The sequence below is a fragment of the Gymnogyps californianus genome, chromosome 9 (assembly GCF_018139145.2).
Source record: "Gymnogyps californianus isolate 813 chromosome 9, ASM1813914v2, whole genome shotgun sequence".
NCBI lineage: Eukaryota > Metazoa > Chordata > Aves > Accipitriformes > Cathartidae > Gymnogyps > Gymnogyps californianus.
The window spans coordinates 4340485-4628842 of NC_059479.1; the positions used below are offsets into that span (position 1 = coordinate 4340485).

The 288358-nt window shown below is 36.0% G+C and overlaps 1 long non-coding RNA gene across 2 annotated transcripts; it reads right to left on the reverse strand.

Annotated features, from left to right (window-relative positions):
* Nucleotides 1-11206: 11206 nt before the first annotated feature.
* On the reverse strand, nucleotides 11207-197141 carry LOC127019732 (uncharacterized). 2 transcript variants are annotated; one of them, XR_007766965.1, is made up of 5 exons: nucleotides 197102-197141; nucleotides 194232-194366; nucleotides 69843-69902; nucleotides 11852-12008; nucleotides 11207-11253 (listed from the first exon to the last, which is right to left on the reverse strand). It is a non-coding gene; the product is annotated as an uncharacterized LOC127019732 (long non-coding RNA). The 2 variants fall into 2 exon arrangements; XR_007766966.1 differs by lacking the exons at nucleotides 11207-11253; nucleotides 11852-12008 and adding an exon at nucleotides 61588-62205.
* Nucleotides 197142-288358: the final 91217 nt, after the last annotated feature.

The window sequence follows — 288358 nt, forward strand, 5'->3', positions numbered from 1 at the left end:
GGATTTGTGATGGATATATTTTAGTTCTTGCTCCAGAGAATATTAAATCTAAACATAAACACAGAGAGCAACATATTTTAAAAGGTCAGAGCAAAAGATTCCAATTCTAATATCAAGAACAACAACAACAACAACAAAAAAATCAGGATTTTTATAAAGGCTCTTCGTAATTCTAAAGTATTGAAATAAAATTGAAAGACATATTTTTAGTGGGATAGAAATACACATGATCCTTCCAGAAAGAAAGCTTTTAGTATTCTGTTGGCATTCTTCTCCAGGAAGCTGCAGAACTCATGCATTTTCATTTAGATACTTCCATCTTAACCTTTCTTCATGTCATTGCACCCTTAAGCAAAAGTGTATAATGTATATTATTTTATCCATTAATCTCCCATTTCTAATGTTACTATACCTCAAAATGATTCACTGTGGATAATTCTGAAATATTTTGTCCAGCATAATACCACGCTCAACAAGCAATTCAAAGCAATCAAACAAAAAATTAAAAAGCCTAAACCCCAGAAATATCTAAGGTTTATCATCCCACTATTTTCTAAATATACGACTAATTAAAAAAAAAAACAACCAAACCCACACATTTTTTAATTCTACAAACCCTATCCACATTCTGGAATTAATATACATTTCTGAAAGCAAGATAAAAACACACACATTGCTGTTTATAAACTAATTTACAAGACTAGTTTAGGAAAGATAAACTAACCTGAATTAAAAGGAAGAGACATTGAACTACTGATGCTGAGAAATTTAGAGTTCCCAACAATGGGTGAAAAGGACAGTAAAATTGCTTGGAGATGATACCAAAAGCAATAACAGGCCTCAAAATATAACAGATGCAACTGCAAATTCTTGTAGCACATCTGGATTCTAAGTGCTGAGGACAGAGTGATTCCTGTAGTCATTTTGCTGGAAGTAATTAATTGGTAAAGGAATCAGAGTGAAAGAAGGCAACAGGTAGGATTTCTAACATGGCTGAAGAGTGAGAGAATAAAAATGCATTGTTTCTTTTTTTATACTACTTTCAGAATGTAACACTTGAGATAATTTTACCTAAAATTGTAGTTTCACTACAATTTTATGAAACGCGGTGTTTAGGACAGTTAATGCTTAATTGCAAACCTGCCGTATTTCACTTGTGGCACTGTGAACACAATAGCTTAGTAAGCATTGAAGGGTAACCATTACCGATGTCAATCATCACATTAAAATGATATATTTCTATTTTTTACGTTCACAAAAAGGGAAGAGATTAGCTGATTAAGCAAATAATGAAGAAAGTAGAAGAGACGTTTACAAAAATGCAGTTGTATCCAGTAGGAATGTGCTGAATCAATGCTATCCGCACACAGATTTAACGTTACCGAAGATAGCTTGCTCCCTAAACTATTTATATTATAAAACCTTATGCAACTGACAGTGGGATGAGTGGAAAATCACATTTAACTCCTCTAATTCAGAAGTTTTCCTTCAGAAAAAACTAAACTCAACTCTGCACAGATTAATGCTCCTAAACTGATTTATATTCAAGTCCCTTAGCAAAGCATCTGTTAACTTTCTCCATATCATATGCGTGTTAGGCAGAGAGCCTTAGGGTTTTTAACTATAACAAATCCAAAGTTGATTTTCCAAACCTATTGCTACTTAGGCAGTTTTCCATTTCACAACAACTTCCTCTTAGATTTATGTCCTTTAAAATGTATTTGCCCTCTACTAATCAAGGATGTTTGGAAATCTCTCTGATTGCTTTTCCCATGATCATCATCTCTACTATCCCCTCAGATAACACTGTTTATTTCAACTGTCTCAGATATCTATAATGTTGCAGAAAAAAATACGGCCCAGTTTTGCCAGAAAAATTTAGCGCAATCCTAATTTCACTTTCACAGCTTTAAATAAGTGATAGTTTTCGAGTTAGTATCACTTTTGTTTGACCAAAGGAAAGGACAGTGAGACTGAGAACTAAGCCTCTTTCCAGGTCGCTGTTTGAACTAGCTTAATTTATTTCTTGCTGCTCAGGATTATCCACTGAATTATTTCCGTAGCTTGATATTTTAGTCTGTATTTTATTTGTTAAAAGTTAACTAGAATGAATATTTTACAACACAACAGGACCTTGCACTGTGTATGTCAACAAACAGTGGCCAAACTACATGGCATTTGTTTTCATTTGTGAAGAAACAGATCTCTTGCATAGTAACTGTAAAAGCTCCTTCATTAAGGCGTCTCTCTTAGGAGCTGATTTAAGGCAGTGTAATGAACTCATGAGGAACTTCAGATCATATAAAATCAAACCCAACCTACAAATGTAAAACACATTTCTTTGGGAACTGTACTCCAAGATCAACACAAAATTCTCCTGTTGAAAAGAACAAAATTTAAATTTTAAAATTTAAAATTTCACCTCTTAAAAGTTTATACATAAACTGCATGCAACCATCAGTCCATTGGATCTCTTATCACATCTTCCTCTAAGCAGTGCTTTCTCATAAACAACTTGGAAACCTGCCATACATCCATGGTATTTTTTATATAATTACAGGAGCACAGTTTCAGTCATAATCTAGAAACATATGGAAAGTAAGAATTTACAAAGGGAAAGAATAGCAGCATCAGTCCTGCAGGTCTTACTTAAATTTACAGGCTTCAGCAAATGTTTAGGCTGCAACCTTTCAGAGATATATAGTTAGTGTCTTATGAAAGAATTATTCTGTGATCAAGCAAAGACTTCTTGAGACATGAATACGAGAAGAGCTATCACTATCACAAAAATCTACAAATCTACAAAATACTTACCATGAAGTGCTGTCATTATTACAATGGATCCTTCTTTGTTACTATTATTACTGATTATTCCATTTTGAAGTGAAGGGACAGACATTCTGCATTGTCTGAGTATTCCACTTGCAAGAGGATGCAGACACTTTGTGAAAACATGTCTGTGTCTTATTTAAATCATGCAGGGGATGGATAAAGACTACATTAATAGCAAGCAAAAAGTTTAGACTAACATCATCAGAATAACTGGTTAAAAAAAGGTAAATGACTTGGCAGGAATTTACATTTCATTTTGCTGGCAAGGCATCATATGAAATTAAGATGAAAACTCAGGCTTCAGAATGAATATTGTTAGAATCTGCTTATAATGGGTTAAATTCTAAGGTTAAATTTCTGTGATTCTAAAGAAAATTCAGCTCTGACTCTAAGCTGCAGCCAATATGCGTAGCACTATTAAGGGCCCATAAAATGAATCACAAAATTTATTTTCTTTATTAAAAGAATGTAAAATGAAATGTTAACTTTCAGCCTTTTTCATATTAACTCAGTGTATGGAAGAATAACCAAAAAGCATGTAAGAACTGGAACTTCCTTGCCATATTTTGCTTTTAAGAAAGGAGAAATAATAATAAAGGGGAAAATGTTAAAAAACAAATACTACTTTAATAGTCTGAAGATGAATAGTTTAATAGATTTCCCTGTTTTTCCAAGTGTGGTTTAGCATTTAGAGGAGAGTAACAATTTTTTTATAACTCAGGCTGAAAGTTTTGTACCCTATGAATGCAGTCAATAATATAAATTAATAACCTGAAATACAAGCCAAACATTTTGAAAATCCAGTCATGTCTGAGCTGCATATGAATTCACAAGACTAACTTTTGGGTTCCATTTTTAAGTATTCCCAGATTTCAATGAACAAAAAAAGAGCACATCCCCTGTAGCACGTTTTTCAAAGGCTGTATTTATAAATATGGTGGGGTTTTCATACACTATTCTACAGAAAGGTTACAGTTCTGTATGTTTTGGCACTACAGTTATTTGATGTAATGTGTTCTTTTATGTTGGTGTTATAATATAGCAGGTTCACATCCTCCTTTAGCTGTATAAAAATGTTGATTTGAACAGTGTTCGCTGTACAGATTAATCATATTTCATCACTGCAGGACCATAAACTTCTATTACATCTTGACTTTTGACATCTTCGTACTTGGCAAGACAATAGAGCAAAACCTGTAAAGACAGTCAGCTACCTCTCCCCTCATTCAGTATGTAATCTAAACCTGAATGCAGCGTAAAGCTCTTTTAAATTGTTGCCACTGATGACTACTCTGCAGTAGGAGGTGAACTGTAATCATATTTATGTAGTCTAATCAGAAGTCACCAACCAATTGCAGCAACCTCTAAGACACACTGCGATGGACAATGCACAGAGGCTGCATGAAGGACTGTGCTCCATCTCCAGGAATTAGCGCTTCTTGTCTCATTCTTAGTAACACAGAGTTTAATATGGTAAAGCTACACAGAAAAGCAGAATGATACTTGACAGATACAAAGAAAACAAGGAAGAATGCTAGAAGTTAAAGCAAACTTCTAAATGTGACCTCTTCTGCCCTTTCTGTGGATGGGACGTTCTGATCACTTACACGCCACTACCTAAAAATGTAAAAGCTATATTGGGATGAGGCTAGAAGGGTGAAATATTAGCTGAGAAAATGACAATGTTCTTTGTTGGTGATTTATTCTAGCTTCAGTTAATGTGTTTTCTTAAGCTTTTGGATAGTGTCATCTTCATTCTAAATTGTTAAGTTTCAGACATGCAGCTATATTATTAAAAATTCCTTTTGATAGAATTAGACTATCATTACCAGGTAATGAGAAGAACATTACTGACTTTGTGAGGAATTATGTCTTCCAGGATTTTCATCTAAATTAAACTTTGGTCTGACTTAAAAGAATGAATTGTCTCTGAAGTCTACCGTTTCCTTGGTGATATTTTTTATTCTTGTGTCATAATGCAAGTGGAAGAAACATTTGAAACTTTTGTAAGATTACTTTCCAATACTGCAAAATACGAAGATCACACAAAAATTGAATGATGCCAAAAGAATGGAGTAGAGAGCATGCAATTATGACTAAAGTGGGATTAAATAAGTAAAGGTTAAGTGCAAGCATGACATGATAGAGCAGGGAAAAAAGAAAAGGAAAAATTTCACTGTGCTTCTTTTCATAACTCATACATACAAGTTCTGTAAGTCATAGATAATTTATATAGATCATATATAAGCGTTGTGCAACACAGAGTGCTATGAAGTTGCACAGAGAATAAATTGACTGTGTTTTAAATGACAGAAATTACTAATAAATAAACACACATGGAAGAAAGGTAGAAATATTTTTTAAAATTAGATGTTGAAGTTATTTCTGCTTGAGAAAATACCACGCTAGCTTCCTTGGAGTCCATATACTTTCTCAGACATTCGTATTCTCTTTCTCTCTCTTTCCATACTATGTATAATATTTTTAAACATATATATGTATACACACACAAGTGGAAGGGCAAATGGGAATACTATAGTACAAGTTTGGGGAGTCCAACTCAGATATGTACTAATTTGACTTTTTTCTTCAAAGACAACTACTTTCATTATCTGGAATTTGTAATAAATAAAACAACTACAGAGTCACTACCTTGTAGAAAAGCCATACACCAAAGGACTACACGAAGAACAGAATAAATTACTTGACAGTAAGAAATCCAGTCCAAAGAACTTCTTTATATACCTCGTGCCTGTTCCATTTTCCAGAGAAACGAGGGGAAAAAGAAATCAAGCATTTTGTCCAGGATACATTTTGTTATGTAAAAAACCTGACGTGAGTGGAGCAGTGGGGAGCTTTCAGAGCAGTTCGATCTGAAAAACACCAATATCTTTAAAGAAAGACCTCATTTCAATATTCATGCTGACTAATGTCAATGACAACAGAATCTCTTTGAAGAGAAGCTCCTGGGTTTACCTTTGAGAACGCTCACCACTGCGCGTGCTTGCCTCCTTTATATCTTGAGAAATTTCCAGAAGCAGAACTCTTGAAAGCACGTATTTATTCTAGGGCAGTGTATTGCTGTTTTTTCAAGACAGTTTGTCAGGTTAGTGTCACCCTTCTGTAACTGAAGAGTCATTATGATCAGAGTCAGCTAACTCTTTAAGGATCCATATGTAGAATCACTCTTCATGGCGCAGATGATTCTCTATCACATTGACATTATTTTATGATGATGTGTTACAATTTCAATCAGAAAAGGTCAGAGCTGGCACTAAAAGAACAATGATATATTATTCAGAGGAAGATTGCATTGCAACCCATAAAGCATTCAGTACCACCATTAAGACAAAAACTACAGTCAGAACAGTAGCAATACTACAGTCCAAGGGTATTTAACTGCTGCCCCAGCAGGAAGTATAAGAATAATCCCATTTATTTAGCAATTTAAAAACTACAGTTCTGTGCCTTTTTATTCTCTCCTAATTAAAGTCATAAATAATAATTTGATTAACAATGGCCAAAGCCACTGTCCAATCTTGATTTTTTTCCCCTATAGCCCAGTACTCTTTCAAATATTAATGAAATATTAATTAAAGTTTTTTTGTTAGAACAGGACAGAGAGATAGAAAATTAGCTAAACATGTGACTATTATACTGCAAACATGATCAAGTACATCCTGTTTTTGAAATTTTATGTGGACATCTTAAGAAATCTGAGAAGATAGAGAGGCCTTGATAAACCAATCTTTTACAGAAGAATAGCTCAATCAATATTCTAAGAAAAGTATTCACTTGTCTGGAAACATGTACACTTAATTAGCAGTCTAATTTTGGATCAAATCCTGTGAAACTGTGTGGACATCCACAGTAGTAGAATAGCCAACAACCAAGGTGTAGGTACAGTGACTATAATTGCAGTAGGAGATGATGTACCTCATCGCTCTCTGTTAACGAGGGAAGTGCATTTGGAGACAGTTGGCTGTTGGCTTGTGTGAGGACTCAAGATCATTATCTAGACAAAACATTAACTTCTTTTGGAAGAATTCTTACATTATGAGTTGAAATGAGAAAAAGTACACACTCTTAATTGTTAGGATCTATGCCTAATTTGTCCACAGTTGAACGTTTACTTGGACTTTGCATTCATCACAGCAGGGAAAATGGCTGCAGCTGGACTAAAATGTGTGCATTACCTTGTTTCTTGAATGGATCTACAGAACATTCTTTTCAAATATAGCTTGAAGAACAATAGGAAATAGTAGTGAAAAAGAGTACTGCTAATATAGATGGAAGTTCTTCTATTGTCTTTACCTCATCACCCCAAAGCACCTCCCAAAATATCAGTGACTACTTACTGATTTTCAGCTTATTTTGCCAATGTAATGAATACTTCATTTAAATGACTGATTTTGCTGAATACTTTGCTGAGTTCTAACCCGTGGTTTCCCACTCAAAAAGTGTACCTTAATAATACCTTTTATTCCTGTGTATAAACTGCTTTTAAAACCTTTTACAGTAGAAATAGAATTTTCCTTCTAATCTCTTGAAACTCTTCAATTAATGTAACCTATTATTTCATAGCGTGCATTAAAATATTAACTTTTAATTCCTATCAGCATCATTAGGGCATTTCTTAAATTCACATGTCCATCTTCAGTAACAGTATTATCATAAGAGGCTAGCAGAAATACCTTTAAAAAAAGAAGCCGATCCTAAATGAGAAAATCAAGCATGAGAATATTTAAATTTCTTCAAAATTCCATTTCGGGTCCAAAAAGCCAGAGTTATGTTATTTTATTTTATTTATTCTTGAGGAGTGGGAAAGCAAACAAGCAAGGCAAGATTTCTCTGCAGTTATCTGGAGCCTGGAAAACTTGAGACCATGGAGGAAGTCAAGATAAGGTCTCGGGCTTTAAAAGACTAAAAGACTTCTGCGGAGCACAGAGGTCTGAATATAGATGAGACAGCTTGAAGTAAACCAAGCCTCTATGGAGTTAAGACATTGTTACAAGGTTTCAGCATCAGAAACTAATTTAATCATCATTTCCACTGTGGAAAACTGAGTTACAGGTGCCCCTTCTACTTCAGATTTTTTTTTTAAAAAAAGCTAAACAATAGCTTCCAAATAGTTTGGACCATATTAATCATGTGGAAAATCATCACAGGTTAAGGCACAACACGATAATAAGTATTGCCTGAATATGCTAATAAGCATCTTTGTCAAGTAAGGTCAGAAAGTGCATCTGTGCCAGAATCAGGAATGGAATAGTTACACGCCAATCTAAATTGCCTTCTTTTCTCTTGCTGGAGACTTTTTTTTTATTTAACCAAATTACAGTTTCTGCAATCAATCACTGTTTTTTTCTGTCTTTAAATGGAAATTTTGAAGTTTCTTTGAAAGGAATAAAGGCTTTTGGTGAGCTCTGAACTCTGAGGTGAAGTAGCCAAGTTCAGGATGACGTAGAGCAAGAAGGGCTCTGTTTTGTTGAACACAGTTTGCAAGCAGAAGCTATACTATTTAGGAACTTGATGGCAGTGGAAGAAAATGCATGAATGTAATAAATTTGAGTGCTTTAAATAATGTGTGACCTAATACACTGCTTTAAAATATTAAAATTTCAAATTATGAAAGATTCCTCTTATACCTGATATACGAGGATGCTTCAGCAATTTTCATTATATCTATAATGATAGCTGTTTCAGGATTGCTGATCCTGACAACTTTACTGAATTGATTGTAAATCTGGAGAAAATGTACCCCAAAAACCAGCTGGCTACATAAGGGAAAATCCACAAAATTGTTGAAAGATACTAAAATAGATGCTAAAAGCTTACTTTTACGATTAAGATATGTATGCCAAAATATATATTACTCATTACATGTTGTAAAGACAAGGTAAGTAGGTTATGAATTCACATCTTACATTACAATACAGTATTTATGGTTAAGCTGCCTTATTTCTAGCATGGTAACTTCAAAATCCATCAAGCTATATACTTATGCCCAAAGCAGAGAGATCAGAGAAAAAAAAAATAAACCTGTGTTCCCTATTTAAGAAATAAGACCCTCTAAAAGCAATACTTGTCAAATTATGTGTATTGAAATAAAAAAAATATTTATAAGTGTTAGAGTGGTAAAGACAACACATTCATCTAATCATCAGAATGTATGAAGCACATCACAAATCTCTTCAACAGCTGTCCTTTTACTGTAAAAATAATCTGTAAAAATCTCTGAATTTGTTTTGACTGCTTTGACTACCTAGGAGTTTATTTTTGTGACTGTTACAGCTATACATTTATGGGAGAGTAGAAAGACAGACTTAACAGGCTGTTCTGAGGCCAAAAAGGCATGGATCGCTCAAACCTGCTATTAACCTGCCCGTCCTTGGATAACCTCATTATTCTCATTGAAATTAGGCTCAAAACATAACTGATTTGGGGGATGTATTTGGAATATCTTATTTATGAATACGTATGTCTGCTTCATCAAACTAAGTACTAATTTCTTTTCTTGTGCTTTTTATGGCTAATATCCACTAGCTATCATGTCCTTTGTAAGGCATAATTTGGCCTGATTTGGGGCCACCACTATTATCCCTATACCATTCTACCTTCAAGAAAGAGCTCTCTCTGATAATTTGTTTTTTAAACAAATACTGAAGAGACGTTTCCACTTTCTGTAAATTGCTGCTTCCTTGTTTGTATTGCAGTTCAAATAGATTTTGAAGCCTTGACTTCAGATTCCAAAGCTCCTTCACATTAAGTCCCTTGGCACTTCAATCTTGTTGACTTCACTAATTAGTTTCTGTAATTTCTCAGTCTGCTCTTTTGGAATTAGAAACCTTAGTAACCAACCTGTTTTTGTTTATCCTTCTATTTAATTGAAAATGTATCAATTCATGCTCATTTACTCCAAGGTTATTCTCTTTGACCAGCTAATAGTATACCCTCCTGTTGGTTCACTGACTATCCAGAGTGAAGGAATCTAATGACTAATGCATCCGACAGTACAAAGTTTCTATCATTATTGGCAGCACTTGCTCCAGTCGATATGTGCAAATGTAATGTCTACCATAATGACACAGATCTTGGTAGAATTCCTCTCTCCATAACATTAACAATCTCTGCATCTATTTAAATCTGTCCATGGAAACTGGAGCAGAACAAATCACTGACTGAGAGAATGTTTTTTCACAATCTTTCCCAAAGTGATTTTCTGATTCTTACCCCTATTGTTCCGTGTTTCTTCTAAAACATGCTACACCAGTGTGCCATTGCCTCTTTTTCTTTGTTTCGAACTCAACTTTTTGAAAAGCAAGCACTCTTCAATTTCTCTGTTCTAGTCATGATGGCTCTTAAACAACATTTCTATTAATTCCCAAATGATTTTTTTTAAACCAAGATGACCTGACATAAAAAAAAAGCCAAAAAACCCAAGCCTGTTTGAGTCAGCTATTTCTGCACAGGAATACGAACACATATTCTGGAACTTCATTCAGTGAAACTTGAGCTCTGGCTGTATCTATAACATTTAGTATAGCATTCATACCGTGTTGTTGCATGAGTGTTTGTAATATTAGTAAAAATATTGCCAAAAAATGTTTAAATTGGAACCCACATTCAAAGGACTTGTACAAGTGTCCTGTCATGATACAAACAGGGCAAATGCTTTATGGAGTAGGGGATGTCTCTGCACATCATACCACATCATCTTCAGATGCTCCATAGATACATTTGAGGTACTTTCTATATATATGTACATATATGAGAAACTTGGAAAAGTATAATTTAAATGCATTTATCTCTGTTTTGTACTGTTCCTTAACAAAAAGGAAAACCAATCCTCCAAACTGCCAAACCACTGTGTTTTTTAAAGCTTCCTTTTAACTGTAATATTAATTATCTGTGTTTCAAAACTCCATCTTCTACTCCATCTATTTTATTTTTTTAAAGTTTCTGCTTTGAAAAGTGAAAACCAACTTCTTTATTCAATCTGGTGTTCTGCTTTAATATATAACAAAGAGAGTAAGTTTTTGTTATTTCTCACATCATTTTCTTTGCATTTGTATTCAACATACATTTGTGCTATTTTTCTACTCTTTTATTTGCTTGAACAACAAATTAATTCTTCCTTCTAATTAAAATCTCATATTTAATTTTATACATAGATGGCCTATAAGAAAGTTGTTTTGATGGTGTTATTTAAAGCACGTTAATGGGGTAATACATATTACCATAATCTATGTTACATTTGTTTCCTGTTGGAGTTTTGAATCTAGATAGCAACTGACAAAATATTGAAAAAACATTTTGCAAAGAATTACTTACTGGCATTCTGTTTTAGTTCTGTACCAAGACTTTTATATCTTGGACCTCAATGCTGGCTCCAGGATAGGTTACTGTACATGAGAGAAACTGTTTCCATCAAGAGATTTTAGTATGCATATCACAGTTTAAAACATATAAGTTGCAGCCTATTTTATCCTTTTGCATGTACTTACTTCATGTAATTGATCTATAAATATCTTAGAATGAAACAGGCAATTCAACTAGAATCAATTTAAGATTTTCTTTTTAACAAATTTTAAAAAAACCCCACCCTACACAACCTCTTTAACCTATAAATCTTTCCTATATTCTTAATTTGAGTAGCTGCTTCTTTTTTTTTTTAATCAGAAATCAAGCCTTTTGCAAATCCACAGTTTGGTAGCAGAACCTGATAGTGAAACTGCCTTCATTAATTCCAGTATACAACTACGTAGATTCTGAAACAGGGTAAAGGACTGTGTGCAGAACATCAAGGGGGCATTCCTGAGAAGCTGAAGCAAACCATAAAGATATAAAGAATTAACTCTTCAGGGTGACCATTATGGCAAGATAGGAGTTGTTGTTGAGAACAATTAGAACCAAATATAATGTAAGAATTTTTGTCGCAGCCTTGGAAGAAGACAGAGTGGGAAACCATCAAAAAAGTTATCGTAATGAGCTTTGGTCAAAATGGGTAAGCACTTACTTGGGATTATTACTGCACAAAGAAAGACACTGGGGAGCTGGACTTGACATTGATTGTTCAGTTTCTTTTCAACTTGAAATGAATTCTCAAACGCTCGCTGAGATTCCGTTCCCATCCAATGGCAAGCATGTCATTGCAATTAATTTCATTTTAACGGCTGTTTCAAACAAACAAACAAACAAACAAAATCACTTTTTCAAAAACAAACACAGCCCTTTTAAGCAATACTCCAGAAGATCAGCCGGTTATTAATTTACTGTATCAGAAGATCTATTCAACCCTTCACAAAACTGAAAACATATCTTCCACTATCAAAGCCATTCCATTTTCAGTCCTCAACTTCAAGGACATGTCATCCCACATGACAGCACCAGCAATTTTCATGAAACTCTCCATGTTTTGAATTGTGGATTTTACTTAATTACAGTCTATAGCACATAACAAATAAGTAAATTAATGTTTAAAACATGCCATGAGCAGCAGAAGTAGTCAGAGATAGAATTTAATAACTCACAGTGCAGTTATCTTCTGCTAAGTTAACTTTTTATCTTCAGCTAAGTTAACTTTAGCAGCTTTATCACAAAATCTGTTATGCAGTCCAGTGAATCATATGTTTGAACTTAATAAGCAAGCAGTAAACATATAAATTTCACTATACCTGGGTAAATTCATGGCAGTACACGTCCAAAATCTGCCTTTTTTTATGCTGAAAACATACATATTTGCACAATGACAATGAAAATTTTTGGAAGCCAAGTATTGTTCACTATGACAGAACTGTGTTCAAATCCTAAAGATATCAGATGGTTTACAGAGAATCTTTTTAGACTTTTTTTTTTTTAAGTATGAAAAATGGCACAGAATGGATGAGGAACAAGGTTATTAAACTTTTTCTAGTTTACTTCCGCAAGTTGCTTGATTTTTAGATTGGCAGAATAATCACCCATAGCTACCTTCAATCTCAAAAATACTTACAGGAGTACAGATCTTACCTGAAAAGCTGATGAAACCAATAATTTCAAAGTAGAATGTTTTTTTGCCCTTAAGTTATGCAACAGCATTGTGTTCTCTATTACTACTTTTATTTAAATCTTCCAGAATTTCAGCACCTTAAGACCAGAGCTTTGCAGAAGACTGCTGTCTCCACCTCTTTTCACCCCAAAATAGCACTGTCCAAAAACAAAGCATCATCCGTCCCCACAGTCATTCCAAATATCGTATGTAAAAATGAAGCCCGTTCCATACATCTGATAAACTATCTGTATGCTGGGACTGCCCTTCCTGTTTTCAATCATGTTCTCCAGCTTCCAGTCTGCTACTTCTGCCTTCTATTTCCTCTTTTTCCCCCTTTTAACTTAACAACTTTAGCAGGGTTTCAACTAAGTTGTTCACACTAATTCAATCCCAACCTGATATTATTAAAAAAAAAATTAAATTTATATGTGACAGGAAAAAGAGCGATGAAAGAGTTGCAGAGAATTTGAGAAAAGTACATCATTGATACATTTGATTTTACAAGCTTAAAAGCCTCCAGCATTCTGTAACATGCTTGTACACAGCCTCTATGAAAACAGAAAATGAAAATAGTATGGATATTTTCATAGAACATTTATAACAGAAAACAAGTCTGAAGACACAAGCCTTTGCTAGAAGCAAAAAAGCTGATGTGGATTACCTTTGACTTCTTTCGCTTCATTGGCAATACATGATAACATACGGGTTTGACAGGAAAATAAAAGGAAATAACAAAACGGTAACTGAAGACATGTTCCAACTTTAGATCCCAATTATAGCCCACATTGCTTAAAGCTAGGAAATGTGCAAACATCTAACACAAATGAAGAAGAGAAATCTAATGAAAAAGACAACATGACATGAGAAAACCGAAGCAGAAGCAGCTAATTAAGCCTATACAACTGTAATGCAGAGGAATTATTGAGAGGCAGAAGTTGGTGATAAACTTGTAGCTCTCTCATGCTGAAAGAAGATTTAAAATTAAACAACCTGCAAAACACAAGATATATGTAGGGTTAGGGGTTTTAAGTAGCTAGCATTGCATTTTTTCCCTCAGCTGTAACCTACTATGCCATCCAATCTACATACCAAAAATTGCACTGGACAGGTTTGCCTCTTTGCTGCAGGGTTTTCATAAAAAGCTGTGTAGTGTACATTGTGAAATACTTTTTTCTTTGGAAGATAAACCTCCATTCACCATCATTATCAACAACAACCAAGCATACATATATTTAAAAGGCAACGTTGGTTTCACTAATTATGAAGGCTCATTCTGTAATTAAAATAGTACGCCAAACTTCCTACTTGACAGTAAGGTATCTACTACTGATCTACAACCTAGCTATAGAATAAAGCAGCCTGTACAGCAGAATGAACTGGACGCCAGGAAATTAGGGACCTGGCGTGGATCATTAATACTGTTAATTTTTGGCATGTCGAGTGCAACCACCATGAAGTAACATGGCAATAAGACTCACTCAACTTCCACAGGTAACATGCACTAGAAAAGGGCAACAAAAGGGCCGTGCTCAGGTCCCTCTGAATGGGAGGATCCACATCTTCGTGCAGGATGGGATCACAGGGTCTGGATCTGGCACAGAGACCTGTGCAGGACAAAAGGAGGAGCCCTCACCTCTGCACACTCTACTGGACAATGTTACTGTAATTCAGGAACGGAAATCTGTGGAGGGAGACTGAGTTAACACGTCGCCACATCACCCCAGATGCTCTAGGAGTCCTATCTTTTCATGAGCGATTCTCTGTCATGTACATCTAACTTGCTCCCTCTCCATATTTTTGCAAACCTATATGGAACTGAAAATCTTCTAGATTCACGATGTTTGAGGTGTTTTTACAGACTTTATGTTAACTTTTTGAAAATTTGCTGTAAAGTGGAAGAAAAACAATAAAAAGTTGCACTAGTAGTTTATTGCTTGGAAGGACATTCTTTATATGGAAGATTTTCTGCAAGTTGCTAAGGTTTTTAAAATAGTCTGTAACATGCTCTCCTTTCGGCATTTCCACAACCGTTACTTAAACAAGCTGATAATGTAATCATGTTAGTGATTACACAACTCCACTGAAATCAGACCTAATCAGAACAGCTTTATGTATTCAACACAAATAATAAACCCCTATAATCTAAGCCTTTGTGTATACTCTGTACCTGCTCTCCCACTGTTACAGGCAAATATTTTTATGTGAGGAAATCTCTTTGTAATAAACTGTTTTTTAGCTGGAGTTAAAATCCATACTTGACTTCCAGGATTCACTGACTAGGCAGATATGACCTTCTCCCTTTCTTCCTTCCAAAGTAAGTATTTCTCTATCTGGTGAAACAAAACATTGAGCAGAATAGGAAAATAGTCTCCTCTGTAATTCATTGTGGTGCAACTCACTGAACTTTAAAAACCAACATGGATGAAACTCCCCCCCAAGATGACAACATGTCTGTATTTACAATGTAGATTTAACTCCTAAAATATCATTAAGTCTTCTGTAAATCTTCTTTTCTTCAAACGCTGATTTCCTGCAAGACAGATTTAGAGTTTGCACTGTGAAGTGCTATGAGAAGTCTTGGAATATCTCAAAACTTTTTTTTTTTATATCTATAATACAATCATCTACAGTGTATAGGTATTTTAAAGGACAATTTTGGCAAAATCCTGTATCTCAGCATAACTAATATATAGTAAATCTTTCAGAGCTATTTTCTTGTGGGCCATTTAAACACATCACCAGGTTCTTTGGTTTTGAAGAACAGAACATTTCTTAATATCAGACCCTACAACTGGCAAATCATCTATCTTACACAGTTATTACCCTTCTGAAATAAAGTAAATCCCAGGTCTCATTTCACTATATGAAACAGAAGAACTCATTTTAAGAGCGCACCAATCACAATATCTGTGTTTGCACAACAGGTTGTTAATATACAGAACAATACAGAATTTCATAGTTTAAAAAAGTCTCACAATTGGACATCTGTAAAAACAACTGAAACTAACAGTAATTTTTCAAATTACTTATTAATATTTAAGCAGTCAACTTCCACTGGAAAAAAAAAAGAACAGATTTTGAATTAATAATTTAGAAATTTTAAGACACTGCTTAGGAAATGTAAGTGTAAAGACTTAAATTTCATGCCTTTTTCTGTAAACTCTTTCACGTTTTTTTGACAATTTATTGTCATCAACAGTCTTGTTTTTAAAACGTCCTATAGCGAAAGCTTTACTAATGAAAAACAAGGAACTACTTTTTTCCCCAATATCAATGAGTTTCTCACAACAAAACTGAATAAGTTGTTCCTCATCTGAATTGTTATACACTATTTTTGTAAGAACAGATGCTTCAGTTGTTTCCAGTGATCACTTTCTCTGACCTAAACTACTTCGTTCTTTGCTACTGATCATGGTTACTAGAGAATTTGTCAAGTATTTTTCATTTAAGTCTCTGAAAATGTTAAAATAGTCCTTAAAGCATTCCCCATATCCTTGAAATAGTCACATGTATAAGAGATTATCTCAGGTTTTTTATCGTAGGTTTCTTCCTATGCTAACTTTGCACCGGACTTGGTTTGCCCAGTACCCCTGAGCATCTGCATGCTCTAAACACAAAAGTCCATTTCCAAAACTGATAGAGCAGGAATGAAACTGTCAAATATCCGTGAAGTGCATTTTTACAGCAGAAAACAATTTGGTTTTATATTACCAGTGTATTTTAACGGAAATTTACAAGTAGCACTTTTAAAAGTACAAAGTGCTAATTTAAGAGACTGTATATGGACCCACAATAGTTTCCAGCAGTATATATAGATTAGTATTCCATGTATTAGTGTAGCAAAAGTCTTCCTAAAAATAGAAATGGATTGCAGTCTTTTGCTCCATCCTGTTTTATGTGTCCTGCAGTAAATCAATTAAATGCAACCATCCTTTTGTTTTCCCATTCTCTTATACAACAGCAAGATTGGTAATGTCATTAATACAACCTCTTCCTGATGAAGGAATGTGTTTGGACAATGTGTTTATCACAGCTTCTTTCATCCGAAGTATTTTCATGTCAGCTGAGACAGAAAATTTCCTATCAAGCCAACTGTGTCATGAATCCCTTACTTCTAGTACTTTTCCTGTACACCTCAAGAATTTATATGAAAATACACAAGTTAAAATCCTATCAGTCCTAAAAATAGTGCTATTCTATTTTTATTGATGATTTAAAAAGAAAGTGATAAAATAAGTACAACATTTTCCAAAGTTCATAGGCAGCCAACTGAAATCCAATACTCAAGGGCCACATAGAAAATTAAGTGGGCCAAAATCATAATTTCCCTGGAGAGACATGGTCAAAATGTTCAGACCAAGGTGCTTAAGACACACAGATTGACACACATGACAAAATGCTGCCTTACTTATAGGAGCTGTATGTGCAATAACTCCTTATATTACTTCACAGCAATGCTCAGTATGTTTCCCTTTGTTTAAAACATGCTACCAAAGATAGGAAAATGTAATAATAGGTATCTTTCAAGTAACATAATCCTATCAAGCAATCTGACATGGTCGACTTACCCACCTTTAAAAAAATAAGAATAAAATACAAATAAAACTACTCCCTAGTTTTGTTTGCAGAAGATAAAATTGTAAAATGTTTTTTGTACACTAAGAAAATCATAGTTATTAACAATGTGGTCCAGCATAATTTCCAATGAATGACAAACACCCATTTTAACTATACAGCCATTTCTCACTTCAGCTTGTGAAGCAATGGTTTTTATTTCCTGGATTTCAAGGGTTATACAATACATTTTCCTTCTCTAACACGTTAACTTGCAGAATGTAATGAAATGTGGGATTACAAATACCAATGCTTTCTCACACATGGGAAGAAGAGAATCAAGTCCTATAAAATTGATTTCATATTTTCTGAGTTTTATTTACCAAATACCTCAAAAACTTTGATGTGTAAAGAAAACATAACAGAGAAGCATTTTTAAGTAGGTTGGTTCTTAAATTTACTAGGAAAGAAAGTTTTCCTTTTTAGTGGCATGTTTTATTCTAAATTGGAAAGCTATAAATAATGTAACAAAATCAAAATAAAGCAGATCAGGCATATCTCTTTGTATTGGGTCTGGCTGAGATGGAGTTAATTTTCCCCATAGCAGCCCTCATAGTGCTGTGCTCTGGACTGGTAGCTAGAAGGGTGTTGGTAAGACACCAGTGTTTTGGCTACTGCTGAGCAGTGCTCGCCCAGCATCAAGGCTGTCTCTCCAGCATTGCCCCCCCTCACCAGTAGGCTGGGGGTGGGCAAGATCTTGGGAAGGGACATAGCCAGGACAGCTGACCCAAACCGACCAAAGGGGTATTCCATACCATATGACGTCTGCTCAGCAATAAAAGCTAGGAGGAGGAGGAAGGGGGGGCATTCGTTTATTTACGCCTGTCTTTTGGAGCAACTATCCTCTGCTACCAAAACCTTGCCACGCAAACCCAATACACTCTTATTCTTGGTGGATGGTCTAGCTGGATTGCTACATGAATTTTCTGATCCTTGCACCACATATTGCCTAGGAACTACTCAGAAAATGAAACTACATTAAAGTTTTTGTTAAATTTTAAGTAACTAAATTTAAAGACAAAACCAGAAGCTGAAATATTAGATATGAGCTGAAATCAGTTATCACCCTCAGTAAAAACAGGGCTCTTGTGATTTCCTGATCAATATGAAATTTCCGGAATGGACTCATTAGTATTAGAGAAATGGAATATACCAAAGTCTTTCATAAATGCAAGTTAATTTTGTCATTTATTAATTCTATTTAAAAAAAACCAAACATCCCCGATAGATGAAGTAAGATTCTCTTATTTCCATACTTCAGTATGGACGATATAGAATTATTATCAAAACAGCTTGGCAAAAATTCTAAAAATATAAAGATCCTCTCTCTGGGTTTGCTTCTCTGATAGAGTCTTATTAGACCTTACTGAATGCATATTGCTGAATAAGTAGTAGAGTTTCAAAAATTATAGTGCATGGCAGTGACACAGTTAGCTTACCAGAATAGCAGTGCACCTAACCAGAGCACAGGGTCCTCTGTTCGTTTTGATGGACCACCTCTACATTACACTGCTTTCCAAATACAAGTTATCCCTACCTGCCATTCAGACGTGGTAGTTACTTTAAAATCTTCTACCAGACAGTTAAGCACTGTGTGTTTATGCTTGAAAAACAATTCAACTCAAGGATTTACCAGAAAATGGTCTACTAATATCTTCGGCAAGTATCAAAAAGTATCAAAACTCCTGTTTGTTCAAGGAATTAATATTAATACTGATGGCCTATGAATCTGAAGACTGCAGTTCACTATTCAAACTAGCTTTTCAAGATAATTTAGAAGAAACAAGCATCTTAGGATGGGTTTTTTGGTATAAACAATGCCGAGGTATTACAGAAATATATCAAACATTCAGCAACATCTGCAGTTTGTTTGTGTCTTTTTAGATAATAGTCTCAGACCTTTTACATATCAGATAGGTTTGGAAATAAAAGTAAACATTCAGATAAGACAAAGAATAACACGGACAACCAAAACAGCCTGAATCAAACACGAGACTGATATTCTTGACTTGAGCAGAGAAGGGTACAGCACAGAAAGAGACAGGCACTTTATTTTTCTTTTATCCATTGCTTTTAACAGTTGATTCCTTTGTCTGACTTTGTAACTCTGTATGGTGGCACCTGTAAATGAGAAAAATCATAGAGCTCGAAGGGACTTTCAAAGGTCATCTTGTCCCTTCCCTGTAGATCAACTCTAACCATGTTACAGACGTTTGTCTAACCTTTTCCTAAAAGTTGCCAGAAATTGTCAGCAAACTATACCAATATTTCAGCATCTTTACCACTAACAAACTTTTCTTCATATCAAATCTAAACCTCTCTTACTGCAATTAAGCCCCATTATTATTTATCTATGCAGAATAAACATGGGAAATAACTTATTTCTCTTCTCTTAGAAAAAAAGATCCAACTTTACTTTTTCCATTTGAAGACTTTTACCACATTCCTGCTTCATCTTATCCCCTTTAGCCTGAATAATCACAGCTCCTTTAATCTTTCCTTCTGTTGTGCCTCCTACCATTCTTCTTATTTTCTTTTGACTCTCCCAAATGACTCTTGGAGTGTCAAATCTGGACAAAGACCTCCAGCTGAGCCCCTATGACAGCTGAGTGCAGGAAAAAGGTTGATTCACGAATCCAGCAAAACACAAATCCATACTCTTATGTGCCACAGTACAGGTTGCCTTGCTGTATGCCAAACATAATTGATTGTGTTTAGCTTGCAAGTCATAAGCAGTCCTCAGACTCTCCCACCCAAAGAACTGCTATCTAGACAATTATTCTTGTCCCAGTGGAAGACCTACCCCTTTTAACAGATTGCAGAAAGTTCATTTTGAATTACAACCCTGACTTACTTGTAGTTTCTTCCAGCATTATGTCATGCGCAAAATGAGTATGTATACTCCCTTCTCTATCTTCCAGTCATCTATGATGATATCGAATAACAGGGCTTAAGGTAGTCCCATTTAATTTACACTTCCATTTTGACAGCTGGTAATTGGCAACTCCTCTCTAAATGGAGTTTCCTCTTCAGTTTAAACTTTATTATTTACAAGACTTTGATTAATCTCACAGAATCACTTTTCAGCCAATGCTGTTAAGTGTGGAAAATGTCATTTAGCATTATAAAGTAGAAAAAATCAGTACCTTTAAACTGTATTATTATAGCTCTGGAAAAAAAAAAGATGAGCATTGGCTAACATATTAGTCTCTACTGGAGTGCTGCATGCAGTTCTGGGGTCCCCACTAAAAGAGAGACATGGACATACTGGAGAGAGTCCAGCATAGGGACATGAAGCGATTAAGGGACTGGAGCACCTCTCATATAAGGAGAGGTTAAGAGAGCTGGAACTGTTCAGCCTCAAGGAGCCAGGGCTCAGGGGGGATTGTATGAACGTGTATAAACACCTGATGAGGGTAGTAAAGACAATGGAGCCAGACCCTTCCCAGTGGTATCCAGTGACAGGACAAGAGGCAATGGGCACGAACTGAAACATAGGAAATTGCACATAAGAAAAAGCTTTTGGTTTTTTTTTTTTTTTTTTTTATTGTGAGAGTGGTCAAACATGGCAACGGGTTGCCCAGAGAGCTTGTGGAGTCGCCATCCTTGAAGATCTACAAAACTCGACTGGACACAGCCCTGAACAACCTGCTCTAGGTGACTGCTTTTTGAGCAGGGGTGTTGGACTAGATGATCTCCAGAGGTCCTCTAGTATTCAACTACTCTGTATTACTTTTTCTGAGTTCTTAGCTGGTTGATCATTTTTATTAGCCTCTAAAATTGTGCCTCTCTTTTCAGTAAAGAATGCATTATGAGTATTTTTATTAATAATAAAATTTTTATCAGGACCAATTTTATTTAACGTGAGTATAGTCAAAGATATTGCAATGAGAGATAACTGCAAAATTGTCACTTGTTTGATTATCAGTAATATTTATAATTAATGTTCTATTCAGATATTAGGTATGACCGAGATACAAAACCAAAACCAAACCAAAAAAACCCTTGTAACTAGCTGAGCAGTATGAAATTAACTTTCATTATTAAGCAGCTTCTTCTAAATTTTGCTGAATTTAAAAAAAAAGCAAAACATTTTATATTCCTCTACATCCATCAAGTCTTATTGCCAATTGGAGTTGTTGCAATTTATTATTTAATAAGATATACTTAGTTACCTTTTTAATGTGTTTGAATAAAGACTGAAGAAAAACTCTCAGTACCTGAAACATAAACAATTAACTGTTACAATGACCACACTTCACTGAAGTTTGAGCAACAACCTTTAGATTAATGAAAAGGTATAAACTAAGTTAATATTTGAGAATACTGACAGGCACTACCACACTCTAGCTGGCAAGTCGGGGGAAGCAAATGTTGCCCGATATTCAGCATGTCCTGTTCTGGGCCCCCAGTACAAAACAGATGACCCAAACTGAAGAGTCCAGCAAAGTGCCATGGAAGGGGTTCAGCTCAGGGACCTACGGTGAGGTGAGATGGAGAGCATTCATTGCGTTCGTTTGTTCCAGGCTGAGAATGCTAAGGCAGGGGGATCCACCAGCAATCAGCCACCTAATGGAGAGGCTGAGAGAAGGCAGAAATGGACACTGGCCAGAGACACACAATGAAAACCAAGAGGTGACTGTCACAGGTCTCTACAATGGACAGTTGGGCTGGATACAAGGGAAAAGGTAACCATCAGACCACTGGCCTTGGGAGTCTGTGTACATTATCAGTTCTTGCACTTTTTCAAAACTTGCCTGGAGAAGGCCACGAGCAACCCGAATTTACTTTTAAAATTTTATTAATATAAATTGAATGGCCATACCTTTACTTAAATTAATCTTAGTATTTAGCCCTGGTTTGAGAATGAGGCTGAAATAAGGGACCTCTACAGGTCATCCCAACCTAATTTTTTCTCCAATTCCAGCTACATGATGCTATATAATTAGATATTTGTGAAATATTTAAGTCTGTGCTGTATTTGAGATTCCTCTTTGAATCTTAGTGATTTTATCGTTCACTTCCTATTTTGAAGCATTTGCATTGAAATTAATATATACCTTACATTCTTTTTAAGATACATTCTTCCGTACCACATCTCACCAGGGCCATTATACTTAAATATAGCATACTATTTTTGTTTCAAAACTTTTTTAAAAAAAACTATGCATACTTCTTTAAGATTTCTCCTCCTCTATTGATTTATTCTTGATGAAATGAGCAAGAATCATAATTTCAGGTCTTTTTATTTTACTTTTCAAGGTATAATGCATCATTTAAAAAGGAAATATAGCTCTAAACGTTGCTGTTAAGGACGATAAAGCAGAGAAATAATATGTAGTTCCTTTGCAAGGTTTTTATCTTAACAGCATTACTAACTGTGACATTTATCCTGCTTAACCTCACCAAATGTACCCTAGGGAAATGTCAACAGAGTCTTATGGTTTTAATACAAATGAATTATCAAAGAGTTTGAATAATGTAATCATCTTAATGTATTCAGTTTTTATAATGAACATCTGTTATGGGGATAGAGAAGCAAAGTGACTGGTTAATGTAACAATTAAATAAACAATTAAATGTAAAAATTAATAAAACTGATCTTACAATTTTAACTATTTAGAGTAACAACCTGAAGTAACTGTCATTGAAACATTCCTTATATGCCTTATTTCTGTTGGATACAGTTTTTCTTTGATGGAATTCATATACGCTTTCTAGATGCTTATTATGGGTATAATCCTGTTTACAAAGCCAGCTTGTTCCCTGGATAGAAATCTTCTCCCTTGAGTGATGCATATTTGTGTTCTTAAAGTTCCTGCCAAATCTCTTACTTTACATGCCTTTGCCAATAATCCTTTTGCAGTGTATTTTCTGTCAACTCCATTTATTAAGAGGGTTGTTTTCAAACATCCTGCTAGCATACATTACAGTAATTCTACTCGCATGGGAATACATTCTCTAATCATCGAGATGGTCTAACAAATGCCTCTAATATTTACTGCTATCATATTTTATTCTGGCATTATACTTTATGACCTGAATATAAATTTCAGAAAATTTACATGAATGATACATAATTTTGCATTCTATACTCTTTTGAACTACATTTTATGAGTAATTCCAAGAAATCATGAATATTTTTTTAAGGAAATCACGGCGTCATTTACGATTCAGAAAATAAATATCCTCAGTTTTATCCGAGTGCCTGAATGACATTTCACTCAATCTCCATGCTGTGAACCTTGTTCATACACTGTAACCAGTTTGTTCTTTTGCTCCGGAAATGCAGAAATTTGAATATACTTTAGGCACATTTGTCAGCTTGTCATCACACATCCATACAGACAGGACACTTTAGGTCCAGAGTATGCAAATCTGGTATATTGAAATTATACTCTCAGACATCTCTTGCCAGGTTGGTTCAAGGCTTGATTCATCTGCTTTTGTCTGATGCCGTTTACTTGACAGCTACTATTTGCTATTCACAATTCGTTAGGTAGTGATAACGCAAGCTGCATTCAGAGTAATATTACAATGAAAGTGAAAGTTATCATATGATTAAAGGTCTTAACTACTCTTAGATTAACCACAGCATCACAGTGACAGAGAGAAGTCTTGACTTTGACCACAACCACAACTTAACTGGAGTTTAACATAGGGTATTTTTTACTGCTATTAGAACACTTAGCTTTTAGATTTCCAACTGAGATCTACAACCTCAATGTAAATGACTGTTTTGTACGTCATGTCTAGAGGGGTTATATACCTCAGAATGGTATTCACAGCTTCTGGTGTATTGACCAGGAAAAACCCAAAATGTTTATATCAGAATTTTGAAGGAAAACAGGTCTATACTCTTGAGGCTTACATGCTAAGCTCAGGTCTTCAGGGAGTTCTCTGCATCCTGTCAGGATTCAGAATTTATAACCAGCACTAGAGTAACTGCCCACCTCTTTATTTAGAAAGAATGAGTATGGTAATATACCTTAAAAATCTAGATATGATAGTGGTTATTTTCTCTTTCTATATAGAAGTGTTGTAGTCAAAACACATTAGATACAGTAGGCAGGTTCAAATCTGAGTTAAATGTACATTTCTAGCTGTTCTAGAGAGTACTTTATACAATCCTAAAAATCTTCCTATTGAAAGCATGACACAAGACTTCAGATATCACAATTAGGCAGATTATGATAATTATTTCTGAAAATCAGTGGAGAAGGCCCTTGGAAGTGAGGAATCCTGGCTCTACTGGTTGCTCACCCTTCAATAGCCAAGGGAATAACGGTGTCTCATACATGACAACTCTGAAACCCGGGCACATAGGCAAGTTTTCTCACAGGGAAAATCAGTCATTTCACTCAAGAGCTAATGTAGAAGTTGCTGCTGTCAAAATCACAAGAACATATGCATAATTTCCATTCTTGTATTCACATTCATCATTCCTAAGAAGCATGTAGAGCAACCAAAACTGATGCCTGTGACTCTGAACATAACTTATTCTGTTTACTGTCTGTTCGGTTTGATTACTTAGTTGAGGATGCCCTCACCTGTCTGGCTGATTATGGGCTTCCTTTCACTTCACTGCCTGGTTACCACAATCATCCCTGAATTTTACTGTATTCCATGCCCCTCTACTTATCCCACTATTCGGTCCCAATCCTTTTGAAACTACTGAATCATCTAAACCCTTTCAGCCTGAGCAGTTTCCCTAGGGGAAAATAACGACATGCTTTTCTCACGATCTTCTATGCAGTTTTCTTTTGCGTATAATCTTTTTTTAACCTGTACCCAGATTATGTTGAATTCTTTTAGGGATGGTGACATTATGGTCATCCAGAGATCTGTATCTATTTCATGTGATGCAGGGGACAAGGACTCTGGGTATCAGGTATGATCTGAGCATAGCTGGTCTTTCCTTTTGGGTAGTAGGGACCTGGAATAACTAGGCAGAAGATCTCACCTAGGGCAAGATGTGAAATAGAAGCTAAGCTTTGACACAGTAGTAGCAATCTTGTGTATGAAAAGAGACCAGAATTTAGATAAATCTTCCTGGAGCACTTAGAAGCACTAGCTGATTGTTGTCTCTTCACATTCAGGCAGAAATTGGAAGGATTACACTTCTTGACATAAAATGCCTATATTCTGCCCCAGTTGTACTTTAAATGCCTTTTGTGAACTAAGCTTTGGTCTTTTAAAATTAATTATCTTTAATTACCAGGTTCTCTCTTCTGTCCTTTGAAAATTGTCACTTCATTTGCTTTGTTCTAATATTTGCTTACTTTCCCAGTTAAACATGACTTTTCATAAAGAAATTCTCAGTTGTACAGCAGGGTATTTCTAGCTAATTTCCTTAATACCCAAAGGATGCACATAATCTGGACTTTGAGAAATGAGTATTAATTTTTTTTCTGTATATTCCCTCCTTTGATCTTAAGTTATTTTACAAGGTCAGTTCTAAGCATAACTTCATAAATTTTCAGATACCTCCTCCAATTTCATTTTCTGTGTCCTTCAGCATTAGCAGTCAGAGGTAAATGATAACACAGCTTTTTTTCCATGCATTATTTTCCACTTCCCGAAGATTTCACTGCTGCATTCCCTGGAGTTTCATCTTGCATGCCAGAAACCAAGATTCCTTTGACATAAAACTACCTCTCCAAATCTCTCCTTTGCATGGCTCCTTGAGTTACTCATTTTCATTTTCATTAATATTCCATCTACATGAATCAGCACATTAGATTTCAGTAATGCATAGAAAATCACAATTGGTGTCACGCACTTTGTTTCTGCAGTCTACCGTTTGTTTGTTTCTTCGCTTTCCATACATCCATTTTAATACATTAACGTAGTCTCCATTTTTCTTCTAATCTGATTTCTGTCTCAGATAATACATTTCTGAGTAAACTGAAATCACCTGGCATGTTTTACCTCAGGTGCCACTTGAGCTCTGCTCCCCTTCATCATCCCCTCTCCCCCAAAACAGGTCTTGAAGGCATTATGGTTCATGCAGCCCATGAAACAGACTGCTATTCAGAAAGGATTCGTTGCTGAAAGTGGTAACTATTTGTCCAGGTAAGTTTTGTGTGCCTTTGTGCTTTGCTTTTCAGTGAGTGCTTTAAAGGCAGAGGGGAAAGGATCTCCAAGATTTTGACAAAGACAAGTATATCCATTAAAGATGAATTAAATTATTTTAATGTTTGAAAACTAAAAAGAATCCAATATTTTAGGTTATATTAAAAATAATAACTTGGTGGTAATACTCAGTGTAATGGATTATAAGATATATATTGAATAATGGCAGAAAATCCAAGAAGTCTATCTGTGATAATGAGTCTGTAATTTTAATTGACATTCAAATCTTGTTTAAAAATTGGCCTATTGAACTGTAAGTCTCTCTATTTAATTGAGTTTAATGCTAAAACAGAAAAGATATTTTAATTTTAGATGTGGCCACTAAAAAAAACTACATTAAAGTGATAAGATCTGAAATCTCAGGGAATTAGAACCAAGTTTTTCTTAACTCAGTAAAACTGATTTTACAGGACCTAGTCTTTTGGAGGACCTGATTACCTATACATGATTTTCACTATTGTATTTTGCATATTTGTACATTTTTTACTATTTTTTTTTCTCTTTCCTTCCTTGAAAGCAGAGTTGAATTTACTTTCCAAAATCATGTAAGAGGTTGACATGATTTCTCAAAAATGTTACAAAGCAAGTAATTTGTTTCAGTGCTGCCAAGGCTAAGAAAGGAGGGAAAGTTTGAGCACAGACTTTTCACTCGTCTTCCAAAGTAGAGCTAATAACGAAGATTTGGCAGGAGAAACAACTTTATCTTTACAAAAAGTTTCCCTTACAAATATATATTTTTTTACTTATGGAGTCATCCAAAGTTCATCCCTTAATATTTTTAAGAAGTCTTTCCTATAAAAATATTCAACTTTCTCCAAATTATTCAGTTTAATACAAAGACACTTATACTCTTGGATTCTATACACACTCTCCCTCACAAATAAGGTGTCTTAGAAAAGCAGACATATACATACTCTGTAAACACACAGAGCATCAGAGAATGTATGAACCACTATCCAATAAATTGTTTGGAAAATGTTCTTTGAAATATTGTACAACTTTTGTTACAGTGTTAGGTAAAACAAGATAAAACATTTAACAGTAGCCTATTCTATGAAATTGTGAATAAAGGTGTTTCATTTTCATATTAGAAAATTAATCAGTCACTAAGGGTTCTATGGACATTTAAATTATTTTGACCAATACAACTTTTAAGAATGCATGTATTCTACTCTGTCTTCCACAGAAAGTTGGACTTAATTCCAAGTCCTTCTCTTTCTTTTATCTCAGTATTTCCTAATATACATGTGAAACATTATAGAAATTTGTCTTACAGCTGAAATTGCTCTGTCCCCCACTTATATTTTATTCCATACCCTTCCTTGGTATACCTCACGATCCTGTTAGGCACAGCAGCAGATTTGGATGCAGAACGACGGGCTCTGCTTGGTCTAGCAAGTTGTTTGGGTTTTTTAAATTTTTCTCCACAGACATTTGTTTTAAAAAAATTGTAGAGCACATTTGTTCACAGGTGGGTAATTCTACTCAGTCATTCTGCTCACCAAAGCCACTGTGCGTCAGTTTGTGTCCTGACTTCTCATACACTCGTCTTATAACTGGAAAGGTTAAAACAGAGATTAGCTTTTGGGTTCTGTTTTTTCTTTTAAAATGGGAATCTGTCAGAAAGAACTGATATGATTTTCGGATTTGGCACTTCAGATATTTGTAACTGACCTGTATGAAATTCAGTCACTTAACTCTTTAATGACTCATTTTTAGTGGGAAAATTTACTAAAAACTGGGGGATAGAGCACTCCAACTCTCCAATAAAACTGGAAAATATTGCAAAGGAATATTGTATTTTTGTGCACACAGTGCCTATCACACACCAAAAAAAAAACCCCAACCCAACAAAAAAACCACACCTCTTGAATTCAGCAACGCTGTGACTGTAAGTAGCCCATCAGAAGGGTCAAGTAAAACCCTTCATACTAACACCAAGAGTCTTGGCTTGCTAAAAAAAGAATGTCATAGCTTCTATCAAGAAATTGATTTATGATACAGAAACAAACACATAAAACTTCCATCCATTTCGGAGCCTACTTTTTAAGAGGAAAATTGAACACTGTGAACAGCAGTCTCAAAACAAACTATTTTCTGACCATTATTAAAATAAGGCAAAATTAAATGTTCATATATATTCGATTAGAGACCATATAACTAATACAGTCCATTCTCTATACCAGATGTTCTTTTCTTTCAAAAGCCTAAAATTTGTGACTAAAGAGAAAAAAATTTCTTCTCAATCGCTGACAAACAGATAATTAGAAGCAAACTAGGCTTGAAATTAGATTATATACTTTTACAAGAGGCTGTATACCTAAAGAATTATAAACTAATTGCAGGGAAAAAAAGGTAGGCTTTAATTTGTTGAAGCACAGGATGAGGCAAACTTTCAGAGACTAAGCTTGAAATGAGAGCCTTTTGTAGTACAAAAACATGATGAGACAGCCTTTCATACCATTTCAAGCTTTTCCATAATATATTGTCATTGTAGCCAAAGAACCCGTCATATATGATAATTTTCACACAGTCTTGAATAAGAACTTCAAACGGATCAAAACAAACTTTCAACTTGCTTTGTGCTTTGTAAATATATTTAGAAATGACTTTGTATCATAAACAATAGCTCTCTAAGCGCTTCAAAAAGAAAGCTGTTAGTTATGTTACCTAATGAAAGTAATGTTATTTACTGAGAATAGTTTACAACACTTACAGTGGATAGAAACATTTATGTAAACAGCAAAATACTGGAATGACTTTGTAAAGCATACTTGTACAACCACCACCACACTGATTAAAGTTACTGCTGAATTTTCCATTTCATTGCTTTTAGTTCTCTTAATATAGTGAAAAAAATGATTGAATTATCTCATCCCAGGGAACATGTAACTTATTAAATATTTGAGAATATATAAGTATTAGACGGCACAAACCTAATAATTTCCTCTGATGAATAAACTAGGGAAAAAACCCCCAAATTTTCCTGATGCTGTCACTCATTATCCTCAGAATAGTCACCATTTAAAACCTGCACATTGCAGTTAAATGTATGGGCAAATGTTGGCAGTGAAATGTATCACTAAAGCATGTTGTATACAGAACATCAAATGAACAGCTTATTGCAGGAACCGCATCTAAGGAAGACAAAGCCAAGGCTGACACCAAGGGAGGTAGTGCCAAATAAAAATGTTACATATTCCCAAGAAAATTCAGATTAAGAAAGTCATTTAAGATATGTATCTACCTGATCAGTAAAGAATACTGAATTTTCCATTGATTATTCCATTTTCCATACTGTCTAGTCGTGGCTTTAACACACCACTGCTTGGCCAGTTTGTTCTCATGGCTCTTAGTTAACAGGAGACTAGTCTCCAAAGATGCTACAACCCCAAAATTGTCACTAATTGGTAGAGTAATTTAGGAGCTAGATCGAAAAAGCTGGGCTTTTTATATAATGACATTTGGAAAATGAAAATGAGAAGTATTTTTTTCAGTAAAATATTTTCATTTTCTTAGGACAAACGTGAGCATGTCATGTTGACAGAAACATACAACGGTAACTCATTTAGGGTATGTGCAAGAGCGCGAAGCGCTTTTCATTATTAAAAATTTTATAGAAGCTGATTTTTTTCCATTATGACCAGATCCAAATCCTTGTTTCCTTTCATGACAAATGTTGGAGGAATTTGCACTCTTAGATTCCCCTAAATGCTGTATGTTGAAAGATACTGTGCTAGCCATATAATCTTTATCACTGCTATACAGGGAGATTTTATTCATTTTAAATCATACAGATCCCAAAACAATAATCCAAAAGGCAGACTTGACTGAGTTCCCTTGGAAGCACACCACTCAGATTATTTTCTCTAAATCTCTAAGGCCATTAGCAGAAACCTGATAAATGAGAAATAGTACTGAATAAAAAGAATGTTACTGCAAGGCTGTAATTTCATTTTATAGAATTTTTCTAATATTTTAAGTTTTAATAGCACCAAGATTAACTGAGTCATACTTCATTATATTACTTTGCTTCAAATATTTGACCTCTTTTGATTTCATTAATGGAAATTATTCTTCTCTTCTGTGAACACTATTATCATTGTTATTTTATAATACTTTTCCTAGCTTTTACTGTTCAACAATGTATACATAAACTGTCCAAATAATTACCAGGTTTACTTTTGTCATTTTGGATACTGGCGGATGCTGCTGGATATTCCAAAAATCACATTTACAAAGCAATAACTACATTTATAGTACAGGTATACATTCATCAAAGAAAAATCACATATTCTCAATTATTCTTTGTTCAGCAGTTCTGTGTGTATGCACACAGACAATAAATATGTCAAACTAATGAAAAACAAATCTAAACAAACACCTCCTTTCAACTTCTTGCATAATCCTTCCTATGCAAAACAAATATCTACCAGGAGCAGCTCCAAAATTCTCCCATTAATTTCCTTTATCACCATAATTCCATTTTGAATATTAATTTGTAAGGCATGCTTCTCTTTGTAAGCAATACTCCCTATTCCTAGTGGATATCAACTACATAACAGGGTTCCTGCTATAATCTAGTAATTCTTGTCCTTTACCAGGTGGCACTGGGACAACTCTTTTCTCTGATTTTCTCTCCCACCTCAGAGAAAAAATGGTGGCAGATAACTATGTCCGTAGGCTTGCAAGGATGGAGGTGGCTGCTGAACCTGGCCTGTGTTCAGCTCATGTAAATCAGACAGTTTACACAAACAAGCCAATTAATGACTGAAGAAAAATTTCCAGTGTTTTCAATGGAGGGCACGATGTGCCCAAAGGTTTCAGATTTTTGCTCTCTACTCAACATTGCTTCCTCTACTCAACATATTTAACTCAGTCTCATTTAATTTGATTTCACCTTTGAAAGAGAGATTTCCATCCTTATCTATTTGAAGAGCTTTTTATTAGAAAAATACATAATTTTCCCATCTTATATATTAATAGATTTATTTTTCCTAAAGTTTGCTCTGTTTTTAAGGTCTTTCTAATAATAAAAACAAAAACATAAACATGTTTTATCTTAAAAATGAAATTGCTTGGTCAACTATGGATTTACACAATACTTGTACATTGCTTTTCTACCACAGCCCTAGTAATTAAGAGTTGGACAGCATTTAACTAGCTTGTCAAGTCTAACTACAAGCTCTTACATATATTTTTTTTTCTTCAAAAGAACTGTATCAAAATTTTATAATCTGTCTCTTCACAGACTGAACCCTCCTACTGAAAACAAATTATTTTATTCCTTCTGGAAATGTGAATCATGTCCTAAATCCCATGCCATATAAATAATACCTCCTGGACACAGACAGATCAAACATAAAAAGTCTAAGCCTTAATCCTCATCCCCAGACAATGCAAGCAACTTCAGAAAGCAAATACATTGTGTCTGAAAAAGGCTAGTTCTGCTCCAAAGTCAGCAATACACAAACATCATTGAATACTATTGTTGCTTCCATACCAGTTTACCCTTCATTTTATAAAAGGGTACTTGTGGTGTCCAACAATGACGCATTTTTAACAGTACTACAAGTTATTTATAAAGATAATTACCTTTAAGCTGCTGAACTAAACTGAGAAAATGCTTTATTACTTGAGGATGCACACAAACGCATGCATATACACACACTTTTCACATGATCTACCACCTTTTTTGAAGTAAAACGTGCTGCACGTTTTGCGCAGCAAAGAGCTGAACTTTCAGGTAATTTTAGCAGTTTAAAAGCTTTATTAAAACTTCATTAAGAAAAATAGCAACAATTCCTGACTAACACCATACTGCAAATGAAGAATATTACTGTTCAGAGGTGAATTAATCATGTGCAGGGTCTTTAGAAATGCTTAATGCAGTTGTTTTTTGCTTGAGAATCATTCTTGGCATGCCAGTGCTCCATTCCATATCACATTCTTCAGTGAGACAATGAATAATCCTTACCTAAAGAGCAATTACAGATCCCTAATTCCAACTCTTTCTTTTCCCTTAATTAGAGAAAGTACCAAGGGCAGAAAATATAGGCAGGCCCCAACTGCCAGTAACAGTAAATGAGATTTGTGTAAGTAACTTATTTGAAACTTAAATCTCTCCACCTGTACTGCATATGTCTGCTATATAATTAGTTTGTAAGTTTTTATAGATGACACATATACTCCTCTTTCTCCATAGGTGAAATGTCTTTCCCTCTTTCGGGACCATAAACAAAGTTGACAAACACCCATCAAGCAGTTCCTGTGTTTCTACGTTCCTAAGAAGAGAAGCTGATCCAAACATCATGTTTTGAAAGCTGCTGTCCAGATTGCAGGACCCATTGCACACTGTGTCCAGCTCCGTCCCTACATATGCACCCTGATTTTCTCCCAGAAGAAATGCACACATAGGCATGCTCTGAAACAACGTCAGAAAATGTAGGACGTACTCCCAGGTCCTCAGTTCAGCCACGTTTTTTGTAAATGATACAATCACTTTTTACCTTGCTAGCAAGTTTGATTTTGCTTAGAAAGAATTTTTATATGCTAATTTTATACATAATAGTTTTCAGAATACAATATGACATATGGGAACAGCAGCTTAACAAATTTCATAAATGTAAATGCTTATCACAAACAATGTCACACAGCTTTGAATCTTATAACTTTGTCTTCTCTATTGTTAGCTGGTAACATGCCTGTGAATGCATAAATTCTAAATTGTAAAGTTTAAATTTTTACATTTTCCTTATTAAAGATTATTAACAGTATGTGACCCCATGTGGTAATGTAACATGATCTAGCACTTTCTTTAAAGTGATTTGTTGGATAAAGAAAATCTAGTTATTAGCAAAAAATTGTCTTTTTTTTTCCAGATCTTTTAAAAGGCTTTGTAATTTTCAGAGAAAATCTGCAGTCCTACTCTTAAGTTTTAACTTTTCTTATTGTAAAACATGAAAGGATGGGAAGATAAACTTTCAAAAGATTTTTCTTGTGGTAATTTCTTACCATACACTGTGGGTGGTAATTCAGAGTGTCTAGACTAAAAATGAGATGTTATCTCAGGGACTCTAATAAAAACTATCTGTACAGGCTTGTCTGTGCTTCAAAATATTTTTTAAAAGATAGAAATTAATTCTTCTTAATATGCTGTCATCTTTAACTCTCTTACATTTCTTCGGGGCAATTATGGACACAGTTTCTCCAGCAGAAAGAACTGCTGCCTGTCTGCCACCTACCTCCTCTCCATTTAAGAAAATTATAAAAAGACTGGGTATTAAAAAGTCAAATTCTGCCACTGGGCAAAAGACTTGTAAAATATGAATTCACTAATCATGCCTAGAATTCACAGATACGAAAAGTACAAATTTTTCACGTGACCTTAAAAAGATGAATCCTTCTCATGGAGTCAGACGATAACCTTTTGAGTTGTTTATTCTCCTCTTCATTATCTGTATGTCTTAATATGTAAAAGTGAAATGATCTCTGGATGCTCTCAAGATATCCTTTTGCAGGTGAATTTGTCGTCTGTTTGAACTGTGTATGTTATTTGTCCATTTTTTACATACATCTTTGCCCTGACATCTTAAGCATTAAAGCAGGCTACATATCAGAACAGGTGATCACCATCTTAGATCAAACACAGATGTGAGCTAGTAGAACACAACATGAGTACTGGGGTTTTTTGGGGGGGAAACTGAAACATATGAACCCTGCAAATTGTCAGCAATTTATTTCAGTGAGTATGTAAAGATCCAGCTAGAAGATAAAGGGTAAAAGACTAAAGGCAAACAAAAATATTGGCCAGTCATCTGCTACAAAAATCTTCCTACACTTACTTTTATAAAATTTAATATAAAGAAAAGCTTGTAACAACGTAAAACAGTGCCTTGGATTTTTTCATAGCCTGTTTTTTAGCACTGTTTTTCTGGTATCTAATTTCTCTACCTGTAATGTTATAAATCTGTCAGTCATGCTAGAGGGAAAAATGAACAAACAAACAAAAAAACCCTGATAATATCATAACATAATTGCTAACTCAGAAAATAACATCTGATTTTGGTGGAAGCTCTGAATACCAAGCTGCTCTGAGAGCTCTAACTTTGGACTACTGTAACAACCAGCAATGCAAACTGCAAAAATGAAATAAATTCATCAGCACAGCTTCTCATGGGCTACACCTATTTTACTGCAGTGGGTTAAATTACAGCTACTGCCATTTCATAAAAATCAAATTTGAAATTTCTATCAAAATATGTCAGTTTTACCAAAAAAATTTGCTACCTCCTTCAGATGTTGTTTTCACTCTCCTTTTATATAGAAAAATAGTAATGCCACTGACTTCTTACAAGCACGTGTCTCTAAAAACATATAATAATATTTACAAGATCAGCAATTTTTAATACAGTTTGGTAGATATTGTTTTGTATTTCCTAAGGTCTCATTTTGTGTTACGATAGGCAATTAAACAGCTGGCATATTTCAAACAAAGTCATGGTTGATGAGGTTTCTGTGTAATGTTGTCACAATATTAAACTATGCAAACAAGCACACAGCAATGGCAACAATCTTTTTCTAAATTTAGCTCTCTGATAGATTTATAATGTATTTCACAGAACTTCATTTCCTTAAGATTCACTACCATATTTGGATTTCTTATCTGTACTAAACAGTTGCCTGTTGTCTTAAAGAGACTATCAAGGATGTATTACATACATCCTTTCCCATACACTTAGAATTTCCTCCTCAAAACAATACCTAACTGATAGGTAGCAGGGATAAATTTGAAAAACAAGTTTAAGCAGCAATTGAAAACACCAGCTCAACCTACACGTATAAAATATTTGTATCGCACAACTTTTCCTAACAGATATAAAAAAATATACTTTTTAATTAAATGGCCCTGTCAAGCTGAAAAATAAATCCACATCATACCTACTGTACTATTGTTTCTGTGCACTTAAACATAAAGGAGATCCCCTCCATTGGTCTTGACTGTTAAGTAGCAAAAAACCTAAAACCTGAATATTTCTTTCACTACAAAGTTCAAAGTCAATAAGCTTCTGTAAAATACTCTTCATGTACATTATATACATGTACATTGTTTGTATAGATATTTTTATTTTTAATGCAACTTTTTAATGTATATTATTTGAGAAAATATATTCTTAGAACAAGTAGGATATTAGATATCATCTTGCATGCAAGAAATAAAGAAAATGTTACGTTTACTCTACATAAGCATCAGTCACATTGCTGTACACAAATACTCAAGCAGCAGCTTTCACAGACAGCTCAGGGGAATATACAGCTCCTTTGTTTTCTGTGGTTACAAACAACACATTTCCTGAGACACCCTTATGAATCTGTGCTTGTGATCTCACTTAATTTAAGAGCTGGCTATTTACTCCAGCCTTCTTCTAGCCAGTTACTTATCTATGGCAGGACATTCTCTTGTATTTCATTGGGGTTTTTTGGTTTCCTTAAAGACTTTTGCAACAGATTTTATCAAAATCCTTTTGGAAATGGTAGCAATTTAGAGAAAACAGATCACCTTTATCTGCGTGCTTGCTGACACCTTCAAAGAACTCCAAGCAGCTGCCAAGGCAGGACCTCATTTTATAAAAGCCATGTCACTCTTCCCAAGTAAACTGTACTTGTTCAGGTATGGAGTGATTCCATCCTTTATGATATTCTCTAAATATATGCTTACATAGTTGTAGTTGTCTAGACTCTTCCTCTGCTTCTTTGCAAAGGTCGGTTGTTTCAAATTTTTTCTTTTTTTTATTCCCCCTCCCGCCCCCCCGAAATGTGCAACCCTCCAGACTTTCAGGTGCTAAGGAAGTAGAGGCTTACACACATCTCCCCAGTCACTTTTACAGTGAACACCAACACAAATAATTCATTTACCTGCTCTGCAGTTTTAACTTACAGGTCTTATAAGATAAATTTCTAAATAAAAATTCCCATTCACTACTCTGATTTTTTCAATACTTAGGTGGTACAGTCTGAAATAAAGAAAAATTAAGTCAATTTAATTTAATCCATTCTAATAGATTTACATCTGTATGGATGGTAGAATGATCAGGTTTTAGTCATGTACTACTTGCCTTCTCTTTATTCACCAATGTGCAGAATTTGTTTCATATGAAAACAGTATTTATTGTCGCTCAGCTTATTATATCAGTAAAAGCAGCACTACTGATATGTTCCAAGTTAATTTTTTAAGAGAAAGGTTACATTCAAACAGACAGTTAGATAACCACTCAAAATACAATTCTGCTAAGCCACTTGAATTCAAGATATTCTATTATATTAATTTCTCTCCATTGTTGCTCACAGGATGATTTACAAGAACTAAAAAACAAAGCCTCTGAACTATATCATAAAAAATGCCTGTAACTTTGATCTCATACCACGCTGACAGTCTTAAAAGTTAGCTCTTAAGAAAGCCAGGCAAACTTCTGTCAAAAAAAAGATATCAGGATGGAGAAATTTCTCTAAGGTTTGGGGTTTTTTTAATTTACAATTTATAACAGTTCAGTTTCTAATCATATGGAGAAGAGGAAATTGTGAGCTTGAGTTCTTAGTATAGTTTGAAAAGGTATGAAAATCAATTTCTGCTTCCAAAAAATCAAGGTCAATCATGTGCAGAACTGTTCTTCCTACTTTGATGCTTCCTATGTCTCCTTCTCCATTAAAAAAGCATTACTAGAGGGAGTCTCATCACTACTGTTCATATCTACCTGTCTAATCCTCTCATTAAAGGGTTACTAAGTTTTACACTATATGGAATAAATTTTCAAACCTACTTCAGTTAAAGAATGAAGAGGTTCCATGGGAAAATAGATCAGCGTTTCTGCTCTTTAGATCCCCAACCCTGAGATGTAGCTAATTTTGAAGCTTCTTCATCTCTCCTGAAGCAAAATTATGCAGCAGGATTACACTGGTAGGCTTGGTGTACAGTTCAGCATATGATAGATAATATTCTTTTTGTGATTACAATATTCTCATGAAGCACAGGAGTCACATATTACCTAGTGATCTGCTTTGGTTTTCTGTGGTAATATTTTATAACTGAAGCAGCATTTAATTTCAAGGTAACTAGTCAACAGAATGTGAGACAACCCTTTTATCTTTCAAACTTTTACAGCTATGCCATCAGTCTCCAAAACCTTTTCAGCTACTATAACAAATATGATCAGAAAAACTTTTTTGTCCAAATCAAATCAATTTATTTTATGATTATTTGCATAGTTAAAGTTCCCAAGAGAGTTTCAGTAATTAATTAGCAGGAAACATGCTGAAAAGGGTAATAAATATGGGATATTCATCCTTTTTCTTCTAAGATACCTGTTCAATTTTATTTGTTATTAAAAATGAGAAAAAGGTGCTTTGGTTTTTTTCTCCCCTGGTGTCAGATAAAGTGTTAATTGCATGTCTGGTCTCAGTCCATTTCTTTCCTGGCCATTAATACAGAAATTGTTTTAAATGCCTTTCTAAAAGAAAGTACCAAACAAACAAACAAACAAAAAACATTTCAGACACATACTCAGCATGTATTCTGCAAAATATACAGGGCAGTATACATCCTGGAGACTCTGTGGAATTAGTTACTTGAAACTGATGTTAATCTCAGAAAACACCTCTGTTGGCCTGTGCTAACAAGAATTAAGGCACTGAAAGAAGATGACCTGTACCATATTCTCTGAATATGAGCAAGTGTTTTACACCAATTTGTATCAGAAGTAAACCAACCAGAAAAAACGCTGAGTGAAATTATTGAACAGGTAAAAGGCCCACTAAAGATAAAGCTCTCCAGAATGTGAACAAGAAGCTGAGAGTGAGTTAAGAATTTTTAAAAGTGCTTACTCTACAAAATGTCAGCACCAGCAAAAAACTAGTTGAAGTTTTGAGAGCAGTTACTTCAAAGGGACATGATGCTTTGACGGTTATGAATATAGAATAAATATCTGGAAAAAAAAAGGAATGCAAAGATATTCAATAAACATAACATATATTTTGATTAGAGAATTGTAAGAAACAGAAGATGTTAATCATAAAATTACTAAGCTTGAATTATAAGGTAGCCTCTGGAGGAGTATTTGCAGAAGGTGAACATTTGGTGTTATGCACACAGATAGATGCTTAGTCAAGAGATTTCTCAGTAGTACCTCCGCAAGGCCAATTGTGCCAAGACAGCAGATGTGCACAAATTGAGTGGCAGGACTCACCAGCGTGAGTCAGTAACCCAAGTTGGTTTTGAATGAAATCTGATTCAAATCCTAACCACCTTCAGCATAGATCAAGTTATACTATCACCTTTTCTGATGTCCTGTAAACTTTCCAAAGATGATTTCACAGAGAGCAAAGAGAAACCAAGTTGTCGATAGCTCTGATGTCATGGCAGCGACCCACCTGTCCATGTTTCAGAACAAGGCATTTTAGCAAGCATGTAGGTCTGTATCCCTCCAGGGGACAGGCACCCTCCAGGAGCAGGTCAGTGAGGCTCCGTCTACGTAGATCAGTTTTGCAAAAGGCTATGTTACACAAGGCTGAAATCATTTTGAAATCAAAGACTGACTGAAACAGATTTTCTGTCAGATTTCTGTCTCAGAACAAGTGCATCATGAAAGCTTCCCTCACTTTTCACAGATTAAAATGAGAATGAGCCCATGGACTAAGATCACAAACCAGCTGTCATTCCTACTCTTAACTGCAAGATGTAGCTATGCTTTCATACGTGTAGTAATGCGCTCGCTGCAGTCATGGCAGTACAGGCGGCAAACTGATACACTGCTCAGGAAACAGGTATAATTCGTATACAGAGAAATCAAAGTAAAAAAATAGCGTCCTTTTTAAGGTGGTATAGGAAGTCGAATACAGTGTCATTGCACTGGGACAGTAATTACAAGGCATGGTGATTCTGTAGTATATTCAGTTTTGTCTTTGTATTTTCATGTCCCCTTTGCATGCCTCTCCTTTTTGAATTTTCTGTTTCCCTGACCAGCTATCTTGCTATAATTGCTCTTGCTTTTCTCTCCTCAGAGTATGTACTATCATTTACTTATTAATCTTTAGTTTCCTGAAGGTGAACCTGAATAAATGTGAAATTAATGCAAAGCAAAACCAGAGGTGAGTAAGTAATGAAATACGTTATCTTTTATTTCTCTTAACGTCTCTCAATTCGGCCACTACCTCCTCTGTTTTAATGTCACTGCTTTTGAGATCTCTTTAAAACCACAAGCAGACCCAGAGAAGAAATACACAATGTAGAAAACAGAAACATGACTCCCTCAGGCAGAATATTAAATATTTCTTTTCCTTTTTTAAGAAATATCATTTATTCATAGACAAAGCCACTTAAATAGATATTTCTTAACAGAAGCTTTTATTTCCCTTCCTTGAGAATGAAAGCCAGGCACTCTGCTTGCAAAGCTGTCATATACTGTTTCAGTAAAGCCAAAGGAACTTTGGGTATTTAAGAGCTCTTTCAGGCAGGGAGTATAATGCGCTAAGACTGCGAGTTACTAAGTGGCTCCTGTTTGGGTGACAAGCTTCTCATGACAAACTGCCCTGGAGGACAACTTGGAGATTCAAAGAGAATTCGCAGAATCCCTCTGACAAAATGCTGCTGAGTGGAGGGGTGAAGGACCAGGTAAACCTTCCTTCTGCTCCCCAACAGGGAAGAATTCCTCAGATGGGTAAAGCTTCTAGCACAGTGGTTTGACTACTGGTTTTGGCCAGATTAACAGTACAAAGCACCGCATATATTAATAAAGAAAGCATTACACTTATTTTTGGTGTAGGCAAACCTAACAAGATTAGAAACCACGAAGTGAAGCCAGTCTTGGTGGAACGTATAGGAAGGATCCAGATGTTGACCTTTCTTCTACACGTCCCATGGAAGTTGACTGGCCCTCCTGTAATAATGTATTTGGGGATTACCTGTGCAGCTGAGCGTTCTGGCACTGGCACAGGGGACAAAAAGTCATTTTAACATCAACTATTGAACATGAAATAGTAGGCAGTATGGGGAGGCTGGGAGAAAGCCAGACCGAATAGGGGAGTCTGGCCTCTGAAACATTCAGAATGGAGTCATCAGACACTAACTAATAAGAAGTCAAGCCTTTAGGAAGACAGAAGCAAGAAAGAGAAGCATTCAGGAAGACAGAGGAAAAAAAAAAAAATGCAGAACTATTGTGACTTTTGGTTTCATCATCTTACATTGCAAAACATTCAGAAACATTCTAAAGCAAAGAATTCATAAATTAAAGTGCCCGTGTCTTCTTTAACAGAAATAAATGGTGGGTGATTATTTAAATTTGGCAAATAAAAGCTGAGTGCCTAATTATCAACTCATTTCAAAATGTGTGCTTTTGCAATAAAAGTTGGGCAGGGATCAGATTGCATCCCTTGAAGAACTGCCTTGAATCAGTAGTCTGAGATGTGAATAAACCATTATTCTGCCAACTTTCAGACCTTCAACACATCTAAGAGAAAGACAGTGCAGAGTTTGGGAGGCTTCCCAGGTGGTTTCTGAAATTAACTATCAATGCTGTTAAATGTAGTAAAATTTGAATTAAAAAGAAACTGAAGTTTTGCAGATTCAACAGAAGAGGCTGCTCCAAATGTGCACATTTACATGTAATCAAATTGGTCCACTTTCCTAAAAGATGAGAGTGAGAGGTCTATGTTTAGTAGGAAAAGAGTGAGATTCTTATAAATAGAAACCAAATAAGTTTGTGTATCCCTTTTCAGTTGACATACTGAAATTACATGAAGAAAACTGACCTTTATCTTCCTGTGAATTTATCCCACAAGATCCCCAAATCTTGTAAGGAAACAAGATTTGGCAGACCAGAAGGGAAGATTATAATAATTGCAAGATTTTCTATCGGAATCAGTAGAAAATGGTATGCCCTGATTAAAAAAAGTAAGAAACAACATATCAGCAAACATTGCCATTTACACGAGCACATGGTCTCTTCCATAATCTGAAGCCAAAGTAATTTACTGCCTTCAAGGAATTTCACAGTATCATTCAGTAACTACTTACACTTTTCTAAGGATTTCAGTGATTCTAAATCTGCTTTGTAAGAAGTATCATTTTAGATGCCTATTACTTTTTAATATATATTTTCGTATCAACACTACTCATTGCAGCTTGGAATTAATTTTAAATGTAAACTTCACTGAATTTCCAAGAATCATATTGTTTGGTCACAGAGTAGTTATAAACCTCAACTCTTGCATTAGGTTTGTTTTTTAACCTGTAATTAAGTTTTGTTGTTGCTGTTTTAGAACTTTTCATGTATTGATTCCTTTAAGTTACACTATGCTTTCTTTTTAATAATATGAATTTTATAACTAAACCTAGAATAGGACATGATACTGTAGTGAAATTGAAAGTTAGAGAAAATAAATTCACATTTTAAAAAGATTAACTATGAAAGTTATATAAAGTTAATATGCATAACTAAGTTTGTAAAGTAAAAGGAGCACATTACTATTAGCACAGTAACTCCTGGTTTTCTGTGAGTTTGGTAGCCCTAGTCAGCAACCTGGACTGAAATGAATGCAAGATAGATATATTCTTTTTGAAAATGCAAGGACTAAAGAAGAGTCTCTGATTCCTAAGATTTTTACTCAATCCTTTTGTCTGACAGGCTTCCTTAAAGGAACAGGCCATTCTTATTATCAAAGTTAATCAATTTCTGCTCACTATTGTACAGTTCTTTTTAAGTATTGTATCTGTCATCTTTATGACAGGGTCAGGATCAAGAAAACTGAAACATCAGTGAGTATTCCTGTATTAGGACCTCCTGAGACCTCAAGATAATAAAGACAAGTTTTGCAGTTTTACTTTTCTGTGAAATTCAGACTAGTCTACTAGAAAACTTCAAGAAATAGTAGAATGCCGTTTTAAGGGTTTACTGTGTCCCTGTGAGATAAAGATGTTTCTGAAAGAATTAAGAAGCATGAACTGCACACTTAAAAAAAAGTTTATAAAATAAAAAAAACAAACCTCTCCAGTCAAAGAGTAGGTATTTACTAAAATCCTAAGTAACACAGATAAGTGAAATAGAGCGTTCTTTGTTTTATGATGAATACATGGAATTTGGAAACTGCTTAGAACGTAATGACTTCTGGTGTTAAAGCCTGCTAAAGTAACCTCTGAGCTGAGGTTGTACAGGGTTTCTGATATACATTTATCTTTGACAGATATAATCTCCAGGTCTTACCATCATCTTAGAGTTCCTTAAAGTTCTTGAAAAAAAAGTCAGAAAGGTAAGCTTTCATGAAGGGACTAAATCCATTTGGGGAGTTTCTTGACTCTGAATCTGCTAAGATCAAAGTTTCTTCCATTCAGTTTTCATTTCTAGTCAGCTACAATGCTTAGACTGAAGGATGACACGCCATTGAATTAATACGTCCCTTCATGAGCATAACGGAAATAATGTAATTTAAACTTTTAAAGTATATTAAATAGGGAGATAACCTAAGATTATTATGTAATGCACAACAGATTTGACATAAAAGGTTTCTATTCTACTACCCTGAAAATCTATATGCAACAAAAGAGCTAATTTCATCTTATTTGTAGCTCAAGATTCTGTATTGGGGTTTTGGTTTTGCCCACCCCACCCGGAACATCCACAGCCCTGGCAGGATCACAAAAACCCAAAAGCATAAGACTGCATGCTTTCATACAGTGTCCTGCTGATGTGCAGACTTCTCAAAAGTCAGAATAACTGCCTCTAGCTTTCCAACCTCAAAACCCAGACAGAGCTGTATTAACGATCCATCCCATTTTTAAAACATTTAACATAGCATTCAGGTTCTTACAACCTTAATTCATAATAATGTTTTTACATAATATGATCTTTGCTTCATCTCAAGAAAACAACATTAATTAAGAGATTAAAAAAAAAAGGTACTGTTATTTTGTCTATTAAAGTAAAATGAAATTAAGTATACTGCCAGGTTTTGTATGATATGACAGAGACTAAAGGAAACCTTTAACCAGGAACAGAAATGAAGCCCTAAGGCTTCCTGACGCAAATAATTACATTCACTATTTTTATTGGAAATAGTAGTGAATGGGTAAACTAGGTGCTTGAAAGCCTCTGTTAAGACTTGTTCATTAAATATATATTTAAGTTGTATTCTGTTTGTTTCTGCATCACTCAATGTCCACTCTTCCACATTCTAATATTCATATTACAAGAATATCAGGATAGGAATATCTTGTAGCATAAGGTCGTTTGTAAAGCACGCATGTCTCTGTTGCATATACACATACCACAAGACCACAGGAAGCAAACTGTTTTGTGTTATCTGCTTGCTTGCATAAAAACTGTAAAATTAAGGTAGCGGTAGGTATCCGATAACCCACCCAGATAAGAACCACCAGGTGACACTCCACTGGCCCAGCCAAGACAGCCTGGCGCCCAGGAGGTTAACACCTCCCTGAACAAGCCACAGAAGACTAGTCCTGACGTATGCAAAGAGGAAGTGTAATCCTTTGGTCCAGAGTGGTCTTGATCCACAGAAAAAATTTATATATAAACACCAATGATGCACAGCGAAGCTTGGGAAAGAGAGAAGACACCACTTCAGTTGTGGCTTCCATGTAGAAGAGCTCTCAAGCCTGGTCTCTGCCACCTCCACCTCCAAGATGAAGAACCACCAATGAGTATAGCCAACAAGACAGCATCATACTTGTGTGGTACTATAAATCTAATGCTCAATTACTATGTTTGATTAATGCTTGAACCTTAATTGTTAACAGATAGATTGCCTGAAATTTGAGCATAAAGGGTCCTTTGAAGCTTTGAGGTTTGCCTGATGTCTCAGTCTCTCAAAATATTTCCATCATAGTGGTACCAACTCTCCTGTAAACCAGTGTTTGCCCTGGCCTACAATTTCTTTTCCTTTTTTTTTTTCTTTTTATGAAAGTACTACCTTGTTCATTCAATAGCAGCATTACGTACTGTGGGGTTTTAGACACATATTGCAGGAGTTAAACCTACCATTCAATCCATTAAAGAGAAAAATATCGATTTGATAAGATAGAAGACTTGAGTCCAAAAGAAGGCATTTAGGTTTTAATCCTCTGTTGCATCCTGAGTAGATACTATATACTGTACAGTGCAACAGTTCCTTTCAAAGGATTATTTCCGATGCTGCAGTAGCACCCAAGTTCAGGTCAAGATTAGTGTCGCATCACATTAGAAGATATGCAGACATATAATCAGATACTATTTATGACCTAATCTGAAAAAAAATTACAATTTAATTCCTAGAAAGTTAATTTGACCTCAACATATTCTGAAATCATAATTGTATTTTGTTTATTAATAATAAGCTATGCAATTTTATTAAATCTTTGTAGAAAGACAACAGCTTTTAACCAGATTCTATAAGGAAACTGAATTTTCCTCTTTTCACTAACTATTAATATTTAATCAATTTTGTTAAGGACAGAGAGCAAGCGTTCCTTCCAACCATTCCTGTTGTCAAGTGTGGCTAAGAGTTGGAACAGTTTATGCACTGTTGGCATGTTCACATCTCTCCCGAGATGCACAGTAAAGCAACATTACTGCATTTGTTTCACTGATGAGAACACATCTTCCTCTTTATCTTTGCCATCTACTGCATTACTCCTAAGTGAAATAAGCAATAGAAGAGATCTGTCAAAAGTTAGATACCTCAATTTTTGAATGAGTTTGAATTTACACGTGTAAAAGGACATCAGTAATTTTCTCATATTTTCCTAATCTTCCCTGATGGATTCAGGCCATGCTTTTCATTTACTCCAGATGCGATAACCAAACTGTCAGCTATGTTTCAGCTTTTCCTTTAATCTTTCCCTGGAGCCAATAATAAAAGATTAGTAATTGACAGTGGTTGCTAGGCTAAGGGTAATGCTTATTTTAAACACAGGAAGCAAGAGCTGTATTCTTTGAAGGGATAATTTGTGAGAGGCCAGAAAATTGGATTACTTTGTTATCTGTTGTGTAAATGACAAAGATATTCAGTGTCCTTAAAATGTCAAGGCAAGTTTAATTAAAAATTTACTACCTAATTTGAAGGTGGGAGAAGAGAAGGAAAGAGAGGAAATGGAGTAATGTTTACAGGTAATTTAGAAACTTGACCAGGAAGCATATAATGTTAATGAAAGTTACAAAAAAGATGAAAAAGATACTGCTGCTCTGATGTATAAACATACGGTCCATTTTTGAACCATACAGACTTTTTGAAAAGGAAAAAGTATCCATTGTCATCAGAAGCCAAACATATGCAACACATCATCAACTAGACATTAATGACATTATTATGCATATTTTAAAAGTCCAGACCTGGGAATGACAGAAGGTCTCAAGAAAACATTTAGAAAAATGAGCTTCCTTAGAAAGAAATTCTCCAACCACATCCATACTTCACTAAAGTTGTCTGCACAGAGATGAATTTCACTTTAACTGTGAAGTCACTGAATTACACAGCATATTACTGCACCAAGTAACATAGCGCTTTTCCTAGATTATATGCAGAGCACATTTTTGTTTCCCGTGTAAAGTGAGGGAAATTGCATGGAGAACATTAATACTTTGGGACAGATTCTGTTTCAGGCAGCATGGCTGAGCTCAACTCCACTACTGCATGTATATATTCATTAACTAATCAAATTGGATATAGGAAATTTCAATTGAAATACTAGTGCAAAACTTCATTGGTGTGGCTCTTACTAAGAAAAGCTGTGGCTGAAATGTTGTCATTGACAGCAGACAACGTAATGCAGATTTTGCTGAAATAAGGTACGCAGTTTGAGTAAGCTCAACAAATTTCTGGAAGTAAAAGTACATTATAATTTTAGTTTTTAAACAAATGTTGACATGCCTCACTAAATAAATTATCTATCTTTAAGCTGCTATTAATACTTCTCAACTTTTTTTTCTGTTTATTAATCTAGCTTCTTTCAGTTATGTAGCTCTTTCCTACAAATCAGATATATGTATAGACAACTGTGTAGATATCTAAGGCACAAGCTACCCTTACAGCTGATGTTCATGCTTACTGACAGCAGGAACAGAAATAACGCTGTCATCTTCATACGCACCACAGGTGGGTGCAACATCAGGGTGGCATACGTGTAATACCACGTGTTGCCACCTGGGAGCATACCAGCAATCTGGGCGCTTTCCTTGTCACCACCCTTTTGAGAAAAATTTGGATCTGTAAATAGTTTATCTCCTAATAGTAGCGTCTAGCACCTTATCTTGGTCACATACTGTTTTTCTTATAACTAAGGAAATTTTTACTGCAAAATACATTAAGAAAGTAGAATACAATCTAATACTGAGACCTTTCATAGGTAGGATAGATGACAAGCACCATGGTAAAAATCAAAATTAACAAGAAAACTGGAAAATCAAAAAAGATAAAGATGGCTTTGAATTTTCCAACCCATTTAATTCACAAATATTATAGCTTTCATGGAAATGTGCTGCAGTGCCATTGAGCTGATTCAGTACCAACGAACTTTATCTAAATCATCACAGTTTGGCTTATGACTTTTCTATAAATGTAAAAAGACTTACAGGGTTTACAAATTAGCTTCAAACACACTTTGTTCGTGAAATATTATACTGCTATTGGCTTATAACATATTGTGCTATGTGACTGATGAAGCCACGCACATAAGGGAGATGACTGAGTATGTTACAGAAAAACATCTCCGGCTATTTTAGTTTATTCTTTCAAGCTTTACAATCATTTCTGATTTCATTCTCAAGAACTGAAAGCCCAGTTCTCCACACAATAAATCACTGGTCAATGAGGAATTTGAGTACCATTTGAAATAGTTTCAATACGGAAGTAGTATCTGTAGAAACATGTATTTGAGTTAGATGGATAAGTGTGTTCCGTGACCTCTTTCATAGAGGCCACTTTCACTATTAATAGACAGAACTGTGGTTTCACTAAAAATGTGTGAAGGGAAATGGACTGTTAGAATTTAGGAGAAAGATGGAAAACATTATGTTCAGCATATGTCTATCTTTAAGCACACTCTCACTTTCAAAAGTGTATTTGGCATTTGAATTATAAAAAGCTCCTTTAGTTTTGTACCTAATTTAGAATAACATTTTCTACAATCAAATGTCCAGACAAAAGGATAGAAAATGGGATGGTATCTTCCTATGAATATTTTATTTATGCAGTTAAGTACAGATTCTTGCTGAAAATTTACATTGTTAAATCAATAACGGCACCAGGTTCAATCAACATTAAGACTGGAGTTCAAGAATACATACAAACTGATGAGCTAGATTTGACTAAAAGTCTGAATTAAATAACTACTTGCTTCACGATTTGTGAAAGAATCTAAAGGTCACATAACTCAATATCGGGATAAATTTTCCCAGGGCAGGTAAGTGAAACAATAAAATGCTTTTTATGGTTACGAATTAGGAGATAATTTGAATATTTGAACCTTTAAGAGTGGATAAAGTGGCACAGCAGGATGATTTATAAGATGGATTTTTAAAAATAGAGAAGGAAACACAAGAACATTTTCATAGTGACTCAGAGTCTATAAATCGATGAATTCGATTCATAATCAATATTGTACATCATGAAAATAAAGAGCTAGAATCCTTGTAACCAGATATATTAATCCCTAAATTGAATGGAAAATATTGACAATATAAGTCTCTAAAGAATTGAATTTTCCCATTGGAGTTTAGCTATTTGTTTATACAACTTTTTATTAAGTATTATCTCAAGAATCTGGGATATTTTCTGACTTTATCAATGATTGAGGAGAGGAAAAATATGTTAGAATAGAATGATTTAAAAAACATCTATTGAAAAAGTGAAGTGGGGTTTTTTGCCTCTATTTTTTTCTTTTTGTATATAGAGATATTACTAATATTTCACAAAAATTATTCTTAGTTTCCTAAAAAAGGTATCTGGACTTAAGCTAGAGATGATCAATCTTTTATGATGCTTTTTCCAAAAAGAAGAGCATACAGAGAGTGCTTGAATCACAGGTGCCTCCATAATGTAGGAATATATAGGTATTAATACATCTTAGATGGGATACACTTGTGTGAAAGGAGTTGATCACAGTGAGAGGTTGCATAAAATTTTTCTTTTATGATGACTTCTGAAGAAGTGGCACCTAAAACACTTTACTTTTATACAGTGAAATGACAGAAGATGCAGAAGACATAAAAAAGGGGTCCTCAATAGGGTACACTTGGGAAAGGCTATTCTGTATTTGAGGTTGACTTGAAAACGTTACCTTGCTAACATGAGAGAAGGGCTGCAGCCTATTTTTACTGCACAGAGTTGGCAATAAGATAAAGCTTTTAAGGCAAAATATTGCTTTCTCTGTTATGACAAAATATGACAGTTGGGATTTCTTTATGAGATAAATGTCATTTAGGAGCATTGAAAGGGGATTCCCAAACTCATTTTCCTTGTCCATAACTTCATATATCTTTTGCTACTTATATGAGACTCTGGGTCTGGACAGCCCTCGAAGTGCTGCTGCTGCAGCTTGCCCGCCCCCAGCCTCTCCACTGCTCCCATGGGCATGAGCAGCAAAGCTGGGAAAGAGTTTGAGTGTAACAGGCCAAAATATTTTAAGGAGCAGAGGATGATACTGGTCACAGATATGGGTTTCAGTGAGTGACTTTGTGATTGACAAAGAATTCATGTGTCTCACAGCAAAATCTCAGACTTGGCAAGGCCAAGGGACACTAAGGTTTCTCTGCAGCATGAAACCACCTGAAAAAGAAGAGGATGCTTCCAAGGCAAGCAGAGACACACAGAAGACAGTGAGAGACCCTCTTTCTCTTGTAAGCTCCTGGCCCAATCCCTTTTCACTGAAAGAACTAAAAAGTGAAACATCAGCAGCCCTGACAAACTCATGGGCCAACAGAATGGACAAAGCAGAGCTCATTTACTTTATACTTCAGGGGAAAGAAAAGAAAAAAAAGGCAACACCCAAATTAAATGTTACAAAGAAAAAGTAATGAGAATATTATGTTTTCATTGAGATTTATAACTAGAAGTTATTTCTAAATACTCAGTAGAAGTCTGTTAAAACCCCATTCATACTTCAGTTGGCTAAAATTCACATATCTAATGAAAGCAACTGTAAATCTGGACTGCAGAAAGTACAATTCCACTTAGGCATGACAAGGAGAAAAGCAGTCTATGTGCTAAGATCTGTTAAATACCAGAGTAATTTTAACTGTCCAGCAAATGACTCACTGAAAAAGGCAGTAAATGATAAAATTAAGTCCTGGCGCACTGAATTAATTCACATCCTTTTCCTTTCCAAAATACCTATGTAAAACATTATTTTCCTTCTCTAAAAAAATAAAGAACTGCAACAGTTATCAACAGCTAAAATAGTGCATAGAATAGCTTTTGACAGATTTGGGGTTTTTTTAAGGGTAAATTCTACTTCAGAAAATTTACTGTTCAGACACTAACCTGAAGAAATGCCAAAAAAAGAAAAAAAACTTTAGCAATATAGTTCATAATTACATAAGTACACTTACAAAATTGTTCGGCTCTTACTTTTCTGGGTTCCCTTTTATACAAGAAACATGGTATCAGTTGAAAACACTCCAATCAATACAGGAATCTTCACCAAAACCATCTTGTACTTTGTCATAAAAAAGGTTAGCAACAGAAAGCAGAATTTTTGCAATGAGATATGAAAGAACAATTTAAGTATAAGAGCACTTAGAAGTAAATGACAGCAGTATTGTACAAAGAAGATATATGCATGTTTACTTTAACAAATTCTTCGTGATGGAGAGACCTTTTGAATTGCTCTCTGATGTCATTCCATAGACCAGTAAAATCTATTAAAATGCATTCAGCAACTTTTTTGCAAGAGAAAGTATCTATTACCATGCCACACTCAGACAGGATTTTACTGATTTCATTGCAGTATAATAAACTTGGAAGGTAAGTTTTGCTCTCAAACGCAGTTTATCAGTTATGAGGCTGAGTTCAACTCATGGTGTTGAACTGAAAATTTAAAATCAACCTAGAGGGGACTAGTTGGAGAGTAATTTTCTTGAAGATTAACTTGGCAAAGCATACATAGATACTGGTTCTTCTTAATGTTCCATCCATAATTTTAGCCTATAAAGTTGGTGAGTAAGGAATTCCCTGTCATTCAAAACTTAGACATTAAAACAAAAAACATGGTGCAGACAGAACAATTTATCTCAACAAAATATGCATGTATATTGGTTAACAAAAATTATGGTGATACTACAAAGATTGTTTCCTTATGAAGCGGCAGAAATTGTCATATCTTTATAATGTTGTTGATGGGTCTTTTCTATAGTAAACTGCTAAGCAATATGGAATAGGAAGCGCTTGCCAGCTAGCAAACAATCTTCACATGGTTTCCATTCCCCCCCGGATATAAAACTTTTCACATAGCTCTAGTATTGCACGACATCTTTGAGCTAAAAAATCTCATGTTTTTGCATGTCACCCCATTCACACCTGAAAGCAGCTCACCTTCCATGGGAGCTCCACGTGCAAATAAACTAATGGTGCGTCGTGGTTTAAACCCAGCCGGCAACAAAGCACCACGCAGCCGCCCGCTCACTCCTCCCCCCCGCGGGACGGGCAGGAGAAAATACAGCAAAAAAGCTCCTGGGTCGAGACAAGGACAGGGAGGGACCACTCACCAATTATGGTCACAGGCACAACAGACTCGATTTTGCGGAAAAATAAACCCATTTAATTTGTTAACAACCAAACCAGAGTAGAATGATGAGAAATAGAACCATATCTTAAAAACACACCTTCCCCCCGCCCCTCCTTTCTTCCCGGGCTCAGCTCTGCTCCCGCCACCTCTACCTCCTCCCCCCAGCGGCGCAGGGGGCGGGAATGGGGCTGCGGTCAGTTGATCCCACATTGTCTCTGCCGCTCCTTCTTCCTCAGGGGGAGGACTCCTCACACTCTTCCCCCGCTCCAGCACGGGGTCCCTCTCACGGGGGTCAGCCCCCATGATTTTCTCCAACTCAAGTCCTTCCCACGCACTGCAGTCCTCCGCAAACTGCTCCAGCCTGGGCTTTCCCACAGAGTCGTGGCCTTTTCTGGGCCCAGCCACCTGCTCTGGCGTGGGGTCCTCCACGGGCTGCAGGGGAATCTCTGCTCCGCCATTAACCTCCATGGGCTGCAGGGGAATCTCTGCTCCGCCGTTAACCTCCACGGGCTGCAGGGGAATCTCTGCTCCCCCGTTAACCTCCATGGGCTGCAGGGGGACAGCCTGCCCTCTCACCACGGGCTGCAGGGGAATCTCTGCTCCAGAGCACCCCCTCCCTCTCCTCCATCTTCACTGACCTCGGTGTGTGCGTGGTTGTTTCTCTCACATCCCACTCCTCTCCTCACTGGAGCTCCTCTTTTTCTGCCATCTTCTTCTTCCTCTCCTGCTCTCTTTACTGTAGTGGCGGCAGCTGCTGCTGCTCCTCCTCCTCCTTCATCCTCCATCTTACTCTCACAGCCCACACTCAGGAGGTTTTTTTTCCCCCTTCTTAAATATACTATGACAGAGGCGCAACCACCGTTGCTGATGGGCTCGGCCTTGGCCTGAGGTGGGTCTGGGTTGGAGCCAGGGAAGCTTCTAGTAGCTTCTCACAGGAGCACCCCTGTAGCCCCTGCCCTGCTACACGAACCCAGCACATGGTGAAGCCATATAGACGGTATATGCCGATCCTTATAGGTCTATGCTTGTGTTCATGTTGTTCAAGAATGCTAGGGCTGAAGTTGTTAAATTGTTGACTTCTCTATTCTCTCAAAAAATTGACATTTCCTTGATTTTGTGAGGGTAGGAAAGAAGGTTAAAGATGCACTTCTGGTATTGAGGAGAGGCTGCTGCAATTGCAATTTGTTCTAGCAAGCACATGGAACAAAGCACAGTATTTTGTAAATTATACTGAAAATATCGTTAGAGTTCAGATTTTGATTGACATATGCTGAGCATTCATGCATGAAACAATCCAAATAAATAATGAGGAGCATCTAAGTGAGTTAGTTGTACAGTTATTTTTTTTAATTTATAGGTAAAAAAATTGAGCTGATCAATTCTGTTAGAATTGATGATTACATTGACAGGCAAAAATTTGGTAGTAATCTAGAGCATTGAGCCTTCTAAACAACTGAAGAAAATATGATATAGTTATTTCCTTCAAGTTATACAAATAGTGAGATCCAAAGATTATCCCTTCTTCCCAATAAATGTTGCTGTATGCTTGTAAGCACAAGAGGCAGAGAAGAGGAATGGAAAAAACAGAAAAATATTTATGCTGAGGTAAGAAATGCTTCACAGCTCATATACTGGATTTCATGTGCTTTGTAGGCATTGGTATATTGGTATAATAAATGTAACAGTAAGTGATTCTTGAAAAATCTTGGTTGATCAGGTTTTGCATAATAATAGTAACCCAGTAACGCTTAATTTCATTGGTCCCCTAATGAATCAAGTTTCCAGACTTGCGAAATATCCTAGATAATCTATCTTACAGGCATATTAACCTAGACAAAGGCATCAGATTAAGTTTTATTAAATATGTTTCTACATGTACTAATGTGTCTGTAAATTTATGTGAGGGAAAATTAAGAATACAGAGTTTTGTGTTTTTCAGCTACCACAAACAAGGAACATGTGCATGCGCTTATATCCATTACGCCTGTTGTTGTAATGTATATCCATTACGCCTGCCAAACAATTCTGATTTAGGTGAAACGGAGAAAATGGTGAATCATAGATTTTCCTCTGAGATACTAAACACTGGCTCTTCTGATAAAGTTCATCTTACTGCAGTATCAGTTAACGTATTTCTTCAGTAGAACTGAATTGTGCCCAAACAGTCATAGCACTGTATAATATTGCATCTATTGTAAAATAATGTATTATTACAGGCTATAATTTTTAAACAAAGAAAGATACATTTGAAGAATGTCAATGGTTTGATATGAAGCAATTGAGTTTTGAAATCTGCACTTTTAGTGTCTTTTCCCTCCCCCCTTCAAGTCTAAATATCACATATACAGGAGCATAAAGAACTGTTTGATTTTCATGCTAGCTCAGGGGTAGCTCTTTAGGCAAGCAGTAAAAGGCTAAATTATAAGGAATGGTTAGTTTGAATCAAATGCAAATATTGAACAAAGAAAATTATTTTTAAGGACCAAGATCAGTGAGACATTCAATAGTTTAAAAGACTGCATGACACACTGCATAACTACAGAAGGCATAGTTCTTCAAGTCATATCTAAATGTTTTGTGCCATATGCCAAACTGTGTTACTGTAATTTATTCAATTCCATGCATATAAAGATCACTGGTAATAGCAATGTATACTATCAGTACATATGCCACTGCATTTGTTTTTGCTTCACCATCTATGAATAGTATTTACAAGTACGGAACTAATATTCAAAGCAGTAATATTCAATACAAAGATTTGTATTAATACTAATCCACCTGCTAGGTCTAACTGCTTCTGCTGCATCTCACCTTTCAAATTCCTTTTGTAAAAAATGATCCAGGATCCCATTCTTTAAAAACATCAGCTTAAAGCTGATGACTACTTTACTTATGTTATTACTTAAAGTAATGACTACTTTAAATTGGTACTGTTCATCAGAAGGTGCTTTTATTTACAGCAGCAATTCACTTGGCATGTAGCAAGGGCCGATGAGACAGACTAAAAGGAATGGACTACATCGTAGAACTTTCCAACTGAAGAATTTACATAGTAGTATTGACCTTTTCCACTTCCATCCACTGCTCCCTAAGGACATACTGAATTTGGGGGTGCTCGTAAGGGATCTTTCAAAAGCATTTTTTGAGGTTACATCATAAAACAAGCTAATAATACAGGACTTAAGAATATGAACTGAAAGTAGGAGAAATTATTACTTTAGAGACTACTCAATGAGTATTCAGTTTCTCTTGATGGGGGACAAGGAAGTGTTTGTGTTTTGTATTTCAGAATATACAGATGAAAGTATCCGCAGTCCCAGTTTGATTACAAACGCATAAAAACATGTTGCTTCTTTCTTGAAAAGATTCTCACTGTGAGAGTTTATACTGAATTTGCATCTTGACTGTAATTAAGATGAGCATAAAAAAGATGTCTTTCGAGAGGACATGACGACAAGACAGTCAAGAGGATAATGACAACAAATTTTGGCATCTTTCACTTTGATAGAAGGCATATTATTTCTGTTCAAAGACAGTACCTTCATAGTCATGATGATAAAATGCAGGTAAAAGCTATAGATAAACTTAACAATGGCCAAACATTTCAAGAAACCAGCTTTGGGAGATTAAGAAATAAATAGATGGTAACTGTATTTATGCCATTGACCCTATCGATATTCCCCAGTGAAGTTTTTATTATTATTATTGTCTGTTACTGTATTTAGTTCATCTTGAAGTTTTTCTTTTGCCGAAGTAATCTTATCTTGAATCAATTATGTGTTTTCACTGCTGTCTTATCAAACTTGTGCAATAACTTTAAACATGAATATGCATGTGTGTTATTTATCCACATCAAATGTTTTAACATGCTTTCATCAGAAATTCTTGCAAGTTTTTCAAGGTTCTTTGTCAGAATGCTAACTCTTTTATATAGCAAACTCTTTACAAAGTTAATGTCTTTAGAGTAATGAAGTTTTGAGGATGAAAGATTAAATCCCTGAAGGTTTACAGTCTTGAAAGTATTTTTCACAGAAATATTCCTCTTTTCTTCATTGCAATTATTAGGACTACGTACCAGTTAAGAAAAACACTCTGCTAAACTTTCTAACCAGACATAATATTCATCTGGTTTCACAATATATTCCTATTCTGCTATTACTGAAGAAATAGTTTTGTTTTCTTCTGTGGACTAAAAGGTAAGTTGAAATCACTTCACTTATGTTGCACCCAAGTGTGCATTTAACCTTGAATGAATTACTGTATGGCCTATAAATCACTTATGAGATGCAAAGTTGATATCTAAAAGGTACAAACTAGAAAGAAAAAGAGAGTTCCTTGTTAAACCAAGGATATTTAACTCAGTTGAGTGAGATATGAGTAAACTATATATTGATTAACATTACTAATTTATGGAAACTTCAATGTGTGACCCGGGGGGAGAAGAAGGAATGCTCTAAAACGCATTCGTAGAACCAAAACTCACTGGTGTGCTGGGATTTGACTATGATTACAAAGTTATAAGAGGACAAAACAAACACCTCTTTCCCCATCCATGTCGAAATTTATATGAAGGGACTGCAGGGGCCAAATGGAAACCCTTCCCAAGATAGGACTCTTAAATCAACACAATTTTATATGGAAATTTGGTGGGTCCATTTTTACCATTTTGCCTTTGGGTCCTTTCTATCATGCTTATTGTTAATGCATGCTATGTAAAGCAAGATGAGCTTCAGCTGATTTCACTGTTACAAACTATCTGTGTTTTCCAGTGGTAACTTTTCCACTACATCCTAGGGAATTTCCTGAATCTCACAAACACAATCGTAAGAATTATCCCAGTGAGACAGGAAAATACTAATCCCCTTTTGACAAAAGACTGGTCAGACCTTATGATTATGGCCACTAATCACCAAAATAAAGTGATTTTTAATCCCAGCAGATAATTGCATATTTTTTTTATCTTAGATGAAATTTTTAAGAAAGTGCATCTTCCCTAAATAAAGGCTGGAAACTGAATACATTGACTTTTCTTTTAGATTAACTTCAACTAAATAAAAAGACTCGTGCAAAAACTGGCTGTTTGTTAATGGAAATTGGGAAAGAGTTCCAAGCAGTAAGGATTTTAAGAACGTTAACAGCTTCATAACGCAAGTAGCAGTGGTAAAAACAACAGCCAAAAACTTGAAAACGAGCACGATTTATGAATGTATTTCTATGATCTAGTTGCCTCCAGTTGCAGGGAACTGAGCTCTATGACCCAGCAACTCCCATTGCACCCTCTGTCCTTTATTAACTTGTATTTATTCGGATATACCCTTTTAAAAGAAGCTGAGCATCAACAAACAAAGTGGAGTAGTACAAAAGGCTCAAAGGAAGGTTAAAAAAAAAGTAATGAAAATCTGTGTAGTTTATGGGTGTCTAGAGAAATCACAGCTTTAGCTCTCTATAAGTTAAAAATACAACAATTTCATTTTAAATAGCTTTTATGCAATTCCAGACAGCTTCAGGTGGTACAAAAAAGCAAATTTTAAATTTTTCTATTATTTGGCCTCACAAATTATGCCTCCTGATGCAATATGGATAGGATAATTATATAGAACATACATGTGCAAAAGGTAGTTCTGATTAATAACTAATAAGTAGCTAATTTTTCCAGAGGAATTAGGAAACTAAGTCTGCACTGGATCCTTACAGAAATGGCTACAGATAAACCTAAAGGAGCATATATGTAACACATTGATGTGCAGGCTGGTTTTATATGTTGATGAAATCTACACCATGATGAGTTTAGGGTCTCTACATAAATTTCTCATGTGTTTCAATCCAATCAACTCCTCTCACACTCCTGAGAAAAGCCTAAAGTACTGTCCTGGGACAGTATTTTACTGTAGAATCTCAGCACACAACTCTATCTTTCCCCTTTATGTAGCAGCACATTAAAGCTGTCGTGATTCTGCTATATGTTTTAGCAACAGCCAACTACGATCCAACCTTGCTAGCCTATATACTGATTACTAGGCGAGTATATGTATAAAGATATGTATATATACACACACATATAGTAGGCTAGTATACTAATCTGTAGTACAGATTAGGGATTGCTAACTGTACCCTCGCTCAGCCACCACAAACTTTGACAGTATGTCGTGGGCATCAAGCTTGTGGTCATAGGCATTGTACAGGTATTAACCTAGATCCCTTTTCTGCTTCTTGCTCGTCCAGGCAATACCGTATAAACCCACCTTCCCAAAATCTCTGTTGTCGTTTGCATTGACCCATTCAGCATTTATCTCAAGAAATAAGTGAACAACATAGAAGTTATAGAAAGAATGTGAACAGATTAATGGTAACAGAAACAGTTAATGAACCATATCATCATTTTGAGCTTGAAAAAGTCCTCAAAACCCCCACTAAACAAAACCGATCTCCTCCATTCCCTCAGATGCTTTGCAGTCCCTTGAGGTTGTTTGAGCAATAAACAGGTCCGGGGTGGGAGAAGCAATAGTGACTAACAATGAATTTTAATGCAGTTGTCAGAATTGTCACTGAATAGATTCACTTGTATTTTAGTTTATTTAGCTTGGTATTACAGAATTCCTACTCTACTGTATTTTCATTGTGGTTTACTTTAAAATCTTAAAACCAGTATCAGGAAGTTATCCTTCCTGTAACAGTCAGCCTATTATTCTTGAGATACTTATTTGTTAAATAAATATTTTTTGGATTAATGAAAAAATTACTTGTTTTATTCACAGCAGATTTTAAATTGAAATTCCATAGCTACAGAATATCCAAAGTCCCACAAGCCACAGAGACTTTAACTAAACTGATTACAATTGGAAAAAGGAAAAAAAAAAAGTAGATAAAACCTTTGACCTAAAACAAAGCTCTGCAGGAGCAAATCACATGCAGGAGACAAGTGTACCTAAGATGGTGTCACAAGTTCACAATCATTCCCTCAACAATATTACCTGGTATAATATAGCAGCTTACAACATGCTTTTCATGGAGATGGGAACTGACAGACTTGACCTGAAGGACCCAACGTTTTTCTGTGCCCTGTGAAACATAATGTATCCGCTCAGCAGATGTTCCCTTCACCCACGCACGCTCTTTTCCCAGTCCTAAAGCCATTAATATCTTTTGCAAAGCCATTCTCTTTTTTTTTTTTTAAACACCACACTCGAAGGCACCAGTGAACACCGTACAGTATTTCATAAGCATAAGAAATGGAGAAACAGGAATAAGATTTTGACCAGCTGACAGCTAACACAGGAGAAAGAGGTGGTGACAGCTCCAGCTGTTCATATCTTAAGTGCCACTTATTTCTTAAATGATTGTCAATTCACAATGAAAAAACGTGGATGTGAAGTCATTCTACAGCTATAGCATTAACGAAAATTATGACTTTGGTAATTTACATTACTGGATTTATCCTAATGGAGAAAGTAAAGAATTAATTACATTGTTTCAGCTTTTGGTTAATGCTTTTATTTTTTCACTATAACTTTATTTTCCCTCCTCCCTTTAATTTTCCTGTCCTGTAGACAGTGAATTTCATAATAACAACTAAATAACCTTTTCTGTAGAAAGAAATATTTTAAATAAGGAAAAGTACAATCTCAATATTTAAAGTTCCTTCGTATGTGACAAAAATTCAGAAGGCCCTGGATTTTCAAGCTTCTCTCTTCGGGCTTTAAAGGAGTATCCAAAAACTAACTCAAGTGCCTCTCTTCTGCACACTATTAAGAAGACCCATCAGTGGTCATTTTTCTTAATTTAGATGTTCTGTTGCAATCTCTTTCCTACAGTTTCCAGCCCATGCATCCCTTTCACTGGGCTGCCTCACAAGTTAGCTCGGAAGTTAACCCACATCTCCACCTTATTCCAAGGTACATAGTGACTTTCTCTTAATTGGATCCAAATATTTAATGTGTTGAGACTGTACTTCCAGAAAATAGTCTGTCACCAAATCCGTCTTAAAGACAGAAGAATTCATATTTACAGACTTTACAAACTAAGAAGCTAACTAGTCTTGAATAACACTGTTTTCTATATTCTTTGCCTTTTGAAACTACAGTCTGGACGCCTGCCCAAGTGGTCAAAAATTTTGCTCCTCTAAATTGCTCATATTGTGTATTTTTCAGTGAACTATACCTAAATGAGTTATATCAGGAAAGTGTTATCTTTTATTTCATATTCATTCTTAATTTTATGCTGAGAATCTGATGAGATATACATCTGTATTCAGAATTTCTACAATATGACCTTTCATGAATTTGATTTACTAAAGCCTCAGATGTGATAGTTCCCATTTGCACGCTTTGTTTTATATGGATGACATTTTCCCTCAAACATTAACCTGCCATTTTATTGTCTCCCAGCTACCTTCAATATGTTTCATAGACAGAACAATTTTGACTTGTCAAAAAATCAAAACTGGCCCACAAAAATTTAGCTTTCGTAAAGCAAACGCATTTTTGTTCTTTTTTGCCCTTCTGAGAGCAGAATTTTACGTTAAGCCTCCTGTCATTTTTTTCATAGAACACATAGATTGCTTTTCTCCTAGGCCATGTATTTTACATGAGTCTAAAGGGCCTTTCATGTGGTACTGCATGTCATCTGTAGCCATTAAGGTATTATTTATGAAACTATATCTAAAAAAAACCCATGAAAATTCTTTTACGCTATTCCATTGACTAAAAACCATAAACTAGTTAAGAAACTGAGCTCTATGAAATCACTGACGTGTTTTCCTTTGTAGTTGTCTAATATGGTTATTGTCATATACTTTGGATGTTTATCTGATCTACATGAGCCACACAAAGAATTAAGGATTTACTAAGACAAAACATGAAAATATTGTAGGGAGGGGGAATTTTTTCATATTCCTTCTTATAGCATAAAGTTTTTACTTGTCCGGGATAATCACTGCAAAACCAAAGGCTATACCAGAGACGATAATTCCTTTTGTATCATCATTAACAAGAACGCTGAGCCATTGCAGAACAAAAATGATGGCTAGCAGGTCATCCAACAGTTCTTAGTGCAGTTCTCATGTCTCAGAAGACAAAACGCTGCAAACTCGTACCCAGGCACTGTCTGCCGTCAGTGCACAGGACACATAAGATCAATGGGCAACTCTCTGGTGTTAGAACTAAGGCATTTATCAGTGGGAATAAGCTGGTTTTTTATCACCATGAACTTCTGATTTCTAGACTTTTGATTCTATTCATATAGCTAAGATAGGTGCAAATCTCTTCTTCAGTATTTGATTCCTTCAGTGAATCAGTAATATCTGCTGTGGATTGTGCTGCTTCATCATTCCACAAAATGTAGACACAAATATACAATTATTTTTCTCCAAAAATAAAAATAATCTGAATGTTATTGAGACAACTGTGTTAGTAACGCCAATTAAGAAACACAAGTTATTGTTTTGGTTTAATAGTCATCTTATTTAAAATAAAGGTGCACGATGTTACAAAAACATGTAAAAAATTACTTGAAATTCATGAGAGAACACCTTTCTCAGTATAATTAAAACATTTTTGTAAAATATATAGTATGAATTTTTAATAAGCTATTGTTAGTGCACTACCAACCTTGAAAACTAAAATACTGATCATCTTAAGACATCTTGACTCCTGTGCTCTGAAAACCAGTACAGAACATGCACTTCCCTGCACACTGAGTACCTAGCTGAATGACTACCTACAGCTCAGCATTCTTTCTGTTAACTCAGTTGCCAAACTTCTATAAAAAGTTATTATGAAAAGGCCAGAGGAAAAAAGTCCCAAACTATGGCTTATCCATATCCCATACTAGCACATATTATGGTAAATAATTATGATTAATAGACATAATTCTTATTCTAATAATATTGGAGTTACAGAGAAAGCAACAGGTTAATACGAAGATATACCATCCTTACAATAAAAGAGAATTAATTCCTTAAAAAGTAAGACAAATCATATATATATTGTCTAAAGAATCCAGATCTTGCAATCCAGACCCTTATTTTCCATGAAAATAGTGAAGCATAGATGAGAAAAAGCAGTTTTAAAGTTCTCCTGAAATATCTCCAGATTACTACTTTGGAGAGATGGGACAGAAAAAAAATTTCATTTGGAGGCAGAGGGAGGGATCTTCTCCAGCATGTTCTGGTCTCAGATTAGCGTACTGCCCAGATGAACTGCAAGTTGTCCTGAGCCTTTCCCTATGAGTCTGAAGTTCTCACTGCTGATTCACCAACAACACACTTCTCAGAGAAGTTGTTTTGTCATATTTATTAAAAACATTAATGCCAGCAGTGAACTATGTCATCTCAGAAAGCTCTGTAATGCAACGTTTTACTTCTTAAGGACTCTGAGGCAGTTGATATTCTGCATAATAATGACATACATGAGGAAATATTTTTATGCATTGAAAATACAAGGCTTCACTACAATAATATTTTTTTTTTAAAGATCAGTTTTAAAGCCCTAGAAGTACAATATATTAAAATAAGAAAAGGCAGTCTTACCAATCCACTTGCACGGAGAAAAAAATTTTGGCACAGGAAGCCCCTTCCCCTCCCTGAGCCTGCTATTCATTGACCACAAAAAAACTCTAACAACAAAAAAGGGATATAATGGAGACATGCACAGTTGAATTTATTGCCTAAACAGCAGAGGATTCTATACTTTTTTTGTTGTTGTATTTAAAAAGTTCGTCCTTTCATGTGGGTGACAATCTCCTTTTCTGCTGAACGTATATCTTGGTGTCCTCATGTGTTGATCATAGGTTTTCAAAAGCACGTGCTAAATTTTCATCCATGTGAAACACCTAGCTGTTGTACAAAGATAATTGCTTTTCAGATCCACAGGGAAACAGCTTCTGAGCTCAAGATCATAAAGGTAGGAAACAAAAGGACTATAAACAGATAAATAACAAATGAGATAAACCCCTCTACTTTCCTGCCCAAAATAATACAATACCAATGCTGGTAACCGCTTAACAGAAAAATATTTACGCTACACTATTCTCCCTAAACATTCATCATGCCACCAGCCACGATGATGAGGAGGTGGTGCCAGGCCTATCAGCACTACTGCTTGCCACCACCATCTGCCAGAAGAGAACTAGATTTTAGATATATATTTGCTTAGCATTGATGCTGATAGTATACACAAATTTGCATTCAGCTCCACAGAAATGTCAGCCTAGGGAAGAGGGTGGACACTTAGGAGTGTCAAGGTATCTATCAAAACAAGGCACTGTGACAGCTGTGTTGGAAAAACACAGCTATGTAAAAACCAAAACAAACAAAAAACAATTGCAATATTCACAGTAAAAATGACAGGATTAAATAGGAAAAGAGTGTGTTCAAATCAGTTGGCTTAAACAGAGAGATACTGGAAAGAGTAAGAAGGAAATAACTTAGAAAATTGAAAGAATTCTGGCTGGTTCTCAAGAAGTGAATGTCAGATGTTTTATACCTGGAAAATATATATTTATAAGGTTGGAAAAGGCCATATATACATAAAGATGAAAATGGAACACTGCAAAACGTGTAAAATGACCGATACTGACATCTGCAGTTACATCAGCATTCCTCTAGACATTATGGTTCAAAAATGTGGCTTTCTTTTTTCTGGGTTTTTTTGGAGGGAGGGGAGTTAGGTTTGGGGTTTTGTTTGGGTTTTTCTAGGGGAGTGTTTTGTTGAGTTTTTTTAAAAATGTATGCTTTATAGAACTTTCTTCCTGACAAAGACGGATCTAGTTCACAATGAGTTGTAACATTACCCAGGAAAGGTTCAGGTAGAGCTGAGAAGCACTGCATGATTTAGAGTATTTCATCCACCTAATAAAGAGTTTCCTGTGAGTAGCAGCAAACTTTACAGGGAAATATCCACCTAACATCAGCCTCGGTGAAGTTCAGCACTATATGCACTCCTGACCGTGAACCAAATGTGGCCTGGGGACAAGCCACCTCAGTGTCATCCCCTTACAGCCAGCCAGCTGCAGCCAGTGCTCAGCTGCTCCTCAGCACCCACTCCTCCACCCCAGTGCACAGGGACCTCTGACAACAGAGTATCCGGTCGTGTTTCTGGACTCTTCAGTTTAAATAAATCCCTCTTTTCAATACCAATCCCTATAAAGCCACCCTTTCATGTCTTAGGGAATATGAAAGGCACATGGGACTGCGAGTAGAAATCTTTGCCATCAGGGCTGTTTTCAAACCAGAAGTGTATGATTTTTCCCATTTCCCTCTTTGCTTTTTGCGCCAGCGCCTTTGATCAGGGTGACCAGTTGCTGCAGGCACACTTGCTGTTTTGTGGGTCTTTTTTATTTCCCAGATGGCAGAGTATTGCTCATGTAGCTTTGCAGAATTACAGTATACATTTTTTTGCTCCCCTGAAGCTCCAGAAACAGAATTGTAAAAAACAAAGTTCAGATTTTCTGAGGGTGAATTTTCACTACTTGAACTCCTTTCACTCTTCACACACGCTATCCATGAGCCCTTCCCTGTGATAGCCCCTGATCCCTCATCCTTCCCCACACTTTCCTACCTTTTATGGTCCTCAGGACCAGCAGCAATACCACTGCTGCCCTCTGTGATCATGAAATAGTTTCAGACTGTCCACTAGTGTTTAGTGTTGAAACATGACAGAAAAAGTGCCGGTTGTTCAAAAGGTTATGCAAGTAATGTAAAGACATTTGGAAGATTTCATATTGGGGGCGGGGAGCAGGAGCACTGTTAGAATTGCTTGATCAGCGACACTTTAATTTCCCTACAATAGCTGATACAGCTGAATTAGGGAAATTATCCTTATTCAGAGATCATTCTAGCAACTTACAAAGTGATTAAACCACTGTTTGCTCATTTATTATTTCTGTATTTCCGTTTATTTTTACTGAAATCCTAAAAAAAAATTACTGCCAAAAATATAGCTGTTTTATTTCTCATAATAATCGAGATTGATTTTACCACCGTAATATTTAAACACATTTTATTTCCTAAGGCATTAAACGTAGTTTACAGTTAGCTGCAATAGAGTGCCTAGCATCAAAAATGTTGGGCATTTAGCTGAGACAAAAGGACTGTGGCTTTTTTGTATAATTATTCATTTTATATTTGCCTCCCTTCCCACTCTAATTCAGCTTATATATACATAGGAAATGCAATGATAACCAAAAGGATATAATTTTAATCTATTGAATTTTATGCATTTATGGCTAGAATTCAGTAAAAATGTAATGATACTGATCAACTGCCATAGAAACTTGGATTTAGAATAGGCCAGTTCATTAAGTCTCCCCTGGAGAAGTTGTATCAGCCAACTGAGTTATTCGGGTTTTCTACAGTCTGCCACAGTGATACAGGAACTCTACAACTGCTTAGAAACGTGATTTTGGAAAGATGAATACACATACACACACTATTACAACCTAAACTGTAACAGGCAGAGACTTTTATTAAGGTAAAAGCCATGTAGAGAGACAATAGCTGGGCAACTTGCCATAAAGTCACACCAACATCTCAAAGACATGCTGGGTCAGGATTGTGCTAAGAAGTAGTGCAACATATCATACTTGCATGTCTGATGGCATACGTAGGGTCTAAGTAGCTAAAATGCTGAACTGGGATTCAGGAGGCTTCTGCTTATTTAGGTAATTTGGAACTATGTTCTCCATGGTGGCACTTTGCATTCACAACAGGTACAAAAGAGAATGAGATTTATTGTTGTGAATTCTGAAACCAAAATCCAAAGAATTATTCTCAAAATTTATTTCAAGTTCTGAACATGAATGCTGCTCAGTTTACAGGAAGAGACATGTTCGTTTTGTTGAAGGACTCCCCACCTGATACAGAAAACTAATGAGAGACACTTCCATGTTATTTCCTAATAATTACACAATAGCTAGGTTCCTTATAGCCAGACAAACTGTTCACATGAGCTTTTGGACTTCATTTCTACAGTAACAAAGATGTCAATCTAATAACTATTACATTGGGCTTATATACACAGAGCTTTTAACATGACCTGTGCTCTGAAACACCTTGTAGAGGTGCCATAGCTCCTTAAAAGGAATGAAATCAGCAGACTAGTAGTATTCTTTTGCTTTGAAAAAGAATTTCCAGAATTTTTATTAAGAACTCTCTAAATAATTATTGTACTTTAAAGATGTGTAAGTGTCCAGGGGACACTGTCACCTGGATTTAATAAGCTTTTTTTCTCCTCTTTTATTAATTTCTTTCTAATGGACTATGAAGTGTCCGACAAACATTTTATTACATTTACAATACAACGTGGAAGGTCAGGGATTTAAACATAGTCCTTTACAATGGATTATTTAAAACTTTTTTTGAAGTCTACATAAGCATAAGGGTAATATTAATTAGGAAGTTTAACCCATATTATATTAAAATCAATGACAATCAGATTTAACTTTGTAGAAAAGCCAGAAGAAGGTAGGCCATCAGAAAAGAAGAGAAAAAATATATTTTTGTCTTACCCGTAACTGCTTAGAAAAATGAACAAAATTTCTTTTCACACAGATGCTTATAAAGCATTTTTAAAGGCCTTCAAAAGCCAGACTGCTATTCCTCCTTCAATTATATTGATAGGGCAGTATTAATACTAAGTTTGTTATGCCAATGTACAATCAGATTTATCTCAGGGATCAAAGATATTCTTGTAGTTTTAGCTGAAGTAGTATCCATCTGTCATGCAAGGTCTTCAAGATTTTAGCATTCTACTGATAGACATTAACAATCCTTTTGTCACTCCTGCAATCTTCTGCTCTTAGAACAAAAAAAAAGTCAGCTATTTTAAATATTTTTGTTCAGTTTTAGCAATTCTTATCTTTTTCATGAAACCTTTAAACAAACTATATCTCTAGAATAAAAACTGAAGAAATCCTAACTAGTCTGTAATCACAAAAATACTAAATGATTTTTAAGATTTTTTTACAAACACCGGAGGTAGATATTGTTCTTTAAATGACCTACTAAAGTTTGTAAAGCTAAATCATTTATAAACTAATACAGCTAAATTCAACTTATATTCATCTTTGAAGTTTGCTTCTTTTATTCAAGATCTGAAGGAAGACTTCACCTGAAAACTTGTTCTATTTTTTACCTAAAAGCCTTTGTTCTCTTTTCTAAATAAAATTGTTTATAAGGAAAGATTAACCAAAGAAAAGACAGAATACCCTCTGCCCAGAAATCTTATCTTGAAATGGAAAGAAGATTTTAGGCTCTGAAAGATTTTTCTGTTAATGTAACAGCCATGAAATTATAATCTATGGAATCCAGTGTAAGAACATAGGAATAGCCTTCCTGGACCAGACCAAGGCTGTGTGTCATTCTGTCTCTAACAGGCAGCCATAGATGGGCATTTAGGAAAGACGAAGAACATACCAAAGGCATATGACCTTTCCTTGGATTGAATGGATTTGACTATTGAGTACCCTCCAGTGGATCTTTTTTTAAAGAACTTGTCCAGTAGCTGCCATCTTGCACATTATTTGACCAAATTTAATATCTGACCTGCCCCTCTCAACCCCTCTACCCCAAAAAGCAGCAGACAGGAAGCTGTCATTAAAATAGGTATAAGAGCTGTATGTATTACTCATAGTCTGTCAGAATAAAGAGCCATGGAGAAGACAAGTGAGGGCCTTGTCAGAAGTACTAACTTCATTCCTGCATTCTATGTCAAACAGAGGCCAGGGTTTAAAAATGACTCTTCATATAGTGTCCAGCCTTTAACTTCTGTATGCTGAAGAGTCAATGAATTTCACTTGTAAAAGCTTTAGCTATAGAAGGACATAAGGAGTAAAGTCATAGGAAATACATTATGGAGTATTAATGGCTAGTCTGCATTTCAAAATCTAGGGAGTGTAAAGGTGACCCTAAACACATACTCATTTTTCTGTCCCTGTTGTTTCTTCTCATTCTCTCCTTATTACAAAGCAATTTTTTCATGGCTATTTGTTTCAGATGCCAAAACCATTAAACTGCAGTTTTTCCAAATGCCGATACTGAGCTAATTTGCTTATGAATTTTGGCAGAATTGGCTGTTGTACAGAACATTTCCAGGAGTGGTAAACACTTGAGGAATAGACATAAATAAAAACTAGCTCAATGGGGAGAGCAGTTATGTGCTCGTACTATGGGTTAGCAACTATTTGCCTAATAAGAGCGATTTCTCGACTATAGGTATTTACATCTCAGGGGAGGAAAAATGAAAAGCGTAGAATGAAAAAGTCAACAGAAGACGAACAGCAAGAGCCTCTGAATACTGCAAGTTGATGTGGATTGCTCCATAATTACAAGTTTGGTAATTGCATTTTTTTTCCACAGAAAATAGCAATGTTTTCTTAGTTATGACAGATTATGGACACTGATTATAACATCAGCTTATGTAAGTTCCTATGAACTATATATATTAAGAGGGGGAATAATGAATATTCCAGGTGTTCACAGAATACCTGCAACTGTGCTAACAGTCTTTGATAACAAAATTTTAAGTACTGCTGTTAATACTACTGGTAAATAGTAGGCATTCATTATATAAAACACAATGTTCCGGAAGACATTTTACCGAAGAGTTATTTAATCTGTACAAAAAATAAACTGTGGGAAATCCTTTTCAATTACCACACCTAGTAATACTTCCTATTGCTTTTCAAAAGATAACAACATGTTCCCCATTTTTGGGCTGCCACATCACCAGCATAAGTTGTTATTACTCCATTTAAGTGAAAGGTGAATTAGTAAAGGGAAATGACACATCTACAGACTGCAGTTGTGAGCTTTGACTTACTCCTACTCATTCTATTCAGTCCGTTTTGGCTGATACTGCTAGTACACTTTCAAATAGATACATTTGCAAAACCAAAACAGGTATGGATTCAAATCTTTACCAAGTGCATAGTTTGAATATCAGGTTTAAAATGCGGAAATAAATTCTTGTCTCTTATAACCAATATCTTAATCTAAACAAGATCATAATCTTATATCACCGTAATATCTGAGCACTCTCCTAGAGACCATTCATCAAAAAATTAACCAAAACCAGACCTGCAAAATTATCCAGATCAACTGAGAACTGGAGAAAGCACTAGGAGGGAAATTTCCTGGACATATTTCCTGGTTTCAGCTGGGACAGAGTTAACTCTGTTCTTAGTAGCTGGTACAGTGCTGGGTTTTGGATGTAGTGTGAGAATGATGTTGATAACACGCTGATGGTTTAGTTGTTGCTAAGTAGTGCTTATCTTAAGCCAAGGATTTTCAGTTTCCCATGCTGTGCCAGCAAGCAGGTGTGCAAGGAGCTGGGAGGGAGCAGAGCCGGGGCAGCTGACCCCAACTAGCCAAAGGGATATTCCATACCATGGAACATCATGCTCAGTATATAAACTGGGGGGAGTTGGCCGGGAGGCGCGGCTCAGGCATCAGTCAGCAGGTGGTGAGCAATTGCATTGTGCATCACTGGGGGTTTTTTCTTTTTTTTTTTCTTTCCCCCTCTCCTTTTCTTTTGTTATATTCCTTTTCATTACTACTATTATTATTATTGTATTTCATTATTATTATTGTTAGTATTATATTTTACTTTAGTTATTAAACTGTTCTTATCTCAACCCACAAGTTCTACCTTCTTTCCCGATTCTCCTCCCCATTCCACTGGGAGCGGGGAGGGGGGAGTGAGGGAGCGGCTGCATGGTGCTTGGCTGCTGACTGGGGTTAAACCACGACAACATAAAAGAGAAGGAAAAAGCTTCTCTGGAAGAAAGGGCCAAGTGTAGTAAAAGAAACTTCTTTCTGTGCTTTGCTGAGGTTTTATGATAAAATTTTTGTACCTGTGGACATTTGGTTCTGTTGATTTGTGAAAAGGCAGTTTGTTGAATACTAATAATGGTGCTAGAAAGCTGTGCATTATTGGAGGAGAGAGGAGAAAAAGTAGGCAAAGTTTAAGATCACAGTAGCTACAGCAGAGTAATTTGTGGAACTCCAGTGCATGTTTTGCCTGTTATCCACTACCTGCCTTAAACTTCTGTTTCCTTGCTTATGAGGATTTCAATGGCAATAGTTGCCTGTACAGTAGAAAACTATGTGTGGTAATCCTTACAGTTTCTTAAAATGGGAATGCACTTTCTCGCATGGAAGAGAAAGAAACAACCTAGAGGAAGCAGCAGAAACTATTATCTTGCCAGCCAAGAACGTTTCATTCATTTCTCCAGTAGCTTTTTTCCTAGGGATTATCTCTCAGAAAGCTCTCTTAGCACAGTGACACAACAGTCATTCTTTGTATGAGTTTCGCCATACACAGTGCCTTCTGACAAATTGGAAGTGTGCTCTTAAGAAACCAACCCTCAGATGGAGTTTCACATGATCTGAACTCTGCCCTTCAACTTTTGCTGTTTGCTACCAGGGGTCAGTTACAGAAAGCAGTAACACCAGTCAGGGGAAAGCAAACCTACCACATCTGCCTCTCCTGCCCTGCCGTTTGGAGGCCACCACACCAACCAGCTGGCATCTTCCTACACAGAAGGAAAAAAAAAAAAAGTGAAGAATAAGTAATTTCTCCTTTGCATTTCTAAAGATGCTCTGTTTGTTCAGACTTCAGAACTTATTTTCCCTGTGTTTCCTTTGTCCTCTTGTTTTTGGCTGAAAAAGTCAGTTTGTTAATTGGGTACAGAAAATGAACGTTCATACATGTTTCCTTAAAAATCTGTACATGTTGCTGTAAGCAATTCTTAAGTTGCTTGAAAGAAGGCCAGCTAGCATCTAGACAGAAAAGAAAGTGCATTCTCCATTGCCATACATATCTCACAATTCATCAGAATGACCTGTCTGGGTATTTTTCACCATTATTTCCATATGACTGTGCTGGTGGATGCTGCAAAAGTGTTCAAAAATGTGACGTATTCCTGAACCTCATTCATAGAAAATTACAGTACAATACTGTAACAGATCATAATCGATAAATTCAATCAAAGAACTGTTTAACTTTTTTTTCAGTGTGAACGCTGAAGAACTTGTCTGGAAGAAAGTCAGGGAATTTTGACTGCCGGAGGGGTACCTTGTGTTCTTTTTGTTGTTGTTGTTCTGAGAGTATTTATTGTATTTATTTTTTTTCCCTCTGAAAATTGACATAATATTGACCAGTGTTCTACTGAGTAGTAGTTAAATCATAGTTCATTCACAGTGTTTAATATATTTTTATCCAAGTTATAAATATATTTTTTCCCTGAATCCAGCCATTTCACTTTTTGCAGTCACTATATCAACTTATAACTACCCTGTAATGGTATAACTACGAGGGATAAGAGTTAGTTGCATATCAAAGCCAATGTGTGTGGGCGGGGGCATTTCATAGATAATCTAAACAACTTTGCACAGACAGGGAATGGAGCAAAAAGACTTTAAATGTTGAATTATTCTGGTTTTGATGGTTTAAATACAACTTTCAGTGATACCTTAGGTATCTAGTATTGTAATTCAATATTCTGAATGGTGGTAAAGTTTCCTTCTCATTTATTCAGAACATGTACAAAAATATTCAGTTTAACTGGATTTTAGGGGTGTAGGAGGGTTTCACTCTCACCTAACAAACAATCAGGAGTCTTCCGCCACAGAGTACCTGACATGTCCTGCAATATATCACCACATACACCCTTTTTTTTTTCCCTGCAGTGAACCAGGTTATGTTTTGTACTCTGCAGAAGGGAGGAAATACTTTCAGCCTAGTGAAGAGTATTTGACTACTACTTCCTAAGCATCTTCAACAGAAATATTTCTTGTGATATAAAAGTTGAAGCATCAACCAGACTGAGCCTGTCTGTGACTTTCCTTATCCTTTTTGGTTACTCATTAATTGCTGCAGTGAAAGGCTCCCCGAGACCTATGAGGTTCCAAGAACAAGTCATGGCCTGAACATGCAATAATTACAGAAAGGAATTCTGTACTTGAAATAGGTGTTTTAAGCATTCCTACTGATTCAGTCCCCTTCATTGCAACAGTTATTTTGTTGCCTCAAAACATATGCTTTGCCTGAAAAAGCTGAAACCTTTCAAAGAGTTATTTCCTCTACTAGTTAGCTAACACACTTCCATATTAACACTGTGAATGATCGTAGTCCATTTTAATGTAAAACAGAATATGTAACATAAGCCACTACTGAAGGTAATTTAACCTGTTACAGTTTAAGAGGAAGCAGAAACACTCACATAAAACCCGTATGTCTAGAAAAGTAACACACATTAGTTGAACTGTTACAGTTACACACTTGTTATACAAGCTGGTTTGCCTCATCCCTAATTTGCAAGAAAAGTTACTATCTAATTCAGAGTTCTATAATTCTTACAATAACATCTTTAGCAAGAGAATACCCACAATGACCCAAAGACAAACTTCTAGAATACTGAACCTGTGAGAAAAAGAATCCAGATTCCTGTGCAGTCTGTGTTCATAATCCAAAACAACTTGTACACTCTTATTGAACACGAACTCTTAATGACACCTCCTCTACAGGAAAGTAAATAAACAAAGTCATCTCAAAGAGGTCTTGATCCCCCTGGTATTATCTTTTATAGGTAGAATGGTACTGCTCAGCAAATATGTCCTGTAAGACATGCTGTCTCTATAAAATCTGTATAATCTTTCTAGGCTGAATTGCCCCTGGCGAAGAAGTGTTGGAAAATGACCTCAAGCAACTGTGCCACTGGGATCTGTCATCATTTGACTACAACCTAATAAAATTTCTGTCTAAGGCAAATTTTCATTAATTTTATGGCTCCTAGAAGACTAATATAATACATATAACTTTTAAGTTTATACCTATGCTTGCTGAGCTAAATCTTTAATTGTAGCCCAAATCAGCCAAGCACTTAAACAGATGCTTTATTTTTGAGCACTTATTTCTACTGACTTTGATAGGTCTATGTAAGTGCTTAACATCAGGTGTCTGCTTTGTTGTTTTGCAGGGTTTACCTTGAGAGTGCTTAGTGCTTTGAAGATCCATCCTTTCCTAGGGATGGTTTTTTGTGGGGGTTTTTGGGGATTTTTTTTGTTTGTTTGCTTTTTGTTTTTTTTAATAAGGAAAATAAAGTAAAGCAAAAATATCATAAATGTAAGACTAAACTAAAAATAATAACAGCTTTGTTACCTTTCTAAAATTACAATTGATGTTGTGAAGTTGCTGGGTGCTTTCTCCTTGTACTTTCCAGTTGATGCAACCTAGTCTTTTACTTGTAAAGTAATCAGCTTTTAATTAAGCCCATGAGTTTTTCGTATTACCCTAATGCCTGTAATAATTGTTATGATTCTATTACTTTCTTTGTTAAACACGTTTGTAGTTTTAAATGACAGGAAGTCAAGCTAGCAATTTGTAAAGATGTGTGAATAAGGAAATTGCTCTATTCATATGTTCATAATGAACAGAGAGATAACATAATAATGCTTTGTATTCTCTCACCCTCCAACAAGAGGAAAGAAAAGCAAAGGAGGTGGCCTGGATAATTTCCTGCAACCCTCCCTTTGTTCTTAAGCCTTTTTAGCAGTATTTATTGAGGAATGCAAAGGAAGAAAAATCATCCAAACCAAGCTTTGAACATGCCGCTTTAGTGACACAGCTTCCAAGAACAAGAAAAAGCTCATTCATTAGAACAAAATGCTGGAAAAAAGCCAACGCACAACTGCACACATTACTGCAGTCGTTCTGTATCACATCATACCACTACTACTCCATTTAATGTACTATTGCTAAAATATCTGCGAACCTAAGTTGTTCCAGCCTTAAATTACACCTTATGTCAATCTCTTCAGCTATGTCAACAATGTAAATAAAAACTATGTAAGACGCTTTACTGTTCAAGAAACTCACTGTCTGGTTAAACAGTGGGGAAGCAAAGGGCACAGGTACTACTTTGATTTTAAAGACTTCATAGACACACCTGACCGAGGACATGAGGGAGGGAAAAGAGAGCCTTAGTGACATTGGCACCGTCGTCTTTCCTTTCCCAGGTTTCAGAGCAAGTTGCGTACCCCTAATCACAGAAAGGGTTCAGCTACTCCACTACCCTTGCACTGTCTCTCCCCACCTAATGAGCTATATCTGCCCTTTCTGCCTTATTTTTCACAGATCCTTGAAACACCGCTAAACATAGATATTTAAAGGAGGGGGAAAATCACTTTTTAGCAGACAGTTTGTCAAATAAATGATGCTTACTTAATTATTTAAAGAGATTGTATAACTGCACATTGCTATTCAATCAAGTTCCTTGATTTTTTCCCCACTGTTTATAGATAAACCGTAATGCTCAAACATTGCTACTAATTATGTATAAAATTCTGAACAGCAGATACATGAACAAACGTTCATGCCAATTTGCTCACTTTAAGTGTTGTTCATCTTCCAAGTTCTGTCAAAATTTCTATTTGAACCTGAAGAAATTTTCAAAGATAATCCTACATTAAATGGATAAGATTAAAAGTCAGGACATAAACAAAACAAAAAAGAGCAACACATCAGAAGTGAAACTCCTTACTGCACCCAGATTTCCTGGAACTGAATGTGTCTCAACGATCTACTCTTTATAAGGTTATGTCTCCCAGCTTTCCTACCTGCTACCTCCCCTTACCCCAAGTTATTTATTCTAACTATTTAAGTTTGCTTTGGCAAGACAGGTAATTTGTTAGAGGGGTTTGGAAATTTGACCCTATATCACATTAAGAATTTCCTAGGCCCAGTATAACTTTTCTTTCTGGCATTTCTTTCCGATAATAGTGTCTGGTTTTCAGAATTGTCAGGTACCTTCAATTACCATTCAAAATGGAAATTTGTATTTTATGTTTGGGGTTATTCTATAATGATATGCTTTGTGAGCACTTTATTACAGTGGATTAAATACTAAAATGAAATTGTCACTTCACAATTTTATGGAAATGAAAACGGTAACAGTAGGCTTTATGTCAGTTTACCAGCTAAGGGAGGCAGCATAAACTTTCTATTACATCACAAATTTTGAAATTTTTTTCTTTGTTTTCTTTGGCATCTTTTAACTCACCTTAAAATACATTTACAGAGCACAAAGCAAACTCAATCCCCCACCTTTAAAATGTAAAATTTAATACTGAAAATATTTCTCATGTCATTTCAGTAACATGATTCATCATACGATATGAACGGACGTGACACATCTTAATGAGGCATATCACTAAACAATACAATGCCCAGAGCCGGTTTGAAATTTCAAAGAATCTTGGGTGTAAAATTGGTTTAAATACAAAATATTGTTTGTGGTAAAACACTATCAAAATCTTGATGATTAAGATTTTATTTCTCTTTAGGAAATTATACAGGGAACAGGCTGACAAAACTATGATAGTATAAATATATTCCAAATGGAGTATGTTGGGTTTTTTGTATGTTTGAGAACTTGTTAAATTTTGCAGTACTTTTGGATATCTTAATTGTTTATGTTGCCAGGAGATTCAAGCAGTTTGGTTTTCATTTGTTTGCTGATCTTTGTATTTTGTTTCATTTCTGACTTGGTATCCTTAAATTAACTCTTTGGGGTTTTTTTGAAACCTTAAAACATAGCAGTTTGACTGTAACCTTCCTTTTGGTTGTAAACCTATTTTACATCCCTTCTTAAATCTGTAATTCAAAACCTCTTTAACCTGTCTATACCAATACCAGGCTTTTAAATGGCAAACCATTTCCAATACACTTCAAGCAAAATTTTCAATGTTCTGTGTATGGCCTTCAAAGGCCATTTCAAAATTTTAAAGATATGATTTAGATGTATTTGAAATTGGGATGTTAATATATGGTGCTAATGTTAATACATGGAGGTAAGAAACACTTTTCAGAAAAGCGTTCATCTAAATGCTTTTATTTGAAGGGACGAAGTTGGCATATTCATCACAAAACTTCTGTGATGTATGTAGCTCTTCTATAGCTTAACATGTGTTGTGCGCAGGAGCACTGAATTAAATCTGCTTGATATATTTTCACCAACAGAGAGTATGCACAAGCACTCATGGGGGAAAGGAGAGTGTAGAAAGGCAGGTGTCATTGTGACTCATGATTTTGGTATGAAATGATGTATTTCACACTAACAGGTCTAAAATTAAGATTAAATTACAAGTCAATTGCCTGAGTCTCCTAATCAAAGGAAAATATACACATTTGCTCTGCTTTTAAAGCATAATTTCCACATTCATATGTACATCTATATGCAATAGTTGTATGAAATTCCAGTTTATACATAGAATATATGTCTTTGTTTCTCACCATCCTAACTGGCAATAAATTAATTTTCCCCAAGTTGAGTCTGTTTTGCCTGTGACAGTGACTGGCAAGTCGTCTCTCTATTTCTACCCATGAGCTTTTTTCTCATCTTATTTTCTCCTCCTGTCCTATTGAGGAGGGGGAATGAGCAAGCAGGCTGGTGGGTGTCTGGCAGCCAGCCAAGGTTAACACACCACAAGTAGACATCAGCTTTATTTAACCTGTAGTTCATTTGATGCCCCCAAAATATCAAGCCAAAGGAAAAAGAAAAATCTTATACAGAAGAAAACAACAAGTTATCCCCATGGATTTGGTTCATTAACATTTTCTCTCGCCTGAGAACTAAGATTTGTATCCAGACTTTCTATTGGAAAGATAAAAGTTCAGTTTGTTTTCAGTGATGTATCTTCTCAAATAAAATCTGTGACAATTTTAACCAGTACTGTCATATTTACGCAGCTGGAATACTAAATGAGCAATGTAAACATACAAAATATTTAAATGTCTTTAAAACATACGTAAGATTCAAAGGAATAGGTAATTAATGTTTCTTATAAACTACTACAGCTTTGTATGTACAGCTGTGAACAGAGAACACTCTTCTCTGCAACTCTACAGTATTTGCACCCATGTTCTATTTTGGCCTTAGTAGTACTTTGTGCTCTAAAATGATAAAACCTGTTTTCATATGTTAACACTTCTTTGGTTTTTAATAAATACTTTGCCTCAGTATAAAGCAGCCATTGGTGCAAAGATCACTTAAACTTTAAAATTAAGAAAAGGATGGTTTTACTGTGGTTTTACTAATGCCTTGTGCACAGGTTGATTTCCTTTTATTTGGCTTGAACCTGATGCTTGTGGGTTTCATTTAATGTCCCTAACTCTTTTCACCTTTTTCTAGACACCCATAATTTTACAAATTTCAGTTTTATACCCACACTCACCTCCTTGTTCTAGGATGAGAACTACTTGTTGCACCTCAAACAACCAATCCAAGAAGTTCAAGCAGGATTTAACCATGAGTTTAACTAGTAGCATGAAGAAAAGAAAGTATGGTTTGGTTTGGTTTGGCTTTGTTTTTCCCTCTCCTGCGTATTTTTCCTATATTTCTTTATCTGTTCTACAGTAAGAAGTTCAAGGAAATTTACTGCTGATATTGGGATAGCTAACCCTTCATATTTTCTTAGAATAAAATAAACAAGCTTTTCTTATTTGCAAATATTTTAGCTTTAAGTTTTACCCATGCAAGCAATTTTTCTGCTTTGCATGGTAAATATACAGTGATGTGTTTGACCTTAGCAAAAATAACCAAAAATAGCAATAAAAAATACACTACATCTGGTAAAGTCCCAGAGATGTTAAACCTCAATATGGTTATTAAAACTATTGTGTTTTTCATTACTCAGAAATATTAGCCTCTTCTTACTCTCACCAGTATATTTGGGGGTGCACATTCTCTGGCAGACTATTAGCACTGCTTTGGCAAGTGCTGCATGTTTTCTGTGGTTATGTCCTGAAACATCCTTGAGTGTTCATAGTATGATGTAGCCACAGGCGTAAATTGTACTGATACATTTTATTTACTTCCCTTAGAGGTCTTGGAAAAGACAACCATGTCCCAATAGACACTTGAAGACAGCATAATCATTCAAAATACTGGTGATTTACTTTGATTAAACATTTCATTCCTGAATTCAATTCCTGAATCCAAAAAGTCACCACTATGAGCCTCATCGACAAGTAAACAGCTGGTTGGGATGTTCTCTTTCTATCAGTTGTAGTGCCAGAACAATGTCTTGTTTTTAGCGGCAATTCTAAGTGCCACTATAACATTATCAACCAGTTTAATCCACTGAATTCATAGCTGAGCAGTTTTAGCATCCACTCCTTAAATTACTTCTAATGGTCTTTTACAGATCTATTCCACCAAGACAGTGATTTTCCTGAGGTGTCTGGGAAAGAGAAATAGTAGTGCTACCGAGGTACATTTCATCACTGGATAGTCCTCATAAGCGTGACTTTTTAAAGATTAAGAAATAGCAAATCACTTACAGGTATGCTTAAGTTAAACATTTGAGTAACTTCACTGACCAATATTGGGATTACTTTTATGCTTCCTGTTATATTGTTCACGTGCTTTGCCAAATTTGGGTCATTGCCTTCACAAGTGTGTAGATTTTGTTTATTTAAGTATTTATATAGTTGTCCTTACTGCAATATCTGAATATCTTCACATTATGTAATATTTCCCCATCACTACCTTATCAACTAAGACAGACAGATCTTAAGAGTATTTATACTGTGCATTATTCACATTGACTAGACTTAATATCTTCTCACAGTATTGTGCAAAACCTTGCAGAAACACTGAGCTGGCTTCTGCAGTAGAGCCGCCTTCTTTTTAAATGAGAGCTGTCCCGAAAGGAAGCCTTGGAGAGGCTGAGGCCATGTTGGATCCGACCATCCCACATTCCCCAGTGATGATACAGCAACAGGCTGAGCTGCAGGCTAAATCCCATACACAGCCATTTTGCAAATTGCATACAGAAATGAAACTGTGGTCACGAAACTGTGGTCAAAACCACAAATGTAAACAGCTTAGACATGTTTGAAGCTATATACGGAAATACACTCTAAATTTATAGCACATTTATCTAATGTCTATCATTTTAAAACACAAGCTGGTACTTGGCTTCAGTTAAGGTAGCAGTGTTATTAGATGCTGCCCACCCGGCAAGGACAGGAGAGTTTCCCAGCAGCGGCAATCCGTGGGATCCCTGGCTGCCACCTGAAAATGGAAGGGTTTAACTGAGAGCTCAGGGTGTACAGAGTCACTGTGCGTGACAGCAGGAGAAAGGTAAAACCTCTTCTGCCTGCCTGAGTTGCCTCTGCAGACGCAGAAAATCTGAGGTTTTATCTCTTTGTCATTATTGCTGCGTTGTAAAATAAATTGAAATATTTACATCACATTAAGACAGAATCATTTCCGATAGCTGATCTGAATGCAGAATAGGCATATCAAGGCTGAAGAGAGTTTATAAAAATCTTGTTTTGAGTGAAATGTCACTGTCCACCGATAGATATTCAAGAGTAAGTCCTGCAGGAAATAAGAGCTGAAATTTTTGTCATTATACTCAGAGAATGAAAGTGAAATGTTCAGACTGAGTTTAGTATTCTCTATACTCCCTTACCGGAGAGCAGAGAATAGAATTAAAAGGGATTAAGTCCCAGCAGCAAGCTAAGAAACATTTGCCTATTTATTACTTCTATGATGGAAGCCCTCTTGCCTGCTCTGGACATAATTAAATTTCTGGTATCCTAGAGTTAACAATATAAATATCTTTTCCTATTGTTGAGTTCATTGACTGGTGATCCACACACACTATGCTGTATCTCATTCATCTTCATGTTTCAATTCGGTAATTTCCCACTGAGCAATTGTTGAGTACATACCTAAACCTATAAGCAATCTACTTGTTATTTCATCCCTTTTATGTCAGGACACCTTTCAATTTTTTAACTTACAGCTTTACAAAAGCCAGAGTTAGATTTCCATGCTAATAAACAAGGATGGTTCTATCAATCCCGTTACATTCCTCTGTAGCAACCTTTTTTGGCAACTGTACATGCAAAAACTGATCACAACTATTTACCCTAATATACTTGCCAATTATGGTATTTTCTCCTTCATAATCAATAGTGAAGGGATTTGTCCTCATCTGTATCTATTCAGTCAGCCTTTTAATTGCTGTGGAACATCTTTCATTGAATGGGAAGTTTGTAACAGCTATATGGAATAGTATTTTTCCCAAGAGTAACATACATTCCAGTTCTCATTTGTCTTTTTTTTTTTTTTAATACTTTTCCCTAAGAACTTCTGAGCAAACGGTAAAACCCCAGTAAAAGCAGTAATTCCACAAATTCATATGTCCAGAATACCAGTAGACTATAAGTAGTAGTCCATAAGCTGGCCCACTATAAACACTGAAACTCAGAAATTCATTTGTCCAGTCCCATAATACAGCTGATAAGCAAGTAACTTCAAAGTTTAATGAAGGTTTGTTGGTCTAGAACTAGAATTCAGGTTCTGAAGCATCTGTAGGCACAACTTCAACAGTGTAGAGTTTACTACATTTCTGAAACTTTGTAAGCATTTTATAGACAAATGAAATATGACCTTATATGTTTTCAAATGTCATATTTTTTCTTCTTGCTACTATTCTACTACTCTAGCTACAATCAAAGCAGCATTATTTTAATTTACCTTATTGGTAATTTAGCTAGTTCATATCTCAGCTTTGTCATATCTAAATTTACATCCAGTGTCCTACTTCAGCAAGTAAGTTAAATAACAGAAGGTAAATGTATTATATATCTGCATATATGTTTAAGGTGCATTTGTACTGTCAGTAGCATATACGCACAAGAAACATCATCACCAAGTTTAGTCATCATTGCACATACTCTGCTCATTATCTCTCCTGCGTTACAGGAATCCAACACCACCAAAGAAGTATCTCCGTCTCTTGACGGATTTCTAGTATCCCAAGAGACCTTTCCATTTCAACCTCTCATTACTAGAACACAGACTATATTTCCTACGTTCCAAACACAAACATGGCATCAATTTCACTGGGATACATCTTAGTAACATTATATGGGTCACAAATAAAAGTCCTGAGACCACAGCTAAAGGGGGAAGGGATAATTAACATGGAAAACCATGTAGGAGGTAACATTTCCGTAAGGAACTTTTTCTTTGGCTATAGGAGAAAAAAAACAGAATATTTTTGAAATTTCTGCAACAGACTTCACAGCTTGAATAGTGCCTCCAACCTTGGATACGATTTCCAACATCCTGTAGATTTTAGCAACCACATTTTATTTTGTATTTTTATAGCTTACATGTAGAAAGACTATCAGTTACTATGGTGTGAGAATGCTCAATGGAATGGGCAATAACAAGTGTCTCTGTCAGGCACTGTCCTGCAAATTATCCACAAGAGGAAAGAAAAGTACTACACTATTCAAAGCACTGATTTCCCCTCCTTCAAGCTATTTAAGCTCACTAAGGGATTGCTGGAAACCACTTTCATAGGATTAACAACTGAGCACTAAAACAAGAAGACATTTTTTGATTTTCTACTTTTGTTTTGATATTACACTAGCTTTAACACTCGTCTCCCTTTTTAGTACATTAAATTATAGTGGATTAATATGTAGTACAATAAAATTTGGGCAAGAAGGACCAGCACTTCTAGATAACAAGAGGTACAGTTCTACGAGTGAATACTCTTCTACTGTGGTATTTTCACTATTCATACTGATTTTATTAGCTAACAGCATCTGGAGAACTGTTAAAAGCAGCAAATTATAAATAGCATCAAATTAATGTGCAAAGCAGTTGTCAGCAGGCACTGGAATATTCCGAAAAGACCTCGGTTTCCCGTCTTCCTACCTACATAAGTAGAGACCAGAGAATGTTTCACACCTTTCATTCCTTGATGTCTGTTTCTGTTCTGACTCCGTACTTTGTCTCCTCCTCACTATCTGAGTGGGTAATATCAACACCATTACTCTTGATTCATAAGGACAGTATATAACAAGAGTGCAATAAATCACTGCTCATTTAACGCATAGGAAGAAACATTTTTTAAAAAATGTTACTTTTGTGTGCGTGTGTATATATAGGCTGTGAAAATCTACTATGTTGTGAGCAATTCAGGCTAAGTTAGCAACAATTAGCAAATATAACTTTTATCTGCTAATAGCACTACTTTTCCCTTCCAGCTTGTCATCAGCTGTATCAATCTCTACCTTGGTCTGTGATTTCCAAGGATGAAGCCACAGCATTAAGTGGAAAGTATTTTCTCTTTTGTTAAGATAACAACGGCAACAACATCAATTTTTCATTAATGGCATGACACAATTTCACAACAAAATTATACTTAAGTCCAACTAAGCTGATTGTGAATTGACCATTTAAAAAACATTTATTGGAATACCAAACACACCATCGAAAAGTCAGTCATTTTCAAGGTAATTGTTCATTAAATCATAGATATGAAAAGACAACATTTCAGTACTGAGCAAACAAGTTGTGAAGAATTTTCATTCCTTCACAAAAAAAGAATTTCATCATTGTAAGCACCTGTCCTTTACCACTTCTCTCATACTTGCTTGTAATTCAGTGCTGGCAGCTACACCTGCCAAAACACTTTTGTTAGTCTGGAAGGGAGTACTTGATTTAAAATTGAGGTTGCATCAGCTTTTAAGTAATGCTGAAAACTGGGACAGATGTACTTACTACAGTACTAGTCAGAGAAGCACTGTTATTGCAGTAATAGTCACTGAACAAACGTTTTTATAACTAAATTTCAATCAAGCCATAAGTATTACACTTCCTATGGATGTCCACAGGTTAATGAATCAACATCCTGGAAATGACATATGATAATATATGTACTTGTCAGCCTATATACTGAATCACAGAGTCATCTTTAACCAGCTCCATTTTATGGCAATCACCATAATAACCTATTACTTTAGTGACTTCTCCCAGTGTTAGCCTATGACAATGTACATTTTTCATGCCTGATGATTCATTACAGAAATGTCACAGAATATGCGGAAAGACTATGTTTACAAAAAGCCATACTGACTGGATTGTGAATCATAACTTTTGTTGGAAGTACTGCAGCAGAAAACATGGTGTTAGGTTTAAAGATGGATTTAAACAATTTGTTTGATTATTTTCTGCAGTAACTGTTTTCTCATAAGCTTAGTTAGATATACGGTTAAGATGAAAACAATGCAACTTGACAAGCAATAGCAAAAATATAATAAAAACAGATTCTCTGTCTCCTGGGAAAGCATTCTGATTTTTGAAATGTGAAGCATCTCTGAAGGTAGGTAGTGAAATAGTCTTCGCCAATGTCAGAATTTTATTTTGAGGTTTGTTCTGAAAAGGTTTTCTTCTAAAACAAGGTGTTTCTAATAACTGAAATGCCTCAAAATGCACTTTCATGATGCACTATATTTCCATGTCCATTACATCATAGTCAACAGAAATCCTTACTAGAACTATATCTGAATTGCAGAACTGCTAAGAGATTCAAATTCCCAAATTTGTAATGCCGAGACAAAGTAACAAATGAATTTATTTCATCACTTCTCTTGCTTTCATTCTCATAATTTTCAGTGTCTGATACAGTGTCTACAGGAGAGTTGAACTAAATGCACAAGCACATTTCTATTAAGGATATCCTCTTGCTAAAGGGCAGTTATAAGCTGTAAAGCTATTATTTCTCCTATGAAAACAAAAGTAGCTCTCGCTCTCTAAATGAAAAAAAATTTTAAGCCCAGATCCTTAGAACTCAGTGCTAATGCTATGAATGAAAGCAGTATGTCTATACCCAGAGAAGCTACAATTTATAATACAAATCTGCTCAATTCTTTGGCAGAGTTTTGCAGATCTGTACTGCTTTGCAATGGACAGGTTTGTCAAGAAGACACAACGGATAATGGGTAAATTCATCATCTGACAAAGAGATGAGTGTCCTTACACATGTTAAAGTCCAGCTGTATCCTTTAATTCCTCCATATTACATTTGTAAGAGTTGAGAAGCAGGATTTTTGCTTTATTTAACCTAATTAAAAGAATGCATCAAATATATCGGACACTTCTGCTAAAATATCCTACGTGCTTTTCCTACATACAGTGTCAACATTAAGTATATGCTTACTTCTTCAAGTGTACTTGCGAGCATTTTTTTTTTTTTAAACAGAAGATCTAATGTAGTGTCTATCAGACAGAACAAAGATTGCTCAGAAGCACTGTGGACACTGTAGAGAAAAACTGAGCTTGGAATAAGCAGAAGAGGGCAGCATCTTACCATGTTTTAAAGTCTATAGGCTCAGCTTCCTAAAGTTGAGACATTATAAGAGGCATATTTTGTTGAATGCTAATTTTGTTCAAAGATGACCTACATTCGTTAAAAATTTCCCTTTCATTAACGCACAATATATCACCTTGCTAGTTCGGCATTTTAAAAAAATCTTCTCTAAGCCAATTGCTAGTAACAGTTGACAACATTTGCAAAAGCTAAGTAACTTACCTTTGTGCATCCAACCCCAGCTTCCATTTTACTTTAGTAAAAATGAAATTTCTAAATGGAAGCAGGAGGAGTAATACTTGAGCTCAAAAACAGAGCCCAAACAAAGAACCAGATCTGAATGCTCCAAAGTTCTATCACACAGCTGCTTCTAATATTTAAGCAATTGTTTAAAAACATAAATGGAGAACAAGTTAAGACCATACGTGACAAGTATCACTATAATAGTCAAACATTTCTGTGCAGTGCAACCTATATGACGCTTCTGTGCTCCTAATAAACATATAATTATGTGTTCATAAATATCATATAGGGAATGTATATCTGTGAATGTTTATATTTGTTACATATTGCATGAAATGTACAGCTGGTTAAACAAACTTTGTTAGCCATCGAGATTAGTAAGTAAAATGAGATTTTTGTCAATTAGCAACAGAATCTCAAATAATAGATTAGAGACATGATAATATCTGAAGTATTTTTCTAAAGAAAAACATTGACTAATCTTTGTAACATTTTTAAGACTGCATCCACTTTTCTGTGCTATATGACCATATTCCTCACAAACTCTAAATTGCCTATAAACTCATTCTCTTAGAATTTTAACTTCAGATGCAAACACTTGTGCTCCCTTGTAAGAACATTCATTACACTTTTTTGCAAAACTCTCTCTAATTTTATTTACTCAATCCACATGCCCATAGCTGTCTTACTACAGGAAGCCAATTAGCAAATGAATATTTTCAAAAGCAGTAGTAGTAAATGAACTACATTTTAAGGAAATAAGAAGAATAATTTTATGCTTATGAATATTTCTAAAAACAAGCAGTACATTAATGCCTTATATGCAGATGAATTTGTTTACTTGGTAAGTTTATAAAAGTGCTTTTTTTTAAAAACAATCTATGACAAAACTTATGAATCTGCACAAATGACCTCCCATATGTCACATGAAATAACTTCCACATAATCTGTGATAGGTTGTGCAGTGAGGTTTTACACTGAAATTTCTAGAACTGCATTTGAGACAGCTTCTTGCAGGGATTGTTTAAAACAACTGAATTAACGCTGAACAACTCAAACATTCTTAGAACCATAGGCACATATATATGTTAATTTAATTAAAAAATTTTGTTTAATGAAAACAACATCACAATGTCACAGAATGCTACAGAGTACTTCAACATCGTTGTAGAAATCAGTTTAACACAGATGAGTATTTTAACAGATTAAAATAGGTTATCACTTGAAATAGGAGGGTTGCCTTTGGAAGCTGTTCACATAGACTTTTGGCCATCGCACTCCATTTTGCCCCGCAGAAAGCAATAGGAAAAAATAAATGGTGAACTGATACTGTGCCTTGTTATTCTGGAGTAAGGCTGGCCATGTGATACCACTGAAAGTCTTAGCCCCAGTCACTATTCTTCTTAGCATCTGATAGTTATTGCAACATGTCAGTCAAGAGAAAGTCAGAAATTAAAAACTGGGCTGTCCTTTAGCAAGAAAATTAACTTCACTGTTAGTATTCAGTTTAATACAAATTAAACAAAATAAATAACGCACTTCAAATATAGCTTATACAAATGCAAACTATTGTTATATCATAGAAACATAGAATGGTTTGGGTTGGAAGGGATCTTAGAGATCATCTAGTTCCAACCCGCCTGCCATGGGTTGCTCAAAGCCCCATCCAGCCTGGCCTTGAACACTGCCAGGGATGGGGCATCCACCACCTCTCTGGGCATGAAAATGCTGTCTCCTCCTCTTCTTCCAACCATTCAGCTGAGGAAAGGCTCAGAGGCAAGGTGGGAGGAAAACAGTTTTTGTTATTGTGTATCACATATTCAAGCAGTCCAAAATAAATTTCTGATTTGATATTTGAAGCCTTTCCATGTGTGTCTGTGCCAACAATGTATTGCTACCTCCTGTTTTTCAGGAAGAATATTGTGTATTTTTACCTTACCCCTTGGTTAGGGCAAAATACTGCAAACTGTTTGTGCGGAGAAAGTCAAATACAACTATGAAGGGGAAAAACGTTCTGTATCTTTGCCATTCAAATCTGTAGCTTCGTCTTAAGTAAGAATCATATCACTATCAAACAGCTTCACATCATATTAATGAACAGAGTGCAAGACAAGAACTAACATTATGTCTATGGGGAACTTTTCCCCTTCATGTTAATATTATATTTACTTATTCTCCACACCTATGTCATTTTTTTCTCTGCTTGATCATTGGCTTTGGTTTTCTTTAAATTCATTGCATTAAAAAATGCTTAATTGATTTTTTTTTGTCCACAGAAATTATTTGATTTTTATATACAACAGCAACATAAAACCATTATAAAGACATATCTTCAGACTGTTTGTATGACACTAATGCTTTGACAGCTGTCTGTCATAACACTTAAGTACATTCCACTCCTTATTGGCATGAGATGAGAAAAGCTATACGTCAGCCCATGATGTATTTCATATGCCATCTGCAAAGCACTGCATAATGCAGCATGTCCTAACTCGTATTCTCCCAAGCTGGTGAGTCAGGCAGCTTCGAGTCACACTGTGTAGTCTCATGGTCCAGTCAGCTCCTGAAGTGGTAGAGGAGTGATAGCAAGCAACTGAGGTAATGATCCCAGTCTGATGGGTGCCCGCAGCACTTCCCAGGCCCCTTGAGAGCTAACTTGGGCAGAACTGGCCTTGGCCCTCTGTCCCCACAGGGAAAACATGCTGAGAACTGAAGATTCTTTGGGTCCGTACTTTACCATGAAAGTCAGGCACCAACGTCTGGTTAGCTTTTTTCTGTTTGTGCTTCCCCCACCCAAGCAAGTGATTTTTCCTCTACTTTTTCCAGCATATTCTCAGTTTCGTTATATTTCTCTTTCAAAGTTAAAAACAGAGCCTGCAGTCTCTTCTGCCCTTCCATACCTAAACAGTTCCCATTTATGTTCATTGTGGCCATACAAAAAGTACTTGGAATCAAAAGAAATTTCGTAGTGTCTGCTGAGAAAATCTCCAGATAGATGGACCAGGCAGAGACACCTACAGGGAGAGGGTAGGAGTCGCACAAAAGAAAATCCACCCGTGGCAACAGAGGCAAAGCTCTGTTACGCACTTTCAGCCGCGAACAGCATGGCCCTGCTGACCACCCTGTAATAGCTTGCCTTGGGCTCTTTTTGCAGACTTCATATTTATGCTATTTTAAGGTAATTGCAATGCATTATTTATCTTGTTTGAAACTTTTCTAAAATTTACTTAACCAAGTCATCCAGTACGAATCACTTTTCCTTCTTCCAACATTCATCTTTAATGTACTTCTCCCCTAATTAAATAATCAGTAAGGACACAAATCTTTCAAGTAGAATAACTTCATTTGTTTGAATAACAAATTAAAACAAATACAATTGGAATATGAGGTAATATTTATAGAAAATAAATTATAAACCTTTATTTCCCTACACAAAAAAAATTGAAGACTAAATTCTTGATGGAACAAACCTGTTTAGTATAGAATTTCTTAGCATTTAAGCCATGCATTTACACTCACTAAGGGATAATTGATTAATTGCCTGAAGAAGCAAAAATTTAAAAGTAATGAAGTTGTGACATCCTTTTTACTATTTTTTTCTGAGTTCTGAGTGATTCTTATTGAGAAACAACCACCAGATATTTCAATTAAAGTAAAATATGATATTAACAACTACTTTGTAATTGGAAAACATTGATCTCTACAGAAAGGTGGTCTCAGAAGATATGAATTTATCTTAAAATTCCATATTTGAGATCAAGCAAGGTAGAAACAGGTAGTTTCCATAATGAACTACCTTATTATCTATTATTCATTTATTCTATGCCAAAATGCTTACATCTATCACTTGCTTAGTTTGTGGTATCCTTGTACATTCTAAATTTCTTCTAACAATACAATTTTCTCCTATTTCATTTAGGAAGAAAGCTGTGTGCTGCTTTTTGTGTGTAAAACAGATGTGCATAATACAAGCAAAACACTAGACCAGTTCATCTTATGACTCTACTTAAATATGTCCCAGAGCTTTAAGGAATTTCAAATAGTCTGGGTTGTCAATATACTAAGAGAGTTTGATAATTCCTTTCCATTCATTTCCAGTCACTGAACCAATTTAAACACTCAACAGCCAGAGGACTCGTTATCACAGTACTTAATAGCCTTACTAATGCTATGTGATGACTAGGTATTGACCTTTCCAGTGCCATCTGAGGGACATTCCCAGATGAAGGACTCTGTAAATGGTTCAGTTGGGATGAATTAGGAAATTACTGTTTCCTTTGGAGCCACGGGCAAGGCTGAAACTGGAAACTAAAGGATCAGAGAGGGCTGTACCTAGAGTTTCCCAGGACCTGCATAGCTAATAACCATCACAAGATTCTGTATTGAAAATTTGCTGGGTTTTGTTTTCCCCCTGGCATTCAAAATTCAGTATATGGTAAAAGCCTATTTATTGCTGTTAGCAGAAACATTTTTTTGCCTGTTTTTTTGTTGCTGTTGTTTTAAATTTCTTTTATATTTTAGTTTAGTTCCAAGTTGATTGCATAATGTTCATAAATTTGTCAAGGCTTAATGACTGCAATTATAATAGGGGCATTTTAGTTTTTAATACCCTTCTTGCTAGAGGCAGCATATGTACTTTTTTCCCCATATTTTATTTCTTTCTTTTGTGTCTGGTAGCTATTATGGTTAGAATTTAAAAATAAAATATTAAGCAGGGACTGAGGATAAATAGTGGCTTAATTAAAAATAAAGGAAAGAAAACAGTATCTTAAGATGATTATAAATTCCAGCTGCTTTATAAATTATGATACAACTGGTAATTACATCTGCTATAAGCTCTGGGTTAGAGTTAAAAGTCTGTTGAACGTGGCCCTCTGGCTCTACAATGGAGTACAATGCACAGTCACCCCAGAGAAATCTAAAAGCACATAATTTACAAGTTTAGTTTTGGTTTTGGTTTTTTGTTGGTTTGGTTTTTTTTTTAATCACTTGTTTTGTCAAAGAATGAGATAAGTCTGGAACACAAGAATTACCACAAAACTTGGAGCATAAGTAACAGATTTAAACAGATAACAAACACTTTATATTGCCTCATTCCACTGTTAAAAGGACTCCTCAAAAAGCACAAGAGTCTGAGAAAATCATGCAACTTTAACATATGGTAGAAAAGGAGTCAAACAGTTAATGAGATCTCATCTCATGTGAAAAATATTCGTGACCATACATGTTGTTCTAATTTCCTGTTTACAAAGCCACAGTATTCATCAGGGCTTGAATCTTGCCATTTTCAAGGACTTTTCCCAAACACCACAAAAACACCAAATTTGCATTGCAGGATGTGCAAGAACTATGTCAAGTAGACTATACGCTGTCTTTGTTTGGATGAGTTTTATTTCAGGTAGTTAACAAGGGATTCTGAAATCAGTATGGCAAAAAATGTTCTTTTCCCACCAATTTTGCATGGTAGGAAATTGTAGTCAGATGGCTTTTTACTGTGGTATCAGTTTTTAAATCTTTAATGAAATTACCCTTACAAGCATCCTGTAAAACTGTGAAGTGTTATCTATTCCATTTGAGTAACTGAGGTACTAAAACCTAAATGACTCAGAGAAAAACTGGTGAAAAAAGGCTTAAGCTGAAATTTCTTAAGCCCTAGTCTAGTGGCTTATTCACCATGCTTTCTCTGGGAAATGTGATTAAATAAAAAAATCAATAAAGATTTAGGTTTGCCAGATAAAACACAAAAGCTTGAAAGTCCACTGACAAGAATTCAGGGCATGAGGCCAAGTTTTTTCTGACTACTTTGAGTGGATCAGTTAATAGCATGAAAACAACATAATAAGGAGAGAATTAGACATCTGCTTCAGGTGTAGCCATGAGGTATGTCCTCAAGGACTTCACTTTTACTTCTCCCAATGCTAAGTGCACATGATGAATTCCTGACCCTATTAACATGAATGGTGAAACTCCCTTTACTTCAGACTGGCTACAGGTTCACCCACACTCAGGCAGAGGTAGTGCAGAACACTTAAAATCAAATTCACATCTCACTCTCTAGGAGACTGTCTCAGCCACTAATTTTAAATGCTGCAAAGAGACACAGGTTTGAATACTAAAAATCTGGGATCCACAGAAGCCCCTAATGCAACATTCAAAAAAACAGGGAGTGGCACCATTGTGATCAAATAGTAAATTAACTACATGTACAGTTTTAGGAATAATCATCTTTGCAAAATTAAGTCAATTTTGCTCAAAACATTTATTTTATATATATATACACTTATATATATAATTATAAGCCTCTACAGGTTTTGTTCACAAGTTTAATTTTCATTTCAAACCACACTGACCTCAAGAAATAACTTACATTTAAAGTGGTTTAAAAAAATAAGGTCTTGAAAATTAGACACAAACTGTTGTGTTTCAAATAAATATTTCATGTTACTGCAAAATATTTTTTCTGGTTTGTGTTTCATTGTTAGTCTTCTTCAGCTCATCAAGCCAAAAAGATCAATTATCTGACAAGCTTTATACAAAAAGATCAAACAAGACATAACATACATAGTTTGTGAATCTAGAAAATCAGCAGCAGCAGTCATGATCAGTAGCTTCTGTCATGTTAGATAGGAAACAAGGTCAACAAACTTTCAGAACTGAGCTGAAGAAAATAGGTGCTTTCTCACTGGGGGAAGACGCATCAGACCTACTGCTGTCTGGAGAGAAAGTAGAATATTGTCCTTAAATGACAGTGGAAGAAAATGTAGTCTAGCTAATTTAACTTTCTTCTCTTTTTACATGCAAGCACATAGATCAGGGGATTAGCTATGTTGTTTATGAGAAAATGTACAGACCTTTAACACTACTTGCTGACTATTTATTTGGTGAAAAAGTCCTGTAACTACAGTTCTATTATTGAGAAATGTATTTTGCTCCTTTCTAGCTCTTACAATGATCCTCTTTTCTCTTTTTGATTGAAACATCTGGTGTCTTCTAGGCCAGCATAATAACCTAATAATGCTTCAGAATTAGTAACTACAGTCTATGAAGACCTCTGTCTAAATGTCTGTAGACTATTTATATTTTACTTATCAGTGGTAAATAAAAATTTCATAATCATCACTGGGTTTTTGTGACTGTATAGTTTTTTGTGTCTGTTTTTGTTTTTAAACAGACAGGGCATGGTGAAGTACTGTAATTCTGCATAAAGAACACTCAATTTGTGATTAGTTTAAATGTAATTAATCATAATTTATAGCCGGGCGTACATTTTTCCCCTTCAGCCTAGTAATTATGGATCATTTTGCAAGAACTAATTGTTTATTTTTTTAATGTACCTTTCCCATATATATGTACATTACAAAGCAGTGTAATGGTAAGGAAAGATCAAGTCAATTGGAGACATTTCTGTTAGAAAAAAGATGACAGTTACCCATGCATGGAATTCCTTGCAGTATAAAAAGAGTATTAGGAATAGCTTAATGCAAGAGCTATGTAATGATTAAAGATAAGATCTGAAAGAGCATCAGAATTTGCTATCCTATAACCCTCTCTAGTGATTCCTATATCCATGTAATATTACAAATTACTTGCAGAGAATGAGCCAGGATTGACTGCTCATCATGTCTTCAGATAGAAGAATAAGGTGTCGGCAAAGATGTTACTAGATGGCAAATTCTCAACAGACAAAATTCACACGATGTATAGTTCAGCTGTGGACTGCCTTGTCACAAAACGCGGTGGACGCGAAACATTAACCTCTCTGGTCTCTAGCTTGAAGCCTGTGAATGGGAGGGAAATCCACTGAGGGTTACTGTATAAACCAAAACTACCTCTGGCTCAGGAAGTCTTTGCTCCACAAATTCTTACATGTCCCTTGACATCCACTTTGGCCACTGTCAGAAGCAAGAGAATTAAATGGGCCTTTAGACTGATCTAATGCTGTCACTTTTTTGCCTTTATTAGGCTCAGGCAACACTTTTATACTGGGGAACCAAAAATGTATATGAACTCACTTATGGCGACCCTGTGAAAGGGTATCTCTCCTTAAATTATTTGCAAGCTTTGCTTCAGGAAGACAATAATTGCCAGATAAGGTAAAAAAATGAACAATCTTTATATGATCAAAAAAGGTACCTGAACAGCTGTATTAAAGACAACTATATAACAATAGTGTATATGGAAATACAAGTATAGCCCCTATATTTTGAAAACAAAAATTCATCAAATATAAGTTCCTAGGAAGAGAGAGACAGGAAAAACCCAAGGTTTCTAGCAATAGCAGTAATTACTGAAAGTATGCTGCTGTTTTATTTCTTCAGTTAGATATATCATCTACTATATTACTGATTTAGCCTAAGCACAGTTTAATCAAAAAAGGTGCCCTAATCTGAAATAAGGCTCTGTGTGGCAGCCTGATGCATTGCAGCTATATGTCTGTGCTTGCTTGGTTATTAGTAGTGCCACCAGCAGAACAGCACTATGTTTAGATTTTTAATACCCTGTTGCTATGGCTTACTTTAAAAAAGCATGATATATCAGCCAAGGCACATTTTAACCTTCTGTAACAGCCAACTATTTTAGACCAAGCCAAACAATGAACTGCAGCCTTTTGGCCTTGGTTTGGATTTTGGCCAAGGACAGGTTAATTTAAATCACTGTGCAGTTGTCCAACTAAAACAATGGTTTACACACCACTTTGATTTATGTACTCCCTGAGTTTTTCAGTGGTGCTGACACCTCTGAAATTTTCATATACTTGGAATGCTAAATTGCATTTATTAACTTACTTTTTCTTAATCACCTTTAGAGGACTTTTAGAAGTAGTCTACTGACTGCAAAGTTGAAAAACATCACAGTATAAGACCGTGTGTGGGATCAGGCTATGCCCCATGCATTTTTCCAAAATGCAGATTCACTACAGAAAAGTTTCTAGGGAGAGAGATACAGGTATGAAGGAATCCAGATGCATATAGCATTATTTAAGCATTTTGATGCTATGTTCAGTTAGATGTATTAGCAATTACTGGAAGTAATAGGCATAATTGGCATGCCAATCACAATGCCATTCTAATGGCATTAGAATAAGAAGTATTTCAAAGGTTAAAAAAAAAAAAAAGACTTAAGATGACAAATATACTCAACGGTTAGTTTAACAAACCTGTGAACTACTGCCACATATTTCTGTGGCAGACACAGTAGCAGCATGTGTTTGTCCTTGCTTTACCTACACCAGGATGATGCTTCTTACAAGAAGTTAACCAACCTTGGAGTAAAGGTGCAGATATACTGTTTTGTTGTGTCTGCTGCTGCTTATTAACAGGCAGAGCTCTGACATCCACTTAGCCCTGACATCCACTTACACCACAATTATAACCATAGGACTAACTTGATTTTCTGCCTCATATCACATTTACAACTTAAATTCCGTAGCTCTTGCCACATTTGAAAACGTTGACATTCCGCCTGCCTCAAAGTGGCAACGCGCAAGTATATATCCAGTTTTCTATTTTAAAGAAAAACAATATGACATTTGGTCAGACTTCTATGATAAGCACAAGCTTATGAATAATTACTCTGTATGCTACGTTTCATTCAGGTGCTGTATCTATAGGAAAATATTAGGACAAATACAACTATAAACCTACTGGCATAGAATTCATGTTTTTAAGCTATTTATTAAAAAAGGGTAAACATTTGATTTCCCATTCATCATGAAGACCTAAGAACATTTTACTTAAAATGCTGAAGCAGACCTCTACAAAACCTTGATTTAGAATTAACCTTGAAGACAAAAAAAGCACCGCTTTATAAAACTGCCGTGTTCTTTTTCTGACCAAAGCAATCCTGTGTTCTAGCTAAATAAAGTCAACTTCAACATCATAGATGTGTGTGACCAGCATGACTTTTTTAATAATAAATAAAAGAAAGATTTATGAATGGCCAGCCATTGTTGACAATTCACTTTTCTTTATTGATTTTGCTTTCAAGCAAAGTTGCCCAAACAAGATCTTTCTTGTTATTTTTAATATATTATTTTTATACAGTTACACTGAAAACTGTGTCTAACCCATAGAATAGCTTTACGGTTGAGTAAAGTTACTTTTAAAAGTAAATTGGCAAATTAGATACCCCATTTCAGGGGATTCAGCTTTTCACTGATACAATACTAAGTTTTGCGTTTGCTTTACTCAAACCTCCACTTTTTTTCCAAGAGATTTACAGTATTTCTCTATAAACTGTGTTAGCCCGGAAGATAGCTTCAACTTTTCAGTGGAATGTAAATTATAACTTTCCATAGTAGTTTTCCTTTATGCAGGAAAAGATTCTTTTTAAAATCTGGCCAGGCCTTCAAACCAATGACTTACTCATGAATGATTTTATATCACCAAGCACACAAATTCCACTGAAGAATATACTAAGCAATTCTCATAACTTTTCTCTACCTTCATTTAGAGGAAAGGCACTATCAAGAAAGTTATTTGTAAACTATAGCTTTGTATATTTTATTTTTTTGTTTTGCTTCAGGTTAAGGTTTTCTTGGCATTTTGAGAAAAAACATGAAAGACAGAGAAAAAAGAGTTCCTACGTCTTAAATATCTAAATAACTTACACGACGATACCTGCAATATATAGGACATACGAAGTCTGAAATTTTTCTCTGTGTGTATATGTATTTACAACTTGGAGGGCAAGAATGCATTAGTGTAAAATAAATCCTGGGCAGACATTCAGAAGTACTGAGTGCACATGACATCAACAATTAAGAAATATTACCTCTGAGTCCAGTCTAAAAAATACTGAAAACTTTCAACATGCAATGAAATTTCCTAGCTATTTCAAAGATGCTTTATAAGGGAAACAAAATCTTAATGTAAAGATATTAACTTGGTAACTGATGCATTATTTTCCTGTACATAAAAAAAAAAAAAATAAAACCAATAACATCCTGTTTTGTTTTTCCAATCTGTGTCTGGACAGTGCTTTCTAATATTATAGTAAACCATAGCTTCAGAGCTGAGACAAAGAGTTGAAATGTTAGAAACACTTTTTTTTTCCCAAGCAGTCCATAAAGATTGCACTTTAAAATTTTAAATGCAAATTTTTCATAGATGTTTACTGATTGTCCCTAGGTTTAAGCATCATGATTTAATGGCTTTGCAACAGTGCTGTAAATGTAAATTTATCACAGTTATTTTATTGCCTATCTCAGTTAAGTTTAACAGCTTATTTTATGAGGTTTTGGATGAAAGTGGAAAAATTACATATTAGAATGCATGGCATACAATGTAATTATACAAACTGTTATTTTAATATTTCTTGAACATTGTATGCCATAATTTACAGTTGCATTACAAGCACTATCTGGTTAGATATCTCTAGAAATTGAATTTCAAATGTTTGTTCCTCTCAAATGATTTAGGGTGGAAAGGGGGCGGAGGGGAAGGGACTACTGAATATAAATGTTATATAATCATCTACGGTCATCTAAAAGCTCTTTATAGAATGTATGTATTTTATCATCATTTTATGTGTTTCTGGACCAACAAAGTTCTTTTGAATGTGCTCAAATTTCACTAAAGGGTACATTTGAATAAAGTGAAAACTACTTAACACACATAAATAAGGAATACTGTATGCTCACACTTGACGAATCTTTATAGTTTAACTAAATGTACGAGATAAGGTAGCTCTTAACAGTTTAAGCGCTGCTTAACTGTGCATTTTAAAGTATGAAAAAATGTAGATATCTGAGGAACTGACAAATGTAGCCACCCAAAATTCATACCTTGCCTAAACTAAGTCAAAACTAGAGAAGGTCAAATAACCATTTTCACCATGTTTTTTCAACTTTGCACGTTTCTGTGGTAAAGCTTGTTCAGCAATTCATAGATATGAACTCAAGTTAAAATTTGAATTTTGTTTGGCTTTGCTATTCTCTTAACTGCTCATTAATTAATTTTCAGAAGAAAAAGAATAAAAGACTGAAAACCAAAAAAAACATACTAGATATTTCTTTTTATGAAAAAACAGCAATAGGCCCAAACTGAATATCTGTATTTGTGGTCTTAAAATGAAATGGCATAAACTTTCAGACGCTTCACAGTTCTTTATGAGGTAGGCCAATCTCAGAGAGACAGAAAACAGAAACAAATAGCCCAATTCTAATAAATTTGCTAACTCCTTTGACTCAAGCAGAATAAAGAACGTTCCTCCCTTTACCCTCACACATACATACAGGATAATTAGCCTCGTATAAATACCCAACCTTTTGCATGTTGTCTCACTCTAATGATAATATAAACTACAAATTACATTATCAGCTGACTTTCTGAATTGAATGTGCGACATTCTGAATTTAATGTGTAATTCTAGTCACTGATATACAGATTAACACATTAATATTAAACAGATCTGCAGTAATTAGTACCAATTAATGTAAAGGATAAGTTAATTTACAAAGCATATCATTCAATATACAAGCCAACGTGTGCCAAACAGTATTATGCTAATTCGATAGCCCTTATTTTAGAAGTCTTATTAACTGTGGTTGGGTAATTTGACTGTTCAGGGGCTAAGATCACTTGAAATATTATGTTTTTCAAAGCCAGACAGGTGCAACTACAATTCAGTTATAGATCTAATTTCATTTTTACTGTATTAGCAAATCAGAAGCTTTATATAGAAGACAAAAGACTATGAAGATAAATATTTCTTGAAAGTTTCTTTTCGAGTTTAAAACTTTTTCTATTATAGGCTTCAAGCCTGTAGAAATTTTCAAACTGAGATTTGTTTACAAAAGTAAATATTTTTGCTCCAGTAGTCTTTGATCTTATGTTATTTCAGTAAGAATTACTACAGAGCCCCAAGTGCTTTGAGCTGACTCAGAATACACTCAAAAGTAGTTGCTGCAAGTCTTTGCATAGCAGGTTTTGTTCTTGTTGCAATATAAATACTACCAAATACACTTATTTTCCCCACATCTTATTAATATCAGCCAAATATTTGTAAGGTTACATATAAATGATTTATGTGATTCCTTAAATCACTAATTATGAGTGCAGTTTATTTGTAAACTAGAATATAACCAGAATATAACCATATAACTAGAATAGTGATTAAAAACTAAGAATAATGTTCCAAAGTTGAAGGCTTGCTGTAATATCAAAGGAGGATTGTATCCAACTGTAGAGAACACACACAGAAAATAATAGTAGTGGGTGATGTGAATTATTACTCATCTAGGATGTAACTGTTCTTGATTGTCAATATTTGTTTGGACATTAAACATGGCAAAAGTAGAAAGAGAACTTACTGAAATTGAACAGACATGACTTACACAGAATAACTGCATTTGTGCACTAAGAAGATTTGTTCTGACACAGTGTCCTGGTTTCGGCTGGGACAGAGTTAACTCTCTTCTTAGTAGCTGGTACAGTGCTGGGTTTTGGATTTAGTGTGAGAATGATGTTGATAACACGCTGATGGTTTAGTTGTTGCTAAGTAGCGCTTATCTTAAGCCAAGGATTTTCAGTTTCCCATGCTCTGCCAGCAAGCAGGTGTGCAAGGAGCTGGGAGGGAGCAGAGCCGGGGCAGCTGACCCGAACTAGCCAAAGGGATATTCCATACCATGGAACGTCATGCCCAGTATATAAATGGGGGGGAGTTGGTCGGGAGGGGCGGATCGCAGCTCGGGAACTAACTGGGCATCAGTCAGCGGGTGGTGAGCAATTGCATTGTGCATCACTGGTTTTTTTTCTTCCCCCCCCTTCCTTTTTTTTGTTATATTCCTTTTCATTACTATTATTATTATCATGTATCATTATTACTATTGTTATTATTATATTTTACTTTAGTTATTAAACTGTTCTTATCTCAACCCACGAGTTTTATTTTTTTTTTTTCCTTTCCTCCTCCCCACCCCACTAGGAGAGGGGAGGGGGAAGCAGCTGCGTGGTGCTTAGTTGCTGACTGGGGTTAAACCACGACACACAGTGACCTTCCAAAATTGTCAATAGAGAGTTAAGATTGTATTCTTATAAAAGTGTCAACAAAACTTTTCTTGTTTTCCTCCCCACCAAGGTATTAGTCATTGTGGTTCAGGTTTTAAGACACTTAGCAGTATGGTAATTTCAGGTGAACTTATAATTCCCTTATCAAGAAAGTACTGAATACCCAATATTTCCTTTTCTGTAGTGTGAACAGGAGGCTTCCTATGATTGCCAAGCACCAGACATCTATTCTGAAAACGGACATTTCTGGGTCTGTTAGCATCTTATGACACCGCTGCATTTCTCTGTGTCATCTTTAGTCATGCAAAATACTATGCAGAATCACATCACCTCTTCAAGCAAGACTGCAGACTGGCAGTGTACTTGATGGAAAAGTGTGACTCGGGTCAACTTTGCTGCTTGTATCTTGGCTGTTTGTTGAACACAAAAGAGAACTGCTGGACAAAGAAAAGCAGATATGGATGTTTACATACATATTAAGACGGGGTTAAAATCCTCAAGAAAACATTCCTTCAAAAAAGTGTGGCAGTTGTTACTATTGCTTGAACTGGAGGAATGTCAATTTTGTGATTTTTCTCAGCCAATTGCTACTTGGTGCAGTACTTTACTACTCTTGCCTGGACCATTTACATGTTTTTTGCACACATGAACGATGCTTATGTGAAATCTGAAATGGCTGCCAGGAGACAAAGCCATGGAGAGGAAAAATATAGTGCTTTTTTTATTTTTTTCATTCCTGAGTATGAGAAATATAGCTGATCACTTTGAGCTTGAAAATAAATAGCAGGGACTATTATACTTGGAATAACTGTTGGACAATTCCCTGCCTTACTTATATCTTTGCGATGCACAAAAGTGTTCCTTGGAGTGAATTAAACTGTCCATTGTATTGTCCCCATGAACACAATTAGGATTATTCACACTAATAACATCACGTTATATTGCATGATATCAGAGACTGTATTACATGCCTAAGAACTTCAAACTCAAGTATTAAAAGAAAATATTATGATTCACTTATTTTCAAACAGGTGGATCTCAGTTTCTGGAGTATCTTATCTCAGTATTTTTCATCTATGCTTGAAATATTTGCTATATACTGGAAAAAAGATGAGGTAGTCCTTATAATGACATAAACCAGTGTGAAATAGCAGATGGATGATATATGGGGAAAAAAGCAATACCATACCACCTGAAAGGTTTGTCTTAAATAACAAAGGGGAAGCAAGGGTAGTACAGGTTATTTGAAATTATCTAATTATTTCTTTTCCTTCCCTATCTTTTACTTAGTTGATTCTGGTTTTATATTTACTTCTTGCCTGCCATTTGAGTTTGGTCTTGAGGCTAGAACAAGTCTTTTCTACTTCCATACATTATAAAATACTTCTTTATTATCATTCTATCTAATGTTACTGCTCTATCTTACCATGAACTAAAAAATACTAATCCTTCCTTCTGATCCTCCACTTGCTGATTTTGATCCCATTCAGTATTCAGATTCAATATTGGAAGTCTTTTAGGTCTGAAATTGTCAGCATTATGGAGGCATTCTCAAAAGTAAGCAAAACCAGGGAAAACGTTTGGAAATGAACCATTGTGTTTTATAAAGAAACTTCAAGAATAATTTGACAGAAAAGGTAAACAGAACACAGCTAATTTTCAAAATCTGTATGAGTCAGACAGAAGATAAGAAGAAGAAGGAAGACTGGAAAAAATACCATGAGAGACTGGCTGCTTGAGCTAAATACAAGCTATTTTATTTTCCTAAAGGGGAATTTTATTTGTTAAAATTTGAAAGCTAAGCTTGCTATGGTGCAATGCTGTATTGTGTGGCCCTGAGCAACTGCTGGGTTTACTGTATTGGTTGCAGAGCCCTTGTAATTATATACCTGCATGTTATCATTAACACACCACACTGCCACATTTAGAACTAAGTTTACCCAGTAAAAACCAAAAGAAAGCTCATTGCCACCGGGCTTGAGGGGGCGGGAGGTGAGAAATACTCTGAGAACACATTCCTGAAGGCAAGGTCTTATCAGTCCAGAACTGTTATCTTTCTCCAAGTGAGACTGAGAAGGTCATAAGGAATAGGAATTAAATGATCACAACCTGCCCTGCTCAACAATACACAATCACTTCTCTGCAATCTGTTCAGAAGCTTCAGCTCAGAAAGAGAAAGACTGAGAGTGGCAGGAGATAAAAGAAAGTCTACTTGGTGCTATTAGACTTCTAGCACACACACACAAATCCTTAATATTTTTATAAGAGCAATAATAATAAAAAGAACAACTAGCTTTAGCTGCATTCATTCAGGTGGAAGCATCTGTAATATGTACAAACTCATAAAAGATACATGCTTAGATGAAAGTCACAAAATGCTGACAGTATCTTAGAAATATATCAGTATTATAGATGATAAAATGTTTTATTTGTTTGTTCATAATTTACTGGGTGAGTGCTATATACTTTGTTAGAACGGAGATGTCCAGGTTGCATACAGCTTTATCTTAGTAGCTGCATTAAGTCTGAAACACTTTGCATTAAAAGCAACAGAGTACATCCAACAAGCTGAAGCTTCTGGAGTAAAGGGTACTGCAAGAAGACGGAGAGCAAGTGCAAGTGAACCTGTACAGAACCTATGGGGTTGTGCGTATATATGTGTGCATATACGTCTGTATGGGGTAAGAACCCAGGCTATCTCCTGGGAGGAGCTCCTAAGCTACTGAGTAAAAACAAAGCAATGACAAAGTCATAGAAATAAAACATGTTAGTTAAACCTGAAACTTTACCCTTATATCAATACAGCTCCAGACAGTAGCACATATTAGTGATTCTTATCTTTGTAGCCTGTATTTGGCTGTATGTAAAATACTGGCCAGTACTACCTCCATATTTAATTTGAGTCACTAGGGAATTAAATAGATGTGAGTCTGAAGATAGCGCTAAATTTAATTAAAATTACCTTTATAATTACCATTTCTACATTTCATACTGTATCATATTGATAAATAATTCCATGAAAAAAAGTATTTTCTCTCTCTTTTAAATAATCATCTTTGCAACTTTCAGGTCCTTCAAAAAGTTATATCCATGAGGCTGTTTCTTAAAACAAACAAACAAACAAACAAACAAACAAAAAACAACAAAAAACCTTAAGATACAATACAGTTTTAGACCAAAATTGTGCTTAAAGATTCCTACTTGCAACCATAGTATCTGACAAATTCTGTGGTTAAAAGCTGAAATCAGTTTCCTGGAGTTACAAATCTCTGTGTGTAGTCTCATAACTCCTTGCTTTAAGCAGGAGAAAAGAATTTGCCCATTGACTTAAAAAATGAGAATCTGTTTACTCCTACAAGTTTGAGCCTGCAGCAAAAACAGCATTAAAAAGCACGCCAGTTAAATACTGTCTCCGAAAACTTTGCTCTTGGAGCCACCACAGTATCCATAAAAGCTTTTTTTTTTTGCTTTTTTTTCCCCCACACTTAAAAAGGCTAACTGATCCCATTTTCCCAGTTTCCAGTATTTTAAAGGCACATTAAAGCTGACTCAAAAATTCAATTTTTGCCTCATAGCCATTTATGCATTTAATCCGGTACCATTATGCATACCAAAATAAAAATTTGTCTCTTACATGACAAATTCCCTCACTAATATTTCCCAGTTAAGAGGCCTATTTATACACTAAGCTTATGAGAAATTCCACCTTTCCCTTCTGTTCATTCCACCCCTACCAAACGCAGGTTATGAGAGGACCTATGCACTACCTTAAAGAAAGCAGAGTATTTTCTGCGTGAATCAAAGAATGTTTCTGAAATGGGTATCTTAATTTCTTTATAAATGTTCTATGCAATATTCAAGGTTTTCTGACATACAATTCTCAATCCAATCAATTGTAAGCTATTAAATTTCGTAATCTCTTTGTTGCAGTGATGGCCATTAGAAAGGAAAAATTACGGGAGAAAAGACATAAAACGTGGAAGTACGTATTTGGAGGTTGGCCTGGCTGACCTTTAAAGGTCCCTTCCAACCCAAACTATTCTATGATAGTGTTTTGGTTTTTTCCTTTGCCACAATACAAAACTGGGGAGTGGGCTTGATAGCTCACGCTGATGTGGTGCCATTCAGAGGGACCTTGGCAGGCTGGAAAACGGGCTAACAGGAACCTCATGAAGTTCAACAGAGGGGAGTGCAAAGCGAGGAGGAATAACCCCACGCACCAACACAGGCTAGGGCTGCCTGCTGGAAAGTGACTTTGCAGAGAAGGACCTGGGAGTTGCGGTGGACACCGAGTTGACTGTGAGCCAGCAATGTGCCCTTGCAGCCAAGGCAGCCAACAGCACCATGGGCTGTGGTAGGCAGAGCATTGCTAGCAGGTGGAGGGAGGTGGTCCTACCCCTCTGCTCAGCACCGGTGAGACACACCTGAAATGCTATGTCCAATGCCAGGATCCCCAGTAAGAGAGACATGGGCATACTGGAGCAAGTCCAGCAAAGTGATACAAAGGTGATTAAGGAGTGGGTGGGTCTTATCACTATGTATAAATACATGATGGGTGAAGTAAATAAGACAGAGCCAGACTCAGTGGTGCGCAGTGACAGGACAGGAGGCAATGGGCACAAACTGCAGCACAGGAAATTCAATCCAAATGTAAGATAAAACTTTTTTTTTTTTTTTTTTTTTTTTACTGTGAGGGCAGTCAAACACTGAAAGAGGTTGCCCAGAGAGGTTGTGGAGTCTCTGTCCTCCAAAATATTTAAAACCTGACGGGACTCAGCTCTGGGCAACCTGCTCCAGCTGACCCTGCTTGAGCAGGTGGTTGCACTACGCAATCCCCAGAGGTCCCTGCCAACCTCAGCCATTCTGTGCAAAGATTCAAATCGGTGTAAGGGCATTTCAAGATGAGACAAAGGATCTGTAGGCACTGAAGGGGACATCAGCGCATGTGGTACTGTGGCTAGACAGCTTCCTTTCTCAATCTAATTTACTTAAAGCTCTCTTATATTAAGACTTGCCATATGGTTTCCAGTGGGCACAGAAGCCTTCACTGAAGGTCTGAGCTAAGACACTACAACAAAGGGATTCAACTGTTGTGGGATCACTCACAACCTAACCTGGCAAGAATTCAGAGAACAGAAAAAGCCAATGTTCAACCTCTTCTGAAAATCCAGAACTACATGTTGTTCTGTACCATGAGGCCATTACTAATCAAATTCATCTAAAAGACACCTTTGATGCTTTTTGAGTACATGGAAGAATCAGTGAAAATCTTAAGCTGCAGGGAACATCACAATTTGTCTTCAAAAATCATGCTAATGTTTCTGATTTGAACAAAAATCACTGGTATCTTGGATACAACTTTTGTTCAGAATGTTTATAATCTAGGTTGTTTGTAGTTTTAATTCTCTAACTATTTGAAAGTTTTTATATTCCTGTTAGAATCAGAGAATCAGTTAAATTTATAATTAGGAGTCTTATGATTTTAGAGTAAACAAGAAATTTAAATTTCTTTTGATTAGATTTGTTTACTTTCCTCTGCAGAAGTCTGATTAATGAGTTCAACTGCCTGTCACAACTGAGTGGTAATTTCTTCAGTATAATTTACTTTCATTATCTGTAATTAATTAAACAGAACAAATAATATAAGGAGATTTGGGCGGGGCAATTATGAGGCTTTATTTTTTGCTGAGCTGAACCTCATTTTGAGCGTAGGGCTTTAACATTGAACAATGCTCACACTGTTGGAAGTTTTCATAAATAAGAAAAATTATATCAAATTATCAATAAAATTTGTAAGCATTCCAAGAGGAATGCTGGAGACTAAACAGGTGCATAGAACAAAGGGCTACACAATACATTATAAACATTCTGAACTTGTTTTTAGACTAAAATTTCTAAGAAAAAGAGATACAGGTCTAGAAAGGAATGCAAAAGGTAATTTGTCCATCTTCTCATTATTATACCTAATCTGTTCTTAAAACCACACTGACAGCAAACCCACAACTTCTTTAAGTAACTTATTCTAACACTCATCTTCTCTGAGGTGTAAGGACTTTCATAATCACTATTTTAAAAGTTTGTAAAGATAAATTAATCCTACTCTTGAACATGATGAAGCGTACTTGATTTTCCCTCTTTATTAAAATACTTAAATATTCTGGAAGACTTATCAGCCTACTTCTGTCTTCTGTTTTCTACACTAAATAAACCCGTTATTCAAACCTCTGCTTACAGTGCTCTGGACTAATGTCTCTTAAAGATACAGCTGAACACAATATTCATTCTTGACATGGTCAGTTTATGACTCACTGACTCCTAGATCCTTCCATACACTTACCATTGCCTACTCAATACTCCCTCATGTTGTATTTGTGCTTTTCATTTCTCCTTGCCAAATGTGGTACTTCACACTTCTATTTACTGAACGTTATCTATGTGATTCGTATCATTTCTCCAATTTATGAAGGTTAATTTAAATTGTAACCTTGTCCTCCAAATTGTTTGCAGGCCCTTCCAGGTCATTGTCATCCACAGATTTGGTAAGTTTACTTTTTCCTTCCATCATTCAAGGTTAAAAGTATGAAAGAACTGAATCCAGAGTAACTCCCTCAGGCTCTACATAGGAGTAAATGCGGAAATTTAGAGAAAAGTCATTCCAAATGAATGATTTTGTTTTATCGTATAACATGCAAGCATGTAGTGCTAAAAATACCAACTAAAATAGCAAAAGGTTTCATTTCAGAAGTATTTCAACAATGTTGATATTCCAATTTTTTCCTTACAAATTAAACTTTAAAAAAAAAAAATCAGTGTCATTGTACATAGTATTTTAACTTTGAAAGTAAAACTTCCCAATTAAAGAGGGGATTCTAGCAACTTTACAGTATTGTACTTATTAGACAGCTAATTCACTAACTTAACCTCAAAATAAGTTGTAAGAAAAGATGCACACTAGGATGCACTTGAAACTTTTTCTGTATTTTTCTCATTTTACACTGTAACCTTGCTGGGGTTCTGCTTTTGTTTTGTAAGCAGAAAGCAGAAACATCTATTTAGTTACAGTATATTGATTTTTGGAAATCAAATTGTAGAGGGTATACATAATAGGCATGAAAGGGTCTCAAACTGGTAATATAGGAATCAATAAATATTCAAGAGAACTGAGTATAAAGCAAATCAGGGAAAATGACAGGTATACGCAGTATTCATTTCACTGTTCAGAAAAGATCCTTTCTTATTGGAAACTATAAAGCTAAATGAGAAACTGCTGAGCACTGATGTTACTGGGCAAACTTCCCAGAACTCCTTATTCCACTCCCCTCAAGCCTTTCCTTTACATAGGTTCATGGACTCTCTAGACAGCAATGAGAAAGATTTTAGGCCATAAGTAGGGAAGAACAAGCGAAAATTAAATCTAATTGCTTGGGAGTAAAGGTTTTTTTCAGTTGCAAACAATGAAGGACACGCTGTTACCAGTGGATGACTGCTTCTGGATTGCTGAACTGATGAATAATTAGTACCAATGATTTAAAGCATTTCTAGAGCATGATGCAAGCAGAAAACATATACTAGAGAATCTAGTATGTATACATTGTGGCACTGTTATGAATCAGATTATTGACATGTATTTTGCAGACAGTTTATTAGATACTAGAAGTAACATTGTCTCCAGCCTTTTTCTTAGAGCTTCTCTATGTCATTGTATTTCCTTAAATAAGTTTTTCATCCTCCTGACTAGCCACACTAACTAAGATTCATCATGCTACCAAAGAAGGATTGAAGTTTCTTCTGAGGAATTTTAAAAAGTATCATTTCCACATAAGAAAAGATTTTTCAAAAAATTATTTTAGAGACTATCTCTTATAGAAGGACTGTTAGTTATCTTATGTCATCTTTTATGCCAAGGAACACTATTTCCAATCCTTAACAGAAGTTGATATGCAAAGCACATTGAAAAAAAACAAAAGGAAAATATTAGGGGGTGGAAGCAGTAGATTAGATAAATTATTTTTAAAATCATCTAACTTGCTGATTTGGAGGTGCTGGTTTGTAGCAGATTTCCCCCAGCACATACACTTTTGAAATGTGGAACACAACTCCCTTGATACTCCAGCTCATCTTCAGTGGTCGGGTTTGGTTATAAAAAGGTGTAAATGTGTTTAGAGGAGTTATCTGTGGCCTTCTGAGTACAGAAGAGTTCCTTTCTTTCAAATGGAGCTTTCAGAATTGGATTTTTTTTCATTCACTGCAAATCTTTATAATCCTGTGTAGATTTTTCCCTTAATCTTGTTCTCTATTTTCTTTGCTTTGTAATGAGCTTTCTCACCATACTGAGAAAGTTCTTTCCATTAGTGTCAGTATTGTTCTTTAGTTACCTCAGTTTAGAGTGAAAAAGCATAGGTATTGAGCATGCTGCCCTCGTTATACTGCCGTTTTCTTATTGTAGCTTGTAACACTAATCAAACTTTGTTTGCTTTCTTAGAAATGCAATGCAAAAGCAGTAACCTCTAATGCTACTCTTTTTGTTCAAAAACAAGAAAACAAAACAAAAATTTCCTGTATGTTCATGCACAGGTAACCTTTGAAGTTGATGAAATTCTGCTGCTACTGGAAATGGGACCACACAAAATGAAGCATTAGAGCCTAATAGCAAGCCATAAGAAGGAGAAGGAAAGAGGAACATTTTACCAAAATCACAGTACAGAGACTTGACTTTGCTGTATGTCATTCATCTGGGATTTTATTTATTTCACAACAATTTTTTGGTATTTTTCCCTATAACACCTGAGAAGACACCCACAAATGTATATCATATATACACTTAGTTTAATAACACTAGTTAGTAACAAAAATGAAAGGATGTTTAAACAAACTTTGCTATGTCCAAATTCACCTTTCCTACTAAAAGGTACAGAAGTGATTAAAGTGCAATTTGGAAAAGTATTTTACTTCCCCACCCCCGCCAAGTGTCACTCAGTAGCCCACATCAACAAGAGTGATGCTTTATTACATAAAGTTCGACTCCAGTAATTTTTATTTATTTTTACTGTTATGAATTCTACCCACCTGTCCTGGTTTTGGCTGGGACAGAGTTAACTCTCTTCTTAGTAGCTGGTACAGTGCTGGGTTTTGGATTTAGTGTGAGAATGATGTTGATAACACGCTGATATGTTTTAGTTGTTGCTAAGTAGCGCTTATCTTAAGCCAAGGACTTTTCAGTTTCCCATGCTCTGCCAGCAAGCAGGTGTGCAAGGAGCTGGGAGGGAGCACAGCCGGGGCAGCTGACCCCAACTAGCCAAAGGGGTATTCCATACCATGGAATGTCATGCCCAGTATATAAATGGGGGAGTTGGCCGGGAGGGGCGGATCGCTGCTCGGACATCGGTCAGCGGGTGGTGAGCAATTGCATTGTGCATCACCTGTCTTTTCTTGGGGTTTATTTCTCTTTTTTTGTTATATTCCCTTTCATTACAATTATTATATTATTATTCTTATTCTTAGTTAGTAGTGTATTTTATTTTACTGTAGTTATTAAACCATTTTTATCTCAACCCATGAGTTTTACTTTTTTTTCCTCCTCCCCACCCCACTAGGAGAGGGGAGGGGGAAGCGGCTGCGTGGTGCTTAGTTGCTGGCTGGGGTTAAACCACGACACCAGGCCATTCAAATAAAAACAAAGTACACGTGCAGTTCTTCAAGGAAGTACGATAGCATTGACTTTTCAGAATGATTTATGTTGATTCTGATATTACTATGTTGAAATAGAAATAAATAAAGGGAGGCATTTTTCATTACATTTACTTGGTAAAATGTTAGAACTGGAGGATTAAGGGCATGATAATCCAAAAGTTGGACAGTATTAATCAATCCTATCTGTGACATAAAGCAAAATATGTAAAAGTGAAGAGTGCACACCAGTCAGAACAGAAAACAAATTACTTGAAAGAACTCCATTAAACTCGTTAGAGCTTAAGGTGCTAAAATTTGGGAGTTCCATTGATGAATGAAACATTGTTATGCAAAGACATATATTTACATTAATACCACACTGATTCATCACTAATAACATTATTTTGGAGAAAATAAAGATTTAAAATGAGATTATTTGAGCGATCAACATTATCAAATCTCCTATTGCTCCTGCTGCAACTGACAATGGCTTTAAACAGAACAGTGTTGAGCCCTGAAACTTAAACATCCTCTAATTAACCTCTCTAATACCTGAAACAAATCCTGAGGACATGCTCAAATGCTCTTATGATCCCAATACTTGGCATAATGTAAAACTCTTTATCCTGGTCAACAGACAGGCTAAGACAGTTTCAAATAGTTTGCATTAATGCAGGAATAATGCAAGTTCCTACAATCCTTCCCCAATGGTCACAATCTTTCTTTTATCTCATAATTGTGTAAGCTGAGTAACATCCAAAGACCAAATATTCCATCTTTCATTAACTACAGTTTACAGATAACCAATCAGTTTAACTCTTGATGCCCAATCAGTCTTTTTATCTTGCAGCAACCTCTTGACTGCAAGTTGCATTTTGTGTGTTCATGCACATCTCTGGAGCATACATAACTATAGCAGATATTTCTACTTAAATATATTGCTTAAACTTAATTACATTGCTTTTGAGGAATTTTAACACATTCCTCAAAATTATTAATTTCTACAAAAGTTTGTTTCCACATGAAGTACAGTTTCATTATTTGCCTGCTGCTAACATAGTCAAGATTTGCAAATGCTGTTCATTCTCAGCAAGATCAAATAACTGATGATACATTTTGAGTTATATTAGTACTTCAGTAATACTTCTACCTACATCTGACAAATCTGAATAGCTAGAATGCATCTGTAAATAACTCCAATATGTAAAGATTTGGCAAGATATTTTTTTCCAAATGTTTTAGTAAAAACTAAAGTATAAATGAATAAATTATTTAAATTCAGAGTGAAAGATTTGAGATCGACTTGGTTTGCCTTTTGCTCTCAAGCAAAACCGTATCTAACTGATCATCAGCATGCTATAACAACATGTAATGGAAAGGCAAAATCATCTGTTTATTCAAAAATAGTACTGACTTGGACTCAGTACATTAAAAACTTTCAAGACTGTTTTTGAAATCTGGTTCATTAGCAAAACAGGTATCTGTCATGGTTTAACCCCAGCCGGCAGCTAAGCACCACGCAGCCGCTCGCTCACTGCCCCCCCACCCCTGGAATGGGGGAGAGAATCAGGAAAAAAAAAAACCTCATGAGTTGAGATAAAGACAGTTTAATAGGACAGAAAGGAATGAAAAACAATGATAATGATAATAATAATAATATGACAATAGCAATACTAAAAGAATTAAACTATACAAAGCAAGTGGTGCACAATGCAATTGCTCACCACTCGTTGACCGATGCCCAGTTAGTTCCCGAGCCGCGATCCCCCCTCCCAGTTAACTCCCCCCAGTTTATATACTGGGCATGATGTCATATGGTATGGAATAGCTCTTTGGCCAGTTTGGGTCAGCTGTCCTGATGGTGTCCCCTCCCAGCTTCTTGTGCCCCTCCAGCCTTCTTGCTGGCTGGGCACGAGAAGCTGAAAAATCCTTGACTTAGTATAAACACTACTTAGCAACAACTAAAAACATCAGTGTGTTATCAACATTCTTTTCCTACTAAATCCAAAACACAGCACTGTACCAGCTACTAGGAAGAAAATTAACTCTGTCCTAGCCGAAACCAGGACAGTATCCTTTACAGGCTTAAAGGATGTCCAAACCATCAGCTGTCAACCTTGTGAAACTCATGACAAGACTGCATACATGAAGATAGCAATTTCTTAGAACATTTCTGATAGTTAACCAAGCTACATGCAACAGGAGAGATGATCATCATTGTTCAAATACTCCCTATACCCCAGGAAAGAGTAGTATACATAACACTGATGCTCAGTTTTAGAAACTGGCATGATTAACTGCCTGGGTTGTATACCAGTTAGTTTCTGATGCCCTCAGAAAGAAGTCACATTCAGGAGTCTTTATGGCAAAGCAGCCAAGAAAGCCATAATAACTGTAGCAAGTTCCTCATCTAAAAAAACCTGTGGCAACCATCTTGAAATATCAAGGAAGTAGAGGCTTTTTGTGGAAAAAAAGAAAAAAAAACACCAAAAAAACCAAACCAGCGAAACCACCCCAACCAACCAACAACAACAAAAGAACAGAATGAAAAACAAACCAACAAAATACACAACAATGCCACGGGCTGCAAAAACCTGAACGACAAGGAAATATTCCAAATAAAGAGTGAACAAGGAGAAATCAGAGAAGCTTCCCTTCATATATTCAATTTCATTGCTTCAGTCAGCTTTTCAGTTTTCATTATTTGTTCTTACAGTCAGAATGAGAATTACAGAGACATTAGAAGACTATAACAGATATATTGGAAAGAGGGTAAAATAGTAAGTTGGACAAGGATTTAAGCAAAAATGTTTTATTCCACTAGGCTTTAGGAACACAGTTCCTTTGAACTGTATATTTCTGGTTTAATACAACTTGGAATTTATAAGTATGTACCAAGCCCCCACTCATGAGAATTAGAGAGTGGCAACTGGGAGCACGTGTTGGACAAACACCACCACTTGGGAGCTGAGCAGGAAGGATTACCCAGAGCAGTGACTAGGTATCAAGGATTAACTATGCTACCTAATTTGAAAACGAGAACTTTCTCCTCTCAGGGTCAGTCCTTTCGCCCTGTGCCTGCTCTGACTGGTAGTGGAAAGGCTACCTATGTTTCTTTTCCATGGGTAAAAATAGTTTGTATATTCCCTTTCTGTCCTTCAAGTATATTTATTTTTCCTGAGGGATAGGAAAGTGAAGATACACATTTTCAAACCTGGTTTGAGAAATGAACCCCTTAAGATGGTGTGGTTCTACAAGTGCTTTTCAACACAGTGAAAAAGATGATAGACTTTTATTACCTCTTTTCACATTAAATCCACGTTAAAATTCCAAATGGAGACAAATCATTCTGCCTTCATATATCCTGCAAGCTATACTTGTAGCAAACTGAGGCCAGTTTTAACCTGTTACATACTCGAGGCTATGCATTCTGTTGATGTTTCCCTTGTGTTATTATGATCAATTAATCATATCTCCTAATGCAAAATAGTCAAAATGTTTACTCAAACATATGTGCCACTGAAGTGATTAAAATAAAAAATAAGAACAACACTTGTTAAATAGATCTCAAATATAATACAACTGTCTGAGCAACTGGTATTGTCCAGTCCCCAGTTACTACAGGATGGCAAACAATATGTGCATCTGTTTCTAATGCACCAACTGAACATATGTCTGCCAGAGAAAGATGGAAATACAATGAGGCTAGGATAATTTAAATAAACAGCTGTCACTTTATGCAAGATTGCCTTTGGTGAGCTTTGATTTGTGTGCGTACAAAAAAGGAAAAGCAGAATTATAAAACTAAACAGAATTACAAAACTAAAACTTTATAAGTAGGAAGGTCAGCATATTTGTCTCCCATTTTTCTGTAATCCACAAACAACTCCAAGCCACAACCGAAGAAAAACTTATTCATCTCTTATTTGCTCCTTCATTATACTATTCGCTGTCAAAGATGTCACTATACTGCCCTAGGCCTATTAAGATTCATACAGAATGCATCTGTGAGCTGTGTTTGTGATTTCAAGAGAGGAAAGAAGGCTGAAAATCATCCTCTTTTTTTAAGGTGAAACATACTTAAAGCCAATGAGTTTTACATTGCTTACATGGACATTTCTTGGGACAACACAGTTGCATTTATGTATTTTGCATTTTAGAATGTATATATGGTTGTATAACAGATATGAATTAAATTCACTTTCATTTTTTGTTCTTATTGAATGAGTCCACTGAAGAATGGGGCTCAAAAACCCATTAAGACAGAAAATTTCCATGCCAATAACATGTACTCCTTGAAGATCAATTTGCCAGAATGAATAAGTAAAGGTAAAAACCAAGATTTCAAACTCTTTAAGATCTGAAAGCACAGGAGAGATTCTTTTGTTTTAAGTGTATATGTAAGCCCTGATGTGAACGTAAATGTCAGATCCTGAAAAAAAATTTTTACATTATCATTAATGTAAAAACAAAGCAAGAGACAACCCCATAGGGAAGTACTATGTAGGGATTTTTTCCACTTTGGAATGGAGATGAGAAAATGTGCAAGATTCCAAACTACCTGACTTTGAAATTTTTTCCTGGATCTAAACCCTCAGAGCAACATCTTCCTTTGGAGTTATGTATAGTTGAGGCAGAAACTGGTCTTTAGAAGACACTGGTATACATGATTTTTCATTCCATTTTTTTCCTTCCCTAACACTGAAGAACGACGTGTTGAAGTGTCATAAAACTTCTGGAAATCTTCATAAAATTCAGGGTCTTTTAAGCCAAACAGAAAGAATAACAGCATAGGAACACATGGTTAAGGAACAATTTGAATCAGAAATAAGGCCACTGAAAAGTGTCAGGCACATTATTTATCACCACGAAAAGATGGACTAAAGAGAAGAGAAAATGGAAGAAAAGGTTTATCAATTATGAACTTTTAATGACAGCTTTAGTTATCAATACTTACACAAATTTCAGGAAAAAACCACTATTTTTAGATCTGTGATGTCCAAAAATTCCTACTCCCCCTACTTTTAAACACCATGCTTTGTCTCCATTTTCATCACCTCTTTTTCTGTACAGCCAGATGAAGCCTGCTGGGAACATACTATATGGTTCCAAGGCCTACTTCATCTATATTCTTGATGAAGCAGAACACCAATGCTGTGTCTATGTGTTATGTCTTAAAGCCACTGAAAGGGTTTTAAGCAGCAACAACTTCAGAAGAATAATTTGAATAACATCTAAACAGCAACTAACATTGCCCTACATCATTTGCCTCAGTACTGGGGGAAATAGGAGACTAGATCTCAGTAATATCCTGTTTATCACCACTCAGTTTCAGTACAGAAAGGCGTTCCAGGAGATTTTATCTGTGAAAGTAAAGCAGACTCAGATACATGAATATTGTTTATATTAGTAAATAGAACCAGTAACTTCTTTGCTGCAAGGACATAGTGGCACTGAAGTAATATGAAGGATAACGTAGACAGCGCTTTTCATTTCCATTCCAATGGGCTTCAGAGACATACTGAAACAAATTACAAACAAAGCCATTCCGCTTCACATTTCCCCAAGATTTCTTCCAAAATGGGAATGTTTTACCTTAGTTATAAATGTTGACAGCATTATGACTTTTCAACTTGGATAATGTTGAAATCAAGACAACAGAACTTACAGCAATACTGCTTGCAAACTAGTGAAATACAACCTACTGCTGATAAAACTGACTTCCGTAAGGCAAGTCTTAACTTCAGATTCTGCAAGGATTTTTGTTGTGAACCACGGAAAAGTATCAAAATCTATTTGTTCGCATTATTGGATATAGAGTGATATACTTCATTAAGGAAGTTCTGCAAAAAGAGCTGTAAATAGGTAACAAAATACCATGTCTGTGTATCAAACCATACCTAGCAAAACCAGTAACATTATACAGTATGAAGAAGAGTATTAATTCAGTAGAGAAAAAAATTACTTACTATAAGCTTCAGCTAAATTTGTATCATACTAAAGGAGGAGAAACTGTTTCACATAATCAGATTAAAGAAGCAATTAAAACTCTGGTAGAATGAAAACAGAATTAAAAGTTCAGATAGATAATGAAGTGTGCAAAAGGGTGTGATGCTCCTCTAGAAAAACTATTATTTCCAGAATATTTTCTGGAAGAAAAAATGAGAATAAAAGCGGATTTCTGTCAGCATCATACGATAATTTTAGGGTTATGAACAACATTGGAGTTAATCCATTTGCATGAGAACTCCAACTTCTTGGCGCTGCACCTTTTGCTCGCAATAAAAACAAAAAACCTCCAGATGTCACAGACTACATTGGGATTTGATCGTGAAAGGCAAAGCAGGTATAATAAATCAGAGTAGTAGTGCGAGTTAACTCAATAGGTAGGGTGTTTGATAGCAAACAAGTAGTTTTAGGTTTTTTGGATTAAAGCTCATGTCTATACTAGACCTGAAGCAGTCAATCAACAAAATGACATTTTCCCTAAGAAGCGGTAGTACATAGACATGTCCTGGCCTCCTATTGTGGTTTAACCCCAGCCAGCAACCAAGCACCACGCAGCCACTCACCCCTCTCCTCTCCCAGTGGGATGGGGAGGAGAATCAGGGAAAAAAGGTAAAACTCGTGGGTTGAGATAAGAACAGTTTAATACCTAAAGTAAAATAAAATACAATACTAACAACAACAATAATAAAAAATAATAATAACAATAATAGTAATGAAAAGGAATATAACAAAAAAAAAAAAAAAAGAGAGAGAAATAAAACCGAAGAAAAGACAAGTGATGCACAATGCAATTGCTCACCACCCGCTGACCAATGCCCGAGCAGCGATCCGCCCCTCCCGGCCAACTCCCCCCTGTTTATATACTGGGCATGATGTTCCACGGTATGGAATACCCCTTTGGCTAGTTCAGTCAGCTGCCCCGGCTGTGCTCCCTCCCAGCTCCTTGCACACCTGCTTGCTGGCAGAGCATGGGAAACTGAAAATCCTTGACTTAAGATAAACACTACTTAGCAACAACTAAAACATCAGCGTGTTATCAACATTATTCTCACACTAAATCCAAAACCCAGCACTGTACCAGCTACTAAGAAGAAAACTCACTCCATGAATTCTTTGCACAGAAGTCTTAATAAGTCTACACTATTAATGCATCACACTTCATGAAAGCTTACTTGAACTCAGAAATAGAACCTGCTATTGCAAAATGCGATGCTGCTTTTCTACATCTGTGCTTTATGGGGCAGTCACCTTCAATAATTAGCAGCCTTAATGATCTGGAAAACTGATATTCAGAGAGCCTTTTAGAATTCAGTTTATTTCTGTTTATTTTGTGATTATCAGCAGACCAGATAACAGCAAAATGGATTTGATAACTTCACAAACTTCTACAGTTATGTTTACTGCATGAGCAGTCAGTGATATACACTTTAACCCTTATGATTACTCTGGTATCATCAATACACTTGAGCTATGTTGAGAGGAACATGAACTGATCATATCAAACAGAAAATTAGGGCAGAGATTCCATCATTTGAGCCAAAGCAACTACATAAAACCAACACGTAGAATTCTTAATCAAGACAGTCGGGAGATACTGAGCTCTATCTTTCCAAATAATGACAGATATTGAGGTTATAGAACTGGCTTATAAATTTTAAGTTTGTTCTTCTGAAAAACAACACGGGTTAAAAATATTACTGTTTGAAAGTGAAGTCCAACTTTCCTGTAGACACAGGAATTTCCCCATCAAAATTAAAGGAAGATTATAAATGAAAAAATAAATAATTGAAGTTGGTTGCTTGATGACAGGTAATAGTCTGATTGCAGATGAAGTTTAAACTGCTGGTGGGGGAATAAAAATTGATATAAAGAGCTTCTATAAAGTTCTATAAAAATAGAATTGCTGTATTCTTTGAGCCCATAGTTAGATTTTTAATCCACTACCCAGATGCTTTAGATTGTATTTAATTTGATTACCAGATAAACAAACAGATACTCGGTGTGATTTTATATTAAAGAGTTTGATTTCTAAATTTTTAATCAAAGTGATTTATATGGAAGATTACTGTTAGCTATAAAACAACAACAAAAAAACCCCCTACAAGCTTGTTAATAAGCACATTAAAATTTCTATGATTCAGTTAAGGCTTGGTAGAAAAGTAGGAAAGTAGAATGGTACACAATATTAAGACTAAAACAGTATCCTTGACTTTGTTAGATGTCTACTATTAATATCTATGTCCAAGGTAACTCCTTGAATCTGAGAATTATGTTTTCATCATTCAAATTTGAGCACACAAGAAAGTGCTTACATATGGACCAAGACAAGCAGGGAATAAGATTTATGAAAATAGTCTGAAAGTTATCTGGGTCAATTAAATATCCTCCATCTTGCCCAGAAACACAGTCCGATAGATTCCCAGCAGCTTAACATCAGAATGCATGAGAGGGCACTCTGAAATTTAGGTCTGCCTGAAAGCTTGGAGTGAAATTGTCAGCTTGCAGAGAAATACAGCCTTGATATTTGCAACCAAGCCCATCTGTGTGGTATCCTTTAAAAAGAAGAGAATAGGTTGGCATTGCTCTGGAGCAAAAGCAAAAGAAAAATTCATTAAGATATGTTTAAGCATGTATTCTGAGTCAAGCTGAATGTAGTCCAGTCTCATGCACTAGGTTTAAACTGCAGAAGCGAGGAGTACTTTCCAGTAAGGTACATCTCAGACATGCTCCGCTCTACGAGATGAGCAATGGAAGCACACACTTTTAAGCCACCCTTACAGCTTCAAAAAGAAGGTACCTATGCTATATGAGGCTAAGTATGAGCTGGACAGTCCATCTGACTGTTGTATCCCACAAAGGTCTTAGGAACTTTTGACCAAAGGTGTTTATGTCTATTGCATCTATATAAACAGAATATGGACACCAGCCTGTATGGTTTGTTTGTTTGGGTTTTTTTTTCCTTTTTTTCCCCACAGACCTTTTTTTTCCCCAGTAAACAACAATCTGTGCAAATAATCAGTGTGCAAATAAGCTTTCTCTGGAAAACCCTTTTGATCTCCAAAATTCTTTTTCCTCAGAATCAACATTCCTGATGGACAACATGTACATCATCCTAGTATCTTTACATTACTTTCTCTAAGTATGGGCCTCTAAACCTGCACATATCCTCACCTATGATGGTGAAGGATTTTTACCATGTTTCTCTAATAGGCAATAAGGATGTTTCTGTAACATCCTTAAAAGAATACACGTTTCCCAATATTATAAAACAGCTAGCTTCCTTCTAACTCAATGGCATGCAGTGAGGCAGAAAATAGCCACGTTCTTATAGATTACTAATGAACTTCAGCCAACTGAGAGTGCATACCTTACCTAAATGCTTTCTTTTTGGTTTGTACAAGGACAGCTGTATATTCACAAGCTCATGTGGACATCACCAAAAGCATTGCTTTTTCCTACAAAGTCTTACTGGTGAATCTACAGCTGAAGTTGTAAAGAACAAAAGTTAATTATAGTTTTCTTAATATTTAATAGTACTTCACAGTTGTATATTGTTTTTCTATAAAAGGGAATTAAAAGGCAGTTTAAATTTATAAGCATTCAACTATACTGTAAATTAATCTATTACCCTTTTTTCACATTTTCTTATAAAACTGGTATTTACAGCATTTGGAGGTCTCATTCATCTTCAAGATTTTCTTTATTTTCAGGCTATCTCGTACATCTTTACAGAAGTATTGTACAGTTTATTGTCCAAGACAGGAGGTTGCTCCTCTTTGCGCTGCCTGTGGCAGGTTACACGCACAGCCAGTCTCAAAGCAGCTCCTCTTTACATACCATGGCAACCTTTCACTGTAAGCAGAGAAATGGCCTCGCATGTACTGTGTCAGAGACCTGCTTTAACGGTCCACCAGCAAGAACTAGCTAGGAGGTGCAGCCTTCACTCACCAACAGTTTAGGAGAAGGTTGTGACAAGGGTATTACAGTATGTAAAACCACGGCCTGCCTTCCACTTAAGAATCTCCTTGTTGAAAAAGCAAAACAGCACATTGTATTAAAGGTTAAGGATAACCGCTGAAAACACAGGAGTAGAAAGAAAAATTAAAATAACATTTGTGACTAGACTTCAAAGCCTCAGTGAAAAGCAGTGAATAACTGAGGTATATTCTTATGTAAACATATAGATCCCAAGGAGCTTCAGGGATATTTTGTCTTGATGCTAACAGGTTGATTCACTGTAGCAGACTCCTTGCACGCTGCACTTTGTGTAGTCCACTTACAGCACCACAAAGAAGGTTGGGGTTTTTTTAAATAAAAAGTTTCATTTCATAATGGTAGGAAGCAGCAGTTCTCACCTCCATAGTTTTGATGTTTCATAGTATTAATTCCTCTCCCTCATGCAAGAACCCTGCACAATCTGCCCAGCCTCGGACCAGAGCGCTCCCCTGCCACGTTGCTTTGGGAAACAGCTGGCAGCCGCAGACGGATCAACAGCCCCCGTCCCCCTTCTGTGAATTCCTTCACTCAGGGGCAGCTCACCAGCAGTCAAGCTACAGCTTCTATTGAAATAGAATTGTAAATATACCCTGCTTGGACATATGACCTACAAAAATACGTCCTCCGTGCCTGTTTTTTTAAATCCTACTCCTACAATCTATTTAGCAAAAGACCTATTATTTATGATTTCACGAAGTGAGAGAATTCTTCAATTCCCTTATGATCTATTTAATTCACCTGCATGAATATATCCTATAGAACATGAATGAGCAGTGATTTATTGTACTTACTGGAAGTTACCTCAAAAAGCCTAAAGATGTTTATTTTGTTATTTTCCTTTCAATTTCATTATTCATAACCAATGTTGCTAAAGTAGCCGTAAAATAAGCATAAAAAAGACATAAAGAAATAAAACAAATAGAAGCAAATTGTTAATGCCTGACCCTAATTACCAACAATTTAATCAGTTTACCAACAAAAATTACCTTGTTGATGCAAAAAGAAAGCAAAAGATTTCCTTAGCAGACTCACACTGCTAAATAAACATTACATTCCCATAAAGTAAACCTCAATATTCTTCTGATATAAAGCCCTAACTTTTAAAGCACCTGTGTGTTGGAAAATTTTGGCAAACTTCTTACAAGGAAAATACATTAATTTTTTTTCCAGACATGAAATAGACAATTTTGCTACTTTAATAAAAGAAGTAAACCTATGCATTAAAGTTTTAAATTTTCAGTAATATGACCTTTTTGAATTCTCTCTCATTTTAACAAGGTTTATACCTTTCTGTAAAACAATTCAGTATTTCTCTACAGGTGAATTTAGTTTTTAAACTGTTAAAATTTTAATGGCTTCCTCTCTTCAGAGAAACAAAAGGTGCTGTGTTTAGGTTTTTCTGATAATAAATTTACTATATAGATGAAAGCAAAATATAAAAGCATTTAAACTCAGTTTTCAAATTAAATTGAGAAAAAAATTCTTTTAACAGCTTCATGAAAGAAGGACATAGGTTGCATTTAAATATACATAGGAGTACAGCAGCTAATGTAGGATTTTAATATAGGGCAGGTGGATGTGCAGCTTTACTATTAAAAATAGCTTAAAAACAGAATTTACAATTCCATTTCAATATAAGCTGTACTTAATTGTACAAGATTTATCATAATATGGAGCATATAAAGAAAAAGCAAAGTTTTCATCCCAGTTATCTTTCGATCACAGATTTTGATTTCAAAAGGAGTTCTGCTGTAAGCAAACAAATCTGCACATACAGGAACTTCATGCAGAATATTGGAAACGTAATTCACTTACACATTGGGAGTGGGTAAGCCTCACTTATTTCTGTATATTGATATGATATGGAATATGCCTGTAAACAGAAGCACCCTTGTGCAGAAGGTATGGTACACTAGAGCTGTAAAATCATGACCTTGCTGGTGATCATGCCTGTAAAATTTTCAATCTGGGCTATATAGAGGTGTTCAGATCTACTGATCTTTGCCTGTCTCATGCAAGCAATAATTCCTGTGTTGTCCTTGCTCCCTCCTTATACTCAAATAAAGCAAACCGTCTGAAGCTCTGTTTCTTGTGCACCTTAATGGAAACTATTCTTCCTCACCACTGTCAATATACCAAAAAATAGATTCACATGTAAAGGAATTTTTAAACTGAATGTGTATTTTTTTGATAGCTAACCTTGTTATTTGATATGATTAGTCACATTTAATAGAAATCACATATTACTTATCAATATTTGGGAGTAGCATATATGAATTCCTTCCTTGTCTCCCACGGAAGGAAAGACAACAAACAACATAATTATTACTACTTTTAGATTGCTAGACAGCTATCCGTTGACACTGTGCACCTGGAAGCAGAGAGATGGCCATTTACTAGAAATCCAGACCTTTATGCTTGCCTTGGACAGATAAATGAATGCTAGTGGTACATTTTGTATGTGATTAAATAATCCTTGTTATAGCAGCAGTCCTCCCACCTTAGATTTAGGCTGAAATTTTAAAGTAACTTGAGCTTGTTTGTATGCCAGCATTGTGATTTTAAATTCATTTTGAATCAAGTCTATAACTAACTATCAATCAAATACAACATAAAAGGAGATTGCCCAAGAGTAGATGCTATGACAGCCCAGATGTATAATTACTAATGTATTTAGCAACACCCTGCAAATCTGTAATAAAGATCAATGGCTTACAGAATAATTTGGCATCTAAAGCACAGAACTCTGATTGTATTGTGTTTGTAAACATGTTTTAAGCTGTTGATAAGATAAGGTCTGTCAAGCAGAGGAAATTGAAGTCACTGTGGCAAAGATCCCTGAGATAGTTAGCATCAGAAGAGAAAATGATATGCCAGCTTCTCAGAGCATTCCTGCCATTCGTGACATATGCAGCTGTACAAAACTGGCTTATGGGAGATCCCTGAACTAGTCAGGGTAGACAGTGCCATTCAAAACAAAAATCCCAGAAGTGAGGTTGCTGGTAGCAGCAGGATAATTCTAGATGTAGGAAAAATACATATTACTAAAAGCAATAGTTACTGTCTTGTCATGAGGCCACTGCAATAGTAAATTAGACATTTAGTTTACAGCTATGACCACAAGTCATTCATTTCAATTTACTAGCAGTAGTTTGATTATTACATAGTACTGAAGACCTGGAGAAATCCCCATGTGAAGTACATTCGAAATTACTTATCAGTGTGGATTCCTCCACTGCTATCGCCTCTTGATGGCAAATTATCAGCATCGGACATATTTGGAAGTCTTTCAGCAATGGGGAACATTTTCATCTGGCCCCAAGCCACAGCTATAGAGGATATTGTGACTGATCAATCCTAGGTAACAACTACGGAAAGTTGCCATCATTTACAGACAGCTTTTGCATGGAAGATAATTTTCCAGAAAAGCCAGAAGATGCTGGGTATTTCTCCTAGCAAAATGAAGATAACCAAATGATGCAGTAACACTGCAAAGCTAATTTCAAAAGGTCCAAATTCCACCTATTTTGTGTTTCATTTTGTAAATACAACAGAAAGTGATGCTTTTTCTAATACTGTCGTTGCCATTCACAGAGTAAATTTACAAATGGATTTCTAGATAAACAGAAAATAAAGCTTACAGAACAATATCATAATAAAGGGAAAATAGGGTAACAGGTGTTTGAAAATTGGGAAAATGCTCATTCTTCTGAGGAGTGCTAATTATAAGTAAAATATTTATTTCCATCAATGGTTTACAGAAGGAGTCACAGATACTATGCATTTCTCTTGCAAATCTATTGAAGCAACTAATCTACATTTTCTCTGATCAGATTATCATTAGATTTGTATATGCTGCAGGTTTGAACCATATGAACACACAAACAAGATCTTTAATATCTGTTAGAATAGAATAGTAACACTTTCATGGCAACAGTGAAAATTAACTCTATCCCAGCCGCAACCAGGACATCCACCTAGCTAAGTCACAGGGATTTAGAGAATAAAGAATTTTTTTGTATGATAAGAGCATATTTATTCACACTACTTGTTATACAGGAAATTCAAGTAAAGGAGCAAATAGCCAGTCAGCAATGGAGCCTGGAAGAGATGTGTCCACATTCACAGTGTTAGTAAGTCTTATTAATTCTCCGAGTTCAAAACTTTAATATCATTAATCAACAATAATTGATTTCTTTGTCTGTGTCATAACTTTTTTTTTTAAATATTTTTTAAAATTAAGGGAAGCCAAACATGCTCCTTTTGAGGATGGAGTTTTGATACAATCCTGGGGTCATGCTGACAAAAAAAACCTCCAAACATTCTTTGCCCAGATGTTGCCAGAAAAAAAAAAAGACCCTTATTTAGCCAAAAAACTTCTGCAAGCCTTCAACAAATTATCATTTTTTTCACAGAGTAAGGAAAGGAAATACAGTCAGACACTGTATGCTCTCCTACACTGTGGGAGAGTCCAGAGAGCCCTACAGGTCAAGGTTATTTTGGTTGTACAGGTGATTCCCTGACAAAACCATATTTTCTACCAGTGCGGGTCTGGCAGCAATACAAGCCTGGCAGCAAGACAAGTTAACCCTGCATTCCCATGCAGCAGTAGCTATAAGGTCCCCCAAGATGTCATAGCAACTTTGGTGAGGTTATTTTTTAGAGTAGCAAGAATAAGTAGACAAACAGCAGCTGGTGCTGAGAACACTAGATACTAGACTTTTTGGGAAGCCATGAGAAATTAAATGTAACATTGCTTGTGCTAGTTCACCTGGCCTAGGGACAACCTAGCCACAGGGCAGATTTGCTGAGACAGAATCTTTTCTGTAAGGAGCATGTAGGTTAGCTACAAGTCTTATCCATTTAATTACGTGTTTCTATAGCCTTCATCGCAATACTATTTGAACACCTATGAAGCCTGCCAGTGGTGGAACATGCCTCTGGTGGAGCTGTCAGGATCAGAAAAACATGCTAAATTAACTTGGTTTTAAAACTGATAGGAGGAGAAAGGTACCTGAAGGTCTGTTGCTTTTCACTAATTCCCCTAGATCTTAAGAAACTCATTCTTTAGCATAATTCTATTTCTGTGACAGTAACTGACCCTGCAGCTACTCCACCTTTTGAATTCATCAATCAATCAGATTCCTTTGCTTCTCAGTGGTTGCTAATCCTATCTCATCCTTCAGTTCCTGTACTGTGCAAACCCCCCTGAATTTAAAAGCTTACGGATAGGTCATAAACCATCAGGTTCTGTAAGAGGTTGCCTCAGTCTTTGCATATTAAAAGCCTTCAACCAGCATGGGGAAATGTTCCTCTTTCAATGCAAGGAAAGAGATAGGAAAAAAAAAAACCCAAAACCTCTTAGAGTGCAAACTAAGATAGCTGTTAACAACTATTCAGTATAGACACATCAGGTTCTGGGTTCTATGGCTAGAAATTACAAGTTTGCCATGTAACCACTGATCCTAATCTGGAACCAAATTTTTAAGTATTTGTATTTTAATAACACATAACACTTCTATATCACACTTCTACAACTCTATCAGCTTTGAGTAACAGCTGATTCTGTTCTGTGGGCTATTTAGTTTTGTTGTTCACAGGCCATGAATATTTAACTTGCAAGAGACTAACACAATAGCCTGTATGTCTTGTAACAAGTTAGGTGCTACCAGAACACAAACCTGGTAGATCAAATTTAACTCTAAACATCAGGTCTTCACACAAGTGAATGTAGAAAAGGAAAACTAGAAGTCTGTCCTCTTGTTGACACTTGAAAGAAATTCCATGGTACAGATAACCAGTCTGAGTACTATGGAGAGCAGACAAGGATGAATATATCCTTCTACATCCTAATCCAATGACCGTGAATGCTGGAGGGCAGGAGAGATCTGGACCACAGGGAGTGGCGAGGCTCACATGCTCTCCCCTAAATAGCATCTCATTCTGCCACTGTTAAGAGCAGCATACTGGTGTACACAAACCATTAATCTCATCAAGTAGAGCATTTCTTGCTGTCGTGGTTTCGGCTGGGATAGAGTTAATTTTCTTCTTAGTAGCTGGTACAGTGCTGGGTTTTGGATTTAGTGTGAGAATAATGTTGATAACATGCTGATGGTTTAGTTGTTGCTAAGTAGCGCTTATCTTAAGCCAAGGGCTTTTCAGTTTCCCATGCTCTGCCAGCAAGCAGGTGTGCAAGGAGCTGGGAGGGAGCACAGCCGGGGCAGCTGACCCAAACTAGCCATAGGGGTATTCCATACCGTGGAACATCATGCCCAGTATATAAATGGGGGGAGTTGGCTGGGAGGGGCGGATTGCTGCTCGGGCATCGGTCAGTGGGTGGTGAGCAATTGCATTGTGCATCACTGGTTTTTTTCCCTTAAGTTTTATTTCTTTTATTTTTCCCTTTTTTTTTCTTTTTTTCCCCCTTTTTTGTTATATTCCTTTTCATTACATTTATTATTATTATATTTCATTATTATTATTGTTAGTATTATATTTTACTTTAGGTATTAAACTGTTCTTATCTCAACCCATGAGTTTTACCTTTTTCCCCGATTCTCCTCCCTGTCCCACTGGGAGGAGGGAGGAGGGAGGAAGCGGCTGCGTGGTGCTTAGTTCCTGGCTGTGGTTAAACCACGACACTTGTTTCTTCCAATAAATTGGTACAATTATTTATGCCACTGTCCCATAATGAAACAGTAAACATTGCACAAGAACAGTCACTATAGCTAAACATTGTTATTAAAGAACTGCCGTAAATTGACAAATTACTTGGTACAGAACAATTCAAGAACTAGTACAACTTTGTCAACTCATTAACTAGAAAATGCCTTTCAAAAGCATCTTCTAGTTTTGCATCTTCAATTTCATGATCTTCCATAAATGACAGGGCTAAACATCAGGGTTCTGAGATTAGTTTGCATCTATAAATACTTTTCTATTTATTAGTATTTTCGTCTGTGCTACCAAAGGTTAGATCTCCTACTGATGAAATCAGCTTTTTTTACTGTGTTCAAATAAAAGCAAATTTGGACATAGAGAATAAAACCATTCATCAAAATAAAATCCAGTTTTTCTCGCTAGCAAGTAATTTATGTTCTTCTATTGAGTCATTACAGTATTCTGCAGCTCTTCTTCTCCGGTTATGGGCAAAGAAATAGACATGTCTGACAATGCAAAGCTTCTTTACTGTCTGTGCTATAAGCTTTACCTCTCCCTTTGGTAACATGGAAGACTCCACTTTCCCTAAGTGTTTTCCCTAAGGTCTTTATATTTGATTGTTTCTTCTGTTCCTTTCCACTGTTTTAAATTCCCTGTCTGATCTTAATTGACAACACGGGTTATGGCAGTGGGAGAAGAGAGAAACATGTAATTATATTAAGGAAGGAAAGAAGAACATAACTTAGGGAAATAAAAACAGATATAATTTCTTGTTAATCCTGGCCAAATGGAGGTATCTTAGGAGAGGTAAACGCAACTGCAGTACAAAATTATATCCATGATATCACTTGTAACAGAGCAAATAAAGCAAATGACCTGGGATTCAAATTAACACTTCTATGCAATTTATCTATCCGACTAGTCTATTTAAGCATACAGATAGTTTATCCAGTTTTCAGTGTGTGGAATATGAAAAACTGAATAAATAGAAGGTTTCTTTCAGTAAAATTTTTTCTTTTTTTCTAATTTTAAACTGATTAGTCAATCAGCAATCAAGTTTTTAGATTGTTTTAGGAAGACGCAGCTGATTAGCATTTTCCAGAAAATCTGCAGTCATTTCCCTTACAACACCTTTCTTTTATACCACCGACAAATTACTTTTGTTGTTGTTACTAATGATATGTGTGGTAAATCACTTTAAGACAATATACCTTTGTATCATTGTATTCCAAAGAAGACTAAAGTAATAAATCATCTTGAAAGAAACGCTATCATCATCATAGGTTTTAATTCAATATGACCACAAAAGACACTAGTATTACCACCTCATAAGGCAAATTAAGAAAGGGGGGCGGGGGAAAAAAAAAAAAAAAGATTCTGCAGCCACATCTACATCAGTAAGTAGTGCAGTCCAACAGGAGATTTGTAGAACAAAACAGTGCTGAGGACATTGTCCCGTAGACAAAGAAACCAAAATGATATAGGTATGTTCATAACAAAGTTTTGAACTTTGAATTATGACTAATAAAATCTCTCCCATGGATTCACTGTCCTTTTGTAGCTGGGATGCACTAAGTCCATTTCTGGATCACATCTCTCGTTTTAGTTGCATCCAAAAAACCCACAGTTCATGCACTCAGACTGCTTCACAACTTGATGAAAAGCCCAGTGTGGGGAGAATCAGGAGAATCACTTCAATAGGACACTCTCAATCCCATTGACAAGTTACCTTAGATGCAGCTACTTAGTCCATGAGACCAGACTAGATTTAACAGAAAATGCAGAAAAGCTCAGCTATCGTTTCCTTAACACTGTCACTCCTGGGATCCAATCCTCCTACACAGCATCCTAAGGTGCACAGACTGCTGGATGCAAATGTTCTCTAATAAGTGAACTTACTCTACTCTTTGCAGAAGGTGCAGAAAACCAGCATCAGTTAGCATCTCAGTTGAAACACTAACAGCTCCGGTAGTACACAGTGAAAGGGAACTATTGATTTCCTGAATGAATGTGCTTTTTATTTAAGCACAAATTTGCACATTGCAAGTGTTATTGTAATGCTAACTGTGCTACAGACTTCTCATGAATCCTCTCTTTACATCTCAGTTTCCCTATACACCAGGGTGCTAAAAAGATTATTCTGGTCAAGAGCTCTGAGGTGATGTAAAGTATTATTTTTATTGCAAATGATAAACGCTGAATTCATATTTTGAATCTATGCACATGAAGAGTAGGGAAAGAATATAAAAATGCGGAGGAGTATCTGGTGGCATGCCAAAGTGCAGCTTCACAGGCAAACTACTGTCTTTCAGAGAAGAACTGTCAGATACACGTATAATAAACCACAATTGTGTTCAAAGCTAATGCTAATATGGCTCAGTGGGAGACTAGTTTTAAATGTCATATTTTCAAGCCCTTCTCTAAACTATCTTTCCTAGAGAATACTTCAAGGGAACTGGCATTATAATGAATTCCTTAGGCCTGATTTTCAGAGCTATTAAGTGCACCTATGATCACAAGTGCAATAGGAGATACAGACAGATATCCAGGCTTATCCTATCTAGATAGACAGGTTGTATAAATACTCTATTTAAAGTATTCCCACCCAAGTGGAAAGGAAGTAAGACAAATCAGCTTGAATTAGGATGAAGATGGCAGGATGACAATACAACTCCTTATCTACCTGAAGCAAGCTAGTTCAAAATTATACAAAAAAACCCCTGCTTATTCTTAAGATACGTACACCTTTTGGATCCAGCTACTATAAACATATATTACCAATAGACAATAAGAATAACAAATAAAATAATGAGTTTTGGTTATAACGAAAGGACAAATTATACAATTTATATTACATATATGCAATTGCACATACTTTTGAAATGCCCTGATTTTTGCTGGAACATAAATTCTCTAATGGAACTCAGAGAACCCGTCTACTGCTGTACTAGAACAAACAGGTAATTTAGAATAATTTGTTCATTTTTGACATATCCATCATGGTATTGCCTAGACAACATGCATACAAATTTAAAATCTTATTGACATAAAAGAGCTTCACCTGTATCTCTCACTATAATGTATTACATTGTTTTCTCTTGCAGGTTACTCCTCCTTTCTCTCCTGTTGCCATTTGGTAGCTGCAACAGAGGAAAGGTTTGTACAAAGAAAAATATCTGGCGCTTTGCGCTGGGTAAGAAGACAATGCATCAGACTGAGATAGAAAAAGAGGGAGTTTCACAGCTGAGAAGCAGTAACTGAGAGCCCCCGGCCCCAAGTGCTCTGATTTTCCTTTAAGTGGAGTTTGATGAAACAGAAATCCTGCTCAGAGCTGTTCATCGCAGCTGGAGTAAACAATTGAACATGAGCCTCCTAGATGTTTAGTCAACAGGGAGCTGTCTGGCTAACATGTGCTTTAGCTGAAAAATATGAGATCTCAGAGACCTAAATACGTATCTATTCAGGATGTGGGACATCAGGACAATTTGACATTTGATGAAGACAGAATCCATAAAAGCTCATTATTTAAATGAAGACCTGTAAGTGTAAAGGCAATAATTAACATATTTGGAGGCCTAAACGTTTTCTAAATATGAAAGATACAGGTGTCCTGCCCTGCCCTCTCCGCCCCCCCCCCCCCCCCCAGGTTTCTGCTAATGAAAAACAAGAAGAGCTAAAGAACACTTAAAGAACAGGGAGACAGTGACAATTAGCCTCCTAATTAAAGGATAAGGATAAGCAAAAGGACAGGCTGCAAAGCAAGTTATTCCAAGTAGGATATTCCCCGTTGTTCCTCAGTATAAATAAGACTGTTTTCTCCTCAAATGTCACAGCATATTAAGTGCCAGGAGAGAATTATTTCAGCATATGATGAACAAAACAACACGACCCCAAGGAACTAAGTCACTATGTGACAAAGTTGTCCATGAAGTGAACTGCAGTTCAAATTCCAGATAATTCAGACTCAAGACTCCTACAGTATGAATACTACTGCAGCAGCAAAAAACCTATGACATTTAATACCTTTCTCATTTGTTTTGATACACACGAACCATTGGTAAATGAAGGTCACAATAACTTTTTCAAGTATCCCACGAAATGTAAGAGAACTGGGTGTCTCCAAATCTTCTCAATCCAGGTTTGTAGTATAGAATTTTCTTTCTGAGCAGAGTCCCGTAAATATAGGCAAAAGGAAAGCCAACACTGCTAGTACTGCCCATTCTTGTGTTTCTCTTGTCAGGACACTATCATGAAATAAAACTATTCCCATGTCTTACTCTGACAATACTGCAGCTAATTATCTCCATAGCCTCCCATTTCTTGATACTGTGCTTCAAGATCCAATGTTCACGTCAACAAAAGTCACAGACCTCCTCTACTGACAAACTTTGTTAAACTGTACACATACCAGGATTTCACAGACTACAGCTTATAAAGTTATCCACAAGTTTTGCAGAGGGATGGCATAAGATTCATTCCTGAATGGCTTGAAACTATCTTTAGCATTCTAATGCTCAATCTTCATATTATTGTTGCACAGAACCTTATGAAAACTATTAGTTATAATATTTAACTTCTGTGTAAGAAGAAATTAAAATTGCTTTTTGAAGGAATGAAAAGGCCATATAACTACTAAATGCCCAACTATAATGCGTTCTATATGCTTATTGACCTAGAAACAACAAACTAAAATTCACTTGACATACCATGCTTTATTTGTTTAAGAACACAGTTGTGTCATGTTATTGAAAACACAAAATATTTCCAAAATGTATTTTCAGACTTACTAATCTCTTCCATGAACATGATTAATTATGAGATGGCGAAGTCCTCAAGTAGTCCAAGCAACAAATAAAAGTATACTTTTGATGACAAATTATGAATAAATGTCCTCTCTGTAATGTACCAAAATAGACCACAAGCACAGTTGTTTCTCTCACTGATCATTAATTCAGACCAAATTTAAGTATGAATGCTAATTAAAAATCTGTTGGTTTTCACTGCTTTATGACAAAAAAAACCAGAGCCAATGGTTGCACTGAACTAATTTTAATGACAAATGCTTGGCATCACAGTCTGCTGAAACTTCAGATTTAGTGAAAACCTAACAGTATTTTGATCAATTCTGAAATATGCCCAAACACTTAATTTTGTAAAGCATCTGTTACACACTGACTCTTCAAATGCTGAATATTTCAATGCATGTTGTTCTTCTGTTGAGAAAGTTCAATTTGGAATATTCAAAATCTTGCATGACATCCTGAGAAATATGGAAGACAGATGCGAAATTTATTCTGCTAGATTATCTTTAAAGCTAAGCTTCTCTTGAAAATGAAAAAGCTTAGTTACCTTTTAATACAGTTTTACTTATCTGTGGTGAGAAAGTGGAAATTATTGGATATTCCATTATTTATAATTATTTATATACTAATAGTAAGTTACAAAGCTAATTGCATACTCATTTCACTGTTTCAGATCTCCACTGTCAACTCCCAAGCAGAATTCCTGTGAAGCCTGTATTATGGTATTTGCACAGAAAAGTGACAGATGTGTTTTTACCTGCAGGCCTACGTAAAGATGAAGAGGCTTATAGATCGCAAATGGCAAGCACAGAGGCTAGTGGAAGTGGACATAATTCTTGCAGTTTAAGTGTGCTATTACAGTATGAGTTTACACAGACACTGTAGCAAATTTCATCGCTACACAGAAGAATTCTTAACAGAAGGCTAGGCTTTTACTTGTAAGTGAAGCTATAGCAACTTTTGAAGTTCTAAGGATAGCACCAATCCATGCCTTTCATATCACTTTAAACGTGCTTTGTTGAAGATAACAGAAGAAAGTCTCCTGAGACTATGTAGTCTCATGTGTGATTATTATTCAGCAGCATATACTTGCCTAGATCCTACAGTGCACTGTATTACAAATCAGTATTAGTATTCTGCTATCCGACACCTCCTGAAAACTGTGACCAGATTTCAGGGGACAGTCTTTGCTGTAAATGATTTATTCCAAGTTACACTGCTTGCTTTTCTGTTCTCAGAAAGAGCTAGAATGGCTAGACCCTTTTGACACATTGCTTGACTGGATTTAGATTATTTCAATCTCTTTGCTTTATACCTATTATCTTTGTCAATACTCAAAAGGTATTTTTAAAAAAAAAAGAAAAGATGCTTAAATATAGTTTTAAAAAAGTATTTTCCTTACATATTAATAACACCTTTGTAAAATTATCTTTTTAGATGCCAAAGTTTCACCTAACAAGAATATACATCTTTTAAAGAGATTTAAAAAAATTATTTAGCTAATTCCTTAATTATTTTTCCATTCCTGGTTATATTGATTATATCCCAGTGTACTGCCATCTGTGATGAACTAACTTAGAAGTAATAAAAAAAGTTTAGTTCTGATCTTACTAAACTTATAAACAATTATACATCTCCTCTGGACCAACCCATATAAAAATTATTTTTATTTGTTGGCTTGGCTTCTGGTTTTCTGTTCTTATTTTTCAATTAAGTTTGAGAGACACCAAGAACTTCTGATAGAAACAGTTAAGTGGAGAACTGACGTCACCACTGAGCCTTTGACCAATGTCATTGCCATGTTAGCCTGGTTCTCAGCTTGGTGTTTGATCCTAACCTCTCTGGCAGTAACACTACCTACAAGATGGCTCAGTATCCCTGGAAGAAGCAGGGAAAATTCCCACATAGGAATCCTTTAGTCTTAGTCCCCTATTTTCTGCTACTTTTTAGCCAGCTTCGGATTGGAGGGGAGAAGAAATAGTGCTCACATTGCCAGGCATCAGTCTGCACTGGGAAAAGGCAACTACCATCACAGCTGCCTACCAGCTGGAGGCAGGACCACTGCTGTATGCGCATTGGGACATGGTTTAGTGGTGGACTTGGCAGTGCTAGGTTAACAGTTGAACTCAATGATCTTAAAGGTCTTTTCCAACCTAAATGATTCTATGATTGCTCCTCCAACCCATTTCACTACAGGATTCTGCTAACTGCTTCCACTTTCTGCTGGATGGGTGGAAGAGAAGAGATGTTTAAATGCAAAGTTTAATAACTTAGTTTGTTTCCAACTTAGTTTGTTTCTTGCTAGGAAAGAGCAGGCAGTAAGGCGCTCTCATGTGGTAGCTTAGTTAGGAAGTGCATTTGGTGCCTGCTCCTTAACATGACTAGTTGTGTCCCAGACTGAATAGGCAGGTCTGTGGGCTTAAGTGAAAAGAAATTCAGTCTTGGGTCAGGCCAAGTCCTGAGACGCATTTGCATTGTAGGACATAGTCTTAGAGCTTGCTCACCCACCAGCACTGCCCCACCAATGATTGCCATCAACGTACTGAAGTTCCATGAGTTCAGGCCCTATAGACAGCATAGACATAGTCATTACATTTGATACCATTAAACTTCCATCAAGCTAGAAGAAAAATCTAAAATAACTGTCTCTACAACACGCATTTTGAAAAGCTGGCACAGTAGTCCATAAACGTGTTTCATATTAGTAAAACAAATTCGTTTTTGCAGCCAAACGTGGCATTGCATATTGTTGTGAGATAGCCTTTACAAAGACAATAATAAATCACAAATACCCTTAATAGGATAATACTACCATGAATGTGAAAAGAAATAAGCATCTGTAACCCACAGATTAAAAGAGGCAGCATATTTAATATGAAACAATGTAATGTAATGCCAACATGAGACGAGAAGATTACAAATTTCTTCAATTAGTGATACAGCCAAACCATGAATACAAATATTCAGTATCAGCTCTCTGATATATAAAGCATATCAGAAAATAGGTCAAAATAAAGTGTATCAGGACTGCTCAAACAAATGATAGTAATGTGAAGATAATGTTTTTTCTCTTTTTTTCTGTACTATCAAGATGTTGAATTCTGGCTGTAGTTATCAAATAACTTCACTATTTGTTACATTCCTTTTATTATTATGCTGTTATGAGACTAATTCTTCCAAGACATCTAAAAGGCTACCCCCTATTCCTCTTTTTGTTTGGGGGTGGGGAAAGAATGGGATATATCCTCTCATAAACCAGCTAGCATTGCAAGATAGAAAGGACCTTCAGGAGACTAATATTTTCCTTTAATTATTAAACTCTGATTGGCCAGTACCAAAAAAGATAGCACAGTCTGAGCCTCATCTTATATAAGAAAACACTCTCTTTACACATTATAATCCATTTCTTCAGGTCCTTTGTGTTTCTCTCATGGCCATTATTATGCAATGGCCAAGTGTAGGAAGTTCCAAGGGTAAATATGTTTGATTTAGTAAATACGCTGGTTGTCTCCAGCTTTTTGTGTTATCTGATTGACTTTCAGCTGTGTGTTATGGCTGTACACCTTACTTGTAGGAATCACAAATTTCCTGTACTTCAAGATGCATACACAAGCACAATTTTGTGAATCAAAAATTGTCAAACATTCTTACAAAAATTGTTCACTTGCATAAACAAAGAGGAAAAAAAAAAAAAAAAAATCAAAGTCCACAGCATCAGAGCCCAAAGTACCATACCATGAAAGCAAACTCAATGAGTTTCTGTCAATTAATGCATTGGATACCATCTTTCAGTTTGTCCTGCTCTTGTATTGAGGAGCTCAGAACCAATATTCTCATTGCAAAGTATATGCAAGTGAGTGATTCTAATTGTAAAGAATACCACTTGAAAAGAAACTTCAGCCCATGCCATCTAAACTCTATTAAACAATAAATCATCAATAATTTTAAAAAATATTCTGGCACCAGCAGTTTGAACTCCAGCTGGTACTTATACTGACAATTGATTATTATAAACCTTTGCCTTTCAATCATAATGACTTGAAGGTCTTTCCTGTACCAACAGAGCCAGCACCTGCCTGCTCACTCAGTAGCCGTATTGGCACTCGCGAAACAAAGAATTCTGTAATTTTTCACTCTCATTCTTCTCAGCAGTTGCTGCTAATGAAAATTATAATCAAGAGAGCTATGTTAAGTTACAATGGGGAACCAAGATAATAGTAGAAATTTCAATATTCAAGCTGTATAAAATAGTTTTGAATTAATTCATTTGCAGATTATTATGCATTTTAGGGGGGGGGGGGGGGGGGGGGGGGGGGGGGGGGGGGGAAGCCTATAGCTTAAAATTCACAGTGTCCCAAAAGATTCAGCAGTGATCTTATTATGTAAGTATGGAACTGGGGACTTCACATTTAGTGTTGTTAAATTTTATCCCAATACTACTTACATATATCCTAGACTGTCTTTGTACTTATGTTTCACAACATCATGTTTTTAGAAAACTTCTTTTGTACATTTTCATTTGACCCAATCCAAGGTAATAAAGAAAACATTACATACAACAGATCTGAAAAAAGTAACTTTCTTTCAGTCCAAGGCACTGCCTTTTAATGCAAGCCATTGTTGTCTACCATTCAATCAATCCTAATTTATATAAGCTTTGCCGTCTTCAGTTTAACAAATCATTTTCCACCCAAACTCCTGAGAGATGCATTTCTGAAGATCAGATAGATTAGATCTATTCCACTGTATTTGCTTAAAAGTATACTTTTCTTATCAAACAAAAATAACATCAACTGGACGCATTAACTTTTTGCAAACCCATCAATTTTATCCTGTTTCTCATTTATACATTTGCATTATGTAATTCCATCTTTCAGTTGTTTCTATTCAAATTTGATATTAGCTTCGTCATTTCATAGGTCAAATCTCTTTGGATTTGGGAGATACTTAGAATTTTGGGAGATAAATTTTCCAAGTCCCCTGACTTCAGCGTATGAAGTCCCTGAGCAATGCTTTTGCATTACAGGTATTAGTATCTGTTTCTGTGTCATACCAACTAGCCATTTTGTCTGTCTTAGTATTCAAAATCACTATCCTTACTGAAAACTGAAATTTTTCCTATGTAATCTTTTTACGTGTAGTACTGTTTTCTCCAAATATCTCTAAGACAGCCTGATGATTAGCATACATCAAAGGCATTGCTGGCTATTACCAATAACAGGGCTCCTTTCAACATGCTGAAAGCAACATTTGCTGACAGAAATTAAGCAGCTGTTTGAATCTCTGTGATATCTTCCATATTTCAAGAGCTACAGCATGGTGGAGTTTTCAGTTGCCCTTTTCCAATCTTCCCCCCTCCCCCCATTTATGCCTGATTATAGGAGATGTTTCATACTCAGTCCTGATCAAAAGCCTTTGAAAGAAATTCCCTTAATTTAATATATTTTTTTCTAACTAGTTTGAAATATCATAACACATGATTTAGCAATGTCTGAGAAGAAAAACTATTTATAGATGTTATTCCTAATAACACTCTGAAGTGCTGCTTTTCGTCTTTAATTCTTGTAGTTCTCCAGCTGTGAAACAAATTTCTTTTTCTAAAATATTATAGAGCCTCAGAACTACAAGTACAGAATAAAAGGCAGGTGCTACTCTCAATTCCCAGGCACCTTGCCCTGGAATGCTGTAGTTACAAGATTCACATATAACATGATTCAGTGTGTGTGTTCCAGGAAGAAAATGGAAGTGACTTGAGATAGATCAGAATTACTGATTCTTTAAAAGATTTTCTCTACCCTCTCCTTTGAGAAAAGGTTTGTTTTAGTAAAGACTGACGCCCACTTGCAAGAATAAAAGCAGCTTTTTCCCTGAAAGGAACTCATCCCCCAGCTAAACAGTAATACAAATTCATCCTGACTGCTATGAATTGCTGCTCAGCATTGATTCACTGGCTGCTGACCATTTTATAAATTGGTCAGCTTCAATTCTGCAGACCAAGTTGTGAGGAAAAGTATTCTTAACTGAAGATTAATACTGACATGTATTTTTGCGATAGTAAGAAAAACGGGAACACACTTAGTTTGTTATAAATTATCTGTAGATTATCCAAATTTACATCTTCTGATATTTCATCAGAAAACTTTGTACAATGGACTCAGTGTTTCTGAAGAACAGTATTTGTTCTTTTATTGAGATGTTGCCATCAGAAAGCATAGTTTGTTCCCATCCATAATTCAGAGTTCCCTTCAGAAAAGGCAGAAGCTGACTGTTCAAATATATTGAAACTATCATAGCCTGCAGCACCTGCTGCAATGCATTATTGATATTCAGTAGTGGCACTGACGCATTTCTATGAGCATATGCTTTCCTCTATATTGGAGAACTCTAAATGGAAAGACATTTCCTGTGGACTTTCTTTTACTGATACTTTCCCAAGATGGATACTTGAAAAGAATGACCTCTGGACAATTGTAAGTTGAGGCTAGAGTATCTTGAGGAAGCCTCCACTTTATTACTACTACTTTATATTTTTTAAATTTATTTGTTTTTTCACAACCCATCTTTTCTTTTGCTCCACAAGGGAAAGGAGCCAAGTCAGAGGGAGTCACAGCAAGGCTGGCAGAGCTGTGCCCTCAGTTGGTGCACTCGGCCCTGGCAAAGCTCCTGTAATTCCACAACTAGTAGGTACTTATGGGATAGTTTCTATAAACCCTCTCCAGCCTCTCTGAGGTCTGGCCTAGCAGCTCCCATTTTTGATGTGGTTGGTCAATTAAATGTTTTCTTTTGGGACTAAAAGGAATTTTCCTTCTTGCTAAATTAGAAGAAGGCAGGGGTTTCCTCTCAAGATAAAGCTCAGTTCATTGCTGACTGAGAACTACCTAGCCTGTTCAAAAAGCAGTTCAGGTTCCTGACAAAATATGAAGTGCTCTGTAACAACTGAGGTTGGGTCTCATTAAGACTTCATTCAAAGACAGTCTGCTGGCAACCCTTAGTCCCTTAGATTACATCACTCATGACATCAACATTACAGCAGCAAAAGGCACAAAGTAGAAATGGAGAGGAATGAATCTACAATATGTAATTTATTGCTGCAATTATTAGATCCCAAGTGAGTTAATTTTAAAAAGCTGTTGGGTAATTATTTTTTGTTTTGTTTTTTTTTTCTTCTTGACTGGAACAATGAATCATTAAATAAGTAAGAGCTTGAAGACACCATGCTGAGGAGAATTGTCTAGCATCAGTAAGCAGAGAAAAATCTGATTCTGATAGCAGCCTCATCAGTTACTACATAATTTAAATGGAAGTTGGATAATCCTAAAGGGTTTTAGAATCTCATCTAAACAGCACCATTACTCATTCTCAAAACATTTTATTGCAATTGAAGACCGTTTTTATGTTTTCAGATAAATTTAACAGGATCCCTGTAATTTTATTTTTATGTAAATATGTATGCCCCATATATAATAAAATGGTTCATTGCTAGGAGTTGAAAGAGGGTAGACTTCTACAGTTCTTTTTGCGTAGCACGTGAGCCCTCAAATAAATCCTAGACCAATGGACTACTTTTAATTTGAACAGATCCATTCCTCTCTCTCCCGCTTCCTAATCAATCAGTAATTACCATTTGCAAAATTCATACTTGGAGTTTAAAAAGCATTTTAAAAAATATATTTTAAGTAGTTTCTGTTTTAACCTTCTATACTGGGAGACAATGAAATTTCTAGAGTATGACCCTTGTCTTCCTAACCACATGCCCACATCTCCTATATCCACTGTTTGCTCTCACTAGGCTTCCTCTTCACTGAAACCCTAATGACTAATTTCATGCTTGAAGTGAAAAGCAAACTCCCTGGGTGAATGGCAGCAAGCACATCAGCTTTGAAAAGCTTACAGTACTCACTTTGAAACCCAGGGAAATAACTATTTTGGTTGAAGCAATAAGCTATACATTACTGCCAAAACAAAGCTAGTGCCGGCTTAAGTACACTGTCATTTATTCAGAAAACGAGAATTTTAATAAGTCAATTGGAAAGTGTTCTGATTTAGCCTTGATTGTTACAGAATTCAAGACAGTAACATCACAGATAATTAAAATGCTTGTACGTTCAAAATCTAATGCACTGTCAGGCATCTCATGATATCTGTTTACGTTCTTAGCATGTAAAAAAGAAACAGTAAAGACAAGTCTAATTCCTTAAAAATATTCCAAATCCACCAAAAAATGGACACAGAACAGTGAATGATTATGAAATACAAAAGCCTAATGACAGATAAAAATATGCAGGGTTATAAAGGTTGAAAGCCTGATCACGCTCACTCTGCAACACTTACGAGCTTTGTGAATGGAAAGGAGGTACTGTTTTACTACTTGAGAAGGATGACATAACCTCAAACTGAATTTGGTTTATAGTACATGCATTCAGTCTTTCAAGAAATACATGCATCCTGTTCTTTTTTTACTTCTGTGAAAAATTTCTGTTTTGAAGTCACTACTATTTTTGAGTTACAGAGACTTGCAAGAGAAGAGAAATATAGTACAGTGATATACATCTTTGACTGTTGCATCTGTTGCAGAAAATAAGTGACAGATGATATTCGTATAGGGCAGATCAGATGCAACTAATCTAGTGCTAAATGTTTTAACGCTGTTACTACTTACTCTGCCATGTTACAACTACAAAAAACTTACAGCATTTTCATGGTTGGGAAATTTCCCCACATTTGTGTGCAAAAATGCCATGTGTGGTCCTTATGAAAAGTTGAACCAAAAGATGGTCAGAAGTGTTACATCACGGAAACATATTTTGATACAATGCCCAAATTAAAATCTACAACTAAAATGTGTATTACACAAAAAAATGCTGGGTAAGCATTGTTAAACATCAGCATCGGATTTTCTGTTCTCCACAACTCAAAAAGAAAATCTGAACCAAATGGAAGTGCATTTGTGGGTTGTCCAATATCTCAGGAAAATCCTAAGCAACAGCTAAAGTAAAGAATTGATAAAATCTTTTTTAAGACTATGTCTTGTAGAAGTGGATTATGAGACTCATCTACTACAAAGACCTTCATAGCAATTTGAGGTAGCTGAACCACAAATGCATCACTATCATAAAACAATTTTCAAAATGACAGTCTGTGCAGTTATTGCATTCATAAGAAGGCTTCTTAGTCAGGAAACATGAAGTACCGGAACAAATCCAGCACGGCTAACAGCATTGCCTGTAAGGTGGGCGTTTATTTGTGCAAGTATGTCAGCCTGCTGAGATACAGTGTTTTGGGTAGAAGAGGGCTTCATGGGCTGCACTAACTCTCTCCTCTCACTGGTGCAATCTTCCTACCAATGGCTACATTCACAAATCAGGAAGCATGCACAAGCACCAGGAAAAACTCCTGAAACATCTCAAATGTACACAGGCGTTGAAGGCTTTTTTTTTTTTTTTTTTTACATGAAAAGTTCTGTTGAAATGAATAGCTCTTATGATCTATGGTGTTGTCAAGTTTAAACACTTGTCTTGAACCAGTTCAAGATCTGCTAGGTTAAGGATAAAGGGATTCAGTTCTTGTAATCATCTCCTGTCTCTTCTCTCATTCCCCTGAAGTCTCATTTGTTTACATGTGAGAGGTTACAAAGAGTAAGAAGCCAGCAGCATCTATGAAGAACTAACAGATTAACTAGAGAGATTTCTAGTTAGAGTTTTGCCAGTAAACATAAAGATTACTTCACATTGTTTTGCCTTTCAAATCACTTCTGTGTCAAACTCAGTCCTGAAAATAGTGAGAAAAGATAGCCTAATTTTTTTTTTAATAGGGAAGAAACTCCTTAAAAGAGCTTTAATTTAAAGTTAATTTAATTTAAACTAAAATTAAGAATTTTAATTTGTAGTTGACAAAGTTGGGTTTTTTCCACAGCTCAGTTTTACCATACTAAGCGCCCATCGCTTACAAAGCTTTACTTCGCAGCATAGTTTTATTCAATGATTTTTCCATAGATGACCCTATCCAAAACTGTCAAAACTAAAGCATAAAAATGTGAGTCTGTTTTCATAAGTAGGTAAAGTTAACAGTTAATTTCAGTAGAGACATGAATTGGAAATGATGAGATTAAATACATAGTCTTTCCTGGTGATTCAAAATACTTTTTCTTAAATGCTTTAGTTTGAACTGCTAAACAGAGCTGTAACAAACCAGTTGTAATGGCTTCCAAAGGGAAGTTCAAGGTTCAGCCATATACAAGAAGTTGCTGATTCTGAATTTAGACTTTTTTTCCCATGTAGCTCAGGCATAGATTACAGAATGAAGGAAGGACATAGACACTTGGTCTCTGTTAACACTGGCTAGCACAGGGAATGATCCCTGCTGTTTTTAACTACTTCCTGAGAAGACTCAGATATAAATTCAAAGGACAAAATTAGAGAAACTTTAGTGTTGTTCTAAGCCCCTCACCGCTGGAAGCATTCTTCTGGGAGCTACGATATTAAATGAGAGTTTAGGATGAAATTAAATGTAGGATATCTTCTGAAATAAGGACTATATCTACCCCAGAGCACTCATATATAGAATATACACTATGCGCTATAAATAAGTGGCAAGAAAGGCAAAACTCAACATGAAACTATCACTTACTCATCATTTATTACAAAAAAAATTTACTGCAGTCAATCCACAGCTCACATTCTTCACATCTTTAGATGTGCCACATCAAAGAGAACATTCAAAAATGGTATACCTGCTTGTGGATAGATCCCCTCCTCTGCTTTCATTTCCCTCACTCTTACTTCCTCTCACCCATGCCAAAGTTACACTGATTGTGGGACTATTCACAACAACATGTTAAAACACAAGTCTATTCATAGCCCTGGGCTGTAAGTGAGCTTTCTCATAATGAAGAAGGAATAAGTTCATCTCTTGTGAGCAGACTACATAAAATGTCATATCTATTATTCTAGTTTCCTCATGGATTTAAGAGAAATGAGTTATAGTTTTGAGTAGATGGAATTACAGGTGACTGTAGTGATTATAGATTTATTACTATTCCACCTATCAGCTTTCTGATTAGGATTCATCAGATCACTGGACTAAGAAATCTAATTATATATTATTCTTCTAAGCAGTTCATTTTTACAGAAAGGCTTGGTGTCTCAACCAGATGAAATCAAATAAGTGCAAAAAGGATTCTGCCTGGCAGAGTTCTGTTTCATTTTTCATTATGTAGCACAAAAAAGTGTGCAATAAGCAGTTATGCTACAGTATTATCTGGCATTAAGATGTCAGTGGCACACAGTCGAAATCCAACAGACACTAAGGTAGGTTCAGGGTAAAGATCTGTTCAAGGTAACACCATAAGGGAGTGTTCTAAACAAAGGTGAAAAGAGTTGTATACCAGTTCCTGACATAATCAGGGGATTCTCAAACGGTTATTTAATCCATTTAGTTCCTGCCATCACAGCGATGCCAAGCAAACTTCTTGGTGGCAGCAATCTGGTCAATGACTACAAATCAGATGCTTAGAATAAATCAGCAAAACAAAACATCTGTATAAAGCAGTCCTTCCAGAAACAGGTTAAGACAAAATAAAATTAATTTTGTAAAATTTCTCCATTTATATTTTCTAGACCCATTCTTGTTCAGAAATATCCACAGAATCACCTTCATATCTACTTATTATTATGTATGCATTTCCTGCTTATTTCCATAAAACTGCTCATTATTTTTCATTAACAAATAGAACCGGAAACAAAGCACATTTAAAGGAGAGAGTTCATTTGTCTTATAAAAGTTGGCAATACAAAATGAAGCAACCTCTCTATGTACGTTAATCATTTAGCTCAGGGCATTATGCCACATGTTAGGAAAATATGCTTAATATGGTGGTGCTTTAGCTACTGCAAGTGTATCTCAATCCACAGTAGAATAATTAGGGAAACAGATTAAGTACTCAAATTACCTTTTCTTCCCTCCATGAGTCCACCTCCCCCCCCCCCCCTTTTTTTTTTAAATACAGTTAGAATTGTATATGGGGTATAATTTTGATCTGGTATTCAGATGTATTTATGAAGTGTCAGATTTTATTTATTTGTTTTTATGATTTAGGTAATTATTTCAGCAGCCTGTTTTCTTTCAGTTTTCCAGTCAAACACCAGCTTTTGTAAGACTCAGAATTCTAACTGGAAAAAAATCGGTACAATATATAACTGATCTCAGATGGACAGAAAGAGAATATGGAGATTTATATCACAAGAGCAAGGAATATTTTTATTTGCCTTTTTCAACCACAGATTTTCGAATGAGCGAGCTTCATTCAACTGCCTACCGTGAAACTCCCCAGCCATTTTCTCTAATGCCCTGTAATCCACTTTGTGCATAACATTTGGAATACCAGAATGGCAAACACAGAACCTTGCAAGGATAAAAAAACCTGAGAGATCAAAGTATTTTTCATCCAGATCCTCCCATGAAACATGGATAGCATCAAAACAGCAACACATGCATTTTAGGAGTACGCAACAGACCTAAAGCAACAAGAACCGTTGTTTGAAAGATGGGAGTTTAAAAGTAATGTTGACACTCTCATATATGAAACCATTTATGAAATACAGTATTTCATCAACTGCTGAAGTAATAATGACAAGACTGAATATTAGAGTATGATTGGAGAAGTATGCTTTCTTAAGCACGATGTAAGTACAACTTCTAAATCAATCTAATTCTAACTCTCCACCTGTACGTCCTTTTAAACTTATGGAAATGCCAGACAGAAAAAGAATGTTCTGATAGCTAAAAAAACAACTCACAAATACTACTGGAATGCAAAAGGACACATCCATATAGTCCACTACTAGTTTTGTTTGTTTGATAAAAATAAATATGCAGATTGGGAGTATGAAGCTACAAGTTTTTCACCACAGGACACAAATTCCTGTCAATTTCAATGAGGGGGAAAAAAAAAAAAAAGTGAGACTAATTGCTTCTAAGAGTTACTAACCTCATTCTGCCTTTTACCAGGACTTAAAAAGTCAAAGTTACATAAAAACTGAATTCTGAAATAGAAAGAGCATAAAAACTTTGAAAATAGAAATGGTATTCTGAACACCAAAAGTATACATTCAGAAGACAACAGGTAAAAATTAGTTTTGCAGAATGCATACCTGCTGCACGTACACTCACACAACAGAAGAGATACCAGCCATAGCTACTTTCACAGGATTAAAGAATTCTACCTACATCTCACAAGTATTTCTGTTTGTATTCATTCTGTCTCTAATGCTAGCAAGCCAAAGCATATTCCATTTCCTCTCTTTTATTTATGGGGAGGAGAGAAACTGAATATGAAACATTCTCCTCTTATGAGATGGGAGCTGCTGGAGTGCCATTCTAGAACCAACGCTACAATTGAAGCATGAAGTGCCCAAGAAAAGGGGCAAGGGGGTAGGAAGGGGCTGTGCTTATTTAGAGTCAGCGTAACCACTGAAAACTGGCTGTGAAGCTAGAAGCATAAACTGCCATATTTTAAGGATCTTCCATCTTGAGTATCTAATATGAATTGCTTTCGCTGTGAATTTACCCCTCTCCAAATAGGACTATATCTGTTTCTTAATCTCACCAATCTCAGCTTCACATATTCTCCAATATTTACTCAAGCTACGCAAAAATCCCAAAATTGTAGGGTTTTAAATGAAGTAATTAAAGCGTTTAGAGTAGCCAAAAGAATAGTAGTAACTTGTCCAATGATGTCAGTGAAAAAACTTAAAAGAATTAATTGTTAACTCTTCCCTGAATGGTTGCAAAGGTGAACTAATACTTTCAGTTGTCCCTCTTACTGACTATCCTCTGGTTATCAGTAAGGAGTCCATCAACCTAGCAGCTAATGCGGTCAACACGCTGGAAGGAAGGGATGCCATCCAGAGGGACCTTGACAGGCTTGAGGGGTGGGCCTGTGCGAACCTCATGAAATTCAAGAAGGCCAAGTGCAAGGTCCTGCCCATGGGTCGGGGCAATCCCAAGCACAAATACAGGCTGGGCAATGAGCGGATTGAGAGCAGCCCTGCGGAGAAGGACTTGGGGGCGTTGGTTGACAAGAAGCTCAACATGACCTGGCAATGTGCACTTGCAGCCCAGAAAGCCAATCGCATCCTGGGCTGCATCAAAAGAAGTGTGGCTAGCAGGTCAAAGGAGGTGATTCTCCCCCTCTGCTCTGCTCTCATGAGACCCCACCCGGAGTACTGTGTTCAGCTCTGGGGCCCCTGGTGTAAGAAAGACATGGACCTGCTCGAGCAAGTCCAGAGGAAGGCCACGAAGATGATCAGGGGGCTGGAACACCTCTCCTATGAGGACAGGCTGAGAGAGTTGAGGTTGTTTAGCCTGGAAAAGAGAAGGCTCTGGGGAGACCTTATAGCAGCCTTCCAGTACTTAAAGGGGGCCTACAGGAAAGATGGGGAGGGACTCTTTTATCAGGGAGTGTAGTGATAGGACAAGGGGTAAGAGTTTTAAACTGAAAGAGGGTAGATTTAGATTGGATATTAGGAAGAAATTCTTTACTGTGAGGGTGGTGAGACACTGGAACAGGTTGCCCAGAGAGGTTGTAGATGTCCCATCCCTGGAAGTGTTCAAGGCCAGGTTGGACGGGGCTTTGAGCAACCTGGTCTAGTGGAAGGTGTCCCTGCCCATGGCAGGGGGGGTTCGAACTAGATGATCTGTAAGGCCCCTTCCAACTCTAACCATTCTATGATTCTATGATATTTTGATAATTTTTATTACATATTTATACATATTACTAATCACCTGTAGGGTTATTTTTAACTTTTTTTTCAGGATTATTTTAAAACTCATTAGTTCAGTGGCCAAATTCCAGCCCCATAAGTTCTAAATGACATTAAGAATGAACTGTGAAAACTTTGAGAAGGGAAAGGGGTATCCAAGGGCCTTTTTAACTGGCTCTGGATCCAAGAAAGAACAGAAAAAGAAACAGCATTCCAGCACTGAACTGAAACTCTACAGTGTTTTACATGATCAGGAGTTATTCTGGGTTTGTCATTGATGGCTTTTTTAATTGTACATATCATAGGAGTCATGCATACTTGGTTATCAGTGAATTTAAAATGGGAATTATTAAATCTGAAATTGATATCTAATCTTCCTTCAATTACAGTCCTTCCACTCTCTCATTCCTCTAGTTTCAGTTAACTAGTATTGTTTCCTCAGCTCTTTTTCAAAACTATTTTGCAGATGTGTTGGCTATAATGTGAGGAGCTATACTACACTACAAAATGAAGCATGTATTTAGAAGAGTTTCTATGCAAGTTCATAAAACCTAGAAAAATCCCAAATATTTTCTGTGATAAAGACATCTGTGCCAGAGCAATCTGCACATACAAACTAAGCACTGTCCTGCAGACCTCTACCACCTCTGCTATCTCCATTGTCCAAAAGTAATGCTAGCAACACAGAAGAGCAATATCTGTGTTTCATTTCAGATTCCTGCTTCAGCAGTAGGCTACATAGTCAACAGGTAGTCCCCAGGTTTCTATTTATGCTTTTCTTAAAAACTGACAATCATTAATAATTCATTTCATAAATCATATTTGGATGCCATCATGAATGATGTCACCTTCAGAAGGAAAAACGATGAGTGATTTCCATTACATACTTGGTAAGTCCTCATTCTGTCTCAGTTTACACTTATCATGAGCTGTCAAACCTAATTTCCTGCCAGCTCCTTGTCAGAGCTCTGCTTGATGTCAGATATCAAACAACGCCCTTGAAGCTCACATAGCTGCCTTTTACTTCTCTGAGACAGCGCTCCCTCCACCTTCTGGAGGATGCAAGAAAAAGGGTGACATTTGTGGTTTTGCATCAAACAAAGAAAGCTAATCCACCAACTCATTTGTAAACAGTTTGTTTAAAAAGCAATCCCAAATGATTAAGTACTAAATAAATAAATAAATATGCAAACGGCAGAAATTTCTGCTCTTTCTGTCCTTGAACTACTTTCCACAAACTTGGTAATCATCAGCAGCTTTGTTCTGATTATAAGTTATTGAATGTGATCGTTTTGCATATAAATTCATCTCTACTTTTAAATTCAAATATACTTTAAATGGTATATTCAGTGAAGCAGACTGAAACATTTGCCATCAGTATTGCTGATAAAAAAATGTCTTTTAGAATAGCAGTCTCTGACAGTTATTTTCTAGAAAGTGAATGTATACTTTAGAAAAAGCATACTTTTCCATGAAGTATAGAAACTCCCTTATAATATTCCAATTAATTCTAACCTCTCTTAAGTATGACCAAAATATACCATTAAAAAAAAAGTCCCAGCAGCACTATCTTATATTAAAGATGTCCAAGGGTAGATATTAATGTTACAAACAAAAATACCCCGTATCTATAAAATACAATTTTCATTCCTGTAACATGCTTGTAAGGCACATACACAGATCTGACTATGGAAGGCAAGGTCCCATACCAAACTGGGATATACACAATTTACCTATGTTCTGCAAAGCACTGTGTCCCCTGTTTCACAAACCAATGAGCTCTGTCTGTCTTTACAGGTCAGATTTCTTTTGGTCCAACTTCCAGGATATAATTTGTAACAGCTTTATCTCTGCATTTACTTAAGCTTTGCATGGCAATGAGAATTTTATTCACTTGAACCTAGTTACACAAAATAAAAATAGTTCATATGTGGCCATTACAGTATGCGTTCATTTTCACTTCATGGTCACTTCTCCTGAGTATTTTATCTTTTCTCAAATCTGTCTGTCTGAGGTATTCTTATGCTCTTCACTAACATCAAATCTATGTTCTTTTGAAATAGAAGCATTTTTATAATGAAAATAATTTATAAGAATCTAAGAAAAAATACAGATTTCAAGTAAAAGAAAACACTAAAACAGACTATTTTGTGCACTCTCCCATTAATGCTACTTTTAATGAAGAGTGAGATTAGCTATAGAAGTTGGATTACATTAATTCTAAGTGTATTTAGTGATTTTTTTGATCAAAATAATGAACCAGTTTCTACTACCATTGATTTACAAAAAAATTGCAAGTAAAAAGATTTTCAAATTCACAGAATTAATTGAAAGCAGACACCAGCTTCATAGAGGTGAGTGAATACCTCTTCAGAAAAGTTCTTAGGAATGAAATAAGAGTAGAGGTATAGCTCCCCAAAATCTACTGCAATTCTTAAATTCACAATTATTAAAACTTTATATGTTGTAGATTTGATCACTTTGGCTCCCCCTGCTCCATGGATCTCCTGGTAACCAAAGAAAGGCAGTATACTCCTGTGTAATTGTAGCAACCCCAAGGTCATGCTATACTTCAATCTATAGCAGCTTGTAACAGTTCCCAAAGAACCACCCCAATACTGGCAAGAAAGAGAGGACAATTGTTTGGAACAGTGGACCAAGAACAACAATGTGAGCGCACATCTTCCTGCAATGTGCAGCAGGAAAGCTCTGTAAGAGATGGGCTGCAAATAGGCTGTGATAGGAACTTTGTTCTGTCCCCAAGACTCTAGTTCTCCTTTTATTTGCATCTACATAAAAGTGAAGTGACTTTCATGACTATGAAAAAGTTATGAGAGAGTAAGACTGCGTTAAATAAGGAGGGGAGGAATTGAGCTTTTTGTGTTGGGACAGTCAGTCCTGACCCTAAGGCTCCTTTGTGCAGGGTTGATCCCTCAAGACATGGTAGAACAGCCACTGATTAAAAAAAAAAGAAAAGAAAAGAAAGTGCAAAAAGAAGGAAAGAACTAGGAATCAATGAATTTAGGTGAGTATCTTTCTTGATTCGGCTGGCTGGAACAAAGGAGGCATCATAAGAAACTTCATTCACAGAGGACCTCTTTATAACATATTGCAGCAGTGGAACCGCCCAAATATCTTGACAGTATTGTACTATAACAGATTTGACAGCAAAGCGTAGACGTCCAGCTTTACTTCCAGTGAAGCTATACCAGTTCATATGGCTGAGAATCTAGCCCATTTTTATAAGACTTTCAATGAATCACTGCTAATACAGTGCAGATGTAGCAGATGTATCTCTGCAGAATTTCAGACCAGACTTTGGGTATAGAGAATTAGTTACATCTCATAATGACATTATTTCCAGATGTCTGAAAGAGATCAGAAGAAAACTAACATGTGGTGAGGGACCAAAAATACTGGGTTACTTTTAAATATGCAGCAAGAAATACATCAAGTTTCAGAAAATGGAACATTTCCTAGGAAAGCTATAGTAATAAAATACACAAGAATTTCAAGAGAATATTTCTAGTATCAGGTTGTTTTACACATTCCCCCACTTGAGAGGTGAGCGTATAGTCTCCTCCTTCACAAATTAGGTTATAGAATGATATCACATATGGATCAAAATCCTAACAAAGAACCAGCATTCTCTGGTTTTAAAACACACAGGGGAATTGGTACCAAATCATAATTTAAAAGTCACCAACGCTTTACTCATTAAGCTGAATAGAGATAAATTATTAAAAATTGCTATCTGTTTTCCAAAAGCCAATATTTAGCATGCCACAGTGTTATGTTTCTCCCCACCATTTGCAAGACAGCGATCTTGCTATTGCAATCCTGATTCTCATAGTTTCAGTTCTGAATCACAGAAATGCACTAGTGTTGTGCTGCAGCTGCCAGTCATGTAAGCGACATCTCATAAGGTCTTAAGTTATATCCTAGTCTTGCTTATGTTACAAGCCCTGGGCTCCTGAACTAAGTTATTTTCATTTCAAAGAAACCTATATAACTGCCAATGAAGATGATTTTGACATATATCCTGAAGGATCCAGGATATGTCCTTATTTGTACACTACCACTGGCATTTTATAATACAAAAGAAACATGCACCTATATAAGATTACTTCCTGAAACATATGGAATAAGACTAGACTATAACAGGATAAGGACAGAAAAAAAGACCTTCTACTTCCATGAGAGGAAATTACAGGCAAAACCAAGACAACTACCTCCTGACCCAAATAACCAAGCAACATAATAGAGAGAATTTTGCGCTTCTCCATTGCACTGCTAGGATCACGTTCAGATAGTCGATCATTCCACTTGTCTGAGACAACTGGCCTTCAAAATACATTTTGAAACTGAATAGGAAAACATAAAAAAACAGAGAAGTCTAATTAGAAGGTAACAAGTACAATTCTCCTGGAATTCATTTACAGATAGATCCAAAGTACTAAAAAATAGGCTAAGGCAGGTTTTCCTATGTAATAGAATCCTATTAAATTAATGATTAAGGAGTCTTTGCTTCTTCTATGCCTACATTGTGCTAATAAGAATTGGTTCCATGTACTAACTCCAAAGGGAGCCACATGCTGACAAGAGGTAAAAGCTTCATAAATACCAGTTGTAACACTTCCCAGTTGTATTGTTTGATCAGGAATGGCTTAGAAGTGGAGGAAAACCACGATGGACATGCACTTGGAAAGCCTATGGATAAGATTAGGAGAACTTTTTCCACTGAGTGGGACTAATCAGGAGTCAAATATAATATCATATGCAGCTTCTATATTGTGGATAGCTTTATTGTGAATTATCTAAACAAAACCTAAGCAAACTTTGTCCTTTTATTAATCTTATTTCTAGATGATGCCCCTGAGCTGCTTCTGTGTGGCTTTTGCCAGAGAGATTTTGAGGTTTGAAAAGTTCTCCTAGGTTCTCCCAATATAAGTTTTAAGCAAATAACCAGCTGACACATTTTAAGAGGTGACCTAATTTAAGATCCCTTGTGAACCATTAATTAATTCATCATGTTGATTTATTCCATCCATTGCCTGCTTTGTCTATTCCCATTACTTCCTAAGAAAATTAAAAATTCTTTTAATTATTAAATACTAAAGAAGACTTATGAGGTCTTTAATTTATTAAACTATTTTTCATGGATTACAAATACATCATACACAAGTGACTTCTCTATATTAGTTCCAATAGTAAGATAATTCATGCCCCCAGTGCTCTAGAATAATCCACTCAAAGACTGACAGAGCATATCCTCTATTACTAATTCACACCACTGTTCACGAGATATCAGTTGTAGCTTGTTCCTCTGACTACAGTTGAGAAAAGGAAGCTTATTCAATAGACCTGTGATGTTTTCAACAAGGTTCAGCATATTGTAGAACAAAATACGTATTTCTGACTGTCCACTAACCATAACACACTACTAACACTTCAAGGAAACAACTTTATAAGCAAGCTATATTTTTAAAACACAGCTAGCATCTGTTGCTTATGTTTCAAAACTCAGCACGTTCCAAATTTCATTCATTTGGACAGCAAGTGCAGTTGGAAGGGTCTCTCAATGGAAGTGTAACTGGGTCTAGTATTTCTCCGAGCTGCTCGGGAAAAGCTCCCGTAAGTGAAAAATTTAATTCTTCTGTTATGTTAGCTACTTCCCTAAAGGCAAGAGAAAAGCAGAAAACCAGGGCTGAAACTAAAGAGGTCTTTTCCTACAACCATTAGTCTATATTATAGATACTATTCCACCTGTATGACAGAGAGATGCTATGGATAGCTTTATATTTACATTAAGAGGTAAAAAAGTATATTAGTTATGTGAATTAATTGCAATTCTCAGTTTATGCTTTCCTTCAAACTGTTCAATGTGTCTCACCCCTTTTCTCTCCCCCCCAGATATCTAGCTCTTACTGTTGTTGAAAAAAGTTTAATTTGGGAAATGAGTGAATTCTAAAGGCTCAGAATCAGAGAGGAAAATTAAAGAAAATACTGTTTCCTGTTTTTAAATCTCATCCTTTGTGTCACATATTTTTTTTCTTGTGGCTTAACTTGATGATTTCACAAAGATTATGTTTAATAGGAATAGTTACAGAGTGTTGCAATGTAGAGCAGCATGAGAGAAGCAGAAATCAAGAGATCTGATATACCCTGCATAATCCCATGAAACGGAAGTGTCTCAAAACTTCTACTGCACAGAGGCTGTAAAATAACCCAACATGTATACTTTCATGAAGTTGAGAAATTTAAATTTAGAAACTTCTGTGTACAAAGGACAGTGAGAAAAGTTAAGGAGTTAAATATGCTATAATATTCAAGTACACTAAAGCCTTTGGAGAATGCCCCCATTAAACAGCCTCAATATGCTAACATGTTTGACCTCTAAATTACCCAGGTTACATTCTCCCTTGTGCTGTCCTGAGTGGGAGTATCCACACTAAAGTAATGCAGTTCATTATATTTTTCTGAATGTCTCTATGCAGATAAGCAATGCAAAAAAGACATAGGCTGAATTTTTTCACTTTATTTCTGTACCCAGTTATGAGAGTTCAAAACCCAAGATTCATGAAATTTAACATTGATATAGTAGTTAGTTATAGTATACAACCACCATTTTTCATGAAATTACTTTTTTGCTTGTTCAACATAATTTCTTGCCATATAGCATATATAACAACATCTGAGATAAATTTCAGAACAAGGGTGATGTCATCCCTTTTTTTTTTTTTTCCAAACCAAAATGCTCAATAGATTATATGATGGTCACCATATATGGTGACTCAACTTTCACTACTCAACTTTCCTCTGCTGCTTCAAATTTGGATTCAGATACTTTTATTATGGAAGCCATAGCAGATCAATGGAAAGCTCAGACTGAAGAAATTAGGCAGAGTTTCTAGCAAACTGGTTTGGGTTTTCAGAAGAGACTATGCAATTACCTAATATTTATGAAAGAGTTTATTTTAATACAAAACAAAGTTCACATAAGTGATTTAAGTCATCTACCAAGACCTCGTTCCAATTTCTGTAGTTCTCCCTAGAAACCATTACTTTTTTGTGTGTGTGTGTGTGTAAACCATTGCTCTTTGTTCCTACAGTTCTCGTGGCACTAAAATGCTGAAAGTTTATGAAACATTTGTAGACTTAAAATGTTTAATGAGTAGTGGATTTAACTAAAGTGTACTAGATACTATTTCCGATTTTTGATGGTTTACAGTTCTTTAAAGATGAAGAGAAAATAAAAGTATTTAACCTCACTGAGCAGGTTACTCCAGCAATAAGATTTTTATAAAAACACTCCCTGGAAATGCTGGGGCAGGGGTGGAGAGTGGTGGTTTTTTGGGTTTTAGCGGGGGTTTTTTTCGGTTTGTTTTGGTTTTTTTCTACTTTGGTGGGTTTGGTTGTTTGCATTTTCATCTTCACTGCCTGAAATGACAAACACAAACTCTTCCTTCTTTTATATATAACCTGACATCTCTCCCTTCTCTTACATATCTATATCTGCTCTGAGACCAAGGGTATAGTGCAGGCTTAAACAATTAGGTATCAGCAGTGCTGAAACAGATTGAGCAACAATATGCCACAGCCAAAACAGTCCTTGCTTACTGTTACCGACAGTTGGAGTCAATGAGAAAGACATAAGAGACACAAAGGATACTGTCTTTCATGTTTCAGCTTTCCACACCAAAATACAACTTAAACATCATTGAAAGATGTAGTCTGTGCAGGTTTCTGAAGAGTAGCTCAAAGTCTGCTCTTTGCCATTTAAAATTAGAGACGAGAAACATAAAAGGACACTTACAGTTTCATTCTAGTATTTCCTTAAAACAAAACTGCTAATTCAGTTCAGTTTTATACTTCATTACTTGCCAGATGCTGGGTTGGAAGAAAAGCAAAGTCCTAAAGATATCCAGTGCCATTTCCAGAGTTCCTATTTGACAATACTCATGTCTGATTTCTGAAGAAATGAAAATGCAGAGGTTTTGTGCATCAGTCCCTTCTTTCCTCCATAAACAGAGGATTTCAAAGATCCAAACTTTCAACAGCTTTCAACAAGTTTTAAGGTTGTGTGTATATACATATATTTGTGTACAATTTTTTTTTCCAAAATTAAGGGGGAGAATCTCTGTGGTTTGAAAATAAATTTTGATTTCAAAATAACATTAATTTCTACATATAACCTCTCTTATTTTAAATAATGTGTCTTGCTTAATGTTGGCATGTTGAACTATTCTCCCGCTTTTTGCGAAAACTGACAGCTGCTAACAACAAATAAGGTATTTTCACAACATACAGAACCAGGCGGATTGCTTATATACAGCTGACTTTGGTTTTGGTTTCATATAGTTCTTGGCCATCTCCTGGATTTCTGGTAATATTGTGCAAGGGACATATGGTAGAATAAACACTTATGTGACCCAGAGCAGATCCAAGTTTCTAGATTATCAATTTGCAACCATGTTCACTTCAGAGCAAATCTAATGATTTCCAATGCTACAGATGTGTTTTTTCATTGTCGTACACTGACACTCATTTTAATAACTTCAAAATTATACCCTTGTTTCTTAGGGAAAAGGAATAATGCTCCCTAGCCTTATTCAGTTATTGTTTAAATTAGAGCTGAAGTAAATCTTTGTAGCATGTAAAAGTATCTCTGTATTTTTATTTTATTATGCATATTAAAAATGAAAATATCATGTTCTGTTCCAAGATTTTATCTGGAACATCTTCAACATTCTGTTCTTTGGTGGAATTAGTCCTAAAGCTTTCCAATGACTTTAAGTTTGTTTTTCCCCTGCGTGCCATGTTGGCATGCTGCCATCCTTTTCAGTGTGGGTTTTTTCAGCTTTGCTTTTTCTAGCAAAATGGAGAGATGTGAATGTGAAAAAGCAAACAAACCCTTTTTATCCAAAACTGCATTTTGAAGTACCCAAAAGAAATTTTAAAAAATCATATCCCTAAACATAAATCAGTAACCATAGTAATACATATTAGTAGAGCTTAGCTTCATTTGCTTCAAAACCATTCTCCAAGTAGTTGCAGGCTGCCACTTACCACCCTTGGCCTTTTCTCTGCCAGAATGAGAGAAGTCAACCTCTCCCCAGAGACCATGTGCCCATGAGTAACATCTATACAGCCCTCCACAGGATCCACTCCAATTTTTCAACATTTCTCTTGAATTGGATTCTGAGGGCCTCACCAGCACTCAGTGAATGAGTACAGTAAGTTCCCTTGGTCTTATTTTTCTTTGGTTTACCATTATTTTGTGTATATTTGCTTTGCCACTTGTAATACAAGCTATACTAAAACCAAGCAAGTACAAGAGTTCTTCACAGGCAGTGTATTTTTTAGTCACAAATGTTTGTAATAACTTAACTATCCAATGACACAGAAAAGTGGCAAAATTTCAGTCCCAGTGGTGAATATTTTCCAGTTCAGCTAGAGTCTGGCAGCAGCTGAGGGACAAAAAGATACATTTAGACTGAGAATACCTCAATATGTACTTCTACAGCATAAACAAAAAGAATTAAAAGCCATTTCTTCTTCATTTTGCACAACACTATATAGTATTAACCAGGAAAAGCTGTATCTGTAAATGTGAAAACCAGAAGGCAGTACAAATATAAAGCTATGCTGAATATACTTAAGCTCTTTGAACTTGTAGAGATCTCATGTTGTATTTGATTATGTCCAAGCTTCCAGGGAAATGCTCAGCCATAGGCTGAAAAAAGTCTGAAACAGATTATACTTTTGTATAAGATCTAATAACAAAGTCTTTTAAGATACCTCCTGTCACATTCCAAACTGTAAAAGCAAACTAAATAAATATAGTATATTTTCATGAGATATTTAAAAATAAATGTTAATTTCTTCTAAAATTGTTTTGCTTTAAAAAAAAAAAATCACAGTAAGCTATCATTTTGCATACAGCTATAAACATAGCTGTTGAGTCCTTAAATGTTATAGCAAACAAAACATATCTGGCAAGATACTGGCACTCCATTGTTCTACGTAAAACTTAAGGAACACACTAACAGCTAAACTATGTTGAAATCAAGCACTTTTTTGTTTACTGCCACCTTTAAAATGCTTCCCTGATTTACTTAAGATTTATTTATTTATTTAAGAGCGACCTAGAATGAGACAAATCAGCAGACAACAACGGCAGGTGATTACAAAAGCTTCACCTATTGCAGTTTATAAAAAAATTCTGTTATTCACTGCATCTTTCTCAAAATTAAACACTAGATGACTTTTTATTGCTATATCATCATCATTGTAATTCCTCTCAATTAGAATTCAGAGAGTCATGCTGAAAGGAGTAAAGGGCTTATACTGAACCACTCCCATGGTAAGGATCATATCTAGGTGAGAACAATGGTGTTTTGAGGTGGGGAGATTCCCTTTATTTTAGGATTGTGTCCAGCACTGGTTTTATTTTGCAAAAGTAGCTCTTATTTGTCAGTAACTTGTATGCCTCCCATATACGCTGTTAAGTTCATGCAAAGATTTGGGGACTGTTTCTATGATCACAGGAGGAGGTATCTAGTTCCTTCCTAGATGTGAAAATATTTGCTCAAATACTTTCCCCTTCACAGGGATAACTTTGAACAGTCTGGCAGCATGAAATATCCACTGTCACAATTGGAAGCTGAATAGGTCATGGACACAATACATTGATTTCCACATACTAATTTTTGTTGAGATTCTGCATTTATTTGTAAACTCCTCAAAGTCTAGATCAATTGATTGTTGGAAAATATGACCAATCTGAAGAGTTTCTTGAAACCTAGGTACCTCAGGAACTCACTGCAGGTTGAAATCATGTTAAGATCTTACTAAATATTTCCATTGTGCCTTTTTTTTTTTTTCCCCCAAATCTTCAAAATCAAAGCAATGTTGTCATTTAAGACAATGTTAGCAGTTAAGAAATGTCTGTTGTTTTTTCCTTTTTAAAAAAACAATAAGTATTCTTAGCAGATCATGACATACATTCAATTACTAATCTCAATTTTTTCATAGGTGAGACTAAAAGTCATACTTTTGCAGAATTTAGGCAACAATTCTGAATGCCTACTAATGCTATTTACTTTTCATGTAAAAAACCATCAACTTCAAGTGCAACAATGCAACAAAAATCTTCACTATTTTACAGTATCTGGGAGAAAGAGACCGATTCTTTGCAATTTGTTCAAAACACTTGAAACTGCTAAAAAATGACTAACATAATTATGGAAAAAGCAAGATTTGCAGGCTTAGAATCAAGCTTTTCACTGACTGAAAACTATTGCCTTTTATTTATTCTAAAAGCAACCTCCTGCTAGCTTCAGTGAATGCACCCCAATTCTAGCATTCAGTTCCATGCCCACCTTCCACAAATCAGAGCCCTGACTTTTTTAAGTCTCTCCTTGGAAAGCAGCTGCTGCATCTCCTTAATCGTTTTAATTGCTTTCATCCATACCTTTTTCTAATTACATTATACATTCTTGAGATGTAGCAAACAGAACTGCACACAGTACTATAAACTTGGGAGTGCCAAGATTTTATACAGTGGTAAAGCAATGCTTTTTAGGCTTGAAGAGTCATATGCCATGTTGTAGGGGAATACACAATGGATCAGTACAAAAAGGAAGGGGTAAACAGTTTTATTCATTAAAATTAACCCACTATAGCCATGCACTTGATGCCCTTTTGTAAATAATTGCCACATCACAAGTACTGTGCAAAAACTATGTAGATTTTTTGTAGAGGTTACTACATAATGAACAAATAATAATGAATAAAGCTGAACAATGCCTTTTAGAGAACTCAGGTAAAACTAAAAAGAGTCACCGCTAACTCCTGCCTTCTCACAGAGACCAGACAGGAAAGAAACCTTGTCAAAATCTGTCAAGAATTCTTCCTCATCTTTTAAGAGTGCAGCACATCTTATACGAGTGTTTCCTCCAGGCAGCACCTACAAATTCTTAGGTCTAGCTACTTCAAACCCTTTGATCCCATGCGACTTCAAACACTACATTAACCTTCCTTCGCTTTCAACAGGGATCGCATCTTCAGAAAGCAGACAAACAATGCATGGGCAGCAGCGAAGTCATGCAACTAATTTATAAAACATGGAAGTATGATCATGCAATTTGTCCTCAGCATATTAAAAAGGGGAGCAAGGTGCACAGAAATCTTCAGGGTTGGCTTTTGCTCTGTACCTCTGCAAATTACACATGCTCCTTTTAAGATTGTGCTCATAAATTATGATTGACTGTAGCAGAGGTAAACATTTCCATAAAGAAATTGAAGTTATTTAGGTAATATTTAATTTCAAATTAAAAAATCCAAGTAAATAACTCTGTCTCTCAGTCAATACCAATTTCTATATATAACGATACGCTTTTGCTAAACAAAAGGTAAGATGCTGATACGTTCAAAACTTGGGCACTCTGTCTGGAAGACTGATGTATGGAGAAAATAGGACTATGTTGTTCACGTTGAAAAGCAGGGCTGGGGGAGAGCGTGTATGGATGGGGGTTTTAAACTTGCTCTGCTTCCCGTGTGTCCTTCTGCAGCTAATCGCAATGGATACTGCTTCACATACACATGTACAGCCATAATCTGAGACTGCCAGTACACAAAACTCCAACGAAACCCAGGGAGAACTGAAAAGGTTCTGCATCTCTAAGGTTTTTCACCTTCTACCGCATCATGGGAGAATGTTGCTGACTCTTTGAAGAACTAACTGCAATTTAACAAGTAATTTTACAGTGTAATAATGTAACACTGGTGCTGTATCATAATGAAAAATCTCTATCCATCTTGCTGCTCCAAACAATTCAAAGATCTAAAGCAGTATTTCCTTTGTCTGGATGTCATTGGTGTGAAGGCCAAAACTCCTTTTACTTTAGTGGGCTCAGAATGAGTAAAATAAGGAGAGAGATGTTCCTTCATATTTTCTGCTTCATTATTAGGAAGTTAAACCAAATGTTTGAGAAGATATTGCACAAGCTTCTGTAGGAATCCCACATATATTTCAGTAGTTTTAGCTGTACATTCTGTAAACAAGTTCATTGGTAGAATAAGGTTGAATTGTTTGATGTGCCTTGTGATAAAAATATTTTTGTAAATAGCAGAAATATTTCTCTTCATGTCTCTTTAGGCTTATGAACTTGTGTACAAGCACAAGCTTCTATGTGACTGCAGAAATGCTTTTGAAGAGCAGAAAAGAAGCTCCGGCTACACCAACCAGAAGTAATTAGCATAGCAACTATGGACCTCAACCTAAAGATTAGAACAGGCAATTCTAAAAATGAGGGTACATATCTTGACTTTTGCTGGAATACTACTCACATGCATAATTGCATGCACAAGATTCCTCAGCTATGTTAAAACCACACCAACTTGTCCTTATCAATATGAACTGGAATCTGCAGTAGCAGAGAATCTTCCACTTCTCTTGATTTCTATTCAAGCTAAAGTATCAGCACCTCCAAAAACAACCATTTCCTTTTTCCCAGCAGATGTCATTAGATCTACAGTTTTTCAAGAATAAAAGCATATAGCTTTATTTCATCTTTCAATCTACCCTGACTGTAATGTAAAAGACAAGCAGATTGAGACTACTTTGCAGAATCACTTTAAATGAGCTGTATTCTTCTGCTAAGCAAATATTTATGAAAGTTGAAGACTCAAAGTTTATGGTCAACTCTACAGAGCTGGTAACTTATACAAGTTCAGTTACTCTGCAATGACAGAAATAATAAAATATAAAATATTTGTTCATCATAGTAATTTTACATTTTATAGTTAATGTTTTTCCAGCACAGCAATTCATTTTGCCGATTAAAAAAATTCTTATTGGTCTGGCAAAAGTTAAATAAAATACAGGATTAAGTATTTAAAATATGAGTTCCTAAGACCTTAATTTGTATTAATGCCCCCTTCTTAAAGTTTTTGACAGAATTCCATTCATAATGAAATGTTCAGAGGTAATTATTTCTCTTTCTTCTCTGTGAATTATGAGAATTATTTATATACTCAATCTTAATATCATAGCTTCATTGCCTAATAGGAAAAATCCACAGGATATGAATCATTCTGAGAAAGAATTAAAATCTTTTCTTCTGTTTTAAATAAAAAAAGAAAGATGAAAAGACTTCTAATGACATAAAATTCACACTGCTGCAGGCTCTGCTTGCAAATCAGAGCTCTTGCTACGTAAGTCAAAGCTACTGGTTCATACTTCCAGTCTCCTTGCCTGTAAAGCTATAAACTGCAATGCTATAATGATTAGTTAATGAAATAGTGGAGTGATAATGAGGCTATAAGAAATGTAAGTTAAATTATTAATTAAAAAAGGTAAAGAATAAGGAATGAAAGTAGCAAGTTACATGGCCCTTTTTGTAAAAGTATGGTCAAAAGATATAAACCTAGCAGCAGTTTAGCACCTAGCCTTCAGCCTGAGGTCATGTTGTAATGAAACTCCTGACATTACAAATACATTCATTTGACAGTTGTTCTCACTCATAAAATAATGGGCCATGCACAAAGCTTATTACAAATTGCAGATAAGCTGTAAAAGCCATAAAAATTTCTACTGACATTTATTGCCAACGAGTAGCTTGAGGATGTTGATACATATTGATAACAGTCTGCTTTGTGACATTTTGAAAGTTTACTCCTAATTCACTTGCAGAATATGCAAAGATTTTTTTTTCTACCATACCTTCAAGTCATTAAGTCATTGCAATATCCACCTGTATTTTTAATAGATTTTTTTATCTATTTCATAGACATTCTTCCATATGTGCTGTATATGCTTATCCCCCAAAAGACAGTTTTTTTAACAAGAAAAATGGTAGATTCTCATGAACATTCAAGTTAATTATAACTGCAACAAGAATTTCTTTACAGATAGCTTATATCATCAGCAATAAATAGTAGTGTTACTACATAAAATCCCTTGAGAGATGAGAGGATTGTATGTTTGCCACTACATATGTCTATATGTATATATACACACATACATATGCCAGACAACTTCACATGGAAGCAATTCTCCCTGCACCGCCCCCCGTTTTATTTCTTGTTTGGAGGCACCAAAGAAAGGTTGTGTTTCATACAAGTGACTTTACTAAAGACCTGATCCTATTCCCCCTGAAGTAAGCTGTACTTTTGCTATTGTCTTTGTTAGCATAGGAGAACTCAATGATAATCTAGTATACACATGTGCTTCAACTGTGCTGAAGGTAGAGGCTGTAAACAGTCCTTCTGTTCCTTTGAACCAGAGCTGGTAACTTTTTTTTTTTTAACATTTAGAACATTAAAGTGTTATAACATTTTTAATTACTGCAGCTGAGACTCAGCAGTGCTTCACCTTGCCCCATTCCACTGCCCAGGACATTCTGTTTTAAGTCTGTTTTTCTGAATTTGGGAACACTGAAAATCTCTGGACACTGCACTTCTGTTCTTCTCCAAGCCTTGTAAAATTTTGGGTACTAATCTTGTTTTAATAGCTCTGCAGAAAACATTTAAAAACTAGGCCTGTTTACCACAGAAATTATCCTGTCGTAAGATCAACACATTGGCATTTGTGATTTTTTTTTAAACACTATCATGATAAGTTCTGAACACACTTGGCAAAGTATTACGGCTAGAAACGTGTTTTATTGCTTCTGAACTTTCAAACAAGTGGTCTGAACAAAAGTGTGTTTCTTTTAAATAGTATTAAAAATACCGAGGGCAAGGTTTTATCTGTCACACATGAAAATGCTACATTTACAATGGGTCTCATTGTACTAATCCAGTCATTGGTTTATTATCCACAATTCCTTTAGGAAATGTCACAAACCCATAGGATGTCCCTGAGCTTTAAGTTTTGCATTTAGATCTTTGATTTAACAGATAAAAGGCATAAACTTACATTTACCCAGAGAATTCCCAAGTGACTATACATCTGTTAAAGCCCAGAAATAGTTATTCTAGTCAGCATATTGTATAAATTATGATCAATAATTTTGATTTCAAAGGGGCTTTTTTTAGGCATAAAGACAAGAATATTTGGTCTCAGAATAATCACTGGGGTTCCACATTTCTTCATTTCAGAAACCCACAACACATGCTCGGAATATGTGTCATCTCTTTATTTTTAAACACAAACATAATGCCCCCAAAAATGCATCTTTTGAGCGGCAACTGCAGCAGTAGAGCTCTATAAGATGTAGACACTGGCTAAACAGCAAATATATATTTAAAACAAATACTCCTGAGGTAATAATGATTTGAAATTAGAGACAACGAAAACCAAAGCGTTACAATATGAAAAATAATATATCTCTAAGATTGTTTGCAACAGCTGTTTATTAAAACAGTGATTTCCTATCTGTTATTTACATGCCACGTAATACTGGCATGTAACAAAACTGAGGGAGAAGAGTTTGGTCCCATAAAGCTAGAAAGGCAAAATAGCTAGCCCCATTACCTGCATCCTAGCCTTTCCAGAAAATCAGTTGTGTACCACAGATCAGACTTGACCAAATATATTTGTACAATGTACCTTCTTGCAATAAATGTATTAGCAACACTATAAAAAGCTTCCTCTGGGATGAAGGACAGCTAAAAGCTGAATACCGACTAGATTCAAAGGGAAGATATCCTTTCTGCGCACAAGTCACTCAGCTCCATCAAATGTGCATTAATTAGGACCTTTTAGTACTTAGCTCCACTGGGAGCCATCAAAAGCATTTGCTACTTAGAATCCAAAAGAAAAATCCAGTAAAACAGAGCATAGGTATAAAGAAATGGAAACGAAAACAGAGCAGTCTGCCCCAAATGAATTAGCCCTAGATTCAAAAAACCAAGTTGCAATTTAGGATAACACTGAGAAGAAAAGCATTGCTTTGAACTCTAAATCTCCAGTTCTAATAGCTGTAACAGGTCTTAGGAATTGTAAATAGGCCAGACTAAAATAACTTAGAAAGTTAAATATAGATAAGAATTATGTATTTGTTTTACTTTTTATTTCAATCTTGTCATAGAAATCCTGACACTGAATATTGCCCAGCAATGCCGTTCCTTTGTGATAAAGCCAGCCTGGAGTTGGGGACTAGGACAAACAGGTTAAACAACAAAAATAACCCCCCACAATGTATTGTTCCAATAGAAAAAGTGGAAGAAAAGAAAGCAAGAAATACAAATTGCTGTGATAGAGGTAAACTTTTGTTGCAGTAAATTGCTAGGGCTTTCAAAGCAGCAATTTTCAGGTTACGGAAGTCATGTTCTTTCAGATACAAGTGTTGGAGAAAAAGGCCTTTCTTCCAGAGTAGAGAAATGCTTTGTTTGAGAGGCAGGGGAGTCATCCCCACACCTCGGCCACAACCGAACGCTGCTCTGGGGAGATTGCCTACTCTTAATGTAATTGTACACTCACAGCTAGAGCCATTCCTGTTCCTTAATTAGTTGCTCCCTCTTCTTCCAAACACAGAAAAGGCAATCACTGAGAATCAAGTCAGAAGTATTTACATGCAGAAGATGCAATTCTAAACAAAGAATTACTTTCAAGAAAACTTCCCCTTTAGTTCAGAATTTCTTTTCAAAATATTACATCTTAAGTTTTCTCCTTCTTCTATCCATAACCGATTCTACTTTATTTACACAAGTAAAAAATCTGATACAAATACCACTGTAGCTATTTGAATATTATGAGGAGAAGCTACTCTCCCAATCTCCAGTTTAGCAAAGCATTTAGTCATTCTTGAGGTCTGACTAAAGCTATTAAAAATGCAAGTGTTCTAGATTATTCCTACTTACTAGAATACATACCTTTACACGCAGGAGTAACCAACTCTTGCATACTTTCAATAAACCACATAATACCCCAAAACTAATCTTCTTTTTCAGTATAGCTGCAATGAATTTTGGATGGGTTGAACTCAAACATGACTTTATTTGTTTTAAAGGAACTTCCCCAGGTTTTCTGGCACCAGTAGAAAAAACATACAAGATTTTAAACCCACTGGATGCTATCTGTGGTGTAATCTCTAAAACTCCTGTATAATTCTGAGTGCTCTCTGATCTTTCTTTGCTGTGAAGAAACTGAGTGTTCAGAAAGAAAGAAGGTAGAGGAGTCCAACAAAGAGTTATTTTTTCATGAAGGGATTCTCTCCCCTCACTTCCCATACCTCACAGATGGAATAAGTTATCTCTTGCTAAATGACAGGTTCCTCTCTATGATAGGGAGGGGAACAACAATCATAACCTAAGTTACTTCACTGAGCTGGTTAACCATAGAGGTATTCACTGCAAAAATAGCTAGGCCATTTTAACACGATGCAATCTTTCAGCTCCTAGTTACTATCCTGCTATTGCAGTTATAACCATGAGGAGAAAAAAAAAAAAAAAAACCTCAGAGAATGAAACACATTTTAATGATACTTTCTTCTTGTGTTACACCTAACTGTGCTAGTTTCTGCATTCAAAAAGCAGATGAACACTGAAATGATCCATTCTGTTAACTTTGTGTGCATTATAATGGATGGTCATGGACATATGGGTGAGATCTGGATCTAGATCCCATTGCCCAAATATTGTCCTCTCCCACTCTTAGCTCTAACATTTTAGGTTTTATAGGCTCTACATTTTTTTCCGCAACAGCAGAAGGAAAAAAAAAAAAAAAAAAAGAGACACCAGCTCTCTGGATCCATTGAGCCTTTCAGTCACAGGAGCAAGTAACATGGTCATCATTATTCCAATCAATTGGGTGCAGATTAAAGAACTTTAATCTGAAGTGTCCTGTAAAATTTTCACCAGTTAATTTTTAGGATGTAAAAGCTTATACATAACTCCTACAAATAAGGGTGAAGTAGATGTAAAATTAATGTCATGGCAAGCTACACCACTAAAAGTTTAAGAGTAACAGCTTATTGTCAATAGAGTCACATCCTTAGATACTTAGTTATATAATATTTCATCATACTTTTTTGTCTTAATCATTTTAAAGAGACTTCAGAATAACTACAAACATTTTTATTAAGATGCAAGAATCTTGTCTTGTTCTGGCACAAATATATGCATTGTTCCATATGCAACTCAAAAGGTCCAAACTAATAAGAATTCTGCAACACCCTACATTTTGTGTTAGGCTAGACCTCCAGTTGTCTTGTGGAGAAGATAAATCTAAAAAGCATTTCCAGCACAAAACTCATTACACTTCTGTATCAACACCAGTTTTACTTCCAAGACAGAATGTTTTGGGGGACATCTATAGCTCAACATTCTTCTTGCATTATTCATTGCTCATTTGCCCCATGGGAGCTAGCTGAAGGCATCATGCCAAGAGATCAACTTAGAGCTGCTGTTGGAGCCCATCAGCCAGCCAAGTTCCACCAAGCAGGATGTGTGACCCAATCATTATCAGGCTCAGTTTCCTGTTTTGCAGCTGAGTTCTCAGTTCTGCTTCAAGAAGCTCCATTTCACCAGCTGGATCTGGTAGCTGAGTTTATTTACCATTGATTTATATGAGTGGCAAGGTTTTCCCTTCCATTTGATAACCAAGGTACTGACAACACTGGAAACAGAGAAAGACTGAGAAAGGGAATTCTGACAGCCATAATTTTACTCAAAACTTCACCCACTCTAGGAAATTTTGATATCTCTCTTCACCTAGTTCCCAAACATTTGAACTCCACTAACTTAATATTGAGACTCATTAAATCAAAGACAGCCTGAAGTGGATCACGTATCTATGCCTCCCACTTCTTTGCCCACTTACGTTTCTCACTCCTGTTCTTAAATTCATACAAATTACAGCAAATAAATGCTTTGTTTTTAACTAAGAGATACTCAAGATTAAGTAAATGCACACAGAAAATTTCTACATCATATTTTGCATAATTTTTTCACACTACAGTTTTTGAAATATGCAGTGAAGAGACAAAGTTTACATTATTTCAATAAAAATCTGTTTTAAACTAATAAGTTTAATAAAGCTACTTACTAATTTGAAATGTCAAACTTTTATACTGCAGGCCTTCCATAGCTCTTAGATCAGAGAAAAGCGATTGTCACATACTCTCTTAATTTTAAAGATTATTTTATTTTTTAAGTAAAAGACTTACAGAGTAGACGTCTTTATTGTATAGTTCCTGATACCTTGAAATTACTATCTTATTTCAAGTAACTACACAACACATTTTTATTTTATTGGAGGTGGATTTTTGAAGGTTACTGCTGTCACAAGAAAAAAAAGCCTTCTTTCCACAGGCCAAATAGGAACTTATGCAATATCCTATATAATAGCCTACCACTTGTTTCAGTTTGAAGTTTGGAAGGATTAGAGGTAGTTCATTCTTTGCTCCAGCACGCTCTTGGGACGCTTCTGCACAGTTTGCCAAAGCCATATAAAATTGTTTGCGGCAATTTTATAATATTTACTACTGCCACTAAAGAGTAAGCTGAACCACCTAAGTAATTTTATTTATGAGTACAGAAACCATTTAAAGTGGGAGACCAGCACCAATTCTTTGATTACAGAATTGTCTGTTTCAGAAAGTTTTCAGTCTAAGGTCATTTGAAAAAAGTATACCACACATGACAACCACCCCATAACAGATAAAAGAAGATGGGACAAAACTGCCAATATTTGCAAACAGCCATAGACAGTACTGGCAGTCATACTGCCTTGCTGTCAGGCCTCATAAATTAAGCAGTGCTATGCGTGGCAAATAGCTGGATGGTATTCCTCTAAGGAATACGGTTTTTACAAGTGGTAGTAATGAAGATTAAGTAGCTCTTCTCTTTTCACTGACTCACTACTGAATCAATGCCCGAGCATTGGTAACAAGGTAACTGGGGGACACTATACTGATCATCAAGCACTAAAACAGAAGTGCTAGGGTTTAAATATGTAAGATAATTAAGCACACTTCAGTTTGGTTCTCGCTTGTTTTTTCTTTAAAATATAATCATTGCAATCTAGAACTAAAAAGTGCTACACAGATGTGGAATTTGGTAACTGCTTGTTGACCATCTGAATCCTTGTGCTGGTTCCAGTGGCCAACTGCCACCCACCCTGCAAACCACTGTAGGATTCGGGGTATCCTGTAGTTCTTTCTCTCAGGAACATTTTATCTTGTACTCCATACACTCTACAGATTAAAAGTCCAAAGCAGCTGGCTCATACACTCAACATATAGTTAGGGATTCTGTTTCAGGAATTGAAATAATTAGAGCTGGAAAATTTTGTCTCTATACTTGTCTCAGTTGACAAATATTGAATTCCTCATTTGCCTAGTTTTAACTTCAGATCCATGTGAAATATATGAAGCAATAAAGCTTTCTGTAATTTAAACATTAAGTTGATCGTGGAAGGTGCATTGGTCACACTGTAGTATTAATTAAAAAATTACTTAGTAGTTTAGTGTAAGCCCATCACAAGATAGTGGGTTGAAAAAAAAAAAAATCAAGGAAGTTTAGGCCACCTTGTAGTGAAAATGCATAGGGAAGTCCTTACCCTATTGCTTAAGTGAGTGTCAAGTGCGGTGAAAACATGGGCCAAGCACTCACTCATTCTTCTTTAGTTCAAATGTATCAATAGAAAAAAAATGGCCATTTTCAATGGGTCTGGCTCAATGTAATTGAGGCATATCCACCCTTTTTTCACTTCGCATTTATTATCAAATGTAGAACTGACATATTTGCCTTTTCTCATTTTAGAATCATGTGTTATTCTGCTATTTTTTTAACATTAACTCTGATATTTGATCATATTATAAGCCTCTTCTTTCCATTTATACTGATACAAAGATCGCAAAACCAGAATTATGTAACGCTCTAATGAGAATTGGTTTTCCTTCGCAGTACACCACTTCATTGCAAAGACTAACCTTTAAAGTGGAATCAGTGTATTTTGGGTTCTGATCGGGACTCTGAATCAAAGCTTAAAATAAATCCAACAAAAAAGAGGAGTTTAGATTTAAAGAAAAATCAAAACCCAACACAACACGCTCATCGACAAATTTGTAAAACCTGTATTGTTGCCTATGGTCTAGCAAAACTAGAGAAAGTAGTGGCAACTTATGTTTGTTCTTACTGATCTAATGTGATATATAATCTTCCAAATTATTTTTGTTTTCAGCTGACAGCTGAAGAGCCAAGAGCAGCAGTCCTGGGCAAGTACCAGTACACTACAGTGTTTGGGGCGGGGTGGGTTGTTTTTTTTAAACTAAACTCAGAATCCACAAATTGCACTGGTTCTGTATAATTTTTTAAGCTATTTTATTAAGACACTTTAAGCTTTCTGCACCTAATCAGGTGAATTTAAAAGAAATACAGACAAAGTTAGTAGAAGTAGTAAGAGTGCTACTACTTATGAAGTGTAGCAGTGAACAAGACTTTGTGAAGGTTTAGTCTTATTTTTATTCTGTGCAGAATATACAAAAGGTCAAAATAAATTGCCTAGAGGCATATCAGTAGCACAAATTGTATGCCTCCTGTTGCCTAGACATCGCAGTGGTTTCTAAGTTAGTCTATTTAAGAATTGAACACCATCTCTGACTTTAACAGACCACACAATGGGATTGTCCTCCCATCAGTCAGAGGATAAGACTAAATTACAACTTTTCCCTCCACATTATACTGCTCTGTAACGGTGGTCTTGAGGATTTGTAAACTCTCCAAAGATGTGAACCAGTTCAATGCAAAAGGTTCGAAGATGTTTTTCTTAGTTTTTCAGCGTTCTATACAATATATATGTTACAACACTTGGATTTCAGAATTGCCATATCTAACACTATTACTTTGACAATACAGAGACAGACTATTTTTAAAGCACTACTGCATTCACTATTTGGAATTAAATTTATTTAGAGAGGACATTGACCAGAGGAAATTAGAATGGCTGGTTATAGAGCCACTACACAATACTTTCAACATCTCATCCTCATTGAAGAAAAGATGTAGTCATGTGGAATTAATGTATGGCATTAATAACAATGTGGATTTGTAAGAGGAAAGATGCAGTAGAAAGGATCTCCATTCATTTCCTTTTATAATGTCTTCAGTTTGGAAGTGTGGTATTTTTTATTTCAGTGATAAATCTAGAAACACTTAAGCTATTACAAAGAATTACATCCTATTGATGAAATGCTGCAGAGATGTTCTATTGCAGGTTAATGGGAAAAAGACACAGTGAATAATAAGAAATCATATGAAGACAAACATCTTAATTAGCTAGATTCTACTATAATTCTATTGTAAATTTTGTAGCACTATTACAAACTATTTCATTTAACACAGGATTTCAAAATACAGTCATCCAGTAAATATCTATTACAATATTTTACAGTGTAGGAGCCTAATCCTATTGCCATTAAATGCTCATTGACTATAGAAAGAAACCTAGTATGCAAAGTCAGCTATAATTCCAAAATTATTCTTTTTACATTTTCTTTTGGGAGGCGATGAGTATCTGGGAATCTGCCATACATGACTAAAGTTAACTACCATTCATCTCATTTCCCTACTTCATTTTGCCCCATCCCTCCTTAACAATCGTCAAGAAAAAGCTGTGGAAGATGGGAATGTTTTAAGCACTAAATTTTTGAGATTTTCTGGAGCTGTTCTTACAGGACCTATTTGAGCAGTCAGTATTTCTGCAGGCATATCAGCCAATGTTACTTTTACAGACTTGTTTTCATGCCTGTATTTTGTGAAAATTTTCAGTATACAGAAATGTCCATAATACTGAGCAGCTGGAAGGGGAGGAATAAATAGTCCCTGCTATACAAAGGAATTATAAAGGACATGGGAAGTTTCCTTGTCCCCAACTTAAAGAGACAAGTGCTGCACTTCACCCGATTTCTAATTCTTTTTCAATTACAGGCAAACAAGTCAGCTTGGTATAAAAATGGTGAAATTTTTTTTTTTGTGAAGGATCTTCAGGATTCTTTTATATCTTTACAGTGAGATTTTTAATTTTTCTTCCTCTGCTTTCTTTTATTACCATTCCAGCACTCCACATTTTAGTAATTTTAGGATACTTCCTTAGAACTGTCTATATGTGAATTTGGTTTCAGTTTCCTTGATCAAATCCAGAAAAAATTATAGAGGACTTCAAATATGTATGTGTGTGATTTATTACTTGCTTTTTAAGTATCAGCTATCAGTTTTCCTGTCCTGGAAGTGTTCCCTATACTGAAGTTTCTCAAGTCTTAGATGTCTTAGTTGTCTGTCTTTCTAGCAGGTCTAACACATCTAAGACATGGTATTCTACACAAACAACTTTTAACTTGATTTTAATTCTAAGCTCATAAAAGGACTTAGGGACGTAAATGAGCTTTAAAGGCCTTAAATAATTGTGACATTCAAACCTCTCACAAGTGCCCCAAAGTTCTGAAAATCTTAATTCTGAATAGATGACTTTGTTGAATAGTTTGCAGTGCTAAATCCCAAGGTGCCTAGAATTCTGCAGTGGAGCATACTCAGAAGCAACTTAGTTTTATTAAAAAAAAAGTTGTGGGTTTTTTTTTTTTTTTTTTTAACAACTCTAGATGTAATCGCACTTTTTCATTTTGTCAGAATCCACAGATTCACAGATAAGCCTTACTGCGATCCGTCTAGATAGAAATTTCTCATTCCCTGCCATCAGGGCCACAATTCAATACATATTCTCAATGCCCACGTATCACATGCATAACTGAAAACACTCTTCAGAAAACTGCAATGTCCTTCAATGGATGACTGACAAGCTGAGGGTTTTGGTGGGGTTTTTGGTGGTGGTGGTTTTGGCTCTTTTGCTTTTTATTTAAAGCTTCAATATTAAGTGTCTTCCAGATCAAAGCAACTTACCTAGATACTGTGCTAAAGGTGCACTCTGTTTTCCTCATCTTTAAGGACGGTCCAACAGGCAAGGCCTGTTTACGTGTATTGCATTGGTTATGATTAGGACTGGATTACTTTCTCCATGCTCTTACCAACTGTTACAGGTACCAGATACCGAATGGTTAGGAATCATTACTGTCCCTTTTCAGCTCCAAAACTACAGTAAACATTGATTTTTAACTTTATCCTTCTATCACCTGTACACTTGCATCTCAGTTCCATTCTTTCAAGCCTTATTTTGTACTTCTGTTTATGCCCCTATATTCTTTCCATACTGAACCCTTTCCATCAGCTAAATTCCCTGAAACAAATCAGCTGGCAGAAATACCATCTGACATTTGCCTTTTTTTTTTTTTTTTTAACCCTACATTCAATATCATACAAGCAACAGAAAGGATAATCTCCACATAAGACTGTGTTTTACAGCTAAGCCAGTTCAATAGTTTGTTGACAAGTCTTTAATATAAGCTGACTGATCTGCTAAGGAAAAGACTGAATAGTAAAACTATCACTGAGTCTGTGTCCCCCTTTTCCTCAGCCTGAACAGTGCTAATCCACATGTTATTTCAATTAAAATATTTGCAGATATCTGGGAATCTGACTTAAATCCACTGATTATTTTTTAATTCATGCTAAGGCTAAGGTAGAGAAAAATACTTCTGCTTTTGGATCTGGTGCTACCATCTGTGATCCTAAGGGGACCAGAGACTGTTTCCAAATCTAAGACAAATTTGATTTCACTTTTTTGTGTGTATACACCCCTCAAAGATTTCTTTGATTCCTTAAAAATACTAATTTTTAATCTCAGAAATGAAGACCCTGTCAGAATAAAGTTAAAGAAAAACAACATTTATTTTCACACAGAAGCACTTTGGAGTGTTTCAATACCTGAGCAAGCTTTATGGGTTTGACTCCCCACAGACTTTCACCTTGTAGTCATTTCTGTGTGTGCAGGCTGAACACAAAACACTGAACTCCAACAGAGCACCCAGACTACTCAGGTATATGGATGTTAGATTTAATCCCTTTCCCATCCAGAACTCTGCCTCTGCCTTAAGAAGAAATGGTCTATCTTTAAGGCTTACTATTTATTCTTTGGAATAAAGATACTGCCACATTAAACATGACGATAATCCTCCTGTCAATTATCTGTCTCTTTTCTACTTAATTTGTGTAGTATCTGCTAGCAAGATACTATTGACCTTTTCTTTGAATAGCCTAAGTTTAGAGAGAAATTTTAATTTCAGAAATAAAAACTATTATCTGTAGCTCACAACCCAGTTTCAAGCATAAAGAGTGTGTGCATGTGAGAGAAAACACAAATGCTCTTTTCAGGTCTGTCTCCTATTTCCATTTACACTAGTTACCATTTCAGGGAGAGGTCTGCTCCTCTGAAGCATACTCTCCAGAAATCCTTATTTGCTCAGCATCAAGTTGCAGAGGGGCTAATTTTCAATATTGAACTCCATTAACTAAGGATATTAATTTTACCAACAGTCTGTGGTGGAGGCACACAAAAAAGTGTAAGTGTACTTTTTTTTTTTTTGCTCTTTGACAGATCAGAACAGTCTGATAACATGCAAATACTACCCTAGTACAGGTAACATTTTAGTGAAAATAAAGATTTGAAGGGTCATTTATGTATAAGGAGAATTGAGAGTTAACAAATGGTTGCGCTAGACTTCTCTTTGGAAGAAAATGTCTTGTTACACACTTAAGTATTGCAACTCTAAATAGCACCAGTAACAGTGGGTTTCATATATACTCATGAAAAACCATGGCATGAGATAGGTAGAAAATACCTTTCATTGGCATCCTAACTCACATCAGAACTTCCTGTGAGAAAACCCTCAGGCTTTGTACCCCCAAGAGCATTTGATGAGTTTTGACACCACACCTCTTAGTATCCAATTATTTCTTAAAGAACTAAGTTGCCACTAAATTGTGTATCTAGTTTCTGGTTCAGCCACGCTGAACTGTAATGCTTTGAGAGAAACTCTGCATTAAAGGACAGGTGATAACTGCTTAATTATTTTCCACAACACAACACCACACCACACCACACACCCCCCAAACTACAACTAGAGGGGATTTGGGCAGAAGTATTGAGGTAATTACCATCAGGACAGCAATGAAATAATTTTCATGCGTTCAGTCACTACTACAATGGACAAAAAACCAAACAGGCTGACCAGAGCCTGTGACCCATCATTCATAGAGCAAGCACATGCAGATAGCAAGGTAGTGGCAGCATTTCCTTGTTTCCATTTTGTCACTTTGTTCCTTCTCTTCTGAATTTTAAAATACAGAATAGAATTCTAATATTCAACAAAATATTTTAGCATCTCACAGTTCTTCCAGTTCTTGGATCAGCAGTAAATTTGGCTACAGTTGAATTTATGCCAAAGCAATACTAAACAAAGAGTGAGTCTTCTCAAAAGGTGATTGCTCTTTTGAGCAAACCAGACATGCACAGCCACAGCAGGCATTCTGGCAAGAGTACAAGGGAATTCTGATTGAAGAAAGATGCATGGAGAGTAAAATTCTTATGTCCTTTTGTCACCTCTCATGAAGTACTTCGAAGGCCACAATACCAGATTATATGTTGTTTTAATCTCCACCATAGAAACTATAATATTTAATAATGTTTAGCTTCAGTAATATATTAATTCTTACTAAATGTATCATATGCATATATATATAACTTTGCAGTTGCATTTTGGAGCCATGACCCAGTAGCAGGGAAGCTATTCATTTGCATACACAATCTGTGGCCCAGTACCTACCCCTGGTTAACATATCAGAACTGTGGACCTAAATTACACTGACAAGTTTCTTTTGGTCTAAGACAAGGAAGGAGTCTGTAACAAAAGTACTCCTGAGGCTGCCACTTACAGATTCATGCTGCATCACTTGTATGAATATTTAATAGATTCAGCACCTAGGGATTTGGTAAAGAATTCTGTTACTCATGTATGGAGAAATAATGACCCTTATTGCTATTTGGTTAAAAACAGTTCATATAACTATTAGTTACGCATGGTACAGTGATGCATCAAAGTTGAATTATTCACTTTATACTACTGGTCAGTATATAAAACGTTCACAGCTGTCAGAGGAGAGCTTCCAGTAAATCCTGTGATCTTTGAGTGACCTCAAGCAAGAAAGAAAAAAGATGGAAGAAATTAAAATTAGTCTGCAACACCATGGTACCATCAAGCTTACACTGATGAAGGCAGCTTTGATCTCTTACAACTGCAGGTCTGTCACCAAATTTGCAACTATGAAGGCAATCATGTGTCAACATGTACTCTGACAAACATGTACAGTGTAGGGATGTCTGAAGGAACACATTGCTATAAAAACTTCAACAGCTGTAATATCTGAATGGCAATAAATTCCAGGAAAAAAAACTCTGGAGAAGAAAAGCACACATTAGAAATGAGACACAGAAGACAAAATGGTACTTCTTTATGATGGCAAGGGTAAAATCTTAAGAGAGAAAAATGGAGAAACAGTATGTGGCTGATAAGACACACCTAAACTGAACAGAGAATTCACTGCTGGAATAAAGACTGGATTAGAAAGAAGGAGGAGTGAGCACCTGGTACAGACAGTATCTATTTTTATTCTCTTAAAATATTAAAAGACTGTCATGGAAAATAGATTTTTTTTTTCCCCCCTGTGATTAACACAAAAATAAAATCAGAAATGTATGCATTTCAGCAATTTCATTTTCAGCTACTAAAAAAGACGGGGAAACACTGAGAGGTCCAAAAGATAGTAGTAACATTTACTTCTTGTGGTGTTTTAATTGTGTGGTTTCTTTTAAGTAAACAGGATTACATGCTGTTAAAGAAAGATTTTGGCTTGTTAGGTTGGGGGTTTTTTTGGCTAACCAGTGGTAAAGTGAAATACAAAACACTACAGAAAATATCTTTTTCCTGACTTCTTCTCATTTTCAATATGGAATACTGAATATGCTGGAAAACCCAGAGCATAGATCAAACCAGATTTTAACCTTTCTTTTCAATGACATGATTGGGGGGGGCGGGCATGGACAACAGACGGACACACAGGGGTGCAGGAGGAAGGAGTCATTTTAACATTTGTGGAGACATCAAATACTGTTTTGATACTTTTGTTAGGGTTGTTTTATTCTATTATTATCCAGGCAGTGATGTACAGAAATCAATAACACAAAGTGGAAGTGTTAAACAGAAAATTGCTAGATCAAACAGAATATTTCATTACACTTCCCAGATGCATGGGTTTTTTTGTTTTTAATCTGCTCCACTAATGACCAAAAATATCAGAATCACAGTCTGTGGCTTGAATCTTAACATACAGTTTTCAGAGTGCTTTCTTGAATATCACTATTTTCCTGTACTTTCCAGGAATTTGCAGCCTCTCACATCTGTGCATTAAGTATTTCCTAATATGCAAGCTGAATCAGAGAAATACTACTAAGGAAAAAAAATTAAAGCCGAATTTTCTTTTTCTTTAAGAGGACTTTGACATCCTCCATCCATTTCTGCAGTAGTCTTTCTGCCTTCAGAAGTCACGAGAAACTGCACTCAGAAACATTTTAAAATTTACCTGTAAACACGACCATGAGGAAAGTAAATATCTATGATTTCTCTGCCCCAAAAATGAAAGTCCAAAGCAAAGTAAAACTAATGACCTCTGGAAGCATGTGGTGGTGACAGGCAATGGAAACCAAACCTCCAGTGACAATAGTTTAAAAATCACAACCCTATTTAACCACAGCTATAGTTTTGTGAACTGATATATTTTCACACTCAGAAATATACTGTAATACATGTACAATGAAGGGAAGATGCATTCAGACACTTTATCTGTAGTTAGTTTTCACTATCTTAAATGCAAACACTAAAGACAGAGCTTTCAGGCAAAAATTTGGGGCGGGGGGGAAGAAAAAAAAGACACTGGGCCTTCTAGATTATTTTTATTCTCTAGCTAACTAAAAGTCAGTCTCAATGAAATTTTCTCCCTTAGAAAGTACCAATTACAATATAGAAACCACAGTTACTTTCAAATCACAGTAGTATAGTACTCGACTCCTGCATAGTAACATTTCTTAGAAATTCTCTTGCATGTTTTAGACATTTAAAATCCCTGAAAAGTTAAGTTAGATTAGCAATCTTACATTATTCATATAAATTGTCCTCCTCTCTGTACTGACTGGAAAGGAAATTTAAATGAATTACACATCAGTGATTTATCTAGAGACCATGGTCTGAATATCCAACCATTTATCTATTTAAGTTCTACTTTGGTTCATAAAGATATGAGAATGTCTGTCTTAGTTTGTTAGGCCATGTAGAACTACATCCTAATGAAATTCTGCCTTTACTTTTCACAACAAAATCTGATTAAAAACTCAGTGAATGTATGTATAATGCCGACCTTATTTGACTGCTCCAATTCTCAAATATTTACTTACAAAGCAGAATATCCACATATCCTCAAGTTAGTAGGACACACAAAGAAAATAACTGGGCATAAATTCAACATACAGGTCATCATATACATTGTCTTTATGAAAGGAAGTAAAAAGGAGAGCAATCCAGAACTACCTAGAATCACCAGTACTAAAGGTGATAGAAAGCAAAGCAATGTCATTGGGATGCTTGCCACGCAGTTGGCATATGACTATGCTATTCATCATGGAGGTAGTTATGATGTCCAACAGCATGTTATTTCAAAGAAGCATCAGAGAAGTGCCAGACAGAGCATCAGAGCAGGAACTGACAGATCTCTGCAACACAGGCCTGTAGTTCAAGATACCAAGCAGATGTACTTGTGATGTGTCATCAGATTCTCTTTTGCATTTACTTATTGTAGATCAAAGCATTGACACAGGGGATGAAAAATTGCTGGCTCTGTTCTATCACAAGGATTCTTTGATCAGAGGCTACATTTAAAAGAAAAAAAAAAATCAATTTCTTTATTATGCCTCAGTGCACTTATTGGAGCCAAAAATCTCTAGATGCATGCTTCGTCAACTCCCATAAGCAGTGTTGAATTCTTATTTGCGCCTTGATTGGATTTTCTCTGGACATTGTCATGGACTCACTGGCTATGAAAATAGTCTTCTTGTCGTAATCTAAATTTACAAAGGTGGTAAATCTGGTGTCTGTAAAATTATAATATAGTATCACGAGATAAGAATTCCTCAATATGCTTGAGTAGATCTGTGCAAATTCAAGAGTTAATATTCTTCTCACCTCCTACCCTATAATAGTCAAAGATAGAATTTTAGCAGAATATATTGCAAGGCAAGTTTTCCAGTGCTTAACACAGCTGATGCCTAAAAATGTACCACACATTCTTCTAGAAATTCTAAGTTATTAGAAGTTTCTGTTATGTTAACACACATGGCTTAAAGTAGCCAAGCCAAGCCAACAGGTGGAAATGCTGCCTGGCCTTCAAGAAACACTAATTCCTGCCTTGCGCTTCAGCCAAGGTGATACAATGTTAGTGGTAAAATATTGATAATGGCCAGCTTCCTTTTACATGAGTTTAGTGAAGCTGTCCGGAATTCTATAACTTTTTAAACAGGAACACACATTTTCATACTTGTACCTCCTTGGATGCATCAAAACTTGACTGGACACAACCCCAAGCAACCCAGTCTACATTGGCTCTGTTCTGAGCAGAGGGTTGGACCAGGCATCATCCAGAAGTCCCTTCCAGCATTGGCCTATGAGTCCATACCTCAGAGTTCTTGTCGATTCATCCTTAAATTTATACTGCTTATTGTTATAGTATTTGCAAAAAATTCCAAACTTAAAATTTAAATTTTAATTCTGTTCCAAAACCTACTTATTTGTACAACATCAGCAAAAATTGGGATACAACATTTCAATTCCTCTTTTTAATTTTAATCACTATTAGCAGCTTCCCCCTCCCACTCCCCTACTCATAGCATTAGGATGTAGCGAGAGATGTAATATTATTGGAGAAGTTTGATCTTTTTTAACTTGAGCAAAACACAATCTGTGATTCTTGATACTGTCCTTACGCTGGTTTTATTTTCAGTAACAATGCCACCTGCTGTGCTAAATATAAAAGATGTTTGAACAGTGCAGCGCATAGTCTCCTCAATATTGGCATTTGAGCAAGGCTACTGAGCAAAATTTTTATCCACAATATGGAAGAATGTCAAACTAAGGCAATATTCTCCTAGTTTCTCTTTCATATTCAAACTTATCACAATTTTTCTATTATAACTACAATTGATCGAGAGTGCTATACTAGTTTCAAAACACAAGATGTGTGCTGGGGCACCAAGAAGCAGCCATGGCCTGTAGGCAAGCTGGGAACTGGAAGCCCACAATCAATAGCACTCAGGACTCAGAGCAAAATTTCAACATTCATCTGCCGCAAAAGAAAACATTTACTCTGCAAGTAAAGAGAATCATGACTGAAACAGTTACAGCAGTATAGGTCAGAAAAGCAGCTTCTGGCTAGCTACATTCACACTACTTGGAAGCCTTTTACACCATGATAGGCTGCTGGCATATGGGCACAAACTAAGTAGTTTAGCTTTCACTTTGAGTGTTAAGCATATGGATGAAGCTGTGTAAAGAAATTTTTATCACTCCCCCACCCCACCACCCACAGATATCCAAAGGATCCATTCTCCCAGATTATCAGTTTAGTTCCTGCATAAGTACCAAGCTCACATAAATTATTTTAAGATCAGAGATATGTACATGGGGTCAAGGAAGGAGTTCAGAGAAACACTTATATTAGAATTTATGTATTTCATTTTTTACATCATTGTACTAACATTATGTCCAAAGCACAGCCCAGAAGAAAGTCAACATTTTTCCTTAAACAACACTCCCCCCTTGATTTTTCCCTGCCCTCAAACACACTGAATCACAGGCTTTTGGTATCCATGTACTCTTACTTGTAGGAGGTGCAACCAGTTCTATCTGTATCCTTGGTCCCTCACCCTTTTAATCTTTTTTTCCAGATCTCCGAGATGTGGATTTCTCAGAACAGTCATTTTATTAAGTAGTGCTTAGATGTAGGCGGCTTAGTGCTTAACAAGTAAAGAAATTCATGATGGTAGTGCGGTCTGTATGACTGATCAATAAAAGAACAAGCAAATCTTTATTAATAAACCCTAGTATGTCTCTGAAAGTACTTCAAAACAGGATCAAACTATATCATATTGATAACACCAGCACTATCCCACTCTGTCAGACATTCAACTGAATTCAAAAGTGAAGCAACTTCAATGTCACGTGTTCCATCAAGATTACAGCATTAATATCCTAATTTCGAGTGGCTTCAAACTTCCATTGCATTGTTATTGCATGGGACAGATTAATATACATAAATGTGAGAATAGCTTTAAGTATATTATACTTATGTTAATAACTATCCAATATTTTAAACTGATTACTAGTGGACACTTAAAGGGAAGGTTCGTCCTGATTCTCACTCTCTTCCCATCTTAATAACAATTTCATCACTGTTACTGTGCTTTTGTGTCATGCTAACCGAATGTGAAGCCTTTTTGACTACAAGTATATACAACACTACTTGTTCAAATAATGCATTCACAACTTCCCCCCCTTTGGCTTCTATACTCCTACTGCCCTCCAACTCTTCTTTACACTCATGATCATGATGGTAATATCTAAGAGACAATAAAGGCAGGAATCCTACTGTATTCAACTCTATACCACACAGAAATAATTGTTGTCCTGACAAGCTTGTAATATAAAAGCAGCAAACTAGATACAGGGTACAAAGAGTATGTCATACAGGCAGAGGTGACAAGCCACTGCAGCCAGTACATTATAATTTAGAAAATATTTTCCTTTTTTAGAACACTGAGTCTGTTTGAAGGACAGGAAAAATAAAAATTCAGGAACTTCATCAAGATCAAGTTTCTGAGGATCTGTATCTCTGTTTCTAGAATTCCTGAAAAACACCACAAAGTTCCTAGAAAGCATGTAGGGATTCCTAGACTGAAAAAGGGAAATTCATGGAAAGCATTAGAGAAAAATATATAGGGAAATACCTAAAAAGCAGGTATGAAATTTCTAAAACCCCTTTAAGGTATTCCGAAAAAGCAGACAAAAGAATCATAGAAGGTGCTTGGGGAATTCCTAGAAAGTATCAGGAAATAGCCTTAGAAACCATATGTGGCATACATAGAACACAGGCAAAAAAATGTTTATAGAAAGCTCTTGAGAAATTCATACAAAGCAGGTGGAAAATCCCATATGGGGCATCCCCAGAGTGTACATGGGGGGATTTCACACAAAGCTCTTCAGAACTTCTGAAAAAGAAGGAAGAAATCTTCCTTTCCAAGAAGATTTGGTTTTGTGATGGTATTTCTCTTCTCAGATTGAGAAGATATGTTTTATTCCAGAGGCAAGAAAGTTCTTCATCTTATAAGCATTTCTCCTATTGCCCTCATTCCCTATGGGTCAATAGACAAGTATCTTCTGCTGACTTGCTGGACAGAGGAATATGACAAACCTTTTGGCTCCTAAAGACAGAGAATTCATAAGACCCTCTCTACCAAATAGATTCCATGACACTCCACAGAAATATTAAACTCAAGGAAATACTAAGCTTTCACATCACAGATTGAACAAAAGCCCAGTTTAAAGAAGAGACTAATGGAAATTGATATCTCCAGATGAAAAGTGTCTCCTTTTCCTCAATATTGAGTGGAGTCCAAATTCTAAAGTGACATACATTTATAAAGACAGCAGACAGAAGGCCAAACTCACTCCACTTGCAACAGGCAAATAAAGTTAATGTGATCATCTGAATATAACATTTACCAGAATTGGTAGCATTAATAGGTCATGTAATATGATGTTTAGAAAATGTAAGAGGATTTGAGACTACATCCAGATATTTAATATCAATTTTAATCCAGATGGCAAGCAACACAGAAAATGATAAAAATAAACTTAAACTGATGGTAAGGGTACAGGCATCCTTAGATGAGTGCCAGCTGTTCAGCTATTGCAGTTTTATGCTTCTTTGAAACACTCGTGCCTATGAAGCACACGGACCACATGCTTTTTATTGCTGACTAGGTGCCGCAAAATTCTATGAATATGTTTAACATGTCATAATTTAAAAAAAATACAGCCATAAATACATAGAACACGTGCATTTCAAGTCCAAGAGCAGTGAAGTGACAAAAATAATTACTGATTTCATTCATTATGTTTTCTGTTGTTTTTTGTTGCTAGTTCCATGTGTATTAAACCCAGCTGTGAATCAGACCTGTGTACATTAGCAACACAAAAGGCTGAACTTCCTAAATAGGCTAAGAAGTCCTCTGTTCCTTTGTCACGGCTAAAAAAGTATTTAATCATTTATGAGAAACAAAGCAACTCTAACAGGGGAAGCTATTAGGATGAATCACTGTTCATCCTAAAATAAGTAATAATCAAGTGTTTGTGAAACCCACCTGGGAAATACCCAAGTTCAAGTCCCTAACCTGAAGTAGGCAAGTCAGAGACTTACACATGAGGTACTTGAGTGGAATGCAAGAATATTCACCATAAATAGCAATAAATTAAAGATACCTATCGTCCTAACTGTCTTCAACTACTGTTTAAAAAGTATTTATCTTTGACACTATCAGTGACTTTCAAAAGCAACACATTGTATTATTAGATTTAGCAAAAAAAAGATGCAACTCAGTATATGCAATATAAATTAGATAGCAGTAATGAAAGGATTCTCTCTTCTAATTATTTATACTATACCATTGTTCAGGCTTGCACAGAGCACCAGAAAATCTCCCTTTACTTACATACTGTCCAATCCTTCATGACATTTTAAGTATTCTTAAGATTATACTCAGTATTCTTAAGTACTCTCGAGATGACATTTAGTTTTTAACACTTACACTCCTGAGAAGTTCTCAGGGGCATGAAGGAGATCTTTATTAAGACTACATGACAAATTTTAGGCTCACAAATTCTCAAGGTTTTCTCTTGAAGTGTTTTGTTTGTGGCTTGTTGGTTTGGTTTTTTTTTTTTTTTAACATACTATCTACTCTTGGGGTTTACCCACAATTTTAAACAGGCCACAATCTGACCCATGAGTAACCTAAATACTATCAATTAGGCAAGATCAATGATTGTGTAAGTTTTAGTTCTATTGTAACCTTGTAATCTCTATCATTATTTCACAGCAACAGTTTACTTTGTGCTCATGCATGTGAAGAATAGTCCGCAAACAAATTTAATCATTTATCATTTAGTTCTTTATGTAGTATGCCTTTTAAAAGGTTTATGTCTCAGTATAAACTATGAAATGACTTGCCAGACAAGAATAAACTTCTCAGTGACAACAATTTGCCTTTTTTTTTTTTTTTAATCAAATAAGGTGATTGTCCAATTAGGAAAAAAGCAGAAGCATTTGGACTCGTGAAACTTGGTAGGAGAACCTAACCTTACATAGGTAGCACACTGCTGATGTTTCCCAAGACTCTTTCCTCTCTTTGAGGCATTGTGTGGACAAAAGGGTAATGCAACTCTAATTAGTCTTTCTCTGCTGGTATCGTGTTACAGCTATCCAACTGCAAAGTCTATTTTCACAGAATGGGGAAGCGGGGGGCAGGGCACACTATTTTATTTCTATTTTACCCTAAATATATTTGGGGTTACCTTTTCTTTGGGTGGGTGGGATGGTATCTTGATTGATCACTTCCGCTTAATTTCATAGAATTAGACTATTTTAACTGAAAATTTGAGATCTTCTCCTAGATACAACTCTTCTAATGTTAAGAAAGGAGGAGTAAAACTAAGTCACGTGACTATAAAGTGATTTAAGTAATGCAAGTTGAATTAGTTTGCTACAAATAATGTTATAAATGGAGATGCAAGAAAATTAAATGCTTCATATTCTGACAGGTGATGTTTAGAAGCATATTTTCAATTTAGTAATGTTAAACATGAGTAATGGCTTATCAGTCTGAAAACATCCTTTTCTGTAGCTCAGAGAAAGAACGCATGTGAAAAAGCTGATCACAACGGTGCTAGTGATAAATAAAACATCAAATAACCCAGACAAGTGCAAGAAGGGAAGAATACTGTTTCACTAAGTTGTCTGTAATCACTCCCACCAGAATTAACTTTTTCATTTAGTTTCAAAACAGCTGACAGAAAATTGTAACAATACATTTTTTTGTAGGAATTGAAAGTCATCTTTCCTCATTTTGAAATGCTTTCTTATATCTTCAGTGTGATAATTGTGCAACTATATTTTATAGATATTCGAAATGCATTTGGTAGGAATGGTGCTTTCTGACAACCATCTTTTAGTTTATAGGCTTTCATGAGTTGACACTCTAGCTACCATGTCATCTTGTTACGAAGCATATGTAAGTAGCACCTTATCTGCAATCAGTATCTTTTATTGTCTAACTCTTCATCTTACCTTTTATTCATTTCAGAACATATATGTCCCTAGGGAAGAGGCTTTGCTAGACAAAAGTAATTTTTTAATTTCGTCAGGCAAAGCAATCAGTGCATGAAGTGAAAATGGCACAGGTAATATTACATTTTAGTAAATTCTATAATCTTAGTCTTAACGAAATAATCCTTTCAAGAATAATTCAAATCAATTTTGATATGAATATTACTGCACAGACTACAGCTAGCCTGGAACACAAAAAGAAAAAAATGTGTCATTAAGCTAGAACTGTCAGATTTGTAAACGGACAAAAAACCTATCAAGCAATATGTACATTATGATAATCTGGAAGAAACCAGGAGTCCAGCATTAGCTGTATTTAATTCTGTTTTTAAAAATTGTGCTTTCTGAGAAAACCAACTGGGAAAACAAGAGCTATTGAAAAGACTCAGGAAAAAAAAAGGATCCAGAAAAGTTAAGTTTCATCTACATAAATGAGGGAAAACAGAAGTAGATAAAACTAATTTCCCCAAAAGAAAATAACACAGCCTTGGAAAACCCCTACATGCCACAGTAAACACTAAAGACAGGGAACATTATGGATGACATTGGTCAACATGTGATAAATCAACAAGTTAATTTTATTTACACACAGAGGCATTACATATGGGACTTGAGGACAGGAAAGCAAACTAGAATACTGGAATCAACATTGGGTAGGTGATTACTAGAAGTGTGCAAAAACTTGAAGTGAACCATAGAACTACAAAAGGGTTAGCAGCAGAAAGGAATAGAATTAAAAGCTGATTGGCACAAAAAGATCACTTCAACTGCAATAGTTTCAGGTGATCAACAGGTAAGCATTTATCTAGAATTAAATGCAAAGCATTACTTAGGATAATACAGTAATGCAAGCCAGGAATAGCTATGAAATTAAAGACAGGGACGCACTGAATTTAAGTTACTAGAAAACAGTTTTACGTCAGAAGAGTGCTGGATTAGGTAATGACCTTTTGGTCAGTCCATCTAGTCCATAGTGCTACAATCTACAAGCCACTAAACCAAAGTCCTCATATATCACAAATGACAGTAAAGAAAAAAAAAAAAAAAAAAAGACACTCACAGAAAAAGTTGTTGAACAAATCACCAAGGAAAAGTCTGTGACTAATGATGTGAGTAACTTAACCAGGTGTAATCACTGAAGTGCTGGTACACAGAATTACAGCAAGTATGTTGCACAGGTCTGAAAGGAAACCATTTTTCCTGAAAGACTGAAGTCAAAACTATACCCTCATTAGACTCTACTACTTCACTGAAAATTAATTCACATTAATTCAAAGTTATGAGTGGTCAAGATGTGTAAAAATCACAGAAAGAATTGGACTGATATTACCTCATGAAAAGAGAAAGCCTTATCACAACTGAGGCATTGTTCTAAAGGGAATACTCATTCTCTAGACTTTTCACCCCAAAGCTCTCGTCCATCTGGTTATGTGTTTAATGAACCAGTGTACTCTGTAGTAAATATTATCTTTACTGAACCAGTGTGTGAAGTCAGACCTTAATTAGAAACACAACTCGTCTACAGCTGACAAATTCAGCATATATGTCTTCAGAACAGCACCCATAACTTATTTGGGGAATTTGAGAGTATAACAATAGGCTTGACAGTGTCAGAAGAATTATAATAAAAGTTTAATTAGACTCTTTAGTCTGACAGAAATAAAGAGCATGGGGCAGAACATGAGGGGCAAGAGCACTCCTGGTGCTCTCTCCCAGTAAAGATCCAGTGGCAAGTGTGGGTTGACACAACCTGAGTATGAGTACACAGCAGATGAAAGCACCCTCAGGTTATACTTCATCTGCCTCTACATTCCGTATTTCTACATATAGGGCTGTTTTGAGGGAATTGTTGTTCTTTCAGGGAAACCTGCATCACCAGAAGAAACAGAAATGTGTAGTATGAAACTTCCCAACTGTTTCCTGAGGCCTCTTATACAGTTACTTAGGAGACAGAGAAGCTTATTTAGATGGCAGCTCTGCACATCCATTGCATTAGTATCCTTGAAATAGAGCATTTTCCTTTCTGCCTTCAGAATTGCTTTCTGCAGATCTGTGCTACATCTGCATAACTGGAATCCCCATTACTTTATACTTATCATGCTCTCCAAGCTCCTTGATTTTGAACCTTTTTAATTTGCTCTCCACTTGGGGCTATTGCCGTTATCCTTTCTTGCAATTTCTAAGGTTGTTGTTTTGGGTTTTTTCTTTCTCTCTAAACAGTTACGTACCATGAACTGGAATTATGCGTAAAAACACAAAGTCAGAAATTCAAGGTTGTATCATATGTATCTTTGGCCAGTAGTGCCTGGGACAGACAGTCTCTTCCTGTTCTTCACTTATAGGGGAAGACAAAGCATCCCCATCAGACATCAAATTTCTCAGCTTTGCAATTATTCCCTCTTCTGCTCTTTGCTTGTACCTTTTTGTAAGTCTCTTTTCTAAGGTCAGTAGACACACACAGTTGGTTTAAATATTACAGCTATTTATTTCTGGCAATAATACCTCAGTCTTCCTTCTTTTTAATTAAAGAGACAACAGAAAGCATTGCCTTCTGTTTCATGACTTTCATATTTCATTTAAATATCTCTACCTTATTTAAAAAGTCATTTCTGTTTACTTTTTTCTATTTAGCATATAATTTTAATAATTTTCATGACTAACGAAGAAGCTGAGATGAGCATTACAGAGACACACAAATGCACACACACAGGAAAAACAGGGGAAAGCAAGATTCCATGCAGAGGTCTCAGCTTTTTCACTTACTTGCACCTTCACATTTGTCAGTATTTTATTGGCAGTTGTACCAGATAGTAGGGATATACCAATTATACACCTATATATAAAATGTTTCAACAGGGACAGAAGTTATGCAGACTAATCACAAAAAGAAAGAACAACAGTAATAAACTAACCAAAGCTCCAAAATTTATCAAAGCACAAAATACAACTTCAAAAGGTTCCAAGCTTGCAAAACAATGTACTTTTCAATTAATCTAGGAGTCAAAACAAAAAGTATGTCTTTGTCTGACAGGGTTGGTTTTCCATTTGCCTGAGCTTTTCTGTGTTTACTATCAGTTTATAGCATTACAAAAAGCATTCAGATAATCGGCACTATCTCAGAAGTTATGCAGTAGATCAAGAGACACAATTTCCAAATGACAGCACAGTCAGAGCATTACAGAGGGAAACCGTAATGAAAAGAAATTAATTTGAAAAGAAGCAATTTTGAAATGAATAGTATAAAAAAGAAACCAAGAGATTTTTTTTTTTTAAATTGTATTACTTACACTTAAAGATGTGTGTTAATATGATCTCTATAAACATAAAAAGCCCAGGAGACCAGGGGAAAAGTCTGTTTGTAGAAAATAGCACCCAGAACTGGAAAATTACCCTCAACTGAAAGAATCTACATTTTAAAAGTTGTTCCCAGTGTCAGAAGCTGTCAGATGGGTTCAGAAGATACCAACTCACATAGCAATATGTCAGAAAGGAAGTCTACTTTTTAGTTTAAGTCACTGCAATAGTGTTACAATAATTGCTTACATTGTAATCTGCTTTACTCTTGATTTCAATTAGATTTCAATATAAAGGCATAGTGTTTGAGATTCATTTTAAAGGTAGAAAGACATTTGAGGAAACAACATGTATATATAATAAATACAATTCTCCTAAAGACTGTTGATATTTTAACAAAATCTGAGATTGACCTAACCTGGTTATTATAGATGAATGTGTGATATATTAAGCTTTAAGTTACAGTAACACCATCAAGAAAAATAATAGTAGTCAGTACATTCATTCAAGAACAACTATTGCCAGCCCCATGTAGATATGCAGGGAAATATGAAGACTCAGGTACCCCTTATACACACTGTGCAGTACAGCCTGAGCTGAGATATCTGTAATATCACGGCCTAGCTCTCATTCTTGTAACACTGCTGGCAATAATTTAACGTGGAAGCAACGCAGGCCAGATTCACTCTGTCCCTATTCAACAGATAGTGTTGACATACCATATTATGAGAATATGCTCGCAAAGCCATACCAAATGCCATTACTGAGCATGCTTCAGCCATCTAGATCCCCTTTTCTTGTATACATTTCTCCAAACTCTATCAACTGTTTAAGAGTCAGCATTCATATCTAGAAAAACCAGTATATTTGTACCTGCATCTAACATTTTCCAGACATGGGATGCTCAGAGACACAGAATTTTATTTAAAAGATGTTTTGAATATTTTGATATGTCAAATTCAAAATATCACAACATTACTTCCTCAAGTTCCTTTATCTTGATAGATTTTTCCCTTCCTAATCTTAGCATGAGTTCTATAAATCAGGAACAACTCCTCTACAGCAAGTGAATCACACAACTAAAACTAGTATTAAAAAGAGAACCAAGATTTAGTTGTTTGGGGTTTTTTTAAGCAAGTCTGGAGATATTCTAGGAAAGTGGAAAACTGAATTAAGGAAAAGCTAGAACACAAAACAAATCAAAACATTTAAAGTGAATCCAACAAGAATCCAAACTGTTCTACTTGTAACACTTTCATCAACACTATGTATGCACATGAATGTTTACTTTGGTTTTAGATTAGAAATACTATCATAGAATCATAGAATCGTTTAGGTTGGAAAAGACCTTTAGGATAGAGTCCAACAGCTAACCTAGCACTGCCAAGTCCACCACTAAACCATGTCCCTAAGCACCACATTCACACATCTTTTAAATACCTCCAGGGATGGTGACTCAACCATTTTCCTGGGCAGCCTGTTCCAATGCTTGACAACCCTTTCGGTGAAGAAATTTCTCCTAATATCCAATCTAAACCTCCCCTGGCGCAACTTGAGGCCATTTCCCTCTTGTCCTATCGCTGCTACTTGGGAGAAGAGACCGACCACCACCTCGCTACAACCTCCTTTCAGGTAGCTGTAGGGAGCGATAAGGTCTCCCGAGCCACCTTTTCTCCAGGCTAAACCACCCCAGTTCCCTCAGCTGCTGCTCACAGGACTTGTGCTCTAGACCCTTCACCAGCTTCGTTGCCCGTCTTTGGACACGCTCCAGCACCTCAATGTCTGTCTTGTAGTGAGGGGCCCAAAACCGAACACAGGATTCGAGGTGCGGCCTCGCCAGTGCTGAGTACAGGGGGACAATCACTTCCCTAGTCCTGCTGGCCACACTATTGCTGATACAAGCCAGGATGCTGTTGGCCTTCTTGGCCACCTGGGCACCCTGACGGCTCATATTCAGCTGGCTGTCGACCAACACCCCCAGGTCCTTTTCTGCCGGGCAGCTTTCCAGCCACTCTTCCCCAAGCCCGTAGCATTGCATGGGGTTGTTGACACCCAAGTGCAGGACCCGGCACTGAGCCTTGTTGAACCTCATACAACTGGCCTCGGCCCCTCGATCCAGCCTGTCCAGATCCCTCTGTAGAGCCTTCCTACCCTCAAGCAGATCAACACTCCTGCCCAGCTTGGTGTCGTCTGCAAACTTACTGAGGGTGCACTCGATCCCCTCGTCCAGGTCATTGATAAAGATATTAAACAGACCTGGCCCCAATACTGAGCCCTGGGGAACACCACTTGTGACCGGCCACCAACTGGATTTAACTCCCTTCACCACCAACCTTTGGGCCCGGCCACCCAGCCAGTTTTTCACCCAGCAAAGAGTATGCCTGTCCAAGCCATGAGTAGCCAGTTTCTCCAGGAGAATGCTGTGGGAAACAGTGTCAAAGGCTTTACTAAAGTCTAGGTAGACAACATCCACAGCCTTTCCCTCATCCACTAAGCGGGTCACCTTGTCACAGAAGGAGATCAGGTTAGTCAACCGGGACCTGCCTTTCATAAACCCATGCTGATGGGGCCTGATCACCTGGTTGTCCTGTATGTGCAGTGTGATGGCACTCAACACGATCTGCTCCAAAACCTTCCCTGGCACAGAGGTCAGGCTGACAGGCCTGTAGTTCCCCGGATCCTCCTTGCCCTTCTTGTACATGGGCGTCACATTTGCTAACGTCCAGTCAACTGGGACCTCCCTGGTTAGCCAGGACTGCTGAGAAATGATTGACAGTGGCTTGGTGAGCACTTCCGCCAGCTCCCTCAGTACCCTTGGGTGGATCCCATCCGGCCCCATAGACTTGTGTGCGTCTAAGTGGTGTAGCAGGTTGCTAACCACTTCCCCTTGGATTATGGGGGCTTCATACTGCTCCCTGTCCCTGTCTTCCAGCTCAGGGGGCTGGGTACCCGGAGAACGACTGGTCTTACTATTAAAGACTGAGGCAAAGAAGGCATTAAGTACCTCAGCCTTCTCCTCGTCCTTTGTCACTATGTTTCCCCCCGCATCCAATAAAGGATGGAGATTCTCCTTAGCCCTCCTTTTGTTGCTAATGTATTTATAGAAACGTTTTTTATTGCCTTTTACCACAGTAGCCAAATTAAGTTCTAGTAGGGCTTTGGCCCTTCTAATTTTCTCCCTGCATAACCTCACAACATCCTCATAGTCCTCCTGAGTTGCCTGCCCCTTCTTCCAAAGGTCATAAACTCTCCTTTTTTTCCTGAGTACCAGCCAAAGCTCCCTGTTCAGCCAGGCAGGTCTTCTTCCTCACCAGCTCATCTTTTGACACATGGGAAGAGCCTGCTCCTTTAAGATTTCCTTCTTGAAGGATGTCCAGCCTTCCTGGAGTCCTTTGCCCTTCAGGACTGCCTCCCAAGGGACTCTGTCAACCAGTCTCCTAAACAGGCCAAAGTCTGCCTTCCAGAAGTCCAAGATAGCAGTTCTGCTGACCCCCCTCCTTAGTTCTCCAAGAATCGAAAACTATCATTTCACGATTGCTATGCCCAAGACGGTCTCCAACCATCACATCATGACACCATGTACAGAAAGAAAAAAAAAAAACACACCACCAAAAAACTCTGTTCCGTAACATCTGTATTATGCACTTTAGAATCACAGAATACTAAGTATGCAGGAGACATACCAATATCTAATTCTAATAGAGATAATAGGACAGTGATGAGGCTTAATGTTTCAGTAGATATAAAACAATGAAAATCTCTAAGGATAGATATTAGTGTTACGGAGTTGCAGTCTTGTTTTTTAACCACTTGGTTTGTAGGTAAACATTTCTGTTGCAATTACAGAGGAAAAGGCTTCTTGTATGCTGTACTGAGGAGCGGGAAAGGACAAGCAGCTTTCAGCAGCCTAATTCACTGCAGCATGCCATCACTAATGCAGAAAGAGATAAAACATCCCATTCCAGATCTACAAACACATATACATATAGTCCACATTTTTATTATTTTTGGGGATCAATACATTTTTATGTTACAAAGTAGGAAATATATTTGCATTAGAAAAGTGTTAATGCATATGTATTTGCCAAATCCTCACTAACAAGAGAAGTTGACAAAGACTGTTGTAATAACAAGGTTATAGCAAACATTCCAAGTCAAACTCTATTCCTGGATAATTTCAGTTAATTTCTGGCAACTTCAATGGGAATTGTATGTACATGCACAGTTGCTTACAGTTTCCATATGTTTGGAAACTCTTATGAACAGAACCCACATCTTCCTCTCAGTACTCAGCTTCTCAAGCCTGTCATCACCTAAAATGATTATTTCTGAGACACTGGGCAAGTTACACAGCTTTAGTATAGCATTGTAGGCAGATTCATACTGTGAATTTTGTACTTATTTAGATTCTGAAAAATTCTACAGTCCCTTTTAATTTCAGAATGGTTCTTAGTTCTGCACAGACCGGTCATACCTGTCATAACTCAGCAAGTTACAGCACAGCAGGTCTTATGCATAAAAATCTCAGTTATAAACATTTTCTGCTGTGCATGAGTTTGTTTTTATGACCTAGAAACTCCTTCTAGATACAAAATTTATATTACAAATAATATTTATTTTTAATATTATTTATATTATAACTCCCACCTATTGTATTCTTTTTTTTTTTTTTTCAATTCACCTATAAACTAGGATTTTTTTCCCCACATAAAATTCTAAGATTCCCTCTCTGGGATGCCTGTTCCTACTGGCCATCATTTTAATGATATATAATAGTAACCTGTCTTGAGAGAAGGGTCTCTAATGATATATAGCAGTATAATAGGTTCTCACAGCACACTGATGACATGTTGCAACTATACATCATCAGAGAAGCAGTCAGCAAGATGAGGAGTTCAGGGGATACACATGACCAGAGTACAACTATAAAGAAAAATGAAATAGAACCACAAAGCCAGTTCTGGTGATTCTGTCTGTCTGTGGCTGAAGGTATCCCCAGAGCCAGAGGTTTAAACATCACATGAATTCTAGTACAGGCCTAAGTGACAGACCTTTGGCGATAAGAAGAACCCAACAACCAAAGTATTTCTTTCTAAATAGCACCGATAATTTAATTCTCTTCTGTTCTTATTATGGAAACAACTTCCATTCACTAGCACACACACATATTTTCAAGTGCAAAAGCTCTGATGATAAAGTGCTCAAGTTATGTGGAGGAAGGTAAACAGAGAGCTATTAGTCATTCTATCCTACAACATAAGCCAGAGCAAGCAGGGAAATTAGCATGTTGCAGAATGAAAAAAAAAAAAAAAAAAAGGACTCTGACTTCTTTCATACTACACATGAGAAGCTATAGACTGCTGCAGAGATCCAGGATATATTGCTTGCAGAAGGAATTAGATTAATTCTAGAGAATATGAGAGAAAGGTTTTAACTGATTGTTCTAAGTTTTATTATTAGTAAGCACATGCAAATTTCTGCAGTATCATAGCAAAGACGAAAAGCGATAAATATTTCTGGAAGAAGAAAGAAATGTGAAAGATGTACTATTTATATACAAATGTGTATTTATATACACGTAAACGTGTGCATGCCATATATACACATATTTAAGTGTGCGGAGATTTATAAAAACAGATGACATTCTTTCATACAAAGTGACGCAGTCTTGCTATAAACCCTAAGATTTAACACTAGTTTGTTTTAATCAATAGGAAATATTCCTATTAATAGTATCTGGCTTTAACTGTTGTACCTCTACATTTCAAAACAGAGAGGCAAATATCTTAATTACTTTCAAACACAGAAGTCAAAAGCTCATCACTTCACTGAAGTAAAAAAGCATTATTTAGACATCTCTCGGAAGAGAATATAATTTATGTTTTGCTTTTTGATTAAGAGCTATTAATTTTTACATGTTATAGAACTCTGTACAGCAAAAGACATTGCAGCTACTACTTCATGTAGTGTGAGGTTCCTTTTACTAAAGGCAGGTGTCAAATTATTTACCAGTTTAAGCTTGTCTACCTTAAACATTGATAACATGGACTTTGCTTTTTCAAGTGACTTTCTAATGAGTCAAATGTAAATGATTTGTGTATAATCACATACTGCTTCCAGACTGATATTCAATGTCCTGAGCTAATTAAATTTTCAGGTTATGTTGTCAATATTAACAATTTCTTCAGTACTAGAGTTCTTGGAGATTGTCCTGCTTACAATTAAAACACAAAACAGGCTATTCAGCAATTTTATATGTATATACACACACTTACATTGTTTCCTTACAATATCAAACATTTATTCAATTTACAGTCACATTTTCTTTTCCCACAAAAAGTTATTTGAAGCTGCTCATTTTTAAGCATCTCAATATCTGATGAAAGTCCCTTGACAAATATTGCCAAAATGGCATCAACTACTCCAACTTTGAGCTTCTGTGAGCACATACAACTAAAAACGTGCTGTTTGGAAATGTTTGTCAGTGAATTCATGTGATTAAAAATCCATGTTTATACATGATAATCCAGTAAATTTGCACAAGGGTTACAGTCACAAATCTGAATCAAGATTTCTTCCACCTGCCCACCCTGCATCCAGCCAAGCGTCCTAAATACTCAAAAACAATGAGTCCTTTACTATTTGCATAAGCTGTTTAAGCATGTAAGCGTGTCATAGCTTAGCCATATTAACGCAACTTGCTACCATACTTTAAAAATCAAACTATGAACTGCATTAAATTATGGTTGAAACATTTTTCAGGCTACTTTTACAGGTTTACATCTTCTCTCTGCTGTCTTCTGAATGACTAATACTCTGCTTTATTATTCCTGCATCACGACAGAACAGGAAATTAATTATGGAAAGTGGGGTTGCAGCATGAAATTCTGCAGTGTAACCACTTGCTTTGTCTTGTCTTCCTGCCTTTTGCTTGGCCAGCATGAATGAGATGAAGGGGATGGATTTTTTTTTTTTGAAAGATTTTTTTTCTACAAATATATTTTTAACTCATTATTAAACTTTTCTGGCATTATCACATTGCTGTTATTAATATTTTAATCTAGTAGTTCATGTAAACATTAAAACCAAAATCTGACATGTGATATACAAATAGGTAATAACTATAACTATTTCTAACAAGAAATAGCCAAACAGCATTTTTTCCTTTTTGGGGCCAGAAGCAGTGGAGGAAATCAACAAATCTGAAGACAGTTCAAATTGACCCAATTCTGTGATTGTCAGAGTAAAGTTTTTTGCCAAGCTATTCTTACTACTAATGATAATGATCCTTTAATGTGATTTTATGCCCTAGTTGCATAATGAAATTTTGTGTTGATATGACTCCACTTACATAGATCTGATTTCAGAAGAAAATTTTAGGGACTTAAAAGTGGTCTCTTTTCCAGAGAATATCATCATTTACCATTCTCTCTGAAGTTAAAGACCTGCAAGTAAGTTAGCCAGATATTTAGATACCTTTCTTCAATAAGAAGCAATAATTTTAGCTTCATCACCTCAATACTTTCCACCATCTTCATAAGCTTGCATTAGATAAATCATCATGATGAAAATTTGAGATATCATGTCAAATTAAAAACTAATTATCAGTGAAGATCAACATCTAGCTACTAGAATATTTCATTTTGTGCTCTTTTCTTGAAAGCATCTGATTTTGGTACAGCAGAAGTACAGGATATTGTCTTTTATGTAGGAGATTTTTTTTTTCTTCTAGTTAATTTTTCCTTTGCATCTCTTTATTGTTCTTCTACTTAAAGGATAACTCTGCTTATAAGCTGTTTTATTCTCACTTCTGTAACTTAAGGTATATATATACTTTTCAGTACATAAGCTTATCTGAATACATCTGTTCTTTAAAGATAACACTAAAGAGTGAAAATGCACTATTTCAAAGGTGGTGTTAGTCATTTCATCTTGTAACTTCATTTTAGATTTGTTTCATCATTCAGATCTATCTGGTGAAGATACTGATATTTTAAAAATAAACGTTAAGGACTACTGCCAGGACAGATTCCATGTAGTCTGCCCCTGACACACTGAATTCAGTTGTGCTCTCCTATGGTGTACATGACCAGAACTAACCTCCATTGACAGAGTTGTATAGCTGATTAATGCAATTCACATTGCAAGTCACAGAAATATGGATGGACATGTTTACTTTTAATCATTTCATTGATCTGTAGATTCAAAATCCTCTCAAAATTCAAAAGGTTTATCAGATGCATCTAAATATTGACTTCTGCAGTTGATAACGTAAAGCTGACCACTTCATGAAACGCAGTTCATCAGACTGCTTCTTGACTATGAGAAGATATTATTCCTCATGTGTTTATTTCATAGATGTGCGTATGGTCACAAGAGGTGGTCCTGATACTTTTTGAAGGTTTCAAAGGGATATTTGTGTAGCAGTTACTAAGGGCTATGTCTTCATACATTCAAGTTAGCATGTTTCTCCTCCAAGATTTTTGCAGCCAGACAGTTTAAATATGCCTCCTCTCCCAGCTGCATTGGCAAATCACCGACAGAAGGAGCAAGTAATTCTGATTTAACAGGTTTTTTTTCTTTCCTTTCTTTATCTAAATAACATGAGCAAATGGTCTTCCTTATTTGACCTACACTAGAGGTGGGTGCAGACTATTTAATATCTAATTTATTAATACATTATTATTATAACATTATTGAGCAATAGCATTTCCCTTAACAAGTTGGCTCCATTCACAATCTAGATTTGGATGTCATCAGTACTTGAAAGAAAATTATGTTATCAAAAACGAGATCCCTCAAATGATTAATGTATTTGAGATTAGAATAAGTTCCACTGATTGACAAATTTTATCTTTAATTCAATGAAGTGAAATTTTTCTCCCCCACTGTTGCTAACTCCTTAATAAAATCTGAAGATGCCTATTTATGTATCAGTATTATTCCTGTTCTCTCTCCTCGACATAGTGACACTTTATTCCTGTATAGCCATAATTTCTAGTTTCCTCAAACAGTAATTGGAAACACAATTTTCGAGGTCCAAAAGGAAAAATTCTGTGAAATGACCAAAAGTTTCTAAACATACACAAGTAAATTTCTTTTCCAAAGTTATCTTACTTAGGAGCCCTACTTGAACACTGATGTACATCTTAATGTATTCTAATGAATGTAAATTTAAATATAACAAATACAAATTAAGTATAAATCCAGAAATGGGTCTTTTCAATACAGTAACTTATGTTTCTCACCGATTATTTTCTCTCCACATAAACCCTTCATACCTTATATTTCTAACTTAACGCACCATAATATAGCATCAGACTTCATAAGCAGGAAACTAAACTTGTCATTGCCAGAAGACACACAGCTCTGCTACTCCTAATAATGGGAAAAATCAAAGTCTGTCTTTGGACCATAGTAACAGAGAAATTATGTGCATACAGTCAACATCTAATCTCTCCATCCATCTTGGACTGAAGCTGCTGGGCAAACACATTCTTCTGACAGTACCAAGCACTAAAACTAGTACTTTTTCAACATAAGTGAAACATTTTTAAAGCACTATTATAAAATACTCAGTAATTTTTTTAAAAAGAAAGAAGTATACTTAAAATTCCAGGGAAATATATCTCTCCAAAAAACAGAACTATCATTTCCAAAAGGTAATACTAAAATGAAAGAGAAGAAAACCTTTTAAATCCTTAATAGAAATTTGACAGCCCCCCAAAGATGCTCGGTTACGTGTACCGTACTTCATTTATACCTTGCACAGTATTACTCCTTGAGGAGTCCACTTTCAAAGGCAATTCAAGCTCTTTGTATCCCAGAATAGGCCGACACAGACACATCTACCTGACCTGAACCAAGAGGCGGGATCCAGTAGCTTCAGCTTATATTCACAGTAATTCTGCCACATGGCTTTTGAACAAGAACTGGCTTCCACCCAGCTGGCTTGCAGCAAAGATAACTGACTGCACGTCTGTAGACAAACCCTAAGAATTAGAGGAAGGGAAGAAAAAAAAAAAATCAGGCTGTTAAGGCCATCCAGCAGTCTTTGATCTAAGATGCTGTAATGTTGATAAAAAATAAAAATGTCCAAAATTTCAGATAGAATACAACACAGAGGTATAATTGTTAATGAATTACTTAAAATACTGAAGTAAGCTTAGAGGCCCCACTGTAAATGCAGATCTACTGATAATAAAAAAATATTGCAACATGTTCCATGAGAAAATTCAGCTGAAAGTTTATGGAAAATTGTTAGATCAGATGAGATTGCAGAACTGAACTTCACAGAAGGATTTCAATGAACAGAAGAAATCAGTTTGTATAGAGAAGTGGAGGCATCAGAAGAGCCTTAGAGCCAACGTTACTGAAAGGAACAGAGAAAGTAGTAAGCAGTAGCAAAGCTGAAAAGGAAAAGCAAACTCTTAAAAGTAGGTATAAATAATGTGATTTTTGTGCAAAAGCAAGCTCCTGGACTAAACCTAGAGGTTGAAGGAATCAAAGGTACAAATAGATTTATAAAGCCCTTTTAAAGGAGTTGTATGCACCATCTATGAATACTTTAGAAGATGTCAAAATTAGACGAGGACGTTTATAAAGCTGCTTCTTGTATAAGTCTTTATCTTCCCAACAGAACTATTCACAGACTTTCTTGTGGAGATTTTTACATAAAGAGCAGAACCAGTGCTAATTTTATCAGACACATTATGAACTAAGGAAGGGAAAAGAGAAAATTCAGAAAAAACTCAAACAATAAAACAAAGTCATAGCATTTTAAAGACAATGTGATTATTGAATGAACCTGGAATTTCAGCAGACCAAGCAGGATTTAAGGCTTTCTATACTGTTTTGAAAACAAGCACTACCAGTTGCATCACACACAAACAGAACTTAACTTGTTAACTCTTCTCTTTTTTCTTTATGAATCACTCTACATTCCAGAAACTTCATGGGAATTTTAAGCTCTTTAAAAATCTTGAAAAATCTTGCTGAAAAGGCCAGTATAAATTAGCCTAATGATCTTTCAGATTTGTCAAGAAATTATAGTTCTTCCACTTTTTCCTTCTTTTCAGGTCTCTGGCAGTTTCAGAAAGCTAGATTTCCTGAAATGTTCAGCTCTGAAAGTAATTAGCTATTTACTGCCCTTTCCAGAGGATTTGGCCATTGGTGAATTGAATTTTTCTAATTAACATATTGATTTTTTTCTGATTAATATCTGTTTTATGACTGCTGTGAAACAGTCAAATAATTGGGAACAGTAATAAAATAACAGCAACCCTGACAATGATTCTCTTCTATGGAGGAACTTCTTTGTACCACTACCATGTGGTAAGCGTATTTTTTTCCCTGTTGTTCTGCATTAGAATTAATAACACAAAAAGAGTTTCTGTCAGGCAAAGCAATAAAAGCAGAGTAGCACTTTAAGTTTTGTATATACAATATTGCAGCTCAGCTAACGTAGAGTTAGCAATAGAAAATTAGCAAAGACTTGATATATTTCTGGAATTGAGTAAAAAGAAGAATCCTCTGTATTATACACACACTACATCACAACTGCCATTATTACTGGAGAAGCAGAGCTATTGCTTATCACTTCCTACGCACATTAAATTATAAGTCCTATCTCTAATGAGACTGTTCTCTATCAGCCAAGTATTATTCTTCTATTGATAAATAAAATCCTTTGCCTTATAGAAGTAAAAACAAAACACATTTTATGAAATCTATAAAACATATCGTATTTAAAAGCCATTTCACACACAAAAAAAAAATCACATAAACAGATTTATTTTAAAACCAATTAAAAGAAAGGACACTTTGTTAAAATAAATTTTGTTTACAGAAGTTCTTCAAAAAAGTGTTTAAGCATTTATATAGAGAATCAAGATGAACTGTATACATTTGAAAATAATTGCTCAGCTGATTGGTTTTCTGACTGTGAATCTGATTTTAGTTGACTTATTAACTGCAGTTTAATAAAATCTTCTGCAAGCTGACCTCACACCAAGAAGAGCCTTCAGTCTTGAAAGACTCTGCTTTATGGACCATTACTGCTCATGTTGCAGCACAAACCAGGCAGAATCACAAAAAAAAAAAATCTGGTTGTAATCTTGCTTGCCTAATTTGTTCCTCCACTAGTATCAAAGGAAAAGGACTGTTCTCATAACCCCCAATTTGTCTGCAATATTAGCTATGAACCAAATTCTGAGATGGTGCAGCTGCACCCAAGAATATAGTGATGAGCTGAAAACTTAAAAATCACATGATGAAGATATAGTTCCTGATTTCCCTAAAAGCTGATACAGCTTTGTTGTGGAGAAATAAGTTTATTTTCCTAAACAGAGAAATAGACATTTAATCCCACATTTCCCCCCATTACCTTTGGGAAAACCCAAAAGGACAATTGAGCTGACTACTCACAGTACACCAGTGTTAAATTAAAAATACACTCTACAGTTACAAAAAAGGTGTTTATGGTCTACCAGGTTATCTTTGATTTATACCACTATGACCACATTCCAGCCCTAACAAATTACCTCCACCTACAAACAACACCAAGAATATTCTCCCACATGGGACAACACTTTAGAGTTAAACACTCAACCTCTAAAGTTGACAGATAGTATTTATACTGCACATTGCTATCCTACAAGAAAAAGCATGGGTTTCTTTGCTCTTTTTCTACCATCTGTTTAAAGGAAAGTAAAATATATTAAAATACCTGCTTTCACAAGCAAGGTTCTTGTTGCAGTTCTCCCTCCAGTTCAACCAGTATCAAGGTTGGCAGTTACTTCCTGCACAGCTGCTACCTACCAGGAAAGGAAAAGCCAAACCAGGCACCTGGTGCTATGGCTATAAGCCCTTCCCCTCACTGGGGTGAAGCCAATCAGAAGCACCTTTGGAAACAGAGCAGGACTTAGACTGATATATATGTGGTCATCATGGAAAATATGCCAGCTAATTGCAAATGTATCTGAGAAGGACTTGTTTAGGTACAACTATTTTCTGATATTTAAATGCTTTAAAATAACTTTTAGTGTATTTATTCCTTTTTCTAATGTCATAAAAAACCATAGGTATCAAAATAAAGATAGTACATCCTCTACATTTCTAGTGAATTTCAAACCTGTTAAACACTGGGGCAAACTTTCCGCTGATCTGAATTGATATTATCTGGAGAAAGCTGACATCCCAGAGCTATGCAGAGTCCCATCCACTGTGGATCTAGTGCTCTGCTGCCTAGGTTTTGTTGGTCATGTTTAGCGCGAGAAAAGTACTTGCTTTTAAACTGGAACATAAATCTGCAGGTAAAAGTTTGACTCTGGGATGGAGAAAAGAAAATTTACAAAATAGTTTCAAGGTGAGGGGGTATCAAAATCTGTCTTATTATATAGACTTGAAGATAAAACAACAGCTAATGAACTATAATGAGATGCCTATGATAGCACAGAGTTTCAAATGTCCATTTCTGATGGAAGTAGGCCTCAAGAACCTTAATCCCTGAATGTCATGTACAATTCCTGTGCAAGAAACATAAACCAATTCCTATTACACCAAGAAAAAGAAGCCATTAGGATAAAACAAATTCTATCTATATTGCTTATTTGACAGATCATTATTATATCTCTGCCTGTAATGCTATGAATATAGACTCTTCACAAAGGTAAGTGTGTGAATATTTATCTCTATGTATGTATATGTACAGAATACAGTTACCGAAGATAAAGAGTAAGTGAACACTGTGAGTTTGGAATTATGGTGAAGTCTGTAATCAATTCATTCATACATGTATTTTGATCGTTATGACTGAAGTGCAGCCTTATGATATAGTATCCTTGATGTAGTTTTAGAGCATTTAGCTGGCATTTTTAAGGCACTCGGACCCAATTCTCTCCATTGACAGGTAGCAGGAAAGGAAAAAAAAATCCCCAAAGCTCCACGTCAGCCATGGCAGAAAGTGGGAAGTGATGAAAAACAGTATTAAGTCACAAGAAACATGATAGTTTGAGTTTACTAGCACAGCGCACTACTGGCATAAAAGTATGGCCCTTTCACAAGCATCTGTGTGATGTGAAAGGCATCTGTGAATACCCTGCTTTGTGTGCAGAAGTCTGACTTCCCAGCTGTTCTGTACTTTATGTGTTAGTTTTATCCACATTTCATTGTGTAATGAATTAAAAAGTTCTTTGACTAAAGAGGCCTAGCACACACTGGAGCAGAAAGGTCCTGGGGTCCCATAGTAGAATACAAACTTTAATCTTCCCAACCAGCCTGTCTTTCAAAATACACCTGCAGGCCTCGCATCCTTCCAACTCACCTTTAGCTACAAAAGCCTTTTCTCGCTGTCTATCTCTGGAGTAGCCCTTTTGCTTGTATTGCTTTTTAAGGAGCTATGGCACAACAGGGACAACAGTCGAGACCACACCTAAAAGAAGCAAACTTCTCCCCTCCGACTTTGCAAACAGGATGTATTTCTTCTCAGAGAAATGAAGACATTGTCAAAGATTTGGCCCAGAAAAGCTGTGTACGTGGCGATGGCCTCTGTGAGGAGAGGCTGAGGCTGCCTGGTGCCGGACGCAGCCAGTTCCAGCCAGTTCTACCTGGCTCCGCAACAGCCTCTCCGCATGCAGGCCACAGCTGGGCCCATCAGCAAGGCTGGTGGCGCCGCTGTGAAAACATATTTGAGGAAGGGCAAAAGGCTGCCTGGCAGTGGGGAGTGAGGGAAGAAGTGTGAGAAATGGCTCTGGGAACAGTAAGGCCAGGGAAGAAGGAGGGAAAGGAGGTGCTCTCACTGTACAGACATGACAATCTGCTCCAGAAGGCTCTGGGATGGCAGCAGCATCAGTGTGAGCCAGTCTGCCTCAGCTCCCTCACCCCCACTGAAGGCAGGAGAAGCCAAGGAACACGAGCCTTCCTGGTGTTTCAGCAATTACATTATTCCCAGAGGTGGGTTTTTTCCTTTTGTTTTTGCTTTAAGACCAGCCAAAAATTTGACAAAACCAAATGAAAATGAAGGAATTTTGCATTTAGATGAAGTTAAAATTCAGAGCTTTAAATATTTGTGGAGAAATATTACATAGTTTAACTCACTCAAATTTCATGCAAATGTTTGCTTTACTTCTAAGGCACTATTCTTACTCTGGCCTGGAATTCAACCTGAATATTTCACAGGAAAATCTGGTCCTGGAGCACAGTATGATTACCTTGGTAATAGTACTGCCATATTTCCATTCCCTGTGCTTCACAAATGGGAGATATGATAGCCTAAAAGATGGAAAAAGGGATGTTTTGAAACCTGAGAAAGTCTTTGGTTTTGACTCAGATTTTGACAGAAGGTTCAAGGTACATTTCATTTTGTTGTAATGGTTTGTTTGATAAGAATATCCCTCAGTCATAGGAAAAGACCAAGTCATAGAAGAAAATAGTTTCTCTCACCCTCCCTAGCTTACCTCTTCATCCTCTTTTCAGCATATGGCAAGGTATGTTTGCTTTATGGCTGGGATACTCGATGAACTGTAATGACATCAAATTAGTATAACAGCAAATGTCTGTCAGAAATTAGCTTATGTGTATCCTTAATAGCTGAGCTAATGTTTTCTGTGTGATTGTGGCAAAGTTGTTGAGCCAGTTGAATCTGTCAGTCTGCTCCTAATCTTTCCTGACACTACGCTTAGAAATTTAATGAGACAATACCCAATTTAACAAATGACAGCTCTGTTGCTTGCCCTCTCTTGTTGCAAAGAAAGTTGTCTTTTTCTGAATCACTTTTGCTTAAAATGTCATGTGTTTAAGCTGCTGTGACCAGCCATTTTTTCTCCACTAAGTGCTGGGGAAGGTACAAGACTGCACTCACTACACCACACACTGTGAATTTAAAAAGTTAACTAAATGGGAGTGCGGGGTGGAGAAACAAAAAGATATCTCACTGGGGGGGAAAAAGTGTGTTTATCTTCATTAAAAACACTTTAATAACACTGGCTTAAAGGAAAAAAAAAAATGCCTCAGAGTGAACTGGAAGTCTCCAGGGTATTAGTCCCTGTGTTTTGGAGTGTTGGAGTTTATGACAGAGCGGTACAGACTGTTAGCCGTGCTTGTTTTAAAGCAGCTCTAGATTTTACTGGCTTACAGTAATGTCGCTGCAGACAGCTTGCTGCCGTGCTCTCTCAGCTGTCCCCTGGCCACACTAGAGTTCTAAGATCCACAATAAAAATCTCTTTTTATTTTCTTCCAAAGGCTTTTATCTGACTACATTAAGCAGCCACTTATTTCATGAATGTAGAAGTAATGGAAACAGAATTTATGACTTCCCTGGAAAACTTTCCTGTTGTTTGTATGTAGTACATTAAACCTCAGGAGGCTGTTTTCTCCAGTGTGAATTCATACTTGAATTCATGTACAGCTCCACAGGTAGCTTGACTTACTTAGTCAAGTGTTCACTTGAAAAGCTTTTGCTGTTTCTGATTTTTGGGGTGGTTTATTTTTTGCCCTTTTTTTTTTTTTTTTTTTAGTATCAGATTTAACTAGAATTTCATTCCTTTTGCTTCTCCAGAAGTTTGTGGCTAGCAAGGAGATAGTGAGACCCCCCCACTAAACAAGAACTATGATGGGTTCAGCTTACCACCACGCACGGGGCGTGCTCTGCCCTTGGCTGCCAGGATGCCCTCCTCCTCCACAGCTCCTCTGCAAACTTCAAGCAGCAGCATGGCAGTACAGTACCTGGGAGACAGAGGTGCTGCCCAGAATACACCCAGCATGATTACAAGCCTCCTGTTTCCTCAGCTTTCACAATTTAGCTATTTGCAATAAAAATTCTTTAAAACAGTAGAAGGCCTGTAGTATCAAATGTTGATGTTTAACCTGTCAGGGCCTGTCCATTAGTGTTGTCTCCCACCCCTTATTCTCCAGCAGTTATCCACAGCATTCATCAGGCCCTGCTCAGGGGAAGTCCATCTGTCGTGTTCAGGGGTGGTCTGCTTGTCAGTTCCAGTACATCAGATAAGAAAAGCTTTACCAGAAACAAGATATAGTCCTTGAAAGCAGAAGTTAGAAAACTCATCCCTACGAGCACGTATCTCTTTACTTAAACCTAAGTGGTCTGTGGCACATCAGAATCACGGGAGCATATTGTTTATAAAAATACTATTTTCTCATATCTAAATAAAAGCCATTTAAATATCAATAGACTGAGAAATAAAAAGATATTAGTTTCATGTGTGCAGGTCTTGATGATAGCTTGAATGAAATAATCTCAGGAAGGAATTAAAAATTGATGTAGATACACAAATTTATCAATTCCATAGAAATGAGAAATGAGCATTTATACAATTTCTAACTGCTGGAAAATCTCTCATGCATACATACATATGTGAGAATATATTGTCTTCAAGATTTCAACTTATATTTTTCTCTGTTAATTATCTTAGGAGTTATGTAAATGACCATTAATATTTTTCAGCTATTTCAAATCTTCTGTCTAAAACTCAAATCTTTATGGACAATAAGAAACATCAAAAAGAATCAAATACATGTCTAATAAAGGCTATGCCTACAGCTATGTTGAATAGTTAAATGAAAACACAGATTTCTACAAATACACTCATTTTCCATATACTAGTGCACACAGGGACAGTTAAATGTATTAGAGCTTCGGTCTGCAAAGCACTTAACCACATATAAAACCACATACGTACTAGTTTTCTAGTTTAAGTAGTTTCACTGAAATCATTAGATATACCTCCCATGACAGCTGTGGTGCAGCACAGAGATATCAAAACTACCATAAATGAATTCATTTGGTAACTGGAAACAAACCAGTAGTGACAGCACAGAGCTCAACACAGGTTAATTTTCTTTTCTGAGAAACTGCAGTCATTTAAAGATAGCTCGTATCTCTCTATGGAGTAATGGGATCTGCAGAATGGAGGCACCAGCTGTCTTCAATTTCCAAGTAAGTACAACTAAACTGAACATGTATCCAGTCTAGATTATTACTAATATGCACAAATGACTGCAAAAAAATGAATGCTAAATTTTAACCGAAGGTGTCAGAGATTCTGAACATGTCCAGCGTTTGCAGAACAATATTTCTGAAGCACTGAGAAAACCGTTATCAACTTTGGAAAGCAGTGCAGTATCATTAATAATACCAGGAAATACAGTGGGTAATAGATAATTTCTCAGAAATAAATACTCCACAGGTAGAATACAAAAGTGTTAAAATAATTATTCCTGTCAGCAGAATAGGAAAAGAAAGATGACAAGATAAAGGTTGGTGGGGGGAAGAAATCCCTCTTGCAGATAATGAAATTCCCAGCAGATTCATAGCAATGTATGAAAGGTTCCTCTTTCATCTGAGCTTCAGTTGCAAGCCAGAGCAGATGCACAGACAAGTGCAGTACCATTACCTTCACCGTTACATACATGGACAGGTTAATACTAGCACATAAGCTGGCCCAGAAAGACACCACTGAACCCCTGCACCCAAAGGTTTACTGGGCAGACAGCCGTGTGCTTTTGAGCAGCATGGGCTGTCTTTGTTCTAACACTGATAAAACGAAGCAAGCCTCAAACTAGACTGATTTGAATTTCATTCCAAAAGATGACGACTTGATGGATATTTCATTTGACTTTGTTTGCATTTTAAACTGAAAGCAGCAATGATGTTCCTTACTCTTTCTTGTAAAATAGATTCCATAATTCTTAATGTATTCCTTGGTCTGCAACAACATTGGGAGTCATTCACCTTTCAGCTGTTAATCATGGTGCTTTCTCAGTGACTTCCTTAGAAATCACTGAGAAAGTTCCCATTTCCAAAGACTGTGCCTACCAGGGAGCAGTGGGAGGCTCACCCCATGAGGACAGGGATATGGGGGCTGAGGGGCTAGCAGGATCTTGACCTCGCCAAGGGGACAAGTCCACTGTCCCCAGTGAGCCCAGCCCAGCCTGGGAGTCCCGGGCCTGAGTACAGCTCATGCACGAAGGGAGGGGACCACCAACGAGGCTCCTCAACTTTAGAAAACAAATGATGCAGTTTAATCCTAATTCTCTATGGGTCTGTGTCAACAGAGAAAGTCAACTGCGCTCTCTGCACTGTAGATGACAATTTTCTGTGAGTGGATTTTTTTGCTAAATACAAGCACTTATCTTTGTTAATTATTATTTTTGCATAGGTAACTTTATTTGTGACTTGACTAGTAAAACTCTAAGGAGCTGGACCATCTGGAGACCAAAGTTAAAATTGCATTCCAGAGTTAAAATGCTCCGGGAGTTTGTTCCAGATGGGTTGCATAAAATCAAACTGCTGTAGGAAACGCTGCTGGAAAACAGGTCACTTGACACACACAACCTTTGCAATAAATGTTTATATAAATTATCACTTTCAATATTGCATTTTAATTGCATAAAGAGCTTTGTGTGTGAAGCAGAACAACAGGCTTGGTCTTCTGCTATCAGAAAGCCAAAAGCTAGAGAAAGGACTTAGCGAGAAGAGGACCAACTTGGGTTAATTTTGCTGTTATACCCTTTCTGAAAGGGACCTAAATGAAGATATTTTTGACTTCTCATTTCTCCTTATTACATATCACTTTAAAATATTTGTGAATTTATATTTACAGAAACAGGCCTGAACAAGTTGAAGTAAATAATTGGAGTGGTAGCAAAATACGTCCTGTGATTTTCTCTGTTGTTATGCTATGTTATGCTATGAAACCGATGTACGGTTTCATAGTCTTAACTCAATTTCATATTTTTTTAAGACATGTTCTTTTATGGAACAGAGAGAAGTATTCTGAAAATGAACATAGGAGACCATTACAGCATATGCATGGGAAGTGCAAAAAGGGCCAGGCTGAAGGCCACAGTGTTTCTCAGAACATGAAGAATAAAGTTTTTTCCCTCATTTAGCCCCTGAGGAGTTGACCTAATAGTCAAATACAATGCTGAACATCTGCAGCTTCTGTGGGAGACTGGTGCTGGTTTACTTTGATGAAGCTGGTAAAAGGTGATCTCAGGAGGTGTCTTAAAAGACCCATAATTTAAAGTTGTTTATATTAATAATTTCCACAGTAACAATTTGAATTAGAAAAAAAATATGAACAGAAATTGTCAAAGTCAGGAAAAGTAGCTCTTACTCAATGTTTGTCATTGTGGAACACATTTTAGTTGCTTCCCAAGGTTCAAATAGTTGTAAACATTTAATTAAAAAGCCAGAAAAAAAGATTTATTCCCTTTATTTAGTCATTACATCTGTCAGTAGGGAGGTAGACAATCAATCTCTGTAAGTTGCTAGGTAACTTCCTATTTGCCTTCCAGCTGAAATGAGAATTAAAGACATTGAATACTGTATAGGCACAATGAGGAAATCACAGAATAAAAAGGATGCCTTATTAGGAGCTTGGGTTTGTGATGTTAACATGTAAAATATGTACAATGAAAGCTTCTCAGTTACCAATGTCCTCATTAAGAGCCTGAGATATGTAGCATATAATCTCTGGGGAGGGTTTTCTTTGATTATAATAATAATATTAGGTCATGCAAGTAGAGCTTGGCATAGAAGGTAAATATCTATTTAAATGATAGAAAATAAAACTGGGAACATCATTCTAAAAATTAATGGGAATTCTAAAGTGCGTCTGTTGAGAAACTGAGAACCCTATTTTCTTCAGCCACTGAAGCTGACTGCTTGCCAAATTTCTCATTATTTCCAGATGTAAAAACTCTGGATGTTGGTTATTGTACCTGTAGACTACAGGAGGAAGAAACAAAACGTTTCCTGTCCACTTTCAGTACATCAAAACATTTTCTAAAATAATGGCAAATTATATATATATAGGCAGTTTTTAATACACAGTAAGTGAAGGTCTGGGTATGCTGTCCCTAACTCTCTCAGCAACGAAAACTAAACTGCTCAGTTCTTGAAGGTTGTCTCGTTTTTCCTGCACCTGACTCAACCAGCAGCACATGTCAGTCACGGGTGCCTGTTAGAGGGCCTCGTCTGACAGTCTTTCTGTTGACCTCCCTGGAAGTCAGATTAGACCCTAGTACATCCAGCGAGTAGTTCTAAGCTAGTATTAACAGGCTACCATGATGTCAGAAAACATAATCATAACTTTATAAAACCTTAAAATCTGTGCTTGAAGGCTGAGTCAATGGAAAAGTTTGGCCAGCTTTTTCTTCATAGCTTTCATAGAAAAGTGGAGATGTCTACAACATCTGCAAAGCATAATTTCCGTTATATTCTCAGGGTTTTTTAATTTTCCTTTCCTTTTCCTGATTCGTATGACATACTACCATAAATATTGTACAAAACTGATAGTACTAGATATTTTCTAAATGTCTGAAATGAAACTTTTCAGAAAGAAAATAGATACTCCCAGGGAAAGATCTACTTAATTTCTAATACATTTAGCCTACTTCAATTTACAGCAGACGTTTAAGTATATCTATGATAAAAACATTCAGAGAACCTGTTAGTTCAGTGCTAGTTCAATTTAAATTGAACTCGAAGAGTGCGAAGTACATACTCCTCAATTCTCAAGTCTGTGTTCTGACTGAAGTAGAAAAGTCACAGTTCCTCCATAGCCTTCTCTTGTTAAACTTCCTAATTGTCAAAATAAAGTAAAAGTAGATGTAAAATGACTAATTATGCACTCAGTGTAATGTAACCATACAACTGACAATGTCTTCATTGGTGCTAGGTTGCTACACTGACAGCGTCTGCTTCCAACAAGAAAGTGTGCCATATGTCAAGGGAAGATAATGACTTACAGAACAATTTGGTATAACTCTTCTTTCCTGTCTTCACAAGCTATAATCCACATGAAGGAGTTAGAGAAATAAGACTCATCTGCAAGACTTCATTATAAATAACTCTTTTATAACATATGCTTTGCTGAAGCATACAAATCCCCTGACTTCCGTGAGCAGCTCAGTGAATGGGTGAGCTGTATATGACTTTCAGAAGCAATTTCTGTGATTGCTAGCCTGTATCATAATCATACACCAGAACCACTGGGGCCTGAAACAATTTCCCATCTATTACCTCTGCATTGTAGCTATCCTACATCACAGGGTGTCATAATAATATACAGGATGCATGGGGTGAGGATGAGAATATGCTTAATCAACCTATTTTCATTTCCTGCACAAAACATTTAGTTTCAAATAATCAAGACAGATAGAGCTAACAGGCTGGTTTGCTAAAATCGTCTAAGAAGGTAAATAATTTCTAAATCCACTCTATTCTACCCCATGGCCCTTTTCTGTCACACTTTTTCAGGCAAAGCTTTTTTCCTTTTACCATTGCAGGAAACACCACCACTTTCTAGTTCTACTTGAACATATTTATGCTCTTAATAGCCGTTATTTTCATAGGAATGTTTGTCTTGCAACTCTTTGCATTTAAGAATAGTATTTTGTTTTTGTTACATTTGCTTTTTTCACTTAAAATCGATGTATTCATTAAAAAAGCCTTTGGCATAAAACCAAAGAGAGATAATGTAAAATAGTTAGTAAAACAAAATATAAGTTATAAAAGCAGAAACAAATAAGCCCCAAATACACCACTAAGGGCCATGAATGATTTTAAGATCAGCACTTGTCATTGTTGCAAACAGCATTTGTATTCATGCCAAAAACATACAGCTAGCTCAAAATATCTGTGAATCTCATGGAAGTCAAGAGTCCTTAAACCAATTAAGACAGTTAATTTTTCATTTTCACTTTTAAGCATATATTAAATGTGTATTAAGACAAAAATAGTCTAATTTTATACTTTATCATCAAGAAATTAGGAAGATCTTCCCCTGCTGTAGAACATCTCGTATTTACCACATACTTGGCTATACCCAATGGTGATATTCTGCATTTCTCCTATTGCAAAATACATACTGGAGTTAATAGACAACAATGTCCATAAGCTATAAACATGAACATATAACAGGAGTGACCTCTGGTGTCAAGTTCAGGCTCCTTTTGTGCTGTTCCATACTTTGTATTTGAGGTACTGCTGCTGCACCTCAAATAATATATTTCCTAATGTTATTGAACTCTCTCAATACCAGTTGAGGCTTTCATGAACCGCTGATGCTATGAGGATGGGATTAACCACTTTTGATGATTAGAAACCTTCTTCTCATTGAGCACTCAAATATATTCATGGCCATTGAACATTCTTCATGAGTAATCACAAGCACTATAAGTTTTAAAGTAGCTTAATATGAAAAAAATTTGAAACAGGTAAACAACTCGAAAATATCTTGATTTACTAATAGCAAGAAATACCAGAGGTATTTCTCAATGCCCATGCTTATAGCTTTGCTTTAGAGAGCAGCGTGCTAAATGTTATTCAAAGCAAGTTTTTGGTGCATTTTAAGGAACACCATTTTCCTCAATGGAACTTAACTCTATAATATTTTTATGTTGTAGATAAGATTGCCTGGGATATGTGTAGTTAGTTACCCTGGCACTGGGATATTTCACATTTTTAATTTCAAGTTTCTATCATTCAGCAATTATTTTACCCATTAATTTTCATCTTTCCTTCTTTCCATACAGGACTAGTTCTAACTGATGCTTCTCACATGTATTTCTGTCACACATCAGATTTTAATAATGATGAACAGCCAAAGGAAAAGAAAATCACTTAACAAAGGATTCAAAATGTGTGCTGCATTCATTTTCTTTGTGAATGACCTGATGCTCAGAGTGCTCCAAAGTAGATAAACATCTGATCCAAAATTACTGAATCAGGGTATTTTGCTAGAGTATTTGCTTCCTCTTTACCATCCCTGAGTTCCATAACACTATGGAGTTCTACCGGGGGATCACACAAAACCCCTCTCCGTAATTTTCTTAAGTCAAGTGAAGGAAAAGAAATGGAGCTATGAGAGATACCAGGCTGCTTCCTTTGCATGATTTACTTATATTCCTAACTAAGGCACAACAGTTACCAAACTGGACGGGGAGGGTTTGATTTTCTTCATCTCCCTAGAAGCAGCTTGCTGAAGAAAAGTTGTCTGTAATTTAATGTCCCTGCATGTTGTTTCTTTGTTTGTTTGTTTTCTAACCTTTAGCCACTTTTCAATGTTTTATGTTTTTTTCTATCTCATGATTTCATACCCTTGATAATAATCATTGATGTAAAACACTGATAAATGCCTAAAGGGGAAAAAAGAGCCCAACAACTTTATGTATAATTTTAAACGCCTTGGATATGATAATAGTATCTTCAAAGGATGCAGTGTATTTAAAGCTTGATCTCCATATTTAAAAGTGCACACTGTTCATCAAGCTGTGCCTTTCCAAGGATTCCTCAACTGATGTCTTAAAATGGCTTCTATAATTTCTTCTGTGACTGATGGCAAACTGACTGAACTGAACCCGTATCTGCATGTATTTGCTCTGTATAGTAATTGAACGAACATACTGTAGTTCTGTTGCAAAAATAACTCACAGCAAGAAAGCCCTCTGCATGTTTTCCATCAGAAGCCTCATTTGTGTGATTAATTATCTTCAGAAACTCTGCTAAAATTTGAGACTGCAAAGGATAATACTTTTTTTTAAAGTGATCTGAAATAGTTTAATGATATTTCTTCTTGATTAGAGAAATAGCGATAATGCTTTAGCTTTAGCTATGTTAGTTAACTTGATAATATCTGTGAGTTTGGGTTTTATCCTTTATTAAGTACTGTTTTCCATTTGTTTGATTTTTGCTTTGTATCTGTATTTGAAAACTTTTAACTTCCACATTACAGTCTCACAGTAAGTGAAAGCACATCTAGTCAATCAACCTATAACTAAAGAGTGATTCTCTGGGATACTCCTTCAGATAATTTCTACCAGAAACCAAATGCTCAGAGCTAAATATCTTTTAAAGAGTGGAAATGATTCTGCAAATACATTTTTGGGGCATATGGGAATTTTCCAGTAAAGTAGAGCTATGGCAGACATTCCTGTGCTTCCCACTATCCAAACTATGGAGCTACACATCTATCTCATATAGAAAGATATCATAGAAGAGAGATATAATAGAGGCCCTCATACTCACTAGGAGAGACATGCTTTTGAGACTTAAGTCAATATAAGAATAAGACCAGAAACTGCATAGATGGGGGGGGGGGGGGGGGGAGGGAGTCTTTTTTTGTACATGTTGTTCTTTGGACTATATCCAGGGCTTCTCTGGTATGTCTGACAGTTGTATCTCTGTAGTGAGGGAGATAAATTTGGTTAAATATATCTTTTTGCCTACTCTACAGAATAAGGGTATTCAAATGAGGGATAGAGTGGTCTCAGAGGCTGTGCTGTGAACAGGCTTGTGATCTGAAAATAACTATTATTCTCTCAAATCTCACTGGACTATCCACTCCAAGGTGAATACTCTGGCAGAATCTTATTTGTAAAATTTATGAGCAGATAGGACTATTTAAAACCATGAACAGCCAGCCAGTCCAATAATGATTAAGTAACCGATCATGATATGTTCCTAAATGTATAAGGAAATATCACTGCAATCTATAGAATTGAAGCCATGTATTGTTTAGCAATGGTAAATATGGTGCCAGATACCACAGACTTTGCTTAGAGAAGATTCCAACTGTAAATAGCAATATGTATTAAGGCTTTATTTAAAATGAGACTCAGGAACAGAAACAAGAGGAAGAGGATCTGAAAATCAGCCTGGTTTTTGATACATTTGGCTGATTGATGCTTGGATTGCTGCAATATCAATTAATGCAAAAGGTGCGTTGATTGATCAATGGTTTTCTCATCACCAGACAACTGTAAACTTCCTCTGTGGGTTCTCCCCTGGCCAAGGAGTAAGAATTCCCACTATGTCTTTTTCCACTGGAATGATAACTAACCTCACCTGTTCTTCTCCCCTCATCCCCCCACAGTCCTGCTAACTTATCTTAATGAAATTCTCAGCAATGTTATTTTCTTTGAGATTTCTGCCACTAACAAAGGTCTGTGGAGAGAATGTGGAGGGATATACAGGCAAACACCTTGAATACGCAAGGGTTGGTGCCAGCCCAAAGAGAGCAGGAAGAAGACAACAGCATAAGACTAAAATTATGAGAACTCAAACATGTGAGTGTGTGCAAGACAAGCATGAACGGAGCACTGTCATATTAGAGAGAGAAATGCACATAATCATTCTCTTCACTCTTTCTTCTTTTTCTTTCTTTCCTTCTTTTTCTCTCTTTGTGTCTCTTTCTGAATATGTAATGTGGAATATGTGTATGTTTGATCACTTTTGTTCTCCAGCTCCATAACAGCATGAACACTGTATATGAGCATTTAAATATTCCACTTTAGCAGTTTGGTCCAAATCTGAATGCATATCTATGGCTTGGACCCCTGCTGCTTAAAGCTATTTGCACTCAGATCAAATTGTGACCCCCAGAAATGGAAGTATTTATGTTGAAAAAGAACTGAATAAAATATTTATAAGGCTATTGTTACAAACTAGAAAAATTATGATATAAATATGATTACACTGTATAAATCAGATAAAATCTACACAATCTGTGTTTCTTTAAAGAAACCCAAAATGATTTTGTTTCTGAAGTACACATAAAAAGAATTTCAATAACATTGTATTTTCAGACTTTATTGTTAAGGGATACAAGGAAAGCTTTTCCCTGGTTGTAATATTTTCTTTATAAAAGCATTATTTCAGACAAAGTAAGCTTGGCTCATTTAAAGTCCCCACAAGGGACAGCTACATTTTGAACGATATTTTGAATGTTTTTGATTACCTAGAGGAATGATATCCCAGTTTTTGAGATCCCAGTGTGGCTTTATTTTCTGGACAACTCAGTTATTCTCTCATCCTCTGACCTTATTATGATATTGGTTTTCCCTTCTTTTCACTACACTGTTCTGTGAGAAAGCTCTATATAAATTTGATACAAATCTAGTTCACGTACAATATCTGAAAGTTAGTCAACTTCACAAGGCATAAAAATAACAATTTCTTTTCCTTTATACCTTAGTTCTTATTTTTGTACAATATTATCCATGTGCTATGAATTCCCCTACAGTAAACTTACAAAAAAAAAAAAAAAATTAAAATCCATTATATCCACATCAACTATAGGATAAAATTTTTGTTTCCCAGGTCAGCTTGTGTTTTTTCGTATAATGTATCAAGTTAAATGCAGATGGCCAAGGAGAAAGAATATTTCTTCTCTTACATTGTACACATCCACAGTGATGGTGAGATGATTCAGACATCGTAAAGTGTGGCTCTCTTGGTCAGGAAGCTTTGAGTGGTTTCAGAGAGATGATCTGTTCCTTTCCATAACTTTTTCATGTTAAAGTGAGTGGAAGCATTTTGTAAGTGTGAAAGAATTATAGATGATAATATGTCTGCAAGTAGATAGTTGCTAAGTTAAAGACATCCATGGTATGAATTGGTTAGATTTGAATATACTGCTATTATTGTATCAGGGAAAAAATTGAGTCTAATGGCCTGCCTTGATTTAGATTACAAGGAAGTCAAATTGTTATGACGTCTCCTCCTTATTTGCCTATTAGAATATTTGGACAGCATGTGATGATTTTGGCCAACACTAAATTAACACTGTTCATAAACAAGGAGGAATTAAAATATAAAACATGACCGAGGTATGTGCCAGAGCTACCATGCATCTGAAGTTGGTTTTGAATTCTTCCAATTTATGTATCTGTTATTGCTGGTAGCTGTACCTACTATAGTCCTCTTCTAGGCCTACATTTTCTCTAGCAAACATGCCATATATTTTAGGGCAAAGTTATACATTCTGAAGTTGAGGTTACTTTCTGAAGTTGAGCTTACTTGTAACTCAGTCTACAGATCATTGCAACTACTATGGAGATAACTCTACATTCGTTATGCTTAATTTCAGATCTTCATAAAACATATGAAATTACTCAAAGTTTGGTGGGTTTTGTTTTTCTGTTTTAACTTTTGCATATAATGGCTTTGTGCCATATATGTGCATGTATAAATAGGTATAATATATATTTACATGTACGCATGGAAACAATTATATGGATTCAATATGACATCAGAATGTGAGGTGTATCTTTAGCATCTTCACGATTACTGTTTTTTTCATGTTTAATATGTAGACTTATTTTCTATTTTTAAAGGCATGCTGATTACAGGTAAACCTCTACAACAATGTTTTAGTGGAGAAGCAATCTTCTCTGAATGGGAAAACAACACAAAAATGCCTGTGGATCAACTCTCACTTGGCAGTTGAAAAAGTGGGACTGTCTGTTTGTTGCTTTTGTTTGTTCTCTACTTTCTGCAGTGAATCGGGCGGACAAGTATCTCTTGTCCTGAAAGGCCAGAGAGATGTGTTACATCCTATTCAATCTCCCCCCGTGTCCCCCCCCCCCTTCAGAAAGTCATATGGGAATACTAAAGGCATAAAATCTAGCAGAACATAATGAACTGTACTTCACTGAGGACACAATTTGTCCTTTCCACCCCTCTCCGTGCCCGTGTTCGTAACCAGACCCCGATCACATGCAGACATTGTTCAAGAATGAACAGAAATCCTATTCCCCTTTGCAGCTGAACTGAGAAACCAGTGGACTAGTCAGCAGCTGTGTTGGTATTCTCTTCAATGCTGGCAACGAAAGTTATAGTTGAAGCTTTATTCTGGGGCTAAGCATTAAGTTAAGTTAGTAAGTACCAGACACCTTCCTATTTTTAAGTATTGTTTTGCACTGGAAGGTGCTGGTTCGTTGTGAACCCAGTAAGAAAGGCACCCAGACTCTGTAATGCTGTTTATCAGAGCTAACGCTGTAAGAAGAGAATAGCGTAGATAATCTGACGCCTCTTCAGATGCTGGGAGCACCGAGCAGCGTAGCATCAAACAGGACTCTGGCCCACGTGCAACATGCCACGCAGACCCCGTCCATAGCAAAGATTCTCCCCTTTCTTTCAGTGTTTCAATCTATTCTAGGATTCTCTGACAAGGAAACAACTCTATTTATCGTTTCCGTAGTCAAACAGAAATTATGTTCTCATGAAAACTTCTGGCTGCCCTGTCAGCCGAAGGCAAGGCCACGCAGGAGCTGTAACCGCCGGCACCCAGTGGGACTGCGGACAGGTTCCTCGGTCGCAAAGAGCCGGCCGACTTCACCCTGCGGCCGCGGGATTTGTGCTGCCCCACGCACACCTGAAGGCCGCGCTGGAGGCGCAGCGCAGCGCGGACCGGGACCGGGACCGGGACCGGGCAGGTTACCTGTTACGTGGTCCACTAACCTCTCAACGTACAACAGTCTTCCGGCCAGGGTCGCGGCAACGCAGCCACGTTTTTTTAACCAGCTTACAATGCAGCTATCTCTTGCTAGATAGATATCATAAATGGTTCTCTTATGTATAGACTTCTTGCAGAAAAACATGATTCTAGCAAAAAGCACCTTGTATATGATTAGCATCCTATTGCCAAACGTTTACTTAGAGTGTAATTGTGCTACCATTGTTCAGCCTGGACAGTGCATTTCCCTGCAGACATTTCATTCATTCCATTTCTCTCTTTTTGGCAGAACGCAGTGCAACCTCCCAGGGTTTTTGCTGGAACTTCTGAATCTGCAGCCCTTGCTCACTCCTTGGGTGGAATTGATCATGTGTGGTATGAATATGCTGAGAGCAGAGGGGAGAGATACACAGAGATTTCTCCAGAACACCAAAAGCCAGGTATGTTTTTTAGTGATCCCAGACACAGCTGTAAGCAAAGTTAGTTACAGGACTATTATTCTACAGCTAAGAGGTCAACACTTGAAAAATTTCAAGACAGTCTCGATGAGATAGCCTTCTCCATAACCTTCTCTTGGTGCTTTTACCACTAGAAGAGGGAACTTACCCTTCACAAAGACCTGACAAGTAAGACGCAGCAGGGCTGAATACAAGTGACAATATTGGACCTATTGTGAATACATTAGTATTTTCAGCAGGTCCCTCACATGTCAGGAGGAAGATGACAACTACCTCAAGGCACTGACAGTCTAAATTAGACAGACAATGTGGCTGAAAAATTTAATGTCTTAGGTAAACCCAGGGAGGTCAAAACTCAGCATGGTGAGGGTAAGTTATCTTACTTGGCTGGTAGACTTCATGGAAGAAATAAGTTTATGTATGGGCTGCCTCCTCTAATTCTGAATTCTCAGAGCTTATGAATGATTGTTTATCTGCTAACAGCCTGCAGGGATTTGGTAAAATAGCTACAGCATAAAACTGAAAAATAATTGAAATAAATAAAGTACTACCTAGCACTATCCTTGTTTATTCTATGCATCTGATATTAACATTCTGATGTCTTATGCTCGTAATACATAATAAGAAACAAAAATGTCATAAAATCAATACCTTCTAACAGCAGAGGGAAATGTCACAAATTATCCCATTCTCATTATAGTTTTCAGACAGTAATTTCACAAGCCTCCAAGGGATTAGGAAAGCTGAGTATATTTTTGCTCTACCCTCAGATGTCAGTTTTATTGTACATGATCTAGGCAGTGAAGGTTCTCTGCTCAGGAAGAAGTTAGAAATCAATTGTTTTGCCAATGAGATTCTTTTGCAAGGCTGTTAGCTGCCTTTGTAAGTGTGAAACTACCAAATTCCGTGACTCTGCTTAAATTACTTTGAAATACAAAATTACACTCTAACCCCTTATGTGGTACAGAAGCGTGCTGTATGAACATACAGAATGTAGAGCTGTGTTGCTAATGAATAAAATTGGCACGTTCTAAAGAAAAGATGAATTAATTATATATAGCAGATCTCATAACTCTTTGATATTTTCCTAGGAACGCCCCCTTTTTTTTTTTCTTTTTTTTTTTTTTTAAGCTAGGGATTAGAGTCCGATTGACCCTGCCTAGATAAGAATGAGCCTGAAAGAATTGGTCTGTCATAATCCCAGTGATGGCATTTGCAAATCTAGTACTACTGCTATGGTAGTGGATGCTCCAGCTAGATTAAAGTGAAGCTCAGACCTGTGGTGTCATCTGTGCATGTATTTTACCAAGTCGATTCACTTGCTGTTTTACTGCTGATCCTAATCCTCTGATCAATCATGCTGCATACATGTTAGCTTGTATTCAAACTGCTTTGGAGACAATCAGGCACAAAATACAGTGAATTCCAGGGTCTGCTGTCACAGACAATGTGGAAGGCCAAGCCCACCTGCATCACTTGGCTTGACAACAAGGACTTACTTCTTGTAGTACATAATAAAAACAGATGCAGCCATTCATTTCACATGAGCCAGAACCCCAGGATATTTTATATCACATTAAGAAATCTTAGGAAAGACATTCTGTGGGAGTCAAATAGATGCTATGGGACACTACACATATCAATGATTCTTTCACTCAGAAAGGTGAATCATACCAATTAAAAACAAAACAAAACCACACACAAAACCCCACCATCAACAACAAAAAACCCCAGGCTTTGGGGATAGTTCTAATTATGGCTATACATAGAATGTAAACTGTCATTGTGGTGGTTTGGACAAGGATAATACCTTTTGGCTAAACCCCAAGAAATAAGAATGAGTGAAATGTGAGTCTTTCATTGTGAAATGTCTCCAGTTTTGATACAGAGTGCAAAGCAGATATTTTTGCCAAATATAAATATTATCCCAGACTTCCTCATTAAAATATAAGCTATTGTGAAATAGCTAGAGCTAAAAGAATATAACTCATACAGATATGAAAAGGCTGTGGTTTCTAATGGCATCTCTTTCCGAACAAAATTTTAATCCAGAGAGTTTAGTACTTATTAGATTGTAGGACTTTGGAAGTTCAGATGGTTGCATAGTGTTAAAATAATTTGGATGGGTTCAAAGATTCTCTATAAGGCAAAGGCTCAAAGGGTTACTACAGAGATAATTCACACAGTTCATCTGAGACCTCTAAATAGCTCTGAAGCTCAATAAAACATATTATTTCTTTGAAAAGCCCAGTTTCCAAATAAAGGCTATATTAATAAAATATACATTAGATTATATTTTATTATATATATTTTTTAAATAATGTTGAAATACATTGGAAGCTGGAGCCAAATGCAATACCAGGTCCTTACTGTACATTATATGGTCACTCTCCATTTGTTACAAAGACGGTGTCTAAACTGTTAGGGCAGGAAGCATGTCTCACTCCCCAGGGCTAGCTGTGCGTGTCAGGCATGCTCCTTCTTAGGATAAAACCCCAAGTGTACTATTCTTCTACCCTATTAGCTGCCTATGGGAACAAAGAAACACTATGTATCCTTCAGCTAGTAACCCAAAGTGAATAATCAGAGCTTACCTGGCTGTGTCTCTGCTCAAAAGTTTAACTGTAGAAAGAACAGCAAAGGACAACTAATAAAATAATGTTCCACTGTATTTAATATGCTCTTTTGTTAGCATAGAATATTGAAGAGCCAAATTGTACTCTCAGTCCACCCACTCTGAGGCACTTAGAAGAAAAAGATTAACGTAGTCAATATCCTGGACCTTGCCTGTAGGAATAAACTCTCTCAGTGGGCTGAAAGAGCTGACACCCACCCCATCAACCCCAAAATAAGAAATGGGGTTTTTTTCATTAACGAATCTGAAAAATATATTCATCAATCATTTCTGACACTATGCACTTAGAATGCATGAATGAGAAACATATTAACTAAGCATAAATAACTATAGTAGTGAGCGGAATGGCTCACGATAGATATCAGATGAAAATGACAGCTGTTATCATTAAATTCAGTATTTATGTTTTTCTAGTTAAAAATGACATCTTATTTACAAACAAAAGTAACTCACCAGCTGAGGGGAAAAAAAAAAAAAACAACCGACTTTGGTTTTATTTACTTTAGAGGAAACATTGCAGGAAAAGCTCCTTTCCTTTCAAGTTTACATTTTTCTTTTTTTATTGGTTCCAGGTCACTCTCTTTTGTTTTTATTTCCACATGAGTTCTCTTCAGGCATGTGTGCTTGCAAGGATTTATGTGCCACTATATATAAAAGAAGGTCAGAAAATACACTCTAATAGAGGAGACCTATGTTTTTTCTCTGGAAGATGAGTCTATAAGTTATTGAAATCAGTCCAGGAGGGCACCCCACTTTCGGTTCTGTCCAAGACTTTTTGTGGAGATACCTCCTTGTATATATTTCGTATATCAAAACTTTTACAAGTAATGAAAGGCCATTTTGCACAAAGGAGAAAAGGATGCAAACAATCATCTCTCTCATTATAGATATCTCCCTTACGTGCAGGTGAGTGAAATCTAGGCCATAACACAATTTTGCCATTGGCTTTCATTTCACATGGTGGGCTTGCCCACCATTTATGCTGCTTGAGAAGCCAGTCTTGTTGATGTGATTAGAAGGATATCGCACATAACAGAGTTGGCTTGCATTACAAGGACATTTATATGACATAAATTCCTTCTCAGCGTCGCAGAGCTACCTTAGGGCAACTCTGCTGCATCCTTCAGGAGTGCTGGATTTTTTAAAAATTATTTTTATTTTTTTTCTTTAATCTCAGGTTTTGGATTGGTTGGTGTTTTTTTTTTTTTTCTCGGGCACTTGGCAGCACATCAACTCCAGAAATCATACCATTTTTGTGACCTTTAGATTCTCAACTAAATAAAGTTTGGATTTCCTGGTTTCCTCATTTCTCTGTATTAGTTTCTTTCCCTTCTTCTGATTGTATTAGTGCTATTAGAGTTTTCCTTTCACAATATAACCCCAGGATTTATCAAATTAAATGCTGTTTGGAGGGTTTGGGATTTGAGTTCTGAAACTTGTTGTTGATGTCCTGAAAGTATTCCAGCTGAATACTGAGTTAGTAATCCTTAGCAATCATTTAAATCTTAACAATGTCAAGCAGTTAATGAACAAAAAGGTACAGCACAGCACTTGAATAGATGCACACAGTAACAGTGAGGTAAAGGTGGTTTTCGCAAAGTAGAAGGACTTGATGGCTCAATTATATCCCAAAAGTGACTTTGAATATGCTTCTGTCTTTGTTTTCTTTGAGCTTGCTTTTGAATATGACTTCTGCTACACATTAAAAATACATAATTAGTGTGTTTATTTTCAACATGACCGACACCTGTAGAACATGGACTGACTGGCTGTGCAATTACGTCAACGCTGTGCATTGACCTTGAAGCTGAGAGGGCCAGCTGCCAGAAAAAGAAATCTTTGATTTCATTAACTTATTAAATTAAACTCATTTTTAACAAAAATAATCATGGGTGAATCACCATACATTCTTGAATTTTAGGAGACTGAGGAGATTTTTTTAAACAATCAGAGTTCAGAACTGTTCTTTTGAACTAGAATATTTTCAACATTTCCATTTAAGCTACATTTACAATCCAGTTGAACATAAAGTTTTGAAACAGCAGGCAAAACCAGGTAAAGATACGAATGATGCTGAGAGCTGCATACTGTCTGCCAACAGATATAAGTAGTAATTTTAGTCATTTAATTTTGAAGTAATGTAGAAGTCAGTAGAAGAAGAAAATATTAAAATGACTAAGGTAAATCCATAAGAAAAACTTAGGAGATTGCAGAAATAATTGTGATTTTTTTTTTTTTTTACTTTTATACTGACCATATTTCCATATTGTGTCCTGAATTAAACGTAGTCTAAGTTTTAGAGTTGTTGAATATGATTCAGTGATTCAAGATGGAAAGGAGATGAGCAACAGAATCTGCTGCAAGAGATAAACAAAATCTTGGTAGGAAGAAAATCCAGATGAATAGGCGTACCATCTGTTCTCTTACAGTTGTTCTTACATTCATCACTAAAAAAATTATGGCTACTAAAGTACAGATGCACCAATCACATCATGCAGAACATGGAGAAATGGGTAACCTTTGACCCAAAACAGAACGTTTCTCTGTGCCCAGTCCCTCCTTTTTCTACTCTACCTGTTCTCCTGTGAATCTTCTAGAAACACATAAATAGACCCATCATATTTAAGAATACTCTAACATTATTTATGAATTTCTATCAAACAAAGTGAATGTAGGTAATGGTGGTAAAACTCAGGCTACAATTTAATGAAACTATAAACATTTGCTGAAACTTAGGTAACAAGAAATTGAAAAGTTTCCTTCAGAAGTAGACTTTTGAGATAAAGAGTTACATAGACAAACAGACATTCAGAAACTTGAGAGTTGTCTTCTGCCTTTACTATCTACCTATATTATTCTTTCTTTTGCATTAATTCATATCATAAGCAACTATATTATAACAACTCCTAGGATCACATCCATCATAAGGCATTCAATCCTTTCAGGAGTGTCAGAGGTCCCTGTTATGAGTTCTATCTTTGAATCTTCCTTTCTTCCACCCAAAGATGACTCAATTGGTGATCTATGATCAGCAATGTTTCCTGAAAGCCAGCCACAGTGCTCTTTTAAAGGAATACCAAATAGGTAACTTCTTAGATTAAATTTTGTATTACTATTGATGTTTTAAGGAAAACCTAAATCCAGATCCTATATGCATCCCTAACCAGAATGATTTCTGATCACAATCTGCCTCTGAACTTTATTTTCTGTGACTGTTTCTGTTCTTATTCTAAGACATTTCATTGTATACCTCATGAGAAATAACAGCAAGATCTATATGTCACTTCCCAAAGAAAAACTCTTGAAGACCTTTTTGTAAGGCAGTGCCTTACTAACACAGACATCTGTGCTAATCAGTGCTGAACTTTAGAAGAACTGATTTGTTTTGTTTAATACAAACCCCTGTGGTTTGGGAAGGCTCAGCTTTTACAGACTTAGTTTGCACACCCTTTGTTTCTTTGAAGTAATCTGTAAGACTGCCCATTGATCTCTTGCTTTTTGTTATGATCACTAAAAGTTTTCCAGAGCGCATTGCAAGTCATATTGCTGACTGATTTCTGCATAAAACAAAACTGCAGTGAGCTTGACTGTGAAAAAGAGAATAGGTGATAAAGAGAATATTATGTTGCATTAGATGGTAAGAAGATATGTCAACTTCAAAGATTAAACCAAGATCATTATGTGAGCTTCTTTTGTTAAATAAATGATGTTTAGAAGAACAGAAATGGGAAGCAGAATTTAAAAGTAGGTGCTATAAAAATACAGCAATTTGTTACAAAAATATATTATACAAATCTGTATATTATTTATTTCTTTAAAAACTCAGACTGGGTAAATGTGATATTTTGGAAAAATAAATTGCACCTTCTAGATTGAAGTGCTATGTGCTGATTAATGGCCTTAGCCACAGCTTCTTTGATCTACCTTTATCCTCGGCCAGCAACATCTTTGCCTTTTTTTCCTCAGAAGCTATAAACTTCAGCTAAACCAACTGGCTATACTGCTGTATGGATTTTTAAATTTTTTTTTTTTTTTAAGGAAAAATTGCTTATGCAGATGTTTGCAAAATAGCATATAACTTTAAGTTGATTTATTGACAGTTTCCTCTCCTTCATCGTGTTGGAAAGATTCTGGCAGGGTGAGTAACTAAGGAAAGCAAAATGAAAGTATTTACATGTAGAGCTGGAGGGGGCAGATGACAGCAACCATAGCAGAAGATGACTGATGAGGCACCAGACTGCAAGAGATACAATATTTGAAGCACACAACAAACAAGTATTTCTGTAAATGAACTTGAAGCATTGTGTACAAGGTTCATGGAGTTGGAAACAATTTTTATTGTTCTATTTTAAAGGCCTGCTTACAGTCTAGAAGACTTTTAAAAGTGTAGCCTTACTATCCAGCCTTCTGCTCCCCTTTCTGTCTTTTCACGAAAAATTACTTTCTCTTATATCAACGGTAAAAGTATTTCTTATGCTTCCCTAATTTTATTTTTGCTGTGCCGACATTTACAGAGGGATAAAGAGAAATATAGGCTGAACTCTTTTTTTGTCATTGCATCAACAGCATATACTAATTTTCACATATGAAGCAAGCCACAGGTAAGAGTGGTAGGAATGGTAAGCAGGGATGCCAGCAAGTGTGTCAGGTGAGGGCCATGGCCTGCTGACCTATGTGATCAGTAGACACTGGCATGACACACCTTTTGGCTGGTACCACAAAAGGTCCAGAGGTAGCAGTCATGGCTTTAAAAAAAAAAAAAAAAACCAAAAAACACACCCCAAAAAAACCTCCACCCACACAAAAGAACACCCTGTCACTGTCACACTGTGATCTACTCCTGTTAAAATTAGTATAAGCAAAGCCTGTCTCACTTGTGCAGTGACAGTCATCTGCAAATTTCAGAATAATTCTGATTTAGGTTCAGTAGGATGGTAACTATAAATGCTTCTGGTTTAAGTGAGAACTGCACAACAAAATAGCAAGAAACAGTCAGTCAGGACTATGCATGTTATGTTGAAGCTTACTATAGGCACGCTTTAAACAGGAGGGAGCATATCCTTTGGTACATATGTTCAGTTAGTAAAATACTGCACTGGTCATTAAGAATTTCACCATGCTATTTTGTCTGTGTATAACCTCACAAGTTGTTCTAATAATTGCATAGTAGAGGTGTGGTGCACTCTATGCTACCCCTTGGAGCGAGCAATGGCACCTGTCTTCAGCTTCATGGCTGCCTGATTTCTGATGCTATCAATCTCTCATGTACTTATACACATACATATCTAAATATGTATAAAATTACAATAATCCTATACAACTCAGTTCAGATATGCTGCAGGATTTGCAGGGGTTACTTTGGCTTTTGTTTGTTGGTTGGTTTGGTTTGTCTGGCTGTTTTAAGGACATTCCTTGCAACTTTGATTCTAACAAAGATGAAATGAAGGCCTGGACACTAAACAGGTTGAATGGTTGAGACAGCATGTCTCAATAGTATTTAAACACAGAGTGTTGGGGTATAAACCACATTCTGGAGATGGAAAGAGAATTCCTGGCAATGGAACCAGAGGTCAGAAGAAAATACACCACTCTGTCCATTAAAGAATCATGTTAAATCTACAGTAGGACACACAAGTCATGACGATCCAGTCTGTTTTCCAAAGATAATATATTCAAATGTCTAATATATTCAAACATATTTTTTCTTCAGTTTGATCCAACTCTCCAGTGCAAATGCCAATTGCTCCAGTGCAAATGTCAACTGGGTCCTTACCACCTTCCAGTTTTCCCATGGGCCAAGCTTTCTCCATTTTTCTGGGTAAAGCGTCCCACGTATCCATAGTATGTCCAAATTCCTTTTTCTGGCAATGACTGGCTAAAGACATGATTGTTGGGAAGCCTCAGAATATGATAAACATTTTACTATATGTTTTGTTATATTTCTTCCATTTGGAATTAAACCAAAATATTGCTTGCAGTCAAGGAACACTTACTAGGCAATCACTTTACAAAGTATGCTATTACCACTTATTTGGTCTTCACGCTAGCTAGAAAGACAGAACAAAAAAATAAACTGTCCGTAAGGCCGATAGTACATGAAGTCACCACTTTCAGTTCATTTTGAACACTGTTGTTTTTCCTATTGATAAATTCTTCAACAAATCAGGACAATCTGATGACAGCAGCAAGCTTGGAATTGATGTGGAGGATAGATGAAGAGAAAGAAATGCAGAATGCCTTTCTTACCCATCAAGACAAGCTCTGACTGTGCCGATAGCACTTCTTGTCATGGCACAATGCTGCTTCACCCACATTCATTAACTTGGACACAGACTGATGAGGTTTTCCAGTTCTAGAGCTAATGCAGTCAGTGGTAGTTTTGGGATCCCTGTACTTCATGTAGAAATAATAACCAACAGCTTTGACCTCTATAGAGACACTGAAATTTTTCTGAACTGGAGCAAAGCAGCTGCCACAAAACCTGAGAGCGGTTCAAAACAGAAATAAGAAAAAAAAATATTCTGTGATTGTGGACAGAAAATCCTAAATGCTACTCAACATGTCAGAAAGAGAGGAAAAAAAAAAACCAGAAAGAATAAGATTTATTCATTGCTGGCACAATTTATTAATTACAGTTCCAAGCTGATAGTGCTACCTGTGGGAATTATAATAGTTCCTTCGAACTGACAACAGGAAGAGGCAAACAAAAGATGTTGGGAATTTATAAGACAGTAGCTTGTTTTAAGAAAGTATTCCCATTTTTCATATCTATTTATGTTGTACCCAGTGAATTCAGATACAAATATATTTATAAACAGTACAAAAATATTCTGCAAAATTCAAAGTTCAGGTCAAAGACTGAACATAAGGAAGGTCAGCATATCCACATGGTTCTTTTAACAAAGCCTATTAACTAATAGCAAGCCTAACTGAACAAGTATGTATATAGTATATGCACATTGCTGTACATACAAACATACAGGTAAAAAAATAGAAATATTAAATGATAGATGAAAACACCACCTGGGAACTGAAATGTTTGATCTTCATTTAGGTTAAGAGAAAGCTTGTTGTATGCATTCATTTCTAAAAGGAAATATAAAATTGGCGTTTAAAATTCCAACAGTAATCAGGACTCCAGGATATTAAAGATAGAGCTGTGCAAACTACAGTATGGGGAAAGGGAAGGTAGGAATACAATTTACTTAACTATAGTGACAACAACAACAACAACTTTTTTTTCTGCTGAGCCTTGTATGAGTTAGAAGGATGACAGTCCCCAATTAAGTTTGTCCTTCTATTACATTTCTTTTCCTGACAGAAGGTCCCGAGCTATCATTCCAGCTGATCAACTGCTTGATGTTCTGCATCAGAACTTGTAGCAGCCATTAGCATTATGGAGGCCCTCAAATAACTTTCATCAATCAATGTAAAACAAGACCAAATATTAATTACTGCATTTAGCCTGCCTAAAATGTACAAAGCTCGGAAAAAAAGATTGTATTTTACTAGTATTATTGATGTGCTGTTTTAGAGTTCTCAAAGGCTAATGCAGTGATTTTAAAAACAGATTGAATTCTTGTACACAATACCACATCATTTTAAATGTCCCAGCTTTATCTTTTTGGAAAATGGATTCACCTAAAATATAGACCTAAAAATGTGCCCTCAATCACTTTAAAATTATTTTTAAAAGCATCTTGAAAAGGAGGTTATAACATACCAGATTTCATATTAGAACAAAACCAAACTAAACCCCAGAAGTACAACAAAAATCAAGAGGAATACACAAGCCTGTAGATGGATAAGGTTCAGTAGAGCAAAGCTTAATCTAAAGAAGTATATGTTTATCCTGACAGTCTTTTTCTTCCCTTGCTATTTTTCCTTCTTTCTTCTATTTTTCTATTATTTTAGAAACGCTATCTTCCCCAGTCTTGTCAGAAAAAAAAAAAAAAAAAAAAAAAAAAAATCACTCAAATATCAAAGCTGTGTTTCTATGCCAGTATATTGTTGTTTAGTTATATTTGGTACCTATCCATATGACAGCTTGTTTGTGTTTCATCATTATTAAAAATGTAATAAAAGTTGTAAATAACTTTTTAATTAGGAGAATGGATTGTTGCTAAAATTAGGTATAACATTTCATTGTATTTGACAGTCAAACATCTCTGAAACTTAGCACCATTGTGCACTGAGGTTGGCAACTGGAAAAAGGGGATCACCTCTTCTCACCTTTGTACTAATTATCTTTTGTTTAATGCCATCTAATCTCTGGGAGGATTTTTAATTGTTTCCTATTTTATTTGGAGACAGGTACAGGTAATTAGTAGTATAATTTTAGCCTGATTTCTTTTCCATATTTGCTAAAAATTCCAGGGAGAAAACATACAGAAAAATGTATTATTTAAAAACAGGCAATTTCTGTTAGGTAGCAATATCCTGAGTAACTGTCCCAAATTATTCAGAACTTGATATCTGCTGGACATGGCTGAATATAATTAAAGGTTAAGGGGACAGACTGAATGTAAACCACTGACAAAATGCAACACACTGTATCGCAGAAGGATTTTTTCCTCTGATGCAAGATATGCAAGGGCAAGTTGTGTGAATTTTTCTTGAATTCAGGAAAACTGTGGAAGGTGAAGCAGCTGGAACAATTCTGTATGCCGGCATACTCCTAAATACCATCCACTGCAGCAAGCCAAATTCACTCTGGCTTGCTACCCTTGAACAATACACATAACAACTGTAATATTGAAAAATCCACAATATGTAACAAAGGCAACAGAACTACATTTGAAACATTTATCTACATGTGCCAGGGATTTAACAGAGTTGAAACAGACTGATAGTTTGTAAAAAGTATTTCTTTCTGTTTGTGAAATATTCACAGAAATCATGACAATTTTAAAACAACTCATCCTCACACAAAATTATTCAACAAAAATGTTAGGCTTATTCTGTTTTGTGGGCTTGACTGAGTAGATAATGTAGGTTGTAAAAGAACCAAGCTGAATTCCTTACTCCTCCTCAAACTCCCCATGTGGAAAAAAAAGCCATAAAGGAGCTTAAAGCATTTAAAGTGTGACTTAGTTTGCTTTTAGGTATTTTAATTGTAATCCTTAAAACCACACTCGGCAGCACATTAGCTCTCTAGACATCTCAAGTTCATAAGTCATTTTCCTAGGAAACTACAGTTCTGCTCCCACAGATACCTAAAAATATCTCAGTCTGATAAGCACTTAGCTTCTCAGTTTATGCCAAATGCTTTCAAGATACAGTCAGCTTGGCATTGTTGTCCCTAACCCAGTGAAGGGCCAAATGGCAGCGTGTGCATTACCGCTACATTTTTTGGGTCCGACTTTGCTGAAAACAATGACTGTCTTCTAGTTGAGTTGGAGTTTGAACTGAATCTCAATTCTCACCTCCGCCTGGGAAAAGTCAAACTTCCATCTTTCAATAAAAAAAAAAAAAAAAAAAAAAATGAAAGTGTGAAAGGTTTGCTCGTTATACCTGCTTTCACACACACCCTTTCCTCCTGAGTTGAAAAATACTTTTGCATCCAAAGAGAAGCAAGCAAAATACTGTTGCCATAAATAATGTGTATAGCATTTGCAGAGATGATAAAGGTAGCTGATGAGTGGTCTTATCTCAGGCTGAAGAGGGAAGCAGAAAGGGAATAGACTGTGCTAAGACGTAGTCTAAGATGCTCCGTTCCACAAGTAACAGAAAATATTGAAAAAACTCAATCACAAATTCATAGTATCCTGCACACATTTCAAGAGAAGGATAAGGGGATAAATGTGGTGTGCAGGAAGAAATTAGAAACACAACCTTATGAGCAACCCATGAGACTACTGAAATACAGAATTCCATTAACTGTGGTAGACCATGAAGTCTTGCCCTTGAAAATTCATAGCAGACTTGTATAAGGAGTCATTAGTTTATTAAAAATTAGTCCACAGTCTAGTAGCTAAGAGAAATCATTAGGCAAACTGAGTTTCTGTGCTTTTCAAAAGCCAAAGAAAAGAAAATCACTACTCATAAACAATTCAGCAAGAACAGAATATTTTCCTGTTGCCTCAAGTCACCAACCGACCAAAACCACACTCTATGACTTTAACACATCTCTCAATTCTGGTGTTTGCCTTAAGAAAACAACAGATAAGATGCGTGTATATTTTTCAGAAGCTGAATCCTGTTATCATTTTTATAAGGTCACATACTGAACACAGGAAATTGAAAACCCTGTGGAGGAAAAGTACTGTTGCAAATATGCTGATTCCTATGTAGGTTTTGGCATTTTTTTCATTTCTGAATTGATTTGACTTTCTCCTAATACTTTATGCTTGAAAATATAACCTTTTTCTTTAGAGTTCTTACTTGATATTTTATAAACCATGCTTAGATTTGTTTCATCTGATGTTCAGATTCAAATAGAGAAAACATAAGGCTCTGAGCCATATAACGCCTCTGATAGAAATGAAGATATTTTGTAAAATTAGATGAGATTTAGGATTATAATTTTCTCCAAAGTTCATTGAAAGCCAAGGAATATTTTAGTTGTCTTCGACTTAGCCTTATTGTTTCACTGCTTTTTTTCCTTCACTACTTCAAAAACCATGCTCTGCTGTGATAGGACTTCAGTTTTCTGCAAAATGGGTTTGCTAGGTATATTCTGCAAAACTATGTACATTTATCAAATCTACTCACTGATTATAAATGAGTGTCTTTCACTTACAATCAAGGAAGAACCATGGATTTTCCCAAAATAGTAATGGCTGAATATTTTTATTAGTCATATTTCAGTCATATTTTTTGAACTAACAAAGATAAACTCATGACTAATATTTGAACATGTATTAGTTACCAAAGACATAAGAACACACAGTTTGTAAAGCAAAACAAATTAGACAAATAAACATCAATAATTTAACACCTTCAACTTTCAGTGGAGTGCTTGCTTTTCCTTTTACTTCTATAAATGTAAAATAATGTTTTTATAGAATGGAATATAATCTTTTCATCTTGGGAACGGGCCTGGAGAGTGATGATCTGATATCCTTTTCCAACATCTAAAGAGACTGTAGGCAACTAAGTACATCCTACATCCCTTTCAAACAATAATGAAAAATTACTAAACCTAATTAAATGTCCATTTCTTGCCCCTCTACATAGTTCTGTATAAGGAGTTTGAACAAACAAAAAGGTTATTTATAATGGATGATATCAGGTTATGATCAATACTCATGTAAAATTTAGCATCTGATTTAAAACAGTTTGATACAATGCAAAAAAGTTGAATAATACATGAAGTTCTTCCTCCATGAGTGCTGCTTCACACCATTTAAGATGCAAAGGGTGTTCATTTAAAACATAACCCACAACTATTGCAAAATATTTTAGCCTTAAGGAGTTCACATAAAGTTAGAAACCAGCTACCCTAGAAGCACACTTAAAAGGAATAATTAGAATCTCACACCATACCACCTTCCGGAAGGAAAGCCGTTTATGCTCTTCAATGATAAACCTTTGAGACAGGAGTGGTTTTAAATATACAGTATGGGGTCAGGCAGCACTGAGCACAGTAAGCATGTTATCCTGCAGGTTCTGAAATTATTAATGAGCTGCAGGACTCAGTCTTTTATTGAATTAATTATAATTAATCGAATTTGCCTGACCTCAGCAAAAGGCAACCAATAGCTGGGTGGGCACAGTTGTTTATCACTTTGAGGTGCTGATGATTGGATTTGCTAGTCCTTTCAGACATTCATCTTACCCAATCTTAGTCAACTAACCCTTAGATGTCTATTTTTAGGTATTTGTAGGTCTTTTCTGTAGTTACTGAAGAGACACAAACATCTCTAGAAGCTACTTTTTCTCTCTGCATCAGATTTTTAATTTAGGATCCTTTGGGATGATTTATCTTCTAGATGTTCTTCATATGTCTGCATCAGATATTGAGAGGGAGCTTAGACAACTGTCTCAAACTACAGTTCAGATGGTTTGTATTAGGTGAGATAATACAACTCCTGGAGAGTGTTGGAGATCTGCTGTGGAACAAAATGGATTTGTGGAGCTATTTTAAACCCAATTTAAAGCTTTTGTAACACGAATTTTAAAAATAAATGGCATTCTGTATAAATCCCACCATATTCATACAATGTTAATTGTATAATTCCAGTCATTTTTTTCACTTTTCACAGTCCTTTATAAATATCAATCATTTGAAATACGTAGGAAGTAAAAATAAAACAAATGAGACAGTAAGGGACCTAGTCTTAAGTTAGACACTGCATTTGAGATAGCTACTCAAGCAGTCACAGAGGCTGTGTGCCAGAAAATATATCCTGTAAGTGGTTTTCAGGTTAGACAGAATAAGTCCATTTTATCCTCTCAATATAATGCTATTTCTTCCAATAATGATAGCTATGGCAATTTTTATCTTCCATTCTGTTATTGAAGGAGGATTAAGATATTTCTAGTGTCATAAAAGTACTCTGGGAAAGAGTGATGGTTATTAAAATAGTGCTCTAAAATTAGATGATTCAAAGGTGTCAGGATTCATGCCTAACAGACAAGTTTAGCAGGTAATGATTGGGGGACACAGAGCTACTACTGGTCTAGACGTCTCTTCAAATGGAAGCAATTTTCTTTGAGGTCAGGAAAAAAAAAAAAATCATGGAGCAAAAATACGAAAGAATATTGACCTTCAGCTCTCGACAGGTTTGGTTGATTGGATGAATATAGCCTGGGCAAGGTTTAACAGTATCTTACAATCCATCTTATTTACCATAGGGAAGACAGTGAAGAGGAGAGTGGTTACTTCACCATTTTACCAAATTTTGCAGTTGTAATCAAAGACAGTTGTTTACCTTTTTTGTATGGAAATGGAGTGGGTTATGTTGGAAGGCTATTGATCTAACACTTACAACACTGCTTTATAAAAAGAAGGCTACAGATTTCAAACAATATCATATAGGAAGAAAGTACTAAGGGCTTTGCTCCACAGGTACTCTGGGCCAAAGACAGAGTAAAAGTAACTTACAAACATGTTAATTCCATTTCTTTCCAGAAAGCTAGTTCTATTCTAGAGCTTTGAAACACAGTATAGGAGATCCTATTCTTTTCTACGTAGCAAAATAAAGATACATACTACCTCAGCAAGATAGAAAATGAGGGGTAGACAAAAGCTAATTTAGCAAACTGAGAAGCTGTTTGCTGAACAAATGTGAACATGCACCGTTATCTCTCTTAGAATAAAAGCCATGCAAAGAGGAAAAAAATTAGAGTAACCAGTTTGTGATATATAAGGACAATTTTCCATAAATTCTTAGCTAGTCTTCACTTTCAGAAAACTGCAACCTTATGTCATGAACCCATGATTTCTACCTGTGCTTTATTCTTGCATTTTGTCCTGAGTGAGTGCCAGTTAATAACAGGGATCAGAGAATTGCTCCTTCTCCCACTCTCCTCTTCTTTCCCAGTTCACATTTCCTCAGACCTGTTCTGTATTTTTTAGCATTGCTCTGCATGCTCAGGAGAGCTGCCAATCTGCTTGCCATTAAACCTCAAAACCTAAAGTACACCCTCAAGCAGAGAGTGACAAATCGGTGGTCTTTCTGTTCTCCAAGATCTTTCATCTCATTTCCTTGAGAGCATTTTGAGGTTGGTTGAATCTCTGCCCCTTTGCTACTCAAACACTGGTTTTTCTTCACTTTTCCTTAGATAATTGTTGGAAGTACTCCTAATAATAATTTTTAAAATATTAGATTTGTTTACTTGAAGACTGGTATACAACACTGGAATGTGTGGCTCTACATCACCACTCTCCTGTTACCACCCACAAGCAAGACCAGAGTCTGTGACGTATTCATTGTACTGGCACTTCTCATGTGTGAGCTGGGAAGACCATGTTTTTCAGCATGAAGCTAACACTTTTTTTTTTTTTTTTTTGTTGGAAGTTAAATATCTAATTCTAGTTCCAGGAGGCTGAAATCCTTTTTGCAGTCATTTTCTTCATTACAATGGGTTCCAGTTCTGGAATTTTTTTTTTTGTTGGTTTGGGGTTTTTTCAAAGTCTTTTTTTCTAATTTTTTTTCTAATTCTTATCTACACTTTTAGCATACAAGGTGTGGGGGCATTTGCATTTACAATTCTGATTCACTTTCTGCATGCAAGTGTATGTGTATAGAGGGCTTCCTGTTTTCACGTTTGCATTTCGTTCCTTACAGATTTAGTGTGTTAAAATGAAAGCTGTTCAGTCGTCCTGAAATTGGATATCATTACTATGACCTAAAAAACTAAGTTGCTTGGTTACTTCAAACACTAAATAAATGGCATTTGTATGGCTGCAGTGAATGTTGAGGTAGGTCTGACGGGGCCACCATTCAGTTTTCATTAAGGTAATGTAAATAGTTGCTTGAAAAACTGCTGAGAAATTTAATTGTCTTCTGGAACCTGGGAGGTGCATCTTGCAAAGGTGAGAATGACAAGGTTGTTGTCAACACACATTGAAAACACATTTTGAAGAAAGTACTTCAGCTAAGTCCAGAATGTAAAGCTATTGCCTTTTCCAAGGTTCAAAAGCTAAATAAGAAAGATAAAAGCATTCTTGTCATGTCTCCTTTCTAAGCTGAAAGTCAATAGTAGACAGACAGATGTGTGTGAACAGCTTAGTTTGGTGTGCTAAATAAAGAATCCTATGGCCATTATCAGATGCTAGTTTGCTTTTCATAAACTCATTTTGATTGTACGAGCAGATGAAGAGAGAGTTTCATGGTGTCTCAAGGACAGTGTTTGTGATACATGTTTAACTACTTTTGGTTGAGCCTTGAAATTTCTAGTGAGATATGATTCTTGATCTCAGTGTCTTGAACAAGGACTCAGGACTGGACTCTTCAGTAATATTGGTATTAAGCTATGATATCTGGAGCTTCTCTCTATCGTGCCTCAAAATAGCATCAGTGTGATTAATACAGTACCCCATGACACAGTTTACATTAATAACTTAAGTTACCAATTGCTTTTTTAAAAAAAAAAAAAAAAAAAGACAGCTGGTCATACACAAGTTGTTAATCACAGAAGAACACCAAAAAATTCATATAAATTTCTGTTTCCTGAGTACAGAATAATAGAATATCAACTGTCACAGTATAAATATGTGCATAAAGATGTTTTATCTTTTGTATACAGTGAGGCTTCATTCATTATTCATTCACAAACTTTTTTGATGATACAGTCTCTGACTAATGCATTTTTCTAGCAATACTGCAGCATATTTGCGTGCAGAAGTGTGTGCGTGTATATGTATGTTACAGAAGGAAAATCTCTTAGCCTTTTTCAAATGCGGCTTTCTAATAAGATGTCTAACAACAGAGGGGCTGCAGGATTTTGGTGCTATAAACAAATGGGAATTTTTACTCAAGGCTTCTGGGTATGCACAGACCATACAGAGGTTTGGCTCTGCTTCTTACTGAGGATCAGCTCTTTCTCGGTTTTTGCTAATTATCGGCTGCAGGATCTGACTGAACTATAGCCCAGTTCAGCAAACCTGAACTGATCTAACCTCCACTGCATCAATTGTCAGTATAAACTAATGCCCAGCTTACCAAAGTGTTAATCAGACAACTGCACGTACACGTTTGAAGACACAAGCAATGCAAATACATTGACAAACTGCAGAATGCTGCAAGTGTGCTTCACTTTCTGTCTAGTTTCATAGACCAAAACGCTAACCTCACTCCCCACAGGAATAATGTAGTCTTCAGTACAGCACAGATTCACTTCAATTCACTAGAAGGAACTAACTCAGGTTTAATAAACACTTAGATACCAGAGCACTAGGTTCAGTGTAAGTTCTATGCAGCTGCAGCCTGAACTATTTATAGCTTATATTAAAAATTTTCTCAACATTTATGGATCTGCTATTTGAGAAGACGTTTGTATTTACAAAGAAAACAGTACTACCTGTGTTGAAGATATACTCAATACATAAACCAAGAGATTTCTCAAGCTGCCGCTAGAAATATGACTGACAGAAGAACAAGTACATTCTGGAAATCTAAAGAGGCAAATTTTAATAGAACTATTCAAGAAGCAAAATGAGTGACTAGAACTATACTTTACAGAGATAATCTTTACAAACTTTTCTTAGATCCAAATGAAATAGTAGGATACAAAGACAAATGGTGATAGGTAGGATTAGATTATGTATAATTTGTTTCTTTAAAAACACAGACATGTTTTTAAATAGTAGACATGGCACAGATATGTTGAAAACTATGAATTCGTGCTAACACTTTCTCACTTGTAAAATTTTGGAAATTATACACTGAAATTTGCAATGCTAATTTGGACTTTCAAAACAGCAGAGATATGATTCAGTAGGAATTTTTACTCAGAAAAACAAAAGGCCAAGATTTACCCTCTCCCATCCTTCCTCTGCCAAAAATTTGCTCTGTAAACACTTTCTGCTAGTGATGGAATCAACACAAGACTGGAACTATAACCAAAACACAATTATATGAACATACCTTAAGAAAAAAAAGAAATGTTCAAGACCCATTAGCAGCAGCCCATCAATATCTTTTGTTTTACCCAGTGAACTGATCCAAACCAGCTAAACAGATGGATGGGAGAGTCTGAGGGCAATTAAACACAGAATAACTTTGACGGTTTCACAATTTCAGAAACACCTGTGCTGATTATTGCAATGCATTGTGAATATTCACTGAGTACCAGAGACTGCTCCATAGTCCTCAGGGGCTCTCATTTCCACTTGTGTTGTGGTGTCCTCATGGCTCTTTTGTCCAGTGGTGTGTTAATTATGGAAGAAAAAAATTATATGCAATGGTGATGTGGAGGCAAACAAGGAGGAAAGGAGGACTTTCTGTTTTCATTTAGGAAACAGCTTGAGAAAGGAAGGGATTTAGCCTCTGTTTTTCCTTAGACTAAGCTGCTATGAAAGGTACTCGGGGAGGAAGACCTCACAGGGGATGGGGAACCCAAAGAAACCCCAAAACCAACCAACAAACCAAAAAAACCCCAAAACAGTGGTGTGAAGCCTTGTTTGAAAAGGAAGATTATGTGGTTAGAACAAGCTATTAGATTTGAGGCCAACTTTCCCTTTCTCCCTGCAAACAGAAAATAACAAACTGTCCTGGTTTCACCTGGGATACAGTTAATTTTCTTCTTAGTAGCTGGTACAGTGCTGTGTTTTGGATTTAGTATGAGAATAATGTTGATAACACAGTGATGTTTTTAGTTGTTGCTAAGTAGTGTTTATACTAAGTCAAGGATTTTTCAGCTTCTCATGCCCAGCCAGCAAGAAGGCTGGAGGGGCACAAGAAGCTGGGAGGGGACACAGCCAGGACAGCTGACCCAAACTGGCCAAAGGAATATTCCATACCATATGACATCATGCCCAGTATATAAACTGGGGGCAGTTGGCTGGGAGGGGCAGATCACTGCTTGGGAACTAACTGGGCATCGGTCAGCGAGTGGTGAGCAATTGCATTGTGCATCTCTTGTTCTGTATATTGTGGTGCTTAGTTGCCAGCTAGGATTAAACCATGACACAAACCTATCACAACCTTATGCACAGATAGAGGAGACATTCAACTCTAGAGAGACTAATCGTGATGGGGCAAAATATTTAGATAAAATGAAATTTGGTAAAACAGAGAAAAGCTTGGATGCTTGTGCAAACTCAGAAGTTTTCCCATTTCTGACCAAAGTTCTTCCCCATGCGAAAAATACAGGCAGTGTTGACAAGGGCTCTGTATTTTGACAGAAATAGATTTTGACAGATATAAAGCCCTGCCTTGGCTTTCTCCATATCTCTTATTCTCCACACTAGCTTCTCTCCTCTTTAGTATTCATTTGATTTCCTAATGTGTTTTGTTAATCATAACTCTCCATTACACATTGCTTCCTTTTACCCTTCCAGCCAGACTTTAAGTCAGCAGATGTCCTCAACATTTCTTCCTACCCAGTTGTCTCTGCAATTTGATCATATGCAGACTCACGAGACATTGATCCCACATGTTTAATGCTAGCCAATAAATTCAGTCCGATCATTCCCTTTTACTCCTCCTCCACTGAAATCGATCTACATCACTCCAGAGCTCCTCTGTTTCTCTCACAAATAGAATTCTGCCCATTTCTTTTTTCCAGCTAAATTGGCATTTATCACTTCTTTCATGTTTTTCAAACAACCACATGAAATGTGAAATTGGCTAATAAATAGTATTTGAACTTACGCTAAATAGGGGGGAAATACCTTGTATAAACAGTTGTTTTCTGCAGTTATTTGATGAGTTTGATTTGAACTATTTTGTCACACTGCAGTAATGAGAATTCCTGAAAATCAAACATTTTGCCATATAAGACAGTTGTAAAAGCGGGCTTGATGATTTTGTCACATCCCCATGTATAATATATGATGAACTGTACTCTCTACATTTAATATAGGTTACATTTTTAAAGGAGTTCTAGAGTGTTTACTGAATTGTAGCTTCTTATTCATCACAGTAAATTCATTTGTAAATCCCCTTTCACTAAGCAGTATTTGTTAATCAGTACAAATGAACATGGCAGCATTGTACGTTAAATATCCTTTAAAAAAAAAAAGAGAGTGTTTTCAAAATAATATTTGATTTAGTAAGAGGGAGGGGCTTAATGAATCAGTCAGGACATTTACTGTGTAATCAGAATTCCAAGCAAAAGGAAGCAGGAACTAAAATTTGAAAGAAATGGTGAAAGAAAACTTTCATAGAAGAATGTTTTATAAGATGTGAACATCAACTACTTTAGTCTGACAGACTATGTCTTGTATAGCTGTTTCCTTGGGGTTAGGGCTATGCCCCACAGATTCCCCCAAAAGTGCTTCCACAACTATTGTTCTTAAGAATTAAACTTTTAAGTATATCATTACTGATGTAAGAGCCTGGCAAATGATGGAAGCTTTTATGCAATGTAAGAAATCTAAAGAAAGAGAGTGATAATAAATAAAGATACAGGCAACTTATACTCTGAATGTTACCAGTACCTAGCCAAAGAAACAGCTCCTACATTGGGGTCTTTCAAGTTACTTGCTTGTATAAAATAGTCTGCTATTATCAATACCTTATCTCCACTCAGGTGGAGCTAGCTAGTCACAGACAGTAGGTACAGATCATGCAGTACTCACAGAAGCAGCTATTATTACATGAGAGAGGCCCGATTTGGATGTCTCAGAAACAGTAGCAAATGAAGAATAAGAAAATGCCTGTCAACTCAGCGGGAAGCTCAGTGCAACTCTCTGTAGAAGGTAAAATAGCATTCAGTGCCTGAGCAATGAAATTTCCTTCACAGCAGGCCAGAGCAAACTTCCATGGACAAATCAGCACATCAGCAAAAGGCCTTTCAAGGACTGCTTGTGCTGTGGGACCATTTATAATCTTTTCTTTCTCTGCTCTCCTCTTGCAGGGAAGAGTTCTGGCTGGAGGACAAGTTGAATGAAAGCTAGAGGCTTCAGAGAGCTCTCTGTTCCCTCCAAAATTTGTTCTGCTATGCATTTTCTTTGTTCTTTCATTCATCCTACTCCCTTTCTCCCCTCAAGGGAGGAGCAACAAGCTGCAAGAACAGATGTTTCTAATTTCATTAGACACTTCATACTGATACACAGAGCTTTACTTCCTAGTTAAGCAATGACGAGACTCACTGTATCTCATAGGAGTAACATGATTCTCAAGAGGGGCTAATATATATATATATTTAACAGTCCAAAATTGAATTTCTTATGTCTATAGTAAAACATAAATAGCATTTTTATGCACTTAGCAAAATCAGTGCCAAAGATTACTTAGTCAGAATATGCAGCTAAGTAACATATTTAAGCATTCTTTAAAAAAAAGTAAAATCTAAACTTATTGTATGAAATGTATACGCAAAACCCTCATATGGTTTCAAAATATCTTTCTCCATACAAATGCCTAGAATTGCTTTTTATTTTAAAATGGATTTTCTAAAATGTTAAGTATAAAATAAGTTCAATCCATAGATCCCATTTTTTTCCCATTATTTATCTTTGTTCACCTGCTTCTTTATCCCTCTTGATCCCAATTAGTGAAATTTTCTAAAACTTGTTAATCCAGAAAAAGACACAAAATAAAACATACATCCTAACTTACTAAGGGCACCCAGCTGGAAATTTTCTGGTTTAAAAGACAAAAGCAAATCCAAAAATTAACTTTCTGTTTTCCTCTAGGACTTAGTCTATCCTGTGCTGTGACAGGATTGCATAAACACAGCGGGATTCTGATCCTGGTTATTCAGCCCTGACAGAGAACAGTCACCCAGATTTCAAAAGTCCTCTTAAACAAATATGGCTTGATGAAACCACAGTCTTAAAAGCTGGGGAAATGCTCATTTTCTTATAAATCACGCTTTCTGCAGCAGGATATGCTTTTGTTAATTTTAAATGGGAAAAAATGCTCATTGTCCAGATCAGAATAAGTACCTGAAAAAGGAACAGTGAAAACTTACTTGCCTGTATTGTAGCTGCTGGATGTATTTCCCTTGCATTCTCCCTCCATAAGGGTTATATGAATTTGAGCAGGTGTTTGTAGTTGGGCTGGAGAAACTCAGCTGACATGAGTATTATTGTAGTGTTGTAAAACTAGTGTAACTGCAATCACTATGAGATTGTATGAGTCTGGAGTTCCCAGAAATTTCAGTCTAATAATTTTTGCAATTTACATAATAATTTCAAATTAAGAAGTATAAAAGTAATATCACACTGGCATATTTGTCACACAGCAAAAATTAAAAAAAATCCTGCACAGAGCTACTTTGAACATAGTCTTTTTTTTTACAAATATCATTAGTGTCTCCTGAATGTGACAGAACTCCTACAATGTCTAAAAGCATAGCAGTGGGCTTTAATAAGATGTATGTATACAGAGTAAAATGTGATGTATACAAACTCTAAGGAGTCTTTTAGGAATGACTCTAGAGATCATTTTAGCTATAAGGAATATGATCATTTAAAAAAACCAGAACATAAATGTATAATTTGAAAATGCTGGAGGGATAGGAGAGGAGAGGAGAACCCACTTACCATTTCTGCAAAGAATAATAGCATGACCAAAGTCAGGAACAAAAGATGGTGAGATAGAATAACCAAACCACCCTCAACAATAAAACAGATTTCTCAAAAAACTTTGCTAAGCCATCTAGCCTCCCTAGCTAACTTAATTGCTGGAGCAGCTATGGAGGAAGGTTATTAGAAGACTGATCTAAAGTTTTTTTGTAATCTCTTGCTTTTCTTTTTTTTAGTCTAAACTTTTCTAGCTCTAAGAATGAGATGGTAAAATGTATTTTTTAGTTCTTTGACAATATATCCAAATTAAACAGATGAATATCCTAAAAATAAAATAAAAAAAATTAAAAAGCCTTGCCAACCATCTACGAATTGCTGTAAGTAGGTATCTCAGAAGCTGCAGTGAGCTTTCTACTCTAAACTGAAAGATTTACTTTTAGGGTTGGTATTGTCAAGTATCAGCTCTCAGGATAAAATCTCTTATGAGAGAAAAAATCTGGATCCCTTCTGACAAGGAACAAACAGCATAGAGACAGAACATGGTATCAACTGTCCCAAAGGGATGACAATCTTATTCACTGTATATTTCTTTATTTAATTTAATTCTATCAAAAATCGCAGTTTTCGAATCATTTATCTGAACAGACAAGTTAATAAAAAGCACTATAAAGAAAAAAGAATATAATAAAGCCTTTCTAAAAATCACAAAAAAACCCCCATAATTTTATCTTGTATTTACTACTTTTTGTATGTCAGAGCAAAGCAATGGAGTACGTTCTGTGCAAAAAACAACAGTGTGAATAAAACATGTTGAATATGAGAAAAGGCCATTCAGCCTAAAGAGGATTTGCCTTCATAATACATATGTTCCCCTAGGATGGTATCTAATTGCTTCCTGAATGACTGCAACGTTTGTTCCAACATCTTTACCCACTACACCATTCAAACTATGCATTATAGCCAGAGTGAACAAGGCATGCTTTATATGTTCTGAAATTGTCTTTCTTTAACTTCAATTTATACCCTCATCCCTATAGTTTTCATTGTGGTTACAGTAGTAAAGGGTGTTGATTTTACAGACACTACTTAGGACTTAATAAACTTCAATTGTCTTTTTAGCATCTTTTTGTTTTCTGTCCAGCTCTATTGAAAGTTCATATCGGCATTATTTTTCCCTCTAAATTTTACCCATCTACTTGAGTAATTAAACAAACTGCTGTATTCCTCAGTCATACTGTGCCTTGACTCACCTTCAGCTCTCCATAGGTGCTGCTGGAACAATAAAGCAGAATAATCCTACTGTCTGAGATTGTAATAAGAAATTAGGGATTATATTTAGTGTACTCTTGACTGAGTACCCTAGGATCATAACACTGAAATGCAATTAAATCACAAGTTTTTAGCAGATATATTGCTACAAGAAAAAAAGCTGGTACATTTTCCCACCTTCATGGCATAAATTACTTTCTTCGGTATCAGCACATACTTGTTCAGCCTCTTACTTACTTTATAATAACTAATTTGTAAAGCTAAGTCTAAAATGGTCATAACATTGCACATACACATAAGGGAGATGATACATAAAATTACTGTCCCCTATCTGCTTCAGTCGGGAATTTCATGCCAATCTACTGCTAGCCAATATCCTTCCACAGATTGCATTTGTAGTAAACTGGATCTTATATTTCCACAGCTGCAATAAATTGGTTTTGTCCAAACCATTTTCTATATCTTCAAACTCTTCCTAAACATCCCAAACAACTACATCCTTAGTTTTCCTTTAAAATAAAAAAAAAAAAGATCTGAGTAACATTTTGAACTAAAAAAAGTACTAAATTTTAATCTAAACAGGTGTTTTTTGAATTATAAAACTGTGAAAGAAAACTTAGCAATGTAATTAAATCCAAATTATCCAATTTCATGCCTATTAATACTATGAAGTTGAATTGTTTCTTAATCTACTTTGAAGGGTTGTTTTGATATTCAAATTGCCACTACAGAAAAAATGTGGGTGTTTAGTAAGATATCAAGTGGACTTCTGCTGAGCTACCAGAATTCATAGTCGTCTAGTTATTGTGAATGTAGAGTCATACAATACCCAGCATATTGTAAAGAGCTTAGATTTCTGAAAATATTTCTCAGCTGATGATATGAGATTTTAATGAAAATAATAAACAAATATTTAGAACATATATATAGAAAGAATTTTTTAAACATAGCACAATGATTAAAGGCAAGATGTATATACTTATTTGTCAACAGAAAACTTCATACTATCTGTATAGCTTTTGGAAGTCAGACACATTTATAATAGCAATACTCATTGGAAGAACTTATAAATAGCAGTGGGTAAATAGTTAGACTGCAGAAGTCCTGAATGCAAGTTCGGTCACATTTTTAAATGTAAATTTTAGTTTAAAAAGTGGCTTGAAAGAGAAGTAACTAGATAAAATTTGCTACTAGTGCTCTAGTGAAGGTCAGCAAGAAGACTTTATGACCTTTGGCCATAATACATTAAACTGTCTAATAGTAAATATAATGCAATCACACACTCCACCTGTGCAATCACAAGCATCCAAAGTACTAAAGGACGGTCTGAAGTAACTGGGAACTCTGACCCCCTTTTAAGCTCAGTTATCCCTTAAATTGATAAATTATTAAATTGTTCACTTTCAAACATCTTGAAAATTCTGTGTAATAAACAAATTGCTTTATACCTACAATGCAGAATACTGATACTGATTTTGTGATAGCTTTACGTAAGTATCTCTATACAAGTACACATCTTCTCTGTGCAGGAAATTCTAGATGTGTAACAAAACCCTGGCATATCAATTTTAATTGTTAAAAGCTGATTTTTTTTCTAAAGGGGAACCCATTTTTCAGTGGTAAAATTGTCAGCTACAAATGAAGATGCTGCAAGAGTGAGATCCATGATCTTGGTAAACAAAATGTTACATGTGACCAAGATTAACTTCTGAGTTAATTTAAGAAGATTTGCAGCTTGAGATAAGCACAATATCCCTTATCTGAGGGTGATATTAAAGAATCTAGTCAACTCAGCAGATCCTAAAAAGTAAGCCAAAATCTACATTCTCAACTGGGGTATATATTAGGAAAGCAAACATCTTTGCCTGAATCATTTGACTTTGTGTTCTTCATTTTTCAAGTCCAGAAGGTTATCCTAAGTATCTCCATCTAGATAAGTAAAATATAAATGTTTAATTTCTCGTGTTGTCACTTCATAGTTGTACCAAAGTTGTTAGTACTGGAGAACCACAAGTTTGGAGCAAATGAGCAGGTAGGAAAAATAAAGATTTATTGCTTTCTAACCAAAGTTAGAGTTATGGGGTTAAAAAGAGGATAGTGAAGCATGAAAAAAGGCACACAGTGAGAAAAAACAGTTGCATAGTAAGTTTACAAAATACTCTGAAAGTGATACTGCCACTTCTTTTCATATTTCATTCCAAAATTTGTATGTTGTTCATTTGCTGGACAGGCTGGATCGAGGGGCCGAGGCCAGTTGTATGAGGTTCAACAAGGCTCAGTGCCGGGTCCTGCACTTGGGTCACAACAACCCCATGCAACGCTACGGGCTTGGGGAAGAGTGGCTGGAAAGCTGCCCGGCGGAAAAGGACCTGGGGGTGTTGGTCGACAGCCAGCTGAATACGAGCTGGCAGTATGCCCAGGTGGCCAAGAAGGCCAATAGCATCCTGGCTTGTATCAGCAATAGTGTGGCCAGCAGGACTAGGGAAGTGATCGTCCCCCTGTACTCGGCACTGGCGAGGCCGCACCTCGAATCCTGTGTTCAGTTTTGGGCCCCTCACTACAAGAAAGACATTGAGGTGCTGGAGTGTGTCCAAAGACGGGCAACGAAGCTGGTGAAGGGTCTAGAGCACAAGTCCTGTGAGCAGCGGCTGAGGGAACTGGGGTGGTTTAGCCTGGAGAAAAGGCGGCTCAGGGGAGACCTTATCGCTCCCTACAACTACCTGAAAGGAGGTTGTAGTGAGGTGGATGTCAATCTCTTCTCCCAAGTAACAAACGATAGACAAGAGGAAATGGCCTCAAGTTGCGCCAGGGGAGGTTTAGATTGGATATTAGGAGAAATTTCTTCACTGAAAGGGTTGTCAAGCATTGGAACAGGCTGCCCAGGAAAATGGTTGAGTCACTGTCCTGGTTTTGGCTGGGACAGAGTTAATTTTCTTCTTAGTAGCTGGTACAGTGCTGTGTTTTGGATTTAGTGAGAGAGTAATGTTGATAACATGCTGATGTTTTAGTTGTTGCTAAGTAGCACTTATCTTAAGCCAAGGATTTTTCACGTTCCCATGCTCTGCCAGCAAGCAGGTGTGCAAGGAGCTGGGAGGGAGCACAGCCGGGGCAGCTGACCCGACCTAGCCAGAGGGGTATTCCATACCATGGAACGTCATGCCCAGTATATAAATGGGGGGGGAGTTGGCTGGGAGGGGCGGATCGCTGCTCCGGCATCGGTCAGCGGGTGGTGAGCAATTGCATTGTGTATCACTTGTCTTTTGTTGGGTTTTCTTTCTCTCTTTGTTATATTCCTTTTCATTACTATTATTATTATTATTATATTTTATTATTATTCTTGTTATTATATTTTATTTTACTTTAGTTATTAAACTGTTCTTATCTCAACCCAGGAGTTTTACTTCTTTTTGTCAATTCTGCTCCCCATCCCACTGGGAGGAGGGAGGAGCGAGTGAGCGGCTGCCTGGTTCTTAGTTGCTGGCTGGGGTTAAACCACGACAGTCACCACCCCTGGAGATATTTAAAAGACGTGTAGATCAGACATGTAGTGTTAGGTTAATGGTTGGACTTGATGATCTTAAAGGTCTTTTCCAACCTAAACGATTCTATGACTCTATGATTTATACTTAACCTGGAATAATCATATGCAATTCACTATAGATCCACTTCTGCCATTCATACTCACAAAAAGTGCACCTTTTGACCACCATGCGATGTGTGACTGAGTGTAGAAGGCAGACTCATGGTGTCAAGCCATACCTTTGCTCCTTTCCAGCTCTGTGAATAGCATCTACAGCAACAATTTTATGTATAGAGGGAAATCAGAGTACATGATCCTGATGCTGCTGCTTACAACAGTTTTTCTGATGTGTAAATTCTCAGAGGACAACCTACTACTTACTTCTGATTTATAACTCTATATGAATTTGCTTCTGATTTACACCTATATTGAAATTAGTCGTAACCCATATTCTTAGAAACTACTTTGCTTGATAGCCAAAAAAAAGCCATCCTGATAACAGCCACTCAGTAGCACAAGTGTTGCCACAGGAGAAACCCATCATGGATAGGAAATGAAATAAAAAGAGTGACAGAGGGACATACCACCTTTGTCAGGGTAGACTTAATATCTCCATAATTGATACTCCATTCCACTGGCAAAGTAAGCCACTATCATTGATATAATTTATAGCATTTGGACTATTTAACTCCTCCTGTGAGTTACAGAGACAGCCCAGAACCATCGTACATAAAACTAGATGACGGTTTACCTCTGTATTATCATTCTGATTTTTGACTACAACAAAGAGGATAAAATACTGTCTCTCTGATTCTAAGATGCTTAGTAGGTTTTGGAAATCACCCAAGTGCCGTTGAATTAAATGGGAGCTATGCACTTGCACACATTTCCACAGAGGCACTTAGGAACCTCTGTAAAATATGTTTTGAATGGAAACAAGATGCCCAAATGTCTTGTATAGCTCAGTTGTAGGCATCTTTCATATTTGTAGGCTCCCAACTACATCAAAACAATCTGTTAAAATTTACTGGTTCATGAACAATATTCACACCTTAGATGACATGTATTATTTCAAATTTCATATCTCTGTAAAGTATATTGGGAGGGCGAGGACCTTCATGTAACCTTGACTGAATAGTGTTTGTACATTATATGCAAAGCCCAACCGGAGAAATGAGGGTGAAGGCTATTGAACACTGAATCTTTCTAGTGAATCATAATGACAGAAGCACCTCTCCTGATTCATTCTGAGAGCGGTGTGCAGCATTCTCCACATTTCATCTTTCTTACCTGTATGGGAAGGTTTAATGGTTTTACATGACCTATGTTTCAACAAAAAAGAAGCTTCTGAGAAATAAACAAGTGAAGATCTACAGCATATTGTCTTGTACAAGATAAATTTCATTGAGCTTAACAGAATTACAGCACTGCAGAGACCAAGGGAATATATTCAAATGTACTGCAGGTTATGTTATAAAAGCTGGATTTAAAATTCTTCAGTGATGAAACTGTTCCTACTTAGTGAATAGCAGCTGCTCTAAATTAATCTATATTGATTAAATTTCCTCTTGCTTCACAAAAAATAGCTTTTAATTTAGAACATCACTATAACATCTCAATTGAAACAATTGCAAGATGAAAGCAACCACATGATGTCAGCAAATATTATCACCTCCCTAAATCACACTGAAATTAGTCTTCCAGAAAGTAAAAGGTTATCTCTCCGTCACTTCCTCTGATGGCTCTTGATATTCTCTGATCTATGTTTCCAAAGCAAAGTCTATTTTCAGTTTTGTCATCCTAGCCATACACAGCCTGCCTGTCCACTTTTTACCTTTTCCATTTTCAACACCCTGTTCTTCAGTTTGCTTTTTTGAGGTTCAAAAGAACGCACAAGATGAGTTGTGCCCATCATAAATAATGAAAAGAATTATTCAGGATACAATCATAGAGCACACTGCAGGTAAACGATGGATATTTCTGCACACCCTCTGAGCTGGGAATGGGTCTAACACGCTACAGAGCCCGAGCAAGGGCTTCTGAATTTGAGCTAATACAGTCATACACTCAGCATGAAGGGACTGTTTGCATCTCCAGTCTAAACTGTTGGATGAAACACCTAGTAAAATGACCCTAAGAGTAGATATATTTTATTTCCAGAAATTGTTTTAGCAACAACTTGAACAAAAAAAGTGCATCAGAAGCAGAAATTATTTTGACTGTACAATAATGAAAAGCTAACAGGTAGTTGCTTATATATTCAAATACAGCTTATACTTTTGATGGCTTTAAAAAGATATTTTGAACTTATTATATCTGTCTTGTTTAAATAGGACTGCTCACCTGAGTAAAACAAACAGGATTTGGCTACTGGTTTCTTAGGCCCTCAGTATGGTTTTGCAGCAAGATGAGTCTCCACTGTACAAAGCTGAGATATTTTCATGAACTGCATTATCCTGTTTTTATAGTCACATTCATATGCTTTTGTTTACACATAATATAGCACTTCGAAATTAGGAATGTTGATTATTCCTTTTTTGCATTCAGATGTTCCTAATGTTTTATTTTGCAGTATCTTGGGTGAGTTGATGCATATATTCTAAGTATGCTTTCTATCTTATATAAAATGAAATAAATAAACAATTAGAATTGCAGAATTCTCTTTTTATTGCTTTGTGCTTTTATTTGTTGGTATTTTGTTGTGTATAATTCTGTATATCTGACACCAAACTGTACTTGATGGCTCTTTGAAGCTTTAATTGTCAGCTTTTTTCCCTCCAGTTTTTCTATACTTTTTAAGAGTTCATTTTTCTAAAACAATAACTCCCACTTGCTGAATTGAATATTGTTTTCCAGAAACGTAAAATCATGTCCCATTTACCCTTTTTCAACAATATACAGTGTTATTTTCCTATCATCTGCAATAAAACAGTGAGAGATAACACATAAATAACTATATTAAGACTAAACATGTTCATTAAGTGCCTCATTTTGAAAATGTGTTACAGCTGGCCGCTTATACTTGGCTGGAAATCAAATAATACAGGACAAGCAGAAAATAAATAGCTGACTCTGATATGATACTCGGATAAATAATTCCAGGCTAATCTATGGACTACTTAACGAATGAGATGAGTAAGACAAAGTCCTTGCTCACTGCACTCAACTCCAGTGGAACCAAAGCCTCATTCCTGGAACGTAAGTCAGGTACATAGTGCAGAGTATTAAAAATATTATGGAAAATGGTACAATTGGTACAGAGTCAGATGGTCAAAACATGGGAATAGCAGCATTTTTAGTATGTACTGTGATAGATGGCAGGTCTGTATTATATAACGCCGGGTATCACATTGTCTTCTAGCTGAATTTTCTACCTGAAGTCAAGTGCTGACAAAAATTCATTCATTTTAGTCCTCCACTGTCACTCGAGCTGTTGGAGCAGCAGTGAAAATAACTTGGCGCTCCATACTGTGGCAATTTGTAACTTACTTACCTAAGACTTCACAGCTCAGTGTATAACTTTTCTTTTAAAACTAAGACATCTTTGTAATGATTTTCCAGTTTGGGAGACTTATGGTAGAATAAGAATGTTTAAAGAAAAGTATAAATTCCAGAGAGATAGATGGAGGAAAAAATATCTAAGGCTACCAAGCCTGTGATTGTAATATTTAGTTTGCTAATTTCTGACTTTCTTTGCAGGTACAATACAGTCAATAGTCAATACTGTCAATACAGTTCTTAGATCACTTATTTCAACCAGTTCTTTTTCTAAGCTCAGTCTACATTTTTTCTAATCATGCAGTGAAATCAGTTCTATGTTGTTACTCCTGTTTTTCAGATTAGAGTCCTGTAGTTATTAGTCAATTTGAATAATTTATTAATTACTTCTTTGTTTTTTCAGAAGGCAGCATAGTTCCAGTATAGGACTGGAGCTTAAACTCTGAACCAGCATTAGATCCAGGATAATTCTTACAGTTTGGCCTTTATGCACTATATGCTTTCATCTAATTGATGTTTCCATGGGTCTAGATTTATTTATAGCTTTCATGTGTTGCGTAATTAGTAAGCTGGGGCCTCATTTTTATTCATCTTACTCTAATTTTAGTATGATTTACTTCATTGGCATCAATGGTGTTACTTCCTCACATATCAATATTAGACCCTGTATTATTAATACATATATAAATATTGCAAGGATTATTTAATGCATCCAGGACTTATTTCAGATATGCACTTCTCATTTGCATGAGAGAAAAATCACTCCCAAAGTGCTTTCAGCATCTCCATTTGTTTTTATTGCTTTAAGGTGAAATGTCTTTGTTGTGTTTGCGAGTTTATTTTTCTCATTAACATGATCAGTTGGTATTAAAAAAACCAAATAACTCAAGCCTATATTTCTTAATGGGATACATTCACATAAACATAAACAATTTGTTTCATTAGGAATACCTGTTATTAGATCACTGGAGATATCAAAGCATCTAAATCAATTTCTTAAGCAATTCCACATCATCCTCTTTCAAATGTTAGTGCTCTACTAAATTAACAATCTGAAAGCACAAAGCTGAGGGGTAGATTCATATAACATACAAATGTTCTGTAGTATGTTGCACTGTTAATTTGTGTCTCCAGGGCTATGGTATTTTGTTTTCTGATTGGATTTATTTACTGTATCTTTTTAGATATATCATCAGATAACTGTAGGTCAGATCTGCTGGTTACAATAGATAGCTTTATCAATGTTTTGTATAGAAATTCTACCCTAAAAATAACAGCATATAAATAGCCTTTAATCTCTGCTGTAATGTTTGTACACACTTATCTTTCTTTTCTTTCTTACTCCTAATTAGTTGCAGTTATCTTATATTCAGTAAGTAGACAAGTGATAATTATAAGAATTCATAGCCTGATTCTAATCTAACATTTGTCAGTTTTACACCAGGTTACATCACTGACTTTCCCAGCATTAATTCAGAAGACCAAAAGCAGGATCTTATTGCTTAATCTACATCACTAGCTCTACTCCCACTTTCAAAATTTACAGATATTTCTTTGAACTAGACAGATGTGAAATCATCTTCTCTGTTTTAGAATATCTTCATTGTTCACTTTGTTGTTCAACATTAGTTATGCTGAACATAATTAATGAGCTTTCAGTGTGTTCAGGAGAAGATCCCCTCTGTGATGTCTGTTCCAGTAAATTATCCAGTGCCAGGAAATGCTGTCCGGCCTTAAGGTCAAATGGTACGGCCTGTTCATAAACATCTTTCCCCCTACCATTCCTCTATGCATTATCATATTCAAACTGCTTTTTGGGAATGACCTCTGGCCTGTGCTAATCCCCCAAATTGTACACAGGACTTTTTTTGAGAGTGCCTGTTGATACAGGTCACCGTAGAGCATGCTGTTAGTTCAATAGTAAGCTGGACCCGTCATGGCACAGGTTAGTTTATCAACATAGATATAAGCTTCAAACCAAAAATTTAGGTGCAAAAACTCAATGGGACTGGAGTCATAGATGTCAGAAATAGTCCCTAGTCCACATAAATGAAATTACACTGAATTCATTCTAGTCCAGCCCTAAGGATGATAAAATTACTTGTATTTTCCAGAAAATTGAGGACTTCTTTTTTTATTTCTTCCTTCTCATCCCCACACTTGTCCCTGAACTGATGACTGTGCAGCTAATCTGTCTTCGGCCCCTTCTGAATAACCTTGTATAAAGTACCAGTCAAAAATAGACTCAGAGTCACTTCTTTCTCCACAGGGAACCTTCTGCATTAAGACCCACAGAGGGAATTGAACTGTTCCTTGGTTTGCAAAGGTCCCATCTCTTTTCCTATCAATTTTGGGCTATGCAGATATTCTTCAAGGCCTATGTCACATCCTTTTTGGTGAGAGAGAGGCAAAGGAAGATGATGAGCAGGTCACACAGCTCTGTTTCTGAGATCTGTGTTTATACTTGTCAAATTTCATCCTGGGATTGAGCCTTCCAACTCTGCATTTTTGGTCTGTACTCTTTTTGTCACCACTTTGTCTTCTATCTGTAAGATTCAGACCTCCTCTTTGGTTTAAAAAAAAAAAAAAAAGAAAAAAAAGAAAAAAAAAAAGACATAAGGTTCCCATTTTCGTCTCACCAGCACTGATTTAGCATGTCGTGAGGGTTATTTTTTCTCACCTTTGGAGGAAGGCTGAATGACCAGAGATGAAGAAATAGTCATTAATTCTTAAAGGCCAATCACCCTCTGGCAATTCCATCATTTATTGCTCTTTCTTATTTCTCTCTGCCCTCCCTTTTGTGCTGCTTCCTCTCTTGCTTTTCCACCTCCCTTCCTGTTCATCGGTGTTTTTAAAAAAAAAAACACTCATACAAAAGCTCTGTGGCTTCTGTAAAATACAAAGCTATGTTTTATGCAGAATAAAATAATAGAAATTATATTATGTAACAGAGCCCTTTAAGCACGTACAGGAAATCGAATTTTGTAGCAGTGCTGTCAGTGGAAATGGTGCTGCTCTTTTGTCTTGTTTGAACTACAGCAAGGAAGTTAGCAGCCTAGAGCTTGACACCTGTTTAAACATAAGTCATCAGCCTTTCTTTTAGGAACTGCATCGCCTGATTGTGTGTCCCTAGTAAGACCACAAGTTAGTCACATTTCCCATGGCAAGTCCATTGCTGCTCGCTAATGTGCTATGTGAAGGGGTACACAGAGGGCTGCTAGCCCCTGACAGCGACTGGCCCTTTCTGAGATGGGACAAAAGTTGGTAATGCAGTAGCCAGTGCCAGCCATCTAGGCTCTGTACTGTGGCACTCCAACAACCATTACTCTAGTGTAAGAATGCCATTGATTAGCTGAAGATTCCCATTTACGCTAAGCCAGAAGGACATACTTGTGAGTTTTCTGCTTTCCTTGGCCTGTCGCTGTTGGCATTAACCCAGAATTGCCATCCTCTGGATTTAGATAAATCAGGGAAGCCTCTTTCACTAACTTTCTTCCTCCTTCCCTCCACACTGAAGATTACGGGATTGAGAGCTTGTATTCCTCTAAAATTTTATCGCAAGAAGAGCTGAAGTGTCACAGGGCAACAGGCAGAACAGAACTTGGGGTTTCAGATGGGTGTTCACTTTATCAGTTTTATCAACATTTTGCAAGGCTTCGCAGGGCCATTCATACTGGGATTAAGTGTTTACAACACATTTAATCTTTTTTGAAAGATCATTTTCAACTTTGTTTAGCCCCTTCAGAGTCAACACAAACTCGTGTGCACCTGGGCTTGCGGGGTTTTTCCATAGATGGATGTTCATCAACTCTTCCAAGGGCTTCGTGTCCCAGATTTGTGTTACGATCCAATCGTACCACCTACTGTAAGAACTGGTTATGCTCTTCAGCAAGATGGCAGAGGAATATTTTTTTGTGTTCTGAGCAAATATTGCCTACTGATCAGACAAAAATCCTGTTCTATTTGCCCTATGGACCACTATGACAACTCACATACCTGGGAGCAAGTCAAAGCCATTTCTAGGTCAATTATATACTTTATGCTCCAAATCTCTTCCTGCTCTAATGAAGTACACACAACCAGGCAATTACAACACTTAGTTAAACAATCCACAAAAGGCAGTTTTTATTCTTAAGCAAGTCTTAATACTGGAAGCATATACTAAAGGAAATCAGGTATTTTCTTTAACAGAATTCCATTTAACAATTTCCTCTGGTCATTTAATATCAGATAGTTCAAGTGTGTTAACTAAATTGACACATATTTTTATTTTAAGATCTCCTAATGATTAATGCTGAGTCATGTACGCTCTATTGTCAGTTTAAAAACTTTTTATTGATATTAACGTTCTATCGATAAAGTTTTAATCAATCACTCCTAACTCATATTTAGCTCTGTAAACACTTCCAAAGAACTTTTTAGATGTTAAATAAGTTTCTGCAATATAAAAAGTATTTAGTAGCAAAATATTTAGTGGTTTTAACTCCCCATTACCCACTAACCATTACAAGTTTAAAAATTCAGACTTCCTAATGGCTACAATATTCCACTCATCCTACATTTTCATAAGACATTCATTCCGTATCAGCTATGTGATAGACAATGTACATGTAAATCTACCATAACTAAAAAATACTTCATTTGTTCAACATGCCAAATGAACAAGAAAAATTATAAAACCATTATCTAATTGTTATTGTTTAATCTGTTAAAACTGCTGTATCAAGGTACTTCTTTTTTCTCCAACAATAAGATACATTGAAATATTGATACCTAGGTTACTTATCAGTGTATTGGCTTTCAAGAAAACAGTTGGCATTTCTTCTGTTATTAAAGAGTAAATTCTGAAACAGGAGGGACTATTAATTATGCATTCATTTTATATCAGAATATGCATTTAACACCATTTTTTTGTGGAAAAGCAAAAACTGGCAGACAAATAACTCATAAATGACACTAATGAGCACTGGGAGATGGAGTGGAAAGGCTTTAAATGTGTCCCATTATTTAGCAGGATAATTAAGAGCACAGCTCTACCATGGCATTTTATTACAGAAATAGATAAGATCCCATCTTATTGCAAGCAGGTGTTGTAATGAAGCAAAGCGAGATCATTTTTATGAGGTTCTTCTGGTCCAAAAAAGATTGTAAATTTATTTTATGCTACCTTAATTTAAAAAGTAAGCACGTAGATCTTGGGAAACAAAGGGGACAGCAAAATATGATGTGTAAAACCAGTTGATTCAGGTTACCCCAGAGAAAAAAGAAAAGAACATTTGTTCTCTCGCACCTTATAAATACAGTTTGGTTTCTCACAAATAATGTTTGGTTTAAGCAACTCTTATCAAATGGAACTCAACGTACACAAATGGCATCACAGTTTAATATAAACTGAACTTCATACAGATTATTTACAGTAAAAATAGGGTTTCTGCTATTTTGATTCATTATGAAGCTTTAATCCTCCATAAATATTGCCACTAAACTTTTGTAACATATCTGTAATAACTTTATGCTTTTTTCATTAGCATTTAATATCAAGTCCTGCAAAATACAGATAACCCCACATGGTAATCTACAAAAGATCCGGCATTAAATTGAGTGATGCAGTATTTGCAATGGTTTATTTGCAAGAAGATTGTGGGCTAATGTTTGCTGATTATAAACTTCAAGAGTACATACAGGACTCATAGGGAAGAAAACTGTAATATTTGATTACCTAGGCCGCAAGCTGTGATTCTTTTATATATCGTTGTAGAAAAACATTATAGTGAAACTGAGAAGCTGGATTTTTGGATGGCAGGTCTTTTTATTTTAAGGTGAAGATAAAAAGACACTTAACGTTAAAATACATGAATATACATATGAAAAACTGTAACTTCTGTCTTTCAAATACAACATCTTGGAGAAAGTTACCTATGAAAATGAAAGCAAGTCTGTAAAATTTGGACAACTATATCCTGTGGAAGTGTAACAGCTAGAGGCAGATGGTAAGATTTTAACTATATTACTAACTTTTTTTAAGATGGAAAAAAAAACCGGTAAGATGGCCACTTCAAAGGCAAGAATAAATCTCATCAAAAATAGAAGCGCTATGCAGATGAAAAAACATGGATGGAAGATAGCACATGGGACATACTCTCTAAGAAACAGATTACAAAGACCTTCACCGGAGCAATGACCTGGTGGTGGATGTATCGCACAACAAGCTGGGGTGTCCCATCCCCTTGGGGCCGTGCTGGCACAGTCTTAGCCTGAGGACAGCAGACTTTGGCTTCCACATTGTGGGACTGGGCTTTCTCTGGGATCACAATATTGGTGAGATCATGTGTTTCAGTTTTGAAATCACCTTCCAAATACTCTGTATAAATGTATCACCTATGTATTCCAGTTATCTGCAGACACAACTTTGAAATTTCTTTTCTTAAAAAGACAGTGAAAATTAAAAAGCCATTGCACAAGTATTTTGGGGGGAGACAGGAGTGCAACACCATGCTTTTGAAAGCAGACAAAGAAATTTTGTTCTAAATTTGAACAAACATTTATATAATGATATTACAGGGCTTGCCTATTTGTGCACTTAATTAAAGCTTGATTTCAGATATAAAACATAAAAAGCATTCACAGTCCAAGCAACTTAAATCTTCATAGCTTCTCAAATTATATCTACATGTGAAAATAAGAACAATTATATTCAATCATACTATGTTTTCACTGCAATCAGAGGACAAGTCTGCTATGAATACAACTTCTTGCGTATGTGTCCAGAAAATTCTCCAAATTTTTTTTAAAAATAAGGGGGACTTTTATGTGCCATACAGATGCCAGACCTCATCTTTCCCAGGTAGCCATGATCATCCCTTAGAATACACTAAAGTTTTGAGGTCATTCTTAGTAGCTTCACAAAAATAAGCCTGTCTCAGCCAACAGACACTAAACAATCCTCATAAGCCTTATGCCAACAGTTTTGGCTAGAATTATACAGAAATACAAATGGTAAAATCTGATTCAAGTTCTGTGGAGGGAGAGCACTTTGTACCCTGATGGTGGCAACAGTTTTACAAATCCTTTTGAGAAAGCAGAACCTGTACTCGTTATCAGTTTATAGTTCTTGTAGTTTTCACTTCCACCACTGTATTCTCTAGGGTCAGTAACTATTGATGGATAGCAAGAAAGATTGCATAAGGTACCAATATCAGCTAATAACTATAAAAATGGCTGGATATCATCAAACCCCAGAAAACTTTCTGAACCCAGGAAGCACAAATTCATAGGCGCATCATAGTTTCCTCTTTTTCTATTTTCCTTCATTCACTGGAGTTTGAGATTCGTTACACTTAAAATCTGAGGAAGTTAGGTGGTGAGATGAAAAAAGGAGTGAGATTCAGAACGAAAGAAGTGTGGAAATTGAAATTTAAAGCATAGCTAATGTCATTTGGCTGATTTCGCTGCAAACCTACTGGGAAAATAAAAAAAGAGTAAAGTTCTGCAGTATGTAAGAAACAGCCTCTTGAGATGGTCTTGATTTTCTATCACCCTGCATGGTGAATGCTATATATTTGAAAGAGCTTGAAATTAATCATCTTTATATGGAGATTAAAGAAAAAGTGATGAAGCATGATAACCTACAACTTCTTTTACTTCTTCTTATAGTTAGGGGAATCTGTACCTCCGCTACAAAGGATGCAGAGATGGGGGGGGAAGCTCCAGTGGACCTACTAACATCAAACACTTGCCCTTTTATCTTGCATTTCAACCAAATATTATGATGTCATATTTGCTCACTTCTTTCTCTTTCGCTCACTGTGAATTTTTGTTTCTGATAGTCAGCTTAGTTTTTACTAACGCTTTACAGGAAAAATTGCCAGTGGCTTGAGTATTTCAGATTTTGAATGCACATTGCCCTGAATTGGGATGGAAAACTTTCAATGATTTTGTTAAGTAAGAAAAAAAAGTTTCAGTAATTTTGAAACTGGTTTACATTTTATGCCTCTTTACAGGCTTAACTTCTTGAAGTAATTTTAGCATAACAGATGTTGGTCTAGGACATACTGTAATAGAAGAATTTTAAACTTATTTAATTTTTTCCACAAACCTTTTGTACCGGGTGTAGGTATCCAGGTGTTGGCAGAGGGGGAGTGCAGGGGCAGCCTGTGTCAGAAGCAGCCAGGGGCTGCTCCATGCCAGTCACAGCCAGTTCCAGCTGGTTCCAGCCAGTCCCACCACAAACCACAGCTGAGCCAATCAGTGGAGCCAGTGGTGCCACTGGGAAAGCGTGTCTGAGGAAGGGCAAAAGGCTGCCGGGAGTGAGGAGTGAGAGGAAAAGTGTGAGAAATGGCCCTGGGAACAGCAAGGCCAGGGAAGAAGGAGGGGGAGGAGGTGCTCCAGGCCCAGAGCTGAGATTCCCCTGCAGCCTGTGGAGAGACTGCAGAGGAGCAGATATTTCCCTGCAGCCCATAGAGTCTATTTTGCCTGTGATGGTAACTGGTAAGTAATCTCCCTGTCTTTATCTCAACCCATGAGCTTTTGATTTTTCATTTTCTCCCACTGTCCTGTTGAGGAGGGAGACTGAGAGAGCAGCTGGGTGGGTGTCTGTCAGCTGCCCAAGGTCAACCCACCACACTGTTCTTTTCCTCTTCCTGACTGCCCTGGCAAACTGTTTCAACTTGATAAATTCACCTTTTTTTTTTTAAACCATAACCTTATTTTTCAATCAATAGTTCCCAATAAGCTCTTGTTTTCAGCTGTTTAGCGCTTGCAGATTCTGACACCATAAGGAGAAGCTTTTACCTGTTGAAGCTGAGAGAAAACCCAGGACCAAAGGTCTTAATTCTGCTTTGTCACTCACCAGATAAAAAGAAATATCTCCCATTTAAATTTTATGAATTTTTTTTTTTTTTTAAAAACATATTGCTTCTGCTGCATAAACAGTTGCTGTGAGAATACATGTTTCTAACACCACTTAGTCTTTGGGTGAGCTTTGGAGAATCTTGCACACTTAACTGTTATTATAATATAAATTTAGGATGCCATGCCATTTAAAAGCTTGAAACTATAATAACTGAGGAGAAATTCCTCTATTTATCTGCAGTTAATGTTTTGCTTCACACTTTATTGCACACTGTCTTCTCTCTGTATCCATTAAACCTGTTGTGAGCCACAGAGAAAATACCAATTTTTGTCTGTGGGGAATAAAAAAGTCTAAAATTTTACATTTATTAAATTACTTCATATCCTGTGTGGTCATTCATTCTTAAAGTAATAGTTAGCAATAATGACTTTATACTAATAAACATCTAATGATGGCCTGAATTAGAAAAGTATCCAAATTATCCAGCTTTGGTAGTACAGTAAATTTGCTGGAATGCATTAACTATTTAAAGCATCAAAACATGATACAGAACTGACTGGTGGTTTCTGCAATCCCTCCTTTTTTATGCACACTCCTTGCAGTAAAACGAGTGTACTGAATTTTCTAACCTTTCTATAGGAAGAATATTAAGGTTCTGAATTAGCCAGGTTTGTGTAAATTGCTGAGAATGATTTGCTATATAAATTGCACATAGTTTGTTTAATTGCCAAAGTTTTCAACCCTTATTTTCCTGCTGATAGTTTGTATTTTTCCAGTTCTTCTATGATAATGTCAAAATACACTAAAGCGGCAATTGAAGTCAGGACGGGTGTGATTCAAAATACTGAAATGTTAAAAAGGAATTGCAAATATAAACATGCACATTACACACAAGGAACACAAGGATGGAAACAGTCATGGTTCACTTATACTGCGGTATATATTACTTAACTATTTTTTTAAATAAAAAAAATACATATCACAGAACCTTGAGGAAATCAAACAGCCAAAATTGACTCCCACTGACTGCTCACAGTTACTTAATATTAAGGCCCTATCCATTAGCAGGTTTCTCTCAGCTGTGGCTCATTTCAAACTTCTTCTCTACATCCTCCTTCCATATCAATGACATTATTCCAGCTGATTTATGCACTGAGGAGACACACTTCATCAGGTTAGATTAATTCACTAACTCCTGGGTGCTATTATAGGCAGATTCTGGCTCTGTGCATATCAGCTAGCCAGCTAAGGTTAGCATCTGACATGACAGAGATTAAATTTCTGTACTTCAGCACACATTTTATTCGATGGTCAGAAGCAGAGAAAGCATATAGACCAAGTCATAAAACCCCAGGTCCTAAACTCACATAATCAAATCAGATTTTTTTTGTTTTAAGTTTAATGAGAATTAAAAGTTCTAGCATTTATGAATACGGAGGAAGGGAATAAAGGGAGTAAAAATAATTTCTCATGTTACCTCTGAAATCTACAACTGCAGTGAAGTAATACAGCTCTCAGGAGCCTGTGGGTTCATAAGGATGTACTATTGCATTAACCAGATGTAGCAAACCAATAACTTGATACGATATTACGGTAGTGTAAACCTTTTGTTCCCAACTATCAATAGTGCTTTTCCAGATTGCACAGCTCTGTAAAAACACAATTATCTTTTTTTAAAGGAAACCTGATTTCAATATTGAGTCCTCAATAAGGTAATGAAAAGTTACAACAAAGACTCGTAAAGACATTAGCATTACTGTGTAATCACCATACCTCATGGAAGTTTTACTTTTAAATGACTTCTTTCTCTATAAGGTCTTTAAGATCTCTTTCAAGCTTCTTAATGAAAACAATACGATAGAAACAGTCTACCACTAATACGAATACCTGATTCAGTAACTCTACAGATTGCTTTAGTAGAGGCATAACATATTTTGACCAATCTCTAAAGCCATTTCAGAAATCTCCCCCAACTATTGTAGTGGAAATGTCCTTTCAGCTGACAAGAGACAGGGTACTTTTTATGATCAATATTAGCATCTATTTATCCAGTGTTTATCCAATATTAGAAGACAACACGTGATCAGTTTCTGCTTCTACATGGAATTATGTGATCTTGCTCATTTATATGCCTAAGTTAATTTTTTATCCTGATTTTGCATTAATTTTCTCTGTAGTTGGCATAATTCTTGATGTACAAAAATGGCAAATAGTATGTTCTGTAATACTCTATTTCAGCTGCTCCTAGTTAGTTTGTAGGATATGTATGAGTGCTAGCAATGGGTTAAAAAAAATGTTAGTGATGGAACCAGCAGGAACATGCTTTAAATCATTGAATTTCATTCTTTGGCTTCCTTGCCACAAGGGTGACCGTCTGGAAATGTTTTAGGCAAATTCATATTTTATTACAACACTAACAGAACCTGCTGACATTTCTAACAGCTTTGAACTCTGTTCTTATATTTAGATTTCAGTACATTAACATCTTTGAGGTTAATGGATTTCCAAAATAAAATGCTAAAATTGAAATTTGGTCTAATTCAGTCTGGGGTTATTAATTCTCCATTGAATTCCTCTATCTTTACTGATGTTCAAGAGCAGCGCTGCTCTATACAAATAAGGCCCACATCACACCAGTCCAAGGCTGCCATCCCAGGTGATTCACATTTCAAGCACATCACATTATCAAAGGCAGCTGGGAAGAAATAACGGGCAAAGAGCAACGTGAAAGTGGTGTTTTCACTTAAAGAGACCTGCCAAAACCTGGAGAAGCCACCTAACCTGCTGAAAAAAAACTAGTAGCGTTTCACTTCCTCTTGGCAAATGAAAGCTTTTTGGTTTTTTTTAAATAATGTCTTGGGGTCCTTACACAGCTGTAGACCTCTCCTTTTTCTCTCTAAATATCAGGGAATGAATCCAATCTATGTATTCTTCTCTTTCTATATGATGCTAGCTGTTGTCATGTTTTGCAGCTCTTAGAGACTCCTCCTTCACCTTTGTGGATTTTTTTTATGTACCAGACACTGTGGGTTTTGCATCTCAAAAGAATCAGTTACTGGAAGGCTCCCAATTCTTACGAACACATCTTTTATGAAGGTAACAGCAACGCATCTGTACCCATGCTGACTTTGTATTTGCAGAGTATGCACTCTTCATGAAACTAGCTACTAGTGCAAAGGCTGAAGATGAGTTACCTGCCTGTACGTACCCCCTCAAACTTGTTTTGGTTTTGTCTTTTTGTATGTGAGATCAATGTGCACATTCTCAATGCTAAATGGTGACAATAGACTAAGGTTTCTTCCCATTAAAGTCTTTCAAAGACAAAAGCAAATCCTGCATTTGTAGACTTCCAGTTTATCTATTACATATTCTGATATCAATTGTCCCAATATCATGTCCTATTTCAATGTTACTTCATCTGGGTAAGTTGCCTTGATCACTGTGCCTATGAAAAGTACTTCGGATTTGCTCTGGAAATATATTCTGACACAGAAAAACCCCACATTTTCTTGCACTCTTTGGAGTTTTAGCATAATGGCTACGTTTACTACAAATTTAATAAACTGCCTGATTTTTTTTCTTCAATTTCCATAGGTCTTTGACATTATCTTTTATCTGAAGAATTCCCTCTGGAATACTCACAAGTCAACAGTTGAAAGTCTACACCAAACCTCCCCACTTCTGTTTCATTCTGTGTTATTCTCATGTGCACATACTTTATAGTTCCTTTTCCCACTTTGTCCTAATGATTCTCATTTTCACTGTTTCACAGGAGGTTCCCTTCCCCCACTATCTTTAGGAAATCTATTAAGTATTATACAACTAGATTCTTTGTGATTGCCATGATTATGTGCAAAGCTCGTTTTCCAGTTTGTCCATGTTTCTTTAATATACAGTACTGTTTGAGTCTTTTCCAGCATATTCAGTATTTCTCCATATTGCCAGGAGTGGTAGGGGATTTGCTTGCAACTGCTGTTTTTCTCTGTATAGACCTTACAGCACTCCATGCCTTCTAACTCTTGATTAGCAAGGATGGTTTCACTGTCGTCCCTTTCAATTAACCATTAAAAACTGCGTATGAGCAAGAAAATAGAAATCTTTGCAATATTTACTAGTCAGACCATGATCTTTTACTCTGTCCTCTATTATTTTTTTTTTCTTGCCCATCACACAGCACCTTAGGAAAAGGGTATGTATTTCATTACAGATTTTAATATATTTTGTAGAAACTAGGGCTTGAAAGAAAGCTAACAGGCATAATAGGATCACTCTAGATGATGAGGAACTAAGAACTACCATAACTTAGGTGAATTTAGCCACAACTAAAAGCAACTGAAGGATACTTAAGAAGAAAATATGGCTAAAATTATTTTTAAACACTGCATTTTTTGTGATTTGAGTAAGACAGAGTGTTTGGAAGATGGACTTTTCTATGATCTCCTACTGGGAGTAGTCTAATGCAGAGCTGCCTAGTATTTTGTGAAGTATATAAATAGGGTGACAAGTTACAGCTAAATTTAAGAGAGAAAATGTCAGCTTTAGCTTAATGCTTTAAATCGCGTTATTTACAAGATGCTTATATGATACATCTACAGCTGAGATCAATGGAAATTGAAAGTTCCCTCATTATAGAAGAGGAATTGCTCTTGGTATATCATTTTTCATTAAAATCTCCCTAAACTGGAGCGTGTATCCTTCCCAACTGTTTTGCCAGAAAATTTGTGATACTCCAGTTGAGCTATGGTTATTATTTTTTGCACACAAGGACTTGTGTTGAGAATAAAAAAGAGAAGTTAACACTCTCCTGTGACTGTTTTTCCATAACTCTATTCAGTATTTAATAGTTACAATTATATGAAAAGATAGGTCAATTTGAGGGTATTCTTAAAATTGCAGATGATTCAACCTGAAGTTTTACATGAAGAGTGTCTACGTATCAGGGAAGTACAATGTACAAGAAAGTTGCATTATACATGCATTTTTAATGGACAAGCCCATGAAAACAGAAATGCTAATCACTTCTCCCATTTCTAACAGACTGGTAGATGTTGACAGCGGGTCAACCTATATTTTTATATGTGCTAAAGGAGAGGATTATAAGTGTGCCTGGAGCACTGCATACAAACATTTTTATAAATTAAAAAGTCTATAAGTATGAAGTGTTTATCTGTTTTTACTGCTTGACAGCACAAGATTCTTTTTGGGATTTGCTAAATGAATTTTCTCACCTTCTCTGTTCCTAAAATAAACTGCTCTTTACACCTACTACACACTTTTCACTTTTCTTAAACGGTTTCACACACTGCCTATGCTTGCTGTGTTTGTCTACTAGCCTGTAAGTCAAGCCCTTTTCTCACTGTATTCACTCACTGAGATGACTGCTGCATCATCTGATAAAACCCTCCTCTTCATTACTGGTATTTCACCAAGTAGGATGCATCACCAACCTTTGTAATTTGTAATCCCCCATTTAATTGGCCTTGTTTCCAACATTTCTTGCCATTAGGACTCAGAACCTACCTAATTTCCCTGTTTATATTACCATAAATGCCTAACAGCTCTAACCTGCTTGCCTTGTAGTCTGTCCACATTAATTGCAATCAGCAGTACAGTCTGTCTACACTTACTCATACCCATGGTATCTCATTAATAGCATGGACCACAAGAACTCAGCCATAGAGAGATCATTCATAGAAAACAGCAATAATGGCACTTTGTGCTTGATTAACATAGATCATCTCAAGATTTCAAAGGAATATTTACCCATAAAATTCTGATCCCTCAAGCTGCTTCATGATGACTGAACTCAGATCCTCATAGTGCCAGTTTGTCTAGATTCCTCTGTAGTATGGTCTTGATGATTGGAAACACAAGGTTTGATGCCTGAAGAAACAGAAGTGATGAGACTTTACTGCACCGCAAGCTTAGAAATTGGGAAGTACTATGAAACAAAACAAAACTATTTCTCAATTTGTCAACATTAGAACAAAAATTGAAATCAAATCCAACTGGTATTTTTTTCTTTGTTACAAATATAAGAACTTCACAACTGGTTTACAGATAGCTCCTAGCTGTATTGGATCATTCTTATCTCCTACCTTTCTCTCACAGTACTCAGCTATTTTTATGTGGTACAGAGTATGACTTTTAGCCAAGTCTCTAGCAAATAAGTATTAGATAGATACGTGTAATATCCTTCACTTGTGTGAAGTCTTAGTTAAAAAGAAAAAAAAAAGGCTTAATAAAATAATGATAGGTCAGGAAGCAGACACTGAAGTAGGAAAAGAAGACATAAGGAAGTGAAAACTCCTGAAACTAAATTTTGCTGCCAAAGATAATGTAAAAAGTAACTAGACTCTGAGATGATTTCACCTATGGCTCGGCCCAGATTCTAGATCAGTGCTGTGAAAAGAAACATTTAAACCAGCCTATTTAAAATCTGTTTCTCATAAATTTTTCCACAGAATTTAATGAAACGGTATCTATAACTTCCTCTAGAAAACAGAAGTTTCACAATTGTTCATCATATTCTTTGCTCTATTCCTTTTTGTAATGAATAAGGGCAAGGCTCAGAAAAGTGAATTGTTATATTAAAAAAGTTTTACGCAATTCCTGAAATGTTCTCCAAAACTTTTCTCTCAAAATTTTTCTGCAGATCTCTGTGAAATGTCATGGGCAACTCCATCCACTATGAATATAGACTACCTACTGTTATCTTTTAACCCCTTCTACCCCTTCATATAAGATTCTCCTTAAACCATGAGAGCTGCAGAACATGGGGTCACTCTTTGTACAGAAAAAAAAGGCATATTTGTGCTTGTCCTTAAGTACTAGTTCTCCTATGTTTCTCTGAGATTTTGGAGAAGAGGGGTAAGAGCCCAAGAAACAAAACTGGGCACAATATTTGTGGTCTGGCACAACGGCATAATAATAATAATAATAGTCCTGATCTTGTTCTCTCTTTGGTTCCTAGGATTTGATTTTTGTTTGTTTGGCCTGGGCATTTAGTGAGTATTTTCACAGATGTGTTATTATTAACTGGTGAATGGTAAGTATAAAAATACTCTTTATTGTATATGTAAAGTTAGAATAGCTTTTTCTCACTAGGCATTTGTCAACATTAAATTTTATCTCTCATTTTCTTGATCAGTTGGTTTGTTTACATTTCTTGATTAAAAATTCCCATTTGACCAATTGAAGATCTTAAACACTACATGTCAATGACAGATTTAAATAGGCAGCAATCTTCTAAATTACTTTTAGATGCAACAAAAAATAAAAATTTCACGTTAAAGAAAGAAAAAGAAGGTTGTTCTTCAACTAGTTATGTGCTTAATATCCACTGAATCTGAATTTTATATTCTGTAGCACAAATTTATGCAGCACTTCACAATTGGCCATTGCCTTTACATTCATAGTATCATCAAAAAACTTTTGTTTTCTCACTATTCACACCTTTATTCCAAGTGATTTTTGGACTATGTATCCATTATAGGCTCTCTCCATGGAAACTTGTAGTCACTTTCTCCACAATGAATACTGAAAATTTACTTACTATTTAACTTCCAAGTATTTTTTTTCCTCCATGTGAAAAAATTCCCACTGTGTCACAGCAGCTTAACACCTTTAAGAACTTTTGCTCATCAAATAACTTTTGGAAATCCAAGAAAAGTGAATCAATGGCATCTTCCTTTCTGTATGCATCTTGACATCTGCAACAGCATAAAAACACCTTGCCCACTCTTTTTGATTTACCTTGGCCAAAACTTGTTGTCACTGAATCTAGTGACAAACTTCATCATTACATGTGGCCAAATGAGTGAATTAGAAAAAAATTAAATAAGCATTTTTCATTTTAGCTCTTTTTCTGGCCTTTATTTGACAAAAATAATCATAAACTCCTAAAACACCCTCTATACTGAGTCGTCTGTAGATACCATACACCTATGTTTCATTTGTCCTCAGGCTTTTGACACTGTGTTCAGTATATTATAAAAACTACATGAGCAAAAAGAAAGGAGGTGAAACGAGGTGATTTTTTTAAATTTTTTTTGTTAAAGCTTTCTGATCTTTTTCTTCTATAAACATCTGTTTTGAAATTTCTGATCAGTTTGACTTGTCTGTGTTAGCAAAATGTCTATTAACACATTTCCTTCAACAGAAAACATACTGAACTTGTTTATTTTCTTCAAGTAGCTAACAAATCAGTTGACATATTAGGCAATAACGAAACCCAATGTTTTTTCAAGATCATATAATAACCTTTCCAACCGAACACTCAAGCACCTTGCAGAGCACTGTTTGCGATGACAATTGCCAAATCTGTTTGCAAAAGTTATATGGTTACAGTGACACCATGCCCTTTAAAACTGAGTATTGAAGTCATAAACAATAATAATCAAGTTGTAAATTACCTTTTTATTGCATCTGAATAACATGGTTTTGGCAGTAGAATTTAAAAAGTGCATTAAAACTAAGCAGCTTTATCCAGAAAAAAATCTGAAATTCAAAAATTAGTTCTTAATTCAAAATGAAAGCCTACAAAAAATGTTAACGTATTTCATGCAAATGGAATAATGAGATGGAAATAGAAAATAAAGTATGTATACAGACATGTGGGTGGGCACAAGCATCCACCCCCACTTTCCATAACAAGCCCGCAAAACCTTGACAACCTCATGCAACCCACAGTGAATCACTGGTATTCTGCATCTCAAATTCTATCCGAGACCTGAAGAATCTCCCAGTTGTACAAGTTTCCTGCTTTTGATTACGAGCTTTCTTTGTTGTTTTTTAAAAATCTGTATTACTAATAAAAATTAGTAATACATAAAATTTAATATATTAAATCTTAAATCTGAAACCTTACTATAAAATTGGACTGAGTTTAATACTGTGTTTCTTTCTTGGCACTGGCTAGCTAATTCCAAAAGTGAGGTTTACATCCTGGAAGAGCATAGAACCACCTTTTAGATATTCTGTGTAAATGTATCACCTGTGTGTTTCATTTATCCGCAGACAAAACTTTGAAATTTCTTTTCTTAAAAAGACAGCAAAAACTAAAAAGCCATGGCACAAATATCTTTGGGAAGACAAGAGTGCAACGAAGTGCTTTCAAAAGTAGACAAAGTTATTTTGTTCTAACTTTAAACAAAAATGTAGATAGATGAAAACTGCTTGAATAAACAGGGCTTCAGACAATGATACGTAAGATCAGTACAAATTAGTACTTCAAACATTCTTTAATGAGTAAAAAATACAAAACATTTTATTTCTTTTTCTGCCTTTTTTGGGCTCTATCATTTGTGTAGAGTGGTTCAGGAAATAATTTTATCATCTTTACATTTCAAATGTTTTTCTAAAACCAAATTTTAGACAGAAAGTATTTTAAAAAAATTCAGAACAAAACAAATTCATGTAAATAAATTTCTCAAATTATCTGTGAAATTATATTTCAATCTTGGTCATTTAAAGATATAAACTATTGTTGGTCAGAATATTAGCTTGAATTTCAAAGGGAAGAGTCTTCAAATCAGAACATAAAAGTTTTAAACTGTATTTTTCAAACTATTTCTGAGTTTCAATACTCACCTTATTAAATCTCACATTAAGAGTTCAATTTCAGTAAATCTATTTTTTTTATAATTAAAAGCAATAGCTTTAATGGAAACTAATTTTAGTTTCTAAAAATAACTGTTTCCATGAAACGACTATCAATCAATCAATCCCTTTGAGATAAGAGCCCTACTTTGTCCTGATAGCATTACTGGTTTTATGGTATCCTCGGCTGACTGACTTTGTTTCCTGCAAAAAAGGGCTTCCTTAAAGAGCTGCTGACCAATTATGGAAAAATCTTTTAAAACCAATATGTTCAGTATATTGGCAAGTTCAAAACATACGATGTTCAAATAGTGGTTTTCACTTGCGCTGGATTTTATTCATAAGTATATTTACATGAAGGCACAAAACCCCTGACAGAATGGTCTGTCCCAAATTATTAACATTACATTTGCATCTTCTGTTTTGAAAGATCATAAATAATTTAATTTCTAGAAAAACCTTGAAATGGAACCTTTATAGATAAAGTTTGAATATAATATTCAAACAAAAACTGAACTCTGTACCTACTGTAACAAATTACTTAATTTGCCTTTCCTTATTTGCCATTTCCACATATTCTTGTGGAATGGAAGAAAGTTGTCCTCATTTTACTTAGATAGCAATTATTAATTTCAACAAAAGTACCTATAGGTCACAGCTGGCCAATCTGATGACGAGAGCATTGGAAGAGTTAGCTAAGTGATCCTCAGAAAGAACTTAACCAGCCATAAAAATCTTGCAGGATGTACCGCGTATATTAGACACCCACCCTCTTTTCTTCAGAGAAGCGAAAAGGGCATTTGCCAGGGTTTCAGCTGTCCAGTTATAACTGCAGGCCTGCTGTTTGTGATATCTATTGCTGTAAATGGTATATCTTATTAATATTCATATCTGAAAATTTAATGGAAATAAAAGGGGGGGAGGAGGAAGGAGGGGATCTTCCTTTCAGATGGTTTTTGGACCTGGATATTAATTACCTGCTAGAGGTAAGCAGTATTCACATTACTGTCTTCATTTTACTGTTTAAGTTTCAGTAGAGGTGAGAGTTTGACCCCATCTGGGGCAAAAGGGATTGACCTCAGTAAGTAATTTGATATTTGAGAGCATGATTTACACAGAGTGATGTCTAAGGCAAATCAAAATAGTGATTTCATACCCAAATGGGCTGAGAAAAGCTTAGGAAAGGGTCATAGACAAAGCTATAAAACTCAGGATTTCACTTCATGGGTAAGTCCTGATTTAGGTGAATGTCCGATTGCAAGGATCCAGCCCAGGTGTCCATATGTGTGCAGCAGACGGCCAGGAGATGGGCAGCAGGGTCACCACTGAAGGAGAAGCCATACCTCAACTCAATTTCAAAATGGAGTTGCACAGTGATAACAATGATTTCCTGCAACTTTCTAAAACCTTTTGTTATTAAAGGCTTCTCAAAATTACATTAAGGATCCTCATAATGTAAGAATCTCCCACTAGAAGACATTAGATGTGCTTAATTGTATGTCAAATACATGCCTGTATTAGAGGCAACTCTGCAAAGTGATGGTGAAAATCAGAGAGATCTGACCTGCCATCTGTACAGCGTGGATGACAGAGTGGTTTTGCTCTGAGACTTTTACCTTCTTAAATTCAACTTCTGGACATGAATTTTGATGAATCGAAATAAATTTTGATTGAATTTCTCAGAAGTAAGAAAAAAAGTTCACATAATCACAATAGAGAATAATCAGACACAGATAGAAATTGAATGTTTTACATTAACGCTGGAATCCCAACAATTATTAAAGTTTCTTAGAACTGGAGTCAGTCCACTCCATCCTTTTATAAGTGTATAGTAACTATGTGTTGGTACAGACAAGACGACTATGTTTCAAATGCACAATATTTATTCTAATCAACATCAGCAGCCACACATTATTAAAGTGCTCCAGAGTTAAACTGAATTAGTTTGCTTAAAGCATCTTTTCCAAACAAAATATGGTTAAAATTAATATTTGGCTTTGGGCTTTGTGTTTGGAAGACTGCCAGGGACGGTAAAAAGGATTGCAGAATTTTCCATTTCATTTCCTTACCTCTAAATAGTATTTAAGGCCAGCTTCAAAATAAGCCATGAGCTTTTGAGAGAAAGTAATTTACTTTTATTTTTTAATTATGTTAAATCAAGGGCATACCTATTATTTAGGGTTTTCAAATAGTCTTTAGGGTCATTAAATAGCTTAATTACAAGACAGGATTGCTGAGGACATACTCAACTAAGAACAGACATGTTTGGCGTGAGAAAAAGGCTGTGACTTTATGACATGTAATAGCTCAAATGGAACAAAAACCAGAACACAGCCCAAGTGAAAGTAGCTCTCGGAGCCTGACTACTACCTAGCTAGATGCCACAAAAGTACAAAACCACAGGGGCCATCTTCAAGATCCCACCATAAATGTCCTGAAATCTCTGGAAAGACTGACTGGATCTGACCTCTAATGTACAGTGCTTAATTTTTGTACAGAAAGACTATCTCTTCTTGCTGAGAAATTTTCATCCAATTTGGACCAAATTGTCTCTTGTTACTCAGAGGTCAAATGCTTCATTATATTCCTAATTTCTCCCTTGATCCTGAAAAAACTTAAGAACGTTTCTCTCCCCATACACTGCTGCTCTGCAGCTCTTCTGTTTTCTGCATGTAGAGTGAACTAGATGCTCCAAAGATACCAGTCCAGAACAATTCACAAAATCTACACAGATTAAAAGCCAAATGAAGGCCATAAATAATGCATGTAACACTAAGTGCTATCCGCCCTGTTCTTGGATGTGTGTATCTTGTAAGATCTGCTTCTGCATTTTGCATACAAATGTATATTAGCCAGTTTTACAGGACAAATTAGGATGTATTCCTGATGGCATCTCTAAGAGCATTATCAAACTCAAACTTGTTATAATAAGAATCAGTTTGAGAAAAAGGAAAAGAATAAAAGAAAAATCTGGTTGCTTGCAGTTACACCTATTAGAATAATTTCTGTTCCTAACTGATGACTAAACACCTCATGCAGTTACTTTACATAATATTAGCAAGATTTTAATAATAACAATACTAATTTACTCACATTAGGTAACACACACTTTTGGTTCTATAATAATCAGGTAGTATCGGATATTAGGTATTAAATCTGCGTAAATTTTAATATAACATTAACATTAGCTATTACTGTCATGTATAGAATAAACTTTGGTTCATTCTGACTCTGCTGCCAGTTAAAAGATGTCAGCTTTTTGTTTTAAGGAAAAAAAGCTTCAGAAATAATTTGATATCTGATGCTACAGTCAACATTTGTGAAAGGACAGAGAATCCAAAGGTTTTATTTCTAAAGCAAGCAAGTTTACTCAAAGAGTAGAACAAAAAATGACTTCTTGGTGGTGCTCACCTTAATTCTTATCTGTCAGAAGAACTATCTTCTCACTTTCTCTCACTGTCTTTTCCTAAAGACACAACGAATGAAAAATGGCAGAGAAAGTGAAGGGAAATTTATCTTCATTTTATGTGCACTGTATACTGGTGACTTGGTGATATCCTAAAAGATATCACCAGGAGCTAACTTTCAACAACCTCCAGAGGGCTTCACTTACTACCTTCTACTTGTTCAATTCTCATGCACGTGTAAAATACCTAGTGTACAGGTTAGCTCTGTTGGGTATTTTTGTCCAAATGGAGACAATAAAGTAAAGGAAATACATTGATGCTGAAGACAAAAGATTAGGCATGAGACGCAAAAGTCTGGAAAGTAGAGAACTCATCCTTGATAAAGGTAGTTTACATGCTACTTGATGGGCTTCTGTTGGCTGAGGCCAAGGAATGGTCAATGTTAATTTAGCTTCTATGGGATTCATTTAGTTGACAGGATTTGTGTGTGATTTCAGAATGGAGCAGAGAAATGGCAGGTTGCCTGCTTTAAACACACAAAGTTAGGTAAGGTAAAAAGCTAGAGGAAGGTAAGAGTCTAAGTAAATGAGTTTCATATGTCCACCTTTCCCTTCTCTGGATTTTCAACACCATTTTTTTTGTTTGTTATTTTGCAAGTATTCAGGACCCAGTAGTCAGTCTCATATACAGAACCAATTAGTTATACTAAAAATCAGACAAAAGATCTCTCTCCTGATTTACAGGATACTACAAAGGGTCGTTTCTTCCTCTGTAATAATAAATAATTCACCTGAAGGGAAAATTTCCTCATATAATCAAAGCAGTTGACTGAAAAGCACTAGTAAATATGCGTTTCTCATGGGCAAGATCTCAGATGTCTTGTCCCTGTCCTCTTACTGGTAATAGAACTCCATGTACTTCAACAAAGCTGAAATGAGACTATTTCAAGGAGATAATTAGTTGCCCTGTATTACTTTTGAGAGATCATTAGAGACCTTTAATATCCTCAAGAACAAAAATGCCATAGATTCTCTCTAAGGAAAAACCACATTGTTCCCAAATACAGTTTGTAGTGGTAGAATATCTAATCCACATTTTTGCAGCAATTAGAAGGTGGATGCACACAATACGGAGCTTTGCAGCTGCAAACTCGGGGAGTTTTCATGATCCAGCAGACTTGTGTGCCATTAACCATTGTTAGATAAGTACAGCTTCCAGATCATTTACCCACTTCAGATTTAAATAAAATGTGAGATATAACCAAACACCAGAGCATAAATTGAACTTATTCTATAAAACATGAAAATTAAGAAGGCCTCTTGGAGATGTAGCTCTTCTCAGTGAAGAACTACAAATATATAGTTACAGAGTATTATCTATTGGGTTCAGAGAATCTTTTACTATGAGGTAAAAGGCTATATAAGAAATACAGATAGCTAGAAGATTTAGTAACTTACTGGACTCTCATCTTTCAGACTCCAAAATTTCTTGGTAAAAATAGCGTTCTCCTTGCTTGGGGGGGGGAATCTTCCCTTCCCTCTTCTTAAATAAGGTAGCCAGAGAAACAAATGGAAAAGGAGGGGGGGGGAGCGAGCAATTAAATGGAGAAATTCTGCCCTCTATAAAAGTTGGAAGGAATCAATGGAATAACCCAAAAAACTATCAAGGAAAAGGAAAGCCAAACGGAAAGTTGTCTTGTAGGGATTCATTTCACACTGTGGTAAGAGTAGAATTATACAGAAGAGGATCTGTTCTATTCTTTGATGATGATACATACACGATGGTATACGTATGTTTCCATTTTCACCTGCTTCTGAAATAGTTTTATTTACACAAAACTTCAGCAGAGGAACATCAGGCTAGTAGATTTATTATGCAAGAGTATATAATTGTTCTAAACAAAATTGCTGTTCATTTTAAATTACTTTTTTCAGTTTTCACTGAATGCATAAATGGAATCAAGATATTTTTGATTACAAAGGAAAATATTAATTTAGCACTCAAAATGCCACTACTTGTCCATGCAGAAAATGTAGCTGGAATTTAGTTTGCCTCTTTGGATGAAGTAGTCTAGCAAGTTCAAAAACAGAATAAGTTTAGGAATTTAAAGTGGAAAAAGGTGACATTATAATAAGCAATGTTGAATCCCACCTACATGTTTGTAGAGCCTAATTTGTTTATGACCTGGAGATGAAAGTTTGTGATGTTTCTAACTCGTAATGAATGATCAAACAAGTTTGTAAGAGGTTGGGGGGGACTGAGAAGGGAAAAGAGAGAAAGAGATTAAGGAGCTCTTCATTCCCACTCATTTTTTTAGCTTCTATCATCATTCAGTCTGACAGATTTAGGAAGGAGAAGTATTACTTTTCTGAAAAATTCTCATAACTGTTGATGAAGCTGGAAGCCTGAATATCGATACTATCCTCTATGACAGAGGAAAAGGGAGTGTTTGGTTTATTCTCTTTGGTGCAGTTTCACATCAGCATTCTAGCATAGATCTGCAATTTCAAAGGGTGCCTGTGTCTTATTAGGCTAGACAATGTTCAGTAACGCCAAACACAGATATGTGTAAACATCAGATAGTGGTCTAGTTGAGAAAGAAATTCAGAACATTATTTTTTATGCCACTGAAAAATAAAGGTTTTAATGAAATCCTAATTCTCTGCTATAGCATGAATGTTTTGACAAAACCCTAGTTCTCTGCTACAGCAGGTAATATCCTAACATGATTATCTGATCCTAGGCATAATACAATACTATAAAGTGGATCCTAAACCCTGCACTTCTTCAAGCAATGAGATCCCTGTCAATATAGCAGTAAATAGAAAGTGTTGCAATAGAAGCAAAGTGCTTGCAGTTTTACAGTGGGAGTTTTAGCATGCGCACAGGACAAACACAGGCAACAGCTCACTGGGGCAACGTCCTGGTGTTACTAGTGACATACAGAAAATGAGAGAGGAGGGGGCAAGAAGACAAAAGGAAGTCAGATTACTGAAGCTACTTGTATTCACCAAGCGAAGAAATGCATTCAGGCCCTTCTAAACAAGCAGTAAAAACTGTAAGTGGAATCAATACAGTACAAATGTAGTGCAAATCCACTCTAGCACAAAGTGCTGAAACCTACTTTGCCTGCCCAGTAGCTAGTTCAGAGCGTCTATTAGTTTTCATTTATTTTTTAAAGATTATTTCAATGTTCTGACTGTTCAACACAAAGTTAGGACATTTGGAAGAAAGAAACGTAATCAAGAATAACGTAGTAGAAGAAAATCCTAAATCTGCTGCTGTGTTTTATTTCCTTCTGTTTCAGCAATGCTGGTGGTGAGGGAATTAAAATAACGGTATCCGAGGGGAATGTGGAGGTGCACCATGGAAGGATCTGAAATGAAACTGAGCGCTTGTTACCGACAGCCACTTTGCATGGGCTGATGCTGAGGAATGAAGAGGTTCTCAGAAATAAATTTTTAGAAAATGAAAGAGCAATAAGGATAATACTGAGTAAAAGTAGGGCCAGAAATCAAAAGTGGACATATTATGTTGGCAAGAGCTACACAGTGTAAAAGGAAAAATAAGATGCAAGTTTAAACATCAAATAGTTATGGGTTTCCAGCATCTGGTTCTCTCTCTCCAGTTCATTCTTTCACTTTTGGGACAAACAGGTATTTGTTTACCTTCACCTTTCTCCTTGGAATTACTGAGTCACAGGAATCAATGCAACAAAAATTTATAAGGCAATGACAATCTATGAATTTAGAACAAAAAGCTACCTTATAAGTGACAAAGAAGAAAATGTCTTTTTTTTTAAAAAAGTCAGCAACCTTCTGCTTAAGTGTCTTCTACTGGGGAAAATATCATGCTCTCTCCTTATAATACTTCACCACAGCAACTTTATTTCTAAAAGTCAAAAATTTCATATCTGAAACAATGATAAAACACTGCATGGTAATGATTAGCAGGGATCAAAATAGATTTTCTGTCATCTATTGTTTTCTTTCTTTTGCAACTCCATTGAATCCTCCGATATTTGTTTCAAAACTGAAAAGGTTCAAGAGCTCTAGGAAAAAGAAATTATACAATCTTAGACCATTAAATTTACTCTCTTATTACTGGTTACATGAATTTAGAACATACATGATCATACATTGATATTTTCAAAGAACTCCCTACCACATAAACACCGGAATAATGTAAAATATATATGTGTGTTATTTTATGTCCCACTGCTATTTTGTGCTATAGAAAAATTGCAAACGCCACGACATTTACTGTCTCTCATTACAGTTGGAACTTCAATTCCTTCCTTTCAGTTCTCTCCAAATTTCTCTAAGATACTTTATTCAGAAAAATCTTCCTTCTAAGGTCTTCAATCAATAGCTTTCCAGAGCATGGTGTTTCCCCAGCCTTATCATCATAGGTAACTTTTAACACCTGATTCAGTCCTTACCAAGATTTTCTGTAGCAAGAATCTTTGTACTGCTGATCTCTAAATGCTTATAGCTTTTTGCCTTCTGGCTCTAAGCTAGGAAAAAAGTAAAAAAACCCAACAAAACAAAACAACAAAGAAGCATTTGACTCCTTTCTATTTCAATAAGGCATTCTTAGCTTACACGCTCAGAGTCTCTCTAAAGCCCTCTTGTTGGTCCTTAGTTGATTTGTCAGCTTGATCCTTTACAGTGGCTTAGAGAAGTCATTACCTTGTTTATTCCAGGATAATCTCAAAAACTCTGGAAGGTATCATTTTCTCCTGATCCTAAATTACTAATAATGAATCAAGTACAACTAGAGTAAACAGTTCGGTTTTAATGGCCGTTGCAGGTCATGGTACTTAAGCCCTACCATTCAACAAGTTCCATTAAAAAAATTAAAGCTGATAGGCTTCATCCCCTCCTTCACCTCTCCCCCAAATGCTCACTACCAATACTTCCTGGAAATGTGAAGTTGGATACGGTTCTTCTCACGTTGCTGGCAATAAAGCCCTTTATAGTAGTGTTGACATCATGAGACAATTGTTGCAAAACATCAGAAAATAAGTTTTGGGAAAACAATATGAATTATGAAGAGAAGAAGAAAATCAAAATAAGATAAATTTTGATAACGTTTCAGGGGCTGAGCTTATGTGGTTGCTGACAATAACAGAAGACCAAATTGTAAAACTGCCGAGGGCATTTCTAGTGCTGTATTAATGCAGAATCAATAAGGGATGTAAGCCAATTTTTCTTATCTGGGCTGACTAACAACGAAGAAAATCATGCAATCAGCTGTGAAACTGAACACAAAAAAGGGGCAAACTAAGAGACTGGCATTTTTATAATGACATACCACCAATGACTGTAATTAGAAAGAAGATACCAAAGTTTGCCTTTAGAATTTAAAAAGAAGAGTCTTCGAGCATTGTTTTAAAAAGTAATTAAAGTTGTACTTCTCACTAACTATTTACTGGATGCCTTTGAAAGATGGGACTCTCATTTCTTTGCAAAGAATGTTATCATATACAGAACTGTAGACCTAAATGAACCTTTCAGATTTTATGATTTAAACCTCTATCTTATTTTACCAATTATCTGCAAAATTTTTTTTATTTAATTAACATGTTGTTCATTATTATCTAGTGAATAATACTAATGTGTTATTTTAAATGGAAAATTAAAGTTTTGATGCTAGTCTAGGAAACAACTCAATGAAAAGAGTGCACATATATTGGAAATGTGTCTTGATTGGCTCCATGAAAACTGGTAGAAAAGAGGAAGAAGAAATGTCTAGAAGCCAAAAGAAAGACTATTAGTTATTATTTGAGCAATGTTCTTAAGTTTTTCTAAATTACTTTTTATCTTAGCTGCTCTGTTGCCAGTTACTCTTGAAGGGTTTTTTTTTCATGACATCACTAACGCTGCACCGTTTTAACTACATCTGTGAAAACTAAGGAGTCGTAGAGGTTGTGAAATATGTTTTATTCTTCTTTTGGAGTACATGCAAATTGAAAGCCTGTCCTTTCTCTCTCAGCTTCATAATCTTTGCAAGTAGCTTATGACTTCTAAACACTGAAGATAATTCCCTGTCCCTAGAGATGGATCTGATCCCACATATTCATTGCAAGAAGACTCCCTCTGATCTACGTGGCCTTCATTCATACAACCAAAGCCAGTACATTACACCAGGAGTACTTACTTTTTATTAACCTGTCCATAAATCTGATGTAAAAACCATGGTGTTAAGGATCGTGCAGAACTGGCACTCAGTGGAGAACTGTGTGAGAATCCCAAGGTCACTTCCCAGCTCTCCCAAGTGTGATAACACAGTGCACTTCCAGCACAGTAAATGGACCTGCTCACCCTTTAGTTTTAAGAAATACTTTTTTAAGCTAGTGATACATTTCAGCTGTTTAAAGCCTAATAAAAATACAGCACAAGTCATTTATTATCTGTCACTTCCATATAAGTAATTCTCATAAAAAGTCAAATTTAAGATACTCTGCAAAAGAATTCTTTCAGACTTGACAGTCTTATTATTTTAAAATTTAAATGACATATTCAGAGGCATTCAATGCTGAATACTTTGGATCAAAGGCAATAGTGCAATGGAAGTAAAATTCAGTGATTAAAAAACCCCAACAGAAAATCAAGTCCAGCTGTCGATACTTTTCAATAGAGATTTACATCAAGCCACTTTAAACTCCTCTCATAATTCTTCAAGCACTCTGTTATAAATCAGATCAAAATGTATGCCTAGTCAAGTCTCCTTTTTCTTATAACATTTGATGTGTGTCTGTTGGATGAATTTCAAAAATTGCTTACATAAAGTACACCACAACTGTGAGACTACAGAGTAGAAGAACAATGTAGAATACACTAAAACTACTAACTACTACCCAGGTGGGTCATCTTCTTAGCCATTAATTTATTTCCTTGGTAGAACAGGAAACATTTTGTTGGAAAGTAGTATTAGATGAGAATGAACTCAATCAGTTTGCAGATCACTTCTCATGACCTTTACCAGACTATAAATTGCTTTGTATAAACTAATTTGGATTCTGGGGTGATGAACAGAAAAGATTTTCCAATGCCAGACCACACTGCGGGGTTCATCTGATATCGAGGGAAGGCTCTGATGAGAGATCGTGAGGGCTAAGAGAATGTTTTATGGTTTTGCCTTAGTAGTTCCTCTGACCAGAATTCCCGTAATAGGCTGGCTTTGTGTGATGATTTTTAAATGGAACCAGGGAGAATCTGCAGAAAACAAGTAAGAACTGTTTTGTTATTAAGTAAAAATATACTGGGGGGGTAGACACACCAAAACCCAAACCAATCAAATTGGCTTACTATAAACCCTGGAGACCAGCTTGATTTACTTCTATGGACTGAGCTGGGTTGGGGAATGACACCAGTCGATGTTTCTAGCACAACTCCAGATCTAAGGTGTACATCCAGAGCAGATTTGCATCTGTCGTATACCAAAAAAACAGTGAATGAGGATTTTGTATATTTATCCAAGATGTCTCTATGGTACCATAAAGGTACGGTTTGAGAAGGAGCATATTTTTAAATAACGAGGGAGTTAGTTTATTCTTGTGTAAAGATGAGTCTCTCGTTCTATCTCTATCCTAGAAGTCATTGCAGTAAACATATACCCTAAAATATTCCTTGCATCTCTGTAGGTTTTTTTAAATAAGAGGATTCTTTAGCATGAAGCAATATATCCTGTGGAAATGAAGTCAGCTTTAGATATTAGATAGTGGGGCCTGATGGGACAAGTTTCATCATTTCAGAGTACTATTTATTTCTCCTGAAAAATGATGCCACCAGGTACTGCACCTGCTCCTCGCATTTTGATAAACTGTTTAGCATCGCATGTGTAGGCAGAAATATTACTATATCTGTTAGTAGGAAAATGGGAGAAGGCAGGCAAGATGTTCAACTAACAGTGTCTTCTATGTGAAGTCTCAGTATCTTCAAAACGCAGTGCATTTGTTGTATCAAAAATACATATTTAAGCAGGTGATCTTTCTGGGCTTCAATTCAAAAAGCTTCTTCAAATAAATTAGTAGGTATTTCTGCTAATATAATTTAAGACAAAAAGAGATGTAAAGTTATCCCTACTGGAGCCTTGAAATTCATTTTCATTTCCATTTTGGCAAAAGACCGCTCTCCTTCTGGTAGGAGATCAAGCTTGGTAAGTGAAGATAGCTTATTTTGCATGCACATCTGTGCGGAGAGGCAAGCAATTCTTTGGTTCAGGTGGATAAATTGCCAGCTTTCATACATGACAGATAGTTTAATGCCTAGTGAAACAACTACTGTAGCTATTCATTGCTGCTAAATGTAATGGCAAAAACTGTCTATGACAGAAAAGCAGTAAAGAAATATACCACAGTGTGGGCAGATGTCCATAGTGCATTAAAAAGAAATCTGTGTCCTCTTAGATTTAAGCAAACAACTGTATTCATATGATTTGCTGTAATTTATCTGATTCTTAGCAAGTTCTATCTTAATAATGCTCATGTAATAACAGATGCATATGTATTCTTTCTCATGCTTTAAGAGTCCATTTCACTTTTGAATGAAGGAAAGAGCACTTAGAGGAGCAGTCACTGATGACAGACTATTGTTAAAAAGCCATCATATATTCAGATCCATCTGGTGCTATCCTGGGAGCAATGTGTTACAAACTAATAAAATTACTGCAGAGGTAGGGAAACCAGCAAAGACAATTTAAAAAGAATAGCCATTTGTTTTATAGACAGAAGAATTACATTGTTTTATGTCATGCAAAACACTTTTTAAAATACCATTTTGGCAAAATGATCTTCATTTCAAAATGCTTCAGTCATATCCAGATTCATATTAGTAATTGTTTCAATTTTCCATAAATAATGATTACATAAAAATATCTGTTACACAATGCTTAGACATTTCTGAAGTGTGAGAATAAGCCTGAAATATGTTTTCACATTTCTGAAATGTAAGCCAATAATAAAAGTGATATAAATGTGGAGTTAGTCATATTATTAGCACAATGAATACATTAAAAATACTCTGACTGGTTTTAATTATTTATTCATCCTATCATCTGTTAAATACTACATAATTTTTTTAATACTTCCTTAGCCCATTCAACTGCAGCATTAAATAAAAAAGAGTCACAGTAGATATGAGTCCATTTTGTTTTGGTGCCTTTTCTATGCTGTTGACAGACAGGAGCATGCATTCCAACAGTTCTTATAAATGACTTCGAAAATGTTTTTCTAGCTCCAAGTTTTCCCTGTCATACGTGCTTATTCTTCTCAGTAAAGAGAAGCAATCATGGAGAAAACATACAGCAAAATGTGAATCTAGCTGCGTAAAGCTTTGTTTTCATTGCGTTTGTTTGAATGGTTTATATTTAATTGATGAATCTCAGTGTTTGTGTCTGAATGACTTTCAGTTCCCCAGTGTCTCAATCAGTGCAGTGCAGACACACAAACCGCAGGTGGGCTTCCTCACACTGTTATGCTGATGTAGCTTCCCTCTTCATCTTAAATGACCACCTGAGCTGAATGTGATAGACTTTTTTATCTGGGAGTTTATGCAGTCTTTGGCCTTTTCTGAGGCAGACTGTCAGTTTCCTCCGTGTGCACCACATACAATTCGCAAAGAGCAAAAGTTCGAAGTGTAATGCTTATTTATTTAGTTTCTTTTTTTGCACCGATTAAGGACAGGTTCATACCTGAGCTCTAAGAAAAAGAAACGCTAAACATGAAATACGTAATATAAAAGTGAAAGGGCACAGATGTTAGCTGCCGATACATGGCTGGTAAAAAACCAAGAATGCATTAACACATTTGATATGTAACTACTCTTTTTAAAGATGGTCTTATTACAGAATACACGAGGGCATTTGTGTTAGTTACTGAGAGGCATACAGCTGGTAAAAATATATAAATGCATTAACAGATTTTGTATGCAATTTCACTCCTTTTAAAAATGGTCTTATACCAGAAAACATGATATCTTTCCTTTATTCTTTTCAGAGCAGTGATCAGAGGGAAAAGAGATTCATTAATATACACATTAGCATTAACGGGCAGAGAATGCAATCATTAGTGTCATGGCTCAGGTGTTTTGTGAATGCAACTGTAGGATCAAATCATATCACACTAATGTAAATTGCAATGAAGCTCTCTACCGGATTTTCCTATTATTTGAGTGTTAAACCTGTTTTGTCACAGATCTATGAAGGACACTGACAATAGTAAACTAACCTTCATTATCATCATCTTCCTTCCCCCCCCCCCCCCCCCCCCTTTAAATCAATAATCAAGCTGTCATAGTCTATTTTCTGCAGGTTACCCTTTCTGGTTCTGGTAGAGCGGACAGATACTTTACAAGTCAGAGCTGTAAAAAAGGCATTTGACAGAAGTAGTAACTGCTTGGGATTTTCTAGTAGAGCCACAGGTAATGATTTGACAGTGACTCCAAAAAACAGGGATGAAAATATTACATCCTTATTAGTTTACAAATAAAATAACATTCTGTAGACAGAATGATAAAAAATGTCCTTAACTGACTTTAGAGTGAAATCTCACAATTTTGTGCTTAGAAGGGTATTGATTATTTCTGGCTTAGTATACTTTGTGTTTGTTTCTGTACTTGCTTTTACTTCCTATTTAACTAAATGCTATTTAATGCAATCATAAATTAATAAATGGAATCACACTATTTATGATTATGAGATCTAAGTATGTACACTCTACAAAAAAAACTTGGAGGAAAAACAATTTTAAAAGACCCACAGAAATGGACGCCACTACTTGCAGTCAATGATATTACATTTATATTGTAATCTGATGAAAACTAAATTTAGAGCCACAAACCTTCTGTTTAGGAAGGTGGGCTTTCCCTGCAAAGCAAGTCTTATCCTCTAGCATGGTTCCCAAGCGTGCTGTTTCTTTTCATATTTCAGCTGGTTCGACTGCAGGATGCCCCTAGGAGGGAAGCTTCCTCTGCACCTCCTTCAGCTCCAGTGAGGCTTCTCTGGCACCGGATCAAACCGCTGTGCAATTGCACAGTGAGTTAGATCAGCTCTTTGGTCTGACACTACTGTTTTTAGTGTGTTGTCTTTCTAGTGGATAGGTAAGCTGGACCAACTTCCCTTGCAGTCACATGTTTGTTAGATCCAATACAGAAGCTGGGATCTTTCTTGATAGAAAAAGTCTACTCTGTGATTAAAATTTCTTTTCCCCTAGTCTGATTTTTTTCATTCTCAGTCCAAAATTCCAGGTACTTTTGGTGGTAGTTCCAATCAGAATTGGTACTAAACGTGCTTTTAGTGTTTAAAAAGGTATCTTAGTTAAATTTCACTTGGTATAGTGTGAAAACTCATATCAAAGTGCCTGAGCACCCTTGAAGTTTAAATGACCTCATTTACACATCTTGTTCTGAAAGAATTATATATTATCATTCTGTCCCATGGGGAGAAAGCAGATCACAATTTTGTCACTTGCGCACATAAAATTAGCATACCAAAGGTTTACTCACAATGTGAGAAGTCTTCTGTGTTTTTAGATCCGTCTGTTGAATGCAAAGTGTCTTAATCAATGGTTACCTGTACCCAATCATTTACATGGCGATGAATCCATAGTTTAAAATTCCTGAGGTACAATACCATGTGCTGTTTTGAGTGACTGCATTGGCATAGGTTACGTAAAAGTTACCAAATCTAAAAATTCAGAATTCCCTTCAGTGTCGAAGAAAAATTCAGACATAGAATGATTGAGAGCTGCTGAAAGTCAGAAGTAGTCATTTTTCACGACTACTAATCGGTGATCTGGACTGGAAGAAGCCTGTACTGAGCTGAAGCAAAATTTAATGCGGCTCAGAAAGGCTCAAAGAAACATATTCTTTCAGAAATTTTTGACAGGAAGTATCCAAACAAGCTGGAAGGCTACTGCTGTGTAACTCCCATCAGAGGTAATAAAAAAAATTAGTGTCCTTTCCAAGTCAGACCATTTTTTCTTCTATCATACTTCTGGGTGGGAACAACAGCAGATAAGAGCATAACAATATGAGAAGCATACATGACATTCCCCACATGTACTTTCCTACTTTCAGCCCTATCTGGTTCTAGAACTGCCTGCAATGGCAGCAGTTTCCACATATTCAGTAAATTTCCCCTTCTCCCCCTTGCACACTTAGAGGCTCTCCTTGCAGAATTTCCTTCATCCAGAAATTTAAAATAATTTCTCTAAGCAATTTTTCTAAACTACATTCAACTTTGTATCATAATAGTTCAGAATGAACCCAGAAGTGATTGACTTTTTCATTGGTAATCCTACCGGGTTTTTCTTTTTCCAAATGAAATAACACCCCACAGGAATGTGTTTTAGGAAAGCAAAATTGCACAGAAAGTTTCTTCAATCACATAAGACTGAAAGTTTAGGAACAAAAGTGTCAGCCATATTCTTGAAAGCATAGTGTAAAGAGAGAAAGGGTGCTTAAACTGAGAACCGTTTCTCCTGCAAAATTTGGTTGCCAGAGGTGGTGTTGTTTTCTAAAATAAGTTGAGGTAGCCTCAAGTTGTCTGCACCCAATATTTGCTCTTATGAACTTACAGGATCATTATACACCTGGAAGTCAATGGGTCACATCAACCGTACACCCAAAGTCCCTGTCTGGTTCCAATTTTGGGGTTATTTGTCCCCACAACAGGAGTCTGACTTGCCCTGGGATAGCAGGTTGTCATTCCATTTGTCCCTATTTCTCAGAAAATATTATCAGAGGGGAGACTAGTGGAGTTGCTCTCAGTCCTTCACATTGAATCTTTCCCAAAACAATTAAGTACTCTCTAGGCCAGAAATACACAACTAAAGTGACCCTTTGGGTTATGGCATTCCCCTGGAGAGGAATAGATACAAATTCCATTCCCTGTTCTACTGAATACTTAATGCAATATATAAAACATTCAGTGTGGTAAGGACAGAAGTGTCTAGTTTTTTAATCCCAGTGAGGCTTAGAGTTGAGGTAAGAACTGATCTGCTCAAAGCTGTGGAGACTAAAATATTTCCTAGCATGTACAGAAGCAAAACTCCATATAAGAAATCCTAGAGAGTCAATGAAATCATCAATATTAATAAGGATTATATAAGGGAGACCTATGTGTTTGGTAGCGTAGAATTAAGGCCATCAAAAACTTGATAGACACCCTAGCATCACTGATTGGCAATCTTCTCTGACAACCATCAACCCAGAGAACTACATCAAGTCAATGCTATAATCAAAAACATTTGCACACTGCCCGGGCAGGAACAAAAACAAATGTTAACACGAAAGTGCTGCAGAAGATGAGAAAGATGGGAAACGTTCTAAGAAATCTTTTCAAAACACAGTGGTAAAAGAAATAGTAAGAGCACTAACTCTGTAACACAAAACACTTGATATCAGCCTTTGTGGGTTGTGAAGTAACAGTTACATTAACAGAGGTAAAGCAGTAAAGAAAAAACACGTAAAAGCAATGCCTGAAACTTGCCATCAAACAGATCCTGAGAGAGGGTTAACAAATGGTATGCATTTATTTAGTATCTCAGAGGAAGTCTAGAGAAATTTCAAGTTCACAGGTACAGTGCCATTTACCAGTGTTGTCTGTTGGGGGAAATTCCTGATCTCAAACAGCTTTCATTTCAACCAACGATCACTGCAACAAAGCTCCAGCATATTGAATGTATGCTTTCTGCAAGCAATTTTTCACACTCTAATCATTATGGAAGATCCTGTTAGTTCCTTCTGGACAGAGATTTTGTTGATATTTAAATGATACTAATGTTGCAAAACCAAAAGACTGAAGACTTTACAACCAGATATGATGTTTTATATTATTGAGGATTAGATATATGCATGAATGAAATGATTCTTCACTTTTATTGCTCTTATCAATAAATTCATGACCAGCTGGACCAAAAAAGTATCCTCAGAATATAAGAAGTGTATTGGTGAATTTTCCACAAGGTTGTTTTTCTTAAGCTTTTAGCCTGCCTTCTTCAGAAAAAGTCGTGCATTATCTGTTAATCTGTCAGCACTTCCTAACAATTTCTGAATATATTGACATATTTTAGGCAGATATGTCAGAGAAGTAAGACTCTTAAAGACACTAGAGTTCTAAAAGTTTCTTGAAAATTGGAGGCTGCATAGAGAAAAACAGGCAAATTGAAATACCCAAATCAGGAAAAGGCTGTAATGTATACTCAGTAGTAATCTGTGCTGGTTTATCTGCTCTCTTACTAATGGTCATATGTAATTGGTTGCCCAGTTAGCAGACACAGCTTGGAACCAGCTGGACTACATACCACCTCGTGTAGTCAGTGCATATGGAGCAAAAATTATCAAGGGAATAAGAGCATGGGAAAAGCTGGATGCCTCTCTGCTGAAGAGAGGGAGTAGAAAGCATAAGTCATAACTCATAATTAACCAACTTTCACTGTTTCCTATTCATTTTCTATTATTTCATTATTTTCTTCATGCCTTTTCCCCCCCCCCCCAGTAACTAGTAGCACAGATATTTAGAAAGTGAAGAAACATTTTAAGATAAACTGACCTTATACTAATTAAAATAATGTTTTTATTAATGCACAGACTTAGGGGAAAAAACTGTATTTTAAATGTTAAAAGTATTGGAGAAAAATCTGCAAAACTGTCATGAAGATAACTTCAATAGTAACAATACCTTTAAGGAACATATAGCACTCTACCTATAGGTGAAATTTCCATTCAAATAAGAGTGGTTTAGCATATATTTTTAACAATGTAGTATAGTAATATGTTTCAGCAATTCCAAAGTTAGAAGGCCATATGAGAATTTGCAAAAGTGGTCTTTGTTTATTTGTTATGACACTTGCAGTAAACTGTATCTTCAAAGTATCAGGTACTCACAGCATTTAATGTACATTATCTCTCACTGAAGTACAACTGTTAGAGATAAGTGCTCTTGCTTTTTATATCTGGCAGTTACTGACAGATTGACTCATTTCTCTTGCAAGCAGTACTGCGTTCTTACTGTTCTTGATAATATTTTCAAATACTTGCATTAAAAATGCCCCACTAACAACTTCATACTTTCCCAAGTTTTGCCTTTGCCTAGCGTTATCTCAACAAACTGGAGTGTCAGATTCTCTTATTTGGGAAGGCTGATGTTTTTCTTTATGTTTAATTGTTATTTAAGTCAAATAATATCCTAAGAAAAGATTTGAGACATTTCTTTTGAAGTACCACAGCCTCTGCTTACCTCAGTTTTCTTGAGTGAAACTCTTCACTCCCGGAAAGCTGGAATGATACAGGACAGTGTTATCCATGCTTTTTCCTGTGTTTATTGAACTTTTGAGGAATTAGCATTTCATTAAACTTCTTGAGGAATTAGCTTTTTCCTTACATCCATAGGGTAGATGAAGTTATACATATAATCCAGATCTTTTTCTCCTCCCATTATTCTTTCAGAGAGGCACTTGAGTGGTATGTAGGTGTATCTTTTGAGTTTTTAGTTAAAAGGTGGAATTGTCTGGCTCATCTTACTATCCATGAAATAAGAGAATGTGTTCATTTAGGGGAAAAAAAAAAAAATCAACTACAACTTAGTTTCCATGAAAAGAGTCTTCACAGCTTAGAGCTTTGGCATTTCATCAGTGAAATGAGTTAAGGATGGAAGAAACTTATCGAAATTACGGTCTTTTTTTTCTTTTTGCCACTCTAGTCTATCATGTTCTCCTAGTATGGTTATTTATGAGCTCTCTCAGATTCGATCTGTTCCTGCCATCCTGACGGTAAACTTACATGGAACTTAGATAGGTCTTCTCTTACTGTTTATTCAGCTGCTCCATTAAAAATTACACCTTGATTATTTTCTTCTACAGTCTGAACGTCTCTGATTTAGATGCTTTTCTGTTTCTTCTATCTGCAAGGTGATGATATGGTTCCTGCGTCATTATTAATGATTCAATACTGTGTCCTGTTTTCCCTAAAATTCCGGTGTAGCTGGGTCTCTGAAGGAAGGGGGCAGGGGTTGTCTTTATTATCCCTTACAAATAACAAACACCTATTCCTGTAACTCACAGTAGGCCAAGGATAATGTTTCATAAGATAGGAAGCATATCACACAGTGTTTCTGCAAGTAATATTGCTCTCTCTCCTCATATTCATCTCATGTTCAGACAAATTCGCATGAGGGCTGGCTGGGCTAAACTCCTTTTCTAGGTGGGGTCAATGGACGTAATAAATAGTTTTGCCTTTTTTTTTAAGTTTTTAATAAAAGGCCATAGGAATATCTTCAAAAAGTCGAACAATTCTTCTTTTTTAGTTTCCATTCTTATAACTTGAAAATAATTATCCAGCTTTTCATCAACACTGTTCTTGGATTGAGATGCAGACTGGAAACTTTTGCTTCAGAGTTCATACTGCTTCTGAATTATAAGCAGTTACAGTAGATATTCTGAGCCAGTCCTGGCAGTAGTGGCAGAGAAAATACTGCAGTATTAGATTTCTGCAGCAATTAATGGCAAAGCACTGGCAGAATCTACCCTAAGGTAGTTTTCTTACCTAGCATAATAATTAAAGCTGTATTTTTAAAGCACTAACACAGGACAATGCTTTCTGGAACTATAAAATGACTGCAATCAGTACACTTAATTAACCCTCTCCCATTTCCCCAAAGGATTTTTCATGTTGTTTTTGCTCCATCTTTTCTTCTCATTAAGTGTTGTCCTGACCTTTCAGTCTGTAAAAATCAACAAAAGGCATTTCCTTTTTTATTAAAAGATTGATTGCAGGAGGCATGGGACCACAATGAAAAGAAAAGGAGAAATAATCTATGCTGAAAACACATCAAGTTTGTGAGACAGCCAACAACATTTGGCCCAACAGTAATAGCAGTACATACCTGGTTTTCAGATGCAACAAAGCAAAATAAGGCAGAGGAACATTAAGAAATAAGGAAATGATGCTATAAATCAGAAAGAAAGACATGCACTATGAGAGAAAACTTTCAATAATTCTATTGAGACATGAACATACAGCTGGAAGAAGCTACTAAAATAAAGATTATAGAAAGCTATTATAGTCCTACTTGAGAAGGCAGGCAAAAATGTTTCAATATATAGAACTATGGACACCAATATACCTAAAGCTGAATATATTTTCAAAGCAACAGCACCTTGCCTCTAGAGGCACACAACCCTTCACAAGGGTTTACGGCAACCTCATCTGATGGGACGTTAGCTGATCAAATGCATAGATTCCAAAACTTTTTCCTACCTAGGGTTCTGAAAATAATATAGATGAACGTGTATAATAAAAAAAATCATAATTTGAAACATCATGAATTTACCATTGTCCCCAGCTGACACAAAGTTAGGCCTTTTTAATCTTTTAAATATTTATTTATACAGGGACTTACCCACAAATGATCCAATAGAAACCTGATTTGACTTTGAATCTTATTTGTGATACACTCTTGTCCTGTTACTTCAACTGATCTACTCACTATTTATGAAACCTATCTAAAACCCACCAAACCAATTTAATTATTATAATAGGTTATGACCAGCTGCTGTTGAAGGTCAGAGCACTTGAATAGCATAGTATTAGGCCATGGTTCTATTTTATATTGTTATACTTTTATTTCTGAAGGTCTAAGATATCATACACTTGTCTGTAATCATAAATAAAATGAAAAGAAAGGAAGTGGTCCATAATGTAACTATCCTTAGTTTAATTCTTCTCATTAATCTACTTATTGGTTGTGGCATGCACTTGTTCTACCCAGTGAAGGTTTAATAGCCCTGTTTCTTTTACCATCATCCATACACAAGCCTGTCGATCAATGACAATTATTACTTAATGAACATGTAATGACGGGTAAGCCCAGGGAGAAGGGAACAAATAAATCACTCATAGTCTTGATTGCAAGCTAGCACTGTCTCTTGTCAAAGTGATGTGTTGTGCAGGTTTGTTTAGCCAACATCTTGAGGAGTAATCAGCATGATCAGGTGTTTCAAAGTGCTAGAAATCTTCAGTGACCTAAAGTATATTCAGCTTCAAAAGGAGATGCACATAAAAGGGGTTTCACCTTAATTGAAAACTCTCTTCTGAGTAGTTCTTTTTAAAAGAAGCTCAGAGCTGTTTGTTTCTTCCCGATTTTTCTAAACTGTTTTTTTTCTGCTTAAATATGAGCAAAGTTGCATTCATATTCCAGTTTAAATAATAAAACCTTTCCAGAAGCTTTAATGTGCAATCCACACTGACTAAGCATTATTTTAACAGCGCTCGATGTTCATGAAACATTGCACAGCCTAAGGAACTAGAGTGCTATATTCATAAACCTAAGACAGCAAGGAGTCATGGTGAGGTATGTCAGATCAGTATCATGCCAGTAAAAATGGTTATACGTTTTACAAAAATGATGCAGCTATTTGCTTTTGTGATGCTAATTCCTGCTCATTAAGCTCTGAAGTGAAATGCTCAAATATTTTGTATCCTAGTAGCAACCACCAGAAGTTCTTAGTCTGGCTTCCACATCAATTTCTCATTTTTCTGTTAATTAGACAACTTTACCAAAGTTAAAATGATGTGAGAAAGGAAATCAACATCTAACTGGTAATTCATGGGAAAGTCAGATCAAATATTTCTGGGAACAAAACTATGAATTAGATATGTGCAGAAGCATATTGAGGTAAATTCTACAGATTGCCCCCCCCCCCCCCTTTTTTTTTTATTTTGATGTAATATGACACCAAATGTCCTGTTTCTTAAACTAATGTTTTGGCTTTTTCAAATAACAGAGTTACAACAAGATTTAAATTATTTATTTAGAACTTCAAAAATCAAAATAGGATGTCATCATAGGATGTCATCATTTCCATGAGATGGAAATAGGCTATCACCACTGGAAAAAGTCCAAATGAATTTTTGTGAAATGTTTTCAAGAAATAGTACTTTCCAACATAAACATCTGTAGTTTAGCAAAATGTTTCTTTCTAAGGAAAGATCATTCCACAAGACAGTTTCTGTACAGTTCTCTGAATTCTTTGTGTTAACAATCCTTGATTTGCAAAGTGGCCTTTCTAAAAATGCCTACAGATGCTCAGTTTTATTTAACATACATTTTAGCAACTTTCTAAAAAATAATTTGCAGAAGAGTATAAAGCTTATAGAAACTCCCTGTGCAAATTTAAACAAGATGAATCGAGTAAAAGAGGCAGGAAAAGGGTTACTTCCTCATGTAAGGAAGAGTTATTTTCTGTGTTATGTATTCATTTATTTACTTTCCATCTTGAAAGAAATATTTATACAAAATTTAAGAGAACATTTTGACTATCCAAAGTTTCCTTCTAATCCAATGTACCATTTGCCAAACATAAAGGACTGTTAGACATTCAAATAACACGTTATCTGTAAAGCACTAAAAAAACCACTTTGTGTTTGCAAACATATCATTAAAGAAACGGCTTCTGGGGGGGTGGGGAATCCTCACAGATTTCAAAAGCTTTTCTGCCTTTAAACAAGTGAGGAGGGGGCAGAAAAGAAAGAAAAAGAACTGTTTCAAGTCAAAGCAGGTAACTGTTCTAGGGCAATGCCATGTTGGAAAAGAATTTAAATACTTAATTGTAATTCTTATCAACACAAAAACTCATAATCATTCTTATCTCCTAAAATAGCTTGTCAAACATGAAAAAGGCTTATTGCTGAAACAGGCTGTATCTGGGTAAGAATCATAAGCAGAAACATACTTTAATTACCTTTTCCAATATCTCCAACTAAAAGTTAATTTTAATGAGAAGAATTACTTACATTGTATTTATTCCTTTCTGTCTCACACGGGCTTGGGTTTTGTTTGTTGTTTTGGGTCAGGCAGGCAAAGACAGGCAAACTAATCTCAAAAACTGTCAGAAGAACACAGGGCAGTTTAAAAGTTAAGGTGTTCCCTTTTTGAATGTCATTTCCAGCTCGTACTAAGAAATGCAAAGAAAGCCATTTTAATTCAGTATTACACAGCCAGAAATTTTGAATGATGGCATGGGCATTTCATAACCAACGTGCTGGCTTCATAAGTTATAACCATCAATGGAAAAAGGTGGACTCCTTAAGTCTTTCCACAGTTACAGTATTGACTACATCATCTTTGAGGACACCTCACTTGGACTTACCTAACAAAATTTAAACTGAGTTTGACAGATGGTATTTACCATCCTTTTTTTAAAAAAAAAAAAAAAAAGCTACAAGCACAAGTATATGGATCTTACTCATGCTACCATAGAGAAGCAAGGAAAGCATTCCACCTTGAACTTAGTCATTGAGGTTGTGAATGAGTTCTTGAGTCAATGCCAGTATTTACAGTTGGCACTAAGAACAGAAAACAAATATTTATCAGTTAAGAACCAGGATGCCATATTTA